Source organism: Eumetopias jubatus, unplaced genomic scaffold, assembly GCF_037043125.1.
Source record: "Eumetopias jubatus isolate StellerSeaLion01/CBP00866 unplaced genomic scaffold, mEumJub1_p1.0 scaffold_13, whole genome shotgun sequence".
Classification (NCBI taxonomy): domain Eukaryota; kingdom Metazoa; phylum Chordata; class Mammalia; order Carnivora; family Otariidae; genus Eumetopias; species Eumetopias jubatus.
In genome coordinates, this window is record NW_028274819.1 from 111,707,155 (window position 1) to 111,995,512 (window position 288,358).

The 288,358-nt window shown below is 43.3% G+C and overlaps 2 protein-coding genes across 3 annotated transcripts; one reads left to right on the forward strand and one right to left on the reverse strand.

Annotated features, from left to right (window-relative positions):
• Positions 1-11,501: 11,501 nt before the first annotated feature.
• Positions 11,502-239,886, forward strand: PDGFD (platelet derived growth factor D). 2 transcript variants are annotated; one of them, XM_028105720.2, is made up of 7 exons: positions 11,502-11,701; positions 168,060-168,264; positions 171,227-171,407; positions 211,618-211,680; positions 215,281-215,479; positions 227,888-228,102; positions 237,123-239,886. In XM_028105720.2, exons 1-7 carry the CDS (start codon positions 11,575-11,577, stop codon positions 237,246-237,248), a joined length of 1,116 nt encoding a protein of 371 aa, XP_027961521.1. In that variant the 5' UTR covers positions 11,502-11,574; the 3' UTR covers positions 237,249-239,886. The 2 variants fall into 2 exon arrangements, with proteins under 2 accessions (XP_027961521.1, XP_027961522.1); XM_028105721.2 differs by having other exon boundaries at positions 168,078-168,264.
• Positions 132,829-134,037, reverse strand: DDI1 (DDI proteasomal shuttling factor 1). The gene has a single exon (XM_028105719.1). The coding sequence runs from the start codon at positions 134,035-134,037 to the stop codon at positions 132,829-132,831; it is 1,209 nt and encodes a 402-aa protein (XP_027961520.1).
• Positions 239,887-288,358: the final 48,472 nt, after the last annotated feature.

The following is a 288,358-nucleotide window of genomic DNA, read 5'->3' on the forward strand; positions in this document are numbered from 1 at the left end:
AAAAAGAATTGACAATATATGGTACACTATTGGCCAAATATGTCAAGAAGTTTTTGTCCCTCCTCTCCAGGACAATCTTATGTATGAAAACTTATTTTTACATGGATTCTACAATGTCTCTTGTGTCAGTGACTCAATATTCTCACCTCCAACACCTTTGTGGTAGTCTTCTTAAATGTAAAACTTAGTTTTTGATCAGTATCCTCCAAATATTGACCATACAATTCAATTTAAAGGTGAGTCCAAGTCAGGTTTTCTTGTAATTCAGTATTTCCCAAATTCATGTCCAGTATATTGGGGAAATGCTGGATTAAGCAAAAACTAAACAGGAGGCTTTAATACAACTTTTTCAGAACCTGTAATATATGGATGTATATTGTGATTGTCTAAGAGTGGCAAATTATGTAACACTTCTGAAAATTATTTGATTATAGAACATTTTTAATAGAATATGTTATAAAATTTTTGCCTTGAGGAACAATATTATAGTTAGCTAATATTCTTTGTAGGGTTTCTTTGTAGTGTCTTCTCTTTGCTATGTGGCACTTTAAATTACTAAAACTCTGGGCTTGCACGTTATTTTAATACAGATAACTCCACATTTATCCAGGATTATCAAAGAATGAGATGGTCATGACATAAATTTTAGGTAAGAGAATCTTATTTATGCACAAAATTGTTTGCCTTCTATCATACAGTGTGGTTACACAATTCCATAACATATGTTTGTTTTGAAAACTGACCAAGATGGCCATGAAGAAAATCCTAGGCTTTTTGGGAAAATATGAAACATCTCTGGCAGCTAGGGTAAATGAAGGTTAAATGTTCTTTCCCCACAACTGTCCTATCGGTTGTTATATCACAAGAGAAGCATGTCTCTGACAAACAGATAAATGTTATTAGTAAACAAGTATAAAGCAAATAGGTGGTTCTTAAAGCTGCTCTGGGGACAGTCTAATTCTGTTAAGATACTCCAACCTTTCATACAGACTTACTCAAGTGAACACAATGGTATCCTGGGTATAGGACTAGCTGGCCTTGTAACTAGGTCACGAGACAAGGAATATTCTGTGAAACAAGAGGATAGAGGTCCAATGGGGTCTGGTCAAGACTGAGCTATATAGGTACCTGGGTGGCTCAGTTGGTGAGCGACTGCCTTCGGCTCAGGTCATGATGCTGGAGTCCCGGGATCAAGTCCCACATCGGGCTCCCTGCTCGGCGGGGAGTCTGCTTCTCCCTCTGACCCTCTTCCCTCTCGTGCTCTCTCTCATTCTCTCTCTCTCAAATAAATAAATAAAATCTTTAAAAAAAAAAAAGACTGAGCTATATAAAGAACTTCTCAAACTCAACACCCAAAACCAAATAATCAAGTCAAAAAATGGGCAGAAGACACGAACAGACACTTCTCAAAAGAAGACAAACAAATGGCTAACAGACACATGAAAAAATGTTCATCATCGTTAGCCATCAGGGAAATTCAAATCAAAACCACATTAAGATACCACCTTACACCAGTTAGAATGGCAAAAATGGACAAGGCAAGAAACAAATGTTGGAGAGGTTGTGGAGAAAGGGGAACCCTCTTACACTGTTGGTGGGAATGCAACCTGGTGCAGCCACTTTGGAAAACAGTGTGGAGGTGCCTCAAAAAATTAAAAATACAGCTACCCTATGACCCAGCAACTGCACTCCTGGGTATTTACCCCAAAGACCCAGATGTAGTAAAAAGAAGGGGCACCGACACCCCAATGTTCCTAGCAGCAACGTCCACAATAGCCAAATTGTGGAAAGAGCTGAGATGCCCTTCAACAGATGAATGGATAAAGAAGATGTGGTCCATATATACAACGGAATATGACTCAGCCATCAGAAAGGATGAATACCCAACTTTTACATCCACATGGATGGGACTGGAGGAGATGATGCTAAGTGAAATAAGTCAAGCAGAGAAAGTCAATTATCATATGGTTTCACTTATTTGTGGAACAAGGAATAGCATGGAGGACATTAGGAGAAGGAAGGGAAAAATGAGGGGGGGAAATCGGAGGGAGAGACGAACCAGGAGAGACGATGGACTCTGAGAAACAAACTGAGGGTTCTAGAGGGGAGGGGGGTGGGTGATGGGTTAGCCCCGTGATGGGTATTAAGGAGGGCACGTTCTGCGTGGAGCACTGGGTGTTATAAGCAAACAATGAATCATGGAACTTTACATCAAAAACTAATGATGTATTGCATGGTGACTAACATTACATAATAAAATTATATTAAAAAAAAAAAAAAGACTGTACTCTGCACCAAAGACATTTGGCTGCTGATCTTGCTGAATTCTTATACCTCATTCATTTAAGAAGAGAGTCTGTGATTGGTAAGTATCATATGATCTCACTGATATGAGGAATTTGAGAAATAAGACAGAGGATCATAGGGGAATGGAGGGAAAAAATGAAACAAGACGAAACCAGAGAGGGAGACAAACCATAAGAGACTCTTAATCTCAGGAAACAATTGAAGGTTGCTGGAGGGGAGGGGGGTGGGGGGATGGGGTAACTGGGTGATGAACACTGGGGAGGGTATGTGCTATAATGAGCACTGGGTATTATATAAGACTGATGAATCACAGACCTGCACCCCTGAAATAAATAATATATGTTAATAAAATTTTTTTTTTTAAAAAGAAGAGAGTCTGACCAATATTTCCTATCAACCACATGTATAGGACACTATTCACTTCACTGATGAAAAATCATTTCTAATATTGCTTATACAAATTAACAAAGTCTTCATGTGTATATTTGGATAAAGATATGTGGGCACTAAGCATTCAAATTCTCTAATGCTGATTTCTGACAAAGATTGTTTTTACAAATGCTAACCAATTATTGCTTTGGTTTAAATTGCAGTTAACTTGTATACATATACATATATGTAACAATATTAATATTTGATTTTTAAAAATGAATGTCCATTATATTGGTAATGTAAAACCTTACCCTATTAAACAGAATATAGCCAAAGGAATTGATATGTATTTACAGTAATTAAGCACCATTATTATATTTTTCAATTAATGGGACACCCCACTGATATCTATCAGCTCCAAAGAGTTCTATCAGGATGTTTGCAAGCATAGTAAATAAAGACTCCATACCGAATCTTAGTTCTTCTTTTTGTACATTTTTAAAAACTCCTCTCTCATTCTCAATTTTATTGTATTATTCTTGATGTTCCACTCTCCAGTCTGCTACTTAATAGAGAAACCACACATTTGATCTAATTAAAATCATGTACAGGGGCGCCTGGGTGGCTCAGTCGGTGAAGCATCTGCCTTCAGCTCAGGTCATGATCTCGGGGTCCTGGGATCGAGCCCTGCGTCGGGCTCCCTGCTCAGTGGGAAGTCTCCTTCTCCCTCTCCCTCTGCCCGTCCCCGCTATCGCTCTCATTCTCTCTCAAATAAAGAAAATATTTTTTAAAAATGTTTAAAATTATGTACAAACTAAGACCAAGCCAGCTCTCTATTAGGGCCTAAAGTTTTCCCAGAAAGTAAAGCACACAGACTTTCTAGAATGATCTTTGGAACACCTAGCTTGGATGTTCAAAGACTGCCCCTCAGTTTTATTATAGTTCCTTCAAGTTGCTGAATAAGTTATTTTCAAAACAACGTGAAAAATAAGTTATACCAGATTTTATCGACCTTAATGTTTTCATATTTTCTACAGTTATGTTTGGCTTCAAAAGTGAATTCAACAACGTTCCAAGCTTGGTAAAATTAATATCGTACTAGAAAAAACAATTACATCAACTTTAATGCATTAGGGAAAAATATATGTGCGGTCAGGATGTTGGTCAGATTGAGACAATTAATTTGCGTATTTTTTATTTTCAATGTAATACCATCCTGCGTGTGCCGTAGGATCATATTAAGAATGCTGCTGGGCTTCACGGGGGTCTAGACAACACTCCTAATAACTAAAAACATTTGAAAATGACCTGAAATAGAACTATTAAAAATTCCCAGCTGTGCCGTGAGTAATAGGATTATTGTTCAAAAACTAAATAATCTTGGGGGAGCTATAACCATAAAAGTACAATATCGTACAGTTGGGGAAAAAACTTTTAAGGCCTTTCAAAACTTCTCCTTAGGGGCACCTGGGTGGCTCAGTCGTTAAGCGTCTGCCTTCGGCTCAGGTCATGATCCCAGGGTCCTGGGATCGAGCCCTGCGTCGGGCTCCCTGCTCCGCGGGAAGCCTGCTTCCCCTCTCCCACTCCCCCTGCTTGTGTTCCCTCTCTCGCTGTCTGTCTCTCTGTCAAATAAATAAATAAAATCTTAAAAAAAAAAAAAAACTCCTTAGGGAAGTAACTTCATTTTTAATGCTCCTGTTGTTAAAACAGTGCCCACGATAATGCTTTTAGTAATTTGAACAACAACAACAACTTCTGTCCTAAGATACAATTCATTCTATTTTTAAACAGGTCAAATTAGGCTTTTTGTGTTTTTTTAAATACGGTATGAATTAGAATGTCCCTAGTTCTACATGCTTTATAGAGCAGGGATGGTTTATTTATAGAAACCATCTTCCATGTAGTAGGTCTTCAAGTGCATGCAGATAGTCTCTGTGTCTCTCTGCACCCTTCACCCCTACCCAGCTCTCCCTCCATGCCACTCACGCACTTTTATCTTCCTAATCATTAGGACAGGTTCTTGGCAGATACTCCACTGTTCCTGTGGCCTCATCAGTATGCATATTAGTTTCTCTACATTTACACATGGTGCCCAGGTAGATTTTAAAGCCAAGCCATTTAAGTTAGAACTATAATTTGGACAGACATGTTTTTTAATTTGCCTTTGTTCCCTTGAGATGACCCGCTCCTTTCCTGTGGTCTCCCACATGCTTCCTTTGTCACGCTTTTATCGTTTCACTTTGCCCACCCCACTCGTGAGATAGCGTCTCATCGATTGTGCTACATTAAGTCAACAAGGGTTGCTGATGCCTTCAAACCTTCCTGAGAGGTTTGGAGTTTCACCCCAGCCAACTCAAAAGCAGAAATGGCCAACAAACAGCTTGAACTAGTAGTGCCTTTTCCTAGCTTGGAGAGTCGCCTAGGCTCAAACATAAAAAATACAGTCGTGAAACACAGGTCATGATCTGGCAAAGATGCCACACTAGATTATACTTCAGGATTCTTCAATTAGTTAATCAGATTAAAAAGTATTTGTAAAAATATGTTGATAAGACTGGCGAATAGTGTCTACCCATTGTCAAAACAGTCTCACCTTGGTAGAAGTTTAAAATTTTCAAATGAGGGCGCCTGGGTGGCTCAGTTGGTTAAGCGACTGCCTTCGGCTCAGGTCATGATCCTGGGGTCCCGGGATCGAGTCCCACATCGGGCTCCCTGCTCGCCAGGGAGTCTGTTTCTCCCTCTGACCCTCTTCCCTCTCGTGCTCTCTATCTCTCATTCTCTCTATCTCAAATAAATAAATAAAATCTTTAAAAAAATAAAATAAAATTTTCAAATGAGGGACTCTTTCTGTCTTTACTCTGGAAACAAATCCCTTATGGCCTCAAAAGAAAAAAAAATCTATGAGAAAAATCAGGGTCAGCGTCAAATGATGTGATTTATTTCTACCACAAGTTAGCTTATTGAAAGTAAACTGTAGGGGCATCTGGGTGGCTCAGTCGGTTAAGCGTCCGACTCATGCTTTTGGCTCAGGGCATTATCTCAGGGTCGTGGGATCGAGCCCCATGTTGGGCTTTGTTCTCCACCAGGAGTCTGCTTGACATTCTCTGTCTCCCTCTGCCCCTTGCCCCACTCATGCTCTCTCTGTCTCAAAATAAAAAAATTTTATAAAAAGTAAATTTTATTATTCATTTTGTGCAACCCTTTCAATACTTTTTTCTCTTCCATGGTGCACTGCTACTTTTTTTAGTAGAGAAGATGTAAGAAGGGAAGTCAGGAGACATAACCAAGATTTTAGAACACAAAAGATGGCCTCGGTCTCAAACCCTCAAAAGCAACTCTTTGACAGAGGAGAACTACACATCCAAATGGTGAAATTAGTCGGCTAAGAATAAAGAATCTGGTCACTACTAAGGGTTAAATACTCAAATTTTAAATACTGTCATTAATAAATTCAAAATGGGCTCAATGGAAAAGAATAGATGTATAATATGGAATTCCACGGGACATAAATACAGAGAAATATTTTCTTGATTGGATTAAAATTCTCACTCAAGGAAAGGGACCTGAATACCAATTTGTTGCTCAGGAAATGAGGAGAACTCAAAGTATGACAGTTCACTGGATATAAGCGCATCTTGTGAAGATAAAAGTGCAGAATTCTAAAGGAGACTGGCAGACATCCCAGATTGCAGAAGGAGTTCTGCAATATATGCAACATATTCATCTTTGAAACCTTAAATTTAGATAATGCAGCTCGAGAATGGATAAATGGAAATAAAACATATAACTGAGCTGAAGAAAAATTATAGATATAGGGATTCTTTTCCATGAAAGACATATAACTCAATGACTCATTCTATTAAGAGTGTAGGATAAATTGAATACACTGGACTTATGATTGTATTACTATGTATAATAATTTTCCTCAAGTTAGGACCCAGAAAATAGAAGTAGGCTTGCATTTGAGTCAATCAAGTAGATCTAACAGTTGCATTTTTTGCTATACATTTAGTATGGGCCATTGCAATTATAATTTTAAAGAAAAGTCCTTGACCAGAAGGAACTCTGTACCGTCGCCTCTTGAGGAAGGGCCATGCTCAGAGCATGGGCTCCCCCACCAGTAACTGAAAAGAGGAAAAAATTAATGCTATTTTGAAAGAAATTAAATAAATCAGTAAGTTTTAGTCCTCCTCAGAGCCATAATTTCAGTCATTTCTTCACTTTTTACAGAGAATGTGATACTTGTAAGAAAAGGTGCTTTAAAAAGTCTACATTATTTTACTGTTAATAATAATGGAGACAAAAGGAAAACTATGCTACATGTAGTAAGTGAGTCAGTTAAAAATATGACAGAATTTAACAAAAGGAAAATTTAATCGTTAAAAGACACTCATTGAATAGGTTGAAAAATGATGTGCTTCTTGTCAATGAGTAAATATAATTTAATGGCATATTTTGCACATACTTGATATAAAATATTCTGTAACCACGTTGGTATTCTGGGTCTTTCGAATCATTTGGAACTATTTAGAAAACTTAACCATGGTTTGTCATCTCATGAATATTTAATTTCAGTTTTTGGCACCAACTATTCAAACATTATCTTTTATTCAATCACAAAAATCAACTGATTTAATCCAGTTTTTCTGAGCCAAATCATAGGTCAAAATCATTTTGCTAACTGTCTTAAAGCACCAGAGTTTGTCTCTTCTCTGAATGTGTCACAGTTTTAATCAACTGTGGTTAATCTCCTCAGTTATTCCCACCACTAAAACATATCCCCGCTCTTTATATTTTTATACATTAGAATCACTGATTTCTCTAAAAAAATATAATTTTGAAAACAAAAGTAACTATTAATATTAGATGATAAGCCAAGCTTTTAATCAGTTTATTAGAGGAGTCCTCCCATTATCTACAAGGGATATGTTCCAAGACCCCAGAGGGTGCCGGAAACCACAGAGAGTACCAAACCCTACAAATACTGTTTCTTCTTATACGTACATACCTACGATAAAGTTTAATTATAAATGAGGCACAGTAAGAGATTAACAACAATAACAATAAAATAGAAGTATTATAAGAGGACACCGTAATAAAAGTTATGGGAATGTGGTCTCTCTCTGTCTATATCAAAATATCTTACTGGACTCACCCTTTTTGTGAGGATAGGAGATGATCAAGGGCCTAGATGATGAGCTGAGGAGATGCGAGGTGCATGAGGGATGCGGGGCGCTGTGACGTAGTTAGACTACGACTGACCTTTGAAAGATTCGTCAGAAGGACGATCACAGACAGGGTCTGGACTTCGGCTGCCCGCGGGTACTTGAAACAGCTGATGGCGAAACCACAGATAAGCAGAGGGGACTACCGTCTATATTAGTCATTGAAATTCCAAATGTCAGCTCATTAAAATGTGTAGAAAACTTTCTTGTATGTTGTATTCTTGTATATACTCACAATTTCTAAAACTATTTAAATGCATTTCAACTTGATAAAGCTACATATGTAGACTGTGGTTTTAGAGAGAGAGATGGTGATGAGGTTTAACAAATTAAACAAAATAGATTTCCAAAAGAATTCTTGAAGGTCATCTACTATAACACTCTCCTTTTTGCAGAAACAGATCTACGTCCCATGAACTTCAATCCTGCCAAAGATCAGGAGTCTATTCGCAGAGCAGAAATTAGGATTTTACGTCAGAGTGTTCTGCTTTTTCTGAGATCGGTGAGTGGAGGATGACCAGCCCAGGGGTGTCCCCTTTGAGGAGAGTAGGCTTCGTGGCATGATTACTACAGTCAAGAGAAAGGTCCTGCACTGACTTATAAGTAAAGACTGGGAGAAGTTTACTTAAAAAAAAAAAAAAGTACTGGTATGAGCCACTTGCAGAAATGAGACACGCCCTATTTCATTCCTTTTCCACTGTGACTTTTATGAATTCCTGAAAGAAGCATATTGGAAAATGTAGTGGAAAACACCATTCTTGTGCTCTATTTATGTAAGGAAAAGAGTATATGATAAAAAATGGTGTCACATCCTAACCTACCTTTTAGCAAGTCATTACTGTGAGAATATATATGTTTGGGATAAATGCCACTTTGCATGGACCTCTTATAAATTGCTCTCATATTTAACAATGTTTTCTAAACAGAAGTATCCTTTACAGTTATATGAATGTCATTGAACAATGGTTAAATATAGAATAGTTGATTTATCTTATTCTGAACAGTCATAAATATTTATAAATCTGACTTCTTTGTGTTCACTCATGTTCTGCTAACTGGCCTATAAGCATTTAAAGACACAGTGGCAAGTTCAGTGTTTTGCTAAGTTAGTTTAAGATACAGGTAAAAAGAAAATTGAATCATCTAATCTTTAATCTTGATACCAGACCTTCCTCAGTCTCTCAGTCTACCTTTCTTAAGTGCCTCTTCTGTGTGCAATGATACCTTAGTTGGTGTAGTCAACCTCATTTGTAAGAATTAATTATTAGGTAATATTGAAAACCAGATTCAGAAGAGTTGGTTAGGGACAGCTCCCTAGTTTTTCTTTTCTTTTAAATATTTTATTTATTTGAGAGAGAGTGAACACAGGCAGGGGGAGGGGCAGAGGCAGAGAGAGAAGCAAATTCCCCGCCGAGCAGGGAGCCCGATGTGGGACTCCATCCCAGGACCCTGGGATCATGACCTGAGCTGAAGGCAGACGCTTCACCGACTGAGCCACCCAGGCACCCCAGTTTTTTTGTTTTATCATTGATTTGGGGTATTTACTGACATTAAAGATCAAAAAATGCAGATTCCGTGTGAGATCCTTTACTATTCTCAACTAAAATATTTGACATTATGAATTTGCAATGCCTTTACACAGTACACAGTATTAGTATCTTGGGCAACACGACTTTGAATACTTTAAATTCAGTATTTTATATATTATGATAAATGATCCTCTTTAGCATTTGATACTTTAACAACATAAACCACTTGCACATTTTTCTCATTTTTCCTATATTCTCATTTCAGGGGCTATATCTGAAATTTAATGAGCATTTTCAACCACTTTTTTAAAATGGTATAATATACTTTAGTCTCAGTCCTATCTTACCAGTCTCTGATTCTCTTATTAATATATATGGGTGATTATGATGTGTCAGTGTATGATCAGTTGTAACAAACACACCACTGTGTTCAGCCCTGTTGATGATGGCAGAAGCTACCCCTGTGTTTGGGCAAAGTGCATATGGGACATCTTCGTACTTTTCACTGGGTTTTGCTGTGAACCTAAAAATTCTCTGGAAAAATAAAGTATTGATAGAAAAAAGTAATCATGCTGGTCTTGAAACTGACTCCACAATCCACAAACCTGCAGTTGGTGAACTACTGTTTTAGACAAAATGCCAGGGGATGAACCACATGAATCTTTGCCTAAATGGAAAGAGCACAGGTGTCCTAGCCCACGTTGGACGGTGTAGTTGTCAAATGTCTTTTTTCCTTCTCAGCTGCTCTTTATCTGGGTATCACTGACTTCTCATACCCCAGACTTTCAGGGGCTGGAAGGCCTAAAAGAGACTACTAGTAAATGTCTCTTCGAGTTCTCATCAATGAGGAGCTGAGAAATTATGTAAATTTGGATTTTAATTCAGCTACAAAGCTAAATACCAAAATTATTTCATATAATTGTCACCACAGCCATACAGACTAAAAATTGCTACCCTCCTTTTCTAAGTAAAGACACTGAGGCTCAAGAGGTCAAGTGATTTGCTCAAGGTGACAAGGCCGTAAGCAGCAGAGCCGAGACTTACTCCTGTTCCAAACATAGTTCCTCACCCCGGAGAGATAGATGCATGATGCAGAAGTTCCTAGAACCCACAGTCAGGTCCTCTGGACCTCTGAGCTCCCAGATACTGAGAGGAGGGAGGCCCAAAGGCCTGATGCTCCCTGCCTCTTGCTATGGACCATGAAGGAAAAGAAGGAAAAGAATGTAATGGTCTCTCAACTTCACCTTTCCAGCGTGCCCCGGCTCACCCCCACCCTGACCTCTAGCCCCTTCTACTGGGCAGGGCGTGGGAGTGGGCATAGGAGAGCACTCCTGACCCTTTCTTGTTCCCGTCACCACATGGGGCCATCACAACTAGAGCCCCGTGAGATAAGAAGGACCTCTGTTCCCCCTCCCACCGGTGGGAAAACGACCTTGACTCAGCTAAGGTCACGGCCGGACCGGAGCTCGTAAGGAGCTCAGAATCAAGCTTCTTTACCTTGCCCTGGCCCACTTTCTCACCTAGTGATATCCTGAATAAGCAGAATCTGATTCTGGCCCAACTCCAGGCCCCATCCCCAAACCCCCCACCACCGTGGAGGGAGCTCTGCCCCCGTGGGGACGGACTAGCAGGCCGCTTGGGCAGAGGCGCTGGGAGGTGGGCCTCTCCCCGGGGTCCGCGCTCCCCGGCTGGCGGACCGAGCGGGCCTGAGCCGCGGCCGCGGGGGGGAAGCCGCGTGCCCCCCTCCCACGCCCGCACCCGGGGCCCGCTGGGGGCGGGGCGGAGCGCGCGCCTCTGGGCTCCGGGCGGCGGGGCTGGCGGAGGACGCACGGCTCTGCGCGCCCGCCCGGGACGCCGCGCCCCCGCTGCGTGTGCTGCCGCCGCCGGCCGCCGGAGGGGGCGGACCGGCGTCAACCTGTGGTGTGGCCCGCCACCCTCCCTCGGCCTGCGGCTGCACAAGGAAGTGCGGCGCCCACACGCGCTCCGAAAGTTGGGCATATGCAGGAAGTGCGCGCCCAGCGCGGCCACTAGCTCCGCGGCCCGGCCCTCGCGCGGGAGCGCAGGCGGCGACAGCGCTGCGTCCGGCCCGGCGGCCCCCGGCTTTCTCCTGCGGCGACGCGGTCCCCGGCTCGCGGCTCCCAATGCGCCCGCTCGGCCTCGTCTACACTCTGGTCTGCGCAAACTTTTGCAGCTATCGGGACACTTCTGCAGCTCCGCAGAGCGCATCATCCATCAAAGCTTTGCGCAACGCCAACCTCAGGCGAGATGGTGAGAGATTCAGATTTTTTTTTCTTTAGTTTTTTTTTTTTTAAGAAATCACGTTTTTGTTGTTGTTGTTGTTGTTGTTGTCATCCTTAAAAAACTTTTTCATATGAAGCCTGGTGAAGGCTTCGTGGCGGCAGGGCGGGGTGGCGGGGTGTCTCGTGCTTGTCCCCATTCCTGAATGGGCCTGGGGGCTTCGGGACGCGTGCCAGCGGCGTGGGGATCACATGGGTCAGGTGGCTCATTTCCCTGCACCCCAGAGAAGTCCTCTCTGTGCCGTAGTCACTGATCCCAGGGTCCCGGAGCTGCAGAGCTGCAGCCTGCGCCGCCCCTCGGCCAGGCTCTTAACCTTTTGGACTGGACACTCAGATAGATGGGGCATTTTTGATAGGCGGAGGGACTCAAGAGTGGCTTTCTCTGGGTGATTTATTTTATTTTTATTGTATCAGGAGGAGGAAAGGGAATGATGTCCTTCAGTCCTGCAGCCGTATCTGGAACAGAGAACTCATGTGTTATTTATTTTGGGGAGATGGCCGTGTGCAGCGTTTGCCGTTTATGTCCCCAAAGTGAATTTCCCCCGGGGGTGCAGACGCTCCCTGGGAGACTGGGACAGCCGGGGTTTCATCAGTACCGCAGGGGGCTTGTACTCTTAGTTTCCCCGCACAGAAGGTTTTCCAACTGTTGCAAGAAGCAAGGCTGCTTAGCTAACCTAAGCAACGTGCCAAGCAGGCTTGTTTGTTTTCCTTTGCTCTGGAGGACACCTGGGTCAATGGGTCCCAGACACTTTAATCGAGCTTATTTAGTTCCTAGGCTACCACCAAGAGCTGAACTTGATTTATTCTTTTATTCTCAACTACAACTGATGTTGCCAGTAGTTTGAAGCTGTTTCTACCATCTACCTGAACTGACCCATAGTCTTTTGTTTTTTCCCTTCATCAGTACCACCTTTCTTTCTGTCTGCCTGCTGAAAATTCTAACACATCCCCCAAGGAGCTCACCAAGCTGTTCTTAATGGCTTCACTGTTTGAGCGGGCAGTATGTGTTCTCCAGTAAATTCATAGTAGCCATCTTATGCCCTTATCAGTTTCTCTCTTGATATGCCCTTAATTTGGACTTTACAGCAAGGCTTTTGAACTTTGAAACAACAACAAAAACCTAGTATATTTTCTGATGATAAGTACGCTATGGATTTCAGTGTGCTCGAGTCCTACGAGGTGGTATAGTTGTGTGGAGAGGGCACAGGGAAGCCTCAGGGTCACCTCCTGGCCAAAAGATGCCCCTGTGTTTCCAGAATTACTTTATCACAGTGTTGTTATGTGAAATATTCCAGAAGTGGCTTGCCCTCCATCTTAGTTAAAGTACAGAGTTTTCTTACTAAAACTTAAAAAAAGTTTTAGGCTCAAGACCAAACTTTTATAGTTTTGCTTCTGTCATTAATGTTTCCGCCAGGGACAATCTTCTAGTGGAGTTTTTAGATTTGTTAAGGTTTACACTTTATATGCCCTCTCAGCTGTGTAGAATAAAATGCCATGTATAATTTGCATGACTTCATAGCCATAATTTTGTAATTCTTAGCCTCCCAAGTATCAGTTACAAGATGTCAAGGACAGAAAGTGAAAAGTATGTAACCATTGCCTGGTAACCCAAGATTCCAACTGAAACCAAGGCATGCAGCTCATATTTTTTTAAAAGAATACTCTCCTTTTAGTTTTCATTGTTAAAACTCTGTACATCTGTCTGGTCTATATGATAAAGGCTTTATTTTATCAGAATTTTGAAAACTAACCTGGATCTATTTATTCATATTTTAGTTAAAGCTGTTTTGCAGTTTACTAACAGCACACACATGCACACACATTTTGATTAATTTGGATTGCTCAACACTTTCCTCAATGTCAGTCTCATTTTGCAAACAAAAATAGGTGGGGGAAAGGTTAGATAAAAAAAATTGTTATATACAGAGTAAAAAAATTCATACTCATAATGAGTTGTTAGTTTGGGGAATTTTCAAAAGGCATCTTACTCTTAAGTGTTACAGAGCATACATTCTCAAAGAGCGACAAAATTGCCCTAAAGTAGCAAAATCAGATCTTAGAGGGTGAAAAAAATCTTAAATACTACAGTGGTTTGTGGTCCTCCGAAGGGCAGGAATATATAAAGAGATAGATAGTATATCTGTAGTGTTAACATTTCATAGGGAGGAGACATGATTAGGAAAAAAGTCTAAACAGGCTCTTGAAGGGAGGAATGATGATAACGAAAAACAAAATTGAGAAACACTGCCGTAGGGTTTTGCTGAGGGGTTAAGAATAAAGGTTCTTTGAAAAAGTCTAGACATCATCTGGAAAATCTTAATCACAACAGTTGGGCTGTTGAGAGAAAGTAATAACGTATTAAATTAAAACGCTTGTTCTGATTCCAGACATTTTTAACTGGTTCCCCCAAAGTTCCTTTGTCAGGGAAGACAATAATCTTGTTCTTTTGACTATCGGGTTAAGACAGGGTGTAATCCTGGAGAGGACGTGGGCATGGAATGTAATAAGGAGAAATACAGAAGATAAAAGTTTCCAAACATTAATTTAGGGTCCCCAGAAGATCGGGCTTTCCTATTACAAGTGGTAGGAAGTCACAATAAAAAATTAGCCATGACCCTTGAATAGGGGTTTTAGAAATCGGTATCTAATGACGGAACTATCCTCATTCACAGCTGAGTGCATCAATTTGTTCCTGCTGACCCTGTTAGCTGCCACTTAATGCTGGAGTCAAGATAAGAACAAACAGGGCAGGCATCCTGTCATGGGCATGCGATGTGGTGGATCCTGTCCAGCCTGACACCCAGAAACCTTGTTTTTATTCTACCTGTACGTCATAGCTCCAGATATAGCTAGAATAGCTAGAAATGGTGTAGAAGTGTTAGAGTCGATCAGTGATAATCTCCTTCTACCCAGAGTGTAGGAGGCCGGTCTGCTGCTGTCTCCTGGCCAGAACTCTCCATCACAATATATTTTTATTGTAAAGGGGTTATCTGCAGACCCCTTCCCAGCACACCTGCAGAAGGGTTCAAGGTGACCCAATGGTGGTTGAATTTGGTCCCTGTCTCCAGGAGGAAACTAGATTCTGCATCTAAGAAGGAGAAAAGTATCGTTTGCAAAACTTAATTGATTATTTACACTTCCTTATGTCATATTTATTATTTTTAACTGATTTACTTTTGATACCCATGCCTGACCTGCCTCCTAGCTCAGGGAAAGTCTTAATGATAGCAGCAGAGTTCCCATATTCTTGTTTTAGTGCCTGCACAATTGTGCTTTTGTAATAACTGGCCACAACTGGTGTTGCTCAGAGTGTAGATCAAGAAGTGTAAAGGTAGCAATTAACTGACCGTATTACTTACTGATTTTAAAATCGAATAGACAGAACTTCCTGCTGGGGTGTGGGCTTCGGGGATACAGATGCACTCTTCATTTTCTTGGCCTTTTGTTGTTTTCTGTGTCGCTTTCAGGTGCTGGTGGGAAAAGGTTCTGAATTTAATGTTGTTTGTTTGCTTAATATGCTGATACTTGAATTGTCTGTTACATTATCATTATCTAGTCATAGGCCTGCAGGTTTACTAATTGTGGTCTTAGATCTTTAAGGAGTCAACCTTGTTTCTTAGATAATGTGGATTTCTGTCGTCAATGATGACAAAGATTAGATCTGTTAGAAAAGGCAACAAAACAGAGGACGATGTAAACAAATTATTAGGGTTTGTTTTTTTGAAGTAACACTGACATACAATACGCTCTGTATGCACCCCTATATATAGGATATGTGTTCTGTATATTGCAGCATTATTTACAATAAACAAATTATCTTCAAAATGTTTGAAAGCTGAGAATCAGGTTAGTGTCAGGTCTTATGTTCTTCTGGGTTTATATTTTCTGTTCAACTCTGAGGGCATTAAAGTTTCATAATCTCATACAGCATCGTGGTGATTACGTATTTTAAATGTAACATGGCTATGACTTGCTGCCATGGGTTATAGTATTTAATATAGATTCTTCTAAAGAGGCGAGTTTAAACAGGTGGACGTACACTCTGTAGGAGGAAATGCCACTAGATTGTGAGTTATGGTAATGACGTTGATTTTTGTTTATGGGATTTCCCTTCCAGGGAAGGAGAGCAAAACTTTATTGTTTCAGAACAGTATTGTCAACCAATGGAGCAGTGTCCCAGAGTCATTGATCTTTACTGATCAGTGATAAGCATGCTGTCACATGGGTCTCTTGAGTATGCATGGTCTCAACCCCATCTTTCTGAGTCTGGAAGGATGTGTGTATTTATGTGTCTGTCCTTGAGAGCTGAGTCATAATGCACATCATCTCCCTTCTGGAACTACTCTTTTCAACTTACCCAGCTGAATTGATCTGATTAGCTTAAAAAGGTACTACCTAAGCATTAATAAAATTCCTCCTTATATTAAAATAAGAACATCTTTTAAGTGAGCTGGGGGTGGCTGCTCCTAGCTCATCTATGCCACGTCCTTTAGGTAACGATTTGTCTCTTACAAAGGAGTCAGATGGCTTAAGGTGGAAGTGAATCATGTTTGAACTGTCTGTCCCTTTTAAAGGTTGTCTCCTTTTAGTTCATTCCTTCCTTGGTCTGGACTGTCCTCTAAACATGGAAGTTTGGAAATGAATGTACAAATAGTTCTTTGTCCTGCGCTCTGCTGCTGACCCCCACTGTTACTTATTCATCTCTATGGCAATTATTTATTGTATCTCTAATCTTTGCCAGTTACTGTGCTGGATGCAGAGTTATCTAGCACATTATGAATAAAACAGGCATGGTCCCTGCCTCCTTCCAGCCTATAGTCTCCTGGACAACAGAGACAAATGCATACTTCGTGCCAGTGTGGTACCGTTGTCTTTCAGGTGCATTCGGGAGAGTCCCAGGATTGTCTGCCCCTCCTTCAACAGAACTATTTTACATGCATCCCTACATTTTTGCTTCACATATCTGAGTCCATCAGAAGAGTTTTATTTGAAAAGGATTTATTTTGCAATTAGAAAAGTGTGAAGGCCCAGTGTAGTGTGATATTTGCTTTTATGGAGGAAATGCACAGAGGTATGGGAATTCGCAAGGAGCACCTAATCTAGATTTGAGGGATTGGGGAAGGTTTCCTGCAGGAAGTGGTATCTAAACTGGGGAATGAAGTGTGAGTAGGAGTTAGAAGTTGGGGGCAATGAGGAAGCAGGGTGGAGATTGCTAGCGGGAGACAGCCCTTGCCAAGATTTGGAGGTGAGAACGCAGCCATCAGGTGTCCACTAAGTAGAGGTCTGGGAAGTGATGTGAGGGAGTTTGGCCATTATTTGTAGGGCAGTGAGAAGCCACCAAAAGAGTTAGTTTGGAGAAAGATAGGGCCTGTGCTGTGTTTGAATACTGACGGCCAGTGTTCCTGAGAAGTCAGCCAGGCCAGTGATGTGATCACAACAGTCTCCCTATACTTCCGCTGCCCATGGGACATGAACACGGGACCACTTAATTTTCAGCATGATCGGGGTGGACGTGACTGGTTTTCCTAGCCTGAAATTTCCAGATGTGAGGTGCCAGTGTCCTGGGACGTCACTGAGGTCCCCTCACCCTGGGTGCCCCCCCCATGCCTCAGCACGCTAGATGCTAGATTCTGCTCCCTGTACCTGAGGTCTCGTTCAGATCACGTAGAGAGGGAAAGCAACCTGTCTGGTGTGTTTACCACATTTTAAGGTATTTCAAACTTCCATATTTCAGATTTAATGCAATTTAAAACATTTTTACATTGACCATTGACTTTTATGTGAAGGACGGTTTTGGTAAAAAGGTACAGGGGGATAATACATAATAGCCAAAAAGAAAGAATCCAAGACAAATACTGCATCAAAAAAAAATGTTCTCCCTCCCCACACTGTATTTCAGGACCAAATGTAAGTCATAAGTAAAGGAATAAGCCCATGAGACACTAAAGTGCACAAGGGCACATATAGGAAGAAATATTTTCTTCCAAGCACTTTTTTCCAGAATAAGAATGAAGTATGCCTTGTTTTTACATGTGTTGATGATACATATAATAATGTATTTTTGCTCTGCTCTGTACCATGGTATGCTGACATCAGTATATTATCTTTAATATTCATAGATTAGTACTATGCTTTTTTGTGCTTTGTGCAGGTTAGTGGTTGTTGTGTAATTGGGAGACAGGGGTGTCTCCGGAAACACCCTGCTACAGGCATAGGAGTTGTCTTTCATATGAGGAGAGGTGTTTTCTGATTTTAGGTTTTTTACTTGAGCACTTTTTTGGTAGAGTGTTTACAAAGACAGATAGAGCTTTAGAGGCAGCACTCTGCCTGCAAAAGTGAGCCAGACATGATTTGGAATCTTGTATCTTAGGATTCTTGATTTCTGGAATTTGGAGGCCAGCATGCTTTCTTGGGACTGCTGGGTGTGCTGAATAAGCTGTGTTAGTTTTGAACAAGTCATTTCAGACCCAATAGGTTCTGCATTTCACTAAGACATGCAATAAGCAATGTAGCAACAGTCCACTTTTATTTTTTAAAGATTTTATTTATTTATTTGTTCATTTATTCATTCATTTATTTATTTTAGAGAGGGAGTGCTTAAGCGGGGGGTGGGGGGAGAGAGAGAGACAGACTCTTAAGCAGACTCCCTGCTGAGCCTGGAGCCCGACCTGGGGCTCAATCTTATGACCCAGAGATCATGACTCGAATGGAAATCAAGAGTTGGATGCTTAACCAAATGAGCCACCCCGGCAGCCCAGCAACAGCCCAGTTTTACAGACTTTAGCTCTTCAGCAACCTCTACTATGTAAAATGCAACCAAATGAACCAGTAAGTATGCAGCAAATCCCCTTAAAAGCCAACATCAGTGTTGCAGAGTTTTTAAAGAGTTTGTAAGTTCATGTGGTAGACACTGAAAGACCCTTCGCCTCTACTTTCCATCTAATTCCATCCCCCTTGTTTTGGTGGTTTTCACATCCACAGCAGAATAGGAGCGTGATATTGGAATAGAGAACAAGACTGGTTCGAGTTACATACGCTGTTGGTACGGAGAACTGACAGCTAGTAGTTTTTCTGCCTCTTGGTATTTCCACGCCTTGGAAAGCATTCATAAGATCTAAGCAAGCATTGCTGGCTTAGGCTTCTTATTGAATAAGGGCAGAAAAGTTCCTGCCTGCAATGTCTGTGTCCCCTGAGAATTCATACATTGAAATCCTAACTCCCAGTGTAGTGATATCAGGAGGTGGAGCCTTTGGGAGGTTATTAATGGCATTAGTGCCCTTCTACAAGGGACACCAGGGACGTCCCTTTCTGCAATGTGAGGATACAAAAAAAAAAAAAAAAAATACTGGATCTGCCCAGGCCTTGATCTTGGACTTCCTGGCCTCTAGAACTGTGAGGAATAAACTACTATTGTTTAAAACCCACTCAGTCTCTGGTATTTTGTTGCAGCATTCTGAATGGGCTAAGACATGCCTCGCTCCAGATTTCACTAAGGAATTACTATATTACAGCCCAGTAACGTTGCTGATTTTTAAAATCATGTCCTTGATTAAGGCTCCTTGGGGGCTCAGTCTGTTGAATGTCCAACTCTCGATTTCTGCTCAGGTCATGGTCTCAAGGTCGTGAGATCAAGACCCACATCTGGCTCTGCTCTCAGCAGGGAGTCTGTTTGGGATTCTCTCTCTCTCTCTCTGTCCCTCTGCCCATCCCTGCCCCCCTCGCAAGTGTGCTTCCTCTTTTTCTCTCTAAAGAAATTAAATAAATGAAGTAAAATTATGTCCTTGAGTCATAAAGGAAAGTTTAGATAATGTGTTTGGTGGGTTTACCAGTATCCTAAACTGAAAGTGCTATTAGCTTAAGTATATATGGATCTCAACCAGAAAATTGGCATTTCTGTGACAACATTGTGGAAAAGAATGATTGTAGCCTTCATGTTAATAAACATATTATCATTCTTTTGGTGGTAGATTTGTGTTTGTCAAGAGGGAAATGGAGAGGGATATAGATTTGTGTTCGTCAAGAGGGAGATGAAGAGGAATTTTATTGGCACTTTGGATTAGACCATATTGGGGTCAGAATTCTTAATAACTTGAGTGAAGACACAGAAAACACATCTGCTAAACTTGGTTATTTTAGCCGGAAAGAATAGGGAGTTGGAGTAGATGCAGAGAGGCAGGCTTTCACCATAAAGGGCCAGGTACTAAATTCTTTAGGCTTTCAGGCTATAAGGTCTCTATTGCAATGACTTGACTCGACCACTGTAGTATGAAAGCAGCCATGAAATTACATAGAAAAACAGGTGTGGCTGTGTTCATTCTAATAAAGTGTTATTTGCAGAAACAGGCAGTCGGCCTACAGGCTGTAGTTTGCTGACTACTGATGTAGAAAATCCACATGCTCTTAGGTGGAAATGATGGACTGATCCTATGAAATTCAACAGGAATAAGTGAAAAATATCATTATTTGGCTAGAAAACAAGAGCAACTACATAATTACAGAATGGAGTACTTGGATTAACATCAGCTCATACCACGATAGATCGATGGATGGATGCATGGTTGGATGGATGGATGATCGGATGGGTAGATAGATAGATAGATAGCTGACTGGATGGACAGATAGATGGATAGATAGGTGGATGGATGGATAGATGGATGGATGGATGATTGGATAGATGATAGATAGATAGATAGATAGTTGGCTGATTGGATGGATGGATAGGTGGATGGAAGGATGGATGGATGGATGGATACGTGGATGGATGGATGGATAGGTGGATGGATGGATGGAAGGATGGATGGATAGGTGGATGGATGGATGGAAGGATGGATGGATACGTGGATGGATGGATGGATGGATGGATGGATGGATGGATGGATGGATACATGGATGGATGGATGGATAGGTGGATGGATGGATGGATGGATGGATGGATAGGTGGATGGATGGATGGATGGATGGATGGAAGGATGGATGGATGGATGGATGGAAGGATGGATGGATGGATGGATGGATGGATGGATACGTGGATGGATGGATGGATGGATACGTGGATGGATGGATGGAAGGATGGATGGATGGATGGATGGATGGATGGATGGATGGATGGATGGATACGTGGATGGATGGATGGATGGATGGATACGTGGATGGATGGATGGATAGGTGGATGGATGGATGGAAGGATGGATGGATAGGTGGATGGATGGATGGATGGATGGATGGATGGATGGATACGTGGATGGATGGATGGATGGATACGTGGATGGATGGATGGAAGGATGGATGGATGGATGGATGGATGGATGGATGGATGGATACGTGGATGGATGGATGGATGGATGGATACGTGGATGGATGGATGGATAGGTGGATGGATGGATGGATGGATGGATGGATACGTGGATGGATGGATGGATGGATACATGGATGGATGGATGGATGGATGGATACATGGATGGATGGATGGATACGTGGATGGATGGATGGATACATGGATGGATGGATGGATACGTGGATGGATGGATGGATGGATACATGGATGGATGGATGGATGGATGGATGGATGGATGGAAGGATGGATGGATGGATGGATGGATGGATGGATGGATACGTGGATGGATGGATGGATGGATGGATACATGGATGGATGGATGGATGGATGGATGGATGGATGGATGGATACATGGATGGATGGATGGATAGGTGGATGGATGGATGGATGGATGGATGGATGGATGGATAGGTGGATGGATGGATGGATGGATGGATGGAAGGATGGATGGATGGATGGATGGATGGATGGATGGAAGGATGGATGGATGGATGGATGGATGGATGGAAGGATGGATGGATAGGTGGATGGATGGATGGATAGGTGGATGGATGGATGGATGGATGGATGGATAGGTGGATGGATGGATGGAAGGATGGATGGATACGTGGATGGATGGATGGATGGATGGATGGATGGATGGATGGATACATGGATGGATGGATGGATAGGTGGATGGATGGATGGATGGATGGATGGATGGATGGATGGATAGGTGGATGGATGGATGGATGGATGGATGGAAGGATGGATGGATGGATGGATGGATGGATGGATGGATGGAAGGATGGATGGATGGATGGATGGATGGATGGATACGTGGATGGATGGATGGATGGATACGTGGATGGATGGATGGATGGATAGGTGGATGGATGGATGGATGGATGGATGGAAGGATGGATGGATGGATGGATAGGTGGATGGATGGATGGATGGATGGATGGAAGGATGGATGGATGGATGGATGGATACGTGGATGGATGGATGGATGGATACATGGATGGATGGATGGATGGATGGATGGATGGATGGATGGATGGATACGTGGATGGATGGATGGATGGATACATGGATGGATGGATGGATGGATGGATGGATGGATGGATGGATGGATGGATACGTGGATGGATGGATGGATGGATATGTCTATATCTGTGTCTGTATTGTCTAACTGGTTTAAATGAACACAGCTAATGCTTCAAAAAATGGTGTAGTTGCTAAACAACAATCACTACTTAAACCTGGTATCAACATTAATATCGTGTCAGGATCAGGGAGGCCGAAGTGCTCTTTTAAGTCAGACTCTGTTCCAGTCCATCGTGTATGAGGGTTTGTGGTTAGGGTCTCTCTCCTGTGGACAAAGCTGCTGACTCCTTCAGTCCCATGACCTAAACCCACAGCTTACTACTCTTCTGTCTTTAAATTTTCCCTTCTTACTGGCTCCATCTCCTCAGCCAACATGTGTGGTCAAGTTTCCTTGCACCCTCCCATAATGTACACAAGCTGTTTTACTATTTTTCTACCTTACCACCATATAAACATGTTCGGTTTCACCACGACTCACCGTCTCCTCCTTCTCTCCTCTGCCTTACCCACTTGACATGCAGTCACTCCCGTGGCTCTACTGAACTGCTCTGGGTTGACATCACTGTGGTGACATCACTGTGACATCACTCTGATGGGCTGGTCTTATCTTGAAACATTGTCTTCCCTCGGCTTGACACTGCCTCTCCTTTGCCTTAACCGCTCCTAAATGCCAGGTTTGGAATGGTGATAGAAATAAAGCCAGAAATAACACAGTACTTGTTTTAGGTTCTTTAGAGGAGCAAGATTAGAGAAGGCCTTAAAAAGTGTATCTTACGTGCCTGGGTGGCTCAGTCATTAAGCGTCTGCCTTCGGCTCAGGTCATGGTCCCAGGGTCCTGGGACAGAGCCCCACATCGGGCTCCCTGCTCAGCGGGAAGCCTGCTTCCTCCCTCTCCCGCTCCCCCTGCTTGTGTTCCTGCTCTCGCTCTCTCTGTCAAATAAAATAAATTTAAAAAATCTTAAAAAAAAGTGTATCTTATGTGTTATTGTCCCTGTAACCATTATGAATAATGAAAGAAGTAGCAAAGATCTTAGAATGTAGTAGGGATTTTGTGAATACAGAAAGAGCCCTCAAAGATAAAAATTGTATTACAACCCAGGAAGTGCTACAATCGCAATATTTTGCGGGGAGGTATGTATAGATAGATCGTATAGGTGTGTCTATGTATATATGAACTTAAAATGTTTTAAATAGAAGGGTATTTATGGCTATCGAAATATGACATTGAACACAGATTTTGACATTGAACACAGACACTGACGTAGATTTTGTTTTCTTATGTCATTGAGCGCACTCTTATTTTATTTTTTGTCTCCTCAGCTGGGTCTTCGTCTCACTGTCTGCCCTATAAATACTGGTATGTTTTCTTAAGGCTCTGACCTCAGCCTTATCGTCTCACTTTCCTCACTGATAATCTCTGGAAAATCTTAGTTTTATCCAAAGTGTCAATTGCTGCCAAAGACCTGTAAATATACATTTACTGCCTCTGCCTCTTCACTGAGCTTTGAACTTGAGGTCTGCATTGGCCGATCCCACGGGGGCTTAGAGTAAACTCTCCAATTTAGAGGCCTGAGAGTGAAATAATTACTTTTTTTAAAATATTAGCTTATTCATCCAGTGGTGAATGCCGTAGCAGTATTAATCCTTGTGGTTAATTCTTTCCGACACAGCACAGTTATGTCTGCCTGGACCGTGGGTGGGGGCAGGGGCAGGAGGGCTGCATCACTCTGTCGCCTTTCTGGACCCCAGCACCCCCCAGGGAGAATTGGCCACTCCTTAATTATCCCACATGTCCATCATAAAGCCCATAAGGGTACTCACTTATGTACTTATCTGACATTTTCGGATGTGAGCGTGCTTGTATGTAGTACAGCCGGGCATCCTCATTGTTCGTTTCACTGTCTGGCCCACGGGAGAATAAAGTTTCAGGAATCAGTAAGTCAATGGCAGCCAGGGTCTCCTTTTTGTGCCGGATCTTTGAACTGCGTGAGCCCTCCCATCAGCGGACTGTAAAGGGATGGGAGAAGGGTGTTTAAACCCGGACTCGAGGGTGACAGGTTTCTGTTCATTGTCTGGGGGGGCTTTTTATATCCAGAACAGGCTAGGCAGTCAGAGATGAGGAACAGGTAAGGGAAAGTCACGGAGACGGACTCTTCAGGCTTTGGGAGCCTGTGCAGGATCCATGCGGATGGAACCTAGAGGCAGGGAGGCAGGAGAGACATTGTTTTTTTTTTTTAAAGATTTTATTTATTTATTTGAGAGAGTGAGAGAGAGAGAGCACGAGCAGGGGGAGCGGCAGACAGAGGGAGAAGCAGGCTTCCCGTGGAGCAGGGAGCACAACGGCGGGGCCCGATCCCAGGACTCCGGGATCATGAGCTGAGCTGAAGGCAGATACTTCACCATCTGAGCCACCCAGGGGCCCCAGGAGAGAAACATTATTTATATGAAATACGTGCACAGTGAACATGAAGAATCAACAGTGTATTATTGTGCTTTTAAAGTAAGAGATTTCATGGTTGTGGGCGTGTGAGAAGAAAACCTGGTATTTCTGGAGCACTTGCAACATGGCAAAGCGCTCTCTAGCCTCATCAGCAGTGGTTGGTGTGAAGGGTTGAGTTTTTCCAGCAGACTTGTGGATAATGCCGAGATGACACATAACTTTTAGACTGCTGCCTTAGGCATAAGCATGACATCTGGGCGTTCACTTTGGACTAATATCAATGAAGTGTGTGAAGAGTTTACCCCCCCAAAAAAACCCTCCACACATATACTGACTACAATGAATCCTTTCAGATATACCTTTCCTTTCCAGTATTAATATTTGAGTGCTTTTACACGAAATTCCTGCTACTTAATAAAAGTTCAAAAGAAAGAACATTAAAGATCAGGAAACAAGTCTTAAGGTTCAATCTGGATGATTAACAGACATTAAGAAAGATTAATGCATCTCTGTTCTGTGCATACAGAGAGTGCGTGTTTAACCCATCTGTTATTTTACTGAGGATTAAACAAGAAAGTTGCCATTGAATGGAATAAAAAATATATGTATTTCCAAAAAAGCAAAAAGTTCATTGATGAAATAAATATGGAATTAAAGGATTTTTATAGAGTTAATTAAAAAAAAAGAATGAAGTGAGAGCTATTTGGAATTTAGTTTAAATACAGCATCTGGGGGGATTATTTAAATACCCTAAGAAGAACTCCTGTGGCTTTGTATTGTTTTGATTCAATTCTGTAGATGAATGCTTTTCACCAGACTCAATTCGAGTAAACATGAACACTGTTCATTGGCTCAGCAGATGCTTATTGAGTGCTGCCTGCATGCAAAGTTCTGGATGACATACTGAGGTAGAAACAGGTAAGCCTCAGGCACAGCCTCTACTCTCTTAAAGCTTATACTTTGGCCGAAGAGATAAAACATCTCTGTGAATAAGCACAAGGCAGTGTCCATCTGGGTGCCATCATTCTGTGTCCTAGGCTTTTTGTTTGAAGACTTGGTCCAGTTGGCCTAATTGTAACCACACATCGTCTCTCCTAATATTTAGTTCAGAAAAAAATGATACTGGTCAAGCCGTTGTAGAGCACAGGATTCTTCGAAGGTTGAAAAACAACTCCCTCATTGGTTCTCACTATTCTATTCATTAACATTTGAACAGAAAAGTAACTTTTGATTTTAGAACGGGGAGTTGTACTTTCTTGATTTTCTCTTTTGTGTATTTAGATATTAGCCTGAATATTCCTGAACCACAAAAGCAAAAACTGTGGGCTCCGTTAGCAACCCACATTAACTATTTAATGCTTACTTATTAACTTTTTTTCTATGTAATATGCAATATGATTATTTGACCACTGGATGGCAGTAGAAAAAAGACAGCTTTATGCGTCATATTTTTTTTACTCCCTCACTTGGGAATGTGAGTTAAACTAGGGGAATTTCATACTTTTCAAATACATTGGAAAAAAATGAACAATAATGGTAATCTGTCACTGATATACAACCATTCTCATCTATGTGATCTCAACAAATTTTAGATATAATTAAAATAGTTGAATCAGTTGTATGACTCCTGAATCGCTTGGTATCATTTACACACCTAATTTGCATGCATGCCTAAAATTCATGAAAATAGAATTTAGAAACATTGGTTAGTTGAAAATTATTTTCTGAATGACATTTGCATGTGCCTATATAGCCCTTAGCTGACCAGTTTCCTTTGCGCACAAAACCAGCTAGTTGGCCCTTCTAGACTTGCAGACACTCCCTGGAGACTCCTCATTACTTGCCAGATGTTTATCAGAAATAAGTTATTCAGGGGGACAAAAGCATTACTATCATATCAGGAGTGAGAAGTCACCATCTCAGAATCCTTGCATCTGTGAGATCCTGAGGAGAAACGAGCGCAGCATTGAGCAGGTGAAAGCTCAGGAGCATGAAACCTGCAACTCACTCCCACGGTGGGGACAGTAGCCAGTTAGGGGCATGCAATAGCACATAATTGCTATATAAAAACCTTGCGTCCATCCAGCTTTCATAGAGATTGCAGAGTGGCATACAAAAATGACCGTTTTTAGTGACTACCGTAGGGCAGATTGGAAAACTATGTGTTGGAGTCTGTCTTCTGTGGACTCGTGGCCCTCAAAGGTTGCATGCCCTAATTCTGGCATCTCTAAATAAGGCTTTATATGGCAAAGAATTTGCAGGTGTGATTTAGCTAAGGATCTTGAGATGCGGGAGATCATCCTGGATTTTTCAGGTGGGTCCTGATGCGATTTTAAGTGTCCTTATAGGAGAGAGACTGAGGGAGATCTGACACAGGGAGAGAAGAAAGTGTAGTGTCACCATAGAAACAGAGCCTGGAATGATGTGGACACATGTCATGGAATGCCAGGAACCACCAGAAAATAGGAGAGGCAAGCAACAGATTCTACCCTAGAGCATCCAGAGGGAACATGACCCTGCCAGCACCTTGATTTTGGATTATGGCCCCGGTCTCAGGTGTCTGGCCTCTAGAACTGGAAGAGAATAAATGTGTGTTGTTTTAAGTCCGTCAGTCTGGGGCTATTTGTTACAGCACCCACGGGAAACTAATAAAGGGTATGAAAGATCATACGATGTGAAGGATGGATAGTTGAACTATTTGTTGAACTCAGTTTTCTAATCATTTATACATTTCACTGGCCTTGAAATCTATATTGACAGTTTAATGGTGCATTTATATCTCTGCCTTTGAGAATTCTCTAGGAAGACGAGCCTTACTTTTGCCCTAGTTCCTTATCAGAATATCTTGAAAATCCTGGCTTCGACTGCTATCTATTTTTCAGCTCAGTGAAGTCCTGACATGATCAAAAGGGCAATGCTCCTATGTCGTTACAGTTTCATTGATTCTTGAAATTCTCCCTTAACCCACCTTTTGTCATTTATGGCTCTGTTGGCTCATATGCATTCACTTGTTCATTCTACAAACTTTGGTTGTGAGTTCACTTTTTTGTTAGTTACTAGGCTGGATTGTAGGGCAACAGTGTTGAAAGTGATATGATAATGACTTTGTTAATTAGCTATGTGATGATGGTTCTCATCCAGAGTACTTACTCTTACGGAGAGTATGCTGATGTGACATACTATGTGTTAGTGCAGTGGCGATATTATATGATAAGTGGTGGGGCATTGAAGAGATTGCTCTCGATGAGATATTTGCAGATATTAGGGTTATTGGGAATTTGGAGCTTAGGACAGAATGAGAGAATTCTAGTTGTATTTCTGAGCCCAGTTCCATTAGCTGGGATTGAATCAACATTTGCCACTCTAAAGCATCATCATACGACAGAAATATAATGCAAGCCTATACCACTTAAAAAATTGTAGTAGCCGGGGCACCTGGGTGGCTCAGTCGTTAAGCGTCTGCCTTCGGCTCCGGTCATGGTCCCAGGGTCCTGGGATCGAGCCCCGCATCGGGCTCCCTGCTCCGCGGGAAGCCTGCTTCTCCCTCTCCCACTCCCCCTGCTTGTGTTCCCTCTCTCGCGGCGTCTCTGTCAAATAAATAAATAAAATCTTTAAAAAAAATTGTAATAGCCACATTTTAAAAAAAGAAATGCATGAAACTAATTTTATTAATATATTTTATTTAACCCAATCTATATCCAAATATTATCATTTCAGTGTTCAATAAATATTTTAAAATATCAAGATATATCTTCCTATTCTTTTTATCATGTTGAGTCCTCAAAATAGGATATGCATTTTACATCTATAACACATCCTATTTCAGACTAGACACATTTCAGATACTCAGTACTAATATGTGGCTAGTCATTATCAATTTGAACAGCACTGTTCTGGGACATTGATATCATTTATTTAGACTAACACAGTTATCATTGGTCTTTTTCCAAAATAAAAAATAATTTATGTGAGCTCTTTCTCCATCTTATTTTTTAGCAATGTGTCGAAGTTGCCTGAGTCACTTTTTAGGGGGATTAATAATCTAATAAGGGCAAGTTTTATATGATTTCTATTTTGCTTTCTTATTATATCAACATGGATACATTTCATGTTTCTGGTTGCCTTCATATATTCTCTTTTGTAAAAAAGAACTTACACTCATCTAGAAGATACCCATCAGCCAGGCTACTCAGTTTTTATAGCAGGTGCAACGTTTTTGATATCTGAGAAGTTGCTTATGCAAACACCACTGGCACATCATTTCTCTGTCATGGATGGAAAAAAATTTGTGTTTAACCAGCTTTGGTATTCTTTTTCACTTACAACTTAATTTGACTCAGGTAACGATAACATTCTTTTTTATCACCTGACTTTTTAAAAATGACTCTTTCTGACTGATCAGTGAAGGATTTGTAAAAAGCAAAGTCGTGCCGGGTGCAGAGGGAGGCTTTAACCTATTAGAAATTTGATATGGCTTTTTATTATATAACTCATATCTCCCTGGATTTAGAGGACTTGAACAGCATCTGTTTGGAGCCTGCCTTTTTAAAGGAAAGTTAAAGGTTATGAGCGCTGATGTTTTGCGTTTTAAAATCTCAGATCTACCAGTCACTCTGTGGTCCACAATGGAAAGATGATCAATAAAAATGATTAGAGAAATATAAATCATTCTTCCTGTTTGTTCAGTGACTTATTTCTACCAAACTTGTGGTTGGGTGTTTGTCAGCATGGCCTTTTAATTTGTTAATAGTTTGGGCAAGCAAAAGCATTCTGTCTAGTAAGTGTGGCTCGTAAGGGTGCCTTGTTTTTCCGTAACCTAATCTCAAACCATCTCCTTGGGTTATGTTCCTTTGATGGGTACAACATGTAACATGCATGTAACAACGCCCCGTACAATTTCCATTGTTGCAGAATGTATTTCTTCCGTGGGTGGAGGGCTCCGCCACCTGAGGTCCCAGGTGGAGGTCTGAGCCTGTGAAAGACCTCAGCACGGTGACCTTAGTGTTCTGCACAAACACCCAGGATGGAAAAAACTTGTTCTAAGGAAGGAATGACCTCATGAGCTCTGAGCTCTATATATGTCAGGACACAGCAAGACGCTACTTCTGTGAAAACATTTTGCTCATGAGGCACTTTCCGTTTCCAGAGAAGTGGTTTTAAAAAACAATTCTTCTTGACTCTGCCTGTTTTGCAACATCCTCACTCACCTCTGCCCGAAGTGGTACATTTTTATTTGTGTATGTCCTGTCTCCTTCCAAGAATCTGAGCTGTGAGGATGGAGCCTTGGTCTCTTGTATTCCCTGCTGTACCCTTCGCTCTTGGAACAGCACCTAGTGTGTAGGAAGTGCTTAGTAAATATTTGCTGAATGGTGGAATGAATGTCAGCGGAGTGCAGTTCCGGGGAAGCTCAGATTTGTAGCAAGAGGAAGGTCTCTGCGGGTGGCAGCCATGGCCTAACTTTGAAGCTGAGGATACTTAAAGCTGCAGGCCCCCTCCCTCACCAGGTCCCTGCTGAGGCCCTGTTACCTAAGTTTATATTTATAATTTGTTTTTCTTTTTCTTAAAGAGAGCATCTCAGATTATATAAGTATCATACGCCACAAAATCTGGGTCCTTCCCTGTATTAAGGTGCATTTCTCTTAGTCATGTCAGATTTGCCCTTGCAGAAATGTGAAAATACCCTCCACCAGGTGAACAAATCAATGCAGCAAGAGCTCTTTTACCCCAAGAGGTAAATTGACCACATGGTCTAGTGTGAATGGAAAATCTTTCAGTGATACCTGATGTAGGAAAGACGTTACGGTTCGAAGCCGACGGCCAAGAAAGAATTCTTGAGACGTCTTTGGTGCAAAAAGGTGGTTTTATTAAAGCCCGGGGGCAGGACCCGGGGGCAGAAGGAGCCGCACCGGGCTCGTGAGGAGCGGCCCGTCATATACTTTCAAGCTGGGAGGGGGTTAGGGAGAGCGGAAGTCTCTAAGGAATTTTGGAAGCAGGCTTTCCAGGACCTCGAGGGGGCTAGCTGTTGTTAGGACAAGGGCGTTTATTACTGTCTAATAAAACCTGAGTCATGAGACCCTTCACATGTGTATCGGTGGGTCGTGTGCTTGGGGGATAATTGACAACACGAATCTTGGGGGGTTTAGAGATAAAGGAAGTTCCCAAAGGAATTTTATATGTTAAAGTAGACTTACAGGGTCCTGGGGGGAGAAGGCGTCGAGCTAGGATTGTCTTTTGCCCTCAGCAAAGTGTCAACATCGAGGTAGTTGAGTTCCTAGAGGAAGGTCACTCTGCCTGTCTCGAGGACTTGTCCGTGGGCTGTAGGTAGTAAGGGAATTTAGCAATTTTTCTTCTGCCTTCATTTCCCACATCAATACCCATGATTGCCGTGCTTGTGTTACTACCCTGAGTGCATTTCTGCTTGCACTGTTGAGATGGACACATCCCAAGGGTCTGTTGTATTTGTTCCCAAACATCTGTCGTCCAGTTGTACACATTGATATAATTACAATTCAGTTAAATATCGTGTGGCACAACAAAACATGAGTGTAGTCAAGAGGGTTTATTATTTATTACGGTAAATATTTAAGTGAAAATCCAAACTTTCATGGTGAGTTGCTTTAAAAAATGTCGTTGAGTTAGGTTATCAGTGAGACAACTCAACCGTTTTACAAAGAGTGAAAATAAATAAATCTAAAAAGCCTGAATGGCTTCACTTGTGTCTTTAAGTTTTTCTCTACTTTCAAGACAGAGAAATTGGAAATTATGGATACGTTATGGACACGGCTTATATAAGAAAGATCACAAAGAATTTTATCATTATGAGATGTACTCAGAGAAAAGATCTTTGTACTTCATCAAAACCTGGTCACAGGAATGCACATTTATGTTTTAACCAAAATAAAATGTAAAAAGATCTTTATACTTCATCAGAACCTGGTCACAGGAATGCACATTTATGTTTTAACCAAAATAAAATGTAAAACCTCCCCCATTTTAACAGGCATTTTACATTGGTCAATCTAGGACTGTTTCAACTGTGTTGGGTAGGGTGGTTTCGAACACGTGTACATAGAAAAGAGTAATATCTTAAAGGGACACGTGTACTGTATAACCAAGCATCCAATTTATGCCAACAGAGGTTAATGAATTTATGTTAATGAAGGAAATAAGGAAACCTGGCTTATGGGAGGCTGTGTGGAAAAATGATTAAGAGTAACGAGACCTCAGCTGAAATCCTGCCTCTGCCGCTTACTAGCTAGGTATTCTTGGGAAAGTACTCAACCCCTCTCCCACCTGGGTGCATTGAAAATTGAAAGCAAAACACACACACACAAAAAATACTCTATAAGAAGGTGAATGTGAAGAGTCAATAATTACTGTATGTAAAGCTCTTAACATGATGTTGGGAAAACAACACTTAATGAAAGATGGGGCATTTAGATGTCTGCATTCAGTTGTTTGTCAGTGGTTTTTTTCTTAAAGATTTTATTTGAGACAGAGAGAGAAACAGAGAGCATTGGGGAGGGGCAGAGGCAGAGGGAGAAGCAGGCTCCCCACTGGGCAGAGAGTCCGACATGGGGCTCGATCCCAGGACCCCGAGATCGTGACCTGAGCCGAAGGCAGAGGCTCACAGACCGAGCCCCCCAAGCACCCTCTATTTGTCAGGTTTTTATCTTTCAGGCTCAACATTTCCTTCAGAGGATGCCTTCCATGATCCAAGTCGGAACTCATACAAGTACTGGTAAGAGCTGTGTCTACGGTACGTTTCCATGAGCACTTTGTAGACTCGGGAGATTTTAGCACTGGAAGCCTTCTTCGGGGTAGTCTAGGCTGTCTTCTTGCTCTACGGTTGATAAAACCATGGCACAGAGAGGTGCGGTGACCTGCCCAGAGTCACACAGTGGATCATGCCAGGGTCAACGTTCAAGTACACGTGTTCCAGCAACTCATCTGTTGCTTTTCCCGCAGGAGTGCAGATGGCTCCTGTTGTTAGGCATGGCAAGTGCCAGTCTCAGTAAAGTGATGGCAGGGTGAGAGCACCTTCCACAACACCTCACTGGTGCATCATCAGTATACCTACCCTTCCCCCTCCAAAGCTGTGTTCACTTTGGGCTTCTTTATGGTAAATACAATGGCTGTATTGAACGTTTTGAACTAAAGAGTAGTCATAAGAATTGAGAACTTCCGGCTCTTTTTTGTTGTTGATTTTATTTATAATCTTAACCTTCAGCATTCAGCTTACTGCAGTGTATTAGAGCCAAAGCTGTAGATCAAGCCAGTTTGCAGCCTCTTCAGGAGAGGCTTGACTTTTTAGCAATATGCTTTAGCCATAAAAACATGAATCTAAATAAAGTTGGAAGTCAGGAAATCCATTTCTGAGTATGTTTTCTTTAACGTCTCAATGCAGTACGTATGCAAATACAAACTTGTCTTAAGAAAAAGGACAGAAATTTAAGCTGCTTTTAAATAATCTTCACTGGATTTGAAAAGTAGACAAATCAGTTCTATAATGTAACCAAGGAAAATAATGTAAATCCAGCCCTTTGGGTGTGAGTTTTGTGTGATTCATTAGTCATTTGATGAGCATCTACTCTGTTCCTACCACTTGAGCTGCCACAGATGTGGTAGTAAGAGAGACAGGATTCTCCACCTTGATTCTCAAGGTTAGGAGACCCTTGAGGCCAGTAGATTACTGTCCCAGAGTGAAGGCTGTGAGCTCAACATGCCAAGTGGGTACTGAGGAGGGGCCTCTATCCTAGAACCACAGCAAGGGTGATCCCCCAAGATCTCTTCCCCAGGGAGCTTTGAGTTGCCATAAAATGTAAATGATGCTTCCAAGGATAAAATTAGATAGATTCAACAAACCTTTACCATCCAATCAGTTACCAGATTTTGTGTTTAATCATGGCGACCAAAATCAAGTAAGAATTCCAAGAACATCAGGGTTTCTGCTTTATTCAGCAAGAACTGGTTCAAGAACCCTTTCTAACCCAGGTTTGCTCCCCTCTAGCACTTTCAGAAATGTGGAGGCTACACATAGATATTTTAGTATAAATCTTATTATCTAATCAATAATTTTCTAAAATAGCCCCAGCAAACAATTCCTGATCTGGAGGTGTTCCTCAGACCAAAGAGGAAGTTACAGCTTTCTGTCAAAAAAATTATGTATAAAAATATAGCAGACCTTTTGGGGCGCCCGGGTGGCTCAGTCTTCAGGCGTCTGCCTTCGGCTCAGGTCATCGTCCCGGGGTCCTGGGATCGAGCCCCGCATCGGGCTCCCTGCTCGGCGGGGAGTCTGCTTCTCCCTCTGCCTCTGCCCCTGCTTGTGTTCCTGCTCTCGCTGTGTCTCTCTCTCTGTCAAATAAACAAATAAAATATAAAAAAAAAAAGACTTGAAAACTCATTGATTTATTTGATGATTATGTGCTGGGTGTCTGTTAGTAAAGTATGATGCTGGGTAAATAAGATGGAGATTTAAAAAAGCAATGACATCGGCTAAGGATAGATATATTATGTGTATGTTCATACGTACCCACATACCCAGGTGTATGACAATGTTTTACATAGATATGTATAGGCAATTACACAAGGCTTGGTGGCTTAAAACAACAGAGATTTATTCTTTAGCAGTTCGGGAGGTCAGAAGTCCAAAATCGAGGTGTTAGCAGGGCTACATACCCTGCAGAGACTCTAGGGGAAGATCTGTCCCTCACCTTCTATTGGCTGTTGGCTTTCCTTAGCTTTGGCCACGTTGCTGCAGTCTGTGCTCCCGTGGTCACGTTGCCTTCTCCTCTTCTGTGGTCAGCTGGCCCTTGCTTAAGGATACTTGAGATTGTAGGTAGGACTCATGGGCTTAATCGTGGAAGACTCTTCTCAAGATCCCAGAGTTCCTCACATCTTTTGCCACGTAAGGTAACATTCACAAGTGTTTGAAATGAAAGTGTAGACATATCTTTTGGGGAGGGCTCCCCATTCAACCCACTGTAGGTGAGAACCTTTTCAAAAGCTAAGTCTGGGGAGAGCCTTATAGGGGGGGAAACTAGAGCAAGCAGAGGTGTAGGGGCATCTCTAGGAAGAAGGCACATTGCATAACAAGGAGGAGCATCAGGGAGCAGCCGTGTCCGTGGAGGCAAGGAAGAGAAGCAAACAAGGTTCCGGTGGGGCCAAGCCATGGGGGCCCTTTGCTCCTGGGCAGCCACATTCAAATGGATGAGGACCGGGTAGGAGGCTATTAACGTAGCCCAGGTGAGACATCACCAAAGCCTACAAGTGGCTATTAGCTATGGGAATAGAAAGGGAAGGAGGTATTTCTTTTCTTTTTTTTTTTTTAAGGTTTATTTATTTATTTATGTGTCAGAGAGAGAGAGAACATGAGGTGGAGCGGGGGAGAGGCAGAGGGAGAAGCAGGCTCCCCACTGAGCAGGGAGCCCGACCTAGGGCTCCGTCCCAGGGCTCCAGGATCATGACCTGAGCCAAAGGCAGACGCCCAACTGCCTGAGCCACCCAGGTGTCCCAGGAAAGGAGGTATTTCAGCAGTAAAATCAATAAATAGAGTTTGCAACACATTGGGTTCGGTTCCACAAAAGAGAATTCCAAATGCTTGGATTACCGGGAAAGGGCTAGAACATTAACAATAGTAGGGAAATTAGAGGGTAGGAATGCTTGGTTTGGATGTGTTGTCTGAGTTGCCATATGCAGAGGGGGATGCAATTAGAAATGTGGACTTGGTCTCCAGAGAGCCGCTGGTGTTGGAGTTCTCTGCCCCAAAGGGTGAGGCTCCAATGGGAAGAAAGAGAACCTGTCCAAGGTGTTAACAGTCCTGGAGGACTCCGTCCATAGAGGTTAGGAAAGAAAAAGAGGGCTAACGTTCCTGTGTTTCCTTATTTTTCGACCCAGAGGATTATTGAGGTTCCAGAATTTTTGCTGCGCTCACGGGTTGTAAGTGAGCTCAATCTCTTTATGTCATCTCTACTGAAATCCTGGCATATGAATCTTGCTGTGAGTCTTTGCATTTTTTGCTAGCGCAATTTAGCCTAATTATGACCTTATTAAAATAACATGGTTATATTTGCTCTTTGTTTTATGGTAATGACTGATAAACAAAATGTTAATTGGCATTACAATTTGGGGCTATATTTGTTCTGATATTCAAATGGTTTAATTAGGATTTAATTTGCACACCAGCCTGAGCAGTTGTCTATGCTGATACTTCGTTTGCTTTTTTGGTTCGGGGAATGTTATTTATTATGACATGGCAAGGGCCCAAAGCTTTGTCACTGCATGTGGTGCCAACGCCCGTTTTCAGGGAAGAGAGTTTTCTTCATGAACCAAGGCAAGGAGCAGTTGATTCCAATTATGTCATTGTATGCGAAGTTGTGGTTTCAGGTGAAAACCACCGGATTATCCTTTGTCCAGGCGAAAGCAGCAGCTTCTACACGTCACGTTGCTGCCCGTCTTTAGTCCCCAGTGTTTGTGATTGGATATGGCTGTCCTCACAGCTCATTTCTGGTTCAGGTTGGACCCATACAAACTTGCTGTGTCAACACTTAACAGGTAGTAATTTCTCCTGGGGCATCTGGTGCTCCCCTTCTCCCCGTTATTGTCCCGTTTGACTTCTCAGCTACGTGCATTGCTGGTTATATTTCTTCTCTCCTCACTGTATAATGCGCTCTGAGGTCAGATCCCTGCAGGAGGAAGCGGCTGTCCTACACTCGGTCACCAGCCCTCAGTATGATTCTCTAGTGTTGTTAGAGCAGGTGATGGAAGAATGGATGGGGACCACAGGCATTTAAACATATTCTGAAAAAATTCAAAGTGCGGTAGAAGGCATGGCATAACTCTATTGCATGTTTCATACTAGAGCTATTTAGTTACTTTATTTCAAGGTGACACATCCCGACCACAAAGAAGGAAAGGCACGTGAGCCAGTCGTGCTTCTCAGAGCGGATTGTGCGTAGGGCTACCTGCGGATCATGCTGAAGTGCAGATGCTGCTGATTCGGGGTGTCGGTGATGAGCTGGTGGTGAGCCTCAGGGTCTGCATCTCACGGGCTCCTCGTGACATCCCCCCGCCCCCGTTTGCTGACCACATGTTTAGTAGCAATTAGCTCACAGGGTTAAGCTGCAGGAGTGCTGGCTGCTCTCTAATCAAATAGTAGAAGAATTTAAAAGTACATACGTGTAAGTCTGTATCCCTCGTAGACCCAGATGCATTGTTGGTAATACACATGGGGCTGGGAGGAAACCTAAAAACTTTTCTAACCCAGTGAGAGAATCAAAGTATTTTAAAAGCTGCAAAACAAAATCAGTTTAACCAGGGATTTTGCTATTTATTTACTATTTTTAGGATTTTGCATTTTAAAAGAGCTTTATGGTGATGCCTCTTGTCATGTAAATCTCTATCTAAAATAACTGCTTTGTAAATGTGGATTTCCTCATTGGGTTTTCCTAAAAGTAGATTTATTTTTTAATGAAAAAAAGAGTTAAGGTTTAAATTGGAATCTGTTAATTTTTTCTCGATTCTGTAAATACCGTTTTAGGGGTAATGTACACCACTTCACTGTTCTTTAACACATAGAGTTATTGCAGTACATTAGCTATCACATGTACAGATTTGTATCATTTATTCTTAATAAGAAAAGTTTCGTCTCTGTAACATAGGCCAGCATGTGGGATGCGATGCCCACACTCTAGCAAGAATTGGCTAAATGCAAGATGCAAGGTGAGTGGCATGGCTTCTTGCTTTCAGGAGCTCAGTTTCTTCTGGGGAAACAGGCTTATGCACAGCAGTGGGCAAAACCCCGGGATCTCCCTGCAGAGGGGACACTCTAGCTCTGGGCGGGGTAGGTGTGGGGAGGGAGGGTGGGGTTCTGCAGAGAAGGCAGCTGGAGGTGGCATTAAATTGGCCTCCTAAGAAGGGCAGAATCGCAGAGACTTCCCACATCCAGTAAGCGAGAAGGCACAAAGAGGTGATGTGCATCGCTAGCAGAATAATTGGAGGTACAATGGAAGATCACGGTCTATCATCAGGGTATTTGTGATGTGAAAGTCAGCCAGCAGGGGCGGCCAGGGACACCCTCCCACCCCCGCCAGCCAGCCACGGTGGGTGGTCTAAAGCAACTAAGTGACGTCTTCCAAATCGGCTGGAACAAGGATGGAATGCTGAGGGGGTTCAGTACTTCCGGAAGTGTTCTAACTTTGTCTTGAACTAATGATAAAATTGACCAAGTAAGCTGTACTTGGACTCTCTAGAAAGTGTGCTGGAAACTTTGTATCTGGAGGCATATTTGTGATTTGAGGATTTTGCAAAATGGTCCAGTTCCTGTGAAGTGTTGTAGTGTTGATCACCACGCTTCCTTACACTTTTGGTCTAACTCCCCCATCTCCTGCTCCAGCTGCAGGAGGGCAAGGGGTGAATCTTTCTTATCCATGGCCATGTCATAAAGAGAGTTCTGGAGCATTGTGTGCATTTAGATGGATTCTGTATTCACTGTTCAAAGATCCCTCTTTGTTACTGAAATTCTAAACAACAGACAAATTTTTAAATGCTCTCAGTACTGACAATGGTGTTAATATTTTGCACAGCCATTTGGTATAACGGGCCTAGTGTTCAATAGACCAGAGCTTGAGAAATGCGGGGTCAGTGGAAGGAAGAATGGACAGGCAGGACCCTGCATCCTTGTGTGACCTCTAGCAGATCCTCTCGTTCCGTGCTTCCTCTCCAGATGCAAAATGAGGACGTTGGATTGCTTTCACTCAAAGCCCCTTTTTGTTCTAAATTGTATGGTGTTTGTAAGTGAAATATGAGTGTAAAGTCTTTTAGGGACTTGACCCGAATGCTTTTGAGTGTTTCTTAAAAGGACTTGGTTTGGCAGGCAGGATAATTCTATTTTATCTGCAATAAAGCATAAAAGTGCTGATAGATAAGTGTTGGTAGGGGTGAATGCACCCAGCAGAGCACATGTTGACATAGATTTAGTAAGACATGAGCACACCTCTCATGTGATTTATTACCGGAGAAGGTGTATTTGTGAAAAGTTACATGCAACCTGAATCTCATTCTCATGGTGTTGATGTTGTAATTCATAAAATGTGTATTTTTGACAGAGTAATACATGTCTGTAGTTGAAACACCAAACAGATGTCTCTCTGGGTTTATAATAATGAATGGTGGTCCTTCTAGTCCTAATTCCCAGAGGACACTGGTGTTTTGCTTTACTTGGCATTTGTTTTGTTTTATCTTTGCATCTTCTAGATCTGTCAATTTTAGACATTATTTTCTTTTGACACTGGGAGGTGATGTTTCGTGGATTTTTTGAGGAAGGGAAGGTAAAGATGTTTGCTCAATCTGTCATGCTTAACTGGTAGCCTGCAAACAGGATTTTAGAGATGTTCTGTTTTTGTTTCTACAGAATAGTTATAGGACAGTAGCTCAATCATTAACTCCTATATAACCTTAGCCCTCTTGGCTGTCCATTCTCTAAAGACTGAATCATGCAGACAATTATAGGTCTTTCCCTGGATACTGATGAGCTCAGTGGTGCCTGATATATCACCTCCTTTCTCAGATTCCAAAGATAAGGCTCACAGACTCACCTCTGCATTTACACTCCCCTTTCTTGGGGATGCCTCTCTTCCCTTCTGCACCCCATTGCACCGGTCTACCTGGAGACCCCCTTCTGCTCCTTCCCGCTCAAATCCTGTGTTACCTGACCTTCTGCTGGGAGCCCTTCCCAGCCTTCCTGAGAGCGGATGCCTCCATGTCCGATGTCCCACAACTCCTGGTGCATGTGTTTTATATGTCTTCTCATTCTCCCTCCACCCACTTCCTAGACCTCTCTCTTGAGCATGATCCTTACCTTCATTTCCCTATAGACAGCTCATAACTGTCTTTCAGGTGCCGCAAATTCACTGAGCACAGACCTAAACTCACCCCAGCCTTTCCTAAAGTAGCCTTCCCTTGGGTATCTGTATGAACGGTGAATGGAGCTCCTGTTCCCTGAGATCCTCACTCCCACCCCGCTGTCAGCTAATCCGTAGTCCTCACACTATAAGGAACAGGTGGGCGTCTGATCAGGTACCCCCCTTTCCAAGATTCTTCAATGCCGCCTAATAGAACAGCCTTCTGAGTAGGGCTTAGGTTCTGGTTTCAGGCCCCTCCAGCCTCCTTTCAGCCTGCCTTTGCACACAGGTGCGCTCTGAGCTTCTGGCGCATGAAATCACTTGGAGTTTCTGGAAAAGAGCATGCTCTGTCTCTCCTCTGGGATTTTATTTATGCCATAGCATTCTGGAATACTCCCTCCCCCCAGCTTGGGACACACACTTCCTTCATTACCTGTGTAATTGCTCGTCCTTCTCCAGCTCCACTCACAAGCCTTTCTGGGGCCCTCGCAGCTGAGGTGGGAGTCACCGTATTGGGCTCCCTAGGTCTCTGGGCATACTCTCCCCTAACACCTAACACCATGGGATGCAAAAAACCTTGAAAATTGTCACTGCTGTTTATTTAGGACTTACTAGTTCAAGGGATTATACTAAGTGCTTTAGGGATATTATGCCATCAAAATGAGGTTGTCTGATTATTAATATAAGAGGCATAGTGGTTGGTTTTCCTCTTCACTCATGGCCCTTCTCTGAGAGATTAACCACAGTCCCTGCTAAGAGGCCGGTGCATCCCCTGCCCTGACCCACTGGCCTTAGGACATTGGGCATGGACACAGATGCTTGACTCAGCCAGGTCGACCAGATACCCCCTTGTAGAAAGCTTGAATTTGGGCTCAAACACTCTACTGAGAAATGAGGTCACTGAATGCTCAACTGAGGAGTGACTGATGCCTTTCTGTGCATTTAGAAGTGCAGAAAGCCAATCAGAAAAGAGGAAGGAGGCTGCAGCGGCCTAGCCCAGTGGGGGTGGGGGGCTGCGGATGCAGCGAGCAGATCTGTTTCTGACGTTGAGTTATGGTTTCAGCCCCTCGTGAGGCCTGAGTCAACATGCTGCTTTGGGTTTCAGGAGACTCTTTGTGTCTGCCCCAAGTTCCTCTTTTTACACAAGCTACGTTGCTGCTTGAAACCAAAGTATTCTTAATTAAGATACTGATTTTAATCAAATTACTGACTGTGAGCTTCTTAAGGACACCGAGTGAGGGTTCTCGGAACTTTGGCATATGGCCTGGAGATGCTTCATAAATGGATGGATCAGTCTGTCCTGGGGACTGGGTGCCTTCAGATGGTCAAGGCCATGGTGTGACTCCACAGCCAGTGTCCCTGGAGTTGTAGCACTTAAATTAATTGGGCTTTTTATGAGGCTTTATTATCCCAGTTTAGAATTACATTTCATATATGTGAGAAGTTTTCTAATCCAACACAATCTATTTTAATAGTATACTTAAGATGTTCTAACTATGATAAATGGGATGTATTTCCTTAGAGATGCTTAGCGTCTGAAAACAAAACTAAGGGGGTACCTGGGTGTCTCGGTTGAGTGTCTGACTTCGGCTCAAGTCATGATCTCAGGGTCCTGGGATCATGGGGAGTACTGTGTAGGGCTCCCTGCTTGGTTCAGAGTCTGCTTGGGATTCTCCCTCTCCCTCTGCCTCCCCCCATGCTCATGCTCTCTCTCTCTCAAATAAATAAAATCTTGAAAAAAAAAAAAAACTAAGGCTAGTGTTTAATGTGTGTAATCATTATGGATTTTTGACAGCAGTTATCTGGTACATAGTACTCCAAAGATGATACTGCATGTGTATGAGCATACATGTGTGTCTGTGTGTGTGTAACTTCTGAACACACATTCATATACACACAGCTGGGTTTGTATTTGCAAAGGGACGAAAGCAAAACGCTGAAGAACTGTAGTTGCTTCTTTGATGTTTCCTGTATATTTCATTTGTGGGTGATAGGAATAATGAATGTTACAGTAATGCCTGTGGTTGTCGGAGATTTATTAGGTGAAACAAGGAGTGAGCGCAGAGTGATTTGTGCAGCTGTCTAGCCTAACATGGGGCCATATTAGTAAGAGGTACCGTTCTGGTGTCTGCTCGGTATCTTCAGTTTGATCCCATCATGTCCCTGGTGGATGAGCTGCATAGACACCAGCTGCAGGATATACTAGGGCTCAGCACCTTGTCACACAAGAGGTCACACAGCCTCTTTGAGCCTTAGTGTTCCTGTTGTTTTGGTTTGTTTTTTTAATCAGTAGAATAGAACTCATAACCCTGATATTGCATTCATGCTTTATAGGACTAGTTTATATAGTCTCTTATCTAGTGTATTATATGACATAGTAGATCCCAGTGGATATTAGTGATTATTATTAGTATTTAACTCAAAGAGAAATAATGAGTTCCTATGAATTAAAAATAGGAGGCCTGTAGCGAAACCTGTCGGTAAGGTCCTAAATGAAGATGGCATTTGCAGAGAGCTAGAGCACTTGTCACAGATGACGCCACCACATTTGAATATGTTAGAGCATCCCCACCATGTCCACTAGACGGCCCCAACTGCGTACATATGTTTTTGAGCAACCTGCTGTCTTCTCTGTAGCATGGAAGCTGGAGATACAGTGAGAACTTTGAAACTTCACCCATCGTTATGACTTTTAAGAAATAGCCCCAAAGGAGTTTCCTTACAGAAGTTTCTCCAGCTTTTAAAAACTGCCTTAACTTATAAAATCCTGCTAAAAATCTTGATGAAATTATTTAGAATTCCTATTTCATTATTCATGATTTATAAAGATTCAATATATTAGTCAAAACAAAAAAAAGTCCTCTTTGGTGCCATTTTATTGGACTCTGGCAACCATTTGATCTTCCATCTGTTCAACAAACAGTTGAGTGCTTATCATAGTGCTAGACTGCGTTCAAGGTCCTGGGTATACGGTAATGGCCAGGGAAGGCTAAGGCCCTATTCTCATGGAACCAGCTTCCTAGGGGCGGGGGGTGGGGAAAGGTAAAAGACACTTATAAATAATCAGGATGGTCTCCAAAAGTTACAAGTAAAATAAAGCAAAGAGCTGTAACAGTGAGTGGGGTGGATAGGTGGTGATATTAGGTGGGATTGTAGAGAAAAAACTCTTAGAACATTTGAAGTGAGACTGGAATGATAGCAAGGAATTGGTTTTGTGAAGGTTGGGAGAAGGAGGATCTCAGGCAATGGGAACACGGCGCAAACACCCTGAGTCAGGAGAACAGAGAGATAAGCCGAGGTCCACCCAAAGCTATCAGGTCTTAATCTGGAGGGTTTTTGCAGATGTGATTATGTTGAGGATCTTGAGCGAAGGAGACTATTTGGGACCATCAGAGTGGACTCGCAGTGCCATCACAGTTCTTATAAGAGAGAGGCAGACAGAGATAAGATGCAGACAGAACAGGAGAAGTAATGTGAAGAAGGAGGCAGAGATGGAGTGAGGCAGCCATGAGCCAAAGAATGCTGGCAGCACCTAGAAGCTTCTGGAAGGAGCGATGGCCCTGCCAACGCCTTGTTTTTGGCTTTCTGGCCTCAAAAACTATGAGAGAGAAATCCCTGTTGTAAGCCACAAAGTTTGAGGCCATGCATTACAGCAGCCTTTGTAAACATGGTAAACCCACGCACATGGTGAGCGAGAACTAGACTAGAAGTAGACGTGCGGATCTGGTAGGTCTTGGAGGCCAAATTGGATTTTTTTCTAAATGCAGTGGAAAGTTCCTGTGTTGCAAACTGATTTTAAGCAAATCAGTTTGGCTGTTGGGGAGGGGGATAGATTATGGTGGTGGAGAAGGGTAGGTTAAGAGTAGGGATATACTTAGGGGTCAGTGGCACTCCTCCAAGCAGGAGGTGATGGTGCCTTGGTTTAGGACGGAAGCCATAGAGTTGGTGAAAAGTTGATGAATTCAGATTATATTTTGGAGATTGAGCTGACAAAACTCACTAATGGATTGAATGTGAAATCTAACAACAGAGAGATCTTGATATGCATATAAGTAAAATTATAAAACCAAGGGCAAAGTATTTGTTTCTGTTCATCCTGTTGACAAGAAATACAATCTGACAAATTTTAACCATTTTTTTCTGACATTTTTCAATAAACTAAAATAAATTATCTTACCTCTAAGGATTACTTCTAAGGGATTTTCCTAAGGTATTTTAGGTATTTTTAGCTCACTTATAGTTGTAAGATGAGACTGTGTAAGAGTCATGGGCAGAATAAATACTTCTTCCGGGAGATTTTGAGGAAATGTTTTAGAGAATACTGTAGAATGTACAAATCTATATGCTCCTCCCTGGAAATTTCAGCACATCTCCTCATTTTGAGGTTCTTGGAAAGTCTGTGGCCATGCATGACCCCAAGTATGTGTACTGCAGACGTTATAAGGACAGCTAAAGTAAAATTTCATTTTCATGTTTCACCATTATTTGATGGTAGCACAAGCATTGTGATGAAAATGACTGAAAAGATGCTGTTTACAAGCAGTCACTTTTTCCCTGTTGTAATTCACTAATAAATGGTAAAATTGGAGAACTTACGTGTTTTGTTCATTATTCAATTAGGATGTGTTATCGATTTCAAGAAAATTCTTATGCCTATTACTCAATTTTTATCACTTAGGAAAATATAAAATGACCAGAATTCAAAATTAATCCATGCTGATAGTAATAATAATGGAGATGGTGATAATAATAAAGGCTAATATTTAGATATTCTGTTCCTATAGTAACAGTGAATTGAAATTGTAATGTTTATATATAATAATAACATAATAATTAAACCTCCTTGAGTGTTACTACTAAAGGTAGGCATTACTTTATGAGCTATTTCTTTATGGAGTCTTCATAACTAATTCTGGGTCACGGGCAGTAGTCGAAGTGACCTTGATCAATTCTGGGCAGAGGCGGGGGCGTCTGTCTCTTGCATCAGCTTCTTCTCCTACAACAACAACCTTGGAGTTCCAGATGGTGGAGCTACCCAGACTGCTTTGGATTGTGTGTGCATGAGCAACGGACTTAGAGTTAGTCTGCTGAGAGGTCAAGGTTGTTTTGTTACTGTGGCAACGGTCTTACCCTGACTAATACACTCACTGCATGGTACAGTATGCAGTCACATTGTTTACCTGGTTTATTTTCAGGTCGTTATGGAAAGGTGATGTTGGTATTTAAGGAAATATGTTTGACTTTGACACATCAGCTAATTGCACTCTTATAAACCTCTGTGTCAGACTAATCATTGCTTGGATGAGAAGACAGTGGTCTCAGCAAAAGCATAAATGCTCGGCATAAAGAATTCTTTAAAATGATGCTGTGTGGAAGTATAGTATCTGTAGTAAGGAGCTCACTAGACCCCTTTCCTTGTTGAGTGGTTTCATGAGCCTGCCTTACTCATGTTAGAATATGAGAGAACAGCAGAATTGAAGAGATGATACAACTAGCCGATGCCAGGGAGAAATCACCAGGAGGGGACGGGCCCCATGAAAAGAGGTTTCAAAAGAGGCTCCAGGGAACCCACAGTGCAGACAGTGAGCATTTTTTTGTCTAGCTGTTGGAAAGTAGCTAAGCATATTGTTTCATCTTTGTACAAAGTGGGAAAAAACAAGACATTCTTATAGTAATACCTTAGGTTCATCTGCATATGCCATGTCAAGATTATGTTACTTGTGCAGAATTTTTGAAAAAAAGATGCTTGTTTTTTATTGAATTTTATTAGAACCCTGATCTGTTCAGTTTGAGCAAACTGCAAAGAGAGAATATCAAAGAAAATAAGAAGTTGACATAAGAATAAGTAATATGCAGTATTCAACCCCATTACAGTTCCATTAAGCAGATGTATTTTGACTGAATTGAATGCAGTTGAATTGTCCAAGATCGGAATGCCTCGTATCAATTAGAGGTAGTACCAGGCTCAGTGAATTTCCCTGACAAATTGCTTTATGATTTCCATTCTACCCCAGGAGACAAAGGCAACTATTGTTTTTTTTAAAGTTCCCATTCCCAGGTTGTAGTTGTCTCCCTTAAGGTCTAAGTCATAATTTTCTAAATTATTTATGATTGTGTTCTTCAGAGAAGACCAAGAAAAATTGACGAGTCTTGTGAAGTCAAGATAAATGATTGTGCTCTCTTCCATCTGTGAGAACCATTACTCTGTCAAAGTAGTAATTTAGATGCTGTGATTTGTTCCTCAAAAAGTTATTTTGATTTTGCCAGCACCCTCTCCTTAGGCATGGTGGTCAGTGGGTTGTATTTGTTCGAACATCTCTCTGAGTAAACTTGAAACGGTTGAACAAGGGGCAAGGTCGTAGTCAGTAAAGCAAAGCTGGCTTTATATTTGCCTTTGGTCAAATACTGCTCTGAGGTAGAGCGCGGGTCACCTCTGTGGGTGGTTGGGGAGGTTTACAAATTAGAAGAAAAAGTTGTTTGCCACATCACTGGGTCTTAGATTACAGTAAATGGAGGTAAAGCACAAGAACCTCTATGTGGTTGCCTCTTGGATGAAAGCAGGTTGTTTGGATCGGTTTGCATTTGGTGGGGTATACTCTTCTCTACGAATAAAGATGAAATAAAATGTATGATAAGAAATAACCATTAAAAAAAAGTGATGTGAATTAAATCATGCGGTTGGATAAAAGGATGAGTTTTATCTAACACTGCCTTGATGTCTGATATTTTCCTGTCCTTTGGCCTGCTTGCCATGGCAGGGGATATTCAGATCTCCAGATTTCTTGAACCTGAAGGTGATAGTATGTTTTTAAAGGAGCCTCGGTTGGGTCCCTGGGTGGCTCAGTCGTTAAGCGTCTGCCTTCAGCTCAGGTCACGATCCCAGGGTCCTGGGATCGAGTCCCGCATCGGGCTCCCTGCTCGGCAGGGAGTCTGCTTCTCCCTCCGCCTCTCTCTCTCTCTCTCTCTCTGTCTCTCATGAATAAATAAATAATCTTTAAAAAAAACAAAGGAGCCTCGGTTGATATGTCCATCCAAAGATTCATCCTGGTGCCACTTGTCAATTTCATCTCTGCTTTTCCTGGCTTCTGCAAAAGAGAATTTCAGCCTAGAGGTTATCTCATCAGAGAGTAGATCACCAAGATGTTCTCACCGTTCACTGCAATCTGGGGTACTTAGAGGAAACACTAGGACACTGTCCCTGTCTAAGGAGATTAGATGGCGTTTCTTCTCACTGGTGCCAGCAAATCTTTGTGGCACGATTACCAAACCAGACCAGAAATGCCAATTGTTGTGAAGTTGACAGAGAAACGGCATTTATAGCTGTTACCCCACATGGCATCATCACTCTGGATGGTAAAGTGTTAGCTCGGAGAGAGAACGCGTCTCATTCTTTGAATTAAACATGTTTTGCGTACCTCCCGTGTTCTAGGCAGTTGGGATGTATAGGCAGGGTTCTTGCTCTCATAGATCTTACGTTTTCAAGATGGTATATGATCGATGAGCTTAGTGTGCTGATTCTAAGATACACATTCTGTTTCATGTTTTAGTAATTTGGAAGTCAGGTGCGACTCACCATTAAAGGTGTGTTTCCCACCACTGACCAGAGAGCAATCTGACGTACTGGTCATTTCCTGCTTATGCCCAAACTTGTTAAAAGATGTCCATATCGTGGCCAATTGTGTTGCATTATGTGTCCACAGGTTGAGTTTAGTTGCCATTTAAAATCTTTTTGAGAAGTTTACAGTATCATTTGACATTAAAGCAAAAAGTTATTGTTGCTGCAGGAAGCCAGAAACAGAGCATTGAAATTGAAAATAATGAACATTCATTTTTGGCAGAATGACTATGACTTTGTATTTAACCACAAGACAATGAACAGCCTATCTCATTTTTATCTTCCTATTCGTGTTTGTAAAAGAGTGATATATAATAAGAATCAATGTCTCAGTAGATCTAAAAAACATCTTCCCATTAAATATATAATCGGAATTCAAAACGTTAAGAAAAACATGTGTCTTAGTTTAATTGGCAGCATCTTGCTTTGTTAAGAATACACCAAATAATACCACATCTTGTACTTGATGGCCTCTTGGATTCAAGGACATACAATTAATAAACCAAAAAATAGCAGACGGTTGTAAGGTCTCTGAAAATAACAAAATAGGATGAGGTGATTGGAATTGGCTGGGTCCAAGGCAGGGGAGGTACTTTAGAGAGGTGGCCTGAGAAGGTCTCTCTGAGGTCATTGGAGCCCAACTGAGATTAGATAACAAGAATGAGCCATTCTCCAGGAAGAACATTCCAGGGGGGGAGGGATAGCAAAGTCAGAGGCCCTGAGGGTGAACACATCCGGCTTGTTCGGCCAGCACAGAAGGCTAGTATGAGGTGAGTGTCAAGAAGGCTGGTGTAAGGATATTTTTATCTTTTGTCACTCGATTCAGCGGCCAACGACGTTGACTTGGGTAACTCAGACATTGCCCTTCCTCTAGAAGCAGAGGTCGCCTCTCTGGGCATTTGGGGAAAGGTGGGCTAATCTCATGCCCACCCCCTTGAGTCGTTCTGCTGTCTCTCGGTGCTCCTGCGATGGAGCCCCTCCGCGCTCCGAGCGCGGCAGGTCAGCGCCCAGACGCCCAAACAGCTGCCCGTCACCAGCAGCTACAGCGGGGCCACGCTCCCTCCAAACGCCTCCCTTCCCAGCCCCAGCTCGCAAGGCTGTATGGTTGTGTTAGACTTCACTCACAGTTTGGTGGAGAAAGGGAGAATTGAGAAAGCACTTAGAATATAGAGGGTCTTTTTGCCTCATCACACACCCTTCATGAGCCTCCATCCACCTGAATTTCTGCAGACTGTAGCCTCCGGTTGTGCTTTCTCAGCCCCCACCTGTGCCCCCCCTTCTCTGTCTTCCGTGCTGTGGCCCCACCCGCAGGCCCCCCTTTAACTTTCTGTGCTGAGCACGTTAGCTGTTTCTTCCTTTTACTGTCTCCTTTCACCTCTTGCCTTCATGCCTCACTTTCTGCCTCCAAGAAGCTGATCGAGGTTAACTTGAAGTTTCTTCTTTAGGAGGAGCTCCAGTGCCAACTTCTAAGATGGTAAATTCCGCACCTTGAGGCTTCAAGGAAGCATCTGAGGTTGGTGTGCAAGGCTCCCACCAACCATGATAACAAGCTTTTTTTTTTTTTTAAGACAAGCTTTTATTTTTTTAAGATTTCATTTATTTATTTGACAGAGAGAGCGAGAGAGCACAAGCAGGGGGAGCGGGAGAGGGAGAGGGAGAAGTGGGCTCCCTGCAGGGATGAGGGGCTCCATTGCAGGACCCTGGGATCGCGACCTGAGCTGAAGGCAGACGCTTAACCATCTGAGCCACCCAGGCGCCCCAACAAGCTTTATTCTACTCTTTTTCCCTCCCTTCTTTGTTATAAGTAAAAAAGAAAAAGAGCACGTTCCTAGAGACATGACTGGAAAGGCATGTATTTATTTCTATGCCTCTGCTCGTGATTCAGGAGGATCACAGGAGGCAACGTTGCAGGTTAAGGGGAAAGTTGACAAGGAATGCTGTAAGATCTTTCTAACGTGTTGTTTGCAGGGGCTGGGAGGGAAATGTGTCAGACTTCCCTTATCATTAAACCACTCCCAGGGTGCCCGAATAGCAGCCACGCAGTGCTACCTGGAAAGATTTAAAAAATCTTTTTTGGTGTTGCAGAAGGAGAAGGGAAAAACAAACAAGAAAATGGTAGGCACAGAGAGAGACTGTCATTGTTGGGCAAACAGAGAACTCAAGTTGGAGGTCTCTCCGCATGTGCTCCGCCAGGTCCCTTGCCATTTGCTGTGTCTCTTACATTTCTAAGATTCACACAGGTTTCCAGTTTATTCCAAAACTTTCAAGATGCACGTGCAGAACATTTGCAGTGTTGACTGTGAAACTGGTGGCCACAGCATTTGGAGACTGTGCTGAATCACGGGATGTTTGGACTTTGCATTTCTAGGTCACCGTGAGGATAATTTCTGAATGTGGTATTGTAATTAAGAATTACGAGCAACAGTACTAGCAACAGTAAAAATAACAATTGGCAGCATTCATTGAGCGTATCTCAGCATGGTGGGACAATGCCAAGAGGTTCGTGCACATTATCTGTGTGCATTATCTCATTTAATCCTCCCTGGAAATCCTCCAAAGCACATACGATTTTTGCTCTCATTTTATAGTTCAATAAATTAGATTTCCCAAGAGAAGCCAAAATTGCAAAACACATTTTTCTCATTGCAAAACAATTCTACACTGCCTCTTCTGAATCAGCGCTTTTTTTTTTTATAGTAACCATCTCTTATTTATTGTTTATGGGAGGCTGACAAAAGAGAAGAGAAATATATTCTCATGCATGGAGTCATGCATCTGTACCAGGCTTTTCATGTACCCAGTGGTATCAACTGCAGGTGACAGTACTGTCCTAGAGGTGTTTAGAAACACAAGGGGTGTTTTGGTTGCCGTGGTGAGTGGAGGGTACCACTGGCATTTAGCGGACGTGCCAAGGAGAAGGGCATCTGCTCCCTGGCTTAGAGCTGTGTTTGGGCATTTGAGAATTCTGGGATGGTGGTTATCACCTCCCTCCTGGGAGAGAGGAAGCAATGCTGTAGGAAATCACTCAGAAATCCCACTGTCCCAACACCACTGGCCAATGCGGGGAGAAGCAAAGTCATTCCCCTGGAAATGGGTCAAGCCTTGTTCATCCAGGAAGGGTTGGGAGGGCAGGTGCAGAAGGGGCCATCACATGATACTGGGGCGGGGGGCACAAATTTCAAATTCTATTCTGCAGCACTTTTCGATAGATTAGTCCATTTCTTTGTAGACCATCATTTGTCGGTCTCCTTTCCCCTGTATTCAGGATGTCCTAGCCATTGCTGAGGTGTGGCCCACCTACACCATGTTTTCTCAGTGAGACATCCCCCTGTCTCTTACACTCTCCTCCCCTTCTCGGGTGAGCGGAACAGACTGCTCACCGAGCACGTGGTGGAGGACCAAAATTGGGGCGGGGGATATTGGAAAGCTGGAGCCCACACAGCTCTCAGCACTTGCCTGAGGACAGCTCCCGGCCATGACGGATTGATCCGTGGACACTCCTGTGCCCACGCTCGCTAATAACCTTCTCCTCGGAATTTGTCACTGGAGTGTGGAGAGAGGCCCAGAGACTACATGTATCAGGACACCAAATACTAATACTGATGCTAAAATGGACTAAATGGTGGTGCTAGTGACTAGGAGAAGGTCCGTGAATTTTTGTGTTGAGGTTGTAAGAGCTTCTCTGGATCCTGTTCTTGTGATTGAGTCATTGTTCATATTCTTTATCCAGTTCCTGAGCCGCCTCTGATAAAGCTCTGATGTAGTTAAAAATCTACACATATGTAAATATATATATATACACACATACATGAAATCTACATATACACACCATACACACACACACACACACACACACACACACAGATATATTTTTTTAATTGAGCCTTAATCATTTTCATTGCTTGGAAAACCAGCAAACAAAACTTGGGTTGGTATACAAGCATACCAGAGCTGGAATGTGACATTAAAAGCTACTCTGTGCAGTCACCTCTGGATACATATTTTAGAATTTATATATACTTTTTAAAGATTTTATTTATTTATTTTTGCAAGAGAGAGAGTGAGAAAGAGAGCACACAAGCAGGGAGGAGGGGCAGAGGGAGAAGCAGACTCCCCACTGGGCAGGGAGCCTGATGGAGAACTCGATCCCAGGACTCTTAACCGACTGAGCCACTCAGGTGCCCAGATAGTTTAGAATTTAACACATATTTCATGTTAAATGCTTATTAGAGCCATATCAGAATCTAGGCTTCTACACAGTACAATCTGACCTCTTTGAAAAATGAATCTGGTTTTGTCCCTTCCTTCCAGTTTCTTCTGTGTCATTGGCTGTGTCACTTGCTATATGTTGGAATCTCCTGGAAACTTAGAAAAATCTCCCGGCCCAGATCATAGTTGTACTAATTAAATCAGAGAGTCTGAGGGTAGGATCCAGGGATCACGTTCATGGAATCGCTGTATGGAAAACGGGGAAAAGCCGAGCTAGTGGGGTGGTGGGCACAGGGTGTGTGCTGCTGGCGGGCCTGGGGCCCCTGATGGTCTGTAAGAATCCCCCCCGCCCAGGACCACCAACAACCCCACAAGGAGCACAGTTGGAACTCTACTGCGATGGCACGTTGACGTTCCATCGGCTTCCTGTGCAGTCGGGGAGCTCATGGAATTTGTTACTCCTAGGGTACGGTAGTTCGCAAACGGTCTTCTTCATGTTAGAGTTCTTTCATAGTTATTCCTGCTCCTTTCATTGCGTTGTAGCCTGCATTGCTGTGCTGGGGGGAGAGAGCTAGAGCTGTGGCCGCTGCCCGCGCGTGAGCTGCTCTCACAGCCTCTGTTAGCTGGGAACTGCGCACGTGATTGGCATGAGGGTCACACGTAATGCACTTGCCACACTGCTGTGCTGTGTCTGTGTCCCTCTCTTCCTAGACCCTAACCTTCTAAAGAGCAGGCGTCGTGTTTCAGTTATGTCTTCCGCATCTGGCATAATGTCTGGCACATAGTAGGTGCTCAACCAAAGTTGTTTTTCTCCTTAGAAATCAAGTGAATAATGTTGAACTTGCTTGAGTTTAAGGAGACCTGATGAGTAGTAAGTACTTTCCCCACCTGGTGTTTGAAACCACGGTGAAGTAAGCAAAAGGACGAGGCAGATGATTCTAGTACAAAGTGGGATTGCAGGATGTGATTTTAAGTGGGCCTTTTTGTACTGCCGGTGGAATCCCAGCCTTAGACCCCAGCACTGTTGGGCTGGGGGGGGCTTTCCCATGTCCTGCGGCAGAGAACTCTCTTCAGGACGGTGAGGATTATGCATGCCCCGCTTTTCAGTCCAAACTCACTGAGTGTCAACCCAGTTACTCTTCTTGGAGAATAAGCAAGGGAGTGGTGACAGGCTAGGGATATGCTCCTGGGACTCTAGCCACATGGCAGGAACCGTCAGGAGTGGTGGGAAAGCATTCTTCCCCTGGACCCCCACCACTACAGTGACCACATTCGGTCACTCGGGGGTGCTGTGCCCTCTGTATTCGAGTTTGGGTCTTCATCATATGATATGTATGAGATTAAGAATGCCTGCTCTCTGTGATGGTGTCACTGTTATTCTGGGCCCAAAATGAACACCTACACCTTGTCACTCTTGGTCATAGTATGAACAACTTTACTCACTGCCTAACTTCAGCATGAGGAGTACTCATGCCGCCCATTTGCCGACAGAATTATAGGGAGTTCTATATTTTTGCAAGTAAAATTATGGGGATTTTTCATGCTCTTATGAGAAGAGTCATTGATAAATATGCAGTAATGTAATAACATGCACTTGCATTCTTAACATGTTCCTAAGAGTGAGATATTCTTGAGAATCTATAAGCAGGAAACATTTTGGGATAATTTTCTGTGGTTTTATTCAGCTTAGGTCTGAAAATCTATAGTCTATAATTTCCATTTTAAGGTAAATATATCCCTGATAACTTACATATGAGCAAGTTTAAAATCTGAAATTGAGATCACTTAAAAACACGTTAAGGTAGAAATTCTCTCACTATAAAGTAATAGCAATAATAAAAAAAGAATGTTCATGTTTTCTTGTTATGTGAAGTCCTTTATATGTATTAGTTCACTTGATCCAGAAAACAACCCTGTGAGGTATATTTTTGGCCCTATTATCACATAAGGAAGTTTAGAGAGTTTGATTAACTTGGTCAAGGTCACAGAGCTGCTAAGCAGGAAATTCAGATTCCAGATCAAATGCTTCTTGACATCATGTTGTGAAGGAGGCATGTTTTCTAACCATCCCTGAGACCCAACTGACCCTCTACATTCATACCTACCCTTCTTCCCCATTACTACTTGCAAAGTTCTGGCTCTTCCTGAAACTGAGCATAGCTGCCCACAGATGAAGCTGGAATTCCTGAGTCAAGACAAAGAGCTTGGTGATGAAGATGGGCATTGCTGCAGTACGTCTTTGTTGTAGCAATTTTAATAGTAAAAGGCAATTAAGTCTAAAAATTAGCGTTTCTGACTCATCTGATTTAAAAGAAATGCTAGGGGGGCGCCTGGGTGGCTCAGTCGTTAAGCATCTGCCTTCGGCTCAGGTCATGGTCCCAGGGTCCTGGGATCGAGCCCCGCATCGGGCTCCCCGCTCAGCCAGGAGCCTCCTTCTCTGTCTCCTGCTCCCCCTGCTTGTGTTCCCTCTCTCGCTGTCTCTCTCTCTCTGTGTCAAATTAATAAAAAGTAAAAAAAAAAAAAGAAATGCTAGGTACGTGATTGTTTAAATATACTGTTTGCTACTTGAAGATGTATAAAAAGTTACTTTACAGATTCATCTGGATTCTTTAAGGTCCTTTATTTTAAATTCTTAAACAGTTTATGTGAACAGGAAAGTCCTGATGTAGAGTGCAGCTTTTCTAGGGGAAGGGAAACCTCATTTTCATAGGGTCTTGAGGAAAGGGTATGTTTGGGCACCAATACTGAGAAAGATTCACTGCATTGTTAAAACACTTACATTTGCCTTTCAAAACTTTGCTGTACTGTAAACTGGTAAAAAACATCTGAACTTTTTCTAGCCACTTTGGTAAAATGAATTTTATGTGTCTCTTCTGAATGAGTGAGGAACAAATGAACATGAATGGACACAGCTGATTTAATAATGAACATAAACATTTATAGCAATTATCCGTAGCGAGGATGAGGGCCTTAAAGATGATCTGCTGGTCTACTCACAGACATCCCATTCTGTGATGTAATTACAGGACTTCCAGTAAGGGGGACTCACTGCGTGCCATGTAGCCCTTTCAGGGCTGTGGACTCAGAAGTAAGAAAGTTCTTTTGTGCCTTAAAGTGGAGCCTGCTTCCTAGTAATGTCCCCACATTACACTGACTTAACAGCTGAATGTACAGAGTGACCCTTTCCTCTGTCCTGAGAACCCTTAACATACATTGATATTTATTTTGTTCTTTGCCCCGGAGGAGACGGACTGGCACGGAGGTTCTCTGGTGCTGAGACGGGGGTGGGGGAGGCGGACGGGAGGGACTGCCCTTGGCTTGAGCCTCCAGACAGCATGCCTGGGCGCACACAGCATGTGGAGCCTGGTTCGGTCCGCTTCATAGCACTGTTGCCGTAACAGAGACAAAGGTTGAATAAATGTCAGGTCGCTGTCATCCAGGATTCTGTCTAAGCCCTGTTCTCTCCCCATGCTGCATAGTTTCATTAGGAGTGGTCTCATCCGTGCTCATTCCAGCAAAATCACATTTGCTGCTGATTCTTACATGTTCCCCCTCTGCCAGCCCTCTATATCTAACTGCCTACTGGGCATCTCGTCTTGCACATTTCGCCAGTCAATGTTGTATCAATTCAATGTAACAAAAAACATTTTTTTTTTCCTGCCAAATATATTCTTCCTCCTGTGTATCTTATTGAGCAGCCCTGCCATTTAGCTACTTGAGCCCGATGTTGGGGAGCCCTGCTGCATTCTTACCTCTCTGGAGCTTGCAGCACTGTGGGTCCTGAAGCATCCAGCCCCGGGCTCTGTTCTCGGTACTTTCATGCCGGCTACTGATGAGGCCTTCCACCTCTTTGAGTATTCCCTGTTCGTTTCTGACATAGATCTTTCATGCACACTTCCTTCTGCAGGAAACCTCTGGCTTGCATTGGCTGTCCTTAGGAGACCCTTAACCCTCTCCCACGATTCAGTTGCTTCTTAGAAAAAAAAACAAACCAACATAACTGTCAGTTCCATGAGTTAAGGACAACCTTTTCACCATTGTTTCCCCAGCAGGGAGTTTGATATGGAGGAGACAGACAGTCAGTGACTCTGTGAATACAGAAATGATCAGCCTCCAAACTAAGCCTTACTGCATTGGTTTGGTCTTCTCTCCGCAAAGAGGAGAGAAGACCACACAGCCTAATGCGGTGATGAGCTATGGAAGGACTGTGCTAGTCGAGCCTTTGCTAATTAGCAGCAAATTTTTAATTGATTTTTACCGACTTTTCTTGATTATCTGGAGTCGGCACCAGTGACTACAGTAGATACTAAAACAGGTAAAAGAGAAGGAAAAAGTCATATTAAAGAAAATACCAAACACCAGGAGGAACAGAACACAAAGGAATGCAGGTGTGTACAAAGCAAAGGGCATTTGAAAAATCTTTCAAAGTCTGCATTAAAATTGCAAGCTTTGCTAACAAGTTATTTTTCCTTTCAAAATAAAGACAAATGAATGCCACTTTAAACATATTTAATTAGTTGAATTCATGGCTTCAGGGTATTATGGACTCATAGTTTACTAGGTTTAAAAATTGATAGAATACTTATTAATAATAGATGCTTGTACTCATTACTTAACAGTCACTAAGCAAGTCTACTTCTCAACTTCCTAGACAAATACAGCAGTGGTTTGAGGCAATTAACTAGACATTTCAAGAACTTTTTACTTGAATTGTCTAGATAATTGCCCTGGTGCCTTGTTTGCTTTTCATATGCAGACAAAGAGGTAGAATATAAAGTTTTCTTTCTTTTTTGAAGGCCAATTTATAGAAGAGAAAGCGCTCCTTGTTCAAAAACAGCACCTGGGCTGATCATTAGGATCTGGGTATTACTTCCCAGGGATCCCATAATCACTTTTATGGTCAAAAATTTTAAAAATGCAACGCAGCTAGTGTCTTACTTATTTCATGTTTGCATTTGTTTGTTTCTGTTTTTTTGGAAGAAATAATGAATTATTTCCCAAATGAGATACCGTACTTAATAGATGTTTACTACCATGGAAGTTCCCAGGAAAACATTCTTTAGAAAAAAGAGAAAAATAACAAAACTCCCCAAACTCCCCAGTGTTTTAATTTGTTGGGATTAACATTAGTAGGGAAAAAATGTAAACACAGCTGTGTACAGTGTGTAGGAGATCCAGGGTCCCGTATCCACAACTGTTGTCATTATGTGCCCAGGCTTGGGCTAATAATTTTCCATTTTCGTTTTTCTCCATCTAATCTTATGTTCCGTGTTTGCCTTATACACACAAAATCAGCAAGATCAAGGTACAGTTCCAAGCTGTGCAAATTCCAAGATTGGCCTTCTAAAAATGGAAATGAAGGGCGTATTTATGTTTCCTTTCATGAGCCTTTTGATTAGCTGAAGAAAGGAACACACATTTATGGAAGGTTGTGTTTCAAGGATCCGGTAGGAACAGGAGAAAGATATTTGGATGTGCCTGGGTTTGTAACTATGTTTTCAGATGTGTCATATTTTATAGACAGCAGTTTTTTTCAACTGTAAGATGAGTATGGTGTCTATCAAAAAGGATTTTCTGAAGATTAAATAAAATAAATTATGGGAACAATCTAGAGCAATGCTGGGTACATAACCAGTGCTCAAAAAAATGAGAAATTACTATGATTCTCACGTTGCTCTTCTATAAAATAAGGAGACCTTATCAGTACCATTCCAAGTGTGGCTTGGGAACCAGTAATGACCAATGAACCAACTCAATTATCCTGAGTTAAGCGCAGAAATTAGAAGTGTGTATTACACATCTTATGTGATTTGCTAGAATAATTTTATGTCTGCTGAATCTAATAAACAATAGAACTTACATATTTTTTTATTATTTCATTTCTAAATAATTCATTTTTATTATGGTTTACACAATCATTAGTCAATGACAGATTAAACATAAAAAAAAAAAAAAACCACAGGTGGTTTGAGGAGCGCTAGACCAAATAATCTCTGAGATAGTCTTCCTAGCTCTCAATTTCTGTAATTCTGGATAAACCATACAGTTTTCTTCAAGGAACTGTGAAATGTACTCACACCAGATACAGATGTTTTGAAAACATTTCATTTAGTGAAAATTGCTTCACTAAATTAAAATTCCAAATACGTACCCCGTAATATTTATTCACATTGTCACCTGCATTAAAACCAGCGTTGTGGGTGCCTGAGGAAAAGAAGGAGGGTCTGCATTGTTGACAGTCAAATTAAACTTCCTATTTGTTCTTAGAATCTAATCTACTTGGATTCAAAGTTCTGTTTTTAATGAAAAGCAGCAGGAGATTACAAAAGATGGTGGTGTGCACTGTCACTTTGAGTCCTCAGGTTGCTTTCTTAGATTAAAAAGGAAATCATTCCCTCCTCACAGACACCACTTCGTAGAATTTCACTTGGCATTAAGGTTGCTAATCTGCAGTCTTTGAGAGAGAGAGAGAGATTTTTCCTGGAGGATCTGATGGGCCCAGCGTGATCATAAGGGTCCTCAGAAGCAGGAGAAGGGCTCAGGGAAAGGAGATTCAGAGCCGTGACCACAGGGGTGGGAGTCCAGCCTGATCTCGAAGGTGCAGGAAGGGGGCCAGGACCCAAGGAATGTAGGAGAGCCTCTAGGGGCTGGAAGAGGTTCCCTCACAGTCACCCAAAGAATGTCACTCTGCAACACCCTGATTGTAGCTCAGTCAGGCTCAGTTTGGACTTCTAACCTGGACAACTGTGAGATAATGAATTCGTAGTCAGCTGCAAGGTTTGGGGCAATGCATGTAGCAGTCCTGGAAAACTGATCAAGGCAGGCATTTGCCAGGCACAGAGCTGTGGCTTCCCCTCCTGGCCTCCAGCACGGCCACACCAGCCCCGACCGGAGATGGACCCCCAACCCCGGGCTCAGGGACAATGCTCTCTTCCCAGAGTGGTCCTTAATTGATCTGTCACAGAACCAGAAAGGCAGGAATCTCTCCCTGTCTCGCACTGCTCTATGTCTGTGTATGAATTAACAGTTGTTTTGTAAATTACCCTGTATATGAATTAACCAGTTGTTTTGTAAATTACCCATCAGATTTTTTTCACATGAAGTCATGGAGAGAGATGAACCATAAATTGTCCAGAACACAAGGAGTAATCCAAGTTTTGTATGGGTTTAAGCTTATACAATTTTTGGGAAAAGGAAAAACAGAAATTTAGGTATGACCGTGCATATATATTTAGGATGAGAGAATGAATAACAACAGATTACATATAAAAATGCTAATAAGTACCACTGATATCCAAAAACTATATATATATAGATATATATACACACATACATATAATGACTGACATGTCTTTATGATGTTTTTTCTATATTTTTTTGACAATGTACTCTTGGATTATTTCTTCATATGACCATGACTTGTCATTTCCTTTTCTGTAAAGAGAATAGAAAGCTCATGCAAGCTTTCTGCTAGCATGTCTAATCAATTTTTTTTCTTTTCTTTTCTTTTATTAATAGTTTGGAAAAGTTTCTGTTAGCATCACAACTTGTTACTAAGTGATTCCAGTATTTTCTTGAGATTGTTGCCAACCTCCATCAAGTGTCTTTCATATATGACCGGGAAGATTTAGAAGGTTTTTCCACAGTCCAGCTACTGACTCCGACATTTCAAACCTTGCTCCTCCTCAACTCTCTCTGTTTTTCTAGGAACAGGCACCAGAGGACCTAGTTTGGTCTCTGCAGAACCTCTGACTTTGCAATTCCATGTCCTGACAGCGGGTGTGTGGGAGTCAGCACGGTAGGTGGTAGAATATTTCTGGAAGCCATTCCTACACCAGGACGGCAGCGAAGACTTGACTATATAAGGGCGTGGCTACGGACCACAGAATGTAGCCCATTAAATGCAAACCAAGCTCAGCTTTCCTTAGCAGGACTTGCAGTAGCTCCCCCCACACACTCCATCATCACCTGACACAAGGGGGCCTGATGGAGCATATAATGAATGGAAGGAGACAACGGTCTTAATTGGTTGCTTTCAAAATATCTTACTTTTGCAAAATTTACTAAAACATATGACATGGTAACCACATTGCTGGGGCCTCTCCCAGTACCTTACAAGGAGCCCTTTGCAAGGGAGGGACCCTAAAGCTCTGTCAGTTCCTCAGTAAAAACATCTCTGATAGGACAGTATTTCATACACTGGCAGGATTTCATAATTCTTTTGTTTTTGAAGTTTTCCAACCCATGATTTTGAAATTCCAAATATGGAGGTAACCAAGAAACATGGATCAAATGCTATCGTCAAAACATTTATTCCTATAGGCTGCCCTCCTTGACCTTGAAAGTCTTAGCTTTATAGTAGGATAAAATTTGCAGATCTGTTTTTTTGTTTGTTTATTTGTTTGATTTTGTTTTCCCTGAAGAAGCTCTCTTGTGTGCTTTCTCTGGGTTTGGCCAAGATAGACATCCTTAAAGCAGGTGTCTTTCTTTGCTTTGGGGGCTTTTTTTTTTTTTTGTCCATTTTATTGTTTAAAAAAGGTCATTTTGCACATTCCTACCCATCTGTCATTTAGCTAAACTTAAGCATCAGAACTTTCTTCAAATATGCTGGAAAAGTAGAGAACATTGTTATCTGGAATGAAGAGCAAAATCAGACAGCAATATTGCTAATGAGAGCAGAAGGAATGGATCAGAGCCTTCATTTAGTCATGGGTGGCAAGTTTCACAGGATTGATGACTCATTCAGCTGGATGGTACCTGCAAAAACATCAGGAATGGTTCCTGCCTTTCACTGCTCAGGCGGATGAGGCCCAGAGAAAGAAAGTGCTCCATCATTTCTGAATAGGTCTTTTCCCTCTGGATTTATAGAGCTGTCTTCAGTATCTGTAAGTGTTCCTGTATTTATCTGCTTGTAGTATGCTTTAGTAATTGGATTTTTAATTCTTGCAGGTAGGATTTCCCAAATTTGGTGACAAACTTCGGAAAGTTTTTTTACCGGTGGATGGGTGACGTGGGGCCTGGGGAAACTGCAGGAACATTTGGCAGACTTTAGGGTACAAAAGGTTGGAAATGTCTAGATGAGAGCAAGATGTGGAGTTATCACTTGGAAATGATTTTTCTAGACTGTGTGTTGTAACTTCCATGCAAAACAGATTGGTTCTTGTCATGTCAAGGATGCACCTAGGGCAAAGCTGCACGTGTTCTGAAATTTGCTTTGTGAGAAACCGGTCTTAAGTGTGTAGGTGATGCCAGTTTGAGTTGAGAACTTACTCTGCCTTGGTAGACTTGTGAGAGGACCCGGAGCAGCTCTAGGTTAGATTTCTCCTCAATCTCAATATCAGATGTGACCCAGGCAGCCTTGAAGGCCTCCATGGCCCATTCTCCCCGCTCCTCACAGATGATGTTCACTTCACTCATCGCTGACCCCTCCCTGGGTGGGACCCATCTTTCTTTTCTCTGTGCTTTTAAACACCTGTTGTTTTGTGTGCAATACCTGTTAAAAACAAAATGGGTCAACGTGTGTCTTTGACGCAGCCTTTGTCATTCCTCCAACCTTTTCCAATTCCACAGTCTGCATGAACGTTACTTCCTTTTAAAGTCATTCCTGTGTTCCCCTTTAGAATGAATCCGTAGCTCTCCTTTGCTCCCTCTGTCTTCCTCTCTCACTGTGCTGGGGAAGAACTGTCCTTACTCTATTCTGCCATGTTTTATAAATGGCTTAGCCTCTGCTTACTGGCCTATAAGTTATACAAGGTTGGAAGGGATGGTTTCCTCTACTTTTTTTTTTTTTTTTTGCCTTATCCTTGTGCTTTGTATAAATACAAGATACTCAGTTTTTTTGTGTGTTGTATTCATTCAACAAATATGCAACAAATATTGAACCTCTTTTTGCCAGGCACTGTTCTAAGCACTGGGGACATAGCGGTGAACAAAACAGACAAAATTTTCTTCCCTAATAAAACGTAACACTAATTGTGTTGAGTTGTACTTCTATTTTATTCTTTTTTTTTTAAAGAATTCTTTTTTTAAAAAGAATAAAAAAAGATTATTTTAGAATGGGGGGGCAGGAAGGGGCATAGGGAAAGAAACTTAAACTGACTCTGCGCTGAACATGGAGCCTGACATGGGGCTTGATCTCAAGACCCTGAGATCAGATCTGAGCTGATACTAAGTGTCAGATGCTCAACCAACTGCACCACCCAGGTGCCCCACTTCTATTTTATTCTTAAATCTCTGGTGTGCTCCTTGATTTATGAAAAATTAGTTTAAAAATCAGTTTTATTCTCTAGTCTGACAACTCTTCATGTTAATGTTGATTCTTGCCAACTAGCATTAGTAGGTATAGTGCTGAAAGGTTCATCTTAACCAGTTGGGCAAAAGATTTTTGTAGAATCATTTTAAATTACACCCAAAATTAAATCATTTAATGGTTTAGTTGAGTGATCTGTAGGATTACAGGCAACTTAGTTACTTATGGGCTTTAGTATCTCCTTGGATGGGTCTTGCCCAACCACTGTTTTCCTATCCAGCTCCTTCCCAGTTGCCTTTCACTCCGCAAACTCATATCTTGTGTAATTTTTCCATATTATATGTATCACTTTATCTTAATCTCTAGCCAACTCTACCAGTAAAATGTAGGCTTTGTGTTGGCTTGGACATGGTTGCATTCCCACGATACTATCAAGCAAAAAAGAGGCACTCAATCAATGTTTTTAATGATTGAAAATGATTTAATACCTTCTTGATTTCTGAGGAATTTACAACCTTGGGTGTAGACATTCACCCCCCCCCATAAAATTCATTTTTAAAGTTGCTCTTACTAAACAGTGATGTCAAGGCCAGCCAAATATTCCAACTGAATAGAGACCTCTTTCAGTTACAGGTCTTAATTTTCAAAAAACACATCATTGGTTCTTATCTTACTAATTCTGCTTTATAGTCTCTCTCATCAATTGAATTAGTTAGAAAATAAACAACTTTGCATTTCTAACTTTTGAAATGACAGACATCATGGAGATAACAAAAATTTAGAAAATCACATTGGTCTTACATTCTTGAGACTGATGTGTAATTGGGATATGAATGAAACCCTTAGCCTGAAGACCTGAAAGTTATTGAACCATATTTCTGTAGCAAGTTACACAGTTACAAGCTATCTCTTGAAGTAGGGTTAGATGTAGTAATAATAGATGTTTAAACTTCTGAGTTGTTTTACCATGACTTGTAACCATACTTAATTTTTTATAATTTTCAGTTAATTATGGATCTTATAGTTCCAGATCCATATTGGATCTGTATATTTTAAGAAGTCACCTATGATTTACTCTTCTTCCCTATGTCTCCTAATTCATAGTTTAGATAATTCATCTAAACTGTAGAAGGAGCAGATGTCTAAAGTTTGCTCTGTGCTCACCATCATCAGCATTTCTTATGTTTTCCCAGCCTGAGTTTCTTTCAACAGAATATTGCCCAAGATATCCAGAACCAAGAATGGTAGAGAATGGGAGTAAATTGTTCAAGAAGAAATAATCAATAAACAGATCTTATTAAAGGATGGGTTTGTTAACAAATGCTGTTTGTGTGTATAATTTTAGTTTTCCTGAATGGGAATTTTAAGAACTGGAGAAAAGTAGGAAATAAACATTCATGCTACTAGGAATCATGTTGTTTATGTGGTTATAGTCTTTGTTTTTGTTACATTAATAAATACCTCAAATTCTTGTACTTTTAATAATAAACACCCTGGGAACATTTTCCTCCTGTAGAATTTCACTCAATAAACAGAAGCTTTATTTTCCATGAGTGAAACTGCACTAGGTTAAAAAAGCATATTTGGGAAGATGCAAAATGTTTTAGGAGGTTTCTTTTAGGTTTAGGAGAATTTCTTGCTTTACTTTTATACCTTCTCGCATTCCAGTGGCTTTCAAAATATTTTATCCTCAGATTTCAGTTATTCTTGGAATCTTCCCTAAAACTCTCATAATCTTACCATTGATATGGGAGACAAAAATGCAAATGCAACACTTAACCTCATAGATTTGCCACCACTCAGCCATGATCAGAGTTTTGTAACATCACTGCAGCGAATTCTGTTTTATTTTTTCAGCTTTTTGAGATATATTTGACATAAAGCATTGTCTAAGTTTAAGGTGTACGATGGGTCGATTGTAAAATGATTGCCACCATAGCATTTGCACATCTCATATTTATCATTTCTTTTTTTTGTGAGGAGAACATTTAAGATTTTCTGTCTTAGCAAGTATTATGTGAGTATATGATACATATTGTTCAAGTACACAATACAGTATTATTAATCATAATCATCATGATGTACATGGATCCTCAGGATTTATTCATCTTATAGCTAGAAATTTGTATAGACCAACGGCTTATGTCCCTTCTGGCCCACCCTCTGGCAACCACCATTCTAGTCTCTGTTTCTGTGCGTTTGACTGTTTCAGATTCTACACATAGACAACATGCACTGTTCTTTCTCTTATTCCACTTAGCCTTAATGCCCTCAAGGACCATGTTGTTAAAATGCCAGGATTTTCTTCTTTCTCATGGCTGAATATTTCACTATATATACATACGTGTCCATCGGCAGATAAATGGCTAAAGAAAATCTGATCTATATACATATGTCTGTATATGTATATGTATATGTGTGTGTATATATGTATATAGATCACATTTTCTTTAGCCATTCATCTGTTGATGAACACTTACGTTGTTTCCATATCTTGGCTACTGTAAATAATACTGCTGTCAACATGAGAATGCAGATATCTTTTTGAGGTCCTGTTTTCATTCCCTTTGGATATATATCTAGAAGTGGGATTGTTGTATCATTTGGTAGTTCTATTTTTAATTTTTAGAGGAGCCTCCACACTATTTTCCATAGTGACTGTACCAGTTTGCATTTCCACCAGCAGTGCACAAGAATTCCCTTATATCCACATGCTTAACAGTACTTGTTATCTGATGTCTTTTTTGACAAAGAAAGATCTGCTGATAGTCTTATGGGGGGAGGGTCCTTGTATGTAACGAGCTATTTTTCTGTTGCTGCTTTTAACATTCTTTCCTTGTCTTTAACTTTCATCAGTTTAATTACAATGTATCTCAATGTGGGTCTCTTTGGATCCATTTTACTTGAAACTGAGTTTCCTGGGTCTGGATATCTATTTCTTTCCCCAGATTAGGTAAATTTTCAAACATTAGCTCTTTGAATAAGCTTTCTGCCCCTTTCTCTCTATCTTTTCCTTCTGGGACCCTATAATGTGTATATTGGTCCACTTTATTGTGTCCCACAAGGCTCTCTTCATTCTTTTTTATTGTTTTTTTGTGCTTTTTTCCCCCCTCATATGAATTCCACTGCCCCATCTTCAACTTCACTCATCTTTTTTTTCTGCTCGATCTAGTCTGCTATTAAACCCTTCTACTGATTTTTGTTTGTTTGTTTAATTATTATATTCTTTGGCTCTTGATTTCTATTTGGTACTTTTGAAATATCCTCTTTGTTGAAATTCTCACTCGGTTCATGCATTTTCTCCTGACTTCCGTGAGTATCTTTATGAGCATTACTTTGAGCTCTCTGTCAGATACATCACTTACCTCTGTTTCGCTAGGCTCTTTGTCTAGAGTTGTTTTTTTTTTTTTCTCATGTTTGAAACATCTTCCTATTTCTTCATTTTCCTTGACTCTCCACGTTGGTTCCCGTGCATTAGATAAAAATGTGCAGCCACCTTTCCCAGTCTTGACAGAGTGGGCTTGTTGGGAGATGGACCTTGTCAATCGACCCAGACAGAGTGGGCTTGTTGGGAGATGGACCTTGTCAATCGACCCAGACAGAGTGGGCTTGTTGGGAGATGGACCTTGTCAATCGACCCAGACAGAGTGGGCTTGTTGGGAGATGGACCTTGTCAATCGACCCAGACAGAGTGGGCTTGTTGGGAGATGGACCTTGTCAATCGACCCAGGCTGTGCTCATAGTTGTCCCTTATACTGTGTGATTGTCCAAACTTACTTCTTTGTTCTCAGTGTCTTCCAGTAGTTAAGGGTGGGCCAAGACCCATTGGTGTTCCAAAGAGGGGACTGCAGTTAGTACCTAGATGCAGCCTGGCTGGAGGCCGGACCCTCAGGCAGCCTCAGGGAAAGGATGCAGTTAGGACCCTTCCAGGAGATGGTCATGTTTGTCTACTCCCTCTTCACTGGGCCTGGGTGTATATCTGTGCCAGGGGGCTCTTTAGACTGTTGAGAACTTCTTCCTTTTTTGCTGCAATACTGTGGGACTCCTGGATGCAAGCCCTGTTGACAGAGCCAGGGGATTGGGGGCTCATCTCTCAGGTGGCAAGTGGCAGCCGCAAAAGCTGGGGCCCCAGACAGGGGTACAAGCTCCTTCCAAAGAGATCCTTGTGATTTGGGGTGGGCTATGATGAGGGCAAGGGAGGTATTGGCCAGCTTCCCTGGTCTCTGGGGAGGATCACAGTCACCCCTAGATTCATGCTGAGAAGGCTGACCCTCAGGCATCAGCTTCTCACGTAAGGGCAGTGGATGTTAGAGGGCACAGGTCAGGGCTTGGGGAAAAGACACAGCATATGGGGCCTGTGGGTCATGGTTTCCTATGCCCACTGAAACCATGGTGCCTTCTGTTGTGAGTCCTTCCAAACTACTGCAAACTTTCCTAGGCTTTCTGTCTCAGCCCAGTCTCTGCTTCCAGCACCGTATGTCTGTTTCATTTCAAGCGCTGACTGTTCGCACTGAAGAGTACCTGCCCTGGGCACTGTGAGGGAGATCGTTCCGAAGGGCTCAATAATTTTGTTTCAATGAATAAATGATTAAAACATATTGCTGACTGTCAAATTCACAGTCGTCTGCAATTTCCATGAAGCCCTTCCCGAGTTCATGGACTCATTTTTTCACCCATTCATACTTTTCAGGCTGGGCTAGGCATCAGGTGTGTAGTGGGTGACCCAGATGTGTTTGCTGTAATCAAATTAATAATGCTGGTAATAATAGAACAGTAACAGTAGTGATCATAGTATTTTATGGAGAGCTTCCTCTTTGACAGGAGCTGGGTTTAGCATTAGACATGTTGTTCCCTCACCGAACCCACACAGACTCTATGTATTATTCCCCATTTCATAGGTGGAGAAACTGAGGCACAGAGGTTGAGTCAATTGCCAAAGGTCACATAGCTATTATTAAGTGACTCAAGTGCCTTATTATAAGTGCAGTGAATTTTGTGATTGGAGAAAAAACAAGATTTGATTCATTCTGAAATTCACAAGACTTTATCTTTACATTTTTAATGTACACTGATTTATATATTCATTTTGTATTTCTTTTTTCATTTTTTTAATTTTTTATTGTTATGTTAATCACCGTACATTACATCATTAGTTTTTGATGTAGTGTTCCATGAGTCATTGTGCATAACACCCAGTGCTCCATGCAGAACGTGCCCTCTTTAATACCCATCACCAGGCTAACCCATCCCCCCACCCCCTCCCCTCTAGAACCCTCAGTTTGTTTTTCAGAGTCCATCGTCTCTCATGGTTCGTCTCCCCCTCCGATTTCCCCCCTTCATTCTTCCCCTCCTGCTATCTTCTTTTTTTTTCTTAACATATATTGCATTGTTTCAGAGGTACAGATCTGTGATTCAACAGTCTTGCACAATTCACAGCGCTCACCATAGCACATACCCTCCCCAATGTCTATCACTCAGCCACCCCATCCCTCCCACCCCCCACCACTCCAGCAACCCTCAGTTTGTTTCCTGAGATTAAGAATTCCTCATGTCAGTGAGGTCATAGGATACATGTCTTTCTCTGATTGACTTATTTCACTCAGCATAACACCCTCCAGTTCCATCCACGTCGTTGCAAATGGCAAGATCTCATTCCTTTTGATGGCTGCATAATATTCCATTGTGTATATATACCACCTCTTCTTTATCCATTGATCTGTCGATGGACGTCTTGGCTCTTTCCACAGTTTGGCTACTGTGGACATTGCTGCTATAAACATTGGGGTGCACGTACCCCTCATTTTGTATTTCTGAAAAATAACCTCCAGTTTAGCAGATCAAAGCAACACCTGTTCATTATCCAGAAAGCATCAGCAGCTCAGGAGTCTGACATGGTTTAGCTGGATCCTCTGCTCAAATGCATGTGAAGGTGTTGCTAGGGCTACAGTCTCATCTGAGGTTTGGGGTTCTCTTCCAAGCTCACTGGTAGTCAGGAGAATTTGGCTCTTTGTGGTTGTCAGGTTGAGGTCCTCAGCAACCAGAGGCCACCCAGCGTTCCCAGCCACACGACCTTCTCCCTAAAATGGCAGTTCTTCAAGACCAATAAGAAAACACCCCTGCTGCTTCTCATCTCTTAACTTTAGACCTTTTATAGAGACCTGATTTAGTCTTTTTAGGGATAATCTAAAGTCAACCGGTTAGGGACCTTCATTACATCTGCAGAATTATTTTAGCTTTATCGTACTGTGTAACCTAATTGTGGGAGTGATGTCCCCTCCTCCTCACTGGCCCTGCCCCCACTCAGGGGAGGGGGTCATACAAAGGCATGGGTCCTAGGGGGTCACCTTGGAATTCTGACTACCACAAATTATAATAACGGGGAGTTGTTTCATCTCTCTACCACTACACCTTGCAGAAGTTCTAGAACTAACAGTCTTTGTTGTTATTGTTTTTAAAGTTTTAGTTACCTGCACACCCTACGTGGCATGACCCCGAGATCAAGCGTTGCACGCTCTGTCAACTGAGGCAGCCGGGTGCCCCATGACCGTCTTTGTTTTACCTGCAGACACAGCAACATGCCTTGCACAGACGGGCGGTCGGTGTTAGCTGATGGCTGAGTGTGTGCGGTTTTCCTCTCAGCACCTCACCCAGACTCCCCATTAGCATGCGATCTGTATTAATATAAATTATGCCTGTTTTTAGAAACTAAAACAGTGGTCTCTGCTGTCACAGTTTGGAATGTATGCTAATGCGGAGGTAGTGATTTTTGTCCTTGAAACAAACAAAAAAAGAAACAGCATGTGCTGTGAGTTCGGCTGTGTTCCCTTGGTGGTATGATAACATTCTTCAGAGATGAAAAATGAAAGCATATGCTATCAGTCAGTGGGTTCATGAGGAAACTTTGTGAACAGACAGTGCCAAAGTGTTGAAAAATCGGAATTACCTCATCTTGTTTACAACTGGACTGCATGGAAATTTGAGATTATACAGTTTACTAAGGCATTCCGTCTGAATGCTCTCAAGTCAGCTAGTTTTTTCTGTTCGTCAGTATAGAAATATATGTTTCTAATATATGTGTGATTTACAATACCCTGTGGTGCTGGCTTAATTTTTAAGTGGAGATTAAATAATACTTGAAAGTTCCTCTGTTGTAAATATACTTTTCCCTGCCCACAATCACTGTGTCAGGAATTTCTGATGACCCCACATACCATTCTGGACTTCTTTGTAGTCCAGTCTCAAATTTAAGTTCTTTTCCCTAATTCCTGATACTACAAACACCTTACAGGTAACAAACTTACAACTTTACTTTTTCTTTGAAGAAGTATGAGTTCTCCATCAAAACACAGCAGGAGTTTCCAGGAATACTTGCACATGATTACTTTGTACTTCATCCACTCTTACTGTCCAGAATTCTCCTTTATTTTCCTTTGACGTTATTTTCCTGCTGTCATTTGGAGTGATGTGCATGCCCAGCTGGATTCTATGAGCCCTCACCTCTGTACAGACCATCACTGACTGCATGTAGAGAAAATGGCATGTGAAGCTAAATGAGCATTTGGAAAATATGAGAACATTTACAACAAGACAGTTTGAATAATTGGAGCTACAAACACCATTTTTCTTTTACAAGAATAGTCTTCTGAGGGTCAGTTGAATAACAGACCAAAGACTTTGTTTACCTATATAAACAGGGTGGATGTTTTCTTCTTCCTGTGGTTTGTTCTCAGCCCTGAACTCTTAGTCTAAGTGGGGTGACTATCCAGCAGGCATTTGATTCGTGCCTGTGATTTGGTAGTTAGCTCAGGTAACTTGAGAAAACTAGTTGCTAACCAACATAATACAGTGGACAGCGGATCATATTGAGAACTAAAGTTTGTAAGCCTAACTTCCCTTCTTGCTGTAGCTGCATATCGGGGTGGGGGCGGGGGCGGGGGCGGGGGTGCAGCGGCTTCAAATCCAAGACCTGGGCTCAAACACCAGCCCAGCTGTTAAGTCTCTGGGTAATCTCTGACAAATCATCATGTAGGTGGTCTTCATCTCTGCTTCCCTGTCTTATCAAATGATCACCACGGGGTCCCCTGGTGGGGTTGCTGTATGGCTCACGTGAGGAATGCACGTCAGGTGCTTAACACGTGACAGGCACATCATACATTTCACTTCCCTGTTAACTCTTATTATAATTGCGTTTTCCCTTGTATGGTACTGATAGCTATGGTGAGCAGCAAAAAGGAAGTCCTTATTAGTGACAAAGAACAGTTTCCCTGTGTAGTGTTCCTCTTGAACTCCGTAGGTTTGCATGTGGTGTGAATGTTTGCGGTGACAAACAGCTGCTTTACATGGTCCTTCTGGAGAGGACCGCCGTTGCTGGGGATGCTCAGCGCCTAGGGGCTTAGCGCACTTCTTTGGGGAAGTTCTGCGTAGATGTGTGGTGAATCATTGATGAAAGATTCTCCTAATACTGGATATATTCCTCATACACAGACACTCGGTTTTCTATTTTTATTTGGATATTTTGCTTATTGAGAAAGCAAGAGAAATCTGTTCAGGTGAAACGTTTAAATCCAAGTGAATACTTGGAAATAGGACTTGATCAGATTTGCAAACAAAACAAAAAACCCAAAAGGGATGGTTGTATTTATAAGGAAAAATGGGTAATACTTCTACAGCCGCTGAAACGCGCCAGCGCTCATGTCAGCCGCTCGCATGTACTCGCTGACTTACTCTTCTCTGAACAGCTCGGGGAGGTGGACGCTGTAAATGCCGACATTTGGCAGATGAGTGCTCTAAGGCACAGGGTGAAGTGACTTGTTTGTGGTCACGTGACCAGTAAGTGGGGAACTGGGATTTGAAACCTTGTCGTGGGGCTCCAGAAACTTTGCTTTCAGCCAACGTGCTAGTTCAAAATAAAAGCTCATTTCATAGATTTCAAAATAGTACCGCCTTCAATCCAAGTCAGAGAGACCCCCGCCCCAGAACCGAGGACCCGTGTTTTAGTGGGCCCTGCTAATCAAACCCACAGACACAGGGAGAAAACCATGGGGAACAGCCCGGAAGCACCCGGTCGCTCAGGATGCTCTGCTCCGTGCTGCCCAAGTGGGCCCTGCAGCCTGCTTAGCCCCAGAACCCCTTCTGAGCACGTCTTGTCCTGAGTCCCCAGCAAGGCACATGCATCCGAATGTCCACAAGCGTGTGCACTGCCGGTGGTGGACGGACACGTCCTCTGAGGTTTGAGTGGCGGAAATGCTTAAAGAAGGGAGAAGATTGATTCACCTGTCAAACCCTTCTGCTCAGGCGGCAGGCATGCGGTGGAGTTTTGCACCGATAAAGTCTTTGTTCTCTATTCTTTGAGAGCATCCATTTTCTTGATTCTCTTCACGCTCCCAACTTGTGGTTTGAAAGGTATTAACCATCTAGTGTGGTATTCACAACATGCTAATTAGCAGTTTGCAAAAGAACACGATTCATGTTATTCTTAAAAATGGGCGTGTGAGTGCAGGCCTAACATGCATGAAGGCAAGACAGGCAGCTGGGTGGACGTGAAATAGCGGATTTATGAATAGTCTTATTTTTATAATTATGAAGATTTCATGATTTAAATTTTCAAAATATCCACAAAGCAATTAAAGCTATATTTTCAAGGTAGAGAGATGAAATATGTTTCATTAAACAATGTGTTTGCTCAATTTAGAACTTAAATATTTAGACATACTGTATGTCAACTTGCATTTATAGTCTTGCTGTGGGCAAAGGATGGGGTTGTTTCAAATTTCTCAATATTTGACAGAGTTTGAGCTTGAGCCACCACATGATTTTCCTTTTTTAATTTTTTTATAATTTGTTTCTTTATGATAGAACTTGGAAGGGAAAGAACATTCAGAAGGAAAATTTGACACCTTATATAATCCGTATTTCACTTTCTTTACCCCAGATGGTACCAATAGTTATAAATTTTTGTCTGTGTGGTTATTTATTCGTGTTTTTTAAGAGGATGTAAATTAAGAAGCAAGATGTCCTTCAGAAGTTGGTGAAGACTGCAGGGCGGGACAGCCGGCTTCCCATGCTGGCGAGGCCACGGACCAGCTGTGCAGGGTTGTGCTCGTCGGCGGAGCATCTGGGTTTGTTGGTGCAATATAAGTGCTCACGCATCCATCTCCCAGGGTTGTTGTGAGAAATGGCTCTGAGAAAGCCCCCGATGCAAGTTAGGTGTTACTATTTTACTTAATTTTCAGTGACTTCAGCTGCTTTTATTAAGATCATTTTAAGAAATCACTCAATAATTTATATGAGGGATTTCATCTACTTTTTCAAAAATAAGACAAAGATCTCCAACAGATTTTATAATGTTTCCTGTGTGCTGGCCCTTATCTGTGTCACATACTGCTTTTTCCTTCTTTTTCATATTTGGTGAATAAAATGAAGAAAAACAGGAGGAAAGCTCTTCCCCTTTAGATACATATTTCGCAGCCTTTTAGAGTGCTTGGAATTGGCAAATACTTCTCATAGGAGAAGGTCAAAGTGTGAGTTAAAGGGAACAGCATTCCCTCCCAGACACATCGTGGTCTCTCTGCACCCCACTCCTCTTCTGGAACGTCCAGATTCCTTGGCATCTCAGAGAGCTCAAGCCCAGAAGAGAGGCAGAGAACTGAACAGAAATAGCCACCATGTCTAATCTTTGCTTTTCTTTTGCCAAAACAAAGCTTTGCCCAAAGCCAGCATGCAGTAGGCACCAGGTGGGTATTTTTATAGTGACAAGATCAAACAAATTATGTGTTTTCAGGTTGAAGTTGATGACCCATCTCAATGAGGATAAAAATATTTTCATGCAAACTGTTTTTGTGGTGGCATTTTAAGGGGCAGATTCTCTGCCCCTTAAATCTTACGGTTGAGCATGATTTTTATGCAGGAAGAAGGCATTTCGGCTTTTGGAGTGCAAGGCTGGAGTTCTCCTAAGGTGATGGACCCACTATGTTAAGCGTCTGAAAATTGCTGTAGACTTTGCCACAAAGCCCCACTTGGAAGTGGCTTGAGCTCGGAGGAGGCACGATGGTTAGGTTTAAAGTAAGAACAGGGGATTCAGACCTGGTGTAGGTGGAAGCCCGGTTGCTTACCTGTTGAGAGATTGCTTAGTGTCCTAAGCCCCAGTTTCTTCATTTGTAACCCAAGGATAATAATAGAGTTGGCAGTCGGCGTTCTTAGAAAAGTCCATCTACAGTGCTTAGCACAATGGTAGGACTGGCTACGCTACACATAGTTACCCTTGTTCATATTGTCACGAAAGTGTCGAAGGAGTTTCTGTATAGTGTAACATTAACTTCTGTTGGATCCTAAACAGTTTGCCTTGCTGTATACAGCGTGTTTGGTAGAGGTCCACGGCTGGCTGGGGGTGGGAACCCTGTTTGGAAACCATGTGAGTTCATCATGTCAGCATTGCGTGAAGAATCGGCATCTGCGTTGAGTGTACAGCTCTTGCCGAGGGTCTGGGGCAAACCTCTTGACCTTATCAACCCTCTTCTTCAAGAGCAGAGGAGTGATGGTTTCCAGAAGCATTGTAAGGCCTGACATAGTGAAGAACAAAACTATTTAGTACGAAAGCGGTGTTAAGAGGACATAAATAGGGCCTTCACTGAAGTCAGCTTGTGGTTATTCAAGACCTAACCACCTCATTCTTCTCCTTCTAACCAGTCTGATCACAACCACCCCTTAGCACAACTGGAATTTCACACCCTTTGGAGAAGGAGCTTTAAACCGCTGGACGTCATTGTACCCTGGGCACCGCCTCTCATCCTTCCATCCTGCGCTCGTCCCGCGTACAGAGGTGTTACCAGTGCTGGTTCGAAATGTCCCAGATATTAAATATTGGCCACGCGTAGATGAGACAACTTAGCCCAGAAACCCCTACAGAATGACACTTGTAGGAAAAGTGCATTTCCCCCCTTCTCTCTTTTTAATTGAGGTAGAGTTGACACGCGATGTTACATCGTTTCAGGTGTGATTTCAGGGTGCGAGTCACATGATGCCGTGCTCACCGCAGGTGTCCTGCCGTCTGTCCCTATAAGCGCCATATTCCCTGTGCTGTACTTTTCCTCCCCATGACGTAGTCATTCCGTCACTGGAAGCCTGGACCTCCCAGAGATGCTTTCTCAATGACTGCAGACATCATGCAGATTGAATGAAAGGGTCTGTGGATCTTTTATTCATCTTTTCTCACTCCAAGCAGAGTCGTGTCTACAAATGTTTGTTGAATGAGAAAATGGAGTTTGGGAACTGTTGGTGATTGTAATTTGTCCTGTATTTCTTTTGTTCCCTCATTCTAGGATGAAATCAAGAGGTGAATAAATACACTGTTCGTATCTGTTGATCTTCACTAACATTTGGCTTTAAATTGCACGGTATGTGGAATGCTCTCCATGGCTGTTCTTCCAGCATTCCCGGTATTTTGACCAATACCCACATTACAATAACTAGAGACAAGAGAGCTTTTTTTTTTTTTTTGCAGGAAAAATGAGACAGTTATTGGACATTTGAATTCCTGAACAAATGCTTAGAGAAATCTCAAATTGTGGCTCCTTTTATAAACTTCAATTAGTATTTTTAGATTGAAATTATTATCTCTTCAGGGACCACATTACAGAAAATGTAACTGTAATAACAGGAAACAGAACATAATGTCCCATTCCCCACGTGCCTAGGCGGTTCTCTTGGGAATATGTTTAGGGAGATCTGCAGATTGTATTAATTCTTTCATGCCACTGGGGGAGTATTGAATGAGTTAGTGTTTCAAAGTACAGGCTGTGGAGTCATCTCAGAACTAATAGAGCTAACCCACGTTTTTATTTCCTTGTATATCAGTAAGAGTGATTTCATTTCAAGTGTGAAAGATGCGAAGAGATAAATATGATACTGGAATTTGTAGGATGCTCCCTGCTAAAGATGGAAGCTGTATATTTGGCCTTTCCAAACATTAACAGTAATGGGGATTGCACGTGCAAATGTTCATTACAGAGATGATAGGCTTTTCTACGGGGCATGTTTTATAGACCAAATCTGAAAGGAGAACGATGAGAATATTTCTTACACATCCAGTGTGCTTCAACTACAAATATTAAACCTTTTTCTCCTTTCCCCACCTCTTTCTGCTCCTCTCATTTTTTCATCTTACACAGTTGGTGACGCAGCAGCGGGAAATAGATGTTATAATGGGGATTTTAGGCACGGGTGGCAGAGCGTTACTGAGGATGGAAACAGGAGCTTGTAACACCACCCCCGCACCCCGCCCCCAACCTCCTATTTCCAGGGCCCAGATCAGGGCTCAGAGGGCTGCTCTGTTCAGTGGGAAGAGTGGTTTTCAATAGTCACAATCTTTGCTGCTTATTAATTGACACATAATTCTTGAGCACCTCCTGTGTGCACTGTTAGGAGAAGTAAAGGTCTCATTCTTGCCATCATGGAGATTATGGTTTAGTTAGATGATATAAAACAAACCAAGACAAATCACTATGTTGTAAGAAGAGAATACTATGTTCCTTTAGGTCAAGCGGGTGGTCAGAGAAGGCCTCTGAAGATGTACTATTTAAACAGTTATCTGAAGAATTAGCAGAGGGAAGACGTTTCCAGGCAGAGAACGTATGTGAAAAGGAAATATGGGGCCGGGAGGAGGGTTGGAAACCGAGGCAGGAGTCAGACCATGCAAAGTTTTGTGGGCATGCTTTTAGGAGTTTTCATTTTATTTTCACTTTAGTGGAAAGCCATCAGAGGGCTTTAGAAAGGAGACTGTCGTGACCTGATGTAGTTTTAGGGATGTCTCTGGGCATTATGGAGAGGGAGGGGACGGCCGTGGGAGAAGCCAGCTGGGAGCTTGTTGCATTTGTCCATATAAGGGTCGATGTCATGGCTAGAGATTCGGCAGTAGAGTTGGAGAAGAAAATCTGAAAGAAAGCTGTGCACAGAGTTGAGATAGTAGAACGGACAGGACTTGGCCAACGACTGGTTGAGGGTGGAGGCAGAGTGGACGATCACGAGGCTGAACTGAGCAACTGGGCAGATGGTAATGTGGTGATGTGAACAGAGGGGGAAGGACTGAGGGGGAAGGTGGAGGGTTTAATTTAGGAAAAGTCAAGTCTGGGATGCTTGTATCTCAAGGAGGTTTCTGGATATCTGATTCTGGTCTTCAGATGTAAATCTTGGCATCCTTGGCACAGAAATGATAGCATACAGATGGGACATCCCAAGGAGACTGTACGCAGGGAGAAAAGAGGAGGGGCCGGGGCTGGTTACCAAGGAATTCCAGGACTCACAGCCGGGTTAGAGGGGGAAGAGCCAGCAGACGCTGCTGAAAACAGTGGGGGGGAGCCGGGAGAGGCTGAGCAAAATCAAGCTGTGCTGATTTGGAGACCAAGAAAGGATGTGGTTAAGATGGAGGGGTGACTGACGTGCCAGATGCCCAAATGCTGCGAGAGGCCTGGTCATTTAGGAATCAAAGCACACCTGATGTTTGTTTTGTTTTGTTTTGGAGAGAGAGCACACAAGAGAGTGTGCGCGTGGTGGGGTTGGGGAGCGGCAGAGGAGAGAGAATAATCTCAAACAGGCTCCACGCTCAGCATGGAGCCTGATGCAGGGCTCGATCTCATGACCCTTAGATCACAGCCTGAGCTGAAATCAAAAGAGTCAGACGCTCACCTGACTTGAGCTGCCCAGGTGGCCCTCACACCTAAGTAAATCTAGCAACAGACAATCTGGCGTGTGCGAGCAGTGCTGGCCCGGGGGTGGGGGCTGATGCGGGACTGGGCTGAGGTGAAGAAGGAGTCGGGATGGCAGGCTCTCTGACAAAGCGTGGAGAAATTGGAAACCGGGCCATAGCTGGCAGAGATGGTGAGATTAAGAGGAATTTCTTTTGTTGGTATGGAGATACTAGAATTGAAAGAGCCGATGGCCAGAGGGGGAAGGCCTTGAAGAGAGGATTAAAGAAAGGGAGAGCCGCTGTTGCTGAGAAGGGAGTAGAAGGTGGGTGGGGCCCCGTGACGTTTCGTCATTTAATGATGCAATTAGATGAGGGAGGTGAGCCCTCGTGGATGCCATCCTCTGGCCAAGAAGAAAGCGAAGTCATTGGCTAAGCAAGGAGGGGCGAGGGTTTGGGAGGTTTGAGGGAGAGAAAAGCAGGCCCACTAGGAGGATGCTATGGGGGTTGTACCCAGTGGAGAACTAGTCCACGGAACCTTCATATACGAATTGATAAAAGAAGAGGTGTCTTGTTGGAAGAAGAGAGGAGGAGCAGAGTTTGGTCTGGTCTGTTTTCTCCGCGCTCCTGGGCCAGGAGACCTCGGACCCCAACGTACTTCATTTAAAAACAACCTGCACTGGGGAGAACGTCCCCGGCTTTTCAACAGGCTGAGCAGCCAGGCTCTGCATGTGTCCATATGCGCCCCTGGGCGTCAGTCCCTTCCAGGGCTGGCCCATGAAGCATCAGCGAAATCTCCTATACCCTCGCAATTTTCCCGAAATCTTTAGCACTAAAACTTACGTTTTCCTCTTGAAGGCATACTGAATTCCCAGTGAAAAATCAGATTCTCCTGGAAGAGCTACTAGCTCGTGAAAGTTGGAAGCGTTTCGGCTTCAGCTGACCCAAGGCAAGCCGGGTGTGTGTACCCGGGACTGGGAGACCCTGCAGGGGGAGGAGAGGGGCGCTCAGAAAGCAGGCGGGGGAGGAGAGGGGCGCTCAGAAAGCAGGCGGGGGAGGGGCCAGGACTGACTCCATGCACTGTACAATCCTGTACTCGATGGAACTTGCTGTTCTAAGCTGCTTTCAATGTCACAGGAAAATGTTGCATCTGGCATGTTCTCAGCCCACCTGTTGAATGACTCCTTCCCTTCTTGGTTCAGCCTCCAGAATATGAGAAGGACTGAAAAAGGCTGGACAAATTTTTAAAACCCCAAGGTGATCATATTTTGCTTTTTCCATATAATCACTATTGATTTTCTCCTTTTTGTGTCATTTAGCACATTTGCTCATGTCAGAAAAGCCAACAGCATTGAGTATATTTTTTTAAAAGGGGGATTATGTTTCTCAAAATTTTGATCATTACTTGCTCATATGCCTGTGACAAAACTCTACATAATATGCAATTGTTTCCTTCAAGAAGATCAGAACTAGTACTTTTATTTTGGAGGGGGGAGACATGTTTTAATTATAAAAACAGGTCCTTTGGCAATGACATTTTCTTTTTTTTCTTAATATTCACTTATTTATCTAAGAGAGAGCAAGTGAGCTGGGGGTAGGGGCAGAGGGAGAGGGAAAGAGAATCCCAAGGTGACTCTGCACTAAGCGTGGAGCCCAGTGTGGGGCTCGATCTCATGACCCTGAGACCATGACCTGAACCAAAACCAAAAGCCAGATGCTTAACTGACTTAGTCACCCAGGCACCCCAGCAATGACATTTTCTAATCTTATTTGTTAGGATATCATTCTAATTGTCTCTAAAATGGTCAGAGTGCTGTGTGTCAAATGCCCAGTGTGTTTTGTTGAGGATAGCATAGGGGCTGGTGTAGGGCATTCTGCTGGGTATGATCATAGGCACTTTTCTTTCCTCTTCTGTAAAATGTGACCAATAAAACTACCACTCTCCTGAGGTTGTTCTGAGGATTTAGTGAGTAAATCACTAAAAACACTGTAGCCACCCCTGGTAAGCAGGAGTCATAAACTAGTGTAAACATATGAAGAAGCTACAGATCTATTGGGGGCCACATGTTGTAGCTGAAAACTCATTGTCTCTGAGTCAGATTTATAGGGTTTCAAGTGCTGGGGCTGACGTTTACTGGGTGTGCGATCTTGGCAATGTCACCTTGCTCTCTGAGTCTTGTGGGCTTGCTTCGTCTTACTGGCTTGGAGAGCCCACATTTTCTCTAAGTTTTACTAACTTTGCCTTTGAACTAGAAGTAGTCCTCCTTCCTCTGTAGGGCTGATATGACAATGACTTAGGATAATGTGTAGAAAATATATGGAAAGGCCTCATATAGAAGGTTCTGGGTAACAAGTGCTGGGGGCGCTTATGTCACGTCACCCCGTCCTTCACTGCCAGCCAGACTGGTTTCCAATCCTGACAGACAGGACTGTGGTTACTTCTGACAGCTTGGTGGGGTCTCATGGTCTGCTGCTCCCACAAGTCCCCCGAGTGTTAGATCCTTGTTGCCATGAGAAGTGTAGATTTTGGACCCAGTCAAAATCAAGACTATGAAACCATGAGTTATTTAGTGGCCGTTGTTATTATTCGTTACATAAACGGTGTAGGCTCTGCTCTAAGCACCTAAAACCTGACTCCTAAGGAGTTGGTCTTAGCTTGCTCCTCCTTGAAGGGCACAGTCAGGGAGCCCTGCTCTTCATCACACCATGGAAGCAGACTCGTTAGGGACAGCTGGTCAACCTTTCTCCTCAGAGCACTGTTGCAGGAGTGAATAAAATGTGACTCGGTCTTCCCATATCCACTGCCGAGAGTGTGGGCTGCATCACACGGGGCAACGTGTTTCCTGGGACTCCCTCTATCTGGGTCACGCAGAAGCAGAGAGGGGCTAAAATATGGAAATGTATGGAACAGAGAAAGCTTCTCCTCCTTAGACACAGACTAAGGACCGTAGGGTATCTATCCCTTAAAATAAAAGGGTGTTTCATAGTTGATTCTACAGTACGAAGCCATTCTTTTCAAGAAAGGAAAAACAAATGATCACCATGATTTTAATATTTAAATATGTTCAACTTAAAAATTACTTATGAAATTGTTTCACCTGCTCATACACATATAAACAAGCGTGGTTTTGGCTAGAGACAGAGACTCTAATTTGCAATGCTGCGGAGCCATCAGCTATAAATCTGTGTAAATCATCTTGTTCCGGTTGCCCTGGGGGCCCTGGGAAACGCTTTGGGATTTCAGCGTGAGACTCGGTCGCTTGCCCGGGGGGGCTTCTGCGGGAGGATTGCAGGCCACGTTACTACATCCGTTCTAACATGAGCTGCATCATGGGCAGAGTGGTTGCCCCCGAGAGAGACCCGGGAGATCAAAAACACGGCAGGTTCTGGGCAGAGTTGGGGAAGCACGTTCTTAGCTGCTGGGCCTGCCTCGGATGCAGGACAGAAACAGAGAAACAGAGTCATTTATTCCATTTTGCTGTCTTTCTCCATTGCAGGCAAATGTTCCTTGAAACACAGTCTTTGTGAAAATAGTGTTGTGGATGTTTCTTCTTTTCAGTGAATGCAGATTTTTCCACAGTGCCTTGCTGTGCAGGACCTTGGTTTTCAGCACTGACCAAGCACTAAGATTGATCTCACAAACGCTGAGTTTCAGGGGGAAATTTCATGCTGATGTGGAAGCTGCAAACCCAATGTTAAAAATGGCGAATCGATTTCTGTAAGATTCATAGCTTTTTATTCTTGTTGATGTCATAATATGGTTCCGAGGAAAGTGTTTTGAGGGGAAAAAAGAGAGGAAATATAATTAAAATTTCTTCTTTTCCTTGCCTTCCACTGCTGTCTATGCAGGAAGAGATGACACTGCAGTCAGTGTTTTAGAAACGTATTAGAGACTTGATCGATAGGGACATTCATAGTTTTTCATTGTTGATCTTAGTTAACCTGGGGGTGAGGAGCTGTATGTTCTACTCTCTGCTGTCTGGGTCTGGGGCAGGTAAACCAACTCTTAAATCTCTGCCTCTAGAGAGAGTGGGCACTCCATTAGAAACTGTACAATTTGTGCTTCCTTTGCTATATTTTGACAGGTTTGTTACTGGTAAGTTGTTAATTTTGTTATGGCAGATGGATTATGCTTCACATGGGAGGCTTTTATTTAAAGCATTTTTTGGTAACGTCTTTCTTAAAGTCAAGAAGTCTGTATCTTATGATAGAATATGAATACAAATTCAAGCCCTGGTGCTCTCCTTGGCTGGCCAACCACAGGCATACTTCCTAACCTTGCCAAGACCCATTTCCTTACCTGGCAAGTGGAGATGATAAGTTACCCTGAGGGTTGATGAAATTCAATTGATTTAATTCTTGCAGTAGTATTTAGTAATCTCTAACATCTAAGCTGATGTCATCAAAGTTCTGTGTGATATTATTTTATTCTTACAATTGCATTTTTACTTTGTATAAACTTGGGATTTCTAACATTAAACCCATATAGAAAGGGCATAAACCTCCGTACCTAGAAAATCAAGAATATTGGAGTCACCTGTGAATTACCACTTTACAGTGTTGCTTTGAACGATTCTGGCTTTGGCACCTAGGGGCTCAAGCTCTGTGTGCCTTCAGAGAGGAGAAGACACTCTCTAGACTCCTCTTTTTCCTAATTCCTGTGGTTCCAAATCCAGTGGAAATTAATTTTATGACCCCCAGATAAGCCCTGATTTTTATCATCTATTCAGTTGTTCCTATAGTGCAGGGTCATTTTCCAAACCTAGTGTCTTCATGAAATATTCTCCGATGACTCCACAGTCTATTTCCTGCCTCATGTTTTAAGACAGTCTTTGATTCATAATTTACCAATTTGCCATTTCTGACTCATACATTTATGGCTCTCAAATTAGCTGATTTGTTCTTGCCTTTCTGACTTGAGCTTTTGGATATACAGGTAGTATCTTATCGTTCTTTTCTTTCCCTTCCTGACGGATTTATTTCTCAATAGTTTTTTATTCTGCTTTGATGCTCATGCTTACGTGAAGGAGCTAATGGCCACTTGCGTCCCTAGAACTTTTCTGGTTGTAGAGGGGAGGATTTGGGATCAGTGCGTTCTAAGAGCGCTTCCCCGGCTGAGAGAGTCCTCTGGCCGCTGTAGTACCCAGCAGCCTCACTTACCCTCTTCAGGCTGATGTGCCTGAGCTGGCTAGTTGGTCCAGGAAGGTCTCACCTCACTTGATCCCTCCTCCCTGTGAGACCTTCTCAAAGTTGCCTGCTTCATTGGAGCAGTCTGCCTTCCCTTCTTCCAGAGAAAAGGTGTCTATTACTCAGGCAGAGCTTCTCCCAAGCTGTAATATCCAGACAAGGAGTCCAGACTCAAAAATTCTCATTTTTAGATGTCGTATCTAGAAACCATGGTATCCCTTATATTTCAGAAGTCTTTTGTGTAGTGCTTCTGTGTATGTATGCATTTGCCCTTTGCATTGTTCTAGGTAATGAAGGTTCTCAGTATGAAGAAATGAATTGAGGGCTTAGAAGCAAATTATGAAGCAGTCAGTAAATAAGTGATATATTGAACCCCGTGGGGTATGTGTAGACCTGGTTTCTATAATTGTCACCCTTGAAGAACATTCAGTAAGGCAGAATAAACAGGTAAATTTGTAATTATTTATTTAACTGAAACTATAGCTCTGCAAAATTTCCTCTGTGTGTGGGTTTTAGTTGAAAATGTCCTGAGCACCCATCACACATAGGCGCTTGTAATAGCTGCAGGTATCAGAGACATAAACTAGACACGGGGCGTGCCACAGAGGAGTTCACTCTACTCATTTGAATACAGTCAAGAGACAGTATGATGTAATGAAAGCACAGAAAAAAAAAAGGTTAATTCTATTGAGATGTCTTCACAAGAAATGTGAAGCTTCCGTTTCCTTTAGATGGACAAATAAGATTTCACTGAGCAAGTGCAAGGGGTGTTGTTCAGTATGACTGGACCATTGAATATGTAAGCCATGTCACGGAACTTTGTTATAAATTAGTCCAGGTCTTTTTTTTTTTTAATTTTATTTTATTATGTTATGTTAGTCCAGGTCTTTCCACCCATTACTCCAAATGAAAGCTATGTAGGTCTTTCTCTTGATGGGTCACTAATACCTACCTGTCTGGGGCACAGCACTAAGGCATGATCCAAACCCTGACTAGGCTAAGCTACGTTTCTTTGTGTTGGGGGTAGACTATTTCAGACATTGCCCCTGGGCACTCTGAACCTAAGATTGTATGGAACCTTTGTTCAGGAGGAGGTAAGGAAGCTGTGAGCAACAAGGCATCTGCAAGCAGGTGGCTTGCCATTGGAGTCTCTGCGACAATAAGAAAACTGAGGAAAAGATTTTTTTTTTAATATTATGTGTCAGTGACACTGAGAAGATAAAGGCAAAAAAGGAGGCCTAAGGGCTGAGAAACAAGAGGGGCTTCTCTCTCCCTCTCTCTCTCTCTTTGTCTGAATCAACTCAGTATGGGCATGGCATTATAAACTAAAGACTGCTGATTCTAACCTTGTATTTATAATTTATTCTTGAAGGATTTAGACACTGCTTCTCCCATGATCTGGAATCTGTTGTAAGAGCATTACTTGGCACAAAGGGGACGTTCTCATTATCTGCTGCTGATACTGAGGAATCTCTGTTTACATTTGGGCCTAACATATGCCTCGGTTTTCACTTGAATAAAATAATTTTGTTTATACAATATCCTCTAAAGGAATTGAGCAAGATGAGTATCTGGGAAAAAAAGTGAGTATTATTACAGTGTTTGGATGATATGTTTGCCTGAAGTTAATATCCTCTGGTCTGAACTCTGCTGTTTCTTTCTTTTTTTTTTTTAAGATTTTTTTATTTATTTATTTGACAGAGAGACAGAGAGCACAGGTAGGCAGAGGGAAAGGGAGAAGCAGGCTCTCTACTGAGCAGGGAGCCCGATGCGGGGCTCGATCCCAGGACCCTGGGGTCATGACCTGAGCCAAAGGCAGTCACTTCACCGACTGAGCCACCCAGGCGCCCGTGCTGTGTTTATTTCTAACTAAGGTTCCAACAACATGGAGAGGCAAATGGAATCATTAAACATTTGTGCGTTCTTAGTTATAAATGTTGTTATAGAACTGCCTGTAAAAATCTATACTTAGTTCTAATCTGTGCTTGGACAATAGTGGAATAGAGAAGAAGTATAGTCCTTTAAATACACGATGTCATTGATGATGGGACGCAGCATCCATACAATTACAGCTTTGGGAAGAAGAAGAAAAAACAAGAAAGGAAGGGAAAGCAGGAAGGGAGGAAGGAAGGAAAGAAGGAAGGAAGGAAGGAAAGGAGGGACGGAAGGAAGGGAGATGCCCCATTAAAAACATACTTACCTCTTTTACCAAATTCGCCCTAAAATGTGCTGCTCCTGCGGACACCGTCCATACAGCAGGGCAGGTGCAGATGCGTGAGAGGCCCCCACCTCCTTCCTTCCCTGGTCTCCCCCGTCTCCTTCGTCACCATGACCTGTAGACTCCACTTACCACAGGCACACCGTGTCGGTGTAGTCTTCCTGCCGGCCCTCTGGTTCCAGCTTCCACGGTGTCCTGTTGGGGGAGGGGCGCTCCCCTCCTGGGCTGTCCCTCCACTGCCACTTAGGCCTCCTGCCCCATTCTTGGCTGTCACGAACCACCCGAGACGTTCATTTTGCTCATCAAAGCCAGAGGAGTGATGTTTCAGGAAGGTATAAATCAGCTGTGTCACTCTCTTGGCCTCAGGCTCTGCAGTGAACTTCTTTCTCTTAAAACCCCGTCTTTTATCATCCAAGACCCCCACTCAGTGGTTCTTCAGTGGTTCTGGAAATCCTAGGAGCCCTGGAGATCTTTTCAGGGGGTCCACAAGGTCAAAAACGCTTTTCCTCATCATGCTAAGGTGTTCGTTACGTTTCCCCCTCATTCTCTCATGAATGTTTAGAGGAGGTTCTCAGAGGTCACATGGCATGTGCTGTCACAGCTCAATGAATGCGGAAGCCGTCTTTGGTTGAGATGGACATTAAATTCGTCTGAAACATGCCACTCTTCTGACTTGCTTTTCTTTCAAAAAATACATTTATTTCTCATAAAAGTAGGTTATTTCTATGAACATACAGTGGGTTATTGCTAGTTTTAAGTGAATTAATAAATATTTTTAAATGCTCCCAATCGAATTTCCAACATGGTACATTTTCCATATGTACAACACATATAAACAAAAGCTATTTGGAGTCTTCAGTAATTTTTAGGGATGTAAATGTGCTTCAGTGAGCAAAGGGGTCAGGAAACTGTGGTATATCCATTCATGGAGCACTCTTCAGCATTCAGAAGGGACAAACTATTGAAATATGGAGCCATGTGCATGGATCTCAAGGACATTGTGCTGAGTGAGAGAGCCAATTTATATAACATTTATATAATATTCCCAGGGTGATAAAATTATAGAGAACATATCAATGGTTGCCAGGAGCTAAGGTTGCAGAAAGTATGATAATTAAGAGGTAAACAAGCAGTTTTCTTTGTGGTGATGGGACACTTGTGGAATAGTGGTGCTTGTGGGGTTACACAAATCTACCCATGTGATAAAACTCAATAGAAATATATACCCCAAAAAGTGCAAACTGGTGGAATATTAATAAGGTCTGTATCTGAGTGACTAGAATTGTACTAATATCAGTTTCCTTGTTTTGAAATATACTCTGGTTATGTAAAGTATCATCATTGTTGGAAGCTGAGGGAAGGGGACCATATGTATATATAATAGCATATACATATGTGTGTATATATATGTATATAATGTTATATATTGTTATATTACTGTTATGGGTTACTTGTATATTATTTCTATATTATTAATATATAACATAAAATATACTATTCACATACTATATATTTTATGTATGTAAAGTTTATTCTTTTACATGCACAGAGGAGCTTTAGAACAAAATGTTTGAGAAGCTTTGCCATAAGTAATCTGCCCCCAGCCTGCCTTTCAGACCCCTCCTCCCTCTGCTTGTTACATCTCACCTGCACTTGCCTGCCTTCTGTCCCTTCATTGTACTGAGTTCAGGGCCTTGGTACTAGCGCTTTCTTCTTCCTGGAAATCACACCCCAGATCTCTTCCAGGCCTGTCTGTCCCATCTTTCAATCTCAGCTGAAGCCTCATTTTCTCAGAGCTTCCCTGACTGTGCAGTGTGAGATAGTTTCTTGGTCATGCTCTGTGTTCTCTACTTCTTGGTCTTCACCTGAACAGCTCCCGCCACCCAACCCGTGTTGCTTACAGATTTGTCTGTTGCGTGTGAGCTCGGTGTGAGCTCTGTGAGTACGGGCATCTCCTCTGAGCATCCACTGTTGCTCTTCCCAGTGTCTAGAAGAATGCTTGGACTAGTATGGGAACCAAGGGCACTCTTGTTGAGTGGATGCGCTAATACAGGTGTGTTCTTCACTGTCATCTCAGAATTTGATGTCACATGGAGCTTTATGTCTACAGGGGGCAGTAGATCAGCTCTCAGTGACCCAGCTGCTTGTTGTAACCTGAGTGTAGGATCTTGACCTCTTTGGCACCATCAGAATTGACAGTGTCCTTTGGAATCACATTAAAGAATTCTGAAGCCTTAGCAGCATTTCCTCCCTTGGAAAACCAACAACTACAAACCCAAATGCCTGCGGGACCCAGGAAGTCTGGGTAAACCGAGAGGACTTTTCAGGGTTGGGTCCAGAAGAGCCAGACTAGAGTCACCATGTGGAAGTGATCTATAATGGCCAGATCACACATGAGGGCCAAGGATGTAGAATAATGTTGAAATCTACCAATTTTAGAATATTGTCAATTAATTTAAATTTTTAGAAAAGACTGCACAGGGGAAGATAACATGTGTCTGTGGGTCGGGCTCCCTGAGTGTCCAGATTTCGATCCCAGATTAAATTTGTGGGTTTTGTTTCCTGTATTGTAACTGTAATTATATATGCCTGGCAGAAAACACAATTACTTTGAAAATAATCTGTAACGTTTTGATAAAAAAAAAGTCTGGTGATTGAATAATACATCTTTTCTTTGATTTATAAATTATTCAGACCTATTCCTTCTAGTTTTCGGATTCCACAGACTAATTCTGAGAGATTTGGCATGTTCTGTTGCTTTTAACGGGCTTTGTCTTTTATTCCTGTGTTAGATTAGAGAGTAATTTATTTGAATATATTATATAGTAATTAAAGATCTTAATTTATGTGACACTCCAAGTGGAAACAATTTAACAGTCTCTGTGCAACAATAAGTTCACACAGCTAGGTTCACGCCTAGTTCGGCCAGGTCACAGCTCACCCTTATACCTAGAGTCACACAGGTTTCTTTCATTGTTGATTATTATAAACACCACAACATAGGAAACATTAAATTTTGAGACAAAACACATTTTAAAATGGTTTCAGTGTAGTCATTGTTAATTGAGTCATGCAGACCCAGAGGTAAGGTTGCAATATTTAGCAAATAAAAATACAAACAGTATTAGTCAGGGTTCTCCAGAGAAATAGAACCAATAGGTATTCTATACATATATAGATATTTATTATAAGGAACTGGCTCACGTGATTATGAAGGCTGAGCCCCAGGATCTGCAGTCAGGAAGTTTTAAGACCTAGGAGAGCCAGTGATATAATTCCCATCTGAATCCAAAGGCCTGAGATCCAAGAAGAGTCTATGTTTCAGTTTGAGTCTGAAGGCAAGTAAAGACCAGTGCCTTCAGCCGGATGACCAGTGAAGACCACTGCCTTCAGCCGGATGACCGTTGAAGACCAGTGCCTTCAGCCGGATGACCAGTGAAGACCACTGCCTTCAGCCGGATGACCGTTGAAGACCAGTGCCTTCAGCCGGATGACCAGTGAAGACCACTGCCTTCAGCCGGATGACCAGTGAAGACCACTGCCTTCAGCCGGATGACCAGTGAAGACCACTGCCTTCAGCCGGATGACCAGTGAAGACCACTGCCTTCAGCCGGATGACCAGTGAAGACCACTGCCTTCAGCCGGATGACCAGTGAAGACCAGTGCCTTCAGCCGGATGACCAGTGAAGACCAGTGCCTTCAGCCGGATGACCAGTGAAGACCACTGCCTTCAGCCGGATGACCATTGAAGACCAGTGCCTTCAGCCGGATGACCAGTGAAGACCAGTGCCTTCAGCCGGATGACCAGTGAAGACCAGTGCCTTCAGCTGGATGACCCGTGAAGACCAGTGCCTTCAGCTGGAAGATAGGCAGGAGCAGCTCCCTCTTACCAGCTGGAATGTCAGCCTTTTTGTTCTACCCAAGCCTTCTACTTATTAGATGCGGGCCTCCCACACTAGGGAGGACAATCTGCTTTGGCCCAGGCAACAGATTCAACTGTAATCTCACCCCAAAACACCCTCACAGACATACTTAAAATAAACCTGGCTCGAGTTGACACATAAAATCAACCATCACACAGACTAATTTAAATTTCACATAAATAGTAATTTTTAATATATATATGTCCCATGCAGTATTTGGGACATACTTAAACACACTTAATTGCTTATTGCTTATCTGAAGTTAAAATTTAACTGTCCTGTATTTTATCTAACAACACTGTCCAGAGGACAGCTTACTTTATCCTCATTCTTTTCCACGTGAGATGGACCAACGTGCCCAAGTATCAGGCAGTGTGAAGCTTTACTAGAAGTTTGAGGATATGTTATTGTTTGTTTGTTTCAAGTTTTTATTTAGATTCTATTTAGTTAACATATAGTGTAATATTGGTTTCAGGAGTAGCATTTAGTGATTCATCACTTACACACAATGGCCAGTGCTCATCCCAACAAGTAGTCTTCCAAGATTTTGTCACGTGCATGCTCTAATTAAATCAACGCAATCCAATTTTTCTCTGTTGGGACAGTGTCGTATTTTATTTTATTTTTTATTTTTATTTTTGTTTGAAAGCCTAGATAACAGACAAATTTTCTGTGTAATTAGTGATTGGAAAATTTGATGCTTTTGTGTTATCAGGTAATTTAGTGGTCTTAACACAAGCTATAGAAAAAAGCAACCAAGGCTCAGGAAAATAAAAGGTAATGGGACTTCTGTTCATTATGGAATGCTCCATTTCTTAAAATGTCCTCAAAAACCTTCAGAGACAACTTTTGAATTATGTTTCTTATATGCCAGGTACTTCAAACGTTCTGCTAAAAATATTGCTCCCACACATCATTTCAGCTTTTCTCTACCTTTGGCCAGATCAAATACGTTGTATGAAAACCATCATATATTTGTTGTTCCACTTTTCCCTGCAGTTGGTTAACAAATGACCAAGATACCAAGATATTTTTTATAAATTTTATACCTCTCTTTCAGTCTTAAAAATTTAATGGATTTCATTTTCTACTAGAATATAAATATGAAGCCAATATATTATGAAACCAATACATCGTATGGACAACTTACAGCAACCTGAAATATACGGGGTCATGACAAGAAGAGGACCCCAAAGATGTTTGCTGTTGGTTACCACTAGTGTATTTGTATTAAGAGACAATGGTAGGATGTTCTTAAAACTTAAATTTTATGGGTTTTAATTAGCTATGATGACACAAATAAGCCTAAACTTTAGTGTTTTGAACCGATCCTTAAAATAGATGAACCAAAAATTTAAACACACGAATTTTGAATGAGAGTCACTAGTGTTTTTCGTAACTAAAATGAAAAAAAAAGATCATAACTATAATCTATATGGTAAAAGATACAACCAGACCCAGAAAATAATACTTTTCTTGGAATTTCCTTCAAGACTAATTTTAGAAAGTTCTTTGAAAGTGGGATTTACATAATGGAGGAATTTTGTTAAAGTTTGCCATGGATAAGATTGAAATTTTTCTGGGTCAAAAAGAGGTAACCACTTAGAAAGAAAAGCATCGTTCTTGATACCATCAGAGACTGTATCCCTAAACAGCTGCTTGAGAGGTTGACTTCTTGCCCATATGTTGATATAATTTTAGAGCTATTAAAATTAACACTTTAATGGATTTTGTTTACATATGTAATGTCATCAGCAAAAATACATTAAACTTTATATTGCCTGATCGGCCAGCAACTGGGACAAAGTTTAGCAATAATTGACATTTCTATGAAAAGCAAAATTTTGGGAACTCAATCAACTCCATCCACGCCATGGTTATATTTATTAAGAATTGACTGCCTCACTGACTTCAGCCCGTGGTTCTCTTTTTATTTTCAATGGGATCATTAATAAATATTATTTTAGAAAATCAAGTGCTTCAAATAGCTATCATTTTAGACAAATTTATGGTGATTTGTAAGATGAATTCAAAAGTTTATTCTATGAATATATATTTCAAGGTGAGAAAGGTTGTTAAAGTGCTGAAACTTGGGTTTGAATTGTGGCTATTTTTTTTTGGAAGAGAAAGTATGGGGCATCATGACAAAAGACAAAGACCTGAATCAACTGCTGATCTTATTGTTCTCATAAATTTGATTTATTTTACATATTTTTAGCTGAATATTATTATCAACAGCTGCAATTGCAAAACTGAAAAGTTTTTTTTTACCATTTCTATCAACATTAGTATAATACAAGTGAAATTTTATAGTTGGATGAAGAAAGTTGATCATATGGACGATATGTTCTTTGTGGTTCTTACTTCATTTGGATTTGGCAGAAATTAGAGGTTTCGTGGTGAAAGAAAAATAGCTTTTGATGACTTATTTTTCCAAGGCATTAAAAAACAAACTGAATAGTGATTCAGAGAATATTTCAATCTGTCACATAAAAGAAGCAACGTTACCTCTTACCAAGATTAACTCAATGAATTTTCTGTCAGTGGTAGGTTGAAAATAGAACTCCACCGGCTTATTGCGAGAGCTCTACACACTTCTTTTCAGGTAATGCCTTGACATAGTGTCATGAAGAAGTAAAATAATTTGCCATCTGTATCCCCTTATGTATTATTTATCTGTTGTGCATAACAAAATATCCTAAAACTTGGTGGCATAAGAAAAACAAAAAATATGTATTATCTCCTGGTGGTTTTCTAAGTCAAGAATTTGGAATGGCTTAGGGACCCTGAGTGGCTCAGTCGGTTAGGCGTCCAACTCTTGATTTTGGCTCAGGTCATGATCTCAGGGTCATGAGATTGAACCCTGCATTGGGCTCTGCACTGAGCGTGGAGCCTGCCTGGGATTCTCTCTCTCCCTCTGCCGCTCCCCTCCCCTCATGCACACATGCATGCTCTTTCTCTCTGTCTCATAAAACTGTTTTTTTGGAATGCCTTAGCTGGGCATTTCTAACTCTGATTATTTTATGAAACTGAGGTGAAGACATTACCCAGGGCTGCAGTCCTCTGAAATGCCTGAGGCTGTTTTCACATTGACTGACTTACATAACTGGCGAGTTGGTGCTGGGTTATGGACTGGAGACCTCAGGTTTTCCCCACGTGGGCTTCTCCACAGGGTTGTGTAAGTGTCCTTGTGACATGGCAGCTGGCTCCCGCCACAGCCAGCAATCCCAGAGGCCCGTATGGGAGCTGCAGTGTCTTTGATGGCCTCTTCTCAGAAGTCACCCACCATCACTTCCTCAATATGTGTTGGTCATACAGGTCACCCTTTCAATGTGTGTGGGGTACTACGCAAGAGGTGAGCAAGGATCACGGTGGAAGGGCATGCCGGAGGCTGGTTACTCTAATGTACATCAGAGTATGTTCATGAAATATTGTGATACCAATATGGCCACAAGAAATCAGCGAGGTGCTGAAAGATATAGGTAGTGAATATCAAATCTCTTCAATTCAACCCACTTTTCAGACCTTTTTAACTCAGTGCAAAGTTGTATCTTACATATTAATCAAAATGATGTCATAATGTCTATTTCTTTTCCAGAAGGTATTTAAGCCATGGCTTTAATATTAAGACACAATTGATATATCATGGAGTCAAATTTAAATTTTAAATGAGATTTCCAGGAGACTTTGAAAAAGCACCAGATTTAGGTCGGGCTGCCTGGACATCTCCTCTCCTCTCACTTCCACGGTTCTTGGTAGGGAAGTTTGAGAAGTACTTTCCTTTAGGAAACTTGCCTTAGACAGTTTGACCACATGACTCGTCCTAAATATCTGAATTAAAAATCTTCAGCATCAGACCATTCCTTGTTACTGCTTCAGTCTTACACATGCCCCCTCTATATATTAAGGTTTTTGGGTTTGGGTGCTTCTATATGCCCAACTTCTTAGCATTCACTTCCTATCTACCTATGTGCAGCTACTTCCATATTTCAAAAACATGATTAAAAGCTTTGTTTTCCACCAAGCCTTTCCATCTGCCTCCATAACTCCTTCTTGACTACCAATTCCTGTCCCCTCTGGGTAGCGTGGGGACCATGAGTTTGAACAGGGTTGTGAGAGAGAGGGAGGTTGGTGGTAAGAGAGAAGTAAGGACAGGCTCGTCTGAAATCCATCCTGTGGCTCCTTCCAGGTGTGTCCCTAATACCCATGTTACAATGTTGCCGCCACAGTCCAGAGGCTCAGTAATGGTTTGTGGAATGAATGGGATGACATCAATCTGTGTTCAGTCCATAACATACTACTGTTTGTTCCCTTACTGGGGAGCGATCTTGCTATGAAAGTCAGGCATTTCATGTGCACGCTTCTCTGAATTCTCTTTGAAGAAGAGAAAACTCACAAATTAAAAAGTTCAACTCTGCCGTTTGTCATTCATTGATCTTAGTTTAGAGTGTAATTGGTTTTAATACATTCAAGATTTGCTGCCCTGGTTCTTCATTCTCCTGTAATCCTTGGCATTATTGCTTTCATTGACAGAAATATTAGTCATACTGTTGTACTTATTATGAGAAGAAACACCAGTGATCACTCTCTGTTTTTTGCTGTAGAACTTGCTGCTTGTACCACCCATTTAACAGTTAAATTGAATATATGCCTTGAATAATTCTTGGTTTCCTAATTAAACAATAAAATATTATGAGACAAGAGTTATTCTTTAGATTCCCTGAAGCAGCAAATACAGTACATTTTTGCTGATTAATTCAATTGCACAAGTTTTGAGCTACCGAAATAGTTTACTTCCCTTGCTAAAGGCTTGTTTCTGTTTTGTTTAAATGGCTTCATTCAGATCAGCTCCTCTCCCTCCATCCCTTCCCTCCCTCTCCCTCCATCCCTTCCCTCCCCCTCCTCCCTATGTAAGGTGAACAATTTAGGGTCACAGTTGGCCCTTTGTGGTGTAGAACTTGCTTCAGTTTTGGAAACACACAAGTCTGTAAGCTTCTTCAGGACAAGCGCTATACTTTTGTTCAATGTATGTATTCCTGACATCTCATACAGTGCCTAATAAAGCAAATGTTTATAGATACTTGTCCAGTGGATGAATGAATTAGATGGATCATACGTAATAATTGAATTACTGAATGTGATGTGTGATTTTATTTTATTATTATTATTTTGCTATGTGTGATTTTCAAGTACTTGAATTTCTGACCTATAGTTCCAATCTGGTGATGGTTGATACTATATGAGGGGTCTTTTTGGGTTTTTTTTGGCTTAAGCATCAGTTACTTCCTGTTGATAAGCACAGGTATCATAACTTATTCCCTTGTTGGTAACGGTTAAAAGATCAAAGATGTAATGAATCTCAGTCTTTGGAAGTTCTGCTCTTAGGTGAGGGCAGTGCTAAGGACAGATTTTGATAATTCAGAAATAAAAAGTGCTTGCTTTTCTCGATAGAGGACAGACTGTACCAATCCTCTTTTCACTTCATTTAATCCCACTTACTGTAGAATTAGTGGGGAAATGAAGAGTCACTCATTGGGCTTTTCAGCCACACTCATATGCATAGACAGTGATACTGTCAGTACCATTATCTTTTAATTCGAAGAGTGTGACATATACTTCAAAGCATGTACAAAATGTATAAATTTTTAGAGGTTCATTGCTCTGCTCAGAAATGTGCATTTATACTATGCATAAATGCCATTATATCATATTTTCAGCTTCTTCCTCTATATCCTAGCTATTAATAATTTATTCATGGATGTGGTAATATATAGGTATTTATGTAAAGATTAATTTTTCAGATTACAGCTACTCTATTACCATATGTGTGTTGCATAACCTAGACCAAGCACTCATAAAGGGAATTGTCAACAGTGCTTGAAAGTGGCCCTTAGTCTAGAATTAGCATATCTGTTCAAGAATTCATGGTGTGCCAACCTGATAATTTTAGCAGAAGAGGGAGGTGACAAGTAGGCTTATTGCAATGCCATAGATCTTTCTTCAGTAAATACTATCACCTACACATTGTGCTAAGGTAATTAAAGATAGGAAGATACTAGGGCAGACTACTTCTTGTTTGCCTGGACAGTGGAGCCTGAATTATTCAGCTAATGCATCTACATTGTTTTTAATTCAGTGGATGAGTTTTTTTCAGATTTTTGATCTGTGCTTGATATTGTCAGAACTGAGAAAAATTAAATAATGCTATCTACTAAAGTGAAAATAGCAATGTAAGCAATTATTTTTAAGCAATATGCAAAGTAGACGTTAAGAAGCATCTACACGGAAAAACATTTCTTAGTATGCCAATTGCTAAGTGAAAGCTTTCTTAAGAAAAGCTTTCACATCTCTCTCTCAGTACAAGCAAGCCCAGACAACGTTAAATCTCATACTTATTTAGGAAATATAAAGTATGTAAAGTGAGTAAATAATATGACTTTTTGTAATATTTCTGCTCTTATCGGTAAACAGCTGATTGCCTGAATATTAAATACCTCATACCGTGGCCATAATTATTTTAAAGACCTTTTTTGGGGTCAAAATATAATCAACTTACTAAAATGAAATAATATTTTGGTGGGCCGCTTCCAAAGTCAACATGAATTATATTGACTAGTCCACATTAACACACTCAAAAGCATTTTTGGATGAGATTTTATCAGACTTTCAGGTTGAGGAGCTAAACCACATGGAATGCATCATTAAGCGACCCAGCAGAAGAGAAATAAGAAATAGATACTTCCAAAGTAGAGAGTAGGAGTCTAGAGAGAGAGCAGGTGCTCACTAAAATGCTAGGGCCATGAAGGCATGTGACATCTCCACTGTGCGTGGGCAACAAGTGGGCATGGAAGAAGGCAGGCCATGTGCGGGGACCAAACCCTGTGGGAGCTGCCGTGTTCCCCTCTGTATGCGGTTACGTGTGGAGCTGCAGAAGCCCAGAGAGCCATGTCCTCCTTCCCTGGCCCCCCAGACACTGTGGGAGGGAGTGGGAATAAATCACCTTTGAAATCTACCACACCTGGTTTTACTTCTGAAACTTCTGCTCTGCAGAAATGGGGAGTTCCTTAACCATGTTGCACCTCACTTTCTTCATCTGTCCATTGAAGATTAAAATGCTTATAAAGTGGTTGTGAGGATGATGAGGGTATTTTAAACTTTTGGAATACCTCCCAGGCTCTCTCCCTCAATGGGAAAGTTAGTTTGTGCACCTGTACCCCACACACCGTATGGCCCCGGGGACTGAGGAGGTAAAACACCGTCTGGGGAAGGAGGTAAATATGGGAGAGACCGATACGATACAGGGGGAGGTGAAGGAAAGCCTGAGTCAGGGAGCGTGGGAGGGAGGGGGGGGTAGGGGGTGAGTGAGAAAGAAGAGATGGGGGGCCCTCAGCTAAAAACAGCCAGCATCGGGAAGGGGGAATCTGAGAATTTGGTACTTTGTGGCTGGTTTCCTGGGGTAGTGTTGGGGTGCATCAGCCTTTCGAGGGATCCTAACATCTCAAAAGCAATAGTGAAGCACTAATGGAAGAAGATAGCAATCAAACTAGCTAGAATTGGTGCTGCTCATTAGATGAGCCCCTATGCTGTGCATTCGATGCAGAAGCTCCCCATTACCCCGCCCCCAGCTCATCCCCGTGGCTCCAGACACCAGAACCTGCTTAGTGGGCTGGCTCCCTGGTGCTGAAGGGCAGGACAGCGAGAACAAGAGACGCAGAGATGATGCCAAGTCCAGATCCACAGCAAAAGAGGCAAAGCTGTGTGGAGCCCACCCGAGAGCAGCATATTCCCTGCGGCCAGGGCTCAAGGCAAGGGGACCCCGGGGCATGTCTGCCCAGACCCCAGGACAGCAACGATCAGCTCCCACCTAGATCCCAAGGTCCATAAGTGATGCTGTTACTTGCAAGCACGGAAATGCATTTAGCCAGCAAGGGAATTCTTCCCCTGCTCTCCTTTGGGATGAAGGGTCATGAGAAAATCTAGATCCATTGCAGACAAGGAAAGAAGCTATCAAGGTTTATAGGATCATGAATGCCAACCATCAAGTTTTACTTTTAAGACTCACCTCTTCTGGACTTGTGTACCCTGCGGGTGGGGCCGAACTCATCATTCCTCAGGCAGTTCCTTCCAGATCCCCACTTACTCTGCTGGTCCCCTGTTGGGGAGGATGACGTCACCCGTTGTCCACACCCGAGTCCTCCAGCTCTGCTGTCTTCACTCCTTCGCATCTCTCTCTCGGGATACTCGCCGTTCCCACTTACAGGACCTTAAATCTGGCGCTCCTCCTCTCCTCCCTGGCTGTCCTCTCTACCCACCTTCTTGGCCCCCAGCCTCCGGGCTTGTCACCAGTAATCCATCACCCACAGAGCTGCTAGGAATGCCTTTGCTTTGCTTTCTTTTTTTTTTTTTTTTTAAGAGTTTTTATTTATTTGAGAGAGAGAGCTAGAGCACAGGTGGCGGGGAGCAGCAGAGGGAGAGGGAGAAGCAGACCCTCGCTGAGCAGGGAGCCCGATGCAGGGCTCGATCCCAGGACCCTGGGTTCCTGACCTGAGCCGAAGGCAGATGCTTAACTGACTGAGCCACACAGTGCCCCAGGAATGCCTTTTCAAATGTAGAGCTACCTTTGTTCTGCCCCTTCCTTAAAAATCTAAGACAACCCATCACCTAGAGAATGTATAGTCCAAATTCCTAAGCTTGATATACATTCCTTTTTTGAGAACAAGTACATCAGAATACATCTGGGTTTGGATCTCTGTGGATTGATATTTTTCAAAGCCTCCTTGGAGATTCCAGTATGATGAAAGGTTTAAAAAATTATCAAGGTAATTCAGAATAAGTTTAAGGTTTTTTCAAAGATGAACCTGAAATTAAAACACAAAATTCAAAAATTCTTACATAGAACTTGCAGACCCCTGAGACTCGTTCATACAAGAAGCCCAGTGGTGGGTATTAAGAAGGGCACGTACTGCATGGAGCACTGGGTGTTATGCACAAACAGTGAATCGTGGAGCAGTACATCAAAAACTAATGATGTAATGTATGGTGATTAACATAACATAATAATAAAAAAAAGCTGGAGAAACACATTCTGTTCTCACATAGGAAACATTTGAAGGTTTTAAGCTGAAGAGTGATGACAGTGATGTGATCACACTAATTAATAATACTTAATAATAATAATAAATAGTAACTCGGAATAGTTGCGATCATGGATAAAGAGAGCACAGAGCCATCAGGAAGAGGTGCTGCTAAGAGGCTTTTGCAATAACCTAGGTGTTAAATGCTCCTGATATAAAGGTAGATGAGCCATGAGAAGTCATCAGAGAGCTAGTCTAGGAGAAAAGAGAGGCAGTCCCAGTGCCTGGCATTATTCGGGGAGAGAAACACCAGGTATGATGACTGCATCCCAGGGAGGGCAGGTGGCAGACAACTCAGCTTGGGGACATGTACCAAGGTTTTTCAAAGTGTCAAAATGATTCTACCCCATAAGCACATCTCTCATTAGGTAACAACTAGAAGGAAAGGGAAAATGTGTCCCTCAGAAAAATCAAATGGTGAATTCAGATAGACTTAGTGTATCTTGCCAAAGGCTTATAGAGCCGGGTACAGCTAATGGTTCATTAGAACAGTGAGGTTTGCAAATTCATCAATAGCAAGCTCCATTTGATTATTTGTTTGTGAGAAAGAAATGGCTAAGATATATGGACTGACTTTAAAAATGCAAATGACAGGACCTCCAATGACCAGGGACCATTTTACCCCAGCCATATTTGCAACCGTATTTTCATGTTTCATGTAATGTAACTACATTACAAAATGATGACCTTGGGTCATTAAAGAGAAAGTTGGACGGTAGCCAATCTATGTTGAATGTTGTCACACATTTTCCAGCTTTCCTATAGCATTTTTGGTCTGTGCGTGGACTGCATTTGACTTAGTTGTTTACTTTAAATTAGTTTATTTAGGTTTTCAGTGGTGCAATAAGAATTTATGAATCCACCACACAAAACAAAAGCTAAAGGGGCACCTGGGTGGCTCAGTAGCTTAAGCCTCTGACTCTTAGTTTCAGCTCAGGTCATGATTTCAGGGTCTTGAGATCAAAGCCCTGCATCAGGCTCCAGGCCCCACAAGGAGCCTGCTTAAGATTCTCTCTTCCTATACCTCTTTCCCATCCCCCCTCCCCCCTTTGCATACACGCTCTCACCCTCTCAAAAACAAAACAAAACAAAACAAAAAAGTAGAGGTTTTGCAATGACCTACATTTAATCATATGATTTCTCCATCCACCTGCTACCTCCAACCAAGATAATCAGCATCCTCAACCTCCTGCTCATTATTGCCTTTTCTTTTGATATAATTTTGTTGCAAATTGCTTGTTATATAAAACAGGTATCACACTGTGGATAATCTTTCTGGACTTAACTTTTTCACTTAGTGTGATTTTGCTAAGATTCAACCATATTGTTGCCTGTTTTAGTTCATTCATACTGACTAAGCTGCAACTTACTCCTCCACTCTTCCTTGGTTGATTATGTGATCCAGGACCACACTTCATCATAACCAGCCTTGATACCTGCTTTTCAGGTGTATTTGTGACTCCTTGCTTACATATTTAAATTTCATAATCACCTTATCAAGTTTCATTTTAAAAGCCCACACTTCTAGCCACTAAGTCAGTGCTAGTCTGCCACACGTGCTTTTTAATCAGGTATTAGTTGTCAGTTACCTTAGGAAACTACTTTCTATTCATTCTATGCCTGAGCAAATAAGTATATATATTATAGATAATGGGAGCCAGGTTCCTAACTGTGGAGAAGGACATTATAAATACGGAAACAGGGAAAGAGAGAACGAACCCTGTGTTTTTGGATTTGTATTTCAGGTATCAGTGTGAACTAATGGATTGCGTTAATAGCTAGTTGTATACATCCCTAGCTCTATTTTCTGAGAAGGTCTAGAAGCCATGACACTATAGTAGGAATGAACACACCGAGCACCTAGTTCTTGGTTTCTACGTACCATACTCCACGAAGAGGACCAAGGTTCCTTGAAGAAATGGCCGATTCCAGGGCCAGGGCAGAGAAAGTCCAAGGTGAGCCAGGAAAATCTTGGTGTGAAATGGCAAGGAAGTGTTCAAAGAATGATGACACGTGAGTAGGACACAGGGATCAATAGGAAGGAGTTCCTACTGTGGCCAAACCTGGGGTAAAAAGGTCAAAATGATGATTCTGGAGGATTACAACTATTAAACAAAGTTAGAGTCTGGGAGCCCCTCTGCGGAGGTTTTTGTTTCAGTAGAGCGCCATCTGATAAGTGTAGAAGGGACAATGGAATTTGAAAACCACCATTCGTCCACCAACAGAAGAATAATTGATTTAGAGGAGAAACATCCGTGGATGCTTAAAGAAATGGGTGAAACTTTCAGAAGTAATGGAAGACTTATGTAGTCTCAGAATATCTGCCAGCAGATCTATACTTATAACAAAAGGTAAAATAATGACCTTCAGGTAGGAACACTTAGCATGGGCTTCCTACAAAGGATGCATGGAAGGACACAGCAGAACTTCTGTGGTATTCTTGCCAGAAGGGTGCAAACTGAGTCTAATCATGAGGAAACCCCAGCAAACCCAGCTGATGGTATCCTGCAAACTAACTGGCCTGTACTCTTCAAAGATGTCAGTGTCATGAAAGAGAAGACTCAGAAACTTTCAGATCAGAAGGGGCTGAAAAGGCAAGACAGCAATGCATTGAATTATCTTGGATTTTCACTTGCTTTCGACATTATTGGGACAATTTAGAAATTGAATAAGATCGTATCTGTAGATTAGATAACAGTACTGTATCAATGTCAGTTTCCTAATTTTAACAATTGCACTGGCTCTACAAGAGAATTCCTTGCTTTCAGAAAATACACATTGAAATAGTAGCTCATCATGTCTGCAACATACTCTGAAAGAGTTTGGGAGGAAATACATGCACATAAGCTAAAAAGGGAAAAGGAAGAAAAAAGGTTAAATCAACTGTCATGGAATGTCAAAATCTCTGTGAAGGGTATTCATAAATTCTTTGTACTATTTTATCATCTTCAGGTTATACCCAAGTATTTTAAAAAGTTATCCACAGGTATATAAATACATGATTTTCTATTTCTCAGCAACATGTTTAATGAATTAACCAGTATTGTTCAAGCCCAGTTTACACCAAATAATATGAGAAAACTATATAAAAATGTGATATCTCTTTACCAATTGCCAGCGATATTAAACTGAAGAGTGGGATTTTGGTTGGGCCAATTTAGGTAGCATGCCACATCTAGGCCTTTTTCTACTTTTGGAGTAAAGAGACTTTGTATAAGTAGGTAAGGTAGATCTTTCCCCAGATCCTGTATCTGCTGAAGCCATATGTTTTTTGGCCAGAGGCATCCCGTGGGCATTAGCTGCTATCTGCCTTTGATAAGTCATCACTGGAATATAAACAGAAGATTTTTGAAGGTCCTACACTTTAGTAAACCATAATCTGAGTATAGTTAATGCCTTATCTGTAAATATCCTAAAATGTTTATGTTATTGCTATATTGGGAACTTAAGAGGGATACTTAAATCCCTCTTAAGGGATCTATCCCCACTTTGGAACAAAGAGCTATATAGACAATGATGTCCTGAGACATTTTTTTAATCCAAATTTACAAAGGCTACAGGAGGAGGGATCGTCACAACCAAAGAAGGAAATAATCATTAGCATTTGATTATACTCTCACGAAAACCCCCTCCTTTGGGGTTAAGCGTGTGTCCACTGCCTGTACAAAGTAGTCAGAAACAAAGCAGGTTGGTGGTTGGTTACAAACCTCTGGAGCCAGACAGATCTGTGTTCAAATCCTAATTCTGTACTTGGCTCTGAAATGCAGGCTTTGATCGCTAGCGCATGGGGCGTGGGTGTGGTTTAACAAGGCGACCTACCCAAGAACAGTGTTGCCCTGATTGTCACCCTTCAGTTTTCTAGATGGAGAAGTGATAAAATCAAACCAGTCGCTTTCTGATCTCACATGTTAAAAACAATTAACGTGGGAAAGAAACCTATTCTTTTATGTGTTAGCATTTTAGTGTGTGATAGCACGATTCTTGTCACTTAACGAATTGTCTTGGCAGTTTCGCACATATAATTCTCTCTCCCCTGAAATCTTATTAGCATTATTCCCATGAAACAACCAGAGAAATAAAGCAAAAGCATTTTAATTAACTCAGGTTTAATATGTTTTCCTTATCTGCCATTGCTGCAGATACCAGATGAGCAGAACTGCTTGATGCATTCAGAATCTTTTAGTTGATCAAAGAAAGGAGACTGCAGGAAATTCAAAGCTGGAAATTCATTTAGTTCTACTTAGGCCACAGACATGAGCAGAGGCCATTTATCCTTCAACATATCTTAAAATTTCTATTTTTCTACTTGAATCTAATATTCTTTAGAATTGTCCTGACTTGCTAAAGGACAGAGTGCACCTGGCTGACCTCCGTGTTTCTTTCAGCCTCACATCCTACCAGCAGGAAATAGAAGACTTTGTATGTACATTGGTAATACTTCGAATAGAATTGAAAGGTGCATGCCTATATGTGTGTGTATGTAATTTGATTGAATTCCAGTAAAAAAAAAAAAGATTTTAAATTTTGAAGTACCTTTGCTCCTTAACACATGTGAAACAAGAAAAATTGCTTGGAACCCTTTTCAACTGGCTGTTTTAATATTGTGAGAATAATTATTCAAGCCATTAAAAAACACTGAGCAGGTATTTCCTATTTGAAAAGGAATGATTTTCAAAGTGTAATTGAGAACACCATAAGTCTTTTTTGATCTTGCCTCAAAAAAAAAAAAAAAATCTATTACACTTCTCAGAACGTCTGCATATAGAAATATCTTCCTTACCTTAAGGGGTATTTTTTTTTTTTTTTAACTGGAGAAATGTTTGAATGTGTGTATATAGTCACGGGAGCTGACGTGACCCTAATGTACATATTTCATTTACAATTCACATATATATTCAACACATATTCTTGCTCACCAGAACCTAGCGTGGGGCCTGGTCTTTATTTTGTCCTCAATAACTATGAAAAGAATTAGAAGATACAACTTAGGGTGAAGACTAAGTATTTGTAGATAGACAAACCAAACTCTCCTGGAATTCAGTTGTATGGGTACTTTCCCTTCAAGATTTCAAGAAAGGGGAATATTGCAGCAAATCCTCAAAGGGTGAGTGGGATTTGATTGTAGGAGCTAGGAAATACCGTCTGGGATCAATCAGCAATGTGGATGTATATTTTTAAATATTTCATAGTTTAGTAGGGTGATAACAGATTTTATATCACTTCCTTCTGAGATATGCTTAAAACTGTGCTCCAAATACCCTCCACATTCCTCTATAAACTCTGAAGAATCTAACAGGTATGACTGTATCCCGATATGTTCTTTATACTGTGTTAGCTCTGACTGTTGGTTCAAGGAGTTTATTGGCTACTGTGTGCTGGTGTATTTCTCTCTCCTTGTCTGAGAGCTACTGGTACCCGGTATTTCTGTCATCTCACTCAGAGGTTTGACTGAGCGCTCGTTCTTTAGATTTTACAGGAATAAGACCTGACCCAGCATAGATTCCTGAAAGAAATACATTGTTCACACTTTTTTATTCATGGAAGTATCTGATCATTCATAAACTCTAAGACTGTATATGACAAAACATATTACCCAATTCAGTTCAACTGGGTTCTTTTATTTTCAGTGTTTTTAAAATGCATTTTTTGATTGTGTTAGAGAGAAAGGATTTTTGGTGATTTGAACAAAACATGGCTTACATTCCTGTTGGGATATAGAAGATTGGGTAGGTATAGCATTCCTATACAAAAGTCAGTCATCCCCCCACCGATTTAAAATGGGTATACTGCTACTGCTTCTTTATGTTTCAATAATAAACAGACTTCCAACTTTATATCTTGTCGGTAAAAATTTATATATAGTGGGTGCCTGGGTGGCTCAGTCAGTTCAGCGTCTGCTTCTCACTCTCCCTCTGCCTGCCTCTCCCCCTGCTTGTGCTTGCTCTCTGTCAAATGAATAAAATCTTTAAAAAAATTTATATATATAGGATACCATATCCCTCTGCCCCAAAATTAAAATATTTACTTAACTTTTAGTTAACCAACCAGATATCTTATTTACGATGTTGGTTTAGATTTCTACACTTTATTTACTGGTCAAAGTGACTTGGTTTTCCCATTCCCATTTCTCCAGTGTTTATTAAATATATGCTGTAGATCCTCCAGGACAGAATAAAAAGTCTCTAGTGCTTGACAGATTTTTGCTCTAGCAAATACACAAGATACAATATGTAGAGCAGTCGGTGCTTTATGTTTTCAAGTGAGTTGAGGATAGTTTTCATTACCTTGATAAAGAAGTTGGAACAAAGAATCACCGAACATTAGGCTTTACTGTTGCATTTTGAATATCTTCTACCATGCTGGATTTGATTAAGTAATGAATGGCAAGGAGGGAATTTTCATTGCCAGTTAATTTTTTGACACATTTTTTAAAAGCCAGTTGTAAGTTGTATATGCTGTTCTTGTTTTATTTATATTTCTTTGCCAGTCCTTAGACCAGTTCTTTGTAAGAAATAAATGTTTGTAAGTAATTTAAAATCCTCTTCCACATGCTGAGAATTTGTTTAATGCTAAACACTTTCTAAAAATCTAAACTTTTACTGAGGCATGAGTTTGAAGGATAGTTTGTTAAAGCTGAATAAGGTAAAGAAATGCACTTTTGAGATCTAGCAACAGTGCTCCAGTAATTATATTTTATGTCAACTTCAGGTTCTGTTAATCTGCAGCATAAATAATTATGTATGTTAAATTGTGTAATTATCCTCCATTTGAAGTGAAAATCAGAATGTGCAATGACGGAGAGGCAACATTTACAGGCGCGGATGTGACAATACGGACACGGGGTCATGGCTATTGTTCCTTAGTGGTGGCCCCTGCCTTACTTCCTTCCCTCCCTCCTCCACGTCACTTCACTTTATTTTTTTTTATTGTTATGTTAATCACCATACATTACATCATTAGTTTTTGGTGTAGTGTTCCATGATTCATTGTTTGTGCATAACACCCAGTGCTCCACGCAGAACGTGCCCTCTTCAATACCCATCACCAGGCTAACCCATCCCCCACCCCCTCCCCTCTAGAACCCTCAGTTTGTTTTTCAGAGTCCATCGTCTCTCATGGTTCGTCTCCCCCTCCGACTTACTCCCCTTCATTCTTCCCCTCCTGCTATCTTCTTCTTTTTTTTTTCTTAACATATATGGCATTATTTGTTTCAGAAGTACAGAACTGTGATTCAACAGTCTTGCACAATTCACAGCGCTCGCCATAGCACATACCCTCCCCAATGTCCATCACCCAGCCACCCCATCCCTCCCAAACCCCACCACTCCAGCAACCCTCAGTTTGTTTCCTGAGATTAAGAATTCCTCATATCAGTGAGGTCATATGATACATGTCTTCCTCTGATTGACTTATTTCACTCAGCATAACACCCTCCAGTTCCATCCACGTCGTTGCAAATGGCAAGATCTCATTCCTTTTGATGGCTGCATAATATTCCATTGTGTATATATACCACTTCTTCTTTATCCATTCATCTGTCGAAGGACATCTTGGCTCTTTCCATAGTTTGGCTATTGTGGACATTGCTGCTATAAACATTGGGGTGCACGTACCCCTTCAGATCCCTACATTTGTATCTTTGGGGTAAATACCCAGTACTGCAATTGCTGGATCATATGGTAGCTCAATTTTCAACTTTTTGAGGAACCTCCATACTGTTTTCCAGAGTGGTTGCACCAGCTTGCATTCCCACCAACAGTGTAGGAGGGTTCCCCTCTCTCCGCATCCCCGCCAACATCTGTCGTTTCCTGACTTGTTAATTTTAGCCATTCTGACGGGTGTGAGGTGGTATCTCATTGAGGTTTTGATTTGGATTTCCCTGATGCCGAGCGATGTTGAGCACTTTTTCATGTGTCTCTTGGCCATTTGGATGTCTTCTTTGGAAAAATGTCTGCTCATGTCTTCTGCCCATTTCTTGATTGGATCATTTGTTCTTTGGGTATTGAGTTTGATAAGTTCTTTATAGATTTTGGATACTAGCCCTTTATCTGATATGTCATTTGCAAATATCTTCTCCCATTCTGTCAGTTGTCTTTTGGTTTTGTGGACTGTTTCTTTTGCTGTGCAAAAGCTTTTTATCTTGATGAAATCCCAATAGTTCATTTTTGCCCTGGCTTCCCTTGCCTTTGGCGATGTTTCTAGGAAGAAGTTGCTGCGGCTGAGGTCGAAAAGGATGCTACCTGTGTTCTCCTTTAGGATTTTGATGGACTCCTATCTCACATTTAGCTCTTTCAACCATTTGGAGTCTATTTTTGTGTGTGGTGTAAGGAAATGGTCCAGTTTCATTCTTCTGCATGTGGCTGTCCAATTTTCCCAACACCATTTGTTGAAGAGACTGTCTTTTTTCCATTGGACATTCTTTCCTGCTTTGTCAAAGATTAGGTGACCATAGAGTGGAGGGTCCATTTCTGGGCTCTCTATTCTGTTCCATTGATCTATGTGTCTGTTTTTGTGCCAGTACCGTACTGTCTTGATGATGACAGCTTTGTAATAGAGCTGGAAGTCCGGAACTGTGATGCCGCCAGCTTTGCTTTTCTTTTTCAACATTCCTCTGGCTATTCAGGGTCTCTTCTAGTTCCATACAAATTTTAGGATTATTTGTTCCATTTCTTTGAAAAAAGTGGATGGTATTTTGATGGGGATTGCATTGAATGTGTAGATTGCTCTAGGTAGCATTGACATCTTCACAATGTTTGTTCTTCCAGTCCATGAGCATGGAACGTTTTTCCGTTTCTTTGTGTCTTCCTCAATTTCTTTCATGAGTATTTTATAGTTTTCTGAGTACAGATCCTTTGCCTCTTTGGTTAAATTTATTCCTAGGTATCTTATGGTTTTGGGTGCAATTGTAAATGGGATCGACTCCTTGATTTGTCTCTCTTCTGTCTTGTTGTTCGTGTATAGGAATGCCACTGATGTCTGTGCATTGATTTTATATCCTGCTACTTTACTGAATTCCTGTATGAGTTCTAGCAGTTTTGGGGTGGAGTCTTTTGGGTTTTCCACATACAGTATCATATCATCTGCAAAGAGTGAGAGTTTGACTTCCTCTTTGCCGATTTGGATGCCTTTGATTTCTTTTTGTTGTCTCGTTGCTGTGGCTAGGTCTTCTAATACTATGTTGAATAGCAGTGGTGATAGTGGACATCCCTGCCGCGTTCCTGACCTTAGGGGAAAAGCTCTCCGCTTTTCCCCATTGAGAATGATATTCGCTGTAGGTTTTTCATAGATGGCTTTTATGATATTGAGGTATGTACCCTCTATCCCTATACTCTGAAGAGTTTTGATCAAGAAAGGTGCTGTACTTTGTCAAATGCTTTTTCTGCATCTATTGAGAGGATCATATGATTCTTGTTCTTTCTTTTGTTAATGTATTGTATCACGTTGATTGATTTGCGGATGTTGAACCAGCCTTGCAGCCCAGGGATAAATCCCACTTGGTCGTGGTGAATAATCCTTTTAATGTACTGTTGGATCCTATTGGCTAGTATTTTGGTGAGAACTTTTGCATCCATGTTCATCAAGGATATTGGTCTGTAATTCTCCGTTTTGATGGGGTCTTTGTCTGGTTTTGGGATCAAGGTAATGCTGGCCTCATAAAATGAGTTTGGAAGTTTTCCTTCCATTTCAATTTTTTGGAAGAGTTTCAGGAGAATAGGTATTAATTCTTCTTTAAATGTTTGGTAGAATTCCCCTGGGAAGCCATCTGGCCATGGGCTTTTTGTTGGGAGATTTTTGATGACTGCTTCAATTTCCTTAGTGGTTATAGGTCTGTTCAGGTCTTCTATTTCTTCCTGGTTCAATTTTGGTAGTTGATACATCTCTAGGAATGCACCCATTTCTTCTAGGTTATCTAATTTGCTGGCATAGAGGTGCTCATAATATGTTCTTATAATTGTTTGTATTTCTTTGGTGTTGGTTTTGATCTCTCCTCTTTCATTCATGATTTTGTTGATTTGGGTCATTTTTCTTTTTGATAAGTCTGGCCAGGGGTTTATCAATCTTGTTAATTCTTTCAAAGAACCAGCTCCTAGTTTCGTTGATCTGTTCTACTGTTCTTTTGGTTTCTATTTCATTGATTTCTGCTCTGATCTTTATTATTTCTCTTCTCCCACTGGGTTTAGGCTTTATTTGCTGTTCTTTCTCCAGCTCCTTTAGGTGTAGGGTTAGGTTGTGTATTTGAGACCTTTCTTGTTTCTTGAGAAAGGCTTGTATTGCTATATACTTTCCTCTCAGGACTGCCTTTGCTGTATCCCAAAGATTTTGAACAGTTGTGTTTTCATTTTCATTGGTTTCCATGAATTTTTTTAATTCTTCTTTAATTTCCTGGTTGACCCATTCATTCTTTAGTGGGATGCTCTTTAGCCTCCATGTATTTGAGTTCTTTTCGACTTTCCTCTTGTGATTGAGTTCCAGTTTCAAAGCATTGTGGTCTGAAAATATGCAGGGAATAATCCCAATCTTTTGGTACCAGTTGAGACCTGATTTGTGACCTAGGATGTGATCAATTCTGGAGAATGTTCCATGGGCACTAGAGAAGAATGCGTATTCCTTTGCTTTGGGATGGAATGTTCTGAATATGTCTGTGAAGTCCATTTAGTCCAGTGTTTCATTTAAAGTCTTTATTTCCTTGTTGATCTTTTGCTTAGATGATCTGTCCATTTCAGTCAGGGGGCTGTTAAAGTCCCCCACTATTATTGTATTGTTGTCAATGTGTTTCTTTGCTTTTGTTATTAATTGCCTTATATAATTGGCTGCTCCCATGTTAGGGGCCTAGATATTTACAATTGTTAGATCTTCTTTTTGGATAGACCCTTTAAGTAGGATATAGTGTCCTTCTTCATCTCTTATTACAGTCTTTGTTTTAAAATCTAATTTGTCTGATATAACGATTGCCACTCCAGCTTTCTTTTGGTGTCCATTAGCATGGTCAATGGTTTTCCACCCCCTCACTTTCAATCTGGGGGTGTCTTTGGGTCTAAAATGAGTCTGTTGCAGACAGCATATTGATGGGTCCTGCTTTTTAATCCAGTCTGATAGCCTGTGTCTTTTGATTGGGGCATTTAGCCCATTTACATTCAGTGTAACTATTGAAAGATAGGAATTTAGTGTCATTGTATTACTTGTAAGGTGACTGTTCCTGTATATTGTCTGTGTTCCTTTCTGATCTATGCTGCTTTTAGGCTCTCTCTTTGCTTAGAGGACCCCTTTCAATATTTCTTGGAGGGCTGGTTTCGTGTTTGCAAATTCCTTTAGTTTTTGTTTGTCCTGGAAGCTTTTTATCTCTCCTTCTATTTTCAATGACAGCCTAGCTGGATATAGTATTCTTGGCTGCATATTTTTCTCGTTTAGTGCCTGAGGATATCATGGTATCTGAAGATACCAGTCCTTTCTGGCCTGCCAGGTCTCTGTGGATAGGTCTGTTGCCAATCTAATGTTTCTACCATTGTAGGTTACATATATCTTCTCCGGAGCTGCTTTCAGGATTTTCTCTTTGTCTCTGAGACTCGTAAGTTTTACTATTAGATGTCGGGGTGTTGACCTATTTTTATTGATTTTGAGAGGGGTTCTCTGTGCCTCCTGGATTTTGATGCCTGTTTCCTTCCTCACATTAGGGACCTTCTCTGCTCTAATTTGCTCCAATATACCTTCTGCCCCTCTCTCTCTTTCTTCTTCTTCTGGGATCCCAATTATTCTAATGTTATTTCGTCTTATCGTATCGCTTATCTCTCGAATTCTGCCCTCGTGATCCAGTAGTTGTTTATCTCTCTTTTTCTCAGCTTCTTTATTTTCCATCATTTGGTATTCTATATTGCTGATTCTCTCTTCTGCCTCATTTATCCTAGCAGTTAGTGCCCCCATTTTTGATTGTACCTCATTAATAGCCTTTTTGATTTTGACTTGGTTAGATTTTAGTTCTTTTATTTCTCCAGAAAGGGCTTCTCTAATAACTTCCACGCTGTTTTCAAGCCTAGCTAGTGTCTTTAAAGTCATGATTCTGAACTCTAGGTCCGACATCGTACTCATGTCCGTATTGAATAGGTCCCTGGCAGAGGGTACTACCTCTTGTTCTTTTTGCTGAGGTGATTTCTTTCATCTTGTCATTTTGTCCAGAGGAGAATAGATGAATGAGAGAACACAATGCTAACAGGTTAACAATGTCATCAGCAAATATACTCTATACAAATCAGAAAAGACCTGAAACCAGGGGAAAAGAAAGGGAAAGAAAGAAAAAAGAGGGAAAAAAAAAGAAAAAGAAAAAGATAGAAACAAACTAAAACAGAACAAAACAAAAAAAACAGAATATGATCAAATATGATCAGGCTAGTGCATAGATCAGTGCCACACACTAGATTTTGGGTGTATTTTGGTCTGTTAGAAGAAAGTGCCTCCTAAAATTTTAAAGGAAGAAAGAGTTATATTTGTACAAAATAAGGGTTGATACAATGAAGGGATGGAAGATGACTGTAAAGATGAAAATTATAAAAGATTTTATAAAAGGAATTGATAAGAAGTTGTTTGAAAAAAGAAAGAAGATTTAAAAAAAAAAAAAGGGAGAGAATGTGATCAGGCAGGAGACTAGAACAAAGCTGTACACTAGTGACTTAGGGTATATTTTGATCTGTTAGAAGAAACTGTATCTCAAAATTTTAAAGAGAGAACAACATATATATATGCCAAAAATAAGGGTAACTACTATGAAGGGACAAAATATGACTCTAAAAATGAAAAATAAAAAGTTTTTTTAAAAAAGGGATTGATAAGATGTTGGTTGAAAAAGGGAAAAAGAAAAATGCAAAAAAAGAAAGAAAACAGTTAAAATAATTAACTTTGAAAAACTAATGAATCATGTTGAAAAAAGCCATGAATTCTATGTGCAGTATTCCCCTAGCGCTGGAGTTCTCCCGTTCTCCTTGATCGGTAAACTTGGTCTTGGCTCGCTGGCTGTTCGTGCTGATCTTCTGGGGGAGGGGCCTGTTGCTGTGGTTCCCAAATGTCTTCGCCGGAGGCTGAATTGCCCCGCCCTTGTCGGTCCGGGCTAAGCAAGCTGCTCGGGTTTGCTCTCAGGAGCTTTTGTTCCCTGCAAGCTCTCGGTACAGCTTTGGAGGACGAGAGTGAAAATGGTGGCCTCCCAATCTCCACCCGGAGGAGCTGACAACTCGGGGCCCCCCTCAGTGCGCCTCCAGAGAAAAGCAGTCACTCCCGTCTCCCCGGTCTCCGGCCGCACTCCGTGCTCACCCGGCCTGTGACCGAGCGTTTCTATCTCTGGCCCCCGACCCCGTGTGGAGTCTCCAAACCCAGCAGATCCCTGCGGTGTGCTCCCGCGCCGCTCCTCCCGGGGGAGGAAGGGGAGTCCCCCCGGATCTGCCGCTTGTTGGGTCCCTGCTGGGGGAGCAGTGGCCCGACTGGGCCGCGGATCACAGTCTATGGCCACCCCGAGCTGAGAGCCCGCGCCTCGGCTCCGTCTCTGCAGCTGGCTTCCCCGCTCTGATCCCTGGGAGCTCTGCCGCGCTCAGGCTCCCCCGGTCTCTCTGTGACCCCGAGGGTCCTGAGACCACACTGTCCCGCCAGGGTTCCACCCCCCGCTTGGCCACTGGAGCGACGTCCCTCCGCGGAGCCGACTTCTAAAAGGTCCGATGTTGTGCTCCGCGGCTCTAGCACTTGCCAGAAGCTGCCCACGGAGGCCCCTCCCCCGCCGTCTATCCTCCCGAATATCGCCTCGGGTTCACTTCTCCGCACGTCCTACCTTCCAGAAAGTGGTCGCTTCTCTGTTCAGAGAGTTGTCGCTACTCTCCTCTTCGATCTCCTGTTGAGTTCGTAGGTGTTCAGAATGGTTGGATCCCTATTCAGCTGAATTCCCGAGACCAGACGGAATCCAGGTCTCCTGCTCCTCCGCCGTCTTGCTCCGCCCCCCCACGTCACTTCTCTTTTACCTGGATCTTTTTTCCTTTGCGTCTTTTACTTTATAAATACAATCTTCTAAGCTCATCAAAATCCAATATACTTTCTTGGAAATGAAAGCTCCGTCGTAGACCGCGCCGTGCCTGTCCTGTCCGGGTTCGGTGTGGCCGTTCTGATCCCGTGTCCCTGTCTGTGAAGGTATCAGGAATGCACCTCCCGCCTGGCATGGCGACTCGTTCCGTCCTTGTGTCCTGCTCAGGGGCTTTGGGTGTCTGTGTACAGAATGCTTGGAAGTATAATTCATAGAGTGTGTTCATCCGCACTTCCACTGGGTGGCCTTGAAGCCCAGTCAAGGTGTTTACCACGTGGTGATTGAATGAATAAATCCAGCGCATCAACACGGTCCGTTCTAGGTAGTATCTGGGAGGAGTGCTCTGTGGGGAAGGACACGTGGTAAAGTCAACACTGTTCTGTCTTCTGAGCACACAGCAAACTCATCCAGGAAAGGTGTATTTTGGGTGTTAGGAATGTACTTGTGCTTATATTCACTGATTTCATGTTGGAAATCCCAAAGTCATGGCATGCACAGGGTAGGTTCACAGTGAAGGCTTTGAAGCCCAGCAGCTTAGACCCCAAATGCAGGCTGCACCGCTGACCGTGAAGTTCTGAGCAAGTGACCCACATGTTCTGAACTGCTGCTTTCTCCATCGCTCTCCCTCCCTGCGTCGGTCCTCCTGCCCCCTCCTCCTCTGCCCTTTGAGACATCAGAATTTGGGACGGGGCCAGGTTTAGCAAATATACATATCTATCCTCTCTCTCTCCCCCCCTCACTGCCCCCCTCACATGCATGTGCACACACGTGCACACAAACACACCTACACACACACACTTAACGACACGTCGCTAAAGACCTGCTGAGAGGCGTCCTGTCTTAGTTAATGTTGCAGATGATGCTGGAGTCTGTGTCCTGAGGGCATGTATCTGTGGAAAGCCCTCGAGATCTTTCCCTGTAGGACAAAACTACCTTCCTTGACCAACAGCCCAGCCCCCACACTCCACCTTCTTTCTCTGATATTTGGCAGCATAATTGAATGAATGTCTGTTAGTCCTTTTCAAAGCTTAGAGCCTGGGGCAACTGCCCTAGTTTGCTGGGTCTCTGGGGAAGCTCCTCATAAAGTATTTATATAACCCAAATATACAGAGGTTTGAAATTAGAGGGGTTTTGTCTTTTTTTGTTGTCGTTGTTGTGTAAGGATGACGGATGTTCACAAAGTTTTGCAAGAATATGGGGGACAGCAAATTAATAGCTCTGCTAGATACTCTATATTTGTATCTCTAGAGAAGACTGCATATCTAATGAGCGAATTCATTAGCATATCTGATGTGGATAATGGTAATTAATCTGATTGAAGACATTTTTGTTTTTTCCCCTTAATATGAATTTTCCAGTATGCCCCTTCGTGCCCAGAAAGTAGGTTTGAATTTACTTTTTTTTTTTTATCGTACCATTTAGAGGATGTTTGTAGTAACATAACGTGTTCTCTTTGTATGTTGATTCTCAGCTGGTTAGTGCTGCAGTAATTTGAGGATTTAAGTGGGTGGATAAGCATATTTAATTAATATACGTAATTATTTCTAAGATATTCCGAGGTGCTGAGCTGCCACCTGGATATTTTGGCAATGTAACCAAAATAATAATAATAATAATTTTCATAGTTGATACATCGATCATGCAGTTTCTCATGCTTTATTTGAAATCAGAAAAGCCTTTTTTATTAGACAGAGTCCAGGAGAAAGGATGCACAGAACCAGATTGGATGACAGACGAGGCAAGGACAGATGGAGGAGTTTGCCTTTTCCGTGGCCAAGAAGAGCAGGGTTGAGAAGCATCCCCGGAAGAGCTGGCCAAGGTTCCAGCCAGAATGCTGGGTGAAGGCTGGGTGAAGGCGTTGGTTCCCGGGTGACAGAGAGCAGCCTTGGGAGCTGTCGGGGAATAGGGAGACCGTCCCAGATGAGGATGGAGCCAGCAGATGCCTGCCTTTATTCCCCAGGTCCAAATAGAATGTCATGGAAAATCTTCTTATTTCCCCTTCTCTTGCTTTAGAAAAGCTTAGCTTTGATTAAAGAGGATGGTATCTCACTTAGGAGTCATTCTGGGAAACGCAGCAAAGTACGTGAACAGAACATAGAGGGGTGCACAACCCTAAATCATACAAAGATAGGAGAGGTCTGGACCTACTTGAACTCCAGCACGTTGATATTCAGGTTGTAACTACCTGAAGCAAGAAAATACCAGAAAACTTAATTTAAAACATATCAAATATGCACACCCGAACATACCATCTGGGAGATGTGGTCCCTGAAACAGACCTGGCACATAGTAGGTTTGTTGATTCATCTAATAAATATGAAGTATTTATCACTCTGCTCTAAAGCTGGACTTGCAGAAGTGTGTATAGGACTCCCTGCTATAGGTAGCCCTCCGAATTCCCCTTGGTTAGGGACCTTTGCAGACTTGAAGCATGAGCAGTGTAAATAGGTCTGAATTAGCATCAGAAGACAGTCCACCTGCCTGGGTGGGGTCTGAAAGCTACAGTTGCAGAGCCACACTCACGTGGACACCTGGAGCCTATCTGGGCAAAACCCTGGTCTAGACATGAAGGTTGGTCCAAGACACAGTCAGAATGAGATCTACAACACAGTGGGTCTGTGTAGTCTTTGCAGAGGGAACGCTGCATGTTTCTGAAGCGACCCCCATTAGTGTGTCATTGGGGATGACACAATGCCTTGATGAAAATACCCAAATGGCGGGCAAGCGAAACCAAATTAAGATTTAGTCTGCTGCCCTTCAAAAGTGCCATTTCATTCTGAAGTCTCTCCTGGGGCTACCTGCCACCCATTTAGACCAGTCTCCTGCAGGGACGAAATCTCCCATTCAGAGAAATGACAGCTGATGTTGAAAATGATTTATTTCCATAGCAGTCTTATATTTAATGCAGTCTAGGTATGAGGCACTTTGCTAAGAGTTGGGCAAGTAATGATAAATAAACTAAAATTGCTGTTGGCATTGTAGTTGGAGATAAATATGTGTCAGAGGGGTGCTATCCTGGAAATGAATTAGATGCCCTGGAGAACAGGGGAGAAATTGCAGCAGAGTTGTCAGGAAGAAGGCTGTCAGCCGTCTGAGAAATTAGTTGTAGTCCCTTAGGCAGACAAGGTCTCAGAGGAAAAAAAATGCATATACTGGAAACGGCTCCAAAGTGGGAATTTTTACAATATAAATTGGAAAATCTCACTCAATTCAACTAGATTTGAATTAAGTGATCTTAAAATAATAATAATATTGCAACAGTGGAGATATAAAACTTTATGGGCTCTTTTCACCTGTGGGAGGGATGTTTCACTTGTAAAGAGGTTCTTTTGTGCTTAGTTTTTCAAAACAATGGACAAGGAAAGATATTTAAAAATCAGGTAGTAATGATAGTGCTGACAGTTACATTTAAAAAGTGTTTATTTTGGGGGGCGGGCATCTGAGTGGCTCAGTTGGTTAAGCATCCAACTCTTGATTTCAGCTCAGGTCATGATCTCAGGGTCGTGAGTTTGAGCCCCGCGTCAGGCTCCACACTCAGCGGGGCCTCTGCTTGAGATTCTCTCCCTCCGCACACAGGCTCTTTCTCTCTCTAAAATAAATAAATAAATCTTAAAAAAAAAAGTGTTTATTTTTTAGTAGAAGATACATATAAAAATTATATCTGTTTAGGAATGTTTAGGGTTTATATTTGCTTGGCGATGTCAGGCTTTTGAAGAGCACATCTGGGTTAATGAAACTTCAGAAGGACAAACACTGTTCTACAGTTACTCTGAATCTCCCTACCTCCAAACTCTCCCAATTGATCATTGAAATATATATATATTTTTTAGGCAGATGTATTGAGGTATAGCTTGCACCTAGTAAAATTCACCATTTTCAGGTGTACAGGTCAAGTTTTGACAAATGTCAACGGTTGCATAACCACGAGCACAATCAAGATAATGTTTCCATCGCTGAAAATGTTCCCTGGAGTTTCTCCGTAGTCAGTCCCTTCTTCAGCCTCCATGTTCTGGCAATCCTTGGTATGCCGTCCTATCTTTGTAGTTTTGCCTTTTAATAAATATCATATAGGTGGGATGATGCAGTGTGTAGCCTTTGTGTCTGGACTTTTTCGTTTAGCACGTGCTTTACAGACCGCTCTGTGTTGTTGAATGTGTCTCTTGTTTATTCATTTTTATTGCTGAGTGGTCTTCCATTGTATGGAAATTCTATAATTCGCTAATCCATCCGAGGGCTTGTGGGCTATTATGGACAAAACTGCTCTGAACTGTCAATAGTTGTGTACGTCTCTGTGATGTCATCCCTTTGGTATAAATACCTACAAGTGTGGTAAGTATCTGTTTATGTGAAACTTCCAAACCATAATTTTCCAAGATGGCCCCTCCTTTGTGCGCACCTGCCAACAGTGTGTGAGTTCTAGATGCCCCACAGCTTTGCCAGCACTCAGTGTTGTCAGTTGCTCATGGTGTATAATTTTAGCCACTCTAGTATATGTGTCTTGATATCTCACTGTGGTTTTATTTGCATTTCCCTAATGACTAATAATGTTGAGCATCTTTTCATACCTCCTCTTTAGGTAACTGTGGTTTTCCATCTTTTGCTCATCTTGTATTGGGTTCTTCTTACCATTAAATTGTGGAAGTTGTATATATATGTGTGTATATATATTTATATATAATATTACTATATATATGTATATTTATCAGATACACATTTTGCAGATAATTTCTCCCAGTCTGAGGTTTCTCTTTTCTGTTTCTTGGAGTGTTTTTCAGAGAGTTTTTAACTTTGGTGAGGTCCAGTTTATCCATTTTTTTCTTTTATGGTTCATGCTTTTTGTGTTCTATCTAAGAAGTCTTTACCTAATCTCTGTCATGAAAATTTTCTCCTGTGTTTTCTTCCAGAAGTTTTATAGGCTTTACATTTAGGTCTATGATCTATTTTGAGTCTTTTTTTTTTTTTTTTTTTTTTATGTATGGATGCCTTTTGGTTCCAGTACCACTTGTTGAAAATACTTGTCTTCTTCATTGGATTATTTTGACCATATATGAATGGGTTGAAAATCAACTGACCATATATGTATGGGTCTATTTCTGGACTCTGCATTGTGTCCTATACATGTATATGGCTGTCTATATGCTAATACCAAATTATCTTGATTACGGCAGCTTGGTCTTGAAATCATGTATTGTGTAATTTCCAGCTTTTTTTTTCCAAATTATTTTAAGATTTTTCTAGGCCCTTTATGTAGAATCATATTGTCAGTTTTTTTAAGATTTATTTATTTGAGAGAGAGAATGGCGGGGAAGGACAAAGAGAGAGAATCCTCAAGCAGACTCCCTGCTCAGTGCAGAGTCCAGTGCGGGGCTTGATCTCACCACCCTGAGATCATGACCTGAGCCAGAATCAAGAGTCAGACACTTAATGGACTGAGCCACCTAAGTGCTGCCAGATTGTCAGTTTTAACAATAATAATTTTTAAAAAAATGCTGCTGAGTTTTGATTGGAATTACTTTGATTCTACATATGAAATTATGAGAAATTGACATTTTAACAGTATTGAGTTCTTTATTTTTTTAAATCAATGTTGTGTAGTTTTCTGCATACAAGTCTTGTACATATCTCATTAGATTCATTTGTAAGAACTTTGTGTTTTTTGATGTGGAATATTTTCAAAATTTAATTTCCAGATGTTTATGCTAGTACATTAAAAAGGCAGTTGATTTTGAGAGTTGTTTTAAACTTACTAAAATATAAATATAGAAAGAAACTGTTGTCCTAAAATGCAGTTTTTGATGAGTTTACTTAGAAGCGACTGTCATGCTAATAAAGAATGTGTTTACTAAAGCATGTCATGGTTACAACACCCCTCAACAAAAATATTTTCACTCTAATCCATAATTAATCAAAACTAGTATTCTCTTGGGATCTAAGAGTGGTGATAATGTTAGAGAATATCCCTTCTCTCATCCTGAAATTCTTCCCCTGTCAAAGGGGGCATTTTTCCCCGAAGGTTTAATGAGATTAAATGTGCTTAAACGCAGAGTGCTTACCGCTTCACCAAGTTCCCTTTCCTTCACCCACCTTTCCTGTTGAATGCTGGGTTAGCTTCCTGGGTCTGCTGTAACAAATCACCACAGACTTGGTGGTCTAAAACAACTGAGAAACGTATGTCCTCACACTTGTGGAGGCCAGAGGTTCAAAGTCAAAATGTCGGCGAGGCTGGTTCCTTTCAGGGGCTCAGAGAGAATTCCTTTCCAGGCCTGTCTCTCAGCTCCTGGTGGCCCCCCAGCATCCTCGATATTCCCTAGCTTGTAGCTGCTCTGTTCCCGTCCCTGCCTCTCTTCACCTGGCCTTCCTCTCTGCATCTCTGTGTCCTTGAACTTTTGTTCCTTTCTCTTATAAGGACATCCTAAATCCAGGATGACCTAATCCGAAAACCGTTAACTTAAATCCATCTGCAAAGACCCTCTTTCTGAATAAAGCCACGTTCCCAGTTATGGAGGGTTAGGACTTGAAGGTACCTCTTCCTGGACACTCCACAGCCCACTACAAATGTCCAGACAAAGATGTGTGCATATAAGGGCAAGTTTCATAGTAAATATCCAGCCATATACTACATGGGTAAAGAATATAGAAAAGAAACAATTTGGATATATGATGGTTTTATGTTTGTAGATAATCTGATATGTGTATGGATAACTCTCTCTTTTCTATTCTATGTTTTTAGAACCTTTGTTGTTTGATAGATTTTTTTTATAGGTAAAACTTATGATCAGTTTTAGGGTCACAGAGTTTTTGCCCATTTTATGTCCATGTCGTAGATTCATCTTTTAACTTTGAGGTGGGGAGGAATATTCGGCTTCTGCTTGTTGATTTTATGTTTTATTAGGCATGTTATTTTCAAAGGCAAAAAAAAGAAAAATTTAAGCGAGAAATAGAAATTGCTTTCAGTGTTTTATTTGTGTGAGTGTTTTTTCTTACTCTCATATGAAGGAAATACATCCAAATGAAGAGAGCGAAGTGGAGAAATACCATTTCTATGGCAACGGTTCTATTATGATGGTGCTTCCATCGTCATTTCTGTAGCACGTTGGATCATTGTAGTTAAGCACATTCAAAAGACTCACACTGGGGAAATAACACATCGATATCTAGTAGGTCACTTCAGTAAAAACTCTGGAAACATTTCTCCAAGTAAAAACTATTTCAAACTGATCACACTAAAGATGAATTTCAGATTTTAAGAAAGATAAATTTCTGATTTATTGAAACTTTCTCTTAATTCTTCAAAGAGTTATGATTTTTTTTTTTTTTTTTTACTTTTACTATGAAAGGTTGGTACTTACCACACAGCTCCAACTAAGTGCTGGACTCTGTATTACCACATTAATCTGTTATTTCTATTCCTTGTAACACACTTGAGTAAGGAGCATTATTAGTTCCATTTACAGATAAGGGACCCAAATCTCAAGTCAGAAAACCCTTTATTCATTTATTCCTTCTGCAAATATTTATTAAGCCAAACACTATCCCAAATGTCAAACATGCAGCAGTGAATAAGAATGAGCAAGAAACTGGGGCACCTGGTGGCTCAGTCACTTAAGTGTCTGACTCTTGATTTCAGCTCAGGTCATGATCTCAGGGTCGTGGGATCAAGCCCCACATTAGGCTCTGTGCTCAGCAGGGAGTGTGCTTGAGATTCTCTCTCCCTCTCCCTCTGCCCCTCTACTCCCCACCATTCATATTTGCACACGTGTGCACTCTCTCTCTGTAAAAAATAAATTTTAAGAATATTAAAACAAAACAGAAAGAATGAGCTAGAAATTGAGAAGAGCCAGGATTCAAACCCATGTCTCTGTTGACGCTAAAATCTGTATTCTTTCTGATAAATACCTGGTCTTGAATCTGACTCTACTTGCCAGACTCTTTGTGTGTATGTGTTAAACTTGAATGTATATGTTATTTATATGTTAAATAGTATGTGGTATATATGTTAATTCCTTATTGTGAATTCTTTGAAATGAATTGCTGTGTTGTGTTACAGTGGAGTAGGGCATCCTTTTTCCTGTCAGAGAATTTGCTTTTGAACAGATATGACATATGCATAAAAATCCGGGAGTAGTAGCAGGTAGTGTTTCTATTAAAAATTTTAAATTAAAATAAATAAAATTTGGGGGCGCCTGGGTGGCTCATTCGTTAAGCATCTGCCTTCGGCTCAGGTCATGATCCCAGGGTCCTGGGGTTGAGCCCCGCCTCGGGCTCCCTGCTCGGCGGAAAGCCTGCTTCTCCCTCTGCCTGCCGCCCCCCCCCCCCCGCTTGTGCTCTCTCTCTCTCTCAAATAGATAAATAAAATCTTTAAAAAAATAAACTTTTATAGGGCCACATGCTATTTGCATAACGTTTTCTAAGAGATTCCTGTTGTGGTTCTGAGTTCAAGGGTGAAACGTGGGCTGTGGGGACAGTAAGGTCCTTGCTGCACCTGGGGCCCCGCCTTCCCTTTGCCCGACCCACCAGACTCCACCTGTGCTTTCTCTGGAACCTGCCCCTCTCCAGGATTCTTGCTCTGCTGCCCCTTCTTTCCCGTCTGTCTCTAACTTCTACTGGTGGCTTCCTTCGCATTTGAGTGTCTCCACGTATCTCCCAAGTGAAGCCATGTGAGCGCCCACTGTCCCTCTGCCCTGCCCCCAGCCAGCACGAAGCAACTAAAGGACGTTCTGCACACCCCCTGTCCCTGCATATTCTCCTGTGCTCCTGGGTATCCGTCACTGTCTGAATTCCCTTCTCTCCGTTTCGACTCCAAGTACTTTATCCAAAGACTTGGCCAGCCCCCTGTTACCAGTGATATTTCATTGCCCGTGTGTTTATTTTATTTCTAATGCGACTGAACATTAGTTCACATTTCTTACTTTGTTCTCATCTGTTTTTGTGTTGCCTGCTTGAGACTTTTGCCTACTTTCTTGTTACGGTTGACCCATTTCTTTTAAATGATTTAATGGGGAGAGTAGATGATTTCCTCACTCTTCGACCAACATCCAGTAGAATTAAGAAGTTAGAACACCACCAATGCTGAAGGTCAACAGTGAATGTGAGGATGACAGTACTGAACAAGCAAACTACGGGGGATATTGTGCAAAAATGTGGCTGCCATTTTACCAGCCATATTTCCCAGAAACAGGAGACTTCCTCCTTTCTAGTAATCGTTGCCCAACCGTGAAAATCCACTGGTGAAGTAAACACGCCATCCATGTGTGGTGGTGTTTGCGGCTGGGGTGTTTGCTGCAGAGCTCCCTGAGGACCACCTGTCTGGCTCTCGCTGTTGGAACAGTAGGCACTGTGGGCTCCTAGCAAGTTGAGCTCATGAAAAGCATCATACCTCCTCTTATGCTGGCCTCCCTGCCTCTTCTGTGATCATGAATCTTCGCCCTTTGTAAATGTCTCGGTTCTGCCTCTGGCTACACACCGTAAATCTCGTTTATCTCTGCTACATGGCAGTATCGTCACAGCCAAGATTGCCCTGCTGTTTGGAGGCCTCCGGAATTCAGGGCCATTGCTTCATCCAATTTTACGGATTGATCAAATTTTACATTGAGCATGTGTTGTTTTGTGTCTCAGCATCATATCTAGTTCGATTTCTCTGGATTATGCAAGTATTTATAAAATCCTGCCTTGTTGAATATATGGGCTTCTCGTTCTGTACCTTCTATTGCAAACTACATAACTGATTTGTCACCAAAAAAAGTTTATTTTTATGTGGCTGCAATTTAATTTTATAGATGACTACAATTATGTTGAAAGATATAAATAATTTATCTTCAATTCATAGATCTTACAGCTATTTAACACGTTTTCATAGGAATGGGGTAGACCCATCTGGAGCATTTTTGTAATAAGCTAATTGCATTCTAAAAGCTCTTTGGGAAACGATTAGTTTCTGCAGGCATGAATTGCCATCTCATTTAAATTGAGTAAATAAAATGACCACAAACTTTAAGATATACATTTATGAAAAAACAGACCCAGAGAAAAGCACGTTGGCTTTGGCCACAGAAAGGAGTGAGGTACTGACGCATGCTTCAGAACCTTATGCTAAGTGAATGAAGCCAGACACAAATGGCCACATATTGTATGATTCTGTTTAGATGAAATATACAGAATCCATAGATCCATAAAGACAAAGCACAGATTGGGGGTTGCCCGTGACTAGGAAGATGATGGCAGGGGTGCGCAGAGTAACTGCCTAGTGGGTACACGGTTTTCTTTTGGGGTGATGACAACGTTTTGGAACAGATGGAGTGGTGGTGGCACCACATTATGACTTTGTTCATGGCCACTGAATTGTTCACTTCAAAATGGTTAACTTTATGGTACGTGAATTTTACCCCAATTGAAAATGTATGCCAAAAATATTTTCTTAAATTTTTTGAAAAAGCAAAAAAAAAGCATATATGTGATTACATTCTGTAGACACAACATCATGTGTATAATATCTGGCAGGTGTTTTTATTCAAGACGTGTCACTAATAAAACCATTTGGGAACTGTGTGATCACTGGGGACCCTCCCCCCAGGAATCACCATTGCGGGGGAGGAAATTTTTTCCCATTTCCCTTCTAGTCCTTTGACTGATCTAATAATTAGATATAAGACAAGTTAACAAGAAAAACAAATTTAATTTGGTATGTATAGAAGCCCATAAAAATATGAGACTCAAAGAAGTGACCAAAGTAGGCAGCTTTTATACCTTTTTGACAAGAAAACAATCAATCTGTGAAGATTTGGCAAGACAAAGAAGTTTGGGCGTTGGGCAGCAAATTAGGAAAGAAGTAGCAAGGCTTATTTATTCTTAGTTCTCAGCCTTAAGTTCCCTATCTCTGGTGGTAGAGATGCCTTCTACCCTGCTTGCAGAAGGAGGGTGCCTTTTGTGTGGGAGATTTAGTTCCTGCTTTCAGGGGGGTGAAGGAGGGTCAGAGGGTTTTTCTCACCCTGGCTTGCTCTTTTTTTTTTTTAATTTTATTTTATTATGTTAACCGCCATACATTACAGCATTACTTTTTGATGTCGTGTTCCATGATTCATTGTTTGTGCATAACACCCAGTGCTCCATGCAGTACGTGCCCTCTTTAATACCCATCACCAGGCTAACCCATCCCCCCACCCCCCTCCCCTCTAGAACCCTCAGTTTGTTTCTCAGAGTCCATCGTCTCTCATGGTTTGTCTCTTAAGCAACTTTAATTCAAAATAATTGGGATGTCAGAGTGGCAGCTTTGGGGGGGTGGCATGGTCTGCTACTGTCCCCATCCTACTATTTAAGATTTTCACCTAGAACTATCGGTGTTATCTCAGTCTAATTGCCTGTCTTAAATTTTACATCTTTCCAAGAACCTTTGTATTCATTTCTACTCAAGTTATTACTGTGATGTTGGAAGCTTACATTTGGAATAACTCCTATGGTAGAATCATTTCTGAAAATCCAGTGCCATGCTGGCCCTCCTCTTAGACATCATTAATGAAGGTGTCAGCTAGAAAGGTCATGAACAGCAGTGCCTGGAGCACCCCACTGATCATCTGAGTAGAATTTGTTATAGTGCCTTTAATAACTGCCCTGTCCTTGTCAACTAATTCTCAGTTCACGTTGGAGGCCTTATGGTCAATACAATTAAAATTAATTTTTCTCATTTTATGGTAGTGAGATGCTCTTCACTACCATTCTGGGGATACCTGAATACCAAACTCCCCCCCCCCCCCCCCCCCCCGCCCACTCCTGGGCATCCGCTTTGTGTAAGGATTATGAGAGTTAATGACCGTGGTCTCCATAATAATGGAGAGCTGATTTTTCACTTCTGGATCACCCTGTGCGGGCTGTTCCTTTTCCTGGCTTTAATCTGCACCCTGTTCCACTGCTTATTAGTACCTCTAAGGCCTGAGGAAATAGCAAGCCCAGCTTCTGTTCACTTTGCCTGGCTCACAACCTGTTTTCAGCCTAAAAACTGCTTTGGGGGCTGAGGGCGAGGATTGGTGGTGGTGAATTAAGTGGATGCATGGTTTATCCATCTGTGAAAGCTTCCCCTGATAGATGGACACCTGAAGCTACAGTGAGGGTCTCAGAGTTGGGGGCATTCTGGTGCGATCCTCAGCCCCCGTTTTTCCCACTGAGCGTGGAGCCCCAGCAGAGCTAGTTTTATTTAAAATACTGAAACTGACAATCTGGGGGTTTCAGAGGGAAGGAGGGTGGGGGGAGGGGTAACAGGGTGATGGGTATTGAGGAGGGCACGTGCTGTGACGCACACTGGGTGTGATATGCAGCTAATGAATCACTGAACACTACATCAAAAGCGAATGATGTACTACACAGTGGCTAACTGAACATAATGAAAAAAGTAATAAAATACTGACACTGGAATCTTAAGTGGGCCGCCAGGACTGGTCAGAAATTCAGTCCCCTTTCCGACTCAGTCTAGTCTTTCTTGCTCCAGAATGAGTCTCGTTCTCTCAGTCTTTGGGCCCTCCAGGCCCTCCGCTCACGCTTCGCTGGTGCTCTTGCACCTTACGTCCCTGTGACGATAGAAGATCGAGCTAGCTGGCTGTCTTCCCACCATCAGCGCTGCGAGCCCGTGTCTGCATCTGTGTTCTGCCACGAGCCATGAATTCTTGCTCTGAAGGCCCCATCGCTGCCTCACATGCAAGGACTGTTTCTTGAGGTTTTCCTTGTTCTCGCTATTTCTTCACTTACTTCCCCCCACTGGATGATTTCCGTCAACACGTAGATCTACTCAGTGACGTCCACAGTAAGACGGATGCCCTCACGGCCCCTTCATCTACGAAGGTGTGTTTCAGCTTTTCCTGGAAGAATTCCGTCCTGAGAGCTGTTGGTCCCAGCTCTCTCCCCATCTCCGTCCCTCCAGCAGGCCCCTTGACCTCCTCAGACTCACCCTTCTGTCTCCGCTGCACCCACAACATCCTTCCTGCCAGTGACTGCCTCCATCTTGCCAAATCGAGCCCCAAATTCTCAGCCCTCTTCCTAACCTCTCTGCAGTGTGGGGCCCACTGCTCTTCAGGAAACATTTGCTTCAGCTGGCTTCTAACACTAAACATGGTTTCTTTATTTGCCTCCCTACGATAGCCACCAGTTTTCACTGAAGGCTCTTCTACGTACGGAATCCAGGAAGCTGTTTGTCTTCTCACAAATGTGTACGAGATGATTCATCTGTATCTTGGGAGACTGAAATAAGTCAGTGCTTCTTAATCACTGTCAAAGATATAGCAGATTTACCGTAGCTATGTACTAGTAAATCATTTTGGCCATCTGTTAATGAACATAATGCATTTCATCTGACCGGTCACCTTCACTTAGTCTTCCTGGCATTTCAGCTAAAGGGTGCCGAACCGTTCACCTCTTCTCTGAACTTCCTACCAGACTGTTCAGGTGGTTGCGGGATGACCTTCACAGAGCCATCGAAAGTGACAGTGCAGATGGGGATTTGAAACTTCCACATGTGCCTTTAGAGTATCAGCCACAACTCGAAAGATGTGTAGAGTGTCTTTCAAAAAATAAAGCATCGAACAGCATATTTTCCACTGTTCTTTTGGAGTTTTTGCAAAATGGCTTGTGAAAAGCAATTTAACTTGAATCCCTGTGAAGAGTTGGGGGCCTGGACAGGTTTTTGCATTTTTTCATACAACTTTGTTACTGAACACTTAGAGAAAAAGACCAAGCACTGATTTGGTTACTTGCATTAATGAAGAGACTTTGAGGCCAGACACTTAAGAGTCATTACATAATGAGGCTCTGACGGTGGAGACCTTGCCCAATGGGACAGAAACTCCGAGAGCCTGTGGAATAGCCGTGAGACGGGTCTCTGTCAGTTACGGCTCTGGATCCCAAGGGGCGGCAGTTGCCAGTGATTGAACGCAGAATATCTTTGCTTCTATTTTAGTCTAACTGCCCGTCTGTTGGTCTAACGTCATACAGCTGTTGCTGATAGAGTAACTAACGCTTGGAGCCCTGGCTCCAGTATATTTATGGACAGTTTTTCTTAATATCGGTTCCTTCTACATTGTTGAAGAGATAGGCCAGAAGGAAAGTTATGACACGGTGGATTGAAGAACTGGCTCGATGGATAACAAGAGTTGCCTTGTGTACATGTTTCGGGCTGCCCTGAAGTCTTCCGCTTCTCTCCCTCAATTCTCTGAAAGCCGCTCTGGCTTTATTGTCCTTCTGGTGGCGAAGGTAAAAGTCTCACTTGGCCCTTTTGCCTTTCTTCACGTTATTTGGTACGTTAGTGGTTGACCTCTTTCCCTTAGAACCTTCTCGGACCTTGGCTTCCATGGCAGGGTTACTGTCAGGCCGCCCTCCCTCCCCTTGCCTCCCAGCCCCCAGCTCTGCCAGGCTTTCTGCCGCGTCGGGGCCCTCGCGTGTTTCTTGCACTCCTCGACCAGATACTCAGCCGAGCTGCTGCGCGTGGGATGCTTTGCCGTCCGTAAGCAGCTTCTTATCAGAAACCCGCTTGTCTTCTGCTGCTTCCCTGCGGGCAGACCTACCTTCCACTCTCCTCCTTGCGTCTTGCCCTTCTCCTGGCTCCGGGGCAACCCCAAATAAATGCGGAGGTGACATCGTTTTTCGTTCGGGTTCCTTTATGAAGTTTCTGCTCCTCTGTTCAGAGGGCCCCTTAAAGTGCAAAACCTGGGATTTACTTTGAGACTTGAACTCAATCCATCCTAAGCATAAACACTGGCATAATTTTGTTTTATTGGTGCTTTTTCAGGATAATCCTAGTTCACTGTTATTTGAAGTATTTATTTTGAGGACCCCGTGCTCCCGTTTTCTGACATCAATTTCCACTCATCTCATTTTCATATTGTGTACTATAAATACATACCACTTCTAGGAAGGCTTGACAGTTAAAGCAGCCTTGTCAACTTCTGGATTTTCTTGAAAAAAAGTACAGGGTTCTTTCACTAGATTCTTTAGTACTTCTTTTAAGTTGTGGCTTTCTGTGATTTTTAAAATGATTATCTCTCCAGTCCAGACATATTTGAGGAATGTGTTCCAATAAGGGTATTTCTCCTGTACAAATAGATCAGGACGTTCTACATCCAACATGTATTTGGACGTATACTGGTAACATGGGTCATCGATCCTTCAGGCCTGTTAAGTCTGCAGCTTGTCTGGAGGTGCCCGCAGTACGTTCGTGTGCCGTAAATCGAAGACCCACTTCCAACATTTGTAGGGTGACTGACTGTTCTGGTTTGCCTGGGACTGAGGGCAGGAGTGATTTGGCCCCTGCAAACGCTAGTTAAATTGTCCTTAGAGTGGAGCAGTTAGCAGGTTTACCAGATTAAAAGCACCTTAAGGACTGATTTCTCAGATCACTTACATTTAAATCTGTATATGTAAATATCAACCATGTTATTAACCCAGAATATATTTATTTATTCTAATTATACAAAGATAATCTGTCTATATATAATTCAATTATACTTACATATTTTTATACAAAAAATACAAAGTCACACTTTCTCTGTATCAGCTTGTTAATAAATGTAGGGCTTTTCTATTCATTCATTCTTTATATTTTTTGATCGGGTACTGTTGACCTCATATAAAATACCAAAGATGAAAGATATGATTATGAACAGGATTATTATCCCTTCAGAAATTCCCAACACTTACTAGATTTTTTTGTTGGTAATTTGGGCCCCATTCCAGTTTTGCAAAGTCCGCCAACATTTATATAACTGCCATCTGGTTCGTATCTCATTGTCCATGACAACTCCAGCTCTCATTCCCTGGACTTTAAGTGTGTAACAAATGTTCCATTAAATTGACTCATCTCGATAGTTAGCTTCTTCTGCCCGTGTTGCTGGTTGTTCATGCATTGTGTGAGCCCTACGCCTTTTCATTAGCTTGTGAGAGAAGTACTTGTTTACAGTTGTCAAACCCTGCTCCAAGACTAAGCCCCTAATAGGAAGGAAATTGAGCACGGTGTCACCGTGGGTCAAGGCAGAAACAGACCACAGACTTGGCCTTGAAGTTTATCCTGAGAATCTGCCCCAGGCTAGCTGGCTTGGTTAGCTGGGTCACCTCAAAGCAACCCTGAATGACCCATCTTTAAGGAGGGGACAGATTCTCCTGTTTGGCTGGCTACAGATCAGAGTACCAGCTGAGCATCAGAAAATTGTTGCTGCAAATCCAGCACCTGAATAGTGCCTGGCATATAGTAGGTGCTCAAGAAAATTTTGCCCAAGAGATCCTGTTGTGTTGTCGCTAGCATCTCAGGGTACAGGAGATCATCCCCTGAACTCATATTCTGTGTTTCATGATTCAGCACTGTGTTCAATATTATTTTGCAACCATTTACTTGGTATTTTTTTCTAGCTCCTCTAACTTTTAAAGGCTAAGACGGCAACTTACTTTTTTTTTTGTCTCTCTGCATGACATAGGACAGTGACTGGACTCTTGGAAAAAAATATATTGAATTTTTAGTGACATCGATGAATGCGAAACATTGATACTTTCTGACAGATAGACAAATTAAATCCCTAGACGCGACATGGGTTTGAAGGGAGACTATGTGAATTAATGTAACCTTAAATTAATTTTCCTCTCCATGTCAAGGTCCTTGTAGTGAAGTGCTAGTAGGGGGAGATTGTAGAATAGTGACTCATGTTGTAGGGTAAGGATTTGATGGCATTAAGTGATTATTTTACCTGGGATATGCTTATGTTGGTAATCAGTGTCTATTTTATTGGGATACAGCATCAATATATCAATTAACAGTAGGAAAATAGACACTTCTTCCGCACCTTCTTTTGCTCATGTTGTCTCGCATGGACTTCAACACAGGAGGAAATTATCATGATTTTTCTAAGGATTTCATAAAATAAGCTTTACTGATTAGAAATAGAAAAGCTGGATTCATCATAAAAGTCTTTCCTCAGAAAAAAAAAAGAAAGAAAGAAACCATCAGAAAACATTCAGTGTGGTAATGAGACAAAGCCACCACAGGTGGGCTCATCTCCGCAGCCTGTTAAATGGATCCATGAAAACAGCAGGATGGCAGACCCCATTTTTCTGATCACAGACTCTTAAAATTCTGAGATTCTAACAGGTGGACCCAGACATGCGAACAAGCCAGGGTTCAAAAGCATGTTGGACTCAGGCCGGGATGTGAAAACATTTTCATTGTAGATAACTTGCCAAGGATGGATGAGGTATTGTGGCCCTAAGAGCTAATCCTTAATCTCAGCCCAGTCCCCACCCACCTTATGAAACAGCAGGTAAACCAAGAGAGAATTAGTTTTAAAAGCACAGATTTTTCGGATTTTTTTAATCCCTTCCTTCTTCTCTACCCTTACTTTACCTTTGTTCCTCTTTGGTTTCCGAGGCTCTTGTTAACCTCAAAGAACCACTATGAATGTTAGCACTGAATGGCATCTTCCCCAGCGGTCTCGCCTGGTGTGAGTTCCAGATCACTCTCCCACCATTCACTCACGGTTTTCTTTGTGGAATGTTGGATGTCAGCAAGGGCCCTCTGAAATAAATGCAGTGTTCTCTTAAAAAGGCACCGTTTAAGAGCACCCGGGTGGCTCAGTTGGTTGTGTCTGTCCTCAGCTGAGGTCATGATCGCAGGGTCCTGGGATCAAGCCCTGCATCGGCTCCCCACTGAGTGGGGGGTCTGCTTCTCCTCCCTCTGTCCTACTGGTGCTCTCTCTCTTGCTCCCTCTCTCTCAAATAAACTAAAAAAAAAAAAAAAAAAAAGCTGCATTTAGTCCCTACAATGAAAGTGAATTCATATATGGAGATCTCCATTTCTTTTTTCTTTGGGGGGGAGTGGGTTTTCCCCTAGGAACAAGAGAAACTTTATGACCTGGTATTGTAAGAAAGAAGTTGAGACTGTATGTTCTACAAATCTCAAACATGAGCCTTCTGGTTTAACTGCGGCAGAATGCATTACCACAGTCTTGAAATGCATGCTTATCGACAGTAGTGATTTCCTTTCATGTAAGATGGGCATTTAAATGGACATGAGGAGAAATCAAGGGATTAATGGATTTTTTTAAGGCCTTATTATCTTTAACAGCATTAGGTCATTTTCATCATGTGGTATGCTGTATCCTGATTACTAATGGGTAGAGAGAAAATGAAGATTTGTTCATCATTTTCCAGGTAGTAAATTCCCAATAGTAGATAATCCCCAACAGTAAATATTATAAGTTCTAAATTAGAAACCTGAACTTTAGGAGGAGAGAATGTTTTGTTGTCCAGCATCAGTGGTGGTCATTGTAGACATATTGAAAGTGCATTTTACTGGCTTTTTACTTTAATAATAACCCCAAATTAAAACCCCTTCCTTCGTTTGCACCAACATATTACTAATTCCATGTGCACCCTTTTCATCCTGAGTTGGTTACAAGTCTTTCCCCTGCCCTATCAGGCTGTGCTCACCTTCGGGTCTGGAACTGTAACTTACTCATTTCCCCGCTTGTAACAACTTGGCTCAGTGCTCAATTCATAGGTGTTCAATAAATAATGGTTGTGTGTGCTCTGCTGGCTGCTTCTCTGGGGTCATTTTTACTTGCAGTGTTTAGGTAATTTCCATAGGTTTTTGTTTTTGTTTTACTTACAGAGCAGTGGGGCTGTTTATTGGCATTCATTTCAGCAGGGGAGGGCCCTGAACACTGAAGTCTCACCCATTTTATGGAAACTTCTGTACATGGTTTAGTTGCATACTGTAGCAAGAATCCAATTAGCGACATTTTGTAACATTTTTTACTGGTAGTTAGGACTCTACTGTGACACATAAAGAAGGTTGAATAGTGGAGAGAACTTGGCATTTGAAATCAGAAAGATCTGAACTCAGTGATCTGATCTGATGAGTCAGGTTTTTCCAAATTGTGGGTCAGGACACGTTGGTTGGATAACAATGAGCGGGACACGTCTAATATATTTTCTTAAGTAATAAAAATATAATTTTTCAAAGTAAGAGACTGGGAACGGATAAAACATTTCGTGTTATTTCGAGGATCTTTTTGTTTCAGAGATACAGACTGGTTTGTGTGTGTGTGTGTGTGTGAGATGTGAAATTGGGTCACAATCTAAAACGTAGATTGTCAAGAAAACGTTTTAAAAACACGAAGCTCTGGGTATTTGAATGTTTCATCATTCTGAGCCTTGAATTTCTCATCTGTTAAATGAGATTAATGGTGACCATTTTGAGGGTTTATTCTGAGGATTAATGGCAGTAATACATGCAAGGTACTTTGCATAGCACCTAATTTACATGATAGGCATGCAAAAGATGTTACCTTTTCCTAAAAACTAATCCATTTAAAATTTAATTGATTAGGATCTATTCAAGTGTACTTGATTGAGTCAAGATTTAAATCCATGAAACTAATTTTTAAAACATTTTCTGATTTGAAAGACAATGATGTTAAAAATTAGGAAGGACATCGCTTAATTAATTCACTCTGTTTATTGATTTTTCTTTGAGATTGTCACTTTTCAGTTCAATAAAACTATTTTTAACTTATCAACCCATTTACTCAAGTGATATATTTAGAAGCTGGAATATGTCCAAAGGAACATGACAGAAATTTTTAGGTGACTCCAAACTTATGCTATGAGAAATAATTAAATAATCCAGTGAGAGCTTACAAAAGAGAATACTCAAGTGACATTGATTTCATATATTAAAAGGATTATTTCATGCCAGAGAAATTACATTAATTAAATATGTTCTTGGAAGAAGGAAGAGTGAAGACAAGTTTATTGGAAGTTATGGAATAATAGAGTTTAGCTCAAAACCAGAAACAAGGAATTATTCTTGAGACTGGTCCTGAACCACTGTAGCTATTTTAGGAGGGATGTTCTTCTGAGAAGGGAGGGTGTGTATGTTTGGATTTGTGATGGTGCAAATCATCTTTCAGTTTAAAGACCTGATGATTTTTTAGATTGGCTTTTACGGGTTAGCTATCCTGATCGGCTCTATATCAGACTTTTATGTCGAGTAGTCCCATATGGGACTATGCACATCAGATGTGCGTTTTCCATAAATGGGCCTGGAAACAGAGTCTGGTAGAAACTGCTGAGGAACATGCATGTTTTTATCTGTGAAGGAATCCTTGTATTTATCAGGTCCGTTTTCATCTAGTGACAGACGTTAAATTGCTTATCCCTGGCTTTACTCTGGATTTCTTCCTTCGTTTTGTTAGTTACCATTTGCTGAGTACTTAGAAGCAAAAGTAGAAAAGAGGCTGTCCATTGCTCATTTTTAGCAGTTTAGTGAGTGTAATAAGCCTTGCTGTGAATGTAGACAAGGTTGGGGCTTGTGAGCATGGGAGCACCTACGAGGAAGAAGAACATGAGAGGTAGAGTAATGGTGGCTGGAGGGTGAGAAGTGACGCTAGAGAGAAATAAGATGGTTAGTCTCACCACGAAGACGACCAGGAGGGCGCCTGGGTGGCTCACTCGGTTCAGCAACTGCCTTCGGCTCAGGTCATGATCCTGGGGTCCCGGGATCGAGTCCCGCATCGGGCTCCCTGCTCGGCAGGGAGTCTGCTTCTCCCTCTGACCCTCCCCCCTCTTGTGCTCTCTCTCTCTCAAATAAATAAAATTAAAAAAAAAGAAAGAAGCAGACCAAGAAAGGCATGGTAGGGAAAGGTGATGGTAGGGAAGGACTTTTTTTTTTCCTGTAGCCTTTAGGGAACGCTTTGAGTGGCTTCAGATTTTGTTGGGAAAAGAGAGTAACTGCAAGGATGCCCTCAATCGTAACATGGTCTTGGAACCTGAAAACGGCTCTCCCCTCCCAAGTAATTTACAGACAAGAAATCAGAGCTGTGTAAAATGTGACCTGATTTGCCCAAGTAATGCAGAGCTAGAATCAGAACATGTGTTTCTTGACTTTGCACCCTTCTTTCTCTCATATATCCGTCTTGATGGGTTACTGCCCTGAAACACTCTCTGAGTCTGATGGCCTCGGGCACCTGGACCCGTTGTGTCAGGGGTTTTAGCCACAGATTATAACGGGTCCGGTCTCTTCCAGGAGTAACGCAGCGTGGGTTGTTCGAATGGATCATATTGCTGAATGAGGGCTCAGACATCTTCTCCTTCAGAGGTTTTCACATGTTACTTTAACAGGGAAACCCTCTGTTCCCACAATATTCTGTAGCAGCCTAATATATAAAGCAGAGGTTTGTTGTTGTTGTTTAAAAAAAGCAACAACAAAAAAAGATGATATAGTTGAAATGAGTATTAGGGATCCAGAGCACGGCCTGCTCCTACCCCCCCACTGGCCCCACCGTGACAATCACTAGGCTTCCAAGATGCACCATAATTTAAAAAAAAAAAAAATGTCTACTTGCTGGCCTTTGTTTTATGACCAGGGTTTCTTTGAATACAGGGGAAAGAGGACATTATTTCAGACTTCCTGGAGAAAAATCCATTTTCTCAAATGTGGCAAAAATGGCCTGCAGGGGCAGATTGCAGCGAGCATGACTCTAGGGGAGTCCAGTGGAAGGGAAGACATGAAATATGAGGAAATCAGCCTTTATACTGTCCAAAACAGACATTTGTAAGTATTAATCAACTGGAGTGTAACCGACTCACCATTTCTAAGAACTTTCCCAAAGAAAACAATATCTGGGAAAATAGGCATATTTCTCTTAATATAAATTATTGTTAGTGCTGATCTGAAATCGTTTTGTGTAGATGTTTGGTAGGGTCTACAGTGATGGCTTTTTCTAGGGAGTCTGCAAAATATCATCTGGTTTGGACAAGCCACCCCACCCTGTAATCTGATGGGACAGTGCCTCTAAAGGTTTCCTTTCATGGGTTATCTGGAAATCACTTTCAGCCTCCAGAGCCTTCCTGGGATGAGGTTCGGTGATCTTTGGATAAGGGAAATGGAGGGGGGGCCAAGATCAAGCAAGTGACGGATCCCAGAAGGTAGTCCCCAAGCCAGGTTTGGTTGTTACTGATGTTTTTAATGATTACATTGCCAGTGAGCTCCTGTCTTAGAATCTCCCCGGACCTGAGGCTTCCCCAAGATAGTGGCATGTTCATAACGCATTTCAACGCTTTTTCTGTCCTAAATCCTTGACCGAATGCTTGATAGTATCCGCTACTTCCTTGTCTGGAGAGTCTTCTTGCCCAGCACCGCACACCAGCTTGGCACACAGGGGTAACTCCCCCTCGGGAAGAAAGTGAGTCTGCGTGCCCGTGGTGCCGATCACCAGCACGTTTTTCTTCAGGTCGATGGAGCACTGGTGTCTCCTGAGCATGTCTAGTCCTAGAAGCATGTCCATGGGTTGCTCCTCCAGGATAGAGAACGAGCACTGGAGGAAATCGCCTTCGATCTGAATCTGGGCTAGATGGACCCGGCCAATAATTCTCTGCGTGCCCACCCCTTTGGCGATGCCAGCCCACCGGCGGTCCACCAGCCGAATTATGTTACATCTCTCGGCACAAGCTTGGCTCACAATGGTCATCTGGGCACCAGAGTCCACGAAAGCCTTCAGAGGGTGTCCGTTCACTTTGCAGTTGATGTAGAGCATGGTCACCTGCCCGAAACTCTCCGGAGCCTCTTCCATCGCGATGCTCATGTTTTCCTCAATGTTCTGCTGCCGGATTTCTTCTTCTATTTTGGCCTGAGCTTCCAAATCAAAGGGGTCGGCGGCGAAGAGACGCAGCCGCTCCTGCTCTCGCAGGGCCCTCTCCCTCTGCTGCCCCATGAGGACCTGAGAAAAGGTCTCGAGGTTCCCGCTGAGCAGGGCTTCGGCCAGGGGCTGGTTGTGCTCCTTGAGCAGCGACAGGTCGTGGGGGTTGGACAGCAGCATGCTCCGGATCAGGGCGGGGCTGTCCAGGCCTTGCGCGGACGGCCTCTTCTCCCCCGAGGCCAGGCCGTGGGACTGCTGGCCCCGCGGGGCCCGGTGCGGCGCGTGGGGCGCGTGGGGCGCGCGGCAGCTGGACGTCCCCGGCTCGGCTACCCCGGGGCGGTCCATCCGCCGCAGGCTGGCGGTCCGTGCGGGCGGCCGAGGCCCCGCGCCCTCCTTCTGCAGCAGCACCAGCACGTCGCCGTCTCGGAGGCCGTAGGAGCTCAGGGAGCGGTGGTCGTCAGCCAGGAGCCGCTCCAGGAAGATGATCTGGATCTCGTCGGCGGGGATGCCGGACTCGAGCTCACAGAGGAGGCGGAAGTTGTACAGCTCGAAGTCCGGGCTGACCTGGAGGGAGAAGGTGGCCTCGGACAGGTCGCTCCGCACGCAGTACACGGTGACCTGCATGACATGGGCCCGGGGCATCGGGGTGTCCTCTGGCTGGCTGGAGCCCCTCTCGCCGGTGGTGCGGTTGCTCCTCAGGATGCGCCGCCTGGGCCGAGGGTCGTTCACTCCTCGGCAGAGGCCCAGCCGCTCGCCAGCCTCAGCGCCGACTGCGCGGCCGCTCGGAGCCCTGCGGGGCGGCGTGCGTTCCGGGCTCGTTTGTGCGGCGCTGCGCGGAACTCGGAACCCCGTTCCCACGGAGGCGCCCCGACTCCGGGCCGCGGGGCCCCCGGCCCAGGCCCAGGCCCTCCAGCCCTGCCGCGCCCGTGTCGGGGAAGGCGCGATTTCAGCCCTTCCTGCACAGCTTGGCCACCTGAGAGCTGTGTCCGTGTACTTGCCAGCGTACCCCAAGCCGGGAGTGCGTGTTTGCGGCGCGCTGAGCTCGGCCTGAAGGGTGGCTCAGCCCTGGCGCCCGACCTCGAGGACCTCCCCTCCTCGGGGGGGACCGACGGTCAGCGGGGGAGTCCGAACACTGGGGCTCAGCGAGAGGCACCGCAGTCGAGAATTACAGAAGCCAGAATTCACAACAAGGCCGGTAGTGTTCCACAGGGAAGGGAGACCTGACTTCCGACGGCGGGGTATGAAGCTGGAAAGAGGAGGTTTGGAACCGCTTTATAGAGTCCTGCCTGGATCCAGGGAATTTGTAAGCAGTATCCCTAAGCAAGAATCCTCCCTCCAAAAGTATACAAAGGGAGGGAAAGAAAAGAGAAAAAAAAGAAGGGAAATGGGAAGGATTGGAAGCAGGTGTTTGTGATGTTTATTTATTTTTTCATTATTTGATTTCGGAAGAGGTTTCTCACGAGCTGTGAAGGCCGCAAGGGGGCAGGAGGACCGGGTAGATGCTTTCTCGTTGGTTCGGAGGGCACACTTGCTAGGAGATGAAAATAGGGGGGAGACCAAAGCCAGCGCGGGGGGCTGAGAGTGGTTCTTGAGTAGAATGGACGGGGGTGTTCGGCCATCGGATGTGGGGAGGGTGAGGAAGAGCGCGTGTGGATAAATGCAAGAGCCGTTCGCGGTCGGCCGTTACCTTCAATGCACGTGTGAGATGAACGTGTGAGGAGACCAGTTTGACAGGGGTTCTGGAGTGGAGTGCATCGTGAATGCCTCTTGGGGCGTCTGTGGCTCCCTCTCGGCCATAGGGCACGGCGCCCTCCCCCACACCCCAGAGTGCAGGTGCGCGGGGCGCCGGAGAGAGGTCCCTCCAGGCAAGTGGCAGCTGGGTAGAAATCCTTGAGTGCCACTTCTCTTTCTCTGTATTTCTCTAAATGTTTGTGAGGCGCTCCTCTGCCCCGGCTGGGCCTTCCCATGTGTGTCAGTCAACATCCTCTGCCTTGCCCACCCCCCGCTTAATTTCAAGTTTTGACAGACCTGCACCATTAGAGGTTGTATCAGCTGAAAGAACTTTTTTAGTTTCTGTTTCTCCTGTTTGTCTCAGATAAAGGATATTGTATCTCACTCAGTGGCCTGATTATCATTGTATTTCCATACTCACATTCGTTTATGTTGGAAGTGTTGACTGAACGCCCAGTGCGTGTGAAGCATGTGCTAAGTTCTGGGGATGCACACGTGACTAATGTGTAGGGCAGGCTGTGCTTGTCGAGGAGCCACAGTCTAAAAGGACACATGCACGCATGCACACACGCATGCACACCTGTGCACACGCATGCACACATATGCGCATACACACGTACGTACACACATACACATACACATAGAGACACACATATATGCATGGACACATATACATATACCCATATACGTGCACACACATATACACACACATGCATATGCACACACATACATGTATGCACAGACATGCACACACATATACACATGCATATACACACATATGCACATACATACACAAATGGGGGGGTTAAAAAAATACCAGAGAAGTCAGTACAACACGGAAGAAATGAATAATATCTGGAGAACAAATGCAGAATGTGGAGAAGGTGCCAACAGGGAAGGCTTCCTGAAATTCCTGGGCTTGGAGAGACGGCGAGAAGTCAGCCACAGGGGGTGAACGTGGTGGAGACCAAGGGCTGAGAAGTGCGCGGCCCAACTTCACAACCTTAACCAGAAAGGCAGTGGCATTTCAGGAGGAGGATTTTATAAAATTATAGGGGGGAAAAATCTAGCATTATAATTTTCCTGTAGAAAATTATGAATTATTTAGAGCAGTTTTCCACTCTTTATAGAGAGGGATGGCCCTTTGACTCAAAATATTAAGTTAATAAATTTCTTCTGCAGTTCTTGGTGTCCTGAAATTCAGTTCGTCAGAGATCAGCCGTGGTGGTGCTGAGCTCGAGAGCAACTGTGAGACACGTAGCGTCCAGAAGACTCTGCCAGAAGCCAGCAAGGCTCCAATTCCACATCCTTTCTCACTTCCCACCAACCAGCTTTGCACAGTTCGGCTTTAAAATCTTAGTAAGCTAGGGAGATAATGCAAGGGTTTTGTTTTCTTAAACAGTGGATGAAATTATTTTTGTAGAATAAGGTTTCCCCCCCCTTTTTTGGCAGAGCAAGAATCCAGGGTTCACATCAAAAGAAGCTAACATCCTTTTTTTTTTCATATTACCATTGTTTTGATACTGAACATAATTAAGCTTTGCAGTCTGTTTTATTAGCTTGCTGTATTCTTTTGTGGGCATTTTGCATTTATGTGCCTTTTACTATTTTACCGTTTTCTGGGAACACACAGTGGAAAGCAAGAAGCCTCAAGGTCTGGCCAATTAAGTGTCATCATTCCGTAGAATATCCCATAGGATTCAGGATTAGCAGGGAGCTTAGTGTCCTCTAGTCCAGCTACCACGCAGGCCTTCAATCTCTGTTGCAAAACAGCCTGGAATCTGAAGTGCTAAACACAGCCTTCTGGGGCTGTATATACCGTATGATTCTTTCATTTTACTCAGCACTGTGGGTGATTCAGATACCATATATGTAATTATCTTACCTCAGAATTGCAATTAAAAACTTACTCTGATTATGTAATAAACTCAGGGATCACTGGGAGTATATATAAATGCTCCTAAATATAAAATGTTCCCACACCATAAATTCCTGTTGCACGGGCTTTTGAGAAATGGGCTATCTGAATTATCTCGATGTGCAAATCCAGGTAACTGGAGGCTATTATAAGTTCTCCTGAGGAGTTTCTGTGAAGTATATTCTCTTGCTTTTTCTTCCTTGGTAAGTACAATATGGGAACATAATCGAACCTTTCTTCGATAAGTGAGACCCCTGCAAGGTCTCGGGGCTATCACTCAGAAAATCAATTCTCATTGTACAGCCTAAATACCCAGAAAATAAAAAAGATGACACTGATTTCATGCCGGCCCAGGAAACAGCCCTGAAGTTATTTTTTGGAATAAATCCACAATAATGCCCTTTATAATTTGCCTCTTTATAAAACCTTAATGCAGCAAAAAAAAAAAAAAAATCCAGATAATTGATGGTTTCACTTAGTACAGTCAGCTGACGGCTTAAAGTTCCATGCCTTGCTTTGCAGGGCAAATAAATGTCTTTTCTGTGAAAAAGGAGTAGCGGCATAAATGTCAGTATGTAGCATATATAATAATTAAACCACATTAAGCAAATATATTAGCTTGCTGCATTTGGATTCCTTTCTTGAAATATGTGCCTGCTATAATTTTAAAAATAAAGTGTAATCGAGACTTATTAAGACAGGGCAATATTTACTTGAAATTCGCAAAGCAACTTAGGAAAGATGCAGAATTTTCAAAGCTGATGTAGAGCAAACACGAATTTTCCTCCTGTTCTGCCATTCGCTTTATAATAATACAATAATTATACCTCCATGGTTGCAAATGAATAACATTTATTTCTTTGGATAATTATTTAATAGGCACATTGACAATACTCTGATGAAAGTTCAAGTTTCTATTCATATGTTTGAAGGTTTCCCATTGGAGAGGTTTAGTATTGCCCATCTTTGAGACTTAAACTCCATAAGACCTCTTAAATAAACGTATAAACAGTATGTAATTGAAGAAACTCATGAGACCTGACAATTTATTCCATATCAATCTGCTGGCAACTCAGCTACTGAATTTTTCTCTATTACAAGGAGACAGAATATGGACAGAAGACACACACACACACACACACACACACACACACACGTGTGTGGGGAGAGAGAAAGTCAGCAAGTGCACACTCAGTCTGGACATGTTTTCAATCACTTTGGATGTGCAATTAAAAGATGATGTCATTTTCCAGCAGGGAGCACTTTTAGGGGGCATTGTATTTATCACTTTATTTTACAGATTACTGTTTTAACATTTTATCATGAAATGGGATGCATTTTAAGTTATATATTGCATGTTGAAAATAATATAGTATCTCTTGATAGCTTTTGGCTTTATAGAACTTTTGGCTTTGGCTTTACTTTCCAAGTCTAGATATACATGTATGTGTGTTTACTTATTTTTAAGAAGCTTTGCTGCTACAATTTTGTGCTTTATAGTCCCTTCCAGTGTCTTAATCATATAAGAAATACTCAGATGTGTAGGACACACACCTTATTACTGAAGGTTTGTAGATTACTTATAATTTGTGAGAGAAACACTTATAGATTAACTGAGTTTAATGTAATAAATTAAAGACATATTAAAAAAATTATGGGGGCATCTGGGTGGCTCAGTTGGTTAAGCGTCTGACTCTTGGTTTCGGTTCAGGTCATGATCTCGGGGTCCTGGGATCAAGCCCCGCATCCGGCTCTGTGCTCAGCAGGGAGTCTGCTTCTCCATCTCCCTCTGCCCCTCCCCTCCACTTGCTCTCTCTCGCTCTCTCTCAAATAAATAAACATAATCTTCAAAAATATATGATTTCTTGGGTTGATACTTACTTGTTTCTTAACTTCCAATGTGCCTTAGTAAAAGAATGTTTCCATTTTTTTTAATTTTTGCTCTATGGAGAATAACCATGTAGAAAATACTACTAACAGGAATGATAATGGAGACTTAAGATGTTTTGAATTCAGCTGTCATTGAGGAAAACCATTCAAACCATTTTTTAATGTTTACTCTTTTGTAATAAACTTGTAATCAGCACATTTCAAAGACACTGTCACTGTAGTTTAGATATACCAGCATGACCTGTGCATAAGTTCAAATACACTTTAATAACTTCAACATAAATTTTCTTTGTCAGAATATTAACATTAATATCATCATTAATTCCTCATTACATTTAGGTAATTATGTTTTATCCTGAAAATGAGAAAATTAGCTGGTTCCCTCTCATGTGGTGTTAATATTCAATCAGCAAAGTATTCCTTTTTGAGCATTTTCTAGGTGCCTTTCTTTTCCAGGTGGTTGACATATATTTCTGAGCATATTCCTCATCTTCTAAGAACGATATATGTTTGACTAAAGTATCAAACTAGAGGACAATGCAAAGGGTTTTGCAAGCTAGCAGCATTACTAAATGTTATATTTTTATTTTTAAAATCATATTTTTATTTCATTAAAACTACTGTGTGCGGGCCACCTGGGTGGCTCGGTTGGGTAAGCGTCTGCCTTCGGCTCAGGTCATGATCTCGGCATCCTGAGATCAAGCCCCACATCGGGCTCTCTGCTCAGTGGGGAGTCTACTTCTCTCTCTCTCTCTCTCCCTCTCTCTAATAAATAAATAAAATCTTAAGTAAATAAAATTACTGTGTGAGATGTTTCCTACATTTGTTTTTTTTTTCTTTTTTTGATGTAAGATATCTTATTCAAACTTGAGCCCTACAAAGTTCCTAACAAAGGGCGTCAATCATGATGTACAAGCAAATGTGTTGGAATGACTGGGAAATAGCCACAGCCCTATGGACTGGACAGGAATCCCCATCAAAGTGTCACTAACATCCTAGATCTTCATGAGGCCTTTCTTACTGCTGCTAGGAGGATGCTGCTAAGGTCTGAAACCACCGTTTGTATTTGTTTTTTATTTAGTTCTAATTTACTTGTGATTTCTCTGCTGTTCCTCCTTCTTCTTCCTGTATAGTGATTCCTGGTGGGGAATCAGTGGAAGAAATCTATTCTTTGGAAGTGTCTTGAATTGGCCCTATTAATTGTCCAGAAGAATATGTATTTGGAAAATTATAGACTTGTCTGTTATTTACATACTTTGTTAAGCTTTTGTGCCATTTGGAGGTGAGCTCAGAAACATGTTAATAATTTCTCATAGTAAAGATTTAATGACCACATCCTGTAAGCAAGTCATTGGACTAGTAGCTTCCAGGACAGAAGGATGACTTGGAGTCATTTTCCTCTTTCAAAGAACAAGATACCTACGAGGAGAGATAAGACTCACGTACTTTGAATTATTTTACGTACTAGAAGTTAATTAGAGTCATGATAGGTGTGTAAATCAAACGTTGTGCTTGCTCAGCAGCGATGAATGCTCCCCGTTGGGGTGGCGCAGGGCGCGGTCAGGACGCTGCCGAAGGCTCACCGCGCACAGCGCCGCTGCGTTGGGCCCAGAGGAAGGATTTGGCCATCGTGCCCTCTTTCCTGCCTGGGTTTGCAGGAGCAGCCCTTGGTCATGGCACTCCTTGACTCCTTTCTCCTCACACAAACGCACGTCTCACTGTTCACTGTTTGTCCTTGTAGGTGCTGTAACCAAACGGAGGCAGCGGCCTGCCTGCCCCCAGCTTTCACACAGACACACACACAAGGGTTTCTGCCCATGTTTCCTTCCGGTCAGAGCTTTTACTGGTGAAGGGACAGTCTTGGCTCCATGAGGGGAACCTCATGCGGTGCCCGGACTGAACTCTGCATGGCCCCTTCCTCAGTTCACCTTCACCCGCTTTACGGCGAGTGAAGGATTCCTTCAAGACATTGGCCTTCTGTTGCCCGTCTATCTTAGCTTATGTTACTCTCTAGCCTGGGCAGAGGTTTCATTAGAAAATGGGTAGAGGCTACCGCAGGAATATCCACAAGTCCCTGTAGTTGCTTTTAGTATAAATGTGTATAATCAGTGGATATCATACTTTAAAAGTGTTGATGGGACAACACACATATCTATGAGATGATGCAAAACTTCCTGAAATTAACCAGTTTTGACATTCTCCACACTCACCCCAACACATGAGACCTCCAACTCTAGAGCACAGAGTAATAGCATGCGGTCCCCTCAGACATGAAGGATGTGAGGCCCCTAGCCACCGGCCAGGCCAGCTCCAAAGCTAGTGATGTGGCAAGTCACGTTATTTACGCTGGCACTTTGGGTCCAACCGTCTTTGCAGCGTGGATGTCCGCTAGTTTCCTGACAGGACAAAGATAGAGTGAAAAGGTCTCGAATAAATACAAAAGCCCCCTATACCATGATAACATGGTGTACCGGATATTTCATTAATTATATGCATGATAGGTGATGTTTCTACAATGGTCTTTATAAAAGACAGAATTTCCAGATTGTTGTTTATGTAACTTCCTCTATTCTAAACAGCAGCTGAGTTAATTAATCGCCATGGTAATTAGCATGGCTCAAGCCCATCTGTCAATAGGATTTCATCGTATTCCAACCATGAAAATGAGAAACAAAGCCTGATAAACAAAAGCTTTATTTAAAAAAAAAAAAAGCAAATAAAAGAGAAATCAACTCACATTCTGTTTTTCTCAGAAAAAATAAATTTAGCAGCCCAGATACAAGGATTCTTTCTTAGACCATCTTAAGGGCATCCAGTACAGAGCATTTTCCTTCCAGAAAAGGTTTGGAGGTGTTAGTGTCTCTCTTCTGAGACTCCCACGCCCGTCCTGCTCCATTATCTCATTCCACTTACAAATATTCTACTTCACTCAGCTCATAAAATGTGCTCAACGACTGATAATGTTCGTTTACTCATGTAGTGCTGAAATATTTCAGTGCTGCTTATGCACAGAACATAAGTAGTCTCTTTCCGGAGACCTCCAGAGGACAAGAACCAATCCGAGTAACTGTGTACCCTGGCTTTCAAAATCAGAGACCCAATTTCTGATGTTGAAGAGAAAGAAGATAGGATCATTGATTGTTTTTTTTCTTTACAAGCTGTAAATGAAATGAAACAGAAAGGTCTCAGGCAACCCTAACAAAACTGTTTTTGAGTCTTTTATTTTTCTGCATTTCCTCATTTATCTTCCAAACAACTTAAGGCACTATTAATTTTGAGCAAAGTCTTGGTTTTATTTTATGTTCTTACTGCAGTGTTTTTCATCGAGAATGGAGAGTTGTGCTGAACCCTTCATGCCTGTGGCTGAGACACGGGACCAAATGTTCTAAGGATAACTCGTAAATTACTGTTTGTGCAACATGAAATAAACTGGCATTCAATTAAAATAAAAATGTGGAGTCCTGCTGTAGTCATCATTTCTGATATTAAAGTTGGGCTCTTAGACTATTTCTTTATAGAAGTTTAGAGCAAACCGGATCATCAGCTCTTGAATTTGCAGCAGACCAACCTAAAAACAAACAGCAACAACCACAAAGAAAACCAATGACCACTTCATGCAGGCGATATAATTTGTGTGGTTGGGATGGATGTCAGGCACACCTGTCCAGCAATTGACCTCAGGTCTCTCGACCTTCTCTTTCATAGTCCTAGGTGAGATCATTCTTTATGGTATGGAATTTTTCATCTAAAATAACTAGGACGATTCTAGATACAAGAAACCTTAATTAGAGGGGGAATAAATCATGCTATACTTTTAATAAAATAGGCTCTCAGTGAATCACTTCTTAAAAAGAAAGCTGTGTGTTCTGTTCCTTGAAACTATTGACTCATTCTGCCTCTGTGACTAAAAAGAAGGTCAACAAAACACAGGCATCTTCAGAAACTAGTATCAAAAATTTAATCAAAATATGTTATTCTATCCTTACATAAAACAACAGTGTTTATAACTGCAATTCTGGAAGAACAGTCTCTCTCTCTCTCTCTCTCTCTCTCTCTCTCTCTCTCTCTCTCTCTCACACACACACACACACACACACACACACACACACATGCACACACATGAACTGGCTAAGATATACAGACCAGTGAGATAGAAAGCCTGTTGTTGCTTTGAAGTCATAAAAATAGGGTTTAAGTTCCTGAATTTGTCACTTAATTATCTGAATGCCCTTGGACAAAGCATTAATTTCTCTGAGCTTCATTATCCTCTTTTGTAAAATGGGGATGATGACAGTAATCTCTTTTCCATAGGATTGCCATGTGGACTTAATGGATAATTTGAATTTGTCTTGTAAATAGAAGAACACTCTACCAAAGTCCGTTATTGTTTCCCTGTATGAGTAGAAACAGTAATTAGCAACCTGGAGAAGTAAGAAGAGAGGATGGAATTTATAAATCCTGAAGGAAATACGTAGATTAGTTTTAACCACTTCTTGACTTGGATTGGATGCTGTTGTGTCTTTAGAGCTGTCCCTGCTCACTTCAGCCTTGCGCTCTGAGCTGCCCAAAATAGTAGCAAGACCTGATTGCCAAATCTGTTTCAAAACCAGGAAGTAGGCTTTAAGGGGTGACTAAGCAAATCTGTTCATAGGACATTATGTCAACAGTTTATTCGGTGTCATTTTTAACCATCACAGTCTGCAAGTTGTTCTTGTAGGTTAAAGAGAGAAAACAATGAGTCCTGTGCTCATAAGGTGCTTATAGGATTATTAAGCAGACAGAACATAGTGTAAAGACAATCCATTCACCCTAATTAAGAGTGAAAAAGTGTTGCAGAGTAAATCAAGTTAGTAATACTTGTATGCAACCAAACGGTCGAGGTGGATGCCACGAATATAAGTATCGTCTTTCCCGTAAATTATGATTTAGAATCCCTGTTGTGGACAGTTTCATATTAGATGGGACAGTGAGAAGGCCTCATTCCATAGGGCACCTTCCTCAAAAGCCTTTTAAAAGAAAAAACAAAAAACACATTACGGAACTGAGGAAATCAAACCCTCAAAGTGGATACCCAGAGTCATTTGGACGGGGCCAGCCTAACCGTGAGGCCATGAGGTTGCAAACCTGGGGGACTTCTTGGCACAATCGAGAGCGGCCATTTAAAAGTTCCCTTGAAGACCTGGCATGTTGACAGAGGTCATTGTCCTGTGGCTACTGGACAGCAGATCTGATCTCCCTCCTAGCAGGACCTTCAAACCTTTTTGATGGTGCACCTCATTCTTAAAAAAAAAAAAAGTTTGCTCACACTCTCAATGTTTATAAACTATTTTTTAATGGAGTATCTGGACGGTTCAGTTGGTTAAACGTTGACTCTTGATTTTGCCTCAAGTCACGATCTCAGGGTTGTGAGACCAAGCTCAGCAGGGAGTTTGCTCAAGATTCTCTCTCTCTTGCCCTCTGCCCCTCCCCCCAAAAATAAATAAATAAATCTTAAAAAAATAAACTATTTTTAAATGGATCAGTTACAGTAAATACAAATAGAATTTCTGTTCTTTTCCCACCCTCACTAATGGATCCAGAGGTGTGAGAATGTCACTTTTGGGGGGGGGGGTTACATTTATTTTTTTATTTTTTATTTTTTTATTATTATGTTATGTTAATCACCATACATTACATCATTAGTTTTTGATGTAGTGTTCCATGATTCATTGTTTGTTCATAACACCCAGTGCTCCACGCAGAACGTGCCCTCTTTGATACCCATCACCAGGCTAACCCATCCCCCCACCCCCTCCCCTCTAGAACCCTCAGTTTGTTTTTCAGAGTCCATCGTCTCTCATGGTTCGTCTCCCCCTCCGATTTCCCCCCTTCCTTCTTCCCCTCCTGCTATCTTCTTCTTTTTTTTTTTAACATATAATGTATTATTGTTTCAGAGGTACAGGTCTGTGATTCAACAGTCACTTTTGATCCTATTAGGAGACAACTCAATCTCTGATGCTCTGACTCTATGGCCAAGGGGCAGTTTCCTTTCAGGATGGCATAAGTTGTGATCAAACTAGGAGGGCTGGAGCCCAAAGGAAGCCTGGCCTTGAGCAGCACTGCCCAGAAGCTCACGTGGAGTGGGGCATTTATGGCCAAGGCCTTTCCTAATGCAGTCCTCTTCAGTGGGGTGCATGTCGAGAGCAGAGTAGGACAGCCTCGGGCACGGGGGGGGAGCCAACTCGGTGATGGGAGGGCCAGCAGGAGCACCCCCTCACCTCCCCCCCAGGTACTGGCATATGAGGCAGGAATGCACAGGGCATCGAGGACCTCTGCGGAGAGTCCACGTAGGACCTGATGGGCAGTGATAAGGTTGGCTCCAAGAGAGGAGGGGCAAAGAAGAAAACAGAATCAGAAAGACTTCCCCTCTGCTTCCCAGTGGCTGGAAATGTTGCTCCACTCCTTACAGCTCTGCTGAATAAACACAGCTGGGATTCTGGGATGCTTGTGCTTGGGGAGCAGGCACCATTGCTGACCCCACTGCTTCTCCCTGAGCCCACGTTTGTGTTCCTGTACGTGCTAACGTCTTCCCGTTTTCAGCGCCCGTGTGTCTTGGTGTCTCCACACCTGGGGAGCTTGCTCAGTGCTCCTCAGCCTGGAAGTACAGAAACAACTCATAAGCAGCGAAAGATGAGAGTCAGGGGATGAACACCCCGCCTCTCCATCTTTCTATGGGGTGGTTCTCAAGTATGTTCTCTGTGGTTCCTCAGAGGGGTTGAACTGCAGGTTCTCACAGCAATAATGTGCTAGATCTTCTTGCTTTATCTCAGTTTAGCCACCTCCTCACCACTGCTCCCTGGAATGAGCTCCCAAATAAGGACTCTGCACCCTCCTCTGGGTCTCAGTGTTAGCACCTGAAAAGAGACCATAAATGAATTTGGAGGAAGGGGAGTACCATATTTATTATTGTGTGATGGGTATTTTTTCTCAAATGGTTTCTTCTGGAGTCTCAAATAATTCATGTCGATTTTACAAAAAGATAATGGACTTATACTTCACACCATCCAGTCAAAATCTTGGTACCTGGCCCGGGGTTCAATGTGAGTGTAGCTTTTATTAATTCTACACGTTCTATAACAGTGTTCTCTGCTGTTGCTCTGAATTGGCTCATTCAGATTCCGAAGTGCCCTGTCAGTAAATCTCACAGTTTTATGTATTTGGTAATTACAACATGTAATAAAATGTATCTGGAAGATAGTTTGATGTAAGTCTTACGGCATGGACTTTGGATATTCCAAGGTTCAGTTCCCTACATTGAAACTTTTAGTGCTGTGCATCCATTTCTTTATGTCTTAAAGAAGGCTCTTGATGTTGACATCCTGTTGGCTCCTGAGAAATCCACCTGGCATTGATTTGGGGCTTATTTTAAAGCATCAATCACGTTATGATCCTCAGTAAAGGATGTGTTCCACATTCTGCCCACAACTTCTTGAGATCAGCTCTTCAAGAGCGATGATACAGATTTGACACTTATATGTGCAAATCGGTAATTTGTATGCACATTTTTTGACAGGGCCCTTCTGTGTATCTCTCATTGTTTTGACAATATTAGCAAAACATTAGACACTGACTTTAGTATCAGTTATTTATATGCAATTCAGTCGACTTATTGTGGTTCTTTGAAAAAACATTGTATTCTGTGGCCAACTTGTTTAACATGTGAAATATGAATAGAATAACAGCATGAGAAATCCTTGTGTTCCATTTTTCTTTGTATGGCATGGCCATGTGGAAATGTATTCTTAGGCATGTACTTGGAGATTTTATTCCTTTTGATTCACCTGTGTTTATCATCCAAATTTATAGCCCAAGGTGAAAGCTACTTCTTGAAACTAAATGCCAAATTCTGTGTCTTGTGAGACCTTTTTGTTCACTAGGGTCCAAAAGGAAAGCCCCTCTTCACTCGTATGTGATCTGTTTTCCCTCATAGCCTTAGTTAATATGTCATATGTTTAAGTTTTTAAGAGTTGGTCAAAAGCAAAGATGTTGAAGACACCTTTGAGATCATATTAACACCAGCCAAAGCATCCCAGCTTTGTGCACCTTTTTTTCCTTAGGTTAGCAATGTTTGCATATTAAAATCTGGCTAATGTTAGAGATACAGGTTGTGGGAATTTCACTGTGAATTTGACTTTTAGGTGTAACAGGGAAATAGTCTATAAGAGAATGTCTGCGGCAAATGTGAAAGTTGTAATAGGCATTTTTGCCAACCTGTGAAATTCCACTTGAGAGTTCACAGTGGCTAATACTGCTAGCTTCTTGTTGGAAGAGAAATGCTGAGCATCTGTGTAGCAAATCTCCAGGCCACATTTACTTAACCTTTATTCTGTGGCTACATAATTTGTCTCATGGAAAACATAGGTGACATTTCTGAACAGTGGATTGTCTTTACATGATATTAAGACTAGACATAAGGAGAAATTGCAAAGAATTTCTAAGAAATCCTAAATTACTAAGCATGGATCAAAAGCATCCTTTTTTCATGAAAAAGCAAGAACTATTGATAAAAGAATAGTCAATACCATCTTTTTCTCCCTTGTACTCAAAATCAACCCTTCTTAAATGTCACTCGGTAGGTAGGAGTGTTTCTAGAATGATTATATGAGTCTGTCTTCGGTGAATTGAGTGAGATGAAAGAAATTCTGCTTTAATTGCAAAAGGAAGCTTCAGTCTTTTGAGACCAAGAGCTTCCTCAAAAAGAAAAAAACAAACAAACAGTGGCAGACATTCTATCTGCAATGCATTGGAGCAAAGAAGTTTGCAGTTCAGAAAGATGTAAAGAAAACATTGCTCAGAAGACATATTCTTGTTGCTCATCTTGCAGCTGTTATTTCCTAGAGATCCTGGTTATTTGATGATACCTTATTCCAGAAGATATTCAAGGTCATACTTGCGGCAGATTTTTGATTGTATACAAAGCTATACAAAGTGGAACATTTCACCCTGGGGAGCCCCCTAAAATGGCTGCAGTCACGTTATTAAGTGAGGTGCCCTGGAGCTTGGCTCTGGTTGTTAAATCAAAGGTTTATGTGTGTGTGCGTTGTTACTGCAGGCTACAATTGTTCCATAGTTTTCACTTCTGGCCAACTGGAGGTACAAACCAATGGACCTTTGAAAAAAATAAAAAAACAGTTTTTGCATTTTAATATAGTTATTACCCAAATAGTGTCCAGGGAACTTTAACAGAACAACAGTCCTGTCAACTTAGTGTGTGTGTGTGTGTGTGTGTGTGTGTGTACGTGTGTACACACCTAAATTTAACTAACTGTTCAGGTTCAGCTATATACGCAGCATTTTGCCTTTTGGCCCCGTAAAAACAGAAACCAGGATAAAATATTGTTTCACTTTTATTGCTGTAAATTTTAAGGTCAGATTCTTTTCCTTCCTCATTGTATGGTTGGAACTGGACCTGGAGAGAAGTATTTTGGAAGTTGACCTAGGAAGTAGGAGGGGTAAGAGTCGTTCTTTTTTTGTGCCGTAGAAAGTATGTGTTAGTGTAATGTCACACTCTAAACAGTAATTATGAAAGCATTATTCTAGTACATCATTTAAATGACAGCTGTCTCTCTGAGGTGTTGAGTCCAAATATCCAGTCTCAAACACTGTCCTGATGGGATCCATTAAGTCAGAACTTGACAGGAAGACACACAGAAGAGTAGCAAATCAGTTAGGTCCACACTGTGGAGTGAGAACTCTTCTTTGACTGTGGCCTGACTATCTTAAGAAGACAAACTGAAGAGTGCAGTGTTATTCATGCCAGCCTGCATGCACTCTCTGTTCGGCATAAAATTCCTCCTCTTTCGTAAATGGTTAAATCTGTTCTATCCCAGTTTGAAACATTCCTCTTTCGCTCACAAATTTCTGGTCTTTGTGTATTACATTCTGTTTTTGTTTTTTGCTACATTAACTGGGGAAGAAAATAAAGAAGAGCCCTAGCTGGGACTCTGCACTTTGTCTTTGCACTACTCATAGACCTGGTTACGGATCCCTTGTCCACCATGCCTGGAGCCAGGGTGTGAGTATAGCTGCTCCGACATTATCCCTCTCAGCAGCTTGCCTCACCCTGACTCTTGTAAGATTCCCTGCGTACCTGTATTAGTCAATTATTTGAAGAATAAGCTGTGTAACAACCATCCCCAACCTAAGTGTCTGAAAGCAAGAATTACTTATTCTCACTCATGTGTCTGGGGCCAAATGGAGTCTGATAGACCTAGACCAGGCTTGTATGGTGTAGCCATCTGCATTTGGTTGGATCTGCATCTGCTCCGTGTGTCTCTCCTCTTTGTTCTAACCAGCTACCCAGTACATGTGCTTCTATGGCTATTGCAGAAGCACAGGAGGGTTGAATAGAAACATAGGATGTCTCCTAAGGTCTAGGCTCAGAATTGGTACATCAGTTCTTCTTCCTGCATTCTGTTGTCTCCATCGAATCTTATTCCCAAACCCAGCATCAGTAGGGCAGGAAAATTGAAGGGATTGACTCTAGAGTGACTCCTAGAAAGTCATATGGCAAATGATGAAATAAGTGGAACAGTATGAACAATAATGAAATCGACCATAGCACGCGCTCAGGACTTGATCCCAGTGCCCTTTCCTCTCTCGAGCAATGCTGTGCAAGAAGTCTGTGGACTACTTCTTAGCATTAGTAAGTCTTGTGATTCAGTAGGTCGGACTGAGGAGAATCAACCCATTTCTAGTTTTCCCTAGACCACTGCCGCTCACATGTAATCCATGGACCTGCTGTCAGTCCCAGAAATCCTTTTTTAGAACACACTAAGATAAGAAACTTGCACCAAATGTAGATTAAGTATGACCCTAAGTGCACTGTTTGTTTACTAAAATTGTTTATTATAGCAAGAAATTTTTGGTGAAGGAAGCTATATTTTGATTTTCAACCTGGCCCCTGCTCCTCATGATGTAGCCAGTAGGCACTTTAAGTAGTTTTACCCTTCTTAATCCAACATTTCCATCCTTAATCCAATATTAAGGAATGGATCTCTTAATCCAATATTTCAATCCTTTCACTAATTCTAGATGATGATACATAAATCCTCAGAACTGAAGTTAAAACATTATGAATTCAGTATCTTTATATTGGTGTTCACAGCCCTATTTGAAACTGTTCCATTAATAGGACAGGTTCATGCAGGGAATAATGTAATACTTGGATAGATAGGAAACTTGGCACTTGTGTAAAGGCCCAGGAAAAATGGAATATAAAATATGACCATATCCTGCCCCATACTCTTAAAATATAGTCATTTCCTTAGATTTAAATAGAAAAATATGTTTTCCATTGCCTTTTCAGCATACTTGAGAAACAATTTATTGTGTTCCCTGATGTGTACAGGTACCTATCAAATTACAGCCGTGATAGAATAGAATAATTATTTCAGTTATTAATACTTACCTGCTTTTGCATTCATATTATCTCATTCTCATTAGATTGGAACATTTTTTCCATTTTTTATTTTCACTTAGGAGCCATCAATAAATTATCTGTAATGTCTTTGGCACATTGAATGGATAACATCAGGTCACACGTAATGCGGTTTATATTTTCAGTGTTTTATGTCGACAGTCACAGTCATGTCAAACTCATTAGAAAAAACTTAATGAAATAGCTCCGGGGCCTAACATTTCTAGAAATAGTCAAGGAAAGCCAAATATAAAATATTAAGTGTATGTCTACATCTCTACATTTTATTACATACGTTACTTCCACTCTCTGAAGCAATAAATCGGGCTAAGAAACTGCTGCCCCACTCTCTGAACTCCTAAAATGTTTGCTGTGAGAATTCATTGTTCATTTACTCCTCTGTGTTATTTTTTTGCATGTCTGCCTAATCAAGTGACATTCCTCTATGTCTGCTTTAGGTTTTGTAAAGTATTTCTACTTTTTCTGAGGTGGGGACCCTTCTCACGGTCCCACAGGGAAGTCAGTGTTATCACTATTTTGCAGCTGAAGAAAATGCCTCCTACATTACCTGATTTTTCCCAAAGACACAGAGTTAGCAAGTGATACCAAACACTCCATTCAAATGCATCTTTTTTTTTAAAAGCTCGTGCATCTTAGCCCTTTCACAATAGGGGTGGCAGATAGAACATGGGGGTATCACCATCTATCCCTGCTCCATGCTCAGGATTGATAATAGTTACACCTGGAGCTCTTTCCCCAGAGCACCTGTGCAGTCTTAGAAAAGGTCCCAGCACACTGCTCTGAGGAAAGTCGAATACGTGTTTGGAACTGACATTCAGGATTAAATGTGTTTGATTTTCCATCTCTGTACCTTGCTTTGTTAGGATTTATGTTTTGTTTTGTTTTTTGTATTTATGCCCCATAGCATCCATCATTGTACTTTGTACAAAATAATAAACGCTAAATAGTTGTTCATGGTTTATGGTTAAATGGATACAAGTCATAATGTGGTAGAATTTAGTTGATGACAAGGAAGAGTTTTCCTTTCATTATCATTTCATTATCATTATCATTTCTGTGAGGAAGAGCAGATGCAAAGAAATCATTTATTTCTTATGTATTTCTGGGCCTCATCTGGTGCTACCCATTGGAGACCCAAGGACAAATTTATTCACGGGGCAGAAAAGGGAGGCAGAGCAGACAGATGTGTGAGGGCTGGGGGGATGGGGGGAGGTGTGTGATCTGGTACAGACACTGCTGTCTGTATGTCATCCCTGAGGAATGGGAGCCACCTGGGCACCCCCTGGATTGCCATTCACAGAGAACGGGGTGTCATGGGAGTTGGGCAGACCCCCCCCCACAGCCCAGAAGGAGCACGTATTGGGGGTTTGCCTGCAGGGTTTGTGAATCCTGTCTTCAAACCTGCACATGAGGAGCACTTGGGTGGCTTATTCGGTTAAGCGTCCAACTCTTGGTCTGAGTTCCAGTCTTGATCCAGGGTCATGAGTTCAAGCCCCATTGGTCTCCATGCTGGGTGTGGAACCTACCTGAAAAGAAAAGAGAAGAGAAGAGAAGAAGAGGAAAGAAAAGAAAACAAATGAACCAACTCAGTCAACCAACGGACTAATTGCTTAACCTTGCCGGTACTGCCTCCTTATATGGCTATCCATAGATTTTTCTTGTGTTGAGAATATTCTAAATTTCATTCCTTTGTCCAATATATATTGAAAGCCTTTTATTATCTCCCACTGGGTTCTGGAACAACAGTGAATGAGACCCAGTCTTTATTTTCCAGAAGCTTCTGGTCTGGAAAATGGAGGACAGGAAGAGAGTGAATGTTTCAGGCAAAGTCAATAAAAAAGCACATATTAAGTTTTCTGTCACAAAATCTGACCCAAGAAGTGTTATTTTCCACCCTCAACCCTACTTATCATATATCATCATAAGGTACTCTTGATTATTTTTTAACTAAAAAATCCTTCTGTATGACAGTTATTCACCAAGGAGAACAGGAGTCATCACTGTACTAGTTTTCAAGTTTTTCTAGAGGTATAAATGTCAGTGACACACCTTTACAAAAGGGCCTGTTTAGCAAACACCAACGATCCTATCAATAACACTTATAATAATTATGGTGCACTTCCTTCTGGGAGGCTCTCATTGGTATCGCCGTAGAAGGCGTCCGCTCTTCCTCACAGAAATTAGCATCCTGGTCTATGTACAAAGATAAAGATGTAGGCAGTGTCTCCTGAGTCAGTGTTTATGAGACACATGTCAGGACCCACGGAGAACCCCACAGGTGAGAGAAAATATCAAGACTTCCACATTTTATTTCTTATTAAATCCATGTAAATCCGTGAGTAGAGGTCACATCTTCCTATCTGAGTCTCTGGCATTTATCTCTGTGTGTTGGATGCTCGACAGGAAAACCCCCAAAGAGATGTTAACAAGTAGTTCTAAGGACATAGGGACATCTGGGGGCTGAAAAAGAGAACTTTCCTTCACCAAATTCTAATATGACCGATATTTCTTAAGCGCCACTGCATGCCAACTGCAGAAGGAAAGATTTTCCTGTCAACCTCCCTTCACCCCAGACAGCTTATACACACCCTGTTCAGAGTAAGAACCATGTCATATCCATTTTTTCATTCCCACAGTGGTTATGGGGCCCTGTCCATGTGGAAGGAGTGTGCACTCAGGAGACTTTGGCTAGACATATATTTCAAGCAGCCTTTTAAAAACCTTGGTAAAAACACAGACACACTTGTTGTGAACTCACTACCATTGGTGGCCACTCCTCTTGCTGCCCTGGACCTCTTTTTCTTCCTCACAGAACCCTGGTGAGGGGACATGGGTTTCAGGAAAGCCTCGGCCTCCCCCGGCCCGGGAAGTGTGCTGTGTGCATCTGAGGGAAAGCCTGCCTACCGGAGGGCTTGAGGGTTCCAGAAAGGTTTCTGCTTTCTTAAAATGAGATTCATGTAGAAGAAAGCCGTTTCTTGGCCTCTGCATCTGACCCTGTGAGGAGGAAATAGCTGGAGCTTTTGTAACCCTCTGTCAGATTTTGAGAACAGCCCACATGCCCAGCTAGCAGAGCAGAGAGGTGGGAGCCCGTGATGACACCTCAACATCTTGAGTGAACCTACCCTAAAAATGTTCTACTCCAGACTTCCAGTCCGAGATGACACCTTTTCTTTATTGTCCAGTCATTTTTTTGTTCGTTCATCTGTTACTTGCAACCTAAATTCACTTCTGGGATCCATGACTTGATCACAACGTGTGGCTCTGTGCAAATAAAGGAAAAGGCCTCTCCCCATGGGCAGAATTTCAGAAAGATTCTGTCAGCAGATATTGCTTGAGAGCTCTCTACTCTTCGAAAATTGATAAATTGAGAGAGAATGTATCTCAACAGAGATTTTTGGACTCTGTAGGACACGCATGGAATGAATAGTAAAAACCAGCTGGTATTCAGAGTAGTTTCCGTGTGAGCTCTTTAAGTGCATGAGAGCGTAGTCTTTGGGTCCCTGTGTTTAACCAAAAGTGAAAATAGAAACAAATTCTGTGAATAGCTAAATTGGATGACCATGCAAAACATACATGATATCATAAGTTGGTGAAACATGACATTCTGAAGAGTCTAATGCATATTGATACACTGGTACCTTTTTTAAAGATTTTATTTATTTTAGAGAGAGTGTGTGCATGTGTGTGTGAGCAGGGAGGGGAGGGGCAGAGGGAGAGGGAGAGACAGAACCTTAAGCAGACTCCCTGCTGAGTGATCTCAGGACCCTGAGGTCATGACCTAAGCTGAAATTAAGAGTCTTAACCTACTGAGCCACCCAGGTGCCCCAATACACTGGTACTTTTCAAATTTATTCAGTTGTCTCACTTCCCAAAACCCTATTTTGTTCTGCCTATATCTCTAGGTCTAATGTAGAGACATATACTAGTTAGAAAACTATGCTTTTGAATGGACTGTTTTATTTAAGGAAAATGTTAAATATGTCATTTTCCTTTGTGCACAGGTGCTTTAAAATGCTTTTTAAAACAATATTCCAGATGCAAAGGCAATGTTGTCTTGTCTTTTTTATTTGAAGTATCATAAGAGATGACCTGTAGTAGTTCTTGCCTCTGAAACTGCTCTTTTTCTAAGATTAACTTTAAAAAAGTGTAGCTTCATTCACACCTGGGACCCCTTGAGAGTAAACAAAATCTGCATTTCTTTTTCAGACAGTAGCCTGTCAATCTAAGAAACAAACAGAGCAGTTTTTCAGTCGCCAGCTTCTCATGGCATATGGTCTCTGCAGAAATCTCACAGAGAATTAGTCACTGTAGCTCAGTTTAAAAGTTAGAATTTTATTATGTTTCAGAAGAAAATCTAGTAAAGTCTGAAAGCAATTACTCATGGTTTATGAATGAAATAAAAAGTATCGTTATAAGAGTTCAGAGCAACAGATCCATGGCAATATTCTTGAGGCCTTAAGCTGATGGGAATGGAAAGTTCTATCTTTTCTTCCCCTTTGCAAAAACAATTTTAACAGAAGAACCTGGAACTTTCGCTTTCTACCATGCGGCGTCAGACTTAGGGTGAAAACATAAACCTAGAACACAGTCTGAAAGTAACTCTTGATTCCAAGCAGGCGCTCCCTAAGATCTGAGTAAATGCTTAAGGAGTGATGGACCACTTTGGGTCTTATCCCAGAAAATAACTTCAGATTGTTTTCTGCTAGTCGTGTAAGAGAATATATTATAAATATATGCACTCCCAGGGAAGCCAGACAGATGCTGGTATATCACTAGTCATTTTACCAAGTTGTCTTCCAATTTTCCAGTGTGATCATGCCTGTATGAGTTCACAGATAGATTCCTTTTAACAATGTGTGTACACACCATTATCATTCTCAATACTCATTAAATGCTGCTATGAATTGTCCTTTATGAAAGGCCAGACCCTTTGCTCTATGTCATCTGAAAAAGTGATTCTAGATGACCGTAGGAGTGGTCCAAGAAGAGAGTGAGCTTAGCTTACAGTGACGTACGTTTCATATGCCAAGGGTATATTGCAAGTGTCTTAGCAATCACTAAAGGACACTATGTGTTAAGGTATGTCCGGGTTTCCAGTTTGACAGTCTGGCTCTATCATAGATATACTCCAAATATACGACCATGTCTCATTTCACTTAGTTTTTCCTCTCAAAGATACTGTCATTTGCTATTAAATTTTTGCTTTAAAATGAAGATTACAGAGAGTAAACAGGTAATCTTACTTGTGATGAAAGACAGTCTCTTCTATTATCTATCAACTCATGTAATTCCCATATTTGTTCATTTATTTACTCTTGTAACAAACACTCAATTAATATCCCCTAAATCCTGGGGACTGTGCTTCATGCTGAGGACCATAGGTGAGCTTGCCTGTGTGTGGCGAACAGCACTGGATTGACTGGGTGTATAAAGCATGGAGGTGAGGAGCAGAATAAAATCCAGAATATTAGCTTATCTGTCCAGTTCTCCCCCTCCATCTGCTTAACTGGTTACAGAAATCTGATGTCTACTATTTAGAAGTAGTTGATGCAACTAAAATAAGCCAATGAATATCGAAGAAAATTTGTCTGTCATGCATTGAAGGGATTTTCTGAATGTGTGGTAATAGTGAGGACCAATGCATTAAGGTTCCCTTGGATTCTAAACAGACCAGTAAATATTAAGCACTTGACTGTTTTCCTTGAGATGTATTTAGTAAATATTAGCTTTTTGTGAAAATTATTTTAATCTAACATTTACAGATATTCTGAAGAACATATAAATAAGGTGCTACACAAATTTAATTTGCCCAGAGATTTCTTTGACCTAGACAGGAAAACCACCCAATTTCTGTGTTACTCCCAAGCAAATATTCATTGAGCAAGTATTCGTTGAGTAGCCACTGTGATTAATACCATTACCTAGCAATTTGTCATCTCGTTGAACAGGTAAGAAGAAACCTAAGTGTGGAGTAACGAGGAGACCTAGAGTATGAGTCAGTGGTAATGTGAGTGATGCAAACAAGGGTTGTTTCTGGGCCCATGACAGACATTGTTGCTCATTTCCATTTTCCCCACTTAAAATAGATACAGGCTCAGAATCCTAAGTTAGTATTGCAGGAGGTCATCACCATTCAAGTTTACCCACTGGGCAAATAAAACCCGTTTGCCATCTCTAAGAAGACAAGTAAGTTCTAAAAAAGGTCAAGGTCCCTTACTCAAATGTATTTTTCTGGCAACTCATCAACTCCCTGCTGAGTTTGAAATCAGATGAATAGTTATCTCTTAAGCATGACTAAATTTAGACAGACAAAACTCTGCCCTAACTTGCTCCATTTCCTAACAGCTAGACAGTTACCTTTAACAGTAATCATACAATCTTTCCCTATTTTGAAATATTAATATGTGAAAAAAAGGGACTTCAATGACATTCAGTATTGAAAAATGACTCAATCTATAAAAAGTATAATTATAGATACACATGATGTGGTCATGTCTATTACATGAGAGATAATGTACATAGCAAATAGGGAGATAGGTATATACAAGTCACAATTTAGAAGCCATATGTGAACAGCCGGTTAGTTTTCTCTTGGATTTGATGAATCTTTATTCAAATGCGATTGGGAAAATGCTTTGTCGTCATCACACGACTCAAGTATTTAATCATGAGGATATTTCAAAATCATCTTCTTTGTTCCACACTGTTCAAATTCTGTGGCACTTTTGTTGGACCGATGACTTCTTCCTGAAATTTACCCCATAAAGTAACTTCGGAAAATTCTCACTGTCTGTGAAGACTCGAAGTTCATACTTTTGTCTTCCTTGATGCTGTTTGTAAGAATATTAGTTTTCATAATCAGTGTTTCCTAGGAAAAAGGTGAAATCTAGTTTTTCCTGGGCATGACTTTTCCTTCTATTTTGCCTTTTATCTTTCTATATCTCTGAGCTGTGTTCCCAGTGATTAAAGCAGATCTTTTTGTCATTATGATTGTCTTGTTTTCTAGGTAGTAAGTTAGTATAATTGAAAAGGTCTCTCCCTTTGATTCTGTAGTACTTCCTGTCATGCCACTCAGCCTTGGCCTTCCCCTCTGCCACAGTTCTGAATGTTATCGATTCATTTTTTTCATGCCTTTCACTTGTAAACAACATCACAACACAAAAAGACTACAGTAGAAGAAAAGAGAATTATTAGAGAGTTAATGAATATGAATTATCCTAATGAGATAAAATGCAGTGTAGATATTTTTGGGCAATCTTTATTTTCACTCACTTTAATTTTCTAAATATAGACCCAAATAATTTTCATTTTAATGGAATTTTGTGATCAGTTTTTGTAGTATACCTATAAAATAGAAGCTATTTTCAAGGAAAGAGTATACAGTAGTCCTCCACCCCATATTTGTGATTTTACTTTCCCCAAATTCAGTTACCCTGGGTCATCTGTGGTCAGGAAGTGGCTGATCCTCCTTCTGATGTATAGTTGAAAGTTCAGGAGTAGCCTCATGTCACGTCAGAGTGCCGACATCATTCACCTTAGTCCATTTCATCACCTCACATCATCACCAAAAGTATGAGTACAGTAAGATATTTTGAGAGCCCACAATGACAGAACTCTCATCACAGTATATTGTTATAATTGTAGGTTACTATTAGTTATTGTTGATCCCTCATTGTGTCTAATTTATAAATTAAGCTTTATCAGAGGTATGCATGTATCGAGAAAACATAGTGTACATAGCGTTCAGCACTCTCCGTGGTTTCATGCATCCACAGGGGTCTTGGACTGTACGTCCCATGGATGGGAGGGGCTCCTGTAATTGCTCCGTGTTCTGCAATAACACAACAAAACCTTGTACGTCAAGAGATCTGGTGAGGTGAGGAGTAGTAACTATCAGTCCAGTACTTTGGGCATCACTACATTCCTGGTGACTATTTCTGGCAAATGTTCAAAAAGAAATTACGGTATTTTTTATTTTTCTACTTTGATAGACTCAAATTCTTAAAGAAGAATAATTTTGAGCTCGGAATTATCAAGTGATTACTCTCCAAATGGTTACTCTGAGGAAGTTTGTTTATAAAACGTTAACACTTTGGTTTGTGCCAAAAGGAACTGTGATTTAAAAATAATAATAATACATAACTGGCAGACAACCAACTCCCTCCTCCCCGAATTCATAAATAGAAAGGTTTTTCTAGTACAACTGGAGTTCTTAGAAAAAATCTCTGCTGGAGAATTCTAAATAAATATCTGATGTTTAATCAGCTTTGCTCTTGAGTTGCTTACAAACAGAATGAGCACAGGTGACTTGTTTGAGAACTAACGGGATTTGGGAAGACTAGTTTTCACTAGGAACACATGCCAGATTTTATCCAAAATTTCTTTAATGAAGATGGCCCCACCAGCTGTCCCTGGAAGAATTTAGGTCATTGATTGCAAGCTTCGGTACCTGGGGAAACACGGAGGGGGGGAAATTGTTGAAAATGCTCTCACACTGATTTTTAAATGAACATTTTTTTTTAATTTTTTTAAATGTTTTTTATTTATTTATTCATGAAAGTCAGAGAGAGAGAGAGAGGCAGAGGCAGAGGGAGAAGCAGGCTCCCCGCTGAGCAGGGAGCCTGATGCAGGACCCGATCCCAGGACCCTGGGATCATGACCTGAGCCGAAGGCAGACGCTCAACCATCTGAGCCACCCAGGCGCCCTAAATGAACATTTTTAACGAAGTCTTATTTTCACCTTTAGTAGTTCACATGGTGAGACCCCAACCCTGTGCTTTTTAAGTTAGATAATGTCCCATCAATTATCTCCTAATTAAATTCAGTTGCATCCCTAAAACATCCCTGTGTTTTAGGATCTGTTCTACAAATTGACCTATTCATTTTAAAATTAGAGACTCCCTGCCCTACCTTCTTTTATATTCTCCACTTCTCCCCCACTTTTCGTTTGCATCTTCAATAATGCACTGCCCTGCGTCTTACTAATGAAGGTACTATTTTGCATCCTGGGAAGGTTTTCTACACTGTGCTGTTAGCCATGGAGGGAGGGTGTGCAAGGATAATTTGACTTAGCTTTGTAGTAATACCAAGAATAACACACTAGGCAAGGCACAGACCTGAGCCCTGGTTAGTCTTGCTGAGCTTTTCTCTTCTAAATTAGAGGCTTGCGCTCTGGGCCCCGTCACCTGACTGTACGGTGCTTGATAGATCTGAGCACGGCCCCCACTCACAACAGCAACCCCCCTGCTTTGATTCCAGCGTGTTGTTCTTTTCTTTCTTGGTCCTGGGTTTTCCCAGTGTAGCTGTCGTGAACCTGGTGGTAACAGATTTTGATGGAAATAGTACAGAATAGGAGGAAGGACCATTTCAGTGGAATTCTCCCCAAAATAATCCTTTAATGTTGATGCCAGATGTACCCCCACACACACACACACAATGTCAGACCCACTGGCTACATCAAAATCGAAAAAAAAAAAAAAGAAAATATTTGCCAGGTGCCCGGGTGGCTCAGTCGGTTGAGTGTCTGACCCTTGGTTTAGCTCAGGTCCTGATCTCAGGTCATGAGACCCAGCCCCATGTCGGACTCCGTGCTCAGCAGGGAGTCTGCTTAAGATTTTCTCTTTCCCTCTGCTTCTGTTCTCCCCCACCCCCATTTCTCTCTCTCTCTCTCAAAAAAATAAATATTTTTTTAAAAAAGAAATAAAATATTTGGGCATGTTTCAACTTTATTTCTGATAAAGCTGCCTTTTGTTGTTGTCTTCAAGATACTTTCAGGTTTTAAGAAGAACTCTGAGTATGCATATTTGCAGTAACCAGCCATTCAGTATATTTAACAGATGTATTCTCGGGGTCTCTATTTGCCCAGACCAGCAAGGTGCTGGCGTTACGAGGCATAGTCCTTCTCCTCAAGGAATATAATATTCTGCATACGACTTTTTCTTTTTACTTTCCTATGAGACTTTAAGGAAATAGTGAAGCACCTTTGAATATCTTCAGTTTTTATCTCCTGTACCTAACCAGCCTCACTTGAGCTTTAAAAAGCGCTAAACATAGAATACGTTGTTCTCACATTAAAAGATTTATTGAAATTATTCCATAATGTGTTCAGTGCAAATCTATGTGCGAAGTAACTAGCGGTGTGCCCGGGGTACTCTTCTAGTTTGTAGGAAGTAAAGGTTGTCCTAAATGTGTGTTTGAACACCTCGTTCAGGTTACCCACTTACACTCTTATTTTAGATGACAGAATACAACTATGTATAAAATCACGTTATAGGTGGAAAAGCGTCTGTGCCATTGAAGGTGTGCGATCTCGGGTTCCACCGCCCCATCTTTGCCTCACCCTTGACCGCTACGTCATGGTCAACCCACTGGCAGCTCCATCCCCTTACAAGAAAATCGGGGGGGGGGGTTGTCATGTCCCTTGGACCTGCACAGAAGCTTGAGCGCCACGCGATGGCAGCGCCCTGAAGTATCAGTTTAAGAAACAGAAGCCAGAAGGATGACACAGTGGGCCTAATGCCGTTGTGTGTTGTGGCGGAAAGCCACCGGCACCAGAACATGGCAAAGCTGAATTGAAGACTCTCACCCACACCGGCTCCCGTTCCTCTGGCTTTGCAACAAATCACTTCAGCTTCTCTGGGTTGGTTTCATGACCTGTTAAAGTAACAAAACAAAATTTAATTTAAAAGAAGAAAACAGAATGACAGCAACGATATTTACTACCTCCCTTTTTGTTACATAAACTTATATTGATGATGGACTTACAAAATTGGATTCTTATCAACTATATTGCTCCCTACAAAAATTAAGTAGTCTTATTGTGGTTGTTTAGCAGCAGAAGTGGGGCTTCTCGGTTTATATATCATTCAAGTGTAGTCTGGGCAAACGTTGTTTCTATAATATATTGTATAATTATGGCACAGCCATTTTGCAAATGAAATTTTGTAATATATGCCCTTGCACGTTAGGAATTTTCTGCCTCTGGTGACCATTCTTTGCTTTTGTGACCATCAGTCATGCTGCTGGCTCCTGGATGTCTTATGGGGACAGTGGGGCAAATGTGTATGCCTGTCCTGTCCCGCTGCATTTGTGTGAGGTGGTGCAGTCTGTAATTATATCATTGATTGTTCCTGTGGATCAAGTATTTTAATCCTATTTAACCACTCAGCATCTGGGCTTTGCATTTTATGTTGTCATAGGTAATATGATCTGAGAAGAAATAAAAGTATTGCTATTATTCGTGATTCCATTCCCTCTTAAACGTTATGTTATGGGACGATGGATTATCTCGTGTATCTGTTGGAACCAGGGATGTCTCTGTTCCATGACACGGAGGAAGCTGGATGAAGGGGGGACACCCAGGTGCTCTGTGTCAAAATCGGTAAGACAGGTAGCCTCTCACGGTCGGATCCCTGTGCACCAGAGAGGATGAATTGGAAGAGGTTCCAAGGTCACAGACAGGAAAGTGAGCCCGAGACAGGCCATGAGCTGGAGAGGCAAGATGGAAAATTGAGCTTGAGGTGCAGGGTCACAGCAAGGAGGTGAAGGAACCAGTAAGTCAGGAATAGCAAGCAGGATGATGGAGGTGGTCAGCCAGGTGGACGGTTCTCAATCTAGGCAGCAGTAGAATTATCTGGAGGGTCTATTAAAACAAACAGTGCTGGTCTCCACCCCAGCTTTTCTGCTTCAGTAGGTCTGGGATGGGGCCCAGTAATCTGCATTTCTGGTAAGTTCCCAGGTGATGTTAATGAGTCTGATTTGAGAGACACACCTGGAGAACCGCTGTTCTAGATGAATGCCAGAGTGAGTGATGGGGCCTACAGTGACTCTCCATGAGCTCCTCTGATACTGGGTTGGATGAGCTAAGTTTGTTTAAAGGGTTTGGGACAGAATAGACAAATAAAATATTTGGCTTTGTTTTTGTTTTTTGTGGTTTTTTTTCATTTTAATTGGCTTTAAAAATAAGATCAAATGCATAACTCAGAGTTTATGAGGATGTGAACTTCTTTCTGAAGTAGAATGTAAAATAAGAACTTATATTCTTGACATATAAACATACCTAGGGTATGGTGCTGAGTGAAATATTCCATCAGAGGAAGACAGTTATCAGATGATCTCACTCATATGTGGAATTTAAGAAACAAAACAGAGGAGCACGGGGAAGGGAGAGAAAAATAAAACAAGATGAAATCAGAGAAGGAGACAAACCATAAGAGACTCTTAACTCTAGGAAACCAATGGAGGGCTGCTGGAGGGGAGGTGGGTGGGGGGATGGGGTCACTGGGGGATGGGCATGAAGGGGGGCAGAGATGTGATGAGCACTGGGTGTGACAGACTGGTGAAGCACTGACCTCCACCTCTGAAACTAATGATACACTGTATGTTAATTAATTGAATTTAAATGTTAAAAAAGGAAAAAAATTCTTTATGAAAAATGACATATTTCATAGTTTTGTAGTTTAGCAGCTAGGACAATGCTCTGAAGACGGACTGCCTGGGGTCAAATCGCGGACCCACCACTAGCTTTGTGCCCTGAGGACCCAGGCTCCTTAAATTCTCTGAGCTTCCTTTGTGAAGTAGGGGATATTTCCTAATCATACAGGGTTCTGGTGAAGACTCAGTGAAGTAGCATATTTAAACTTACTGGAGTGCCTGGCACATCATAATTACTCCATAAATGTTAGCTGCTATCGGACACCAAAGTGAATGATTTCATTCGCAAGTGTGACTTTATATATAATACTTGGTAGTAATCCCAGGTTAAGCCTGATATGTTGCTGTCTGTACTGTTATTCATTATTAACTCTTCTGCTGAGAATAGCCCTGAGTCCGCACGAAGTTATAAATTATATGTAAACAGTGTGACTCAGAAGTCAAAGTGGATTACAGATAGCAAAGAATCTAAACTTGCCTCTGATGAATCACTAAACTCTACCTCTGAAACTAATAATACACTGTATGGTAATTAATTGATTTGAAGTCTAAAAAAAAAAAAAAGATTAAATAAATAAATAAAATAAACTTGCCTCTAACACATTTCAGACCGAGAAGGAAGAACACCTTCTATGGCATAGGGGTTAAGAGAATCAAGCCTGGGACCAGATTGCTGGCTTTTTCTTCTGACCCCACCCTTTACCAGCTCTGTGACTTTAAATAAATTATTTGACCTCTCTGTGCCTGAGATTCTTCCTCTGCAGAGTGGTAATAAGAATATCTATCTTGGCGGGTTGTTATAGAGCTCACGCGAACACACACGGTCCTGTATGGAAAGAGTTTATCCTCTAAAGGAAACATGCAAAGTGCTTGGAGTAATGCCTGGCACAAAATGTGCCCTAGCCAAGGAATTGCTGGTATTCATATTTGTGTATGTGTGTATTTTGGCAGGATTTTGATTTTTAAGGGAAAATAAATCACAAAACGTGAGAAAAAAAAATTTTTTTTTTTTTTTTTGCCTTCAGGTTAGAGTTCGATACAGTTTTGTCTTACCTAAACTATGTAAGAAGGAAAGCCTCCCACTCCACACCCACCAGAACTTCCTTAAAAATACAATAGGCATTTCGGGGCGCCTGGGTGGCTCAGTTCATTGAGTGTCTGCCTTCGGCTCAGGTCATGATCCCGGGGTCCTGGGATTGAGCCCCGCATCTGCTCCCTGCTCCGCGGGGAGCGTGCTTCTCCCTCTCCCTCTGCCCCTCATTCGTGCTCTTTCTCTCTCTCTCTCTCTCTCTCTCAAATAAATACATAAAATCTATCTATCTATCTATATAAAATAGGCATTTCATGTATAACCTGAGTTAGTACTTTGAAGACAGTCTAGCCTTTAATGATGTTCTAGTGAAAAAGAAGTCCCTTTCTTGCAGAAGAACTCTGTACACCGCGTCATGGACTTGGCCACGGCCAAGTTCTGTGGTCTTTTTTCGGTGCATATTGTCCTTTGGTCTTGCTCCTGCATTGGACAGTACTGACCGCTGAGTTTTTGCACCTGCCCCTTTCCTGGGCAGTTGGTGTAGACCCGCACTGCTGTGGTCCCTGTTCCTGATTTCCCCAGGCATGTGTGCCAGAGCCCAGGTCCTGGGAGGGCTGTGTTCCCAAGGCTCCTGTTTGCCCTCCCGACCCTCGCCATACCTCTGCTGTTGTCCCAGCACAGGTCTAGGTCCTGTCCCCAGAAGCCTGCTGAGGCTTGCCCTGGAATTCCTTCTCACCACATCGAAACTCAGCTCCCAGGGTTGCAGCATCACCACACGGCGCTCAGGCCTTGGGATCAGCTGGTGGCTGCTACCTCTGACTCAGCCCTTTGCATTCCTTTCTTTAACTGCAAGTTCTGCTTGGTTTATTCCCCTGACGCGGCCTCGCTGTTCCCCACCCTTCTAGGTCAGAACCTAGGAGATGTTCCCCCAGCAGGTGCTCTTCCCCGTTCATCTTCTTCAGCGCCCCCAAGCCTTGGCCCTTTGCAGAGCCTTCCTGTGTCCACTTCTTTCGAGTGCAGGTGCTTCTGTCTGGCTCTCAGCAGTGTCTGTCACTTACCTTTAAAGCTGCAGGTCCCCCCACCTGCCTGTGTCCCACTTCGGCCCACTTGGACTCCGCTCCGATCTGGTGTTTTGCAGATGCCTCCGCAGAATCCCATGCACCGCCTTGTATTCACCGTAGCCCTGTATCTCCCGGCCTCGAGCAGCCGGGGCCTTACACCCAGTGCTTCCCGTTCCTTGTGCGTGGCTTATGAACGCGTGCGAGGTGTGCGGCCGCTGTGTTTCTCAGGTCCACAGCCGCAGGGACTATTCTTGAAGCACTCCGAAATTAGAGCCAAACGTAACATAGCATCTGGAATCCCAAAAACACACAACCGCTGAATACTATCCCCAAAGGAGACCAGATGGAAAACAAGCCGCTCAGACTCCTTATTTGATAAATGAGCAATGTGAACCCCTCAGATGCATATTTTTAAATGTAACAGTTATATATTTAGATTTACGGGTACCTTCTATTCATGGCAAGTGGTTATCTAGTTGCTATTTACATTGATACAAAGTTTTATCTTACAATACATTTGCTTTTGATTAAAAATACTAATTTAGAGGGGCTCTTGGGTGGCTCAGTCAGTTAAGCATCTGACTCTTGATTTCAGCTCTTGATTTCTTGATCTCGGGGTCCTGAGGTCAAGCCCCGCCTTGGGCTCCGCTCAGCAGGGAGTCTGCTTGGGATTCTGTCTCTCCCTCTCCTCTGTCCCTCCCTCCCACCCACTTGCGCGTGCAGGCATGCTCTCTCTCTCTAAAAAAATTTAATTTAGAGAAATATTAAGCAAATAATTGTACTCAAGGAAATATGGCACCAATTGTAAAGGCAAAACTTTTACCTTTGAAAACACTGCAAAACATTGTGTTTACAGTCTGTACTTAATAAATGATTATTGATTGGCTGATTGTTCATCTCTCTCTTCCTAACAAACAGCCCTCACTCGTTTCCTATAAGCCCCCTATGACCAAATGAGCAGACAGGTAATTCTCATGGCTGCATTTTTAGCATAAGGTCTGGGAAGGAGAGGAGGGAAGGGTCAGCCGGGAGACGTTGTCTGTTGGCACCCGGGAGGCCGTGCGTGGCTGAGCTCACTGGAGGTGGCCACAGCCCCAGAGCTGTCACTCATGTCCTGGTTTCCAGAGAAGAGCTCCTGCCAGCCCCCCGTGATCCTCCAGCACTCTCCCCATGCAGAATCGAACTGGGCAAGTGCAACACGTTGAACACTGAACAAGTAAAAACTATATATATATATTTTGTAATTCCTGTCCGCACAGGAACATTTGTGAAAGGGAGAGAAGCCTTTGCATGTCACTTGCTTCTTCCCTCTTCCTTCCTCTGTTATTTGGGACACTTTGCCAGCCACCCTGGGCAACCCCACCTTCCAGTGGTTTCCACCAGCAATTTAAGCCTCCCTGACCAGGCTCGCTGAATTAGAGGGCCTCAAAGTAAACTCTCTGCGGGAGAATGCAAATAGGCTGTGGTAGGAGGTCCACTAATGGCAGGGTCTGAACAGCCAAAATCTAAAATGCAAAGAGCTCTGGATATTGGGAAAGATATAACAACAGACCTACCCAGAGTGAGGTCAGAGTTCACAGGGGAAGGGCACAACGCCTTCGAGACTACACTTCAGACACCAGCTGCAGATTGGGAGGGGCTACCAGTCAACCCATACTTCTTACCAACTGGCTCTAGATTCAGGGCTTCGCATAAACCCATCGGGTTTGATAATTTGCGAGGCCGACGTAACGACTCAAGAAAGCGCTATCGTTACAATTATAGTTTTACTGTGAAGTTTGTGCAGGGTACAAATCAGGACCAGCCAGATGAAGAGACAGCTGGGATGAGGTCTAGGAGGGTCCCAAGCATGAAGCTTTCACGTCCTCAGGACGCGTCACCTCCTAGCACATCCGTGTGTACACCGACCAGAAAGTTGGCCCAAGCCTCTGGGACCAGGGTTTCTATCGGGCTTTCATTCTGCAGGTGTGACTGATAGGATCACTGACGGTACACGGTACACGCCTGGACCCAGTCCCCAGTGCCCCTTTCCTCCAGGGAGATGGGGAGGTCAGGCTGATGTCAGGGCTCCAAGCTCTAACCCTGTAACCACAGGGTTGGTCTTACTCTATAGCCAGCCACCGTCCTGGAACTGTTTAGGGGCCCATGGCTCACATTGGTTGGCTAATCACTTCATTAGTGTAAACTCAGGTGGGGTCCCCAGGGCCCACCATGAATAACAAAGACCCTTCACTCACCTGGAAAATTCTCAGGGGAGAGCGGTTCCCTGTTAGGGAACCCAGGACAAAGACCAGACAAGTTCTTTACGATACAACACACAGAAACTAGAATAAGAATCAGGCCTTTAAGGGCCTTCTGCCCTTAAAGGCATCTGCCTTCGGCTCCGGTCGTGATCCCAGGGTCCTGGGATCAAGCCCCACGTCTGGCTCCTTGCTCAGCTTGGAGTCAGCTTCTCCTCCCTCTGCCCCTCCCCCTTCTCGTGCTCTCTCTCAAACAAACGAACAAACAAAAACAGAATCAGGCCTTTAAGTCACCAAAAACGAAGGCAAAGAAATAATGATTTTAATGATGGAGAAACCACCGGGAAATGTTTGAATTACAAATAAGTGGTCACTAAGCCCCGTGAGATTCTTTTATGTGTTTCGTTCACTTGCCCATTCATGCAACAATATTTATTGAGTCCGACCTGTGCTTACCACTGAAGCTATGCCGTGATGCTGTCAGGGTAAAGAGAAAAAGAAAGAAAAAAATTTTTTTATTACATGGAAGGAGGAACTATTTGAAATTATTTATTTTCATATTGATCTGAATGAACCCGAGTTCCGAGATAACTGTTCATTTTCCTTGTCACAAATTATGTTAAAGGAGCTCTCCAAGTACAAAATGTTTCGCAGGTAGTGTGGGTCTGCAGCGGCTGGGGAGGTGGGGGGTCGTAGAAGGAATGTGGATGTTGCTTGTTTAACCGGGAGGCTGCCGTCTGGCCTTCTGCTGTTAGACAAAACTCAAGAGACGTGCTTTAACATGAGATGTTTTTAAACTGTTCTTTGTTTGCTTTCTTGTAATTGGAGCAACATACTAATTTCTACCAGTTGTGACTACTAACAGAGAGCAATCACCTCACAGACTTGTACCGAAGAGACGAGACCATCCAGGTGACAGGACACGGCCACGTGCAGAGCCCTCGCTTCCCCAACAGCTACCCCAGGAACCTGCTCCTGACCTGGCAGCTCCAATCGCAGGAGAAAACCAGAATACAGCTTGCCTTCGACCACCAGTTTGGCCTGGAGGAGGCCGAAAATGATATCTGTAGGTAAGTGGGGAGAATCCCTTTCAGGGGCACACTTCCCAGGTGAAGAAGAGCTGGATTTAAGGCATCACACCAGACTTCCCTGGGGGGAGGCCCCGAGGACCTACCCGAGGCACGTCGGCCCCTCTCCTTTTCCCAAAAAGCCTTTGTGTCTGTCCGTCCTGGCGGGTGGAACACACTGGAGTGCCCACGGCCTCTGCAGAGGGCCTGCTTACCTGGTGCCTCTCCCGGAAATGCAGGCCCACAACTGCCAGAGAAGGGGGCCCCCCGTAGGCCCCGCTCCAGCCAGGCCCCGAGCGGCCTTTGTGAGCAGGTAGACGCATCCAGTGTCCCACATCACCCACAGCCACGTCGGGGGCTCTGGTGCAAGCCTGCTCCCGGCTCCCCTCTGCTCGGCTCCGGGAGCTCAGCCAGGCAGCCGTCCCGGGTGCATGGTCCTGATCGCCCCGCGCACGCTGGGGGAGGGTGATGGCGAGGCCCGGATCCTGGCTGCACCCTGAAACCTCAGGCCTCACAGCTGTCAGCCCCAGGCTCTGGGAGCCCCGCACACCGTCTGTTTCCGGTCCTTCCTGGGTCAGCGGTCGACAAACACTGTGCCTGAGAATCTTCTCCCTTCCAAGCGTATTTATCAGAGAAGGTCCTGGCCGTTCCTTGAATGGTCTGCGCCCAGCATCATATTCACCTAATTAGCACACACGAGGCTGGGGAGGGTTTGATTCCTCCCGGTACCTCACCGCACGCACGCACTCCTTCTCCATTGCCGACGCCCTGCCCAACGGCTAAATCCTTTCGGCAGCATTATTTCCCTTTGGCTCAGAAAAAGAGGGTGCCTCAAATCTGGCCGTCCTTTGTTGCATGTTTATTATGCTGACAGCTTTTATTACATGGCTGTTGTTTGCAAGAATAACAGCAGTGACGATTACTTTCTAGGATCACAGAGGGTAATGTATGCCAGAAATCAGACACAAATACAGGCAGAAGAGCCCGTTAATATTTACAAAGAGAACAAACTCAAGCAGATCTCGTGTTTCAACATTGAAAGGGAGAACTCATTTTCTGTGCTGGAAAAAGAGATGGTGGGAGACTTTTTTTTTTTTTTTTTTTGGAGACTAGGAGGTGATGATGACCCAGATGGGAAGGCAGGTCTCTGCTGCTGAGCTGGGATTTTGATCCTGGTAGGGAGAGAGCTCTTTCAGCACCCCGGCCTTGAAAGTAGAAGATGCTAGGGTGGTTTCCTTTCGGGGCCCTTCATCAAAATCCAGTTGCTTCCCCAAATTTACGGAGGCAGGTAGAGAAGTATGATGTGGGAAACGGGAGAGGAATGCAGGAAGGAGACACATCAGAGCCTCAGACCCTCCCGGCGAATTAATGTGATGCTCTCTTGACTTCATCCAGAGTAAAAATTACACTGACGTTGTGTTTTCCAAAAAAAAAAAAAAAAATGAAAGTAACCTATGGTGTTATTAACAGTTTCAAGTATACTCATGCTTTGTGCAGTAACTATGATTTACCGCATATTGTATATAAAATAAAATGCAATTGATTTCCTACCATCTGTTCCAAAGCCTCCTTGATGTTTACACTGTAATATTTTATTGCTTGAATAATGATTCTTTGTGAGTGCTTTTCACCTTTCAAGCACCATAAAAACATTAACTAATTAATATACACCACACCCTAGAGATATCCAGCTAGTAAGTTTGTATAAACCTCTTATTTTGCTCATAAGGAAACTGAGGCAAAGGAATTAAGGGACTCGTGAGTCACTTCAATGAAAGGTAGTCATGATACGGACATTGGATAAGTTGGGTGGGTGATAAGTTGGATCGTGTGTGATGAGTTCACCCACTCCTGCGATTACCCTCCCCGATTCGATAAGAGCTCTGTGGTGGGTTCCCTTCACATTCACCTGTGATGTTTCTCACGCTGATTCCTTTTGGCAGTCGCGACAGAAAATCCCCGGTGCGTTGAGCTTGCAGCCGCTCCTCACCCTAATCCTCGTCCTCTGCACTGTGACTTTAGCATCCCGTGTCATTTGGGGAGAGGCAGAGACTGATGCCCAGAACTGAAGGTCAGGTAGTTCAGCTCACCAAGGAGACTGTCCCAAGATTTGGGGTGTCTGAAAGTAAGAGAGATGATCCCTAGAAGGTGTACACTGTCACTGAAGATGCTCCACTGTGCGACGGAAAGGTTATATGGGACACTCAGAGAGGGACTGTCCCCTGTCCTTAACCTTGGCATTCTGTGTTTCTCTGCCCAAAGTCAGAGCTGAAACTATGGTCTTCAGCATATTCACACACTGGTTTAAGCATCCCAGATATTTCCAGGAATGGTTAGGGCGCATCCCTCCCCAAAGTCATAATGCTTTTTACTATGAAAACTGTCCTATTTTATGATATGATACTTCCAAAAGACAGTTTCCAAAAAGAGAAAATATTGATTTATTTTATTCTACCATGTATTTTCTATAATGGGATGATGTAATGTGATGCTGATTCCATATGCTGTGTAGATACAGGTCCTTTCTTAAGGAAGCACTGAATGTGGTGAATTAATTCAAAGTGGGAATTTGTTTGAAAAACTTTATATAGTAAATATTTGGACATATAATTAGAGCTATATCTCCAAAAATAGGACAATAGATGACAATAGATTGTAGTTACTAGTTCTCCTAGGAAACCCTTACAAGCCTTATGCTCAGAAGGTGGCCCATTTTAATTACTGATGATTTGGGAATACTCGTGGCTAAATGTGCACAGGGCTCTTTCAGATTATTGAAGTTTGAATTTGAAAAACTTAATCCAAAAAACTAGGTTTGCTTTCAAAATTTCAGCGGGCTTTAATTCTCATTTTAGTTAGTAGGTCATGAGAAGCCACAAATGTTAGTTTTATTTTCTGAGTAGAAGTATGAATTTCAAAGTCTACTGTAATCAAAACACATTTATTTATGTCAAATTGAAACTAGGTATGATTTTGTGGAAGTTGAAGATGTATCTGAAACCAGTACCATAATTAGAGGGCGGTGGTGTGGACACAAGGAAGTCCCTCCAAGGATAACATCAAGAACGAACCAAATTAAAATAACATTCAAGTCTGATGACTACTTTGTGGCTAAACCTGGATTCAAGATTTATTATTCTTTTGTGGTAAGTAGCCTAAACCACCCTGCGATTAAAAGCAGACACTGGTTTTATGAGGTATGAAGATATCTTCTGTGATTAAATGCGGTGGTATGAGGGTGAACTTCACCAATTCTCGGTGGTATGCTGTGTTCCTACCCTACAGCCAACACAGTAAAGCTTTCTTCTGTAAGGAACACCACTGTGGATCGATTAAGTCAACCCTCGGGTCCACACCTTTTTTTTTTCTTTTATTATTTTATTTTTTTAACTTTTACCATTGTTTCTTTTTTTTATGTTATGTTAGTCACCATACATTGCAACATTAGTTTCTGATGTAGTGTTCCATGATTCACTGTTTGCGTATAACACCCAGGGCTCCACGCAGAACGGGTCCACACCTTTTGAAAGGAAGCATGGTAAATAGAGAAAGTAAAATAGTTGATAGTAAAGCAGTTTTACCTTTGATTCAGCTAAAGTAGGATAAATGTACAGCCAAAAAGAAAAAAAAAAAAAAAAGGCAGTTGAGAGTTGACCATCTTTGGTTCAAAAAGTTGTCTGTGTAATTCCAACCCCAGAGAAGAGTCTGAATGATTTTAGTTTAAGTTCTGATCCAAACTGGGGAAGGGTCTGTGTTATGATCATAGAGCCTCAGAGGTAGCCAGCCTCTTGAAGATCGTAAAGCCTCAGTACGGACCCCAGAGTTGCGTACTGGCTGCTGTGCCCGTGCTTAGGTGTGATCTCGCCTCTCCTACAACACGCCGGCCGCCATCCCCAACTCCAAGTGGCTCTGACTGGGGGAAACTGCTCAGCCTCTTATTGAGTCAAAATCTACATCGTCGTTAATTCCAGTCACACGCCGTCAGGTGTCTGCTTTACTCACGTGGTCATTAGTAAGACACTAGAAAGTTCCTGCTCGTCGTCAGACGCTCCGATAGGTGTCGTGGCTACAAAAGTGGGCAGGACAGACAGGGTTCTTGAACCCCTGGAGTTTATAATCTGGTGGGGATGACCATCAGTTACAAACCCATGGGGAGTGAGAACGATGAGTAATGAGTTAAGCTCAGGGAGACACTGGGATAATTTTACCTATTTGCTGTCTTAGAAATCCATGAATCCTTCATGTTCATAGCATGATGCCTTTTGTTTTCCCACAAACACATTTTATTCCCATTCAACTTGACTCTGGCCCTTTTCAAAGTATGGATATCAAAATAGAACACAGCGCTATGAATGGAGTCAATCTGTGTTTTTGCTCCCCTCTTATGTTAAATTTTGAATGGAAAAAAACCTTGCTTTTTATAGCTGATGTGGGTGGTTGTTTTTTGTTTTGTTTTTTTATTTTTACACTATAGTGAGTTATTAAACACTAAGTGAATTCTACATCAGAATAAATGAAAAAATAGCATGAGGTGACACTGATTCCAGTTTTAATCCTAAAATAATCCATCAAGCAACATTTACATTATTGCAAACACACAGTGCTGCTCAGCATTAAAATTGAAGTGTGACCCTTTGCTTTCTACATTTCTTTCTTTTAATGTGTCCGGTGGTGCATCTCTTCTCTGCTGTTCATGGACAAAGCAGGCTTGGCATGTTGGAATGATGATGGATAGGCTTAGTGAAGGACCTTTTTTTCCCTTAAAATACCAAGCACTATTCCTGCTAATGGATATACTTTTTGTAGAAATTTGGTTACGACTACATCGAGTGGTTCGTAAGTCAGCTAGAAATACCCTAACTCTAATACAGTGTCTCTAAGGCAAAATAATTCCTTTTTTGGTTTTGTTTTTGGTAGAAAAGACAGTACAGGTATGGATTTAGGGAAGAATGAATTCTCCTGTTGGAGGTGTTTGGGGTTATGGTGCAGGCTCCTCACTCATTTACTAGCCAGTGGTAAGTGGCCTGTTGAACAGCCTCTGTAGTCGGCATGGAAACTGGCATCCTTCCACGCCCTTACTCATTCACCTCCACCAGGACACTCAGTTGTGGGTTTTAGGAATGACGATAATGATCACTTCTTTGCATATTTCCCTGCTGACCTCTTGGTCTGCATTCACTGAGAATAGCTCCGGGCTGCTTTTCTGCTCCTAAAAGCTTTTGGCACTATATGTGACCACCTAGAGCCAAAGTGCTTTGGTGGCTGAATCCCCAGAGGTAGAATGAGCGTGTGTATAGACTGTAGATCTCTGTGGCTTTTGATAAAACTTCATTTGATTCTTGCTCAACAGGGATAGAAGACCACTATGGCTCAAACAGTGTATTGGGAAGATCATTTTATTTGTGTTTAAGTTGTACTTGCAGAGACTTCAAAGCAGTGTTTAGAACAGACTCTACAGAGACTGGGCTTAAAGCCTAAAGTTGGCCAACTATACGCTAATATGGAGACAGGGGGATTAAAAATGGCAAACCCTCTTTAAGTGATATCGAAATTATTATTTTTCCAATGTTATGCTGACCCAGAAAACTTCTTCTAAGGGTTGGAGACAGCTGTTTTGTAAACCCTACCTTCAGGCATGGTAGGTTCCAAGGACGTTTGAGCCTGAGAGTAGTTCCTGAGGAGTCGGAGTTCACTGGGAAGATGGCAAGTAGCCATCTCGATAGGTCATGACCACCTCCTTTCTCTTCTCTCCCTTTTCACATCTCTGCTTCCCATGGAACATCTTTCTTCCTCACACCTCAGTGACCCTCCGGGTGTACGGGGATGTTCTCTGGGGCTGCAAGTAATAGGTGCCCAGGACCACAGGAGCCCTGTGCACTGGAATCAAATCTACATGGTCTCGGCTCATATGTTTGGAATACCAAGTCCAGTGTACATATTTAGTCAGTTTGTCATTCCAGCAAAGTGTGGGAGACTAACGGTTAATATCAGGATCATTTATTTTTCATTAGGAGTGGTTCATGTATTACAATTGTGTTTGATAAGCTTGGAATTCGATCTTCTACCTTTTTCTACAGCGCCTGTCCCAGTCTCTTTTAGAGAAGGCTGTGTAGCCTCAGGGGACCAGTTTTCCTGTAAAGCTCCCTTTGGGATGAACAAGGTTTCCCTACTTACTAATGGTCTGATATTAAACAAGTCTCTTACCCTTTGCTTTTACATCTATAAAAGGAGGCTAATAATTGGCGTTGGTGTGTGGTTTTTAGATGGTAACACATACTTGGTGGTCAGTAAATAATGGCGTTAATGATCCTACATTTACCGTCACTAATTGTGTACATATCTTTCTCTTCAGATTAATGGTATCAAAGTTCAACTGAGTAAATTTTACAGATTATGTTGGCTTTATTCAGTGATTCACTCATCACACAGTGTCCAATCTAGCAGACAGGAAGGGGCTCCGAGGAGCTGTGCAAACAGAAAGACTTTTATGGCAGAAGGGAGCAGAAACAAGGAGGTTATACTAGGCAAAAAACTGAGTTCATTACTGCAAGGTTACTTTTCCTTGGAAGATAGCAGGGGTCTATCAGGCAGATTGTATAACTAGTGTTGATCAGGAGATTCCTGACTGACTGGTTTAAGATTCCATTTCTGGGAAAGCCAGCACTATAATTAAGTCTCAGTTTGGTAACCTGGAGCTTAGCATAAGTGACTCCATTTTAAGCCTGTTGTCTTATTTTCAACAATGGTAATGAACTATTCAAGGGTAGGACAACTGTATTCCTGTGAGTATTCTACACATGCCTTCTACATGGCTAGCTAGTGTATTTGTTGAGTTGACTCTATCCTGATAAAATATGATTCAATAGAACTGCCTAATTTCATTTTTTGTGATTCTCCCCAGCCTTCTTTCCTTAATTTTTACTCTACTGAGGAGAATAGGTAAACTTCAGAGGGCATAATTATTTTCAAATACTTGTTAGCAAGATGTGATTGTCTAAATAAATGAGGCTCTCCCACCTCAGATACAGTTTGTTGGGGAATGAATGGATGGCTTGTCAGGAATCTGTTTTTGAAGACCATTAAGTAGGTTATTGGAAAGGTATCCAAATACAAGGCTCCCAGTGGATGCTTTTCAGAGAAGTCAACAACCAACGGTATGAATTTCAGCTCTACGGCTTACTGCAGTTTCTTCATCCATAAAATGATGGTAATACTGCCAGACATTAAGTAGTTGCAGGCATTAGATTAGAGAACTTTTGTAAACTGCCTAGAACTTATTAATTACTTAAATATCTACTATTCTTATTATCATTGGTATTATTATTAACATATCAGGTGACAAGTGAACTCCTCGGTCCTAAACAAACAGCGCAGGTGTCAGTGAGAGGAATGCACATATATATATACACCTCTAACCATAGTCCCTTCCTCCCATCCAAGTTAGAAACATCTTATTGTACATTGTAACAAACATGAGAACTTTTGTTTGTGTGTGTGCACATATGTGTTTAATGTAAGGTACATTTTTTAAAATTCAAAAACAAAAACATAAAGTCATTCTAAAGCTATTCAGAAACTTTATTTTTTATTAACAAATTGTAGGTTATTTCATAACTTGGAATTTGCTAGTACCTCTTATAAACAATTAAAAAGCAATTTTATCAGGCCAGTTGCTTAACTATATATCTCTGTAGTTTGAATTAATTTTAAGTGGTGAAGTTAAGATTTCCATTGAGATTGAAACTCTGGATGAATTGTGGTTTTAGAAGCAGGAGAGGGGAAGGGAAAGAAGAAGAGGAAGAGAAGAAAAAGGAGGAATAAAAAAAAGGAGTTGAATAAGATAGGATTCTCAATTCCAACAACTTTTGCAGATTCTAATTTTGTTCAACTAAACCTTACCAGTTGGTTGAGCAAAAACAAACTAATGGTATGGGCAGTTCATCCTAATTCCCCGAAGCTGAATTCTCAGACAAAGCTGGAGAGTGAAGAACCCCATTCACTTTCTTTGTAAAATGTGTGGAAAGTCTTAATTTGCACAGTCAGATAAAAAAATTGTTGGATATTCTGAACATGTATTGGGACTCTGGCCACACAGTTGGACCGTGTATATAGAGCCAAGGACAGTCAAGGTCAGGGTGGTGATCTCACAGTAGCTGTCTCCATCAGTTTTTTCCTTATAAATATACCCTCCTGGAGGCTTGGGAGCTATATAGACTCTGATGCTGTTCATTAAGTGCCTACGGAGAGCTGTGCCCGGCTCAGTCCAGCTCCCTGGAGACACAGCAGTGAAAAACACACGCAGAGTCTCTGCCCTTGGGATCTTGCATGGTAGTGGAAGGTACAGACAATAAACACGTAGGTAAATAGGGAAGTGAGTACATATTTACAAGCAAATTATTTGAAGTTCAGTAAAAGCAGGAAAGAAGGTGAGTGAGTAGTGTGATGGACAGTGATGAGGACAGGAGCCCAGTCCAGCTGGAGTGTCAAGGAAGATCCGTGGATGTGAAGTTTGCACTGAGACCTGGAAGATGGGCAGGAAACACCCATGAGAAGCCATGAGCAAAAAGAACAGCAAATCCTAAGACCCTGAAACAGGAAAGAGAAGACCTCTTTCCCTTGACAGTAATAATTCTCTTGGTGCCTTGGGATTCAGGCTGCTGGGAGGGAGGACAGCACCTAACTCCTCTCAGCCAAGATGAGAAAGGAGATTCCGTGTTTTCATCTCAGCCCATCTTATTGTGCCTCTCTCTCAAGGGTTCCAGCACTTAGACAGTCAGCTAAGTGCAGATATGAAGAAAGTCTCAACAAGACTTCAAACAAAGTGTGGGTCAGAGAGAAGACCAAGGGCACAGTCAGGGTCAAACAGGAGGGGAGCAGGGGCTCCTGGGTGGCTCAGTTGGTTAAGCATCAGACTCTTGACTTCGGCTCAGCTCATGATTTCAGGGTCATGGGATCATTGGGCTCTGCGCGCAGTGGGGAGTCTGCTTGAGAGTCTCTCCTTCTGCCTCTGTCCCTCCCCCCAACATGTGCAAGGGAGCTCACTCTCTCTCACATAAATGAATCTTAAACAAACAGGAGGGGAGCTGAGCAAGAGGGACAGATGCATGCTCTGAAAGCCCTAGGCAAGTGTCCTTGAAGTGGGCTGCCAGGTTGGGAAGCCTACTAGTGGCTTCAGCGGATGTGGGTTGAAGCGCACAGTCTTATGGACAGAGTCTCATTGTCGCACCACCTTGTAGGCGCGGGTGGATAAATGCTCTTATTTGAAATTTTACAAACGTCCCAAAATTTCACTAATTACATAGAACATTTTGAAGTGAATTCATTATTTTAATCAGATTGCTTTCCTAAAACCTGAGCACATAATGAAAACTTTAATAGAATTCACAAGAGACTGAAGAGCAAAATTTAGTAGAATCTTGGAGCAAAGGATAATTTCTCAAAAGGTATGGTGAGGTCCAGGAGCAAATTGTGGGTGAAGGGAATGAAAAGGGGAATCTGAGCTCTTGCAGGAGGTATGGGGGTGGGGAGCAGAAGAGGGCAGGTAAATTGAAAAAAGAAAGGATTTAGGGAATAGGAGACGAAAAAGTGAGGTGGATGCAATCCCATGATAGTACCTGGCCCTGCTGAATTCTGGGCATTTTTGCTAGTCATACATTGGCCTCAGTGCATGATTCAGCAGGCTTTTTACTGAGCACCTCCTATGCGCCCTCAGCCACATCTGGACTGAGAGTACTGAAGAAAACAAAGTCCCTGCCCTCCTAGAAACTGATAACTTGGCACAGATGAGGCTAATAGCATCCAACCACTTGGGTTACCGTGATGATTGAATCCATGAAGTGTTTAATTCAGGCCCTGCCATGCTGCAAGTAATCAGTCTGCTACTGAACCATGCATTGCATGAAGACGGGTTTCAAGAAGAATAGAGAATAGAGCTGCAGCATCGTCGAGATCTAGTGCTGAGGCCAACCTTCTTATTTCACAAATGCGGCAATGGACACAGGCTATGTAACTTTACAAATGAGACAGTAAACACAGAGAGGTTATGAGTTTGCCTGTGGTCACAGAGCTCACACATAGACGCTATCCATGAGATACGAAAGCTGTGGGCCCTCCAGGGAAAAGGAAATCTGTCTACAATCGTGCATAAAATCTCAGGGAACCCCCACCTCTCATCCATGATGTCCTGTGGGTCTATAGATGCAGCTCCGAGCCCCACACATGTTGTCTGTGGGCGTTACCTGACTTTGGGGATGTTTTCTTCCACGTTGACTCGTCATTTCCAACACGGTGTTTGAAATAATACTTTACTGCTGTAATTCATTTTGCTCATAAACCCCATGTGCTAATCACATGAGCAGATGACTCCGCATGTGCTGAGTAAACACATTTCCAGCTTTGAGAGGGAGTTTAATGACACTTGGACAGGGCAGCATCCTGTTTATCTAGGGTGTAATTATGTGGCCATACTACGAGTAAACTTTCGTCCTTGAGACCCGGAAAGTTGTAGTGACTCTAAGTGACTGTGCCTCTTTACAGACCTATGGCTTGCTCTCTATACTGTGGTCTTTGATGCACTAATATTTTGGTAGCTGGAGAAAAAGAGAAAAATGAAGGAAAAAGCCATTCAACTATATTAGAGAAAGCTTGCATATTTAAGATATGCCTAAAACAGAGCCCTATTTCTTTCTTAAAAAGCTATGAAGCAAACCTCAGTGAAAAACACCTCTACCTAATGTTCACTAATAAATAAATAAGAACTTACTGTGGATAATAAGAAGAAAATGATAGTCCTGTGCAGGAGAAAGGCACACGATTATAAACCACTGGGCTTTGCAGTGAAGAAATGCCTGTGGGACATTGGGCGACACACAGAAAGGAGGGGCACTTAACTTCATGCAGGCTGGGCTGGCTGGTGGAAGAGAGAAAAAGAGCTGTTTTCCCCTCTGTGCTCCCAGGTCCTCTGTCTGGGGCCCTGCAGATGAGACCGACAAAAGAACAACGAGAGAAACACAAGTGCGTGAACACGTGCATCTCATACGCACAGGGAAGCACTCCGCGATGAGTAACTCCAGAGGGGCAGTTGGAACTGGAGTTTAAATTCCATCCTGACAAAAGATCAATACATTTTCAGAGAAGTGACAAGACAAAGGAAAGGGACTTTTTGAGTTTGCAGGGTAGCAAACTGTGGGAAGGTAAATATGGGGGGGGGCTAATGGAACCTAAGGGCCAGTTAGGTTTGTTCTGTAGGTTTCTCTGGTGCCTCCAGGCTGGTAAGGGTCTGGAGTTGTCTCTGGTGATTCACTTCTGCCCTTTCTGGTAGAGAGGGGCGTGGGGGCCCCTTTACAAATTTATATTCTGCTTCTAGGCAGATAGGGGAGGGCAGAAGTTATGTCTCTTCTTCTCAGTTGCCCTCAGCCCAAACTACTCTTTATGCCAAAGTGACATATCTTGGGGTCACATATTCTGTTGCCCACCATTGGACTGAGACAGGGAATCACCCCAGGAAAAGGGGATTGCCTAAATAAAGGCACAAAGGTGAAAAAAAAGGGGGAGGCATTTCAGAATATCCTGATGAGTTCTCTCAAAGTGTTGGAGGTTACAGTTGCTAACCACTTAACTATACTTCCTTTATTCTAGCCGGTAGAAAAGAGAGACAAGAAGCCAAAAAAATCACCAAAACAGCAGCTTTATTCATGGTGTTCTAAGAAATGCCAAAGCTCAAGACTCTCTTGTAAAACTAGAGAACTTGCCGGGGACCCAAAGCCAGAGGGGAGTGTGCTACTCCTGCGATGCAAATTCACACCCAGGGCTTCTTTCGAGGAGTCTGGGGTCCAGAGAAGAGACTGGGGTGCACTTACATGCCCCGCCCCCTGCGTGGAAGATGATAGGTCTGGTCCCAAGTACTCACCAACAGGCAGGACAGCCGGTGAGGCCGGCAGACTCTAAGTCCACCTGTGCGCAGCAGATGGGCCAGGAGATGGAGGGGCGCCGAGAGCCTCCCGATGGTTGGAGTCAAATGCAGGCAGCCCAAGAGAGAAATGGGGAAAGGGGATGTGGTGCAGGAAGCGTAGCAGGACAGAAGAAGTGATAAAGGGAAGGCATTTGTGACGAAGGAGGCCAAAGATGTTTGTGGATGTCTCCGCATCTGTGAACTGAGGCAGGAGCACAGACAGAAGGTTTCCCCTCCAGGAGAGCGAACAGAGAGCAGTGTGCTCCGTGAAGGGTCCAAGCCCACCGTGATTTATGCTTGTGTTTTTCGGCCATCTTTGGTAACAGTCCTGGGGAACTCAATCCCACCCAGCTCTGATCCTAAGGAGAGCTGGTTGACCTGCTCCCTCTCTCGAGATCGGCCACTTTGGGGAGTTGAAGGTCCTGAGAACTTCAGGGCAATGCCAGTCTCCTCTCCCAGCTGAACAAAGGAATTAGAAATTAATCATATAGACAGGACTCATCTCGTCTTGAAAATAACTGCCTTTAATGTCCCCTTTATCAGTGAGAATGGGACCCGTTAAGGCTGACCTCCATTCAACATGGCTTCTGTCACCTGTGAAAATATTGAGCTACAGATTCCAAGTGACTCTTTCCTTATTTTGCAATTGAAAATTGGGGTCAGGCAGGCAAAAAAAAAAAATCAAAAAGAGATTAAAAAGGCATGGAGCCACCTCTGGAAGAGAGAGATACATGAATAAATAATCAAGTAATCATTGCTTCTTGGCTGGGTCCTGCTGATCCCTTCCTGATTAGTCTCTCCGCCTCCTGTCTCCCTTACCTTCAGTCTGTCCAGAACATAGCTGCCTGCTACAGGAGAGCTGGGGTCAAATCATTTTCCAGTGAATGACTTCCAATTTCCTGTGAACCTAATGTCCAAACGCCTCACTCCAGTACTGAGAGCCTTCCGTGTTCCGATCCCAAGCTAGCATCCTAGCCAGTTCTCTCTCCTCCCTGTACATTCCTCATTCCAGACAAGCAGCACTGTTCCCTGATGACCCAACTACCTCAGGACTTTCCGCCTCTCATCCCTGCTATTTTATCTTATTTTCACATCTGTATCTATACCTGTGTCCTCAAAGATCCAAGCCCTCTTCGGTCAAAGCATATTCAATGTCAAAACTACTACCTGTCCTTAGCTTATTTCCCTTCACTCCCTCCTCCCAGATTGTTGGTCTTTATCAACATTACAGTTTTTCAAAGAAAAAATAATGAACACATACCCAGATACTTTGGGAAATATATAGAATAGGAATCAAGAAAAAAGAAAATAAAAACACCAGTAGTTGGGTGCAAATATAACCTCTGTGAATATTTTGATGTCTTTCTTTTCAGTCTTTTTTTTATTTCATAAAAATCTTTGTACACATCTCACTGTGTCTCCTTGAGGGTAGAGAGTGGCTTGTTCCAGAAGGTCTGTCACAGGGTATTGTTGTAAGTAGGTCTCAAGATGTTTAACTGAGCTGAACCAACACATATTCTTGAGCTCCTATGATGCATCTCATAGTTTGGGAGTAAAAACAATAAGAAACAATCCCCAGAAATGCACAAAGAGAAGATGTACTAACAGCCCATTGCCTGTTTTTTTCCAGACTTAAGACCTGAGAGATTTGCAGTCATACCAACATACCAGTGGGCCTTAGCTGTTTTGGTCCAGGACTCACTGGGCATTGGAGGGGTGGACGTGAGGATGGAAGAGTGGGGGCCATTGTTGGGGTCAGAGGTCAGGGGGATTGTGGCATGGAAGCCGATATTCTGATTGTGAAGTCTGTCTTTTCAGCCTCACGGAGCATTATAATTGCATCAGTAGCAGCCTGACCTCAGCCGTTCTTACCTCGGACTGTGTAACTGGGACATCGTAGCAGACATGGTTCGGGTCCTCTATTTCTCATGAAGAAAGTCTGCAGCCTGGAAGACTCAGGGCTTCTTACAATGGAAAAGTGGTCTCTGGGGTCCTGATATTCTATCACTCTCAGGGTCTTTCCCAAAGCCTCCAGAGCTTTCCAGGTTTTTAAAACACTCCAAAGCCATTCCTTTGATTTTTTTTGAGGCTTTCTATACAGGACAGAGGATATATGAATCAGAAACACTCAAGTTCACATCTGTGTATTATCCGTGAGACCTAGGACGCGCATTTAGACTGCCCAAGAGGCTGTTTCTTCATGTGCAAAATGGGAAGGACCCACCTGTATCATAAGGCTGCTCGAGGATTACCTGTAGGGTGTCTGGGTTTGATGTACAGTTTTGTACAACAGATGGACCTATCACTAGTGTACTGTTACTATTAAAGTATCTTTGGGGGGTTAGAATGAAGTTAAGTGGTCCAAGGTTAAGAGGTCTTGTGTCTGCACTGCTGTAACGGAATGCCATAGCCTGGATGACTTAAAAGCTATTTTTCACAGTCTTGGAGCCTAGGAAGTCCAAGTTCAAGGCAAATTTGGTGTCTGTTGAGGGCCCACTTCCTGGTTCATAGCTGGCTGTCTTTTTGCTATAACCTCACATGGCAGGAGAGGTAAGAGCTCTCTGGAGCCTCTTTGATAAGGCACTAATCACATTCGTGGCTGAATCACCTCCCAGAGGCCCCAGTACCATCACACTGGGGATTAGGTTGCAAGATATGAATTTGGGGGACACTGCAACAGTGAGTGTACAGCATGTTAAACCAGACGAACGCTGGGGAGACCATCGGCCTGACAGTAAGGTCAGCCCTAGGAGCAGTTATGTAGTGTGATTCCAGTGCCTAGCTGGAAACCTGCATACACCCTGAGTCAGATTTGGGACAGTAAGCCAAAAACCCTTAAGGGCTCTTTTTTCATTAGGCTATCTTAGATCCACACCTTCATCCCTTTTGAACTGTTCATGAAAATATCTTGAAATATACCTTTAATATAAAAATTCTAATTTTAGTAGTATATTTGGATTTGAAAAGTTCCGGATATCACTGCTGTGACATCACCTAATTCTACAAAACACTGTGCAGATAGCCCCTAAAATATTCCGTTGGCTCAAAGATAAGCCACATCTCTGAAGCGTATAGGTGTTAAAGGCCACAAGTACTCAATGTGATCTTCTGGCATTTTTTTCCCCCTGAAATGCTAAAACTGGCTATTTTTACAAGGAGAAAAAGACCTTGAACCACCTGGTATTCTAATCTCTACAATAAATATCTCTAGAACAGACAAGAAAGAAATATGAATTTGTAATAGAAACTTATTTCATTTAGCCATGAGGATAGATAGGAAAGTTTTTTTTTAATTATTACAAAATATTTATAAATGCAAAGTCTTAACCAAAAAACCATTTCTGAAGGAAAAACACGGTTATAAAGGCAGAGCTCTAAATTCAAATTTCAGGCCAGTGCCTAATTTTTTATTTAATTAGTTACAAAAACAACTGTAAACGATCCATTTTCTTCTGTGCCTTTTGTAAGAGCCTCCCTTGCGTAACAAAAATATATGCTATCATCAACATGAAAATAAAATGGTTATTTCAAAAGCCCAGTGGTAGGCAGAATGACAAAGATCTTGTTTTTTGTGCCCCCAGTTTCCTTTTGAAATCATCTACAACCCTGACTCCCGCTCATCTCACCTCGGCCCAAAAGGTTCTTTCCTGACAAATCAAAACCACTAGCAGATCACTCATGTAGGCCAGGCTTAAATTACTTCTCTAATTAATTCGGTCACTCATTTATTCCACATGCATTCTTGTGGATCTCCATCTCTAGGTCAGAGTTCAAGCTGGGTCCTGGGGATGCAAATAAGGTGGGAAACCTGCCCTCCAGACAGTCAGGTTAAGGAGACAGGCTGTGATAAGCAGTGACTGAAATGAAAAAACAAGAGGCTGTGGGAGGGGAGAACAGACAAAGTAACTTTGGAAAGAGAAGGTGGTCAGGGTATGAGTCACAGAAGGAGCAGTAGCTGACCCAAGGAGGGGGGAATTCTTCAGTCCACGCCCTGAGGGAACAAAACGAGTCACTGACTGATAACAGCTTAAAGCCTTACCCATCCCAAGTTATTTGCATTTAAAAGTGATAAATCCTAAAGCTAAAAGGAAGAAAATCAACCTAAGGCATTTTAGACTAAACCCGTAGAGCATAATTTAGACAGAATGAAGCATCCCAGTTGGAAGAAAATGACTCTTAATCAAGTGTTTGCATTAGAACCACCTAAAGTTTTTTTTTTTTTTTTTTTTTTTTTTTTTTTTTAAATATAGGTGCTCAGAACTTTCCCCGACTTACTGAATCAGAATCTCAGGGAAAGGGTGTGCAGAACTCTATTTATCAAAGCTCCTCAGCTGATCCTGATGTGCTGCCCTATTAAGAACTATTTCCTTTGATAAGAATGCTTAATCTAGAAGTCGAGCTCCAGAATCCACACTCCTCTCTGACGATGCCATCCCTAAGTTCGCATTTGCTGCTCATTTCACCACTTTCATAGCAATGAGTTCACCAGAGCTATTCTACAACACTTATGTTGTGTGTGGGCGTTTCTTGTCATCACGGGACCAGGAACACTTCAAAGACAATGGCAAGCCTTCATTAAATTGTGTCTGTTTTCCTGCACCACTTATCGGAGGGGCATGTGTTAGTGAATGTTCCTAAATGAATTAATGTTCAGTAAGTTCCTGGAACACACTATGAACACCTACTATGTGCCCAGCACATAGTAGGGTGAAATGAGATAAGATAAGGGAAAGCACTTAATAAAATGTAAATGCACCACCTCGTTTTGAGATATTGTAACCAACTATGGAGCGTGCTTCTTAATTCCATTAAGTAGCTCAATAGGCTTTAGCGTTCTATCATTGAATTCTACACTTCACATCAATGTCAATATATTTCAGCCCCATAAAAAGAGACCTCTTGATTTATTAGTTTTCTTAATTCCACACTACCTTCAAATCAAACATTGTGCTAGTTCATATTAGTTAATTTTTAATTTTCTTAGTTAATTTTCTGGGTGGAGGCCTTAGGAAAGGGGCCACTTTAAAAGACAGATACGTTCATGAGAAAGAAAACAAAGCAGCTCCCTTACCTTATAAACACCGTCCCCATTCCTGGCCCATTTTCTTCTGTCAGTAAACCAGATTTCATTTTGAAGACACCATGGCTCTGACCTTCAGTTAAGAGAACATTTCTTCTGTTTTGCTATTTAAAAAATTGTTGTTGTGACAGAGAAAATAGATTTAACAGTGCCTGTTTGTTTGCTCAGGTGTTAGCAACGAGAATGAGACGTCTTATGACAATGTTTTGGGAAGGCGCCTGCAGCAGCCCCATCCCCCCACCATCTCCTGTGCTGTGGAGTGCTGGGAGCTTGTTGTTGTTTATATATAGTATCGGCCTTCTTTTCCCCTGTTCTCATGATCTTCTAACCTCTGCTTTAATTTCTGTAAACCTGCTTCTTGACACGTTGCAGGTTTGAACGGCTCCGTCCTCATCTTATTTAGACTCAGCAATCACACGTTTAAAGGAAAACAAATCTCTATACAGAATATATCCCATTATCCTCAAATACATAATAAGTGATACTTGGTCCTCCCAGCCCTGCCCTGATTTTCTAGGTGGAGGAGGACTCTGCCACTAAGCTTCATTTCTAGATATGGTATATTTGAATGAAAAATATCAAAATGCAGCAAAGTAATACACATGCTTTCTGATGCATCTCTGTATACTCAGATACTCTCACTGCCACGAGGGCTTTGAGGGGGCTGATGTGACAAGTCATCCTGCAGAACCTGCTGCGTGCTTGGTACGTTGGAGGGTTCCAGGGGCCTGGTCCAGCTTTTGAAGAGAAATTAAAACAACACCTATAACAGTACCATCAGTGAGGACGGAACAGAGGTTATGAAGGAAGTGCCGAATAGCGCTGTGCGGTGACTTCAGGGCTGGACGGCACTTCCTCCCTTGCTGGAGGTGGTGGTACCTCAGGAGGAGGGAGCACCTCTCACAGAACTCTCGGGCCCCACCATTTTGAGTCCCCATGCTATCCTGGCGAGGGTTGGGCAGCAGAAGAAAACACTTTGAATGAGTACAGGCATTGTCTTTTCTCTTTGTACTTGGAAAAATGCAACTCCCTTTTTAACTCCCTAACTCCTTAATCTCTTTCTGTGTGAGCCCCCCCCCTTTTTTTTTTCCTTTTTTTCTATCACTCTGCCTAAGGCTACCATAATCTCTTCCCTGGGTGACACCCAAGAATCTCTTTCCTTCCTTGTTTCTCTGCCTGTAGGATTGTCACTGAACCCCTCCTTTCTTCCCCACATCAGCCTAAGAGATCTTTCTGAGTCTCAAATCCAAATAAATATGCCACTCCTCTTCTTTAAACCTTTCAGTGGCTGCCCTTTATCTGCGACAACCTCCAAACACTAACAGAACAACCGACCTTTTCTGTCCCTTACTGTTAAGGCTGGCTGATCTCTCCCTGGGTCTCCAGCCACACTGTGTAGTGGAGATGGCCAAGAACAGTTGTGGTGTGTTCACAGCCTCTGCAAGTTAATGAGGCTTCTTTTGCTCAGAGAAGGCTCTGGAATTTGAATGCGGACTCTGCTGCTGCTCAGATTTTGGGGCTCTCAGTGAGACTTCCAGCTCCCCAAGCCTGAGCCCTCTCATTGAGGTCACACAGTGAGTGCCAGAGTCCCTGTCGACACCACAGATAGAATGCGCCGGTGCAGAGGGTGGCACATGGCGGGCGTGCAGGATTATCGCCTACTTCGGATCTTCCAAAACTCCTTTCCAAGAGCCACCCCTTCAGTTGCGCCTCTTCTCCCCCCCCCGTGGGAAGTGACCCCTCCCTCCTGTGTACACAAGACTTCCGTTCTGTATTCTTCCAGTGAGTCTTCCAAGACTGTATTGTTCCAATGAGCGACACTTGTTTACATGTTAGTCTAACCCTAAAATTTCACAAAGGCCAGGGTCCTGTTTTATTGATTGCTGTATGCCTTGGCAAAGCTCCGTGCACGTTGTTGACACTCACGGTGTATATTCCAGTGAATGAATTGTTATTGCCAGACTTTTGTGACAATTTCTTTCGACATTGGCCAGTTCATTGAAGCTACACAGACAAAAACTGGAAGCAAACTTTCAAATTCTCCATGTGGCTTCCCCATGTCCTGTGCAGTCCATGAAATAAATGAAGTATGCCCACATTTATACTGCTAGATAGCGGACTTCTCACTCTAAGTCTGTGTGTCTTAAACTGTTTAAATATTTGCACCATCTCATTTCCCCTGCTGTCATTGGTTCAGAGAATCAGATGTGAACCTATCACTAGGCCATTCTTAGAAAGGGGGTCTAGGGTGCCTCTCTCTGGGGAGGCTGTACATTAGCCTACTGATACCTATTGTTGAGTTTTCACAAAACTGAGCTTCACAGTCTTATTCCCTAAGGCCATTCGGTCTGGATATTGAGGCTCATGTTTTTGATCACCAGTCGCAGCCCATCTTCTCACAGCGGCCTTCTCCACAGAACCCTGGAGATGTCAAGGAGGAAGAACCAAAAGATGAGTTTATCAGGTTATCCAGTGGCTCCCCCCACGCTTGCCCACCTTGCTCTAGCAGTGGTTCTCAACCGGGGGTGAGCTCTCCTCCCTCCCCACCCCCGCCGCCCTGAGATGTTAGACAATATCTGGGAACATTCTTGGTTGTCACAACTGGCAGAGCAGTGGGGGAAATCCACCGGCATCCAGTAGGTGGAGACCAGGAACGCTGGTCAGTATTCTACAATGTACAGGTCACCTCTTTTCCCGACCCCAGCAAAAAATTATCCAGCTAAAAGTGTCAATAGTGCTGAGTTTCAGAAATTCTACTCTAAGCCTTTCCTACACATTTTATTGCCCAAAGTTACCCTTGTGATTTCCTGGAGTATTTTAGAGACAGGGCTTTGAGGAGAAATGGGAACGAACAACAGAAGACCTGTTAGGACTTAAACAAAAAGGCAAGAAGGGGAGGGGTTATATGTGAAGTAAGAGAAGGTCGGGGAGATTTGCACAAACCACAGCCTCCTTTCACCATTTCCTCGTTTGTATGACCCTCTTTACTGTGAGCAGGCTTTATGTCACATTTTCACACCGTGAGTATTCCCAAAGCGGGCAGTACATCTGAAACTGATGTAACTAAGAACCTGGAGGTGTGGTAAGCATTACAACTCAAGTGTTCTTTGCTGCTGTAATATCTGTGAAGTAAGAAACAGCTTTATGGTGCGAGAATTCCTTAATAGGTTTAAATGGATCTTATACATGAGATGGAATATTGAAACAAAGGTAAAGTGCTAGGTTCTCATTCCTTTGACAAATGTTTGAAATTTACAATAAATTTTTACGTAGCCAAGGATTTTATGAGATGTAAATATGTATGTAATATAACTGAGATTAGCATAAATGATTAAGCAGCTATTTTCAGTGTGTCAAAGGCACCAAATATCTCCTTTTTAATCCATTGCCTATGCATTGCCCATAAATTGTCATATAAGAGAAGATTAGTTAATAAATGCCCATAAGCAAAAGGATTGGAGTTTAATAAAACATGAAAAAGTGACATATTCATAAATGGCTAACAGAGAAGATTCTACTACCGGATTGACATCAATAAATAAAAAAAAAAATTCTGTTTCTGCTCTCTCATCAGCTTTCAAAGGCAATGAGTTTATGACTAGATGTATGTACTTCCAAGTACATTGTAAAGTGGATTAAAATTCTAACTGGTTTATTGTTTTTTCCTCCAAGCAGTTTCCTTATAGCGACTCAGGATAGTAACTTACAAGTGTGATTTTCATAAACTATAATCCAAGCAAACCAAAGGGTTTACAAACTGGAGGCCTTTTAGAAAAATAAACTCAAAAGAGATTGAAATCCTAAACATAAAATGAAAGCTGGGATAGGAATATGTTCCCATGGAAGACAGATGCTGAGCGAAAGACACATAACGCTTTCAGAAGCACAAATGGGTGGCCCGAGTGGGTCATTCATTTTACTGTCCATCACAGCAGTTGGGTGGATTTCTTTCCAAAGGTGTATCTTTGAATACTTTGTCCACTCTGGTGTGAAATGACTTTACACGATGGCTTTTCCACTGTTTCCACTGTGAGGCCATTCCACAATTTAATAGATACCACTATTGGGAAAACTTTGTAGATGGGGAGCCTACATTTTCTGTTACTCAATTTCATGCCCTGACTTCTAGTTATTGCCCCCAGGGAACATTGTGAACAATTCTTTCCCTTCATGGTGTTGTATTTTGAATTCTTGGAAATTTGTATCATATCCCCCTAAGTAACTCTCTGAAAAATTTTATACGTAGTGTACATCAAGTACTTAATTCCTTTGTCGATGAACAGTATATTTAGTTTTTATAATCTTGTCTTGAAAATCATTTTCCTCAGTCTGTTAATCAGTCAGCTCTTCCTGAATTCCCACAAGTTTGTCACCATCTTATATGAAACTACTCACAAAATGATTTGGTAATCGGATTCCCATTTTGCCAAATGCACCGCACACACCAACAATTGATTCCTAGTTTCAAGTAGTAGCGCTCTTGGGTTTCGGCGCCTTTGAAATATCTCAACAGTTACCACTTCCCTCCATAGCTTGTTATCACTTGCTGTACTTTGCAGTGGAACTCTCTCCTTTGAAATTTCAGGGAAAGCAGATACAATTCTAGATTCAGTGATACCAAAGAAGTCAGAACAACTTTTTATAAAGACATTCATTCCATATTCCATACAATACATTGTAATAGGGATTTGGGATCAGTGATTGATATTTAGAGGTGATTTCACTAATGTTTGTGTTCTTCCAAGTTTGAGATGTTCTATATCTGATGTAATAGTAACACTTCTGGATAAAGAATGTCTGAAATCCACTGTACTCTTTCCCCTACAAGGAACCTATCCGTGTACATTATACAAGTTAGCGAAAGTTACCGAAGGACCTTTGTCAGGTAAATAATTTGATTCCTCTGAAATGTATAGTGTCTATAATTAGCACAGCCATTTTTGTTCCATTTATTTCAGATTGATTAAGCATGATCACCTATGGCAGGGAAACTTTCCTTTTAAATTCTTAAGACTTTTTTTACTTGTTAATATCAGTGTTTCCTGTCTTGTGAAATGATCTTGCCTTTTTGCAACATTTCAATTTTAGAGTTCTCAAGTTCCAGAATTAACATTATTTTGAAAACCAGTTATCATTTTGTCTCGATATTTTATTGCTACCTGAATCTATATTTTTTTTGCCTTAAAAGAAACCAATTATGTGTAGTGAATAAATTTTCAAAAAGACCTTGACCCAGAGTTAAATCTATGAGAACCTTTGCAATATCTTGAATTTCAATACTAAAAGCTCCTGAAGGAGTAATTCTGATATCAAAGGACAGAAATATAGAGAAAATATTCTTTTCACATGGCCTTAAAATAATTGAATTAGTCACCCACTACCCCACCTTCAGAGCATTCATGTTAAGGGCAATACCTCAACAGTTTACTAAGAAGAAAAACACTTTGGAGATAAAACCAAATGTCAACAGTGGTCTTGCTGCCAAGAAAGTGAGTTTATAGAACCTTTAGTTGTCACACATTTAGAAATGTTTATGAATAGAAATAATTATTAACCCATAAGCCAACATCTAACGTTAAGCCACCTTTATGAATAAAAATAGCTTAAAAGTGAGTTGGCCACTTGAAAATATGTTCTTTAAAGTTACTAATCAAATTCCCACTTCATAGATAATGGATCTTAATTAGGAATTTGATAAGAATTCTTAATTTCATTAAGAATTTGATCAAATTTAATTTGATAAGCACTTAATTTCATTAAGTGTCATATCATGTCTTTGGAACTCAGTCATTTTTTAAGTCTTTATGGAGAGCCTGTTATGTTCCAGGAACTATGTTAGCTCCTGTGGACGCATGAAAATTAATGAAAAGTACACTGTAAGTCTTTGGTTCCCAAAGTATACTCTGGGAACACAGAGGAGGTAGCATCTACGAATCAGAACTAATAGTGCTTCTCAAAGGAAGTGATTTCACTTGTGTTCTAAATGATAAGGCTGAGTTAGCTAAAGGGAAAGGGTTGGGGGAACTTTCCAAGCAAAGGGAGTGGCCTCGGCAAATTTAAAAGGGCTGATAAAGCATGGAATAATTCTGAGAGCCCAGAGGAGTAAGAGCGGCTCGCTGGAAATCGTGGAGGAGAGTAAGAGGGAACCAGATACTAAAGGTTTCGATGTACTCATCACAGGACAACACGCTATTGAGAACCTCTGAGGGATTGGGGGCTTGGAAGTTGCGTGGGTGGGGGAGCAATTTTTGTTTTGATTTTACTTTCGGCGACCAATATGACAGACCAGTGGAGGTTAGATTGCAGCTGGATACGAATAGAGACAGACTAGTTAGGGAGCTATCATAGAAATCCACAAGAGATGTGGTGAACTTCTGACTTAAAACTTAGGGTAGAAGACATGGTTTTGAAGGATGAAGAAATTATGATCTGAAGAACTTAGTGACTAATTGGAGCATATTTCAGCATGACACCGAGGTATATGATATATAACAGGTGAAGGTGGTTTTATCTTTCTAGGAAAGGGGACACAGGATGATGAGCAGGTTTTGTGGGGGTACGGATGAGTACCATTTTGGACATGATGAGTTTGAAGAGCTTATGGGACATCCACGGGGCGGGAGGGGGGGTTGGCCAGAGGGAATGTGGCAAAATGATCTAATTCTCAGCAAAGATTTCTTGGCCTGGCGTATGGAGTTAGGTATCATTCATGTACATATTAGTGCTTAGACCACGAAATTCAATGAGTTTAACCAGGTACCAAGTATCAAGTATCAGAATCCTGGAAAACACTACATTTAAAAAGACATTAAAAGACAGGAATCCAGAGAAGAAATAGGTGGAGAAGTAAAAGGAGAACACCAGAGCATAATACCACAGAAGACAAGGGAAGCGATGATTATGGAGGGCATCATCCACAACGTTAAATGTTAGAAAGGTGTCAGGTTAAACAAAGGCTATATAGAAAGGGTGCATTGGCTTTGGAAATTCAAAAGCTATTAAAAATATTAATAAGAGTGTTTTCATTGGAGTGAGAACCAGGCTGCCATGGGACGGAAGGTGGACCAGAATTGCAGTCAACACCAAGTGTAAGCTATTATTTCAAAAAGCTTGAGTGTGAATGGATGCAAATTTAAACAAATGATACCTAGAGAGGAGGTTTGAATCAGGAAGATACTTTTAAGATGGTAAAGAGACTCAAACATCTTTTGTAGGTTGGACGGACAGATAACTAGAGGAAAGGGGTGTGGAGATATAAGAAAGAAAGGCAACATGGTGTGCTGGGTGCTGGGTGTGTGCCTTTCCTCCAGCAGAAATCCAGATGTTGAAGAACGGTGCGATTGCTCCAGAGAGGACTTCGGCAGCGTGAGGGCTGGGGACAGCCAGGTGGCGAGGGAGTACTGACAAGACAGCACTGAAAGTGACGGACTCTACCAGGCCTCCAAGATCAGTAGACGGCTGATGACCTGGGGGGACGTGGAGGTATTGAGTGTCTGGAGGGCTCACTGGGGTTAAAGACAGAGAGAGAGCAGCAAGAGCTCAAGAGCATATGGGATTATAGAGGTCATGGCCACAGGGTGCATGGTGCCTTTAAGATTTCGGACATAGAAGGGGCTGCTGGAGTGGGGACACCAAAGAGATGAGTCAAAGGACCTCAGATCAAGGGTATTCGCCCTGCTGTCTGCATGGACTCTGGCATCATTCAGGGTGATGGCAGCAGGAGGTGAGGACAGATACTGAAAATGCAGATGCCGCCGTACTTGGCGAATGTGGGGACCTGACCAGGACTTCAGGAGAAGCAGGAACGTGGCAAATCCTGAGGAGAAGAAGAAGAATTATATAATTAGCAGTAGCTGCGGGTCCTGAGTCCCAGAGGAGGTGACTATGTACGTGTCCTTGTATATGCCTGCAGTATCTTTCAAAGAATGTGTCAGAAGCTGGTAATGTGGATGGCCTCTGACCGGCATCCTTTCTCTAACTTTGAGATTTGGGGCCACGGGAATGTATTGTATGAAAAATATCAATGGTTTGGAGGCCAACAGAAGGCCAACATTTCCCAGCCTGGCCGGGATTTCAGAGGGCCGCTCTCCTGTCGGCCCCGAGGGAAGCTCTGGTCTTCAGAGGGGAGCAAGGGGGCGGTCAGTGAAGGGTCTGGGGTCTCGGGGGTGTTCGTGCACGGCGCTGCCAGTCACCTCTCAGAAGCCGTCTCATGCTTATGGTGTCCCATTTTGAAATTAATCTACTCCGTAGTTTTTAGACTGAAAATACTCAGCCGGTGTCAAAAATCCAATTTAAAGTTTCCTTTTTATTTTGGAAGAGAATATGGAGCCCAGGTTAAAACAGCTCCCAGAAGCAATATTCTTTACGGTGTACAATAAATCATCAGCTTTCCATCCCATCCGTAAACTTAGTAAGAAGTTGGCAGAGGATAATGTAGTGCTCTCTTGAGAGCAAAGATTCTTGTTAACTTATATTCCTATTTTCTATAAAAGTTTATGGCTTTTTTGTTGTTGTTGCTATTGCTCTTAAAAGAATAGTATCTTCCACTTAACACAGGAGAGTGAAGGATTTTGTTGTCGTTGTTGTTGGTTCTGATGAAGTCTAAGATAGGCCTTGGCTGAGTAGGCAGGAGAGCGTAGACAAGGCGCCCGGCGGGTGAGCGAAAACGCAGGGAGCCCTGGAGGGCAGCAGAGCAAACACCTAGCTTCCTGAACCCAGCTTTATCTGACGCCATGATGGTTAAAGAGGCTATTCTTTTGCCTTGAACAATCTTTCTTCCCTCCTTCCCCCCCCCCGCCCATTCTCTCCCCCATAACGCAATGGGAAGCATCCCACACAGAGCTGAGAATACAGTGATTCTAACTGGATGGCTTTTGCCTGACCCAAATAGTTTTTGGCTTCTGTATATTACGTACGGTGGCACAGTTCTCTCTCCGCATCATAAGGAAATAGGAGAAAGCTCCCCTCCTTTTTCTGTTCTCTCTGAGAATAGCTAAGCGCTAAAGGCAGAAGCACTCAGTACTGTCCCGGTGCTGAGTCAGGTTGTGGGAGGGACCCCCAGGAGCAGCCATTGTTTCCTATTCACTCTGCGGGGGGGGGGGGGGGGGGGTTAGGTGGGATGCTTTTCTTTCCTCCAGCCGCGATATCAAGAAGCCTTGAAGTGTCAGGGTTTTCATGTTCTTCCTGAGGCTGAGGAGGCCTCCTCTAAACCTGTCAGTCAGGATGACAGGAGTTCACCAAAGACTTCTTGAAAGGGCAGTGAATTTCACATTAGGGTTGAGACTACTATGGTCAGCATTTGAATACAGTAGATGGTGTGAGCTGGATCATGAACTTGACCCAGCCCCCTGGCCCACCATCCCCCTCCCTGCCATGGGTACCGGATTCTCCTCTGCCCATAGACAGGGGCTTTGGATTTCAATGGTCTCATTTCTACCCGTAAGTATTCCGTTAACATAGCAGGTATACACAACATTGTGCAAAACTTGGCATCCAATTCAAATAAAATCAAAGAGGGATTGTGCAACTATTGGATTTATTTTATTTTATTTTTTGGATTTGTTTTAAAATAGAGCTTCCACAGCTAGAAATGAAGACTACCTGCTGACCATTTTTGATGATAAAAACAATTGTTGCATTTTGCAGGGCTGTGAACCACATGACCGCTAATGTCCTTCGTAACTTAATGCTTTACATGAAAGGAAGACACATAATGCTTATATAGTATGTGTTTACTGTGTCTTTGAAAGATGACTTTATTTTTTTCTTTCATATTAACTTCATTAGTATTTATAAAATAACAATTTATGAAAATACTTTCAAGATATAGAAACTACAATCTTTGCAAAATATACACAGCCATAATTGTTACAATACACATCCTTGTATATACCTTAGACATTATAAAAGTGTTTAAGAATGACACCCTGTAAAAGTTGAGAGAAGAAACTTTAATAGACGGCTCCTAAATGATACAAAGTTTCTTCTGGCTTCTCACATGTCAAATGCAGAGAGAGCAGAGTACGTGCAGTTTGGCATCTGTGTATCAAGGCTTGTGCATCATTTCATATAAAATAAGGTTTTCATTCACAGATGATTTATTTTAAATGCCGGTGATTTTTCCTGGAGGGAACTGATATTGGAAGAAGAAATAGTGTTTTGCAAATACATCTAGTATGAGATTACCTCCCTTTTCATTCTGCCACTCTGTGGGGACTCTCTCTACCTTTTTGAAATATAAATATTACCTGAGATAATATCAGGGGACATATTATGAGAAGTGAACACTGGACTGCACTATCTTTTGGATCAGAACTCAGGCTGGGATAAATTTTGAAGTAGCACCTGGATTCGGGGTGAACGCGTACCTCACTCTCACCCTGGACCAGGAGTACCCCTGCGTCTGGCTACCTTCCGCATGGACCCACCTGTTCCCTGTGCACATTGTAGGGGACATCCACTGACCATTCCGGTAAGAAATGTCAGTTGCCTCTGAAAACAAGATGACTTTCCTTCTCTTTTTTTATTTTGGAAGAGAATATGGAGCCCAGGTTAAAACTGTCCCAAGAATTGGGACAGAGATCAGTGGATATTGGAAGGGTACTCTAGAGGAGGGCAGTGCTCATGCTTTTGCCACTAGTGGATTTGGGGAAGAAAACAATGAGTGACCAGAAATCACTCTGGAAGTCTGCAAAGCTATTTAGAGGAGGTGTCTCATTTCTTAAAGCATGTGCTAGAGTGGAAAACAGCTTTGATGAGGCATGAGGAGATGCGGAGTCTCGTTCTGGCTTTCTCGTGAGTTAGATGTGTCCCCATTAGAAGAGTCGCTTGGGCATTTACTCCTGAGATAGTAATGGTTTGCTAAGTTATCCTGCAGTAACAAACAAGCCTGAAATTTCAGGGGCTTACAAAAGCCAAGGTTGGCTTCCCAGTCATGTTACATGTAAGTTCCTAATCCCTAGCCGCAGTGCTCCGAGTAGCTTCTCCATTTGGGAGTCGGGGCCGAAGGCTCAGCCCCATGGGGGATGCACAGCGGAGGGAAAAGAGTGATGGCAGAACCACACAATGTGTTTTAAAGTTTCTCCTCCTCTTCAGTTGGTTAAAGGAAGCCACGTGGCCAAGCCTGCCTTCAGGGGGGGCAGGAAGTAACATTCCTCCCATAAGGAGGGTAATGGGAGCAGCCCTGAGAAGGTAGACGAGGGGCCCAGTGCCTAGAAGTTGAAGGCATCGGTCGGTGATTTGTAAAGTCTCCTTGAGCGCCACAATTACAAGTTATTATTTTGTAAGTTAGAAATAGCAATAATTAGTTTGGACATAGAGATTTTTTTTAAGATTTTATTTATTTATTTGTTTGACAGAGAGAGCGCACAAGGAGGGGGAGAGGCAGAGGCGAAAGCAGGTTCTCCACTGAGCAGGGGCTCGATCCCAGGACCCCCAGGATCATGTCCTGAGCCGAAGGCAGATGCTTCACCTACTGAGCTGCCAGGCGCCCCATGGACGTAGAGATGTTTTACCAAAAGATAGGAGACTGCATGAATTAGCGGTTTGCATATACATGCATAGTCTTTAAATTCCTTCAACTGTTTTAAAGCAAGTTCTTGCTCTTTTGAAATGTTTTGTTTACTAATGTGAAGAATGCATGAATAACAGTCCTTTGAATGTGTATAATGGTTTAGAGCAGGCAAAATACTTATGCATACATCTGTTCCTCTGTCCCCTGGTCCTCACATGACCAACTTGACCATGTTTGGTTTGTTGACTCTGTTTTAACAATGCCTAGAACAGTGTCTAGCAAGTAGTAAGCACTCAGTAATTTCCTGGAGGGTGGGGTAGAACTCCTTTTGTAGGGAGACTATTGGAGTTAGTTAAGGAGCTGGAGGAGTGCATTCCATCCCCTGGGAAAAAGTCCAAGAAGACACATCCCTTTACCTGATGGTTGCGGAAAAGACCAGTCAGGAAATCTCCCCTCTGAGAAGATGCAAACTGTTATTTTTTCTAAAGTATCTGTGCCCACACCCGGCTCATGTGGTGGCGGAGGGACATTGAAATGAGATGAGGAATGTTAAAGCTGCTTGAAAATTTCAAAATCTCAATGCCCATTTTAGGTGAAGAAGAGCCAGGCCCTTGTAGTCTGGATGGACCGATCAACGTTTTTTCCAAGAAAAGAAGTGTGCAAATGTGTGAAGGCTAAGCCTTTCTATAACAGCTTTCCATATAATGATCTATGAAATATCCAGACCGTCCCTTTGAGATAGGAATTACTGGTACCTCCATGTTCAGGTGAGAATATTGAGGCACAGAGAAACTAAGTACTAGGTGCAAGGATTGGTGCGGGTCAGTGGTGGACTTGGGATAGGATCCAGACAGCCCAGCTCCGGAACTTGTAACATCTTTGCAGAAGTGTTAAATTAATGTGACCGTCTTTCCAGCAGAAAGATAACATATTGGAAAGATCATACTAGTTTTGGAAAGAATGCAGTGAATGTCCACGTGGGCTAGTTAGTTTCACATGAGTTAATCTAATTTAATCCTCAACTACCCCTGTGGGGGATAAAAAGGGTAATTTTTTTCCCGTTTTACAAATCCAGGACTCCCAAGCGTAGAGAGTTTACCTTGCCCAAGGTCACACAGCCAATGTTCCATGTGGAATCCGATTCTGAGTGCTGTCTTCAAAGCCATGTTTTAAAAATGGTTTAGCACACTGAGTATGAAATCTCTTCTAACCAGCCAAAAATACTGTAGTCCTTATCTGACCAGGTGAATAGCAAAGGAGGCTCAGGACTCCCAGCTCTTCCTTTAAAGGCACAGGGTCTGCTTTTATTTTGTTTGTTCTTAGAGATCCTCTGATGAGAGAGATTGAGGCCCATTTGTATAGGGCATCTTTAGGATCCCTGCTGGGTGGAGAGAGAGCTCTCCGTAATCCCAGCAGATCAGCCCCCCGCTGACTGACCTCCGGGGTCATCACAAAGTACTTAAGGGATCCTCATCTGTCGAATCTTCTCATCAGGCAAACATTCTAACTTCTTTGAAGAAGAAAGGTAATTTTGTATCCTGCTGAGAAATGAGATAGAACTAAATTATATTTGAGAATGCTATTATCATTTTAGGGATTTGATTACCAAAATAAGGAAGGACTCCTAATTCTAAGGTTGCCTTAGAAGATTATGGACATTCCAGAAAGGGTTTCCAAACCAACAGCACTGAATTTCTTGGTTTCCATTTTTTCAACTGCCCTCATCTCTCAGAATAGCAAAGCGTTGTTTACTGTGTGTTTTCTAGGAACTCTGTTATGCTGCTTAAGATCACAGAATTCACGAGGATAAAACACTTTCTTCTCTTTCGTTGTTTTCATACACAGAGGGAGGCGCGTGAGCAGGGCGAGAGAGATGGGGCTCCCTGTGGGGCAGCGGGGTGCAGTGCACCGTGTCCAGAGACAGAGGCTCCAGGCTCCGGATTGGCCAGTGATGCTGATGCTTGACCTTTAGGGAGCTTGGTTTCCTTGTATACAGACAAAGCGCGGTCAGAAAGAAAGCTCCCTGAGAGCAGTGACCTCGGTGTTCTTTTCTGTATCTCCAGCACTTTGAACCATTAGTCAGAAATAGTGGACGTCTTTAAACGCCTGGTAAATGAATGATTAAACACCGCACCCCCCCACCCCAAGATGCTCAGTGTGGCATCCACGACCCCCTGATCTGTCCCGTTCCTTCCTTTTCAGCCTCCTTTTCTGCCTGGTGCTTTGGGCACGTACTCTTAGTAGGTCCAAGATCTTGCCACTCTGCCACTTTCCCCTCTACCTGTCTGCTCCCCTGACTGTCAAAAGCCCTGATTATCATTTAGGGTCAGCTCCAGGGCCACTTCTTCTGAGACCCTTCTCCAGTCCTCCAGATGGACTTCAAGCATTCCTCCCTGTGTAGACCTACAGGACTTGGCTTATGGCCCTGATAGAGCGTTCATTCCTATAGGTCCTGTATTACTCGTTTATTTATTCCACAGATATCTATTAACACTCAACCACATGCCCGCCAGTAGGCTAGGGCTTTATATGAGTCATGTCATTTGCTCCTCACACAATCCAGTAGCTATTTGTGCTTTCATTTAACTAGTACTTATTCGATGCATGTTAGTTAACGGATGCTGTCTCAGGTACCGCGCTGAGTAGTGTAAAAGTTAGAAGTCGGCTAGATAACTTCACCTAATGGTAAGCCACTAAGAAAAAGTAAATAGCGTTCATATAAGTTGCTGACGTGAAAGGGAATGACGAGAGTAGGGAATTAGAATTAATCTAGACGATGGATTCCTCCAGGCGGTTGGATGTTTTACCCATCTGTGCCTTGCCCGGGGCTTAGCACAGTGAGTTACACCTTGTGATCATTCAAAGATCTTAGATAGTGAAGAGAACTTTGGACTTAGTGATCTTAGCATTCTTCGATCTCCACACTGTGCTGCTGAGATTTAAAGAAGTGGGTATAGGTGTGTGAGATATCAGGTGTGCTAAAAAATATCCAGATGCAGGGAATACCTCAGCCAGTTTTCGGGCCTGAGCAGCAATGCCATCCACTCTGAGTTTTCCCAGTCCGGCAGAGCGGCAGCAATCATTCACCCAACCCCTCGAGTGTTTTCCCTTTGACTTTGGAATGCATTGTTCTCTTAATTTTTTTGGCAGTAAAAATTACCTTTATAATTATATTTGGCTTAGATGAATACAGCAGTGAATTTGCATTCTCTAAGTACACAGCATGTGATAATCCAAAAAAAAAAAAAAAAAAAAGAATAGCAATAAGCCGAGGAGAGCCAATCTAGGATTAAAATTTTGCTGTGCAAAGCCTCGTGCTCTCACTCACGAGCACCGCTGATGCATACTGCTAATGTAATCGCAGGCAAAAGTAAAAAATGCTGCTGCTGGTAGCTAATCATAACCACAAGTACAAAGGAATCGTAAAGGCCCATAAACATGAACCGCTAGGACTCAAACTGCAGAATCTCTCGTTTAAATACCCATGAGGAGAAGGCTGTGGGCTGTTGACTCCGGGGTCACGATGAAGTTAAGTGGACTGCGTAGAGCTTCATCAGTTCCCTGGAGGTCTCTTTCCCCGGTTTAACCATGGAGCCTGGCCGCCAGACTGAGTTTTTTCTTGTGCAAAGCTTTCCCAGCCCTGATCAGAATGAATCCCACGACCTGTACATGTGGGATTCAGCACCAGCACGCTCAGCTAATGGGCCCAGACCGCAAGCCTGCTTTTGGGACCTGAAACCTGCGACCTGCTTTGATGAGCTGCTAGTTGCCTGAGGAGTGAAAAGTGACTGCAAGGTCAAGAATGTGCTAATCTCACCTTTTGTCAGGAGTGATTTGCGGGGGGCCTGGGTACACTTTTGTTTCAGACTTTACATTCACCAACCTGCTGGTTTAACCACAGAATTGTGCCCAGAAATCCCTTTACCATCAGGCCAAGAAAAAGGTTGTGTTTTGAATTAACGGTTAGTTCATTTCCAGAGCTCCACAATATTCACGTGGCTATTAAATATCTTACATTCCAGGTAGCTTGGAGTGCCAAATGATAATTACGATGGGCGGTGGCTCTGGTCCAGTGTAGGGCTGAGGATGAAGGTGTCCAGGGAAAATGCATCACCAAAACACAAAGCCACCTTCCTAGGCAATAGTCAGAGTTTTTAAAGGAACAAACAGCTTTCTGAGTGCTTTTGACTGACTTGTCCCTGATTCTCCCCCAAGATGTTCCTCTTTATTTTATAAACCTATCACTTGCTGGATGACGTTTCATGAGCCCTTTTCCCTGGCAGAATGACAAGTTGTGTTGACTATGACTTTGTGTTTTAGACTTCAAATGGTATTTTCTCCTTAAAGTTAGGTCTTAAAAGCTTTAATTAGCAGTGGGATCGTTTGAGTTCATAAAGGAAATGATTTTAGCGAAGGGATTTTGGTGACTTGGCCTTCATCTTCGTAGTGTTCATAATTTTCAGGTTTTCTAATATTTGTTTTAATAAATATAACTAGCTTTTGGCCAGGATGGAGGTAATCCGTTTATATAATGCCATCTGAATACAGAGAAACTCAGCAGTTTTTAGGAGTGTGCCTTTCAACACAGTCATCCAATCAAAATGAAATGATTTGTTGAATTTTGAGTGTATTTCCTCCCTCAGCAATAGAAACCAAATAGAAAGCAAAGTGAGTCCTCACTATGTACCAGGAAGTCTGCTAAGTGCAAGGAAATGAAAATGTGAATAATTCAGGTCAACACTTCTTCTTTTCATTTCAAATTTGTAATTTTTCTAAGGTAGCAAAATAAACTCCTCAGCCATCCATTTTGTCCTGGTAGTGCAAATATCTTTAAGATTAGCTTAGCGATATCAAAAGTACCATCTTTAATAATGTTCAGGCTACCGGTGAACCAAACCAAATGTTCTTTCTTGAAATGCATTTAAGAAATGTCTGAAAACTTGTACTTAGCACAAATCAAGGGTGTTTTGTTTTGTTTTGTTTTGTTTTTTTGTCTTATACAAGGACTCTTTGTAAATGAAAGGATGAGCCCTGTAGCAGAGAGGAAAGAGCGTGGAGAGTCAGCCTCAAGTTCAGGTATCTGCAGAGCCTCTTGACGACCAGCTCGCTCCCATGGGCAGGTTCCTCAAGCATCGTCAAAGCTGCAGAAATGAGGAGTGGAGTGATGTACCGGAAGGGTTTCATGTAGTGCCTGGCATGTCATCTGCGCTCTGTGAAAGGCAGCTGTTGTTACAAAGTAATTAATCATAGAGTTTTCTCAATACTAAACAAAGTTATTGTGTTTATAAGAGCTATTAACAAAATTTCAGCCTGCACCTAGCTCTCCAGCAACACAGTGAAGAAAGACCTCTGGCAGTATCTTTCTAGATGAAAATTAAATGTTCATTTATCACATGGTCTGTATGAAGCACAGTGAAAGCTACTAGCAGAGTTGTATTTCGCAGTTTGTAATTTTCTGTGCAGCCCCTCGCTAAGATGTCCTTGTTTGGCTAACACGGAGTTAATTTAATCAGCCTTCTTGCCCATCCGTCTCCCCTCTCCAGGATCATTGTGGTTTCCTCAGGCCATAGGCCACAAGCAGTAATGGCAGGTGGTTCATCTTTTTTCTGTCTCCCTCGACTCGCTCTCTCCGTCTGCAAACACGCCTTGACCTTCCCCAGCTCTGTGCTGCGGCCCTTGTGACACCCTCTCTGAGTCAATGACCTCTTCTCTGCCTGCTGAGGGAACTTTCTTCCTTACCCGTTGGACTGGGGTTTGCTCTCATCTTAGCTTATCTGTTGTAACAACTTCCCAGACTAAGTTTGGTCTAAGAAATCAGAAACTAACAAGTATAAGAAGTTCCTTGTCTCATAGCATAAGAGAAAAAATGAACTTTTAAAAAATACTTTGACATTAGCATCAAGGTTTCATGGGTGATTAGTTGATGAATCCTAGAAGATCTAAATTGAAACATTGTACTTTAGTGTCAATAATGGCCTAAAAAGTTGTGAAACTAACTCTTAAATCAGCGGAAGTCTGCAAATAGGTCTTATCTGTGGGGATATTTGCTATTAAAGATATATTTATTTTATTAATATTTTATTTCCAATCACAGTTGACTCCTGTCCAGCTTCTTAGAGCTCTGAGAATATATGTTACTAATTTCACAGGCAAATTCTCTACCTTTGAAAGGTGCTCTTTGATCCTTATTAATTATTGATTCTGGAACTCTTGATATCCTTTTACTAAACTTTATTGCCAATAAAAGCTGGCCTCCAGCCAAGGCCTTTCCCATATTCCTTGTTAAAGAACTGATTTGATGATGAGCATGTAATGAAATGTACTTGTAAAGCCTTGGTTGGATCATAGCATTTGATGGAACCAAAGGGTTTTCAATTTTTGCTTTATTCTATTCCCATAGACGTTGAGTCATTGATGTATCATTATTTGCATGTACATTGACTGGACTACATATCAGAAGTTCATGCACTAGAGCATCAGAAGTCTTTGTTCTAAAGGATCTCCCCCATAGAGTCATCTCAGGGCACAGGCCTGCGCGGTCAGCATTATTTGCATTTTCCTCAGTAGGTCATGAACGGCGTGTCATGAACAAATGAAGACTCACTAAGGGGATAAATGTTGACAGTGTGTTTGTTTGTTATTGTTTTATGAATCTGGACAAATCCCTCTGTTTCTTTAGCATTTCAAAATGAACACCTCTAAGGCTTCACTTAATAAAGAAGCACCACTAGAATTAGGAGAGGACTTTATTATTTTATTATCTACTTCTGAGGAATGGATAGAAAACATCAAACAGAAGCATAGTTTTGAAAATTAAGGAAAACACTCTGACAAATGTCCTTCAAAACTTTCCCCCAATAAGTCATCCCCCAATAGGTTAACATTGTTTTGGTTGAAAGCTTTTTAAAATCTCTAAGTAAGTGCATATGTTTTGTTCGAAGAGATGGAAGAGTACATCCCTCTGAGCAATGAACAGTTTATGGCTCATCTCTTCACACACTGCATAATCACCTCAGATAAAAATGAACAGCCCTCTTCCATGAGATCCAGAAACAGGTGGTGTGACTAATCATCTAAATGTTTGGAATGTTGGCCTGGCAACTGCTGTCTCCAAAGACTCAAAAGACAGTTGTCCCCAGCTCTACTCTCGAGGCTCAGGAGAGGGATTCATTTGGATATCCATTGCAGGCATTTGGCGATTGAACACGTATGAGCTTGCCTGGGAAGGGGGCTGAGTGGATTATTCACTTGTTAGCATGTAATATCCTACCTGGCCCCAAGGTGACTGACGGCAAGGAAGGGTTATCTGGCCATATCCTGTCTGAAAATGAAATGCCCAATCATGTCTGTCTTTAAAAGTGAAGATTATTATTGAGACTATTCATTACCTGTAGTGGTATTGTACCCCCAGCTCGATTTGCTTTCAGCCTGAGTTCACTGTCCTCATACAGAGGCAGACCCATTCCTGTTGGGCACTGAGCTGATGGCTACCTGCATGTTTTCATGGTAAAAAAAAAAACAGCCATACTTTCATGGCTGTTTTTAAAACATCAAAAGTTTGTGTTGAATTAGCCATGGTTTTAGGTTGAGTCAAATGTGATGATTCTAGAACCATTCTTTATTGTCCCATCTTTGAACAATTCTCTCTAGTAATTGGTGAGAATTACTTCTACAAAAATGCTTTTATTTTCCACCAGGGAATACATAGGTGACACTATTCACTCTAATGATATAACATAAGGCTTTAGGGGTAGGTGCTCATGCACACTCTAATCCATTTCTCTCTTCCAATTTTGTTTTAGAAATCATATGGTTTCACTCATATGTGGAATATAAGGAATAGTGCAGAGGACCACAGGGGAAGGGAGGGAAAACTGAATGGGAAGAGAGGGAGACAGACCATGAGAGACCCTGGACTCCAGGAAACAAACTGAGGGTTACAGAAAGGAGGGGGTGGGGGATAGGGTAACCAGGTGATGGGTATTAAGGAGGGCATGTGATGTGATGAGCACTGGGTGTTATATGTAACTAATGAATCATTGAACACTATATTAAAAACAATGATGTACTATATGTTGGCTAGCTGAACATAATAAAAAAAGAAATTTATCAATTTCTTATTAAAACTTGATATGTATTATAAAAAATTGAGGACATACAAATAGACAAAGGAAAGAAAAGAAAAGCATGCATCATTCAGTGTCAACAATGTCAATATTGTTGTGAGTATATTTTCAGTCTTGCTTCAATCAGATATCTGTACATTTTTCTAGTAGAATTAGGTGATACAAAACATACTCTTACAACCTTTTCATGTATAAGAGTTTGTTTTATTTTAAGGATGTTAACTGTTTATTATATCTGTTACAAGTATATTTGTGCATTTATCTTTATGCTTTTAATTTTGTTTTTGGTATTTTTTTGGATTTATGCAACATTTAGTAGGTGTGAGTGGTATCGAATTTTATGCTTCCTTAGCATGAGTGCTTAAGGTACTATTTCTCCCACATTTCGATTATACAAATATCTATGTATGTTTTCATATACTTTAAGATGTTCTTTTTTCATACCTCCCCAACTTCCTAGTGAATGACTTTTCTCTCACACAAATCAAACTTCCAGAGCTAAGCTATTTAAAAAGCACAGATCTCAGAATCACATCTATGTTTTCAAAATTACTCCAGACAGAGCGTAAGGGAGTGGGTTTCATTTCAAAATGCCAAATAATGAGTTTCACTGCCAATATATGATTGTGAAGAATTATAACGTGAGGATATAAGCTGAGAATAAATTATTTTTAATGATGTAAATTAATTCTTATTAGATTAAGGCAGTGCTGACGCAGATGCCTGTAATTATAGGATGATGTGTGCCATTATTCGGTGGGTTGGAAACCACGTAACCTAGAGAGAACAGTAGCTTCTTGGACTCTAGTCCTGACTCCAGTCATAATTAGTTCAGAGATGCTAGACAGTGCCTCTGGCTCTCTGCACTGCAGCATGCTCTTCTCTCAAGGGATGGCTTGGACCCCTAGATATGACCTTAGTAAGTCACCCATAGCACCAAAGTGCAGTCCCTGCAGGGACTGAGGGAACAAAGTAGCCAGAACAGCAGCTTCTCTCTTTTAGGATGAAACAGGCTACAGTGTAGGAGCAGGAGGTAAGGAAATGAAGCACTGAATTAGTACCTACTTCTTGGAGCTCACACATAGTTCTCTCTCCTCGGAAGAATGGGACATGGCATTTAAAGCACTTGCTGGAGTTTGTTGTAACAAAAAAGAGAAATGGGGTTTTGTAAGCTGACTGTGTCTATACATTTTAAATGATTATTCACTGTTCTATTTTAGCATTTAAGTCATGCTAAGGACACTGCTCTGCAAAGAGCACCCATAATAGCGGAGTTTGTCTTTCATTATCCTGGAGCTTGAAAAAGCAAGTTGTCTACCCAGGATGATTCTAAAACTATGTAGCAAACAGTTTGACATGGGCACCAAGTGATCAGAGTGGGCTCTGGCTCTAAACCACTGCTTTGCCTGTACAGGGGAAGTGGATGAACATTATCCCTGATAATGCTCACTGAACCAGTGGAATTGGAGTGTGTCCCCAAAACTCTTGATAAGAATTTGGGGTAGAAGACAGAAGAAATAAACAAGCTCCCTGCCATTCTACAGCATTTATTCTAGTTGGGGAAAGAGATCACGAGCAGTAAAACAAATAGAAAATCATTTCAGATAATCATAAATGCTTTAAAGAAAATTAAGCAAATTAAGTGGAGAGGGTGGCCAAGAGTAGGGGTATTTTAAATAAAGTGTTCAAGGAGGGGTTCCCTACTGATGCGATGTCTGAGCAGAGAACTAAATGATGAGGAGCCAGTCACTGGAACATTTGGAGAAAGTGCATCATGGGCATAGGGAACAGCACCAGACTTGAGGGGGAGATGCCTGGAGTGTTATTTGAAAGACTATAAGAAGGCCAGAGTAGTGGGAGTGCAGTTTCTGAGAAAGATAGAACATCAAATCAGAGAGAGATGCTGGGGAGGAAACAAGCATGGGTCAGATCATGTAAGACCAGATTCTAAGTGCAATGGAAAGCTATCAGAAGGATTTAAGCAGAAGACTGTAGTGATCTGATTTACACTTTAAAAAGATACCAATAGAAAACAGTAGCCCAAAAATACACCCATGCATATACAGTTAACTAATATTTTACAAAGGAGCCAAGAATAGTTGATGGGGAAAGATACTCTGTTCAATAAATGGTGCTGGGAAAATTAGATAATCACACATAAAAGAATGAAATTGGACGCATATCTTAATACCACTGACAAACACTAACTTGATATAGAATCGACTTCAATGTAAGACATGAAACTGTAAAACTCCTAGAAGAAAACAAAGGGGAAAATCCCCAAACATTGGTTTTGATAATGATTTTTTTGGATATGGCATCAAAAACAAAGGCAATAAATAAGCAATGGGACTATGTCAAAGTATAAAAGCTTCTACACAGCAAAAGAAGCAGCAGAATGAAAAGGCAACCTAGGGAATGGGAGAAAATATTTGCAAACCACATCTGAAAAGAGATTAACATCCAAAATATATAAGGAACCCATACAATTCAATAGCAAAAAAAAACCCAAATAATCTGATTTAAAAATTGGCAGAGGATCTGAATAGATTTTTTTTTCAAAGAAGACTTATAAATGCTCAACAGGTACATGAAAAGATGCTCAACATTACTAATCAGCAGGGAAACGAAAATCATAAGCACAATGAGAAATCACCTTACACCTATTATAACGACTAGTATCAAAAAGAGAAGAGATAACAAATGTTGGCAAGGGAGTTGGGAAGAGGGAACATTATTAATGCGCCGTTGATAGGAATGTAGATGAGTACAGCCACTGTAGAAAACAGCATGGAGTTTACTCAGGAAATTAAAAAACTATTATACAATCCAGCAATCCCATTTCTGGTTATACAACTGAAAGAAACTAAGTCACTGTATTGAGGAGACATGTGCACCCCCACATTCACTGCAGTGTATTGACCATAGCCAAGACATGGAAACAACCTAAGTGTTCATTGACAGAACGGATAAAGAAAATGTGGGAGATGTATATTCAGCTTTGAGAAAGATGGAAATCCTGCATTTGTGACAACATGGATGGACCTTGAGGACATTAGACATTATACTAAGTAAAATAAGTCAGATAGAAAAAGACAAAACCTGTATCTCACCTATATATGAAAGAAGGGGGGATGAAGTCAAACTCACAGAAACACAGTAGTATGGTAATTGCCAAGGATAAGAAAATAGGAAAATGGGGAGTTGTTGGTCAAAGGGTACAAACTTCCAGTTATAAGACCACAAAGTTCTGGGGATCTAATGCACAGTACAGTGACTATAATTAACAGTGTTGTATTATATACTTGAAAGTTGCTAAGAAAGAGTAGTTCTCAAATATTCTCACCACACACACATACACACAATTGTAATTATGTGATCGATATGTTAACCAACCTTATTTGGTAACCACTCCGCAATTTACACATGTATCAGATTATCATGTTGTACACCTTAAATCTGCACAATGTTATATGTCAGTTGTTTTTTGTAAAGCCAGAAAAGACAAGAGCATCTTGGCTGCCATGTGGAGCGTGGACTCTGGATACAGTAGCAGCATTTAGAAGCTAGCGGCTGGGAGGCCCACGAGTATCTCGTACTGATGACATTATGGCGGACGGAGATGAGAAATTCATGTTAAGGATATAGCGTTAGAAAGCAAATGGCTGTGTTCCTCCCGATGCCAAGTTTGTCCTTTCGGGTCTAAATTCTGTACTCCCTTCTTAGAAGGGGGAATTTTCCCTTTTTTAAAGCTCATTATAAATGTGTCATTTATAAATAATGGCAAATTTTGAAGTAACCTAAAAGAAGGTTGGTTTCTTTTCAAAGTCTAATACTTATGCTGCTAAGAGAAGATAAATTTACTTTTTATCTGGAACTTAATGAAATCCTCTGTCCTTGGTGCCTATTAAGGTTTCTAACTAGACAGTGAAGAAATGAACAGTTCTTTGTGCAACATTTGTCTAGGTGCATGGGCATGAAGGCCCTTTATGCTTAAAATTGCTTAACAAAACATTTTTACCATATATCTATGCAAGAAAATAAAGTAAATTGGAGTCACAGAACTTAGTAAGTGTAGAGGTAAAATCTAAATTGCTAAGAATACTTCAAAGGATATCCTTGGTAGAACCCTCCACCAGTACTCTGCTTTATGTCTTTCCTGCTTTACTTTTAACTTTCTTCTGGACCCTGTTTCATTCAAGCCAGCTACAGTGATATGAAAGACCACCACGCAGCGCCTCCTTAGAAGTGTGCTCTGGAGGTCCTGCTTTGCATGAGCTTGGCTACATGATAATGGAGCGCATTATTTATCTCTCTGAGAATTGGTTTTCTAATCATTAAAATGAAGACATTGCATGAGATAATACTAAAATTCTTTCCAGTTCCAAGATTTTAAGATTGTCCCTTTTCAGATTTTCACACATGATCAACATAATCCACCACTTACTTCATTACCGTTATTGTGCTGGTGATTCTCGGATCTATATCCCAAGTACAGGTCTCTCTCATGCGGCCCATTCCCATATAGCCAATGGTGTCCTGGACATCACTAGCTGGATATTGCATGGGCACCTCAAACACCCTGTACCCAACATGACTCATTAATTTTCCCCAATAACTTCTTTTCCAGTATATGTTCCTCACATTTGTCTAGACATCTATCTTTCTTTGAGTCTTCTACCCCACCTTTCTTGGAAGTAGCCATCTACTTACTCATCTACTTCCCTGAGTCTACAAGACTCAGCTCAAGAGTCACGTTCTTGCGTGAAATATTTCAAGCCCACTTCCTCTCAGGTAAATTTTCTACTGCCTTCCTTAATGTCTCTATTAAACTAGTATTACAGCACACACATAAGTTTATTGCAGGAGCTCTTTACCTGGTTATAAATATGTTTACAGTTTGAACTCCTTGAGGTCAGGTATAGTTTCTCAGTTCCTCATGATTCTACCCTCAGCTCAGAATGTATCACATAGTTGGTGATGAGCAAATACTGAATTGAATGAGTGAAAACGAAAATTCTATGGTGTGAGGATTGCTCAGGTTGTTCTTGTACCTGGCATAGGTCCTCCCCCCAACGGTTCCTTCACAACATGGAGAAGCCATTGGCTCTCTTGCCCAGTTTCACCTGTTCGCCTGCTTATGAAGACTCATATCAGTACCAACCTGCATTTGTTTGCACCCATCCTTTTGCTGTGGGAATTCACCTTTCAGAGTGCAGAGACCAATTTTCTCTTTCTTTTTTATCTTTCCTGAGGAGAGACAAGAATAATGATGCCTTGCCAGTTTTTAATAGATGTTCATTCATTTAACCCCACATTTGACTTAGTTCTTTCTTGGTAAACAACTAAATTTTTTTAACACAGACATTTATATATAATCCAGTCTCATCATGAGCAATTAACAAATGCACTTGCAGCTCCTCAAAATGTTAATGAAATTTAGACCTGCTACTTAGCTTCATTCGGTGAGTATACTTGGGTAAATAAGCTGCCAGATTTGAGTATCTGAATTTTTCTCAGCATCATCTTAAAATACACCCTACTCTCTGGCCTGGCTAGAAGACCTTAACCAAGTTGACTGATGTTAGCAGGGTCAAGAAACCATCTGTGATGTGTAAAAATGGTAGAATCAGCTCTTCTTCCCATTATGTTTTTTAAAGTTACTGGTGCTAGAGTAATTGACAAGAAAGTCACACAAATTGGAGACACATTTTCCTTTTAAGAGAAGTTCCTTTCTCGGGTGCCGGGGTGGCTCAGTTGTTTAAGCGACTGCCTTCGGCTCAGGGCATGATCCTGGAGTCCCGGGATCGAGTCCCGCATCGGGCTCCCTGCTCGGCGGGGAGTCTGCCTCTCCCTCTGACCTTCTTCCCTCTCGTGCTCTCTCTCTACCATTCTCTCTCTCTCAATAAATAAATAAAAATCTATTAAAAAAAAGAGAGAGAAGTTCCTTTCTCTGAGATCCATTGCTACCACAAATCCTTCAAGGCTTCTCTGAGATAATTTTCTCGGGTTTGCCTTTTATCTTGTTCTTTGGGGAATACTTTGTCACTCTGCGGCCATCTCCTTCCCCCTGCCCTTCTTCCTGGCGTTTCCCGAGAGAGTCAGGAATAGCCCTTTGCCAGTGAATTTATCTTTGAAAAGATCACTGATATTATAGACCAGCTCAAGAGGCAGGACTGAACATGATACAGAACCTAGTTCAAACCAAATAAACATCAACCTGGATAATGGCTATTATTACTCTTTATTAAGGACCTTATTAACTGCTAGTTATAATTATATAATTAGTGCATTCAGTTCTCAAAACTACCCTCTAATTTAAGCATCCCATACCATCCCATACAGATGAGGAAGAGAAGGATTGCAGAGGCTAGGTAGATTGCCTGAGGTCATGCAGCCGGCGGATGGACAACTTAAAATTTGAGCTCTTGTCTGCACATTTTCCACTTCACACTTAAGAGTAAATGTGAATATATCCCTTATGTCCATAAGTGTCCGTGTCTTGAATGAGAAGGGTTCTTGAGGAGAGGTGCTGAAGACTAATGGTGAACTGTCCGGCAAGAATGTAGCCCTTACATCTGTTGTCTTTAGTTGAAAGAAGATTCTGAGGGCTGAGATATTCAAACTGTGCACATAATAAATTGCACAGAGGTTTGATTGACCCACATGAATGTTTCTTGCCTTCTAGGATGATTTCCAACCCGCAGCAGACTCAGAGACCAACTGGGAGTCAGTCACAAGCTCTATCTCAGTAAGTAATTTGTTTTTCTGTTGCCAGTGAAAAAAGCTGATGGAGAAGGTAAGGTCAACCCCAGAACAGTGTGAGCTGCATGAAGGACCTGGGGCTTCACCAAAAGCCGCGTTGCAATCATGATGTGTCCTTCCATTTCATTTACGGTTTCAGCGGGCTGTGTCGCATGCCCTTTTCCCCCCTCTCTTCAAAAAGCCTCTCAGGAAATGCCAGTACCCATTGTAGGAACACGGGCTAGACAATGACTTCAGTATTTATCAGTTTCAAAGTAGAATGTTCCAACTAGACGACTGTCCAGACATTTCAAACGTATCAAACTGGTCCATGGCCCAAGCTCAAGTGGGGTGTTTTGAAATAGTGTTTTGAACATTCCAGGGAAAGCTGTTAACCTTTGTGTTTTCAAGGATCTTTTCAGATGTGAAAAATCCCAGTGTTTACAGTAAGATAACTTAAGTGCAAACCAGGCGTGTGTTCTGTTTGACTTAGAAATAAAACATAACTCACCCTGAAACTGTAAAATGGCTCGTGCCCCCCATTTTTTTCCTCCAAATTTAGTCATTCCTCGGTATGCTACCTCTCCTTGTTCAGAAAGAACAGGCCTTGTTTTCACCAGTCCTATGAGTAGCACGTACGTAGCAACAAAAGACAAGATAATAAATGTTGGTGTTTATTAGAAGGTCAAGAGCATGGAGAAAGCTTGCCCATGGGTCTGAGTCAGCCCATGTGGCTGAGTCAGAGTTGAATTTTTTTTTTCAAGTGATACTCCATCCTTTGCTCTCTGGGGGATTTTTAAAGAAATACCTTCGGATGGCAGGGTTTCCTTAGCTATGGGCTCTGTGACTATTTAATTCACCTGGTGTGTCCGCTGGACTAGAACAACATGGCCCTACTCAAGCGGTCAGTGGGGTTTCTCATGGTGATATTAGGAGTGTTTAATGTGTTCTTGACAACCCTGAATGCACGCTCTGAACCTCTCCAAGTGCAGGCAATCACTGTGAGGCAGGTGAAGTCTTCGCTCTGGGAGGCCAGGCGGAGGCTTGGCGGGTTAGCAGCCTGAGGCCGACGATCCACGGTGTAACAGCTTGTGCCGCCAGGCGCTGGTGTGCTGTTCCGTGGAATCCTCCGGCTTCTCAGGCATCTTCTAGTGATGGCTCAGAGGGGCTGAGTCATTCACGCCCCAGGTGCAGAAATTACAAGCTTGAGGGACGCCTAGCGAATGCAGGATAACGCAGGTCCTCTTAAAGAAAAGGATTGACCATCCGTTTGGAGCATCAGCAGAAGCTCAGCACTGGGTCCATATGCACTGGACACTTTTCTGGTTGGAGTTCCAAAGCCAGGTTCTGCTTCGTCCTCTGGAAATAGCAGGGAAACAGTCTCTTTCCTCAGCGTTCTGGTTTTCAGGAACCCTCTGGAATAGCAGTAAGGACCCTTGGACCCACCATTAACTCTGTATAAACCATATTTTGTTTTTGTGGAAAGTGGTTTCTAGTTTTCTGAGCATTATTTTTCTTTTAAAAATTGTTAATTTAAAGCCATTCAGTTAGCTTTAGAATGGATTTTTATAAATATATAACAAGAGCTGAATGAGATAGGATCTACAGTGGTGTGGAAAAGGGCACACCCAGTTAGTTCTTTCTCACAAAAATAGTTTTCAAATAATTACCCCAGAAATAAACATGTTCTGGTGAGTTTTTTAGGTCCTCTAATCACCCATGAGTATTTTCTTAACTATCTCACTTAAGGACAGTTTTACATTTTACCTGTGGTTTGTTTGGATTTGCTCTGCAGGCAAATGTCAGAGGGATTAGATTTCTGGCTCCCCCTCAGGCATGGAGAGCCCCTCACAGTTTGCTCCTGGAGAGATGTGTAGGTAGACACTAAGCTCTAGGTCCTGTGAGGAGCCACCCCAGGAAACTTTCTGCCAAGGGTTCCCCAGAGCCCCTGACAGAGGCCTCCACTTGCATGAAAATGGCTTCGTGTTGTTTCCAAACACAGGGAAGCAGTTTAACTTCAAAGCTTTTACAGAGATGCCGTGCACCTAACTTTGGGCAGCTCTTTTTGAATTTTTGGATCTCAGACCCACATCTTTGGGATGGAGTTGTAAAACATCTGGTGACGATGAGCCAGGTGGACTGTACATTATCCAGGTAATACAAAGTTGAATGGGAATTTGAAATTTTGAGACTGAGTCATAATATCTGACTCCAGCACGTGATGCCAGGAAGGATGTGAAAGACAGAAATGATGTGCCTCTGTCAGGGTTCGGTTTATATGAGACACGCACGTGCGCGTGTGTACCCCTGGATTCGGGAGCTGGCCCGCTGTCTTCAGTCTAGCTCTCATCTCCCAGCCTGTTCCCCACTCCCTTTCCCCTACCAGGCATATTTGAAAACTGCCTTTAAGGTACATGAGTGTGGGTTAATGCTTTTGCAAAATGCCTTCGTTTGCTAAAGAGGGACCACCATTCCTCTGAAAGCAGGTGGGCATCCATTCCCTGGCTTCCGGACCTTTGGACCTTGATTGGTTAAAAAGAGAGACCCTAAGCTGAAAGTGAGACCATGAAATGTGGGTTCCGCTGTCTGAAACCCTGTGGCACGTAGTAGTTCTTGTTAGGATGCTGCATGAAGTTTCAGGAACGCGAGTGCTTGTTAATTCCCACGTTCCCATTCCCGGAGCGATAGGAGATATTTGCCCTTGAGGGATCTTGTTTGTTTGGCAGTTTCTTGAAAGACATTTTGAAACCATTTGCGACTGTGCTATTTCCTTGTTAATGGGTCATGAATTTTTACAGAGATGTTTGAATCATGGCTCATTTGCCTCTAGATTATCCAAGGGTTAGTGAAGTAAGTGCTTGGGAACTTATGTGGGGACATAGTCCACATAATCCCTCCCAGGTTTTCAGTGGTGTTGCATTCCCCATTTAAAGAGTATTTCTGAGAATATTTTAATGACAGCTGGGATCACCAGCAAGCAACAGCACTTTAAAAATACATATATATGCTTCCCATTGGGATCTCCCAGTCTTGGTCGAGAGAGCAAGTTTCATGACTAATTATTCTTGTTGATAACCAGTAAATAAGCTGGTGAAAGTGCCAAATTTTATCATATTCTCTCCAGAGGAGATTCAAACCCTGCTCACACAACACCTGCAATGCAAGGTGACCCATGAAGAGGAAACGTGGAAGCTAAACATGGGCGGAGAGAATGGATTATGAAAGCAGTTCAGAATTTAAATTCTCATCATTATTTGTTGATGGAGATGTGGATGACTTGGGAGCTCGAACCAAGACGGGGGATGATGTAATTTTGATATTGCCATTTAGTCAGTGTCGTCTTTAATGATTATATCTCAGATGAACTGGAAGTTTTATGATCTGCCTGGTTTTGATTTGCAGAAATGTGAATGACTATCATTTACCAATTAATTGCTCTTATTTAAGAATATGGCAGGACTATAGCAGAGGACTTGAGCATGATATTTATGCATAGAATGTCTTACCATCAGAAGCCTGTTTATGTTCCTTCCATACAGTTGTATGACTATTGTATTTCATAGCAATGGACTTTTTCTGAGTACACTGAGCTGTATGTCACTCTTAGGGGGTACCCTATCACTCTTCATCAGTAACGGACCCCACCCTCACTGCGGATGCTCTGGACAAAACAGTCGCAGAATTTGATACCGTGGAAGATCTGCTCAAGCACTTCAATCCAGAATCATGGCAAGAAGATCTTGAGAATCTATATTTGGAAACCCCCCATTATCGAGGCAGGTCCTACCATGATAGGAAGTCAAAAGGTAAGAAACAGAGCCTTGGAGGTTCTTCACAAACAGATAAGACCACTGATAGTTATTCTCAGTAAGGACAAAAATGCAATATATTTAATTCACTAAAATCAGAGGATTACTGCCAGTCTTTTTTATTTTATTTTATTATGTTATGTTAATCACCATACATTACATCATTAGTTTTTGATGTAGTGTTCCATGATTCATTGTTTTTGTATAACACCCAGTGCTCCACGCAGAACATGCCCTCGTTAATACCCATCACCAGGCTAACCCATCCCCCCACCCCCTCCCCTCGAGAACCCTCAGTTTGTTTCTCAGAGTCCATAATCTCTTCATGGTTTATCTCCCCCTCTGATTTCCCCCCCTTCATTTTTCCCTTCCTACTATCTTCTTTTTTTTTTTTTTTAACATATAATGTGTGATTTGCTTCAGAGGTACAGGTCTGTGATTCAACAGTCTTGCACAATTCACAGCGCTCACCATAGCACATACCCTCCCCAATGTCTATCACCCAGCCACCCCATCCCTCCCACCCCCCACCACTGCAGCAACCCTCAGTTGGTTTCCTGAGATTAAGAGTCTCTTACAGTTTGTCTCCCTCTCTGGTTTCGTCTTGTTTCATTTTTCTCTCCCTTCCCCTATGATCCTCTGTGTTGATTCTCAAATTCCTCATATCAGTGAGGTCATGTGATACTTGTCTTTCTCTGATTGACTTATTTCACTCAGCATAACACCCTCCAGTTCCAACCACGTCGTTGCAAATGGCAAGATCTCATTCCTTTGATGGCTGCATAATATTCCATTGTGTATATAGACCACCTCTTCTTTATCCATTCATCTGTCGATGGACATCTTGGCACTTTCCACAGTTTGGCTATTGTGGACATTGCTGCTATAGACATTGGGGTGCAGGTGCCCCTTCGGATCCCTACATTTGTATCTTTGGGGTAAATACCCACATTACTGCCCGTCTTATCACACATCTCTCCCACAGCACCTTCAGATGAAGTTCTGTGTTTATCCCAAACTGTGTTGTTTGTATGGGACTGAGAAAGGTTTGGTGCAAAGATGTGTCATAGTTAGGAGCTAGAAGAAACCTTGTAAAATCATGTGGACAGGCTTCTTGCATCTTGGCAAGTAAGGTATTATTAGCCTCCCTGTCAGGGGAAGTAAATACTTTGGTACTAGCTGTGTGGCCAGTGGGCAGTAGAGAGGAGGTGAGCGTCGTGGCCTCTCGCCTCCAGGGGCAGCACCCACATGATGGTCCGCTGTACCTCTCCGATAGATGTGCATGTTGATTTAGCTCAGGACCCGGTGCTGGCAAGATAGGCTCCTGGGAAAGCAGTGGTCAGAACTCTTTAGAAGATTTCACCTCTTCCCGTTCAGTGTCTATTCTTAAATGGTTCTATGAGGATCTACTGCGCGCTTGGTGCCCTGGAGCTTCGCAGGACATACCTGTCCCAGAGAAGAAACAAAGAAGGCCTGGGATGATTTGGAGGTCTGTGTGTGGGCATGCATTCAACTGGGAGTTTCGGGAAAATATCATTAGGGGAGGAGAGAGGAACATTCATGAGAAAACATCTGGGGTCAAAACAATACTGAAAGTTGCAAAAAATAAATACCTTACTTGTACATCTGAGCGATATGATCTGAGATGAAAATGTTTCTTTGCATGTTTAATTCAAAGTAATAGCGAAATATCTTATAATTACCTTTTATTGAATGAAACCATAATTCGTTCTTGCTTTATTTGCTTAAAATCTATCATTAAAATCTTCTCTAAGAGTCTCCTAAGGCTCATTTGCATCATAAACGTGAAGGTATTTAGCTAACATATAGCTTGTTTCCTACATTTTATCATGTCAGGGGTACTTTGAAGAACCGTGACCTTGGCCCACTCTGGTAGGAAATGCTTGTGTCAGGAAGCCTGAGCTGTTGGAGCATTTGGACTGGAATAACTCATCAGTTAACTCCTGCCTGGGTCTGCTGCTTATGGCCCAGGCCTGGAACCTTATCTACTTAAAACATACAGCTAAGGGGTGGACAAAAAAAGTCCTAGTGTGTCCCTGACACTATGGAGGTGTGCCCTTGGCAGATCCCTGTAGCTCTCAGAGTCTCCCCGAGGCTCAGGTTGGATTCAGCTCGGGCAAGAAATTGCTTTTCTGTAGCGTTGCTGTCTTTGGGTCTCTACTTACGTCAACTTGAAGGAAAGTAAAAGATTCACAGTGTTTCGAAAACCCCAGAAAAACAGGAAAAATGGGATTGGACCAAAAAAATAATAAAATCTGACCGTGTCCTCAAGTATGTTCACTACGATAGCTGTTCGAGAGACAGTTCTCCTTGGCATCTCTTTTGGATTTTTAAGACTTAAAAATCACCTAAATCCATTACTTTCTTTCGCCCAGAGATCATGTTGAGTTGGAGGCAGAGGGTCTGGTTCGAATCCTAACTCTGCCACTTACAAGTGTTGTGAACTTGCAGCAAGTCTCTGATCTTCCTGTGCCTCAGTTTCCTCTGGCAACGAGTGTATCATGCCTACCTCTGATAGCTGTCAGCGGAGCCATCAGGAGAACCTGGCGCGTGGTACTTGTTCAAGAAACCTTAGCTAGCTCTGGCTACCGAGAATTCTGGAATATGTTTGCGTCACGGTGCTGGGGACGCCCTCCTTGCCCCTCATCCTCTGCCTGTGAAGCCCGCACAGCGTTCTTCCATCCTACTACTGCACTTAATTGCGTCTTGGGGTTTTCTCTAAGGCAGTACGAGAGCCTAGGACGTAAGGGTCCGGTCTCAGCTCCAGCTGAATAGTGAGTCCGCTGGGGAGCTGTGAGAAGCTGCCGAAGCCTCGTCACAGACACACTGACTCAGAACCCCTGAGGGTGGGGCTGAGCTACTGATGTTATTTTATGGTCGTGGGAGATTGAGATCGATCCTGAGTGGCAGCCAGCGTTGAGAGCCTCTGTGTTAGACGTTGTTCCTCTGTATCTCGGGCTCTTGGCACAGACTCTGACACATTTTAGGTGCTCCATTAATGTTTGTGGAATTAAAGATATTAATAATCCAGCGTGAGTGTCTTTCCAAAGTTTACAGAAACCCACCCCATAAGACTGAGGAATGTAGCTTTACTAAGAATGCCTTTGGTTACTGATAAGACCTTGCAAGAACATTCAAGGTGACGTTCTACTTATTCCTGACAGAGTCAACATTTCTTTCCCTTTGTTGGCTTGGGTTCCACTTCTTAATCTCTTGTTTAGAATGGCCCTAAGGCAGATCTGTACTGTTTCATTTAACCCTGGCCAGTCACCACTCTCTCTGCACTTGGATAAATGTGCTGCTTTCACTGTTTATCAAACCACCTGCATGCCTGTCTCACACACAGAGAAGTCCGGTTTAATATCTCAGCTGTCATCGTCAGCTTTTAGAACTTAAAAAGTACAAACTCATGGTTTATGTTCTGGTATATAAGAAGGGGAGCCGCGGATGGAGAGTGGAGACAGAAACATAGTTACAAATAATGGAGGCCCACTGAATGTCCAATGAAGAGTGGACTTTATAGGATCCCTGAAAAATTTTCTTCTTGGCCTACTCATCAGAAAAAGTAAATGCAACTTGAACTTGAAACAACTTTTTTTTTTTTTTTCAAAAACAAACATCAGTTACGGATAGCTATTGAATATCCATTCTTCTGATTTGCCCAGATCAATCGAAGTGGCATTTTTCATGATACCAAAGAGCAGTATTCTAAGATGATTCTTCAATGTGAACGTACAAACACAGAGTTTTATAAACTCCAAAATAAGACACAAACACACTGGGTGAAGAACATTTGTAACGAGGTCGAAATAGTACATATTTAAAATAAAATTGTGTGCTTTGCTTCTAATGTTTGTTTGAAAGCAGATTTGGAGACATTGAGATTCAAGGTCTCTCTAAGAAGAGACTTGTACACGGGAAGCAAGAGGACAGTAAGTTTTGGGGAGAAGAGAGAGAGAAAAGGGACAATAACATTGCACATATTGGAGCCAGAAATTCAGCACACAAGGTCGACTTTTCTAAAACTTACAAAGGGTAAGCTCAGACTTGTCTATAAAAGCTTCTGGACTGAAGATAATAAAACAAGTTAATGTATCCAATGTTCAGTTTCTTAGGGTGTTTGGAGAAAAGGGTAACATGGATCATCGAAATCTGTACAGAACTGCAATTCCAAAACTCAGTTTTTACCAATAATTTCAACCTCATGCTTTCACCTGAAAGCTGCCTAAAAGTTAAAAAAAAAAAAGTTGTTTCAAGTTCAAGTTGCATTTACTTTTTCTGATGAGTATGCTAATGAGATAGCACCCTTGCACATAATTAGGTGAAAAGTTACGTGGATCTTCTACAAACTATATAATCATCATAGGACCACTGTAGCCTAAGTGAAACCGTACTGTGATTTCTTTAAAACACAGTGCTTTGAATTTAGGGGCAGCCCACCTTTATTCAAGTTCATAGCATGACAGTGGATGTCTTTAAATTAAGAAATGATCAGCCTTATTCTCTACTAGAGTGGGCACTCATTGAGAGGCACATTAACAATGTGAATGAAATCTGTTCTATTTTTTACTTATTCCAGAAGAACTTGACTTTCCCAAACAATAGTGTGTTTGTCATAGAAAAAATCCAACAAATTACAACAAGGGAGAAGCCTGTTTCCACAGCGTCAGTGTTAGCATTAAAATATGGATATAGGGGCGCCTGGGTGGCTCAGTCGTTAAGCGTCTGCCTCCAGCTCAGGTCATGATCCCAGGGTCCTGGAATCGAGTCTGGCATCGGGCTCCCTGCTCAGCGGGAAGCCTGCTTCTCCCTCTCCCACTCCCCCTGCTTGTGTTCCCTCTCTCGCTGTGTCTCTCTCTGTTGAATAAATAAAATCTCTAAAAAAAATAAAATAAAATAAAATATGGATATAAATGTTGGAGCATTCCAGCCTACTAGTTTTGAACTACAGTTTTACTTACCACAAGTAAATTCTTCCCCAAAGGATTGCTCTTTTTTAATGCTTGTGCCAAAATTCACGTGCACTCCTCTTTAAAAAAAAAAAATCAGTATTTCCACATTGAGTGGAGTAAATGTATTGATATTAAATTGATTCTAAGTGACAGCGTTTGAAATATGTGATTTTTTACAGATGCTAAATGGTTAGGTGTTCTAACTCTGGGACAGTTATTAACCGACTTGAGAGGCTCAGATACCAATTCTGTGATTTCTTCCGTGACATTATTTTGCTTTAAGATCTAAACCACTTAACCATTTGAAAACAATTTATAGGTAAATAACTGGCATAGAAGCTGAGGATTAAGTGACAGAAATATGTTTAATATCAAAATGTTTGACTTGGTTCTGAATTCTCCTAAATCAAAATACTTCTAATTTTTAAATTAGTAATTTATTGCCATTTATTTGTCATGCCCTTGTCTATTAACTAGGAAAGTACAAGTTTTGCTCTTTCAAAAATGATTTTGAATGAGGGAAATAATTTCATAGTATATTAAGACATGAACATAGTTTAGAACGTGCTGAGGCCATCACAAGATGAATGCTTGCAACTTTGTCTGCCTATTTGCTCTCTGGGTAGCAACTTGCTGACACTAGTGATGAATCCGATAAGTCAGTTTTGAGATATCATCCCCTGTAACTACCTCTCTGTCAATTAAACAGAGGTACTGGGGACATTAAATCAAAATGGATTTATTTTTCTAATTTCTGATATTGAAAGAGGGTTGGCTTCATTGAACTTGCTGAACCATGTAGTATGCCCCAAGTAAAAGCCATCTTTATTAATAAGTGTGAAAATTGTCTTCCACAAATTTGATAGAAAGAGAGCAAAAGAAAGGATGCCATAGTGGGAAGAGCATGGACTTTGTAGTCAAGTAAACTTGAGATGAAATTCTAACTCACATCCAAAGGACGTGGCCTCAGGGAAGTCACTTGTAGACCCCTGAGGCTCTGCGTTCTGCGCTTTGCAAAATGGCTCTAATTATAACCACTTTGCAAAGTTGTGTTAGGATTAATAAGAGAGACTCTCTAACACCTCATGGGCCCTCAGGAAATGATAGCTACTCTTGTTACTTCAGTAAAACTGCACAGAACCAAGACATTTCTGTGAACTCCTCCGCTAGGGCGGTAAGATAATCATTGCTATAATCTGGAGAGCCTCCTACAGAGTATCCAAATATTGTCAGATTTAAGGACTTGTAAAATCAGTACACTCCTTACAAGTTTACAAAATGATTGGCAAGTACTAAACTTTTCTAGGATACTGTTTACCCAGAAACTTTTCTGGCACCATTTTGCTTGTTGGGTGTTTCCTTTGAAAAGCACTTTTTTTTTAGGCTGTAGCCACTGTTGCTGAGCTGTATGGCTTTTAAGTATCTAGATTCCCCACTCAGTTCGCCAGAAGGCATTAATAAAAGCCGCGTTTTTGTCTATCACATCGCGTGTGTCTCTGGGCGCACATAAAAGGTTTGAAGGAAGTCAGCGCAGGGAACAGTAGGTAACTTTCGGTGTCTGGAGGGACACAGCAGTCACTCTGGCTAATGATGGATGTCTTTGCCTTGTGGGTCCCTTCCCTACTTTTTCTGGGAAGCATTGGGACACCCCCCCCCCCCACAGCATCCTTTTGCTCTGTGCCCCTGTGGACTTAGGGAGGAAGCACACCCTTCCTACAGCACACGGTCCTTTCAGAACTGCCGGTGCTGGGAAGACCGGCTCGGTCCCAGGGAATTAAACTGAACACAGAAGATCATTGCCTTCTGACGCTGAGATCAAGGCGGACATGACCTTCCTTTCCTTAGTGATCCCCAACTGCAGCATCTCAGCTCTGGGGCGTTCTGTGCTTAACCTTACTCATTTATCTGTTTTACTCGTCTCGACAGTGTTGTGGGGGATACCTCCCGAGAGCTAGGATTTGGATCTGTGCTTCAAATACTCTTAACTCATTCAATTTTTATTTTTTTAAGATTTTATTTATTTATTTTAAAGAGAGAGAGAGAGAGCATGAGAAGGAGGGGCAGAGAGAGAGAGAGAGAGAGAGAGAATCTCTCTCTTAGTTATTTCAAATACCCTGAAATGTCACGTGTGCTCCGTCTTCAGGGATGCCCTATTTCATCCAGCAGGACCTGGTTGAAACCAAATGATTTTAGGAGAGCAGGACTTAAATGACCTATATTTGGGCTCTCCCCTATGGGCAAAGCACTAGGAGAGGAGGCATCAAAAAGTGATTAACTCTCTGCTTCCAAGAACCTTGTATTTTAATGGAAGAGAAACACCTAAATAGAAGAAAGTGACACAGCAAGGTCTGTGAAGTTCGTACTAGAACAGAAGGCAGAGAAGGTGTGGCGAGCATATAGCAGGGGGTCAGAAGAGATGGAGGCTGATTATGGCTTTTGACTTGAGCCCTAGAAGATTAAAATGACTTAGGAGACTTGAATGCTAGGGAAAATGAAATAGAATGACAAAAGCATGGTATTAAAAAATTATATATATATATATATATGTCTGTATCCCTGCTTCAAGCACACGCACTTCCCATGCCTTACCACATACTAAACATGTATATGTATATATTAGTGCATGCTGAAAGAGTTTATAAAGAATCTTGGCGCTGTAAAAGCTTGGTCTGGTTGTTAGAAAATGCTTCCTGGCTCTCTCTGAGGACTGGACATTTCATCGGAGACGCCAGCAGACTCAAGGAGATCAAGATATAAGGCTAGTGACACACACAGCAGAGCACAGGTGGAGGAAAGAGCAGCGCCCGGAAAGCCGCCCACAAACTCGACACCCAGAGACTGACCCACGGGATCGTCCTCCTGTTAAGCAAACAGGCAGTGAATTAGATGAAACATGCATGGGGAGAAAAAAACCCACGCTTTCCTGCATTCAAAGGGAGGATGTTATTTTGTTTCACCATGAATTTTTATATTCACACAAAAAAACCTTGAAATGATCCACTTAGAGAAGACTTCTAAAATGTTATCACAAGCGGATCAGTGCCCACACCGTGCGTGCCAGGTGTGTGAGCCCTACTGCAGGCACACGTCGGAGACACCGAGCAGTCGGTTCCAGCCCGGTTACTCCATAACAAGAAAGCAAATATTGCAAGAGAGCAGGTCGGATGAATGTTGTGGTTTCCCGGTGTGTATGAAAGTTGTGTTTACACTATGCTGTAGGCTGTCAAGTGTGCAATAGCATTATGTCTGAAAAAACAATGTAGCTTAATTAAAAAATGCTTTAATACTAAAAAATACTTAAGCATCATCTGAGCTTTCAGTGAGTCATAATCACTGGTCACAGATCACCGTAACGGATATGATAATAATGAAAAAGTTTGAAATATTGTGAGATTCATCAAAATGCGACAAAGTGAACAAGTGGTGCTGGAAAAAAAAATAATGGCACCGATAGACTCGCACGACTCGGAGTTGCCACAAACCTCCGATTTGTGAAAAAAGGCAGTATCTACAAGTATCTGCAAAGCGTCATAAAGCGAGACATAATGCAACGAGGTGCTCCTGTCGTGGCTTTACCTGTCCCGTAAAAAGAATCTTTAGGACTCTAACATGGGTTCCCTCTGAAGACAAATATTTGTTATCAATCCGTTCAGCTCTTTGCATGGGCTTCCGACCGGTTTTCATGACTAAGACCACAGGCAGGTGAGGGCAAGAAGGTGTTGGTCCTCATTTCTTCTTCAAATGAAGATCGTGCATAGACGCAGGCTCCTTCAGTTTGGGGGAAACAGAGAAGCTCATTATGTTGTTCGATGCCAAAGAAGAAGTCCTGTTCCAGCAGCACCCGATAAACGAATGTATGTGCATGGGGTGCTCAGGCTTGGGTGTACCTCCTCGGCAGGTGACGGTCTATCACACACCTGGGAAGCCTGGTCCTTGGGACAGCGAGCAGCCCCCCAGTGGGGGGACCCCAGCGTGGCTCGTGGAAACTGCCCTTTGCTCCTCCCTTCAGATCTTCAGGCCACGGTTATAAGCATGCAGAGGCATGAAAAAGCCTGGATTCAAACTCTAGCTCTACTAGACGTTGGCTGGGCGTGTGGCTGTGGACAGGTGTTCTTCTTAACCTCTCAGAGGCTCAATTCCCTGCCCTGTGAAGGTGAGAGCAATAATGGTTTGTAATTCGTAGCACTGAAGGGGGCGGGGTGGTTCTTGCAGGCGTGTATGTGAGGGGCTTCTCACGTTCCCTGGGACTCAGGGCTGTGGGTGGTGGGATCAGACAGACCAGACTGACTCCGCGCCCTGTCCTCGCATGCCTGAGCCGCAGTGGGTTGGAGACTGAACACTATCTCCTGCTTGACACGACCCCACCCAGTGCTCAGACCCCAGAACTCGTCACAGCGCAAGGATCTTCTGCAAATGACCTGGGCTTTGAGGCCGGGGCTGCAGGAAGAGGGGTGCGCCCGCTGTACTGCACAGTGCCCTGCCTTGGACTAACCTGTCCTGGGGATGCTCTGAGGACGGTGGCCACTTCTCAGCCCTTCCAACAGATTGTCGGTGCCCAGCCCAGAAACGGATGTCGGAGACCCATGAAAAGACAAGACTCAAATTCGAAAGGACAGCAAGGGAGGGATTAGAACATTACATACACCCGGAGTGAAATAAGGGGAAATAGATAAAATTCACAGGACTTTGAATTAAGTTTGGGACATCTTTGCTGCCCTGTCCCGTTCCTCTAAAAGCACGGCCCTCTCCCAGGCTCCCCCTCCAGAGGCTCGGGCAGAGCCCCTGCCCGGGGGGGCTCCCGAAACTCTGCTGGCCACTCAGCCTCCTGTCCGGCGTCCTGCTCTGGGGGCCTCATCCGTCTCCTTTGAGTGCCTTGGTGCCTTCAATGCCCCGAGACGCAGGGCAGCTGGAGGCTACGACAGTCACCCTGGCCACGGTTGAACTGGTCCCGTCGGTGAATGGATGCCCGCAACGGACCCGTGTCGTACATCTGTTTGCGGCGGGCAGGGAACGGGGTGGACCCGTGCTGGTCAGTAAAACGGTTACCCAGTGGGAAGAGTCCTGCTTCCAGGCGAGTAAGGAGGATGTGCCTTTTCCTGGTTTACTGAGGGCACCTTGGGGTTTGGCTACATCCCCGGAGGAGAGGCGTGCTGTCGCAGGGCTCGGGGGTATCCCTGAGAGAAGGCTGCGCTGCCCCAGACCCACTACAGCATCAGGGAGCTCCGTCTTCTTCCTCCGGCTCTTGGGGACCTGGCCTGCCCCCGTTCTCCTAGATGTGCCAGAAACTGGAGCAGAAGGGGGAAGAGCTTCAAATCCCAGTTTCCCACTTAACCGTTCACCTTAAAAGGGCGGGGGGGGGGCCGTGAAGTGCGGTGACAAGTAGAAGGTGCCGAGCAGGAGGCTGACCTAGAGACCCATGGCACGGCGCCTTCCCGCCTGCCCCCCTCTGCCTCCCCGCACCCTCCACGTCTCCTTGGTAACAGCACCTCTTGACTCCTCAGCCTCAGACCAGATAGACCCCCACGGCCCCCACGGCAGATCCAGCCGCCTGCACCAGCCCTGTCCACAGCACGGCAGTGCACAGGCTGGTGTCACTATGTATCTCAAGGTGACACATGCAATGGATGACGGCGGCACTTCGTAATCCATTTATGGAATCCTTCCTGCTTCGCTTGGAGTTATTTTCAGGGCTTTAGCAGCAATAAAATGCTTCCTTTCCCGAGACACAGTTCATTCAATTTAAATCTGCATTGATTATAGCTAAATTTAGGACATGTCTTTACAAAGGAAGGAAAAAACAGCAATAAATGATGCACAGAAATTATTCAGCATTTATTCAGCACCCCCTCCCCTTGCCCCCCACTCCCAGTGTCGCAGGCTCAGCATGTAGCAGTGGGGGTAAAAATTCCCTGCCCTTGAGAATCAAAGCCTAGTCGCACATACGGAAAGGCTCTCAGGGCAGGGCATCGATCCAACTGCCATTAATTCCTTATTCAAGGGGTCACCCGGCCATATGGCCAGACTTTCCGCTGACTTCATGGTGTCAAGGGGACTCTTCATCAACCTGCACCTTCTTTGCTTTTGGTTTCCCTCACGGGCGTTCTCCCGACAACATCCTTAGCCTCTGGCTTCTACCCCAAAAGAGCACTCTCACTGCTCCTCACGCAGTTTGGGTTTAAGACCAAGACTCTTGCAGGGGCTGGAGTCCAGGGTAAGCCTGCTGCTGTCTGCCCAGCCTTTGTGGGATTTCCCCTGTGCCGGCCTGGCAGGTGACGAGGGAGGCGCTCCAGAGCGTGGTCAGAAGGCTTGCATGCCAAGTGCATGGAGGATTAGGTGCCTTTTTCAGAATGTTGAACGTAACCTATGTAAATACGATAATATAAATTTAATCCAAGTAAATATCTGTGATTCGAATTTGGAAATGAAGGGTGCTGCTCTTAATTCACAGAAGTCCCAGTAACCATACCCCCTTGACAATCACTGACCCAGAGGCATGGCCAACAGAGAGAAATAGAGGAGAAAGGCCTGAATTGTTTTATTTTTGACCATTTGACTTTAAAAGGAAACATGGAAGGAAAAATCAAAATGAAGCCAGACAAATAATCATAATTGGCTTTGACTGAGTGCCAGGCACACTAGATTCAATCCTTAAAATATTTCTGTGAAATAGGTAAAGATGAAGAAGCAGAGATTGGAAGCAGCTGGGTAACTTTCCAGCTCCCGGGAGGCAGGCAGCTGTGGCTTGGCTTCGGAGCCCAGGCTGTACCCACTGGGCTCTGCCACCATCCAGGACCCGGTGCACAAACACACATCATCTGCACAGCCCCCAAATGCCGTTGTCTTGGACGTTTTGATTGACCTTGGAGTTAAAATGAAACTAAAACCTTCTTCTTCACACATCCCTGTAAAATTTCATCACCAGCTAAACATAATAAAGTAGTTGTCCCTAATGCATCCCTGATAGAATTCAAATTATATTTAAATAATGGTTTGGAATTCAGGTTTTATTTAGAATCAAGAGCCGATTTATTTTGGTGGCTTCTTTTTTTTAAGATAAAGGCAGTTATTTTACATTGCTGGACATTTCATTTTCTTTCCTCAGAATTCTTTTTGTATATTAGAAAAAGGTATAAGGAAATCTGAACCAAGATAAAGATTTAGCCAAGTTTTTGAGAGGTTTTTTTTGTTTTTCCTTTGTTGTTGATTATTTTATTTATTATTAATACTATTATTATTTTGGAAGAGCAGATGGGATCAAAAGAGAATCAGATTTCCCACCTTCCATGTTAGGTTCCTAACTGAGACCCCAAGGACAGATTCGATCCCTGCGTTAAGGTCACCTCACAACATCTTCCCACCCCTTTGCCAAAAACACCTGCCGGGGTTTTTGCTCAGGATCGTGTGCTCGTTCACACCTCTGTCTTTCTTACAGTCGACCTGGACAGGCTCAATGATGACGTCAAGCGCTACAGTTGCACTCCCAGGAATTACTCTGTCAACTTAAGAGAGGAGCTGAAGCTGACGCACGTGGTCTTCTTTCCCCGGTGCCTCCTTGTGCAGCGTTGTGGGGGCAACTGTGGCTGTGGGACCATCAACTGGAAATCCTGCACGTGCAGTTCCGGGAAAACTGTGAAAAAGTATCATGAGGTATGTCCTTCTCACACGTCCGTGCTGCAACACAATGTTATGTAACCTGCAGGGTGCTGGACGAACGGACCATCGCATACAGTTGTTCAGGTTGTTCACTGCACAAAGGCACCCAGCCAGAGGGATGCGTGGGAGCCGAAATTATACATGAGCTAAAATTGCTAAGCCAAATGCCCCAGAGAGGTTAACTCCTTCCTGAAGGATGCACTCTTTTTTTCTGTCCTTTTTTTTTTTAATATTTATTTATTCACTTGAGAGAGAAAGAACGAGAGCACGAGTGGTGGGGGGGGTCAGAGGGAGAGGGAGAAGCAGACTCCCCACTGAGCGGGGTTCCCGATGCGGGGCTCGATCCCAGGACCCCAGGATCATGACCTGAGCCGAGGCAGACACTTAACCAACGGAGCCAGCCAGGTGCTCTGGACTCTTTTTCCTAATCATCATAATACAACCTCTGGGACAACATCCTTGTTAGATTATATAATCAAATGCATGACCCAGTGATTCAGAGCTTACATGCCTTCTTTGTAGTAATATGATGGAATAATAAAGACTATCACTACAAAATCTAGGTTGCTTTAAGAAAATTCTAAGGGCCAAACTTGAATTCAATCAAGTCCTTAAGAAATTAAGCAGAGTGAAGACAGCAAAATGTAAATTGACAGAAAATATTTATAGTTGAGACTTTTTAATTCGCTAAATATGATATTCTTTTTCTTCTAAAAATACCAATTTTTCCCAAATACTGCTGAGTGCTACCCGGGGAATCAGCCGTGAAAAGTATGCAAAAATAAACAAAAGTAAATATGAGGATCAAAGAGGAACAAAAGTTTAAGGAGAGCAGGTTTCTGCAGAGAGCAGAACTCTGTGTTCCAGAGTCTGTTCTTATCACTAGTAAACACTGTGCTTTTTCCTTTGTAAACACATAGCACTTTATTGAGCATTAAAGAAAGAGTAGATTTAAGGGGAGTCAGGGCTGCTCCTGACCTCGGCAGCAGCTGTTACTTGCCAATCGTGGGAGCATTTGCAAGTCACAAAATTTGGAGACTCGGTTTTCACATATGTGAAATGGGACTAAGAAATTATATCAGATAATCACTTAAAAAGTGGTTCTGGAGATCGAATAAAATAGTGCATATGGAATGCTTTTTCTAAGATGTGAAACATCATTAGAAATGATTGAGTTGTTTTTCCTCTGTACCCAAAACAAAGAATAGACAGTGCTCCCTAAATAAAGCCTTTAGCTTTGTAAAACTGGGTGGTGGTTTTTTTTTTTCTTTTAATCCTAAAAAACAATAAAACAATATGAACAAGTTTAAGGAGGTGACTTTGTAGCTAAAAGAGAATGGGTAGGTCATAACTAGTATTTTCAACTTGGGAAGTGTAGGAAGTCAAATGCCACAGTGACCATGCTTACCTTACGCGGGGGAGACAGATTATTTTAGACCTACACAAAGCTTACTTTCTTAGTCATAAGAATTCCTTACTCCACCCTGCAATTTTCCAGGGGAAAAAATGTTCTCATATCCAGAGAATGCTATAGTCTATGTTCATTGTGTTTTATTTTTGTATGACCTGATGAACTCTAGATTGGATGTTGTCCTTTGCATCTAAGAACCTGCATTTTGTAATGTTTAGTCATGCTCTGAGGATCGGTGCAGAATGCAATCATCAAGCTCGAGTTAAAATAATCTAGCCAGTGACAAGATCTCTACCTAGGCAGAGCACTGAGCAAAGACATTCAAGTGCGGGCCTTTGGTCTATCTGTAGAGTGCTTTATTTTCCTCTGGACTCTGCTCAGATAAAAGTTACAGCTTCATTTTTTTAATTGTTTATTGCGGAAATGGCAGAGTTAAACATACACCCCACCCCTTAAAAAAAAACCCTCGCCTCCCAGACAGTTAATGCCAAAGGGCTTTGAAGGGTCCTGCTCTGGCGTCTTTTCTTGTCTCTGCACACCAGAGCTGTTACCTGTACATTTCTGTTCACAATTAGTATCTAGAAAGGGAAGTCCTTGATCTCTGCTCATCACAGGAGCAGGTCTGAGATGTCAGCATCTTTTTGAAGCTGCTCTCTGAAGCAGCTCTTTGAAACATTGTATCACGGTATTTCTACTTCTGGGGTCTGCAGAGCTCTACACGAAATCACTCTGCCAAGCGCTGGACAAAGGTTCAGAACAGCGTCAGTCACTCTCTCAGCCGCTGCATAGCTGGAACGAACATGCCTGGCCCATTGCCCCGCGACTCCTAAAATACCTTGCAGCATGTCCCAGTGATCACTCTGTTGAGTGCCCCGTGGAAAAGAGTAGAAGGCTTGTTCTGTTTCCAGCAAAGGGGGTTGCTTGAGCCAGGCTCATTAGGGAACATTCCTCATTCTTTGTTCTGTTCTCTGTCTGTGTTCTTACCCCAGAGACACGAGAAACCAGTTTCCCCAGCTTCTAGTTGTAACTGATGAGATGTGAAATGAGTTTCCATGGGCCATGAGCACCCTTAAGGGGGTAACTGGAACTCAGCGTTTAAGGCATAAATCTGAAAAATTATAAAGCTCCTAATGAAGCTTAGATAATTGTTCTTTGCACGGGTCATGCTGTTTCTCCAGTAGGGGGTTGAGCGTTTTTTCACCGTGCGATACAGTGTTACTTCCTTTATGATTTTCTGTTTTCCAGAAGTTTGTGGGTACCCTGTTAAGGTATTTTTCCTGTTTGCTCATAACAGTTCTTTGATGCCTCCTGGAATATGTATAGGATACAAAAGATACTTTGGGGTAGGGATTTTTCAAAAAGGAAGGTTCCAGAAAACATACTGTGTAGACACTTAGAGGATGCTGTTATTTCAGTTCCCTTCTTGCCTTGATGATGCTCCATGAAGGAATAGGATCTTCCCTAGAAATCCGGTGACCTTTTAAATTAATACTTAACTGTTTTTCATCATCTGGTCCCCTGTCTATGGACGTTCGGGCAAGAACCAAAAACTCACGAAGCAGCAGAGAGAGAAAGATCAGAGTTAATTTTTCTGTCCTTCCTCTCGTGACTGTGGCGTGATGCTGCTATAACCAGCTGTCCTGTCTAGTAGAACTTTCTGCAGTCCCGGGACAGTAGTCTGCAGCAACGTGTGGCTAGGGGGCACTTGACATGTGCGGAACGCAAACGGGAGACCGGACTTTGAATTTTCTATGATTTTAACTAATGTAAACGTAAATAGCTACACACGGCTGGTGGCTGCCATATTGAAGGGCACAGCCCAGAGCCATCTCTGTTTCTGGCACAACCATTCCTGTTTCTGGACAAAATGGAAAAAAAATATAATGACTTCAGAGGATTATTTTTATTTCACTCTAGAATTTTATATTAAAAATTTGCTTCCTATTACAGCTGAAGTGTTAGGAAATGTAAGCAGATGTTTATATATGAACAAAAAGATTAATTAGAGGTTTTAAACTGTTGAGCTTCAGACTTGAGATAAAAGAATAGTACTTTTAGTTTTTACTTGTTTTAAGCATCTGCCATAGAAACAAATTTAGCTAAAATTGGAAATTGAGATCAAGGAGACAGAAAAAAAATTTTGTTTCCAAAGAGTTTCTCCTCTGTGGCAAAAGCAGTGAGATGTGGGGTTATGATTATAACCAACCATAACGAAAGTCAAGAAAATTTCTTCTCTTTTTCTGGAAGTAGCATTTCTAGAGCTAGTGTAGCGTCTCCCGGCTTCCTCCTCTTTCTCTCTCTTTGGGTGAGACCGGGAGACCACTCTCCCGTGGGCTTTTCCTGTGTTTCCGACGACAGACGGGGCAAGAGAGCAAAACGTGGCCTGACTGGAAGCCTCCGGTTCCAGCTTTGCATACTTCATCCCCACAACAACCCACAGTTTTGGGTTCCCAGGCAGACCTGAAGTTACATGGCATCCATCAACTGTTACACTATCCTACCCCCCAAATCCTACTTTACTGACATTACGTGAGGAATGAGAGCAAACCGGTGATGGAAGTGCTAAGTCAATGTGAAGGACTAAAGATAGGATGGGAACAGTTCATGTTGATGGAAAAGTTCACTCACGCAGCAGTGACAACACTGACGCTCAGCTCACGGGGACACTGGGCAAAGGCTGAAGACTGGAAAGCCCAGAACACATGTGGGTGGAGTTTTCGGAGAGGTCTGGCTTCCCTGCAGCCTCGATGACTCCCCAAGTGAATGGACCCTGCATTTAAGTATGAACAAATGTGTGCATTCCTTCCCTCCTAGACCTAGCTTCCTGCCATCGCTTCGCAAACCTGCCTTGGGGTGTGCTCCCTCTCGGGTAGACAAGACCATTTGTGATATGAATGGTCCTCCATGCTAATCCCGCGCTCTGTAGTTGGTGCCTGGTTAACCTTCCATTACGTTTTCTGCAGTGGGTAGTCAGGAGCCCTGTATGGCGCTGCCGAAATTATGGAACTGCCTCGTTCTTTAAAGGTTGGACTGCAGCTGGGTGCACCCTGCGGTAACCCCAGAGTGCTCCCAGAAAACGTAATGTCTCCAGAGATTAAGATTGCATTTTCAGTACTCACGAGCGTTTTACGGACCCTGACTCTAATCCCAGCCTTTGGTCCCGTACAGCCTTCATTGTCCAGGGAAGCGTTGTTAAACTGTGTCATCGGGGTCTTTCTTTCCGAGTACCCTATCTTATGACGTGCAGTCAGCCCTTCCACTAGGATGTTCCACGTCTGCTGGGGGTGCTACAAGTTCGGTAATTACCCAGGCAGAAAATAATGTGTTATCCCTTCTCAAGATGTTTTTGCTCGTGATCACCTAGGTTTCAGAGAAATGGACTAGCAGCTCTTAATAATCTAAACTCTCTGCACATTTTTCATAAAGCCTAGAAGCATGGAAAAGTTCAAAATGGAGGCAAAACTAGGAGGCTTTTTTTTTTTTTTTTTAAGATCAGAAACTATGTATCTGGAATACCACCTGCTTTAGAAGTTGAGGAGAATCTTAAACTCTTAATGATTCCAGCTTATACAATGCATTTGTCCTGAAATACGTGTTTTTGTTCCTGCGTCAGCCATTAATCTGAGAACTATTACAAGGCCTTAACAACCATTTTCTTTACATTCCCAATAAAGAAGAACCCAACTCAGCAGATAGCTTTTCTGCCTGGTATTGTTTTATTAGTGTAATAGCTTTATGGCAATGATTCACTCATTGGTTTATTGGCAACGAGGCAAGTAACCGAGGTGAAATATCTTCCGTGGTGTGGTAATTTGCAGACCGAGCATCTGTGACTTTGTGTAGTGTTGTGAAAGCCTCCAGCCGGCTTAGTCGATGTCCAATTAGTAAAAGTCAACTTTGCCTGGCTTCATGTGGTTTTCCAGGTGGTGGAGAGGGTTCAGGATTTCCATCTCCATCCACAGGTAAGAAGAAGTCGGTGGATTTTACTTCAGGGTGTGCTCACAGCTGTGAACCCTAGCTGGGAAAATAGGAAAGCATTTTGGGATGGTCCTATTAGTAAGTGTCCTTCGGCGGCTGTAATTAATTCCTTCCCTTTGAAAGTGACCAGATACCCTATAACCAGCCAGTTTGCCTGCCCAGATAAAGGCTTTTCATTTCTCTTTTAACTTTCCGTGCTCTCTTAAGTCGGCTTTGCTTTCTTCCTCCTTTCAGTGCTGTGTACCTGAACCTAAGACTATTACATGGTCTGAAAGCTTTGAACATCAGTGCTGTGATCAGCCAGGAAAACAGCGCAATTTCCACTTTGTTCGAACAGTGCTTTCCGGTCTTGTCTGGGAAAGTGTCTGCCAATTCATTTTTCTCTTCTTATCAGCAAAACACATCTATACTGTGCTCACGTTGCTTAATATAAAACACAGGGAAAATCCCTGAACAATCAGGAGACCAGTTAGAAAAACTGCCGGGGCTCTGCGCTCATCCCACCGCACACTCTTTTGTTTGCCGTCAAATGAGAAAGCAAATCGCCAGAGCCCTGAGTGTCCAGGGACCAGTCATCACCACTCATTAGGCTTTCATAGCAGCCTTATGCTTATCATATGCTCATTGTCTTAGGAGTCATTTCCCTCCCCTGCATCTGCAGACCCCCCAAATCTGGTTTACATAGAATCTTGGACCACAGTGACTAATGCATGTTGGAGAAATTCTCGGAGAAGCTGTAGGACTCAAACCTCTAGGGCACTCCAACCAAATATAGCCCAGCTGGACTTGCTGATCCATCATGGGCGGCACTATTCAGTACCCCAAAATGTCAGACATTCTTCAACCCTTGTTGTTGGGTGGTTTTTTTTGGGGGGGAGTAGTTTTTGTTTTTGGTTTTTTACTTATTTTTTCATGAAGAAGCCACATCTTTTTTCCCCTATAGTTCGCTGCAAGAGAGAACACGGGAGCCACACAAGGAAGGCAGATGCCATTGTAATTCTGCTCTTAGTACTTTAAATCTTCTTCCCAAATTGTGAAAGTGTTAAAAGTGGCCCCACATGTGGGGCACTTATTTTGGCCTCTGCTTTACTTCCTGGCTTGTGTGTCTGTCCGTGTTTGTTGGAGGTGCAGGGAGGAGGTGGAAAGGAGAGAACGGGAGCGTTCACTCCTCCGTCGGCGCCACCACCCACCCGGGGGGCGCTTCTTCACCAGCTGCTACGTTCACAACATGCTACTGAGCCGTACAAACACAGTTCCCGTTTCGTAGGTGAGCTTATCCACATGGGGTCAAATTCAGTGCCAACTCTGTAATTTTGGCACGTAGCTTAATCTCTCTTCTTACGTATGAAAATTAGAAAAGTACCTAATAGTGTTGCAGGGAAGCCCAAATGGTATTTGCAAAGTCACTTTGAACAGTGTGTGGCTTCTAGTAAATACTCAATAATATTAGTATAGTTTCTGCTGTGTCCTTGCCCTCGAAGCGCTTATAATCCCATGAATAGAGAGAATACAAAATAAATCGGGTGCACTTGTGTGATACATGTTGTTGGAGTAGCAGGAGAGTTGCAGGGGAAAAAGAGAACAACAGAATTAGCTCTCAGAACTGCCATTTGGACTAGTTTACCGACAGCAGGTACCTTTGAGTCTTTGTGCCTCTGGCATGAACCCTCGTAGGGCGCCCCTTTCCGCCCCCACTGTGTGCTCATAAACGTTCTCCTGAAGCTCTGCTACTCGTGGGAATCCATGTCCCGCTCCGCGTTAGCAGAGACCAGACCCCGTACCTGATTGAACATGGAACAAATGAGGTGCTTTACTCTCCTCCTCACTGGGGCCCCCACGGCCCAGCCTGGCTACACGAAGGAGTACAAAGTGCTGAGGGCCCTGAACCTGCCTTTCCTGGTCGACGGTTTCGGTCTATTTGTGACTCGAGGCAGGTAATGATGTGAGGAGGAGCAAATTGCTGGGAAGAGAATTCATAGTCAAGAGTCGGAAGAATGCCAGGAAAAGTCTTGCAGACTCTAAAGCAAGATTTTGCCACAGACCAGAGTATGCCAGCCAAAGCATCTCAGTGCCCATTCCAGTTCCCATGTGGAGCCCGATGGCCTTTGGAGACACAAAAGGAAATCATAGGCACATCGAAGAGGCGTTGATCCCAGCGTGCGGGGACCCTATCAGACAGAGCTCTGTGTGCAAGTCCAAGTGGCCAGAAGACCCCGCACAAGGCACACGGCCTCCTTGAGGGTCTCAGTGCTCCCATATATAAAATGTGGATGAGGAACATCCTCTACTAGGTGACAAGGTTTGTTGCAGGGCAAAAGAAATAATGTGTCTGTGCAAATCCTTTGAAAAGGCTAGAATACAACATCATCATATGGTAGCGCCTGCTGGAGTTTAGAGTCTGAAAGGAAAATAGAAAAAAAGTCAAAAGTAAAGACTAACAGGAACCTAAGAACGTACAGAAGAGAAGCAATTAAACCGACCAGAGAGTATCTGTGAGAGCACATATATGATTTCCCAAGTAATTGTGTCTGAGATGAGTAATGTTTGATTTCAGCAAAGGCCATAGCAGGGAAGAAGTTAGCTTCCGTGTAAACTTACTAAAATTATGTTTCAACTTAGATTTTTTGTAAGTTTTTATTTAAATTCCAGTGTTTTAACATACAGTGTAATATTAGTTTCTGGTGTACAATGTAGTGATTCAGCACTCCCATCCATCACCCGGTGCTCATCAGGACAGGTGCGCTCCTTCATCCCCAGCACCTGCCCCCCCCCCACTCACCTCCCCTCTGGTCACCATCAGTGCGTTCTCTGGAGTTCAGAGTCTGTTTCTTGGCTTGTCTCTTTCTCTCTTTCTTTCCCCTTTGCTCATCTGTTTTGTTTCTTAAATTCCACATATGAGTGAAATCATATGGTATCTATTTTTCTCTAACTTAGTTCCCTTAGCATGATAGTCTCTAGCTCCATCCATGTCATTATAATCAACTTATTAATTCAAAAAATTAAGGATATGCTTTATGAAGAAATGCTGTACTGATACACAGATCAATGTAGAAGATTTTAGTGGAGCTGGTCTGTTTTGAATTGTAAAAGGTATTGTGTATTAACAAATGTATAAGAACATAAACACATTTTCACCTAATTATGGCCAGTAATCACCTTCTTCATGGCAAAAATATTTTACATTAACCAAACATTTAGCCACAGCAGCCTATTACGTTCATGACTTTATTCATTGTTCTAAGGAGTAATCAATGCTCGGTATTGTATTTATCCATAACATATGCTCTGTTCAGAAGAATCTTTATGACAGTATTTGGAGCAACACTCGGCACCAAAACAGGCCCTTTGAAAGCTATCGATAAGTGCTTGCCAGGACCCCTGAGCTCATCTTGGTACTGCCGGCTGGTAACGTAGGAGGCGTTACTCCGTGGTCAGCAGACCACTCTACCCACATCGGGAAGTTGATGATTGTAAAAACATTTTCAGGAGTGCATCATAATAACAAGCCCAGAGTTTCCATTGGCTTCTCAAAAGGTTGGGGACCAGTTGTCATAAAAAGCATAAGGGGTACCTAGTTGTGCTAAACTCTCAGGGCTTTCTAACAGGAAATATCTTCTTGTCCTAGGTATTAAAGTTTGAACCTGGCCATTTCAAGAGGAGGGGCAGAGCAAAGCACATGGCTCTCGTTGACATCCAGTTGGATCATCATGAGCGCTGTGACTGCATCTGCAGCTCACGACCACCTCGATAAAAGAGTGTGCACATACTTCCATTGAGCATGAATGAATCTTTAGTTTAAGGAGGGTGTGGTAAGAGACCCTTTTCCCACCAGCAACCGAACTTAACTACTAGCCTGCAAAGCAATGAATACAAGTGGTTGCTGAGTTTCAACCTAGCTTTGTTAGCCATGGCAAGTAGAAAGGTATATCATCAACTTCTGTATCCCAGAATATAGGATTGCATTTAATAATAGTGTCGGAGAATATATACGTATATATACATATGTGTATATTCTCCATGTCTATGTGTAAATACATCAAATGGTTTATTCAATGTATACAACCAGAGCTGACATATGGTGGAGTTATTTAGACCCTTAAAATCTTTTGACTAATTCAGGGACATATTAAATACATGAAACATGGCCTTGGAAGATTCAGAAGATTATTTTGTTTATTTTTAAATTCGAATCACAAAACAGTCTTGGATCTTGCTCTTTTAAAGAAAACCCATTGTATATTAAAAAACCAATAAATTAGCTTTTCTTATATAAACATCTTAATTATTAAAAAAAAAGGAAAACTATGGCTTCTGGGAAAAGCACAGATGATTTTTCCCATGGGACGCACTATATGCTTACCTATGTAGACAATAATTACCTATCTCCAGAAGCATGCCATAATAATATAGATGCTTTAGAAATTAAGTCATTAAGTCTTCTTTTTATGCATCTTGCTGAGGCATGCAAATTCACTTAACACCTGTCTCAAAAAAATTTCTCAGAAGGTTTATTATTATAATCCTCCCAGAGACAATTTATTAACTGTAGCAGAATTTTTAATTGTTTTATTCTGAAACTCCTCCACAGAAGTAACTCCTTTTAGAAAATGGCATGGGGACTCTGTATGAGCCTTTCAAAATAGTGTTGGTTGAAAGATTTGGGTAGTTGAAAGTAAGAACAGTGAATGCAGAAATATTAACAGAACTGGAAATTGGATGGAATATTTGATTGGATCCATATTTAATAATGGGTCCAAAACTCTCCAAACTATGCCAGTTCATTTTATGTCTCTTGCTTATGTGTTCCTCTCTCTTTGCTATACAAACGTGGATTTACAATGGCATTTAAATTTGGCAAGAATCGTGAATTATTTTTAGACTAAAAGCTTTTGTGTATTAAAACCACCCGATGTTATTGATGTACGTTCCTAATTGTACCCTCACTCACCATTCTGAATTCCTGTTTCTGAACTAAGTGAAATCAGATCTGGGGTCTGTGGTTCTCTCCAGATCTGCGGAGCTTGTTCTAAGAAGCTGTCCTGCAAGTTACAGGAACACAAATTTGGCCTCTCTCCGCCGCTAGAAACCTGGAGTTTGCATCGGCAGTCAGTCCTGGTACTTAGGGTCATTCTCCCTCCCTGGCTCCTCAGTGTCTTTTGGAAAGGAGACGCTCCCGGAGGAGGAGGTGATTCGTCATTCTCCGAAGCAAGGCTCTTGGGAGAGAGCACCACTGAAACCCAGATAGCTCCAGGGCTACTCAGAGAGAGTTCCAGTTTTCCTGCTGCCTTGAAACAAAAAAAGGAGAGACGATTTCTTCCATGAGTCTAGGGCCCTAGTGACTAGAACCAGTTTGAGTGAGGGGTGTGTGAGGCGGGCTGGGTAAGCCCTGGGGCTCAGGTGAGGGGTCTAAATACACTTGGACTTCAAAGCATGGGCCACGTTCTCCACCGTCCTTCATCATACCCTCCTTTCCTCTCAGCTCTTTGAGATGAAAGGCCATTGCTTATTGAAGATGGGAAACTTCCCTAGAAGCGCCCAGTGTTCTTACTGCAGGGAGTGAGTGGTGAAATCACTGTCGTGTTCAGTTGTCCAGAATCCCAGAGCACAGTCAGAAATAGCCGAAGCAGATGCCCTCACTGTCAGGGACCTGCTTGTCCCCTTCACGAGCGCGTGCAAGTTTACCGTGAAGACGTCGCGTGGGCGCCCAAATCAAAATGTGTGTCACCTCACTCTGGCTTGGTGCAGCTCATGTCGTAGCTGTAAGTATGAAAAATTAGAGTGTTCTACCCCAATTTTCAATAAACCTTCCAGGCTGCAATAACGGGGATGGTTTTCAGTTAAAGCCCTAACTGTACTTTTTATTTATTAGCTGAAATGTAAGCAGGCATATTCACTCACTTTTCTTTCTTCTTTCCTGAGGGTTTTATTAAAACGTCTCCCTTGGTTATCTGTTATCTATTGCACTTGCAACATGTAGCCAATAAATCTGTTTCATTGCCATCAAAGGAATAAAAAAGCTCACCGTACAAATTACATTTCAAAACAAACCCTAATCAATCCGCATTTCTGCGTGGCTCACTCACCTGGAATAATGCCTTTCATTCAATATGTTCTTATAGGGCAGAACACTTTCATAAGTGGAATTTGTTATGTTTTTTGTCATGTCGGTAACACGCGGCTTTTTCCTCTCGCAGCATTTTTCTATAGCAAATGTAATACGGCTCTTATCTTCATGAAAAATATATGTTGCTTTTGAACAAAACTACTCCATTATTTAGTTCCCAGTTGCAGTTTTAAAAGGTATACAGCGTTACGACCTTACTTTCACCAATGCGTGCAGCTATTTGGGGTGACAGGATGGGGTGACAGCTGCGGGCTTGGTTTGAGGAAGTAGGGCCTGCGCGAACCTTGTCCCCTAGCAGCAGGCTTTGGCTCAGTCTGTGTCCCGGAGCTGGGCAGCCAGGCGGGACTTGAGGTCTCGCGGTCTTGTTGTTGCTGTTTGTGCCTCTTTGACTGTTTGTTTGCCTGCGGGCCTTTTAATAAAATATAGTCGCCTCTGACATTCCTCATCGAGGAGAGTTCACAGGCTGTCTCTTCCTTGGGGGCCTGACATCAGTACCATCCCGACTCATTTCCCTTTTGTCTGCCCTGGAAGTCTTTCTAGATGGGCCCCCCAGCCGGAGGGGGAGGGCTCCTGGCTCAGGGAGGCCAGTGAGGGGCTGTGAGCCTATGGACTTTGATGTACGATCAGGGGACGCAGAGTGTAAAGAGCTCTGCTCACTGCAAGAATTTGAGCTTTTGCTTGCAGTTTGGTCTTCATCATTGTCCTACCCGCGGCTGGACAGGAGCTGCTCGGTGTTGGCTGAAACTCGGCCACTTCGTGGAATGAGCAGTTTCCGGTTGTTCAGGGAAAGGGAGTAGAGACATGTATTCTGTGCCAAGGATCAATTTTACCATCGGAGATACCAGCTAACGTGTGAGTCAAAGTGTGGGTAAGGGACAGGAAGGAATCAAATAATTCTGTGCATGGTTGTTAATTCGGATAACTTGGATTTTCATGATTTTTATATAAAAATCCAAGTTATCTGAATATATAATATATGTATACAGTTATCTGAATATATATATGTATACAGTGATCTGAATATATATATATATCTGTATTTCTGTGTGTGTGTGTATATATACACAGTATCTTAATGCAGATACCTTAATCATCTGATGTTATTTCTTGAAGTATACATGTGTCCAGTTTTACCCTAAGAATAACTTTACGGATGTCCAAATTGTTCATATCCTCCCGGGGTCCTCTGGTAGAATATTAAATTAAAATGCATAGATTGGTATTCATGCCTGAAATCCCAGGAAGTACAGTTCTGTTTATTGACAGCTCTGATCAAATATGCTGGAAGAGAGAATATTTATAATTCACTGGTTTTTATTGACATCCGCTTAAATTGTGTTGTTTTGAAAGATCAAGTTAAAGACCTGCTGCCCTGGGATGGGAGGGGGTGTCTCCTGAGTGTCGGGGGGGGCGACATCACCGGTGGGAATGGATGAGTCACTAAGCGCCTCATTTAAGACTTCATGCTTGCCCTTCAGGTTACAGTCCCGAATTTGCAAGTTAACTTGTATCTTTTTAAAATAAAGTTCATTTATATAGACATCTGTAAAAATTCTTTAGCAGACCTCATTAGAAGAGAGCGGGGCCATACTTCATGTAGCATGTTATGGGCCAAGAAATCTGCATTTTCCAATAAAACCATTTGACTTCTTAATTATTTTAAACTGTTGGATACAGGCTGCCAGGTTTAGTGGCCAGGAACCAAACGTTAAGATTACTCTTGGACTCCATTTATATTTTACATAATTCCTATAATATAGACTCTCTTTTAAGAACATATTCTGGGTCATGCTCTCTAACCTCCACCTCTCTGGTTGAGGTCATATTACAAATTCATTCTCTTCTGGTATCTTCTGGCCTTTCTGTTCTCCCTGTGGACCCCCACATGCCTTTTCTTTCTCACCAGTCTCTACCCACCAGTCTTTGGTCGGAGAGAATCAGGATCAGTGTCTGCCCTGGGTAGGCACCGGAGGTGGGGGCCATTCAAGGAGACCAGGAAAGCAAATGGTTTCCCAAGGGACCACTTCATAGGCTTAGAATGCCAACTGTTAAGAAATCACTGGTTTTTGTGAGTTGAACGCACCAAATGAATGTTTGCCATTATTGTCCATTTTGGTACAAACTTCAGAATATGGTGGTGGATATTTATTCACTTCTATCAAAGGATACCTAGTCACCATCAATATGGGGAAAACTGACTAACTTAAATGTTTCATTAGTTCATTGAACAAGAAGATGTATAAAAACACACTGTGTATCAGGATTGCTTTGGGGTCAAAATACAAGGTCTGCAACAAAGGATAAGTGTAGAGATAGATATTCTAGGGGGGGGTAAACAAGAAGAACCAAGATGTCCCAGCAAAAATGCATGAGGGAAACGTGGGCCTTTCAAAGAATGAAAAGTAACGTGGCTGGAAGGAATCACAATTGGTGGTAAGTTTGAAAAGGCAGAAAAGCAGCTGGTTACACAAAGTCTTGTCCTCTACATGGAGGAGAGGAAGCCATGGGGGCTTTTAAGCATAGTGTGGGGCTGCAAGCGTCACAGTGCGTCAGAGAGAACATTAAAAGGTCTTGGGTACGGTGACCAGCCGACCACTTTCTGGACCTGTTTCCTCATTCACAAAATCAGAAGGGTAAGATGGAGCCTTTCCAACAGGACATTTCTGCATTTGGGGAAAGGCAACCTGCGGGAAGGATGGGGGTAGGAATGTGAATTCTAAAGCTCCTCAGAGTTCTCCGGATGAGACATCGGAGACAGGAGTGTAGGCCCCCTGTGGTCGTGTGGGTTCTGCACTGCAAGTTCTAGAAGGTGGCCTGGGACGGCAAGGGAAGTTAACAGGAGGATTCAGAGGTCTTAATGACTCAGTCGAGGAGAGCAGTGCAGGCTCAGGGCGTGTCCTAGAGGAAGAAGTCCTGTGAGCGGGACTTCTGAGAGTATTGTCCACAGAATGCCAGGGAGGCAGGGAGAAGAGGCTAATTTTGAGAGAAGAGATCACAATTGTCTCAAGAGCCAGGGCTTGTGACAATGACTGGGAGTCATCCTTAGAAGAGCAAAGCTGAACCCACGAGAAAGAAGATAAATAACAGAACCTGAAGGACACCCGTAACTACAGAGAAGACCAAAAAAGAGGAATTCACAAAGCTCACAAATAAGTGTTCCAAAATGGGGTAAAAACTGAGGGCTGGTTAAGTGTCTGGCATGTGCCAGTCATAACAGATTTGGAAAACAATAAAGACAGCCATGTTTTCGGCCCTTATCAAACTAGAGAAGGGATGGTAGATATTAAATAAATAATCCTTTGTATTTGTGAAAAGCAAAAGCATGAGGTGAGATGACATTAAAAGGTAGAACTTCCATCAGGGGAGGGAAGAGATTCCTTAAGAAATGGTCATCTACTGGAGACATTAGAGCAGGAACAGAAATTTGAATAAATGTTAGCCGGCAGGAAAGTGGAAGGAGACTGTGGTATTAGAAATGAAAATAAAACTGTGACTCGATTAGAGAAGTATTTTGAATTTTGAATTGACCGCAGCTGATTTGGATTGGGTGTTGGGAAGGAGGTGGAGGGTGCCAGGGATTTTTCTAGGGCTTCTGGCATAACGAACTGGGCAGATAAGAGATGCCATTTATTGAGATGGGGGCCTGGGAAGAAGAAGAGATTTGCGGTAGATCAAGAGCTCAATATGAGACAATAATGGCCAGCGGTCTTCGATGTACTCAGTCGGAGATATTAGGTAGGCAGTTAGGTCTGTGGGTCTGGAGCTCAGAAGAGGGTCTAGGAGTGAGATACGAGCTTGGGAGCTATCATCATGGAACAACTAAAAGTTACAGGAATGGTTGAGTCACTTAGAGGAGGGGGAAGGCCAAGGGGGGAAAGAAGGGTATAAAAACAGCCTGGTGCCAGGGGAAGAAACTGTCCCAAGGGGGCTGGGCCTGTTTCGTCAAGTATGGCAGAGAGGATGTAGCAGATGCCGACTGATACACGTGCCCAGAAACACCCCTCCGGACCCCCCTCCCACGCCTCTTCGGGGAAGAGCTGCTTTATCCATGGCACTGTGCAGAACTTTGTGCCACGATGCCTAGCCCACTCCTGAAGCCACTAGCTATGTGTGGCTGTTGAGCACCTGCAACATGGCTGGTAGGCTGAAGACGTCTTCGTTGTACTAACTTAAACTGATTTACATTTAAGTATGAACAGCCACACGTGAGTAGTGGCTACTGCATCAGACAGAGCAGCTCTAGACTTGAGGCATGACCCACAGACTTGAAGCCAAAGTAACATTTCAAGGTACAACACACACACGCACACACACACCTCAGCTGAATATCCAGGGTAGCGACACCTGACCCAAACTAGGACCTAAGTCTTTCTCACGATACATGGAACTGAGCAGAGATTCAGATAGTCTCTTGGGTTGCTGGGATGGTAAGACGTAAACATCAATGGCTGTTGGCACCGCACTGCTTCCACATGGACCAGAAAGCCCAGAGAAGGTCCCACGACAAGACAAAGGACGGGGAAGAATGACACCAGGGTGGAGAAGTAGCGGGGGGTGGGGAATCCCTGGTGTCCCTGGGTCCTGAGGTCTGGCCACATGCCACTCCTGGGTTCTCCAGGAATGTCTCGCAGAGAGGTGTGAACCCGAGGGTAATGTGCTGTGGATGGAAGAATTGTGTTGAAATCGAGGATTTGAGTGAAAACCACTTGCAAGTGCAAAGGTCCTGAGGCAGAAACAAGCGAAGGATGGTGTGAGGAGAAGCAAGAGGGCTATAGGATAATGCAAAAGAAAACAAGTGAAAGAAGTATGCAGGGTTAATTCATATGGGTCTTCTAGGTCATGGCAAGGACTTTGGGTTCTCAATGTGTTGGGAGGTCCTCAAGTTTTGACCAGCAGAGAAAATGTTAGGACAAATCGTTAAAAGGTCTGTCACTGTGTAGAGAGTTGACTGTGGGAAACCAGAGTAGAAGCTGATAGACCGTCGAGGGCCACAGGCTCAGGAGGGAGAGGGAGGCTCGGTGGAGGAGGTGAGAGCAGGCAGTTTCCTGATACCTAAAAAGCAGAGCTTTAAAAGTAGAGCATGAGGGAGGGAGCAGGGTCAAGAACGTCTCCAGGGAGCGTGACCCCAACTCCCTGGTGGATGCTAGAACATTCTGCCTCCCTGGGGAAGGTCCTGATACAGGAGGATTGGGGGTGGGAGTTTTCTTCAGACTTGCACAGCCTTTTATTAAATCCTAGAATCTGGAGTCAGGTCTTTTCTTTTTTCTTTTTTAAAAGAAAAAGTTGATTTCTGGGTCTCCTGGGAAAGTATGCTCTCAATACATAGGAGTCAATCACTTTGCTGATTCACCCAAACCCCTATTTTGTCTAAAAAAAAAAAAAAAAAACTAATATTTTTCAGGTTAAACCTTATCTCAATACGAAATTCGATCTTGGTTATTACATAAAAGTGGAGGTTTGCGTGAGACAGACTCCTTGTCCCTGTGTGTCATGTGAAGTGACCCTTGGGCATGATAGAAACTCTGACAAGAAGCAATGAACAGATATCTGGACACGTTCGCTTTGCTGAGAAAGACAGCTTGCACTCATCCTGAAGGAGAGAAAAGCCCAGACCAAATAACAAGTGTATTAATTGGGGGAAAAAAAAAGGAAAGTGAGGAAATATTTTGGTCCACTATTTGCCAAAAAATACACTCAAAAACAAACCAGAGATGATTCTCTGAATTCCACCCCAGCTCACCCCGCCTAGTTTCCACAGGAACTAAAATCAGTTGCTATTTTATCCATAGGAGGAGGCGTGTTCCTTCAGCAAACATTTTCAAGAAATATATGAACTTTTTCACAAGATTGGAGCAAATATGACTTTCCTTTTTCTTCTCATATAAATTAAAACAGACTAAGAGACACAGAGCTGTGAATAGTTCTCAATTTGACCTCAAAATAAAGGCGGCGAGCCAGAGTTTCATCATAATCGTGTTTTATGTCTAGAATGTAATGTGTCTAGAGTAGATCTAGTGTTTTAATATTATACCTTTTCTCAGTGACTCAGTCAACAATGATTTTTGAGAACCGACTAGGTATCAGGCACTGTACGAGGTGCTGGGAAGTCACCATGGATAACACCGTCTCAATTCCGGCCCTTGTACTCCTTACCGGGTCACTCGGATAGGTAGTAAAACAGTGGTTACCTGAAGCGATTCCAGAAGCGCTGTGACCGGGGCCCCTCCGCTCCCCCTGGGACAGGATTTCTTAAGCTCAGATCTGTTGACACGTGGGGCTGGACGATTCTTTGCTGCGGGGGCTGCCCCGTGCATTAGGGGCTGTGTGGCACCGTCTGGGCTGCACGCCCGAGAAGCCAGAACAGTCCTCCCCCATCAGTGATAATGCCAGTTGTCCCCGGGGGAAGCCGTGCGTCCTCGTGGGACCACCGCTGAGCAGAGAACATGATCTTAGCCAGGAGAGTCTAGCTTCCTCTGGGGTCTCCCGTTCATTCTGCAAAGTTGCCTTTGCCAAACGCTCTTACCCAGAGATGAGATGGAGGACCAGGATAATGTGGGGGGCCGGCCGGTACACCCGGGCTGGACCGGCTGAGAACGCAGCAGAACCCCTCCATTGGCTTTTGAAATAGAAAGACAATCACTGTTTCTGATGACAAAACTATTAAGTTCCAGGATATTAATTCACTTATTCAACGGCAACAAAAAATCATTAAATGCCTACTCTCGTGTATGCCAGGCACAGTTCTAGGGACTGGGGATAGGGGACAAAACAGACCAAAATCCCTGTCCCTGAAGAGTTTATAATGACAGGAGGCAGATAAATAAGTAAGATGCACATTCTGTGTGAGGCAGAAATAAGTGTTATGGCTACAGATAAATAAAATCAGGGAAAGAGGGTCAGTGGCGGAGGGGAATTCTATTTTAGATAAGGCATTCATCTAAAGTGAAGGCCCGAAGGATATAAGGGAGAAAGCCATGGAAATATCTGATAAGAGTATTCCCTGCAGAATGGACAGTAGGTGCAAAAGCCCTGAGGTAGAAGCTCACTTGGTGTGGGGCTGGAATGGCATCAGCTAGGTCGAGTGGTAGGAGATGAAGTTAGGAAGCTCACAGGAGCCAGATTTTATTGAATCTTGCAGGCCATTATAAGGACACTAGTTTATATTCCTAAGGATTGTTAGCGGGGTTCAACAAACATTTCAAATCGTCCTTCCAGGCACACAAGAGGATTACATTACCCTGCGCCCTTAAAGTTAGGGGTGTGATAGATTGGATACGCCCCCCTTCTTCACTCCTTCTCTGCATCTGCACACATGTCCCGGCTTCAACTTGACTGTGGTTTGGGCCACAAGACTTGCTTCGGACAACGGGATGTAAGACGAGATGCAAGCAAGGACTTGAGATGTGCTGCCAAGTGAGGCTTGCCCTCTTGATCTTCTGCCGTCGCCATGAACAAAACAAAACAAACAAAACCCAAACACATGCCCCGGCTCTGGTCCACTGACTGGAGGAGAGGGCTCCCCCAGACGACGCGCAGCTTACAGCCGACCCCAGCGAGCCTGGCCTGCATCAGCTGCCCGCCCACGCGGGACGTGGAGGCATCTTGCTGCCTGCAGGACAGCAGGGCCCGGGCTTAGCCGGTGGAGGGGAGGTGGGAGTGGAATCTTGGAAAGGCACTGCCTGTCCCCGCCCCTTTCCAGCTGCAGGGGTGATGGAAGCGAACGACAAGAGCCTCTGTCTCCCTGGCCGTGGGAGCAGAGCCCCTGAGACGCAGCCTAGTTGTACATCCTGAGAAACAGAAGCCTGCGGTAACCGGTTTCTGATTCTGCAGCATCCCCTGGCCTGGCAGGCGCAGGAAGTCTCTACCTGAGTCCAGGCGAGGAATCAGGGGCTGTGACTCCTACGTAAAGACCTCTGGCTCCGTTGAGAGCAGGCTGAAGAGGGTGGGGGCCGAGGCTCGGACACAGACTCGGAGGTGGTTACCGCCACCACGGGACGGCAACGGCCACCGGGGGCCCAGGCCCGCGGTGGCCGTGGGGAAGCTGACCCGGGCTCGGAGCCTGGGACATTGGGGAACTAGCCCTGCAGGGACTTGGTGGTGGACAGGATGCGGTAGAGGAAGGGCGGAGTCGGAGACGGCCCCGGGGTGTGGGACAGAGTGGGGGCGGGAGAGCCGCAGGGTCTGCGGGGGAGAACACCATGGCAGGGGAGGGGGAGGGGGCTTCGCAGCCTGACGGGCCGCGGCCGGTCCGCACCCCTGTCGCAGGCAGGGACAGAGGGGGACAGCCAGTCGGGGGGCAGGGGCTGATCGTGATGCACAGACCGAGCTGGTGTCTGGAGTCAGGAGCCTGGATGACACCACGGGGGAGGGGACAGTAAGTAGAAGAGAGGGGTCAAGGGCCAGCCAGGAAGTCAGACGACAGTTGGCGAGTGTGGTCGCGCCGCACACCTCGCCTGTGCAGCTAAAGCACCTTTCCTCCGGTTCTCCACCTGGATCTCTGTCCCTGGAGGCACATCTGTTTTGTCCTCTGTTACTCTTTTTAAAGTACATTTGACGTATTTTTATCTGCGCAGGAGCATACAGGAGTAAATGGTTTCACTTGTTTCCAGTTAGGTTCAAAACAGTTATTTCACTAACCAATGTCCTTCAAAGTGAAGATAACACGACCTACCCTGGTGGATGCACGTGAATGGCGCAAGAAAGAAAGGGAAGAAAACTTCATGAAGCAAGTGAGCGCACCCACCGGCAGGTAGAGTGTGTTCCTCGGCCCCATCCCCGCCGCCGAAGCGCCGGGTGGGGGGCGGGCAGGTGCCCTCATTTATTTGTTTGTTTGTGATAGAAGCAGAGTCGACACACAAGGTTCCGCCACGCGCATGCGTACAACGTGGTGACCGGACAAGTGTCTGTGTTGCGCGGCGCTCACCTCGAGCGCAGCCACCACACGGCGTGTCTCCGCACCACGGACTGTGTTCCCTACGCTGTGCCTTGTTTGCCCGGGACGGACTTAGTCCCAGGAGGCTGATCCTGATGGAATGACTCCCGCGTCCTCCAGCAGATGGTCGGGTTTGGCTCCTGGGAAGGAGCCCTCACAGGAGATGAGGAAGGAGAGAGCTTAGGATTACGTCAGTGGCTCTCTGCTTTTAAAAATGCCTCAGAATCACCTACGGGGATGATTAAGCAGAGTGCTGGACCCCGTCCTCGGAAGCTCTGATTCTTTTCTGATCCGTGGGTGAGAAAAGGTTTTGCATTTTAAGTTCCCAGGAGATGCTGATGCTGCTGGGCTGGGGACCACGCTTTGAGAACCACGGGATGAGGGTATGTATCCCCTGCTTTCCTCCCTGTGAGATGGCTTCAGCCCGCTGGGACCCTCAGCAGAAGGTCACCGTTCCTCCAGTGCTGGCCCATGCTACATGACTCAGTTTCCCCTGGAATTCCAGGAGCTTCCTCCTGCCCTCAACGTCTCAAAGGTGGTGGCACTTCCCTCCTGACGGCCCCGAGCTCCTGGGGTACCCCCCCATACACTACTCATAACTTGGTCATTACTTTCTCTGGAAATACATCCTCCTTGACTTACCCTAATTTGGGTGAGCCATCAGTGTCACCTGGGGAAAAATGAAGAAGCAATTTGAAAAGGCCCACCTGGCCAATTGTGTCAAATGCTGCTGAAGGGACCAGCCGGAAAGTTTTAGAAACCACCGTTGCATTCAGCACTTAGATGCCACGCTGGACTATTGGAGACAGAAGTCAAGCAGGGAGCATTTGAGAAAGAGTGGTAGGACATATATATCTGCAAATGAATCCAGTCCTCTCCAGAGTCCTCAGTCATATGAGGCCAATGACCAGGAGGCCCTCTGCCATCGGTGGGCCAGTTTGCCAATGACGGAACCAGACATTCACAGCTGGGAGGTATCCCACACCCCTGTTCTCCTAACATCAAGACAAGCCCACATCCTGTCAATCAAGCTGAAGGGTGGGCCTCCAACATCAGGAAGCATCGGACTCACCCAGAGGGCCTGGTAAACCAGCACAACGGGCCCTCCCCCGGAGTTGTGATTCCCGGGGTCTGCGATGAAAGCCAATCACTGACTCTTGAACCGGTCCCCAGGTGATGCTGATGTTGCTGGTCACGGGGCCACGCTTTAGAAATCACCACTCTGTCGGAGATTTCTCCTACCCCACCTCTCCTTTCCATCCTGGGCCAGTCTAGGCTCTCATGACTTTCGCCCGAACTACCACCACACCCTCCAAACCATCTCATGACAACAGGTAAGTCAAAAAAAGTCAAGTTGAGGGGATCTGGGGCCTCTTGTGCTGTAGTGCCTGGATTTTCTTTTAAGTGTGTGATCTCTGACTTCACAGGCCGAGGTGAGGCCCATCACCTGTGCAGGGAAGAAGTTAAGGTCAATGTTCAGTCACCTGTAGGAAAAGCAAGAGAACACTGAACTCTGAAGTTTTTTTTTATTTGTCTCACAAAACATGGTTTCAAATCTCTCTCGGGAACCATCAGGCTTAAGGAGTTTTTAAAATTATTTTAAGCACTTTAATGATTTCTCTTACCAGTTACATGATATCATCCCTGTTTCAGAATTGTTCCTTCAAAACCCGTCTTGCCCCAACAGTGACATACTACTCAGCATTTTCAGGAAAACAGACTGGTCAGCTTCCTATAAAGCCCCTAGCAGGGCTGTCTCTCCAGACCACCTCCATAGGGTTACCCCGCACTTCTGTGTTGCTGGTGGAATGCGGTTGTATTATTTCCATAGTCATCCAGTCTCATATAAACATGGCTTAAAATCCTCTGAAAGGATAAATATTCAATCTTCCAAACATCAGATGTTGATTTAGAATCATGTCCACAAACAGCTGAGACCAAGCATCGAATTTGTAGAGATGCTAATGATCCTGTTAAAAGTCATCTGGGAAGAGCCAGGGGCCAGGGACCAAAGGTGTGGGGGGAGTTGGCAACTCTTCAAGGGAAGTTGGGTGATCAGGTTGTCCAGCGTCCTGCCCAGAGAAAGACATTATCATTGGTAAAAAGTAAGTTTTATTTCCTTTAAAAAATAATTTGTACTTTGGTTTATGAAAAACTTAAGGACAAAGAGGGGCACCTGGGTGTCTCAGTGGGTTAAGCATCCAGCTCTTGATTTCCACTCAGGTCATAGTCTCAGGGTCATGAGGTCAAGCCTCGTGTCAGGCTCCGCGCTCAGTGGGGAGTCTGCTTGGGATTCTCTCTCTCTCCCTCTGCCCCTCCTGCTCATGCTGTCTCTCTCTAAAATAAATAAATCTTCAAAAAAATTAAGGACAAATAGTTCCATCTAATGTAAATTATGAGATACAGGGAGATTATTGTCAATATAATTTTTGTAGACTGCGCTTTTGGTCAGGTGACAGTGTGGGTCGGTACCCACCTCTGAGCTATTTTATGCATTGTAAATGGATGTTGGTAAAAACTGAGCTAAAATGAAACGGGGAAGGGAAAGAACACATTCCAACCCCCTCTGTCCCCCTCCCAGGCGTGACGTCACTGTCCCCAGGGACAAGAAAGGTTCCTGCCATTTCCCCCACAGGGAGTATCGACTGAGCCATGATCTCTCGCCATCAGCACCTTCCCCTCCAGGGCTCCGAGAGAAGAGACATACCCTCTGTGAACAGAAGCATTTAAGACGAGTAATTCTCCCCACAGTCCAGGCAATAATCGCTGTAACATGCGTCGAGTTCTGTGCTAGGAACTCTGCTAAGTACTTCAATTCATGTACTTAACTCTTACAAAAATCTTCTTCTTCTTCTGTGCACACTTTAAAGGTGCGAAAAGTAAGAGAGAGAACATTTTAGGGGACAAAGCTAAAAACGTTCCAAGCCAGAACGTAACTGAGGGGAGTCTGGCTCCAGGGCCTGTGCTCTTAAGCACTAAGCATGGGACCCCCGGACCGTTGAGGAGAGGCTGCTCCCCTGGGCTGTCTTCCTCACCCGCGGAACATGCACAGTTGGGTTTCGGACAGAACTCCGACCACACTGAGGGCTGGGAGCACACCTCACGCTGCTCACTCTGTGTGAAGGCCAGCTCGAGCACCTGCCCCCTTCTCTGCTTGGTGAGCGGCCGCACATCCTTCCCAGGAGCCCGAATGCCACCTCACAAAGCCTTCCTTGTCCCCCTGCCCGCCCACAGCACTGAGCTGTCACGGACAGCGTCAGACCATCCCCTACGAACCGCTAATGCCCACAGTGACGTTTCACTCTAGTCTCCCTTCCATTCACGGGACCCTCCCTGCTCTGCCCTGGGCCCTAGAGGCCCGACAGACCCTGTCTTTCTGACCTTTAACTTCCTAAAGCCTAAGACCGTGTGTGACACAAAGAAGGTGTCCAGTAAACCGGATCAATTAAGCAGGCACTTAAATGTCCTGGAAACCATTGTTTTTCTTGGCACTTGAGTTGCTAGGATTGTATTTCACTAACTGGATACTTTGTCTAGACGTCTGTCAGAAAAACATATGCAGAACTTTCCCTTCCTTACCGGGACGTGAGAGCGTTCAAAAACGAAGTCGGCTCACTTCAGCTGCGCTAATCCCCTTCACTGCTGCTGGTCGTCCGCTGTGAGCGATGTCTGGGTGTGCTGCTGGGGTACAGAGTCCCTGAAAGCAGAGAGCTCTCCTTTTTTCTCTTCCGTGGTCACGGCGGCACCCCCAGGCCCGGGCGGTACTCATGGCCACTTTATATGAGTGCAGAGTAAGCTCTGAGCAAAGAATCAGAGCCCTAGGTCTGTATCTCAGTCTGCGGAGATACAACTTTCCATACAACCTTGGGGAAGCCCTACCCGTTCTGGCCTCAGCCTGCTTCCCTTAGAGTAACCGTCAAGATCAAGAAAGTATAGGCTTTATTTGGGTGGACCTAGATACATGAGGATACATGAGGTTTTAAACACGGTGGTGGTAGAATGGCACTTCTGGTCACTGAGTCACGGGTCAGGTGTCACCCAGGCAAACGTCGACAAGCCCACTTCATGGAGAGCAGAGTCGGTGGCAGTCACCAGCTGAGCGACCCTCCATCGCCTGGGATGCCCTACATGAGACCCATACAGTCCTTTCCAGGGCTCAACATCTCTGAACGCAGGAGGCTCGCCGCTGAAGTGAGATACAAAGCTGTTTGGAAGTACCTAGCATCCAAGCACTCCAAGGTTCCTTCAAAGGGGTGATGAGTGGACATATTAGCCTTTCTGCTCCGTCCAAGCTCTCACTGTGTCATTCGAGGTCACACTCAGGGCAAAGGGAAAACTTGCTCTTTCTCTTGTTTGCATATCAGAGGTCTAATTTGCACCAAACTGGAAAAGCACAGGGGCAGCTCCACCTTTTCTTTCTTCTGCCTGAAACAGCGAACAGAAGAGCTGAGGCTAGAAAAGCCTCCTGGGCCTGATACGCCAATGAGAACATGAGGCTTCGCAGTTGGCGGCTTTGTACTCCCGTGAGGAGGAAATTTTTCGCTTTGAAAGCAGTGTCGAAAAATTACAAGAGATGTTAAGTGTGATGTCAAGGACTTGTATTCCACTCATGTTTTCTCAAAAGACTGGGACCTGAACACCCATAAGATGTTGAATAACCATAGTCAAAATCTCCAGCAGCTCCATCTCCAGCTGGTCAGCCGGGGGGCCTGGAACAGTGAACTCGGGGCCTGTGATGGAGCAGCCTTCTAGCTGTAGCAGAAGCCGTACAGACAGTTCAAGACATAAGGGGCATCCACAGAGAAAAGGCACACTTCAATAACACCTAGGTCTCCCCTGCTTAAAGTCTCCAGAGTGCGCCCCAGGTTTAGAGGACCCCATTCCTAAGGGGAACATGCGTGTCTGCTCTTCTCGATGTGATCACCCTGGGGAAGGGGGACATTCATTCTACCATGAATAGGAAGGTGGTGACCAGGAGGGGGGGGATCCCAGAACCTGGGGCAGAGGTCAAGGATGTGAGTAGAAGGGCCCCACTGATTCCTGGAGGGAGAAGGTGTGAAAAAATGGAAGCATCAGAATGATTTGGAGATAGGCTGATGAGTCTTTATTTTATGTTATTGAAGGAGATATTTCAAAACAGACATGACTTTAGAAAGTGCTTAAATAGTGCTAATGAATCCTATACCTAACAGCATCTAATGTGCACATAAGGAACATTTAAGGATGAATCGATACTGTGGGACAGTGCCTGGCACGGGGTTTGGCCATAGGAAGTCTTCCCTCACCCGGGAAAAACTGCTGTCCTGAGTCAATTACTCCTGTGAACGGAGACCAACCGAGACTTTACATCAGCCTGCCTGAGACAAATTCTACGCGGGACCAGAAGTATCCACCCGTCAGTTAATTAAATTACCATGCCCTCTTATTATTTGCCAAAGTCAGAGTTTTAAAATGTTTAATAAACAAGACTGCCCTTAAAGCATTTATACTTTGCTATACACCAGTGACTGTCGGTCCGGGCTCTCCGTGAGCATTACCTAGGCAGCTCTGACAAATACAGGACTTGTTCCAGAAATTCTGATTGAACTGGAGAGGGGAGGGCCTTTACATCTGTATTTTTAAATCTCCTCAGGAAATTCTAGTGTGAAAACCACCGGTCTTGCTCATCTCTTAGTTAGTCCCACACACTACAACTTCCGCTGTATTTTGCCATCAGGAGACCTTTTCTTTTCAAATTATGTCATCGTTTCTCATATAAAAATATTGAATAGCTTCCCATGGCATGATAAAATGAATTTAAATTCTAACCTGGTATTCGCGAGCCTTAGAAATCTACTTTCAACCTATCTTTCCAGTTCTCTATTTTGCCATATTTTGTAAAGTTGCACCATCCTGTGTAATAAATCTTCCGTTCTCCCCAGAAGCATATGCATCTCCACGCCTCAGCAATGACCTCACTCGATTCCCCCCCGAAGTCTTCTTCCTCTCTTTGACTCCTCTAGAAAGGTGTACTCAGCTTCCCAGGCTCTGCTGTCACGTCCCCTTCCCCAGGCTCACAGCAGATTTCAATGACGGTGATCCTCCCCGCGCCCCCAGCACTGTGCCCGCGCCCCCAGCAACATCACAATTTACAAGAGGACCACACAGCAGAGGTAGTGTGAAGTGGTCCGTGCATTCTGTCCCACGTTTCTTCTTCCTGGACACACAGGAAGGACACATTTCCCAGATTCTTTTGGGAGCTATTCCCGGTCGTGGCCCTTGAGGGCATCCCAGGGAACCTTCTATGTTTCTTTCCCTTCCTTTTCCCTTCCCTGAGAGCACTTGTAAATTCCTTTAGTTCACGGGCGGTGCCTTAGTCATCTTTGCATTCCAAAGAACTAGTGAGGGGTCTAACACATATAGTACGTGCTCAATAAATATTTACAAATTGATGTCAATATACAGTAAAAGGAAAATAAGTGGAATTAGAAGCTTACAAACAAAGCTGAGAGCTGATAACTGCTGGTGAGGCAGGGCACAGGCCAATCACTGGGAATGCAACAGACCAAGACACGGAATGGTTTCAAAAAGGTCAGAGCATCCTTTGGGAAAGTAGCTGGCAGCACATGGAGGTCAGCACGGCACTGGTCCTCAGAGCAGCTGAAAGGCTGCAGAAGAGGTTTATGGTGATGGTGACAATCAACATTGTGATTGCTTGTGATTGCTTCATAGGCCATGTGTTCCCTAAAATATATTATTACCTCTTCTTTAATTTGACCCAGGAAACAGTACCGAGAGAGTTGAAAGAGGCTTCATCATTTCTGTTTCAAACAATGAAATTGAAGTTGAGTGAAATTAAGTATTTGCTCCGGGTCTCACCTTAAGTAGTGATAGGGTCAGAGCCCACTTTCCCATGAGCAGGAGGGCTGTGATTCGGCACCACCTCGTGATTTACACCTGTCATCACTCTGTCACCTGTGTGTCACATGAGATTCTCAGTTATCAGCTGGAAAAGTTGAAGACAGTAAAGGAGGCTGGTTCACCGGCTACACTGGTTCATCAATTCCTAAGGCTTTCCCTGTTGTCCCTGGAATGGCCCACCTCTGAGGTCCAGGAGACCTAACTAAACTAAGAAAGCCAAACTCAGAATTCTGAGCAACAGACATAAGGTGAGACGGGAAACGTTTTAGCCTCTAGGACTCCCTGAGCCAGGACAAGCAGAAACCGAGGGGGTATTTATGTGAGAGTCCTGGTCAGCCTGTAAGACAAAGATGCTAGGCTTGAAAGTTCCACGAGGCTGCCCTTAGCATGTAGACGTCACATCTCCGGCAGCTCAGTGGGTGACAGGAGCTTCTCTTGATGGTGAATGAGACAAGGTCAATGGGTCGGGACCGGCATCTCCCAAGTGAGCTCAGGGATAGGCCATCTCACGAAGATGGAGAGTTCTGGTCAACCCAGGCCCCTGACGGAGGACCAGCGGAGAGCCTGTATTCTGACCAGAGCAGGCTCTTTCGTTTAAAGAGGCTGCTCATCGTTAGCAAAGTCAACAGAGCGGTCCTCAGCGAGAGTGAGGCGATAGGCATCTTTTACTTTCCAAGTGACACTGTTTGCTCCTCTCCGTAGCTGCCAGCCCAATGGTTTGGTATCTACCACACTAAACGTTTTTTAAGATTTTATTTATTTATTTGAGAGAGAGAGAATGAGAGAGAATTAGAGAGAGAGCACGAAATGGGGGAGGGTCAGAGGGAGAAGCAGACTCCCCACTGAGCCGGGAGCCCGACGTGGGACTCGATCCCAGGACCCCAGGATCACGACCTGAGCCAAAGGCAGTCGCTTAACCAACTGAGCCACCCAGGCGCCCCCCCACCACACTAAAATTAAGGAAATACTACCCACAGTGAGGCTGCCTGCCTATGAAAATGCCCAGGTTTGGCAATTCCTGTACGACATAGTAGGTAAAGCATCTCCAAAATAGCGTTAGCCACTGGGTATTAAAAGGCTAGTCTGCACCAGCTAAATGTGATTTATTACAACCTGCCTTATGAGGACATATAAGCACCAAACAGGTAACTAAGGTCTCTCAAGTAGAAAGGGAAGATTTCAAAGTTGCTTGTCTTTCAAGAAAAGAAAATAACATGGGAAGACAGGAGAGGAGAAGAGAGGGGAGAGTCCTTTCCGTCGTGAAAACACGGGGACTTGTTATGTTCAAGTCCCTTTCCTTGTAGTGGGTCCTCCCCAGCGGCAACTTCAACCCATAGCTGCTTCCTGAACCTGTCCTGCTGCCTCGGGATCTAACTGGAGGACCCTCCGACCAGCGTCTAGTCTTATCCTTAGGGTTCGGGGGCTGGTGCCAAGTGTTGGCCCCAGAGAGAGAGAAGGCTGGCTTGGGGTTTTTCACCTGCCTGATTTCACCTTCTTCATGGGTTAAAAAGGCCACTGGGGGCTGGCCTGGGCCCTGAACTACTGTGGGTTACAGCATTCCTATGGGGAAATAGTTCCAAATTCCAAAGATGTGACTTACAAGTAAATTTGGGGACTCTTCCATTCATAAATTTGGGACAGACTACATAGATATGACAAGAGCCTATATTTTTTCTACCTAAAATTTAAGAGTATGATCACTACATGAATACTGCTCAGAGTTAGGAAATTTAAAGATTCTGTGGGTTTTTATCCCTCACACGAGGGTGATGTGCTTTTCCTAAGACCCATAAGACTGCAGTATTATTAAAGAGCTTTATCACAGGCAGTACTTCCATAAACCACTCTCTCCTTAGCAAGCACTCCCCCATGGAGTCAACCTGGGTGAGGCTTCAGTTCTGTTTTCTGTCTTTGGAATGAAGAAAGTGAATGCAAATGTCCCCATCACCCCGCACCACACAGGAAGTTCTCCCGCCCAGCTTGGCCCTGAGTGCTCTGCAGTGCTCCACAGGTATGGCCATGTGGGGTCTCTGCGGCAGCTGCCCGTTGGCCCAAAGATGGGGAAGTGGGGGAAAGGGGAGAGATCGGGCAGGAATCTGATTCCTCAAACGCAAGGGTGACACTAATGAATTTAATCACAAGCATCTACTGAGTACGTCTCTGTAATCTTCATGGTGTTTCGGGAAAAAGAGCAACCACATGTCTGTGCAGTGTGATACGTGGGCAGAACTTGCCATTTCTGACAATGAATTTATGCTCTGGATGAATGCAGATCTGCTGTTCCCACAGCCAGTATCATTTCTCATGAGCCTTTCATAATGTGCACATTTGGCCGAGCTGAACGATACTAGTTATCTAAAGTTACAATTGTTTTCTATAACATGTGTCCTCAACTCAAGCCAACAACTTCATCTAGTTTCCAATTAAAAAAAAATAGGAAAAATGATCATGACCGACTTAGCAAGGGGTCGTGCATCAGTAGAGCATTTCCTAAGAAATGTTCTGCATAGTTTCCACCTTACGTGCTGTCTCTAAAACCTCTTCCCTTGGTAAAATGTGACTCTGCTCTGCTTGGTTGTGAGGGTTTGATTCGTGAGCCAAGTATCAATTTGGACATTTCCTAATTGAGTTATCAGGAAACATCCATAAAATATTCTGTCACTTTTTGCTCTTGGTCATCTTTCATGGTGGTGTACGATCGTCCTCCTCAGCATTGCGCACGGCACACACACAGCTGCTGTCGCATCCCCTGCTGGAACACCGGGGTCTTAATCGACTTGGGCAGCTATAACAAAAATGCCACAAAGTGGGTGGCTTATCGACAACAAAAGTGGACTTCTCAGATGGAGGCTGGGGAGTCCAAGACCATGGGGCCGGCAGATTCGGGTATCTGATGAGAGCTCCCTCCCTCATAAATGGCCATCTTTCCGCTGCATCCCCACAGGGCAGAAGGGACAGGGGATCTCTCTGGGGTCTCTTTTATAAATACTGTCTTCCCTTTCATGAGGGCTCGCCTCTCATGATCTAATCACCTCCAAAGCCTCCACCTCTGGGACCATCACACTGGGGATCAGGTTTTAACATGAAATACTTACTGTGAGCATATAAATACTCAGTCCATAGCAATCGAGAATTCAGACATCCAGGTAAAAGGAAAATGCAGGATCCCTTAGAGGATAGAGGGCTAGGGTCAGTAAGAGTATACAGACTCACTTATTTAGAGCAGCAAAGTTATGGTAGGAAATAACATGGAAGGGGTTGGCAAAGCATGGCGGCCAAACCTCAAAACAGAATTGATCTTTGATTTTAACAGTGAAACTGAGCGAGTAGAAATGCGACGCTGGGAAATGGGCAGTGGATATGCTGTAGGACTCCGAGATGGGGAGTGAAACGATGGCAGTGGTGTTCACCCAACCGGCACGTTTTCATGAAGCATGAGCCATTTATACAAAAGCTGCAAAAGGTCTTATGTAATTTATAATCCAGTGGTATCAAATAAGACGTGCACGCATGTTCAAACTGGTGAACCAGATGATCTCAAATGAAGAGCCAAGCCGTGCATAAAAGATGTCAAATAGAATAAGGCATCCTAGAGGGACATTAGTCTGGGATACACTGAATAGATTAAAATAGGGAGAGTATTAGATGCTGGTGGCTGCATCTACATTAGGTAAAAAGAAATTAAATTAAAATAGCTTTGGAAAAAGACGGACGAGCAAGTAGAAACGTCACGGAAAAAAAAAATCATGATTTAAGGATGGATTGGAAGTGGGGGGAAAAAAAGAGTTCCAAGAGACACTGTGAGTGAGCCTCATGGGCATCAGATGTAGCGTGAGAAAAGAAACATTGTAGCAAGCGCAAGAAGTGGCGTTTAGGAAATCATTAGTCCACATTATGTCAAGTAACACTAAGCCGTCCAGACAGAGATGCCGGGCAGTGAGGCTCGGTTGGGAGGATGCACCCAAGAGGGGTCTCCAGTGAGATCAAGTCCCTATAAACTGAATCCTGAATCCAGCCATCTGTACAGATAGTGTTTCCAGAGTTTAGAGGAGGAAAAAGCCATTAGGGGTCGGGGAAATCATAGAAAGATGTGGGACGAAGTGTGACCTTCAAGGTTGAAGGTGAATTGAATAGGTAGGAGTTGGAAAAACATTTCAAATGAAGGCGCTATTCTGAGAACCAGGGTCCAGAATCAGCAAAATACGTGCTATGTCTGACACGAATCGGTAGGCTGCCTTTTCCAGTGAAGAGTATCTAAAAAAGAGGAAAGGAAAACAAGCTTTCTGAGGTGCTTTGGCTCCAGGTTCTATAAATGGGGACCGGAACCTGGCAATGGGTCGGCCGTTGCAGATTTTTGAGTGAGCAGTGAAAGAACAAGCTCTTTGTTGGAGCAGGTCGGGGGGAAGTCGCGTGGAGGGACTGCGGTTGGGGTGGAACGGAAAACAGGAGGCTCAGATCCAGAGTCGAATTCAGACCTGCCAAGAATCGGGTGTGTGCCTTTGAACTTTCCAGTTACGCTTTCTGAGCCTTTATATTTTTAAGGCTCTGTTTAACACAGGGACGTCTGTGTGGGGGGGATGCCTGGCGGAGCACAGGACTGCGTGGTGAGTTCAAGGAGTGGACGGGGGGGGCGAGTCTTAAAAGGGGGATCTTTCAATAATCCAGGTGCAATTCTAGACGATCATTTTGCGGGAAGGAAAGGAAAAATCAGTATAGATGGGAGAGATGTTCCAGAAGGAAACAAGTTGACAGAAATGAGCAGTCTGCTGGGGGCCGTAAAGGACGCATGGAACTGGAGCCCCCGCTGATGGCAAGTGCCCTGCTGGAATAATACCCACTATTGTCAGAGATCAGGGCGAGCTGATGGACCCAAGTCGGGCTTTCGGCGGATGCTGTGGCAGATGTGGGAGACACTTGAAATAGCATAATTTTCCATATTTCTAAGGTCAGGTTAACCTCCTTTATAGTCTTTAAAAAATGACAGCCTTTCGTTTGACTTTCTCACCCTCGATGGTTCGGACTCCATCACTCCTTCTCCTAAATTGGCCAGGAGAGGAGCTGGAAAGCAGCACAGAGTAGAAGAGCCACTGACATTGTTTTGTGACTTGGTCACAGCTGCTCCGCCTTCTGGGAACCAAGACCAATGTTCCACATCATCATGGGTGGATGCCAGTGCCCAAGAGCTGACGCTGATGGTCTATCATGATGCAGTAACTTCTCTGGACAAAGAGTCTGCGGCAGAGCGAGGGGGACTGTGTGAAGGTGTCCCCTCCGTGCACATTGGAAAGTAGAAATGGAACTTAGTATTCCTGTGGTAGCTTCCTACCAAAGAGGTCCTAGCATTTATGAACAGTATCTTCTTGCTGCATATCCTGTCTGCGACTCCCTAGAAAGTGACAGTTTTCTTGCAGAGAGGCCATGAGTAGGCTCTGTTAACATGGATGGGTGGACCATTCTTGACGTGTTGCTGTTACATCTGGAACGATTGTGACGCCACAATTTGAAGAGTTCTCTGGAGCTCACGGATTAGATTCACATATGTGACCTGAGAGTTCCCAGTGGGGTTTCGGTACCCACATCTTCCCACTGACCCCGTCTCTCTCTCTCTCCGGGGTCTTAACCCCAAGGAGTGGGATGCTCAAGGAACAGCTGCCAACCGAAAGGAAAATACCATTTTGTTAAAAACATCTGTGCGGGTGCACACGACCCAGACCAGGAAGTGTGGCTGGGAAGCCCTCTCCATCCTCCCCTGCATTTATTCTCTCTGACGGGCCACCCTCCTTCAAAGGCATGAGGTAGCTCACGTTGGGTCTTCCCTGAGAAACAGGATGCAAGTTTGGATTGTCTTTCAGGCATTTCCTGAAATGTTATGTGGATTTGAATAGGGAGTCTACTTAAATGTAAACTTAAACTTTAATATCTTTGAAGTAGCACAGCATTTTGATCCTTCGTGTGAGGCCACATCCCATTTAGGCTCGGAAGTGGAATCCACGAGCTCCTCCCCCATCGTCTTGTAGGGGTGAAGGCGGGACAGGGCAGAGCTTATCCTGAGGACTAACCAGCCTATGGAGTGAGGTGACCGGAAATGCAAACTATAATATCCTAAGGAACAAAACAAATGGCTTCACCTGGGCCCAAATCACCATGCAGAGCCCTTGTGAGGTACGGCTGTGGGCAGGCTGCTGACACACGGGAGCCATAGCCCAGCATGGAGACCCTGATGACGCCTTGGGGTGGAACCTAGCCCAGCCTGTAGTGTAAGGAGCCGGAGAGAGCTAGGCCGTGAGCCGGGGCCCTGAGTAAGTGGACAGAGCTCAGGGCAGAGATCCACTCTCCAGGAGGACAGTGGAGGGCCCAGCGGCAAGCCGAGGCTCCGCGGGAGGAACGAGGGGGAAGGGCAAGGCTTCGTCGGTAACGTTGTCCCCAGGGCTCTGCTTAGGGACCCTGGCATCAAGAGCAACTCTGTTATTTTATTTTGTTTTATTTATATTATTTTATTTTTTACTTCCTAATTCTGCTACCTTTTGGCAATGTAATCATCATTCGATATGACAATTCTAAAACAACTTTTGGTTAATATTGACTATGGTGTGCGTCTTTTTCCTACTGGAGTCAGTAACCTCATGAACACAGAAGCCATGTCTTATACCCCCCCTTTTTTTTTAAGCAAGACCAACTTTGAGGGTGGGTCTGAGCCTTTCGATTTTTACTTAGACCAGATGAGTTTCAAAGGAAAGGCAGGAACGTTGATAGGGAAGAGACAGGAAGACAAAATCCATTCATCACAGGCTGCACGGAATTACTGGTATTTATGTGGGCTGGGAGTTGCTACCAGAGCCCGAGTCTCATTGCCTCCTGGGATTCAGAAACATTTGGTCGTTTCGGGTAAACTAGCAAAAAAAGATCATCAGGAACTGATTTTTATCAGGAGCCGAGGAATCTGGGAGCAAACACATTCTGTCACAAGAGAACGGAGGCGTTCGGTTCTGCCCATTCACAAACCCGTCCTGCGTCAGCCTCGTGCCAGCCCCGTGGATTTGTCTCCATTCTTGTTCTCCTGAGGACTTATGTCTGAGGGGTATAATCTAGGATTCAAGGTTGGTTTTACTGACTGGCCTGTAAGACATCCGAGCAGATGAATCACTTTACACCCCTGATATGTAACTAAATGATATCCAAGTGAGGAGAGAGACAGTCTGTGAGCCCGTGACGCTCTGTCTCCAGACAATGCTTTGCTCCCCCAACCTCTGAAGGACTGACGAGTGTGAGCAGAGCTCATGCCCAGGAATAACCCCTGACTGAGCCCAGCGGCTGTTTCGCTCCCTCTGCTCATTTCACCTTCTGCTGCCAGAGTTCTCTTCTAGAACACAGTGCTTCTCAAAGTGTGGTCTCCAGCATACCTGCAGGGGAGTCATTAGATGCTTGTTAAAAATCTGTTCAACGGCTAGACCTCAAACAGGGCCTACAGACTCATAAAATCTAGGTGAACGTCCTGAGAATTGGCATTTTCATCAACTATTAAGTGATGCTTGTTTGCACTCAGGTTTGAGAACCATTATTCTAGATCTTGGATTTTTACCCTGGTGCTTTCATACCCATTTTAAATGGTTTTCTGTCATTTGTCAAACAAATTTTACCTGGTAAATGTGTCCCTTCGAAGTCACTCCCAACAGGACCTGCCAGGCAGGCCCTCCGCCTCCTTTTCCCTGCCCTGTATGGACCTCACTGCTCAGCTACCTTGAGAAATTGCCTCTTCCGGAGCATACTCTCCTTTGTCATGCCTCTGTGGGCATGCATTTTTTTTTTTTTTTTTTGCTTTCCTTGTTTTCTTAGAGAACAAACTTCTACTACTTCTTAAAGACTAAATCTTATATATAAACCCCTCTATGAGTTTTTATAGCCACCCCATGCAAAATTAGTCACTATTCTTTCCTGCTATGATGGTTAATTTTATGTGTCCACTTGGCTAGGCTATGATGTCCAAATGTTTGATCAAATCCTAGTCTAGATGTTGCTGTGAAGGTATCTGTGGATGTGATTAACATTTGTAATCAGCTGACTTTAAGTAAAGCAGATTACCCTCTATGGTGTGGGTGGGCCTCGTCTAATCAGTTGAAGTTTGCGGGCCCAAGACTGAGGTTCCCCAAAGAAGGAATTCTGCCTCAGGGTTTCAACATAAAAATCCTGCCTGAGTGTCCAGGCTGCAGGCCCACCCTGCAGATTTCAGACACAAACTGTGATATCAACTCTTACCTGAATTTCCAGCTTGCTGGGCCTGTTCTGTGGACTTCAAACTTGCCAGCACCCATAATTGCATGAGCCAGTTCCTTTCTCTCTCCTTCCCCCCTCCCTCCCCCTCCGTCCTATGGGCCCTGTTTCTCTGGATAACCCCGATTAATGCCCCTGACTCCTATGCCACCGCTTTTATTTAGCTTCAAGTTAAGGTGATGAACAACTCACTGGAGAGGAAGATTCCAAGTTAGTCGGGCCGTTTACCTTCTTCCTGGGGTGAAGAGTGAGAAGCTGCTGCTCCCAGCCCCCGGCCTTTTCCCCAGGAGAGAGAGGAAAAAGATCTCGGCTTGCCAGGTCCATGTCTCCTCCCCAACGGCATTCTCCAACACCTGTGGGTTCAAAGGGGAAGGTGGCTTTTTCGGCAAATACAAACCGTCCGTTGCCCTGGATTCTAGCCAGCTCTCATGTGAAGCCCGCTGGCCCCACACCGTTAGGGCCAAGCTCCCTTAACCCCCCTACTCATCTGTAGATTTCTGTGAACGTCCCTGTGTGTGTGATGTCCCCTTCTGTTGACCCCCATGACTCCAGAGCCCATTCAGGGACCTGCGGTGTCATGGGGCCCTGTAACTGTTCAGTTCCTGGCTGCTAGACGATTCTCCACGGCTCCTCCCGGGCCCTCGCATTGTCCCCGGGTGGCTTTGTGCCCTGTCTCCTGGAGGGACGTGCAGCCGTGCCAGAGACTTCCCAGTGTTGGTTTCCAGTGTGCCACAGAGAAGTTCCCCCGGAACAAGGTGAACTTGATTGCAGGGTATTGTCATTGCTCTCTCTCTTCCTCATAAATACAGGCTGACAGATTGATCTTAGCTTTGATTGCAAAGTCAGAATGGTGACTTGCTATTTAACCTTTTGTTTGGAATGTGGATCACTTCAGAATGAAAGGTCTGTGCTTCCCAAGTGGCATTTGAATCAGAGGTGATTGTGAAATGAATGTGAATCTCCTTCTTCTGTTGAAAACCCTACAGCCAGCGGCGGTGTGCAACGCCTTCCTCCTCACAGCACTTTACACTGTGGGGAGGCCTGTCAGACCGAGTCACAAGGCTTCAGTAAATGTTAGCTGCTCTTTTTCTTTAGTCCTGACAACAAAGCTGGGAGGCGGTTATTAATGTCAAATTGTAAAGGCGGCTCAGAGAGGTTAAGGGGATTATTCAAGGTTACAGAGCTAGGAATTCAAAGATACAGGTGTACATGAATGTGCATTAGCAAGAGCTACTGTTTATTATTGAGTGTGTGTTCTATGCAGAGCAGTAACTAAGAGCTTTGCATGACTTCAGGTTCTAATTCTTGCAACGACCCCATGAAATAGGTACGATCATTATTCTTACTTGATAGCTGCAGAAATTCACATAAAGAAGGTGAATAACTTGCACACAGTTGCACAACGCGTATGTGGTGGAGCCGGTTGTCGATGGCAGGTCCATCCGAATCCAGAGCCCACACACTTCCCTGTGCCCCTCTGTGGCTTTGCCGCCTGTGTAGGCATGTATGTGAGTGTTTGTAGGTGTGCGTTACACTTCACCATGTTTGAAAAAGCAGTGAAATGGCTCACGCAGCTGGGAAGAGGCATCGCGGAGCCGCATCGGGCCTCTGGTTCTTCGGGACACGGTGGCTGCCTTCCTGAACGCAGGCGGGCCGTGCGCCACACCAGTGCCTGGGATGCTTGTGGCCAGGGAGGACACAGGTCCCCCAAATCCAAAAAGAAGCCAGAAACTGTTTTTGATGCCGGATCCTGTCGGAACGATTTATAGCAGTCCTGGCGACGTGTCTGGGTTTGCCTTCATTTCCCTTCCTGTCCGTCCTGGAACAGGGAAGACATTGAGACCAACTCCCAGATGACCAAGCCTGGGCTCAGGGGACGGGGCTGGGGGAAACAGCCGCGGGAGGGTGGGTAACTGAGGAGAGGAACAAGGGAGAGAGGCCGGGGGTGCGTGATGGGCGCCAGTGGGCTTCACCCAACCCAGGACCGGATGTGGCACTTTGTCCATGCTGACCGCTCGTTAGCGGGGCAGACGACGGGCTGGATGAAGGTATGAAGGATTTGAAACTGTTTTGCCTCCATCCCATACCTGACTTATCCTCCATCACCTGAAAGGGGGTACAACAGGCAAGAACTCTTTGAGGGACCTTCGTCCGTCTTTGTCTAGCATCCAACCCCCAATTCCTACCAACACCCAAATTTCTTAGTAAGCACAGTTTGGGGGTGAACAATCCCCTCTCTCCAAAGGCAGCCAGAGTGCTTTGCGCTGCCTCCCCTGAGGCGGGGACAGACATGTGTCTTGAGTTCAGCCGGTCAGACGCGCTCTTCTCTGTGACCGGGGTCTCCGGGCTGGCTGGAGGGCACCTCCTCAGCAGCAGATCAACTAGTGAGTGTCTGCCCTTGAGCCTCGCCTTGCGTCTGCTGCCAACCCCTAGCGCCCCTGCGGTCCCCACCTGTGTTCTCAGAGCTTCCAGTCTCCTCTTACCTCTCCGAGGCCCCCGGGACCCTCCCAACACACTCCCTTTCTGGCTTGAGATTGCCGCACCCCTTCTGTAGATTGCAGGCAAGAACTCTGACTGATCCAGACGGTGTGAGTCCCTCGGGATGAAAGAGCCGCGGCTCGGTCCGTCGTTCACCCTCGCTGGTAGCCCGGCGGCCGCGCACAGCCCCGAGTCCCAGAGCGCTTGGTCACCTGCCGCAGCCGCTCACTCGCCCACCAGCGCCCGCCAGCGCCCGTGATAAGCACGGTACAGAAATTGCTATGGGATGCCCTCCTGCAGAAATAGCAGGCTTCAGTGGCCAGGCCCCAGACCCTGCTCTCCGTCTCTAGAAAGCCATATTGCTTATTGACTCGGAAATCGGAAAATGTTTATTTGCCATTGAAAGCGAACATGGCGTAACAGAAAAGACTTGTCACAGAAATCTTCTGCGAGCCCTTCTCAGGGATAACCTCCCACCAGCAATTCCTGTACGGTTTGATCAGGGACTTGCCTTACGACAGGTTCAAATGCAGATTCTGAGCCAGCACCCCTCCCCCCAGGCCACCTGGGAGCCAGGTAACAGAGCGGTATTTCTGGACTGAAGTCAGTCATTGCTGCTCTGATCAGAAGGAATGGGGAAGATGTCTTCAGGTTTTTAGAACTGTGTGCCCTGTGACACGGGACGGGACGGGACAGACAGAAGGAGGAGAGAGAATTAAGGTCACAGGAGGTCACAATACCGCTGGATTGAGTCAGCCTCACTGCGTGAGATGCTGTACTGAAGAACGTAAGTGGGTGCGTTGGGGCCCCTCCCTCGCTCTCCCTGGAGCTTCCCGTCTCCGGTGATGGGGTCCTTGGACTCCGAAACCTAGATCTGCGGCTGTGTGTCGTGTGTGTGGCGGGACTCGGGACGCAGCGGAGAGGAGAAGGGGACCAGGGACACTAAGGACGTACGAGAGGTCAAGTTCAAGCAGGAAGGGGGCCTCGGTTACCAGTGGATGGCCTCCCAGCCCCAAATCCACCACTCATCACCTGCTTCTATGATGATGGAAGGAGGCCCGTGTCAGGCTTCCCCGCTGCAGGAAGGATGAATTCGCTGTTGCCAGCAGGGAGCCCTGGGGGTGAGAAGGCGTTTCAGGAGGAGGGGCTTCTCCTTCTGGCTCCAGAGAGCTGCCCTTCGGGTTCGTTCCGGCTGCCATCACATGGCCGCAGCCCCGGCCGTGAGGAGGATCTGGTGGCCCTCCTCTGCAGCCCCCTGGCTGTTTGCAGCCCCAGCCCCAACCCCACGTACTCACCTCTCTGTGGACCGCTCTGTGGGGCCCTCCTGTTGCCCTGCTGGTGAGTGGCCGCCCACCCTGGACCCTCTCTGGGGGGGGCTCATCGCCACCATCATCCAGACATACCCCGCAGGGATGTCTCCCGCTCGCCTGGTACTGGAACTACCCAGGGAAGCTTCTTTCCATCCAGAGGACTGAAACTGTACCTCCAAAAAGGTCTAAATCCCAGCTTTGCGCAGGGGCCTCTGTTCCAAGTTTGTTCCTTCTCGAGGTATTGTTTCCAGGCCCTGGAGAATTCTTTAGGGTCACTCCCCTGGTATAATGATAATGTTTGATATTAAACTTTCCTTGTGTGGGGACGCCTGGGTGGCTCAGTCGGTGAAGCGTCTGCCTTCGGCTCGGGTCGTGATCTCAGGGTCCTGGGATCAAGTCCCATATTGGGCTCCCTGCTCAGCGGGAAGCCTGCTTCTCCCTCTGCCCCTCCCCCTGCTCGTGCTCATTCTTTCTCTCTCAAATAAATAAATAAAATCTTTAAAAAATAAAATAAAATATAAGAAAAAACTTTCCTTGGGTGTTTTCTCCCTCCAAACTGGAACCTGACTGATAAAGGATTGGTAGAGACAGTCGTATCTCAGAGATGGGATTTGGGAATCCGTTTGGTCATGCCCTTCGGCTAAAGTGCTAAGCTCCCTGACAGTGGGGGACGAGGCAGTAGTAACCCTTGGCACATGGTGGCTTTTTAATTAATCACGCTATAACCCGTGTTTGAGTTTGATGAAGTGCCAAGTGAAGTAAGCGCTTTGGGAACCCAAGTGGTTGCTGCACTTGACTTTTATGGCAGTAACGATAACTCCTAGGACTGTGATTTGGGATTGATTTTTTTCAATGCACTTGAGCGTTTACAAAAAGAAAATGACACACTCAGTCCCTCTAACTTCCAGCTTGAGTGGCTGAGAGCTTCCATGACAGCCTCGAAAGGATCTCCTTTCTCTTATAGCCACGGGGCTAATATTGCTGGAAGTAAAATACATTTACTTGTGTGGGTTGCTGAATTACAGTGACACTTGAATTCACGGTATTGTCAAGCTTCTCATGTGGCATTTAGGACATTGGTTAGGAAAGAACACACTCATGGAACTTTGCGTGGAGACAATTGGTTGGACCCCAATAAAGCGGACATTGAGTCCCCGTGTCATTCTGAGCCTCCCTGAACCAAAAGCATTAGCTTCTCCAGTGTCTGAGGAGGGTAACCTATCTTTGCTTGGAAGCCCTGTGATAACTCATCTCGGACACGCCTTGGAAAGGGATTCTCATTTCCCTCTCAAGACACACCACAAACATACTCTGTTGCTGCTAAACCCAGGACCAAATCTCCCCATGTGCTAAGGGGCTAGGACATAGTATAACCCAAGAGAAAATAGCTTGCACACTAAAAGAATTGTCAACTCTGAGGAAGATGTACAGGAGTGAACTCTAAGGGTGTTAGACCAAGCGCAGCACTCTGCTACAAAGATAACAGAAATATTTACCCCAAAGCATAGCATAAATGTACCAGCAACCAAAATGCTTTACAGAGATATCCCACAGGAGGCAAACTGATCATAGTGGCTCTAGGAATGAAATAGATTGGTAACCCACTAGTATCTTTCTTGACTGTATAACAAACTCTATATCTGGAGCCAAAACCCTGACTTGAATCACCACAGTGAAGAATCATGGCCTCTCGGTGGGTTTCCAGACCTTGGTCGGTTCACATAGCCAGAGAGGCCAAGTAACTTGAGGAAGGACGCTGTGCTGTTGTTGCAAACACCCACGGCAAAAAGAATCCTGTAGTCATTGATGAGAGTGAGAGGGTATAATAAAATGATCTCTAAGGGAGTATGAATTCATCGTTCCTAACTGATGCTAATTGATGCCACTATGATTCAACAATCAAGTGGGGGCTGGCAGCAATGAAAGAATAGAGCCTTACTTCCAATGTGACTCACAGTGGGCTTAGTTTGCCCCCAAATTAACTCTCTGACCATGGGGTGTGTCATTATGGCGGCAAAGACTAAGTGAAAGCCCTGGAATGTCCTCTCCTGATCAAGATTGTGAACCAGAAGCAGTACGTCATCTCCAGAAAAACTGCAGAGACTCGTGTCGCCATCAGAGATTTGAAAATATAAGGGGTGAGGATATCTCTCACATTCCCATTTAACTCACCATTAGGCCTGTGGCGAAGTCCGATGGATCTTGGAGAATGACCAGGGACTACTGCAAACTTACTCAGACAGTGACTCCAGTTGCTGTTTCAGAGGTGTCATCTCTACTGGAACAAATCAGCAGGAACTCTGACACTCGGTATACAGCCGGCGACCCCGTCAATGCCTTCATTTCCACACCAATTTGGAAGGAACGCAAAACGCACTTGGCTTTTACTTGGCAGGGTAACCAATGTACCTTTATAGTCCTGCATCAGGGCTCTAAGTTCTGCTCTAAGAGTTTTAATTTCAGGAATCAAGGGATGGGGATGGCTCTTCTCACCGTGATGATTGATAACCCATTCCCAGAATTCCTGCTTATTGACTGAGAAACTCGGAGCTCTGTGAGTTTGGATGTCTTAGGACTTCTCCAAAAGACACAGTGGTGCTTCTACTGAATTTGAAGACGAGGCACCTACCTGACCATTTCGGACTTATGCCACTTGAACAAACAGGTGGAAGAGGTCCTGTGTTTGCTGGAGTTGCTGATCTTGAATACCAAGAGGAAACTGGGTTGCTGCTGCATAGTAGGGCCAAGGAGGGTTTTGTTTGCAATCCAGTGGACTCTCTGGAGTGCCTCTTGGTACTTCCAGACCCAATAGAAAAAGTTAATGAAAATGACAGCATCAAAAAGAGATATGCCAGTTGATAACCTCGGCCCTTTGGGAATTAATCTTTGGGACATTCCAGCTGGGAAATAACCCAAATCAGCCAAGATTCTGGCTGAGGATGGGGAAAATACAGAAATCATAGTGGGGGAAAAAAAAGGATGATTGAATATCCACTAGAGTCTTGTAATCAATTACAGGAACAAGAACTATAGGAGCTTTGCATATTTTTTCTTTGCTTGTTGTATGTGTTCACATGTATAGATTAATTATTTTTTTCTTTCTCCTTTGCCCATTTTTTATTTTACAGGCAAGTTCTGGGTTAATTTTCAAATGTACTCATTAACTAACAAAATATTCAGTAGGAATGGGATGGAATTTGGGAGTCCTTAATACAGCCAGACATGGGTGAGCTTTGGGGCTGTGCACTTCCTGACTTTTGGGGAAAGGGTGAGAATTCTTGACCTGTCAGGATAACTGTGTCTTAGGAGGGTGGAAATACAGAGTTATTTAAACGTTGCACGAAACATGCGTAGCATGTGTGCAGGAGGATGAGTTACCAAAGCATGGACTGTGACATCAATCAACTTGCTGCTTTTCATCTCCAAATCTGTCATGCATTACCTGCTCTGTGATGATGGAGCTGGACTCCAAGCATTTCACCTCTGCAGCAAGCATAATGTCAGTGGAGGGTGATGGGATCCTGCAGGACGGAGATGTTTTCTTCTTGGTACTGGGATGCCACCATCTTGTATTTTCCCTGCTCCTACTACATGGCCTCCGGCAATGCATATGGCAAGACTCTGGTGGTGCTCTGGCTCCGCTGCTTGTCCAGAGCATGCAGGCCCTTGCAAGTTCAGGTGTCTTGTCCTAGTACCCACCTCAGCAGGGCCCACCCCAAAGACACTATACTGCTGAGTTCTCACACCATTCTGCTGGAAAGTGGGCTCCCAGGACTCTGGCTCAGTAAATTGCATATTGCTTAGATAAAGGGAGTGTTCCCTGAACCCCTCTGAAGAATGTATACAGCTGGTGAGTTTTCCAGCTTTACATAGTAAATCCACTCTAGCTTGTGCTCTTCTCTGAGCCTTTTGTTCACGTATTCTATAATCAGCCATATAAGCTCTGGCATTTCTACTTTATTCATTCCATGCTGTTTCCTTTTCCAGCTTTCAAGAGCCATTCTAGGAGTGTGTTAACACATCTCATAGGGTCCTTGCTAAGGTGTTATGTCAAATATGTATATATTTTAAGTAGGCTCCACACCCAACATGGAGCCCATGTGGCGCTTGAACTCACGACCCTAAGATCAAGACCTGAGCTGAGATTAAGAGTCAGATGCTTAACCCACTGAGCTACCCAGACACCCCGGTCTTACATCCTATATTTAGAAGTGTACTCCGTATCAATAAACTCTCCTGTAGCCAGCCTTATATCATGCTGTCCTTGACCTAGAACACTCAAGATTCAGTTCCATATGTGTTTTTTCTAGTTCCCACCAGAACATATTAGCCAAATTCTACAGCTTCCTCGGTGAATAGCTCCTTTCTTCCCTCCACAGGCCTAGCGCATGCCCCACTCCAGACCCTTGTTACTGCTCTGGTTTCCAGGAGGACATAAGTGGACCTTATCTTGTAGGGCACCTGCCTCATTTGAGGCCTCTGTATTATCTTTAAGTGAAGAGTGGGTCAATTCTTAATGCCCAGAACAGTCAGAGGAATCTGGGAATTCAAGGTTCCCAAATGCATCTACACTGCTATCCCTGCCCCAAATCTCAGGGTCCCGCTCCTTCCCTAGTGGAGTCATCACTTTGGCATGGGAAGCCTGCTGCAGGAAAGAATCCAGTCTTCCCTTAATGGCCACTACTTTCATGACTGAGTCCTCAGCCTGGTCTTGGGCCTGATCCTCCAGCCATAGGAGATCCCTTAAATGTTGCCAAGGAGTCCTCTCTTGCCTTCCCATTCCATCTTGCATTGGGGATTTCTCCCCGTGAGCCTGTTGTATCTGTTGAGTTCATCACTGGTACTCAGCATCAATCACCCACCGCAATGTTCTCATGGCTATCATTGCCTTTATACTCCATGAACGCCAGACATGTCACCTAAGCCAATGCATCCTTTTTGACCAAACTCTTCCCCCCACTACTAGTGAGAGTTGAACAACCACCCTGCTACAGCATTCCAGGTGCTGTTCATTCTCCACCTACCACTAATGATGGGGTCCTTATTGCCTACCAGCCAGTAGATGATCTGTTTCCAAAGTCCCATTTACAGTCTGCTTCCTAGAGCCATGATAGTTCCACTGAATTCCATGAGAACAGATACCAAGACACCACCGAGATGGATAGCTGGATGGGATAGAGGGAGGGCGTCTCTCTGGAGAGACAGCTTTAAGGGAGTGAGTAAGGCAGAGAGTGGGCAGAAGGAGAAGCACATTTGTGGCTAAGGCCTCAGCTGATTCTGTCAAATGTTCGGAGCTGAGATGTCTTCCCCAGTGTCCCAAATTGTGCCATGGGGGCTGGGTCTTTGTCTCCCTGCTTTAGCATATTGTGGGCTGTGGGATGCCTTCCTAGAGGTGGTGTAACTTCGAGCAAGGCTGAGCCTGATGACTTAGGGCAATTCCAGGGAGAGCCATCACCCTGACCATCCCAGAAGTCTGGGGCTGGGTGCCTCAGATCTAAAGAAGGTCTGTGGGGGGAGCACCACCATGGCATTTACTACCCCCACAGCTACTGAGTCATGTCCTACCAAATATGCAGCCAGCATGAATCAGAGTTTGTTGTTCAGCAAGAAGTAGGTTCAGCATCCTCGGTGCCTGCAGATGAGCTTAGCTGGGTAAAGGAGCTTGCATCTCTCCCAAAATTAAAAACTTATGGAGAGTCATTGATTTCATTTAATTAAATTATAATTATTCTATGCACAGCTTTTGCATTCTACTTTCTGTTCCTGTGGTTTAAAATGAAAGAGGAATGAAAAGAAGGAAGACAGGAAAGAAGGTGGCTGGTTTATTGGGCAATCCTGTGTCGGGCCCTCTCCTTGGCAGCTCTGCCCTTTTGTAGCTAAAAATACAGGCGGAGGTGAGCTCCAGACCTGCAGAGAGAATTACCTCCCTCTTGTCACAGTTCAGTGATTAATCAGCCATGACAGGAGGAGAAAATGGAATGTAACTCTGAGTACCCATGACATCACGTTAAATCAAGTTAGTCCATCCCGGTTAACATGGGTTCGCTCAGAAGCAAATATTAGTCATCACCTCTGGCTGAAACTGCGCTCATGAGGAGAGAAGTCTTAGGACCACTTTGGAAAATATTGTTTGAATCCCTGAAGTTGAAAAAAGATCTTTGGGTCTAGCAATTCTACAAGGTTCCCATCCCGACAGCCCACAGCTGAGGGTGGCCTGTGGTATGCCAGCTCACGGTTCTGTTCCCGCGGGGAGGATGTGCGAGCCCTCCACACCCACTCCCAGAACGCCTGTCCTCTGCCTTTCAGAACCCAGTGGCATTAAGCTGATGGCTCTGAAAGGCTACCCCCTCTCTCCAGTGAGAATGGCTTCTCCAAGGGCAGGACCACGGTCTGCGAGTGACACATTCCTTCTAGCCACAAAATTGAGGGCATCACCAAAACCCTCAGGAATAAGGACAGATGTTCTAAAAAACCGAAACAAAGGGCAAAAATTTATGATGGACAAAATATCTAAATTTTAAATAAAGACAGAATTGGTTTATTGATTTTAACTTTTGCTGAAAGCTCCAGTATAGCTCGTCATTGTACTGTTGAAGGGGAAGAATCTCATTTCCAGGGATTAGATGAAACAGACCTCCTGTCTGGAGTGGCTGGTCTCCGGAGCATGTAGGGGCTCACCATCTGTACCGGGCAGCAGAATCACCTTCAGGGCTTGTGAAAATACGGATTGCTCAACCCCAAACCAACCCAGAACTTCTGATTTAGCAGATCTGAGGGGGGCCCCAAGAATGTGCATTTCTAACCAGTTCCAGGTAATGGGGTTCCTGCTGATGTAAGGAGTCACATTTTTAGAACCACTATAAATAATAAGCCATGAAATGATAAGCCAATAGGACCCATAGTAGGAGCTCCTTTAAAGAAAAATGCTTTTGATCCCTGAGTGAGCAAATGAAATGTCAATAGTGCCAAGGTCAGCTAGGAAGTATACTCTGAGGGGAATATTGAAGATGAATTTCTTACCCTTTGTCTTTTTAAGGAGCACGTCATTACTCCCACAGGGCCGGGGGGTGGGGGTAGGGCAGGGCTCAGCTCCCGACTGCCCAGGACAAGAGGACGTATTTTAGACACTGGGGACAGCGGGACTCTGATGCCCACCCCCATGTTCTAGGGCAGGGTACAACCATGACAGAGGTTGAATCTCAGTTTGGCTTCAGAGGCCTCTATCCTGTAGAGCTCCCCGGCACCCCACCCCCACCATTCCTGACACCCTTCCCTGGAATGCTACCTGGTTCCTTCCAATAGTGATGCAACCCAGACTCGGCCTCCTGGGCCCCCCTCTGAGATGGGTGGGGCTGGAGATGGTGGGCAGGGATGGAGGAGACAATCCACTTCAGGTCAGCTCAGGCAAAAGGACATTTTGAAAGCTAGCCATGGGTTAAGTACTAAGTTTCCTGACTCCATTAAGCTGTCATTGCTCCCAATTAAACCCCATTCTGCCGGCTTTATGGGTAGCCACCTCCAAGTCGCATCAGGCAGGGGACCCAGGAAGGGGTTATTTATAGTTGTGTATACTTTAGATGATGTTCTTCTTTTGATTCAGTCTGACAGTCCATGATTTTATGACATGGCTTGGCACAACCTAAGGATCGATTAAATTAAGTAGAAAGGTCAAAGCATAAATTAGGAAACATGAGACAGTATTAGTGGGACGCCTGGGTGGCTCAGTCGGTTACGTGTCTGCCTTTGGTTCAGGTCATGATCCAGGGGTTCTGGGATCGAGTCCCACATCGGGGTCCTTACTCAGAGGGGAGTCTGCTTCTCCCTCTCCCCCTACCCCCTCTCACACTCACATGCACGCTCTCTCTGTCAAATAAAATATTTTTTAAAAGAAAATATTAGTATCGTTGCTATTTTAAAAGTTCCGTTCTTTCTACTTATATGACTACCTGCAAATCAATTAGGTGGTGGGCTTATGTTGTTGTTATGTTTTCTGTTATAGCACCACAGAGAATGGATGTAACTCTGTGACAGTCCTTCTGGAAAGGAGGCGGGAAACCATGTGCTGTCAGCAAGAAATGAATTCAAAAGAAGGCAGTAAAAATAGAGACAAATACTCAGATCTTTTCCCCTCTATTTCCTTTTCCACCCCCTACCACCACCCCCAGTTGGAGGAAGGGAAAACATCTCTGACTCCTGAGTCTTTCTCTGGACCCCAAGAATTCCAGAAGAATGGGGAGTTATGAGAGGTGCTCGAGAAAGGTCCAGGGAGTCATGTGTGACTCGGGTTGTTCAAGCGCAGGCTGCAGGTGTTAGTGAACATGCTAGGTTGACACAATAAAAAGGTGCAGTCAAGGAATGGAGCCAGTGAATGAAAGGTGACGGAGATCCAGGACGTACTCTCTTGTCCATGTCCCGACTCCGTTCCCTGCTGCACATCTGCCTCATCTTTCTAGTTTTGCAGGTGGGCTCACCGAGGAAGGCGGATGTACCCTCCCTTCCAATTTCATCAACTCCATCCAAGAAGACAGTCCAGGCTCCAGGCTGAGACTGTAGTAGCTTCATGGCCATTTTGGCTGTGGAGGAGAGTCATCTGATTGGCCCGGCTTACTGCAGGGGTCCAAGCAGAATCCAATCAACATCAGTTGTATGGAGAGTCATCAGTTGGGTGTACTCACCTCGCTACTTGGGGTTCGACTTTGTTGGATAAAATGTATAGACAGATGGGCAATGCTTGGTCTTTGGGCTTGGAAGGCACTCCGAAATTATCCCCCACACTGGATGAGTGCATGGCGAGAATGTTTGTGAGAATCAAGCATCAGATGTGATTTTCAAGCAAATGACCTTGCAGGTCTCCTGCAAGGAGACGCTACTCTCAGAACATGACTGACAAGAAAAAATGAAGAGAATGCAAGAGAAGAGACAGCGCTAAGATTGTGCCTCCCTTCGTGACATTTTGAAGATTAATTCAATGTTTTAGTAAGAGCTTTAAAGATGAAAGGGGCTGGAAACAGCATTACGTCTTTACTACCAATTCCTGGGAAAGGAGGTTGAGAGATGAAGTGGTTTCAGGGCTGTAATTTTTCATGACATTTCACTGAAGAATTGCCTTCACTGTGTTTGACAGGATATCTTGCACCTCCCAGGAGACTTACAGAAGGTCCAAGAACCTGGAGCTCTGAATGAGAGGACACTAGGACTCCAGGGTCACCAGCTAGCCCTAAGATAAGCTCAGTCCTTCAGAAATGGGGCGTCGGGGCTGGAACAGTCCCTGGGGGTGACCTGGCCTCACCCCCCCCTTTTACAGATGAGAAACAAGGGCCGGGAGCTAGGTGTTATCACTAGGCCTCCTGAGGCTCAGGGCGGTCACAGAGGGCACAGAGCTTTGCTCCACGTGGTGTGGTTTGGGGGATGCTGGGAAGCCCTTTTCCAGGAACTTGAAAATATTTTCGGTATTAGCCTATTACTCATTGTAAGAGCCACACCAATTGTAATTCTTAAATTTCCACTAAGCACGACTTTCTACTGCCTGTCCTCTTTCCATGTGAAAATACCTGAGGACAGACACTAGGTTGATTTAGCCACCCTTTGTGACGTTGATTGGAATAATACAGGAAATGGACTCAGAAGTCACACAAACAGGAGACTGAGTCTCCGCCTACCCCTCCTGAGCTGTGGGGCTTCTGGCAAATTATCTCCCTCTGGGAATGTCAGTTTTATCATCTGTAAGATGGGAAAACAGAGTGTCAGTCTCATAGGGCAGATAGGATTACACAAAACAGTTTAAAGCCTGACCTGAGTCCTAATCAGCACTGAGTAAATAGTGTGTAAATGGTGGGCACCCAATGAGTGGAAGGCACTGTCTTCGTCATCCTCCTCGTCATTTCCGGGCGCGAGCCTAATGCCAACAGTGTCTTCTCGATGGAGGACGGGCCCCCGCAGTAAGAGGAGAAGGAAAGAAGAAGGAACGTGGGTGCAGAAAAGGAGATCCAGGACATCAAAGAAAACCTGTATACTTCATGGTTTGGTAGATGATCGGTCCCGGCTTATGTTGACCAAATCAAGACCCTCAGGGATTCATGGGTTAAGATTAAAAAAATACACCCCTTGAGTTCAAGAAATTCTCAGTGATGGTCACACTGATACCAAAGTTGCTACCAATCATATTTCAGGCATTTGATTCTTAAGAAGTCTTTCAAAACGCAAACGAGACATAGCCAGCGGAAGCAAATGTGCATGTATGTTCTTTTCACTGTGTTTTCACAAGCAAAGTGTGTTCCGAGCTTGTTTTTCACTTTGAGCATAGAAAGTTTTGAGGACCTCTTGGTTTCACTTTGAGCCAAGGATCTGAGGACCTGTGAAATGAGCCTGAGCCAACAACATCTGACTTGGGGAGCAACAGATAACTCCTGAGGTCTGTCTGACGCCAGTTCCTCCGCCTGCCATGAAACCTGACTGACCAAATCCGGTGTTCCTGGGAACCGGACAGAGAGGAGTGGAAGCTAATGTATTTTATTTATTTGATATGTGTTAATTCATATAGTCAACATGAAGATGGCCTATTTAATTTCAGTGGTGGAAGCCAAAATGCTCCGCTTGGCAGCTACTCCAAGATTCAGTAGTGGAGTGGTTGGACCCTCCGGTATTAGAGAAGACCTTTCCTGTCTATCATGCCGCCAAGGAACCTGAAGTTTTATATCAGGAGAATCTGTGGCGAGGTGCAGAATGTACTACATCTGGGGAAGTCTGCGTTTCAGTCCTAGCTCTACTATTTATTCCCTGTGTGATTGGGACTGAGAACTTAAAATTCCTGGGTCTTGGGTGTCTCCTCTACTAAGTGAAGATAAAATCTACCCTGTCACCCTTGGCTGTTGTGTGACAGCCAAATGAAATAATCAAGGGAAAATACTTGACCATCATGTATAGATGAAGGTATGTGTGTGTCAGCTCTGACTTCGGGCTCATCACTTTATCAGCTAAATCAAATAGCCTTTCATTCAGTTTTCCATGGATTCTCTGGACAACAGAGGTTTGCTGAGAGCTAAAGACTGATTTCTTTCTGTGCAAGGTTTATAGACGTTTCATTAAGCAGCTCTCAGCAAGAGAAGTTGGTAGCTCACTAATCCCTGTAAACTCCCTTGATCCCTCGATAGTGCACATTTCCCACTCTGTTCGCCCCATTTCATCTTCAGTCCTCTGGTAAAGACTGTTCTAACCATATGACTCGAATAGGATCTGTCATATGGATTAAAGAGGTGTGCACACGGGATAAACACTAGGTCTCTGAATCGTTCCCTGCGATGTGTCAAATATGAACCAAGGAGCAGGGGCACCCCTTCCGGGTGGCCTTGGCTGGTGCTGGAAGTATTGTGAAGACAGTGGTCGCAGGGCATGACAAGTAGCCCATATGCCGAGAGGCAGATGTGGTTTGAGGATAAAGCTCCCACAGTGGTACCTGGTGACCACTCTTGATTGAAGCCAGATTCATCCGGTCTTTCCTATGACCTGCTTCCCAAACCTATAGCCTCTTTCAGTCTTGACCTCAGTAGCATTAAGTTTCTCTCATTTGCAAATAAAATGACTCCTTTACTATATATACCTTGAGCTGCAATCAGAGGTTTTGTTGTTTATAATACATTTGAACGGGATCTTACTGGCTGTTTTAAAAACAGAACCCCACCATAGTCTGACATTGCTTTTACCAAAAGGTGAAGTTTATGTCCCCTTCTTTGGTATCTTGGTGGGTTTCTGGAGCCTTCTTTGGTATCTTGGTGGGCTTCTGATTGCTCCATCCACTAGAGTATGGCAGAAGTGATGTTCTGGGACTCCTGAAGCTGGTCAGAGTACTGTACTGATTATGGGGGAAGCCAGAAATCTTGTAAGAAGTCTTGTCATCCTGAGACCACCACACTGGCTAGAGAGGCTCTCCATGGCTGTTCAGGTCAACAGTCCCCTCTGAATCCCCAGCTGACACCCAGCAGCATCTGCCAGTCCTGTGAGCAAGCCATTCTGGCGCCCAGCCCTGTCTAGGCTTTCAAGGACGGAGGCCCCCATGACATCTGGCTTCTACCACCCAAGAGACTAAGTGAGAGCTGCCTGGCCAAGCTTCTTCCAAATTCCTGACCAATATATCTTGAGAAAGAAAAAAAGTTGTTTTAAACTCCTACACTTTGGCACAAATTCTTATGCCGCAATAGTAATTGTGCAACAAATCACTTAAAAATTTTGAAGTGCCAGTTAGTTGAGCATATGACTCTTGATTTCGGCTCAGGTCATGATCTCAGGGTCATGGGTTGGAGCCCGGTGTTGGGCTCTGTGCTCAGCAGGGAATCTGCTTGGGATTCCCTCTCTCTCTCTCTCTCTCTCTCTCTCTCTCTCTCCTTTTCTGTCTCCTTTAACTCTTGAATGAGTTACTTAACAGCAGGGACAATCTTTGGTAGAATATTCTTTTAGCTCCATAAGTAGATCAACAAGTTGTAAATGCTTCTTGAAGTTCAAGACCAGATACTTGAATTTGCAATGGTAGGAGAAAACTCATGTGCCTCCTGAGAGTCAAGAACATAAGGATTTACTCTTGTATACAGTGTCTTCTTATTCTATTAGTTGTTAGATTATTATTATTTCATTGTCTAAGTGATAGCAGATGAAGCTATCACAATTTCTCTTTGCTTTCAACTTAAAAAAAAAAAAAACTGTTCAAGATTTCTGGTGAGAAAACCACATTAGCCAGGGAAACAGACAGTAATCAGAGCAACAATACCTCTTTCTCAAGTCATAAATCCCAGATATAAAAAAGAGAAAGGAAAAATTATATAGAAGTAGACAAAAGTAATGCTACATCTCCCAGCTCCCTCTGACTCTTGGACCTTTTGAGAAGTTTGAACTATTTCATGATGGGCAAGGGTTTTAGGACTCTATTTTTGAATTTATTTTTCATGGTCCAATGATGAAAATAACAATAAGTTCCACGAATAGATTTCCAGTGGGTCAAGCATTTTTGGTTTGGAAAGTTAATCTCCTGAGCAGTGAGCTCCGTCCATGACAGGAAGGGCTCAGGACTGCAATGACATGAGAGAGCAAAGCATCCAAGTCCTGCACAATTCTGGTCCTCGCACCACCAAATGGGATTTGGGGGTTGGGAGGGGAGAGAGGACTGTAAGTGATTTGTGCTGTGATTCTATTACAGCCCTTCTTTCTGTAACTGCCGCCAAAAGCTATGCGGGCGGTACACCCTTATTTAACGGGTCTTAATGGAGGAATCCTGACTCCAGCTATTTTTCTCACTGACACAGTAGGGTGCTGTCGTGGATCCTGGGGAGTGAACTGACCCAGCAGGCATGTGGCCCAGGATGGGGAAGGAGTGAGAAGACACGTAGTCTCCCCACTGGGAGACGAGCTCTAGCTTCCCTCCTGACCATCCCATAACTGGGTGCTCTAGGTTAAATGTTTTCTCCTCCACTGCCCTCCGTGGATTTGAAGACAAACATGATTTCACGTAGGGTTGTCGGGTCATCGGTTAAGTCACCCCTTGGTCTGCCAAGTTAAGAAGCCCCCATCCCTTACCTTGTCCAGGTGCTCTGACCCATGCGGATGTGTTTCACACCTGTCTTCTGCGGAATGCCTCCCCATACAATATGGAATTCTTGCTGACTAGAGGTATTTTCCCCACCAAGACAGTCTACTTTACTTATGTCTCATAACAAAACACAACAGCAATTGTTGAATGGGCAGAATTCTAAGAAGGCTGCCAAGATTCCCGGACGCATACATGCCTGTATGACCCCTTTCCCTGAGAGCGGTCAGCCCTGTGAATGGGAGGGGCTACCACTCCCATGCTTAGTTATTCGTCAGCTGACTCTGAGCTAACCAAAATGAAGATTATTCTGGTGGTCCTGACCCCATCAGGTGACCCCTTTCTGAAGTCACAGATATTAAAAGTATAAGAGAGATTCAGTGTGAGGGGGGTTCTCTGTCATGGGCTTTGACTCTGACGGGGGCCCCTAGTATAGGTGAGAGCAAGCCCCAGCCAAAGCTAGCAAGGAGCTGAATCCTGCAGAAAACCTGAGTGAGCTTGGAAAGAAACCCTTCCCTAGTCAAGTCTCTGGAGGGGAATGCAGCAGAGAAATCAGCCCATAATGCTTGGACTTCAGACAGACAGAACTGTGAGATGATGAATGTCTGTTATTTAAAACCACTAAACTTATGGTAATTTGCTGGATATCATAGAAAGTAAATACAGGTACTCATCCACATGCCGAACACTGTAGTAAAGACGTGCCCTGTATTATCTCATTTAATTCCCGTAGCAACACTTGATGGCATCACTATGTCCATTGATAGAACAAGGAAATGGGCCTGGCTCAATGGACCAAAGCAGCAAAGATTGCTTCCTTAAATCCTGCAAATGTCACCCTCACTTTATTTGAATCTGTAAGACATTCCCAAGCGATGTTCTTCCCCTTGCGTTGCTATCTCTGTCCTTATAATTTTAATGACACAGGCTGATGCTGGTGCCCTGTGGAAGTACTTTGATCCAAACCATTTGGTTTCTTACAAGTATGAGCCACTGAGGACCCGATTTTCCATTTAATTGTGCTTTTGAAGAATCTAACTCAGCCCTGAATATTAAATTAAGCTTAAACTCTTTCACAAAATGCAAATGAAATTAAGCTATCTCTGTCCTTTTATTTTTTTAGATATGAGTCTTTTGACTATAACTCTAGTACTTCCTTTTTTTTTTAAAGATTTTATTTATTTATTTGACAAAGATAGAGAACACAACTAGGCAGAGCGGCAGGCAGGGAGAAGCAGGCTCCCCACTGAGGAAGGAGCCTGATGCGGGGCTCGATCCCAGGACCCTGGGATCGTGACCTGAGCCGAAGGCAGACGCTTAATCAACTGAGCCACCCAGGCGCCCCTCTGTCCTTCCTTTTCAAAAGGTGAAGAGTATGCATGAAGGCACTGGCTTGGTGCTCCCATCTCGTCCTGCCCAGCCTCATGCTACTTTCCCCGGGCCCCTACCCCACATCTGGAGAGGCTTTCTTGACTTGCTTTATTGGCTTCATTGCTTCACTCCTACCTAAACTCCAATCTCCCTCCCAGGCTAAGAAAACAAAACACTGATGGATCTGTGGCTTGAAGCTTATAATCAAGTCAGCTTGCTGATGGACTCTTTCCGACCCAGTACCTTAGAACAGGTGAGTGAGAGTTTGTTTTCCTTGTGACAACATCTCTACCTTGTAGCCCAGTTCCATGTATTGAATTACAATCCGGCCCCATCATGCATTCCTTCAAGGAATTACTCTATATTTAGAACTGCCAGAAAGCCAATCTTTCCCCATCAAAACACAAGATTTCCAGGGAGGTTAAGTAAATGTGCCCTTGCTCCCACACGGGAGAATAGAGAAGGCAGAGTGAAAATTGCAGAAAGAATTAAAGACAGAGTGAAGGGCAGGGTGCCAGTGTGGGCATGAACTAGAATATGAAGCCAAGATGGAAAATGACATTACAGTGAAATGAAGGGAAGACAGAATTGAGAAACATAAAACAACTTTCCCTAGAAAACGAGTAAGGAAGAAAATTCAGGACAAACAACATATGCATAAGAACTAGCTGCAAGGGCTCAGGGAACCTGAGAGGATTTGACGTCTCTGAGTTTTATTTCTCTGCAGCAAGGGTCTTACAGATGCTTTGTAGGAAGAAGCCACAAAGTATCTCAGAGATTATTGTCGGTGTGGGAGTCAAATCATCAGAGATTTGGGAAAATCAGATGAAGGTAATAAAAAGTATGACAATGATAATATAATATTGAACATTCACCATATTGTCAAACGGATTTAATCCTGACAGAAATCTTCTGAAACTCTTGCTATTATTATGCCCATTTTAGAGACAGGGACGTTGAGGCACTGAGAACTTAAGTAATTTGCCCAAGGGGAGGGCGGGGACAGAGACAGTGAGGAGACCAGGGAGGCAGGAATGCAGGAAGCAAATGGGAAAAGAGGGAAAAGGCACCAGGAGAAGTAGCAAGACAAGATCCTGGAGGGTCTCAGCAGCCATTGCAAGAAATGCAGTTTTCATGCTGAGGGAGACGGTAAACCACCGAGCGTCCTGAGCAGAAGAGTGATGCGATTCAACTCGCATTTATACATCATTCTCGGGGCGCCTGGGTGGCTCAGTCGTTAAGCGTCTACCTTCGGCTCAGGTCATGGTCCCAGGGTCCTGGGATCGAGCTCCGCAACGGGCTCCCTGCTCCGCGGGAAGCCTGCTTCTCCCTCTCCCACTCCCCCTGCTTGTGTTCCCTCTCTCGCTGTGTCTCTCTCTGTCAGATAAATAAATAAATCTTTAAAAATCATTCTTCGGCTGCGAGGGTGAGAAGCACTGATGAGCAGGGCTGGGGGCGGGGGCGCGGTAGTGGATGTCAAGAGCGGAGCCACCACAGTAACCCCGGGAAGGGCTGGGGAGGCGTGGTCGCGACATGGGTGCCCGGCACGGGCTGGTCGTCTCGATCGGGCCCCCCAGCTCTCTGCTGACTCAGTGTAGAGAGGGCCAGCTCAGCGACAGTACATACAGTTACACGATTCCCCCCTTGTGACAATGTCCTCTGTGTGGTGAACGTGGGGGAGTGGCTTCTACTCTTCGGTAAGCTCATGATCAACCCATGACACTGAACATGACTTGCGTGGTTTACAAAGCAGTTTCATGTCAGCTGTTTTGGAAACAGCCCAGTAAGGTAAGTGTGTCAGTCCCATACTGCTCCTGCCACTTGACAGGAGAGGGGACAGACACGGTGAATGCACAGGCTAACCTGTCCAGGGTCACAGGACTGGGGGTCAGAGGCCGGTCCTTTCTCCCCCGAGCCCAGCTTGTGAGGACCATCTTGAGATGAGACTGGGGAAGGAGGCGACAGCTTCCATCTTCTGGGATGAAGACTTTGGTGGGAAAGTGAGCACTCGACGATGCTCTGGGCTGCCCCTTGGGAGGGACGCCTGCCTCCCGTAACTACCACGCTTGGTGCTCAGCCTTTCAGTCAGGCGCCTTAAAAGTTCAACTTCGATAAAAGTTGCAAATCACCATAGAGAAGATGTGGGAAGACGAAGAAAAACCCAATAAACTGAAATCTCATACAGTCAGATGCAACAAGGGCTTTCCGTTTATAAGATGGTTTTAAGGTTCGAGACAGAAGAGCCTTTTGAGAAAGAGTTTCAAAGCATTTCTTCTGCTCACTGCAGCTTCAAGAATCAGCAAAACATCCACACCCTATTAGCTTTGATTTCCAGTTCATGAAAACCCATCATTTTTTTTCTTTTTGTTCAATATGTAGCGCCATTAACTCAGCCTTTATAAGCTTTCTTGCAAGTTAAATAGATGATTTCCCCTCTAATGACAGGGCCAAGACGAAGGGGAGGTACTCATCTTGGACACAGAATTTAGGGGCTGGGGCATTCAAAAACTGGCAATCAAAATAAATAGTATTTTCATGTGATGTTTTTAGAACTCAAAACGCCCAAACTTCCACCCTGAACGAAACATCAAAATGTGAAATGCAGGCTGTTGTCACTGTTATCAGTATATGAGTGACTTCTCCTTTTCCCTAGGCTTCGGTATGGCTCAGCGTGGCTCTGGTAAGCGGTACCCCCTCTGATCTTTCATGCTGCAATATTCTTTCTGCGTGTCGTATTCCCTACAAGCCAGGGGTGGTTTCTCACACGTCAGGCCCAAAGAGGAAGAGGAAGAACAGAGAGCTCAAGCATTGTGTCTTGCAGGGTATCTCGGGCGCAACACGATTTGCCTTTAATTGGTTACATCTCCCTGAAGCATTACAAAACCTGCCCTCACCATAGTCTCCAGGACGGGATGGCGAGGCGGCTTTGGCGTGAACACAGCCACAAGGCACAAGGCCATGACTGTGAGGCCGGGGTTATACTTAGCCCGATGGCTCGAGCCATTAATTGCAGGATAGCTTTTCCTCTTGAGATGCTTCTGATTAAAACGTATATACACTCTGTTGGAAAGTAACTTCAGGGCAGATATGAAAACAGCAAAGAGAGATCTCAAACAAATACCTCTGAAAGAAAGGGCATTTTTGTGAAGCGGAGAAGACTTGGATTCTTGCCCTGCTGGGAGCCGAGTCTCCCAGGGCCATTTTGTGGTTGGCTGGGCCAGCTTTGCTGAAAGATAAAAGGGATGGAGAATGAAGGGAATCGGCTAAACTCTTCCGTAGCTAACAACCAGAATTTTCTCTGGGGTTCACTTTCTTCCTCATCTTTTGTAAGCACAGATACATGACTCAATGGGCTTTCATGAAACATGCATGGACCTCACCGGTTAACAGAATCCACACGCTCACCGGTTTCGCCAACCCCGTGCACGTCTGTGGAGCCCTGCAGCACGAGTGAGCTGGACCTTTCTGGTCTCTGAAAACGGACTAAAAGCTAGAGCTAGGTCACCCTCTGGGGGGCCGGTGGATGCGGTGTACGAGCATTGCCAAGCTGCTCACAGACGACATAAAATTCAAGATGTGGGGAAGCAGCCAGTGAGCCCCGAACATGGCCCATCCTGCCTTCTCCTAGCCTGGGCCCTGCTCTTGGACTGGGCTCTGCAGACCAGCGTCATTAAGAGCCCCCACGAGCTCATTAGACTTGCAGACTCTCAGACCTGCTGAGTTCCAATCTGCACTGTGACTAGACCTGGGTAATTCTGATCCCCAGGGAAGTTTGAGAAGTTCTGGTCTAAGAACATGGTGCCCAGCAGCCTGGGCTTTCAAAACCATCCTTGTGAGTGGGAGGAAATATTAGAAGAACAGCCTGACGACCAGCCACCAGAAGCAAGTGCGGAGCAGACGTGAGCCATTACAAACGTGACAGCCCTTCTCAGCAAGAAGGAATGTGCCGGGGTGGGTGGCTCCGTAGGCACAGATCCTTAGCAAAAAGGAGGCTGCATTGTAGATTCAACCATTCTCAGATTTCTGGGAATCCTAGTGAAGGACATCCATTTCAGTGAGGGTCACGGGAGGTCAAGGCTGGAAGATGCTGAGAACCGAGTAGCTGTGGGAAGGAGAAAGGAGAAAAAACATCCTTTGGTGTCTGCAGACTGGGCCATGCAGGATTTGGCAGGTGACAGTCCCTTGTGTGTCACAGAGCCCTCCAGGTGGCTCATCGCTGCTGTCTTATTGACCATTTTCACACTTTTTCTATCCAGATCCTTAAACTCTTGGGTTTATTTTGCAACGTGGAAGTCAACATAGGTCTCATACAAGCAAATCTCGGTGGTAACAGCAATCACTTCCATTACGGAGCACCCACTTTATATTAGGCGCCGTCCTAGATGATTTGAAGTAGCTCTTTAAACCCACGTGGCCCCCAAAGGGGGCATTTTCCCATTTTATAAGTGAGGAACTTGAGACACGGGCACTACTATTTCAAATTTTGCCCCAAACCATTTGATTTGTCCTAATTTGTTTGAATGAATAGGCAATGGTTCTTGCTGGACCCCCTGCTGAGGTCGATCTGTCTTCTCCGTCAGTTAACCTCCAGCCAGCATCTTCGCTCATCTTTGTCATCTGTCCCCTGACCGTTGACTGGCCACATCTCGCCATTCCCTGCCTTGTGGTAACCCTGGGTGCTTTCAGATACACTCTTTGCTTGCCTCCACCGTACTGAGGCAGACCACCTCTCTCTCCCCACAGAATATTTCATGGGTTGTGTTGCTCTACCTTAAAGACCCGCTTTCTCTCTGGCGAATGACCCCCTGGCTAAGAAGAGCTGTTAGGTCTGGACTTCTTCCTTCTCTCCGTGCCCCCTGTTCAGGTACGAAGCTTCTCTCAACTCCCACTAAAAATTCATCAGCCCAGGTATACAGAATTTTGGCAGTGAAATGATCCTTAATGTAGGAAAAGAAAAGTTCTTTTATAGCAGCAAGTCAGGCCCCCATTAGGATCAACACACTTGTCCCTTCCCTTGCTAACGCAGGTCCATCCTTGAAGATCTAGGAATCCTGGGATAACCGAGAACTGTATGTTTCCAAGTTTCTCCATCAAGGTGGCAGGAGGTAGTACATCCGCACAGCAGAGAGGTAAGGGGTCTGGGAGCCTCATCCCCAAAGGGATTGGAAACAAATGTGAAACTCACTTTAAGCCTGAAGTTTAATCTTTAAAAAAGCGTGCAAATTGTGACTAGTCTTGTGTAATGTTTCTTTGTTTTACTGTAAACACAATTTGAATTTCATACCAGATTAAATCACCTAAATGTTCACCTCCAAGTTTCCAGGTGAAGTGAAAACTCCTGGATGATGGGTTCTGTTTATCTTGTGGCATTTAGCATCCCGGGCATGTTGCCCTATGGACGGCTTGACACTCAAATATTGTGGTCCCCTGACGATTTTGCTGAATAACTATTTTGGGGAACAGGACAGTGACTCAGAAAAGGACGAGCGTCTAAACACTGCCCTCACAGAAAGCACAAGAGTGGTAGTGAATATAGCCGCTGTGGGCGCCCTGCAGTCTAGGCATCTATTTCCAGTGAGCATCCACGTTAGCCAGACTTTGAATCCGCGTTGCCAAAGCAGGTGTTCCTGGTGAGCTGCTGACCCTCCCTGTGGCCACTCTGGAGACAAAACCTCCTAGGGTACCTTCCTTCCCCCGATTCTTTGAGAAACATCACAGTGAGATCTCGTTGCCAACATCACCTGAAGAAAACTTTTCCCCGCCTTATGCAGCAATGAGGGATAGCACTGAGTCAGCGAGGTGTGTGTTCTATTCAATAATCTTAAAATAAAAATAAGTGCATCCACATGACTTGGCTATTTTACCACAAATCTTCTTTGCCAAAGGAGTAAATCCTGTCTCCTATAAG

Excerpts from the sequence above, each read along its gene's own strand:
- PDGFD (XM_028105720.2), top strand. The coding sequence starts at position 11,575 with ATGCGCCCGCTCGGCCTCGTCTACACTCTGGTCTGCGCAAACTTTTGC. Across the intron at positions 171,408-211,617 it reads AGATTTATTATTCTTTTGTG|GATGATTTCCAACCCGCAGC; the intron begins GTAAGTAGCCTA and ends CTTGCCTTCTAG. Across the intron at positions 211,681-215,280 it reads CAGTCACAAGCTCTATCTCA|GGGGTACCCTATCACTCTTC; the intron begins GTAAGTAATTTG and ends TGTCACTCTTAG.
- DDI1 (XM_028105719.1), bottom strand. The coding sequence starts at position 134,037 with ATGCAGGTCACCGTGTACTGCGTGCGGAGCGACCTGTCCGAGGCCACC.